The following is a 286,344-nucleotide window of genomic DNA, read 5'->3' on the forward strand; positions in this document are numbered from 1 at the left end:
GACAGTGGAGTTTACATATATATACATATATAAATAAAGAGAGAGAGAATATACAGTAAGTATTGTATGTATATGTGCATGTGTACATATACAAATATATACGTATATATGTGTATATTCACACAGACACACACCTACCAACCTACCAATTCTCTGTTTTCTTAATTAGTACATTTTGTGTAAACATTAGCCACTTGCCCCCCCCCCCCCAAATTCTTTTTGGCTCTCTTAAAGGCGTTTACTGGATTAGGGGATTAACTTTATTCTATTCTGCATGTTCCATGACTTTATGCGATTGCAATGGGCTCTGCAGTTGTTTTGTGCCCGACGTGGGCGCTGCTTTGATTACTCGGTGTTTACTCTGTCTCCTTAGCTAAGGCAGCAAGCAGTGCTGTCTCCTGACAAGGTGCTCGGAGCGACCGCTCCCACTGTGTGACTGGTTCCTGCGGCACACGTACAGGCGTAACTTTCCTCGCTGTCGATTCTTTAGAACAAGAAAAACATTCCTCCCAGAGGTGCTGCTTTTTCTGTTTTTAGAAGAGACCTAAATGGGGCATGAGCGGACTCTTCAGAATGGTTACTTTTTGGACGAGCTCCAGACTTAATCACCGGCAAATCCCTTTCGCTCCCATCATCCCACGGACTGTGTAGGTAGCTCAGCTAGGTAAGCTCAAGCTAAGCCACACTCGCTAACACTTATCACCGAAAACAGAGATGATCGCCTCATCCGTCCCACGCTCAATCTGCTCTTCCAATCAAAAGGGACCATAATACGGACTCCTTTGTGTGCGCTGTGGGAAAGTCTAACGTAATAAAATCCAAATCCATTGCCCATTTTTTTTTCGTTCGCCTGGAACGAACGAAGATAGTTGTCTGACGTGACAATTAATAATCAGCGATGGCTATGAGTCAACAAACATCAGACGGGGTGATATTTTAGACAAGACTGTTGGACACGTCTCCTGTTCCCTGACTACACCAGTGGTGCCGTTGCGGGCTGGTTGTCCATCCACAATGTTTACCCCCTTTTACCCCACAGTACAGTAAAATGGCGGTTCCACAGAGAGTCCTCTTTTAATTAATTCAGCATCGGTTATGGTGAGGCCACTCTTACGGCTCTGGAAATGGCACCAACTTGGGGACCTTCACGATGAGGTCACCTCAGCCTCCCCCGCGGTCGACCAGCCGGGGTCTGCTCTGTGTCAACCGGAGCTCATAGAGCGGGTTGGAGGGGGCCCGTTCACATCTCCTCTGGCTTGACTAGTGTAACCACACCCCATCCCCCTAAGCCCCCCCCCCCCCCCACCTACAGTGAGGCAGTGCGCGGCTTGGTGGGCGTCTGTGATCGGAAGGTCACCGGTTCGAATCCCCGAGTCAGCAGAGTGATTTTGCCATTGGGCCCTTGAGAAAGACCCCTAACCTCCAGCTGCTCCAGGGACTGACTGACCCTCCTTTCTCAAAAATCTATGTCACTTCGGATCAAAGCTTCTGGTAAATAAATGGATTGTAAATGTACCGTATTTCCCACAGGTGTGTCGAGCAGAAAGGGCAGTCAGAAGGGTGCACCAACAAACAAGCTTCCAATGTTTTTTAATTGGTCTTGGGACGCAGCCCATGGTACTACTGTGCTAAGTCAATTAGAGTGGGTCGGGGTCGCCGGGGGCTCCGTCGCAGCCTTCTGCTCTGCCCTGGCCCGGGCCAGGCTGCGTACACGTCGGAGGAGCTGGAATATTTTTGGCCTATTAAATCTAACGATCGACTTCATCTACCCCCATGCCTGATCTGTTCTCCCAATCAAAGGAGCCTGTTAAATGAGTTCCCTTTTTTTAAATCTATGTGCCGTGGCAAAACCGAGTACCATAAAAAAGCTAAAACGAAAGTCCCCCCCCCCCGCCTCCCCACCATCCCCCGAAACGGTCGTGTGAAACATGTTGGATGATAACTGTGAACACATGTGCTCCAGGGCTCACCAGCACGTTGCCCGTAAAGGATTCTGTGGTGCCCTGTCAGCACTCAAACTCATTTTGCTCCATGTTTCATTTATTATCTGATGTCTTGCGGTGCCTCAGCTGATCAGGCCCCAGATGTGACCTTGTCTAACCTGAGCCGGACGGCCACTCTTACCAAGTCAGGAACTACATCAGCCGATGATGCCATAGTGTCCATATTAACAGGCGAGAAATTATATACAGGCACCCTAAAAGTCATATTTATAAGCCAGAGACAAAGTGTCCCGGTGTTACGCCCTACAGTACGACAACTGACGAGTCCGTCCAACATTTTGTCACATGTTCCTGGAGGTCTTCATATCTATTTGCTAAAAAAAACCTCACTGTTCACACTCCTTAATCCCAAGGCTTTTACGATCCCCAGGAAGTTGCGGGGTCGCCATAGAAATCGAGAGTGAGAAACACCAAAACAAAACAGGATTAAAAAAAATAATAATAAAGTAACGCATAATGGAGGGAAAATGTAGAGGGAGAGAAAAAAGGCAGGGGAACAATTGTGAAAATTCTCCAAAGGTCAAAACTGTGGAGTAGAGAGAGAGAAAACCATGAAAGTGTCAAAGCGAGCCGTGTGACGCACAGTCGGAGTGAACGCGTCCGCTTCGGCGAATAGGCCTCACGGGCTCTCTATTTTTCAAGCCTGACTGCAATTTGGACTGCCACGCTCCGGGGTCCTGCAGAACCGCTTTGCCAGGAGAGCCCGGACGGGGGTCGGCGGGCCCGAAGAGAGCTGAGGACGGGCGCCTTACCCCCCAGGCACGATCCCGGTCACCCCCGTTTCCCATGGCGAAGGGTGGGTTGGTGGGATCGTTCAGTCTGACATTTATCGACCGCTACCCTCCATCTCCAGCGGTCCTGTTCTGCCGCCTGATTCATCCGGAGGGCGGGCCAGGCTCCCATTGATAGACCAGTAAAGCGTTTTGACAAGAAAAGTGTTTCTAATGAATCGTGGCCATAGAAACCGGCAAATCGAGGCAACAAATTGAGCCCAGGAACATGAAAAGCATGGCAAAACAATAGGGCAATTTCCCTCAATTATTGCGGCAGTGCGGCTTCTGTCAAACAGCAATTAAAGTGATCGGCGCTGGAAGTAATCTCGATGCAATTTGGGCAAACTGTGAAGACAGAAATGTAACGCGAAACGTCAACAGTACGGTGCAGCGGCTAGCTGCGTCAAGGTTTTAGCCAATTAGCAAATGCATACTTGCTAAGATTTGTCATTCCGAGAAGTACCCAGCCAGGTCTAACGGGAGGTCTCTGTCTCTTTTCATATGTTCACATTTCCCATAAGACCCCGTTTGGATTTCACATCTCCCCTCCTTCGGCGCCATCTCTTGAGTTTGCAGTGAACGCTGTCGTTATTTCACCTCAGGCCCTCCCATGGGGCGTGGCTGAGCGAAGCTGTAAGTCGTCCTGGAGGTTGCCTAATAAACGAAGCCTGCCAAACAAACAGGTTCGATCTCTGTCCTACTCGGGCTTTAACATTTAGCCGTGGCTCCGTGCTTTTCGACCTTGCTTTTCTAACGCTGTTTCTGAGCTGTTTTCTTTGGGAGGTTTTTCATGAAGGTAGCTGGACTTGTTTTAGCCACCCGTGAAATTATTTATTATTTAATATGCTTAATCAGTTTCAATTTCCTTTCCAGCACTGCCAAGGCAAATTGATTCGCTAACAGTGAAAAGCAAATCCACAAAGGCATGAAAGTGTAGCCAATCACAGTGGTGATCTATCCTCTCACTTCAGTTAAGCTCCACCCAGCAGTTGTTTATGATTTAAAAGCAGCATGTAACCTGTGATAATGATAATGAGGTTGACACCAATCTTAGTTAACCAACAGTTATAATTTCAGTTATATTTTCAAGCTGCAAAAAATGAAAATGCTGCTTCCCATGGCACTGTAAATATAACTATTATATATCTACAGAATAAACATTCTGCTATCTAGCTAAAATACATCATTTAAAAAACAAACCGCGGCTGTGGGAGGGGCGGTTTGGCCTTGAAAGCCGGTGGCCAGGAACGCGGCTGCAATCTCACTCAAATACAAATTTATTTTTGAACGGCCGTCACTTAGTGGCTGAAGTTGAGAGTCCATCTGCACGACCCGTGAGACTCTTAACGATAAGTGAGAAGCAGTGGAAACAATGCAGTAACACTAGAGAAAGAGAGAGAGACGGGGGGGGGGGGGGGGGGCATCTTCATACGATCACTGGAAAGCGTCGGGAACAGGTGGGTGACTGGGCAGGAGCCTAATAAAGCCATTCGTTACCATGAGTTTTAACAGTTTTACTTCCAGCACTCCCAGCTTTTCCAATATAAGAAACCACTATGGGAGACATTAAGCGACAGAGGGCTTTGTTTCCCGTGAATTCCCACCCCCCCCCCCCCTCCTTTTTTAAATACAGATTTATGGGGAGCCCTTGTTATAATAGAGCAGCTGGGGGCTGGCTGTGAAATTCAAGTGAGGGCCGGGCCTTCAGCTCACAGTGGCTTCATCACCGGTTGGGCTGAGATCACAGGAAGCACGGAGGGAGCAGTGAGCAGTACTGAGCGCCGGGAAGGGGGGGGGGGGTGGTTTTGCAAGCCACGGGGGGCTCATCAGCGTCCTGTGTAGTGGCGCCTTGACCCCAGGCCTCATCCGTTCCTGCCCTGCTGGAACTCCATCGTCGTCGGGGCAACCTCTACCACAGAGTCCTTTATCGAGTCGGTGTTGGACTGTGCAAGGTGCTATGGTCCATTCCCCATCCTCTGCAGCTCCATCCACACATCCAGATGAAAGGTGACCCCCCACCCCCACCCCACCCTGGGTCCAGCGAGCACCAGCAGGTGGCAGCACGTGCTCACTGGTCACTGGCGCCCAGCTGGCCATCTCGATCCGGCTCGGCGAGGCCCGCAGGAAACATTAAGCCTTTTGCCGGGCAGCAAACATCAAAAAAGGTATTAAATATTACAGCCATGTTTTAATTTTAATGGCCTGTTTTAGTGTCGCACGAGACACCAATGCATGAATCACGGTGACCCGAATGAGCTTCCTCACATGCCAAACCGTGCAAGCATGGGAATCTGGATGAAGTCCATGGGGCCAATCAAATGTGTGCGTCCAAACCCTATAACCCAGACTACTCTCAGGTCATTGACTGTACCCTAAAACAACTGAAGGCAGCATTTCTGAAATAAGCATTCGGTGTGTTTTTCTTGAATTAAAATGTTTGAGATATACCCTGTATCTATTTTGTAGGTTTTCTGCTTCCAGGTCTTGCCCCGATATCAATTCTGCTTAAGTGGCAGAAGATCCTCCCCTGTGTTAAATCTATATTCTTTCCACTGTAGTTATGTCGCTCTGTCTTCCTTGGTCTTTTACACCACTTGGTGGGTGGGTTTGTCTTGTCAGTCACTGTATTAAACTAATTCCCATTGGTTGCTTTATTCCCCATGGGGCCAATCTAGGCATTGACCCAATCAGAATTGCTGTACCCAGGATCTGTTTTCTGAGCCACTCAGAAGACTGCTGCTTTTTCCAGGCATTGGGGACAGATTCCGTTTGGTGACAGCAAGGCGGGAACGAGAGAGGCCCTGGCTCTGAGTTAAGTCCTCCCTCAAGACTAGTTCATCCTCCACTTTGTTGATCAGCTCAGGTTTCTGTATGTCTGTTTAGCTCTGCTCTTCAGGATCTCCATGGAAAAAAGTCATAAAGGAACTGAGATTAAATGGCAAATATAAAATGCACATGGATCCGCTGGAGCCAGTCGTGCCTGCTAGGGCCCATCTGGGCTCGAAGGGAGGAACTTCTCGTCGTTTGTGATGTGCTCATCCCACCTTCCACGCTGTCCTTTCAAGCGCAACCTTGTTTGACACTAAATCAACACTAAAGTTAGCAGCTATCAGATGGCATGAGACTCTGTGTGTTTGGACGCAGTGACTGTGATTGGAAGGTCGCCAGTTCTGATTCTGTCCTTGGCAGAATAGTCGCATGTCCGTTCAGCCCTTGAGCAAAGGCCCTCACCTCCTAAAATACTCCAGGGGTGCCGGATAAATGGCCTGACTCTGTGCTCGGACCCCAAGCTATGCTCTCAGTTGTATATATTTGTCTGTATGTATTAAAGGAGAGCATGATGGGATATATGAAAACGAAATAATTCCAATGTACCTGTTCTCGTGCAAATGGCAACGGAAGCATCATTTCCCAAAAGTTTTTTGAGGAGTTTTTGGTTCCTCTCCTTCGTTATTATCTGGCCCTCTTTCTTTCACTGTTTTTGTATTACAGTAAAATCCCGTTATAGTGGACTCGCTTATAACGGAATATCGTCTAGAACAGATGAGGTCCGCTGGTCCCGGCCGTGCGCCTTTAAGAACATGCAGAAAAAGCATCGGATATAGCGGACTCGAATATAACAGAATTTCGCTTATGATGGACAAAAAAATGTAGTCCCCAGGGCCGCTTTTAGCTGTAGTTTTGTTCGGCTATAACGGACATGCAGGCTCCGCAGATACGTAGTCGGGATTGGTGTCAACCTCATTATCATTATCACAGATATCCAGCGCAGATACGTAGTCGGGATTATTAATAGTCACGCATCTGGTCAGGTAAAGTTGGATTATTACATGTACAATATAATAATCTATACCACAAGTGTGTCTGCTGGGGTGTGGCATGAGTAAATGGTGTCCTGTAGTTGTGTTCTGGCCATACAGCAACTCTGGATATAACGGACTTTGGGTATAACGGACTGTTTTGCCAGGTCCCTTGAAGTCCATTATAACTGGATTTTACTGTATTCTGTCCTAATGATGTTGTACTGTATCACAAGACACCCAAGTAAAGAGCCGGGGGGTGACTCTGTTGTGTAAGGCACTATATAAAAATAAACTGAATTGAACTGAATTGAATTGAGAAGTTAGACATCAAGCCAACCACCATTTACAGAAATCCAAAAGTTAGTACTTTTCTAGTACTGCAAATGACAAAAAAGGGGATCTGAAGGTTTTCCAATACCAGGCACTCAGACCAAATGTATTGGGCTCCAGGTCCAATTTTGCACTTCTGGGCTCCAAGAGAGTCGTCATGTTTCAGGAGTATGGAGAGCTAAAGGTTAAAGTTCACACTGCCAGCCAGTGTCCCTGTTTGGGACGCCTGGACGCAGGCGGGCGCCCGCTGCCTTTAGTGCCGACGTTCTCCACGAACACGCCCGCGGCCCGACGATTCGCAGAATATGGCCTCCACCGTGCGCGACTCCATAACTGAAGTGACGGCCCCATCAATGTGCAAAACAGCTGTGGAAAAGGATTATGCTTTTTTTTTTTTTTTACTAGAGTGTCCCCTTAGAAATGTTTTCCTATTTTCCTTCCTTTTTTATCAGAAGTATAGAAATTCCCACCCACTTCTGTCATGTTTGATTGGTTCCCCTCCAACTATGACATGATGCACCTCATCTGGTTTTAGTTAGGGTGGGGCACCCTGCAGGGATGTGAAAAGTGAATATGAATGTCATTACAAAACTGATCAAGCCTTATTAACATGTTTAGACGCGTATGACACGGACACCGGAGACGAGGCGAGGCCGATGAGTTCGGATGGACCTGCTGATACGGGAGGTGACGGCGAGTGTCTGTTGGGTGTGACACGCCAGCCGTGCCCTGTCCACCTTCGGAGGGCTGCCACATTAGCACCAAACCATACACTGCAGACTCGGCCAGTGAGGTGCTGAGCTCTTTGACTGTGGGGACGCGGCTTGGGCACCATCATCCTGAGATGTGCCCCTGATGTACGAGGAGCTCTGATCCCAGCCATTAACCGCCAGGTCTGTGCAGACCTCACCCAAGTGAAACAAATCCCTAATGGTCGGTCAGTCTCTCTGTCTGTCTCTCTGTCTGTCTATCATATAGCTAGCTAGTTATGTATGTATGTATGCATGTGTGTACATATCTATCTATCTATCAATCTATCTATCTATCATATAACTAGCTATCAATCTATCTATCTATCATATAACTATCTATCTATCTATATCTATCTATCTATCTATCTATCATATAACTATCTATCTATCTATCTATCTATCTATCTATCTATCTATCTATCTATCTATCATATAACTAGCTAGCTATGTATCCATAGTAACTATCTGTCTAATTTAACACTGTGGATGTGAAACATGTCTTGGAAGCAGACTAGAGGAGCCGCCACTGTGTTCTGACATCCCTCTCCGCGAAGGAATGCGTCTTTGGTTTCTGTCGAGCTTCATGTGTTATGAGCCTCTGCTGAGCAGACATGCACATACATATACAATATTAGTCAAAATTTGGACTGCGTTTGCTGGAAACTAGGGTTTTTTCATGTTTTACATCATATACTTTTTGTAAATACTTGAAAATGAGCCACAATGGAAATCACTGTGAAATCACCCAACATCCCAGCTCTTCTGCAGAAATTCCCTGAGCTGTAGGGTTCTTGCGGGCTGCTATGGTTCGATTCGTCTCTCCAGTTCTTCCCATATATGGGATTGAGGTCTGGAGACTGGGACGGGCCGGCACGTTAGTTTGAGTTATCTTTCATTTTCCTTCTTCAGCAGATATTGAGCTGCGTTTTGGTTAATTGTCTGTCTGAGTTCTGATGGAACGGCATGTCATTTAACTATGCTGTAATACTCATTCTGGTTGAGGGTGCCACAGGTCCAAGATCACCAACTTTGTCCACAGCAAAGCAGCCTCAGACCATGACATCGCCTCCTCCATGCTTGACTGTCTGAGCCACTCACCTTCTCTGCATATTTCATATCATGACTCATAAGCACATAAGACTTCCAGTCCTGTTAAATGACAAGGACATACCATTTAAAGATGGTTTCAAGCAGGTGTACTTAACTTTTAGTATTCCATACATAAACATACAGAATAATTGTTTATGATCACGAACTTTTAAAGCTCACAGCCTTTGAGGTCCCTTATAATAAATGAACTGTGTTGACAATAAGCATAGTGTTAATAATGATGTGAGTCTACACTGAGCAGTGTGGACAATGAGGAATTTAAATAATGGCCATTATCAGAGAATTATGGGTAGTGTTACAGTAAATGGCTTATCAGCTGTCACTGTAAATTTGTCATATAATATGTCAGTTTTCTGTAAAGTGTAGATTTCTCCAAATTTACTGTCAAATATTTTTTTTCAAACATGATTTTGCATCTGTTTATATATTATAGATATTGAAAAAATGTTTTGTTGCCCAGTTCTAGCCACACTTGGCTGAGTATACAGGGATTCCTGAAAGCAGTGTAGACAGTTTTCTTACCAAGTTCATCCTTGGTGGCTTTTTACAACACCAGGGACAGCGGTGACAGCATGTTAGCGTCATACGTTACCGCCCATTTCCTGCGGTCGCATAAAAAAAACGGTATCTACCAGGAGGTTATCGTCAAAATCCCCTCGGGTATCATATTCAACCCGTGATGAATTTCAGCTGATTACAAATGTCAAACAACAGTTGTGGAAAAATGAAACCACCGAGCGAACCATTTTGTTTGATTGTCGCTTCCCCCCCACCCACCCTCCCCAAGGCTGCCATAATCACTCATCTGCTGGAGGGCCAGTTTTCTGTCCGTGTGCTTTAGCAGATCTAAAGGTCAGGGGTCTGACCTCCTCCGCGCTTCTACAAGAACGACCTGAATGAGATGGTTACAAAACGCGCGGTAGCACTCCAAGGCTAACCCGAGGGTATGCTAATGCTTCTCCGGTTCATCCAGATGACTCCCTGACTGAATTGTTGTGGTGTGCTCACTCGGGGCCTGTCTAGTCATTGGTACATCTGAGGTAGCTGAAGACCACCAAGGTAGACGAGCTGTAAACTTACTCTCCGGTGCAGCATCTGGTCCTAGGCGGGTCCAAATGAGGACAGCTCTTTCTCCTACAAACAAGCAGTCAGGCCACAAAGCCAGACAGCAGACAGTGGCCTGTTCGGAGCAATATATCTGCTTAATTTTGTTTATTTAACATGGATAACACATAGGTCTGCTGTTAGCTGTCATGCTATTTAATGTCTGTGGTCCTTGGGCAGGAACGTTGAGCAGAACACACAGAGCACTTTCATATTGTCACAAAAAATTGTCATTGATAAAATGCGCTTATAGAACAGAAGATATACAGACAACAAACTAATTTAAAGTAATGAATTTTATCAATAGATAAAATTGAAAATGACTATGACTTTGCCTGTGATGGTCTATTGCCCCCACCCCACCCCCCCCAAACACTTGTTTTGATGAATACTCCGTGCTGTCACTTCAATTTACGAACATTTTCACTCAGTTTCACACGCCTTCCATGGGCGTTCACGCTACATCATGACCGCTCTTCCCTGTCTGTGCCGCTGTCCGCCTCGTTTAACAGACGTCAGGGTGATTCCCATCGTTTCTCGGTTTATCAGCGTTTATCGGAGCGATCACTGTGCACTTCGCCAATGACCGATGAAAACACAAGGAATCACTCCAAGACAAGGCAGGGCACTTGGTTCCTTAGCCAGCCGACTAGCAGTTCCTGTTCCTCCCCTCCCTCTCCCCATGGGCTTTCGTTTGAAGACAAGCTGAGGGCCTGAAACAGGCTGCAACAGGGGTGGCTTGATCTATGGGCAGCTCGCTGGATGGGAGGATGGATGGATAGATGGTCTGAAATGCATGACATAATGCTCTCAAAATTTACCTGGCAGTCATAACAACACATAAAATGACTGGATGCTACTTTGGATGGCACCCCGTAGTATCATCGAACGTCTTCCTCATCTGAGGTGTGCTCACATGGATCACCTACCACCACAAGACAGAACTACTCACTTCTCTACATGTCTCTCCTTTTATTTCACTCACAGGCCACCATGCTCAGTTTGAAGCGTTGCAGGTCCGAGGCGTGTGTCGATGGCAAACAAGTAGAGATGATTTATCGGTTAATGACGGTACAGTCACTAGAGCTTCCCCACAATGCACATAGGAGCTTTTCTTATTTCCAAAATAACAATCTTCTTGATGGAGATGAAGCACACCCTTAGCCTTGGGGTTTTGGGCAGTGATCCTGTTGGCTAGTCTTCTCTGTGCTGCTCTTTTGCTATGATATGTGTTGCTTGGGAGACTGGAGAAGTCAAATTTATCCTAACAGATTAGTACTATGCAAAAAATGTGTGGACAAAATATCTGTTGTTTAATGTGATGCTACGTGGATAGTTTTGTTTTTCCCAGAAATGTGACCATTATATTGCTCCAGGTGTGGGCTTGGATTGTAGGCTAGTAATAACAGAAGAGATTGTTTGTCCTAAACTTTCGGTAATTTTTCAAACAAGGCAGTAAGAGTGAGAGAAAATGTGGCCATGTTGGACACAGTGCAAACTTGAAAGGTGGGATTATTTTACGGAAAAATCCTTGGAACGGGACCTCGCGTTCGTCCATGACCCGGGGAGAGTAGAAGAATGTTGGGTTGCAGGCCTAAAAATGTTTGCCGGCAGAGTCCAGGAGATCTGGAGAGGGAGGATTTTCCTTGGCACCCAGACACAACCGCTGGTGATGCGGCAGCAGGACGCAAGGGTGTCGGCACAGCAACGTCCCCTTCAGCCTCTACCTGTGGTACCTCTAACAGGATTTTCAGTGGTGGTTCTGAGGATCTGTCATGATCATACAAAATGTGCACCAACATTTTAAGGGGTGTGCTAGGAAAAACAGCCATCATTTTATCACTTCAGCACCCCCTCAAAGTGTTACGCTGTCTTCCCATGACATCTTGCAGGACCAGCCTCCTAGCTATCAAGTACAGAGACTTCAGCTCACTTAGCTGTGGTCATGTTTTACGACTCGACGTCTTCTGATTTCCACCGGCATTCATTATCATCCATCATTATCGTGTTTTCAGCTGCCAGACGTTCACCGTCGGTCAGGATCGCAAAACAACTTGAAAACATGTTAGTCGCAACTTTTGTCCTTGTAACCATTTATGCAAGCCGACATTCAGGCATGATCTGAATGGCTGACATTTTCCCCGCGTCCCTTCCGATTACACGCGGTGAGAACTAATGCGAGGCTTCGGTGCTCGTTTTCCTAGCGCGCCAAGCATTCGAGTCCAGAGAACGATCCACCTCCCTTCTTCTAGACATCCTTTGATTCCAGCAGAAAGTAATCATTCTAATTGGCCATGGCAACACCAGCATAACATGCCAGAAAGGGGGGGGGGTGGGAACATAGGATTGGAAATTTGAATCATTAATCATGTGTAGGAATCCTGTATTATTAGGTCTGCTTCTCATTATAACGCCGGTATAGACGGAGAGGCCATCATCGGGACAGGCATGCGGGGACCTTGATTTCGCCCCCGCTGGTGGCTGCTGTGCAGGTTTCGTGGCGTTTCCCTCTTCACTTCAATAGCAGGAGCACTATAGTCCTGACGTTCCACTGACCTGCCAGCTTTTACGTAACCCTGGGTGTAGCGAGAGCTGGATCAACCAGACTGGATGATAGGACCAGCCTTTGCAAAAGCTTGACACTGCAGGTCCCCGGTCCCAGAATTCCAGCTCTTTCAGCTCCGTCCAAGGACAGGACGCCAGAGGCACCTCGAGTTGATGCCGTGCCATTGATCTGGTGATGTTCAGCCTTAAAAAAAGTCCTTAGAATCGCCGTTAGTAATGCCTTTGGTTAAAGTGTTGAAATGCCGCTGTTGCGACTCGCTGGTGAACCGCGGTATGACATAAAATAATAAGCAAACCGCGGGAGCAGCCAGGGGAGCGTGGGCAGACATTAAAGGCTCGGCGCAAAACTGTGGGAAAACCATCATGGAAGCCCGGTAACGAGCAGCGTGGCGTTTTGACTGAGGGCGCGATGGTCTGCGGACCCGGGATCCAGCACGGGCAGCTCGCTGGCTTCGGGAAAGAGCGCCTCCCAGTGGTGGCTCGCCGGGTGCCAGAGCCCACCCTCATTCCTTGGCCCTGACATCAACCCCCCCCCCCTTACGAGACCCTTGCCACCTTACTCCTTTTTCTTGCCACTCCCCACTCCCTTTTCTTCTCAATAATTCTGTCTGGAAACTTTAAAGGGCCTTATAAAAATGGGGAAAAGAAAAGGGCAGAGGGACTCTAAAGCACTAACTCAAGTGGAAAGTTCTTATGCAAATGCTGCGAGGGCTGTGGAGCTTAGGGTGGACGGGGGGGCAACAATGGGCGACGGGGGGGGGGATGGGAGGGGCGAACGCTACGAGCAGCTGGCGGGCCGTCGTGGCTGCGCTGTGTACTTTGGCAGGAGAGGTGCGCACAGGAGCAGGGAGAGAGCGAGTTCCCCACCTTTGAAGTGGCTCTGCTGATGTGATATTTTTCTTGGCCCAAGAGGCTGGGTGGAAAATACAATGTAACGGCATTTCTCATCAACACCCCAGTGTGTGCCCCCCACCCTTCCCCTCCTTTACTTTGTCATTCGGTGCCCACATGGACGGCTTCGAGCATGACCCTGGCTCCCTAATATCCCCCTCCCCACCCCAGAAAAACTCGTCAGTCGCAGATCACGACATAGCCACCCACGCCTCCAGATCCAAGATGTCTGTTTGTCGTTGTCCCTTCTGTGGCCTGTCATCACTACAGTATTATGGCTTAACATTATCAGTCAGCTCAACCTCTTTCTCCAGCTCTGACAAGCAGCTTCAAAGGTACCTGAACACATGGATACCTAAACATGCATCTGAATGGGGGGGGGGGGGAAGCATAAAGTGTGGGATATACGGAGTGGGGGGCCATAAAGTTGTGTCCACTTGTTTGCGTTTGAAAAATTCAGATATAACCTTTTGTTTATAGAAGAAAAACACAGATACAATTTGGGCTTTTATTAATAAAGTTTTATAGATTCTCATAAAATTATTAATTGATATTTAAAAGATATCCAGGCACAGGCCTGTTCTTGGACATCAGTGCAAGCAAATATCCCTCACAGACCTTTGTCTGGACTGTAGGACACAAGACTTTTTTAATAAGTGACATTATATGCGGTAAAGCACTTGTCAAAATTCAAACGGGCCTGTAAAAGCTACGCCATCAGTCTCGCAGCGCGAACTTGGAGCGGCCTGTGTGACATTTACATTATTGTTATTTCAAAAGGCCGTAGCACAGGGCTGGGATCAATTTGACACCGGCGCATGTTACTGTGACAACTGAGTCCAATTCAAACATAAACACATCTCTCGCGCTTTTGAGGGGGGAAAAAAAGCCCGTAAACCCTTACGATAACAGCGTAGCTTTCACGTCCGCATAGCCGAACTCCCCGGGGATTTAGGTCATCTACGATTGCGCCGGGAGACGCGGGGTTTTCAGCGAGTCACGGGCAGGGGTGCGCGCGCCAGCCTGATGTACCGCCATCACCAACCCTGCCACTCATTGCTGCCCATGTTCCATGGAATCTTCTGGAAACATTCAGAGTTGATCCCTGGAACATAAAGCATGGGCCAGCCACAAAATCATAACTTTACACACACAGTCCCTCCATTTTCCTAACTGCTAATCCAGTGCAGGGTTGTGGTGAGCCTGCAGCTTGTCCCAGGAAACACAGGGCACCCACAGAAACGCAAGGACAACCTGCAAACTCCACACACAATGCAGTGCCAGAAAGGACACAACCTGCAAACTCCACACACAACGCAGTGCCAGAAGGGACACAACCTGCAAACTCCACACACAACGCAGTGCCAGAAAGGACACAACCTGCAAACTCCACACACAACGCAGTGCCAGAAAGGACACAACCTGCAAACTCCACACACAACGCAGTGCCAGAAAGGACACAACCTGCAAACTCCACACACAACGCAGTGCCAGAAAGGACACAACCTGCAAACTCCACACACAACGCAGTGCCAGAAAGGACACAACCTGCAAACTCCACACACAACGCAGTGCCAGAAAGGACACAACCTGCAAACTCCACACACAACGCAGTGCCAGAAAGGACACAACCTGCAAACTCCACACACAACGCAGTGCCAGAAAGGACACAACCTGCAAACTCCACACACAACGCAGTGCCAGAAAGGACACAACCTGCAAACTCCACACACAACGCAGTGCCAGAAAGGACACAACCTGCAAACTCCACACACAACGCAGTGCCAGAAAGGACACAACCTGCAAACTCCACACACAACGCAGTGCCAGAAAGGACACAACCTGCAAACTCCACACACAACGCAGTGCCAGAAAGGACACAACCTGCAAACTCCACACACAACGCAGTGCCAGAAAGGACACAACCTGCAAACTCCACACACAATGCAATGCCAGCCCCCTCCAGTCGACAACTCCTACCATCGCCACCCCCACGGTTGACAGCTTTTACCCTCCCCCCTGGTTGACAACTACACCATAATATAACACAACTCTTTCCTAAAATAAGGCCACAGTCAGACAGTCAGTTAAAGGAGGAACTCGGCAAGAAAAACACGCAGTTCCGTCGATCATCTTCCTTGACCCCACGTGACGTGTTTTCCGCACCCCTGACAAGCTTGCTCTTGCCTTTGCGGATGAGAAAAAATTGTCACCGGATCCCTTATATCACGCCCTCACGTTACACCAAATGAAAGGCCTCCGACGGGCGGACAGCTAATGGCTATCATCCGCTATCTCTGCTGAGTGATTACGGCGAGACCCCATGGCCGTGACATGTGCGACGGCTTTGAACTCCTGTTTTCCCATGCCAAAAAACAAGAATGTTTCCTGTTAAGTGGCTATGCTGGGTTTTCGTCTCTAGACAAACATAATGTTTCATCGGCGAGGATTAATGTCAAGTCTCGTCCGTTTTTCACCATTTCATCCTGCACCATGTCTCTCCCGACCCAGGATGCATTGCTACTTCCTGCAAATAGGCTTAGCGATAAACAAACGTGCCAACAAAGGGCTAAGATCAAGCTGTCACTTTGTGTGGGAAATTGCTTTTTTTTTCTAAATTTGTTTAGCAGTCTATTTCTCTTAATCAGGTCAGGGTAACGGGAGACTAGAGCTTATCTCAAGAAGCATACCAGCCCATTGCAGGACGCATACTCACACACTATAGGCAATTTAGATCCAGCGATTAGCCTAATTTCATGTCTTTGGATTGCGGAAGAAAATGCTGCAAACGCAGGAGTACACGGAGCAGTAGTTGGATTCAAGCCCGCAATACTGGAGCTGTTAGACAATAATGTGACCAACTGACCTATGGTGCCACTCCAATCTGCCTAAAGAACACTTCTATATTCACCACACCTTGTAGCTAATGTAATCCTGGTCAGATTTCATGCCTAAGGAAATAATGACAGCCACTTTCTCAGGATCCAACCTGCTGACCCCATATTGAATTTCTAAACTGTCACGTTCCCATTGCTTAAGGTAATCAAAGGTAGGGTGCACTTAATATTCACTGTGATGTTTGCCAGTTTTCTGGCAGAGGCTGATTCTGCAGACTGGGGGGGTGTGGTGAGGGGTCTACACCCCTCTGCCACAAAGCATCGCAGTGAGACTTCCATTCGCGGTGATGTGTACCGTTGCCACTGGGAGACGGGGCTGTTTGCACTGCTAACTGAGCTCGGCGATCCAAAAGAAACACGTTTCTGCCCGTTGAAGTGATGATTGAGCTCATTTTTAATGCTGCTTCACGTCAATTAATCACGCACACTTTGTAAAGCACTGGTCCTTAAATACCGTTTCCTTCAACGTGGCCCTGACACCGGAGGCTCGATTTATGGTAGCCTTTCGAAACCGCGGAGGTCCCACAGGGCGCTATGGTTTTTGGAGCGGGTGTTGTGAAGGGGGGCTATGGGAGGGATTTACAGAGAGGGCACAGGGTCTCTGAGATGAGGTAGTGCTGAAGGTCTCCGAAAGGCTGGGTGCCTTCTACCTCCCTCAGAGGCTGACCAAGGTCACTTGGAAGCTCACTCCAGACAGCTGGTCCCCCCACCCCTGCCCCCTGAGAGAAGGAGGCAGTAGAGATATGACTGTATTGCTGGACTTGGCAGAGGTGCCATAAATCAGCCCCGAAGGTCACTGAGGTGGTAGCAAGACGAAGAGCAGAAGCAACATAAGAAGCTGTACCAGAAGCTTGCAGGCAGGTCATCACTCTGGGATGGTGAAAAATGCCTTTTCCAAAAGTCCACGTGATACTCAGGGGAACGCATCACACAGAAAAAGAGTTTGTTCCACAGGCTGTTACTCAATAAATTCATCAAGAGAGAGGCTACTCCTGTAACCAACTTAGAAAGAAGTTACTCTGTGATTCCGCTTAAGAAACTTCATGCGTCTGATTTACACTGGAGCGGTACAGAACCACAAGTGATCCTTTTTTCCCGCAGACGTTTGTCTGGCTCAATGGTTCTGATTCTACAGTGCATGGACCCCTCCCTTTCCCATGGTGGGGCGGGCGCCGTGGCTCATCAAGGGAGGCGCAGAATAAATTTGAGGTGCAAAATGTTTGTTGGGTACAGTAATAACGTGGAATATCACTGAGGCTATGAGATGAACTCAACCAGAACTACATTGTACTCAGGCCTACCCAGAGCCCCGGGGTTATATGTTCAACTTCTGGACCCATCAGCATGCTGAACCATTTACTTATCTTGATTATTTATGCATTTACACAGGGCCGTGGGCTTCAAAGAGGGGGTACACCAGTTCTTGGCCGCCCCAGCCCTGCTCCATGGATTAGCAAGGTCAAACGTGGTGTGATTTGTCTCTCGGCTGCCGAGGTGTGCAGATGCCACCACGTCCCTCGCATTCCTCTGCGAAAGACAAAAAGTGACCACAAAAACCGCATTATTTTGGTAACCCCAAGCACGAAAATACATTAGTGTCTGAGAGGGTCCTTAATGCAGAGAACATCGCTCTCTAATGTGGTTTAAAACTCATCGGCATGGCCACCTTTGGCTGGCTTCTCGCTCGCGCCTTCATGACTGGTGTTTGTTGGACCGCAGCAAAGCCCCAGGCTGCACCCAAATTTAATTCCACACGCCCTCTGCTCCCGCTGCTCCGCACTGCAATGGCACCGATCCAGGCCTGCCCTGCCACCGGATAGGTCACCATGCCTGCACTGCAAACGTGGCTCGTGGCTTCCGTGCAAAACTGTGCAAAACCACAACTTGGGAAGGAAAAGCTAACATATGTTAACCTGCATGAACTTCCTCCCAGGGATTAATATAGTCTGTCTGTCTGTCTATGTATCTATCTATCTATCTATCTATCTATCTATCTATCTATCTATCTATCTATCTATCTATCTATCAGTCAAGGTGGCAAGATTATTAGATTATTTCCAAGCATACAACCTCTGGAACTCTTTCGGCATTTGGTTTTAAGAGGGTGGTTCTTCAGCCACCTTCAAGTCACACACACTGGACGGGTTTGCTGTGTGACACGTGTGACAGACTGACCAGGGGTGGCCCTGGTCGACCCATCATCCAGCACATTGGTCACCAACTGGCAGACTCTGGTCCTCATCTGGACCCAGAGATGTTTAAATCCAGACCGCTGAGCCTTTTTGTGATGCAATTAAACTCGTGTTTTAAGATTAGCCAACTTAGCTAGAGGGGCTAAATCAGCAGGGCTCTGTGGATCCTTCAGATGCTTGAAAACCTTTAATCAATGCTGAAAATGACCATTTATCATTGTGCCATGAGGCCCTGGGAATCATAGCTATAGGTATTGTCTTAATTATGGTTCAGACCTCACTAAGGGTGATGGCTGAACAACTGGACCTCTGTGAACTTCAGTTGAATATCTCGCAAACTGGAGGACAGTGAATGGTGTCCCATGTGACCAGGTGCTCCGCGAGGCAGCTGAGTAATCTGTTGACAACAGTGTCCCCTGGCTGCTTGGGTAACGTGCGCAGATAGCATTCAGGCTGTCTGGGTGCTCTGAAGACCTCCTTCCTCCTCCATGCTCACTGCCTGGTGGGCCAGGGCTTGCCCAGCACCCTGTGTACACTGGCCAGTGCTGGAACCCTTCGAAAACCACCTCCAGCCATTGGGGAGAAGAACGTTGTTCTCCAAGCATGTTCTCCAACTCCAACGTTTCAGAGCTCATCATAACTTAAGGTGTCTTCAATTACTTTTTATGATCTCTGTGACATTAAGTGTGCCAACATTTATTCCAGCTTATCTTAAATCTCGATGGAAATATATCTGCTATAGTCATAACTAACCCCGTCTCTGAAGAATCGGTTTTTATGATAATTTTTTCAGAGGAGTGACCATGCTGTTAAGGGGATAAAAGTGAACAAACATCAGCTTTAATATAGCAAACACATGGCCTCGAAGCAGCTAGCACCCACACTGCTGTCCCCAGCCCCCACGTCCCCTGCGAGCCGGAATCCACCCCCTTTCCCTCATTGCATCACTATAGCTGCCTCATCAGGACCAAATGAGCCTTGTTACACTCTGACCGGTGGAATTCCTAGCAATGACATCACAGAGGGGTGACTCAGCGGGTGGTAGCTGGGCTTTCCGTTCTGAGTGTGTGGAGATTGCACACCACACCCATGCTTGCAGGTACTTCAGTTTCCTCCTAAGGTCCAAAGACATGCGGCTTGGGTGAATTTATGTCCCTAAATTGGCCATGGCACATGTGTTACATTATGTTCCAAGCCAGGAGGAACCCACTTCCAGGTTTGGACGTTCCAGGAGGGAACAAAAAACTACGACAACAGGAAGCACCGGCAGTTAACAAGCTCTAGTAGCTATATAAACAGTCGTCCAGTGGAGCTTGCCGTTCAGTCTTGTTTTGGTTTTAGGATCAGGCTGTGATCCTTGCTTATACTAAGCTTATCTGATGTGGTTGAATTTGCTTAAGTCATTTGGTTAGTTTGCTTTGACTAAATTGATGAGTTTGTTTAGCATGGTTGGTATCCCTTACGCCAACCTGACCCATCGGTCCTTCAGGTTACTATGTTCCTGTGTTATGTCCTTCCCTTCCCTAGACACCTGATCCTTCTGCAGTTCGTCTTAAGCTGAGAAACCCTTGCTTGTCAGCAGTCCAAGGCCTGTCAACACTTGGTGCCCTTGTCTTCTACCATGAAGACTCATAGGCAGAAAACCTTGCATTGTTGGTTACAGTTGGTTACCTGGCTCAGGGTGCCTGTTACCTCACTTTTGTTTTACCCAGGCAAAATGTGATTGATTGTGTGCTGTGCGATGGACTGGCATCCCATCCAGGGTGTCTCCCCTGCCTTGTGCCCTGTGGTGGACTGGCATCCCATCCAGGGTGTCTCCCCTGCCTTGTGCCCTGTGATGGACTGGCATCCCATCCAGGGTGTCCACTGCCTTGTGCCCTGTGATGGACTGGTATCCCATCCAGGGTGTCCCCTGCTTTGTGCCCTGTGATGGACTGGCATCCCATCCAGGGTGTCCCCTGCCTTGTGCCCTGTGGTGGACTGGCATCCCATCCAGGGTGTCCACTGCCTTGTGCCCTGTGGTGGACTGGCATCCCATCCGGGGTGTCTCCCCTGCCTTGTGCCCTAGACCACCTGTGGCCCTGTACTGGATAAGTGATTATGAGCTGTATGCAGTAATTGGTCAGTTTTTATTTCCTCTACATATTTGTTGCATCCTGGAAGACTGTGGCTTGAGCTGCAACTGGCGGATGTCACTATTATTGCTTATATTGAAGATAATAGTACAAATTGTTGTGTCAAACATTCAAAGCACGTATGTGTTTATGATTTCTATTTCTTAACAAATACAGCTCAGGAAAAAATGAAGAGACCACACCAGATTTTTTAAGAATCTGCATTTTTAAATCTTTCTTTAATCTTGGTTCTGCTGGAAGGAAGCTACACTCCATAGTATCAGCCCCATAGTATCAATTTTAAATAACCCTTAATGTGCAGCTATGCCCATTTATCTTGTACATTTTATTATCCAGTAATTGTTTACCACCTGGCTTGTAATTTTGCTGAAGACCAGTGTTGCACATCCAAATCATTCAGAACTGGAACGGGGGTAAGAGAATAAAGAGAACACTTTGTATTATTATGTTTGACTCGAAATGGGTAACAGTCATTCTTCAGCATTTACGGATTTTGCTAAAACAACCGTGGAACACATGGGACTGACCGCAACGCTGTAAACAAAAGCCAAACACGGAGCATTCCTGGCAGAGCCCCGGACTGCCGCTCTCGCCAGAACCAAAGGGACACAGCTGTAATGGAAACAGCTTCCCGCTCCTCAGGAGTCCACCTGCTCCTTAGAGACACAGCGACGAACATGAGGTCCAGCTAGCGTCGTGTCAGTAGCGTGGTGACGCCCGGGGGCCAGAGCCAAGGCTGGGGGTGTCAAGGGCCTGTTCCAACTGTAGATTAATCCCAAGGTCTGATGATGCGTTTAATCAGAACTGTCGACATGACGATCGACCAAAAAAAAAAAAAACAGAACTGTCGACATGACGATTGACCAAAAAAAAAAAAACTAACAATCGTCGTTGTAGCATTTTTAGCATAGCGTTGTGTTTTTGTATCCCGTGCACTTTGCTGACAATTGGCACGCAACTTCATAGTTTCGTCAGGGCTGGAGGGGAAGCACAGACACGCAGCTAGATGTGTCTCGGAGGAGACGCGGGACATCTCGGTGGACAGCTAGCGGTCGCATGAACCTCCCGGACGAGAGTTTCCACTTACGGTGACGCTCGGCCTGGCAACAGGGAGTTGCGATTATTTCGGCAACACGTCCCGGCTCGTACCTTGGATGCTAACGTGGGCGGTACCATGTCAATCAACATAAATAATGTTGATTGGTGGTTGTGCGGAGTATTTACGGAAAGTCCAGCGTGGGCGATGAAACCGCAACTAAAGCATTGGGATTTATTTTTTACCCCCCCCAACGGCAGATGAGAGATTATTTATAGACTGTATTTTCCTGTTGTTGTCCTGGTTCATAAAGAGAAGGTTAAGTTTAGACTGCAGTGTAATTAAACTTTCCATCTCCAGACACACTGGGCTTATCATCAGTGCGTCGGCTTTGATCCCCACGTTGCCTGTCGCTTCTTGCTGTTTCCAAAACGGCTTTCATTAACATTTGTCTGGGGGCAAGCTGTTTACGACACGGCATTGAGGGATGGGGCGGATAGGGTGTCCGCCCTTTATTTTGGATTCGGCCCTTGTGTCCGTTAAGCGGTTGTCAAGGAATTTAATGTCGAAAGGAGAGATGAAAGGAGCTTTCTCGACGGAGATGATGGCCGGCGAGTACCGGGAAACAAAGGGGCCTTCTAGACGTGACTAAAAGTGCAGTTTCAACGCAGACAGTGGAGCGGCCATAATGACCCAAGCATCCATTAATCCATCTGCTTTCCCATGCAACTTTGTGGAAACATTAACATGTAGGCAGACCGGGACAGAGCCGTGTGCCAATTAGGATTTTGGGAATGCTGGCTGGAACGAGCATCCAAGGAGCAAATTGTGGAGCGGCTTTCTGTGTGACGAGGCCCTTGAAGTTTTCATGAGTGTTCCAGAACGCACTCCGCCCCCAGGGCTCCCTTATGTTCACACATGCCGGATGAGGTGGCTGTAACCCCACCACCATGTCTTATAATTGTTTATTTTTGTATAGGTCCCGGGTTTCCAGGTCCTGATGTTTGCTCGGATTGGTTTGGTTTGATCGCTGCCCTGTGTCCACCCACAACCGGTCGTCACATGGTAAGAGGGGGATCTTTCTCAGTGTCTGATGAGCTGAGGCCCGGTCTGTAGCTATACATCCAAGAGCCGATAAAATGAAACGATCCGGATGGTGGCGCTTCACGACTTCGCTGCAGACTGCAATCGGCCCCTGTTAACAGATTGATTACTAGCCCAAACGGCAGCTTCAGGGGCATCATGTCGTCACGACATAACTCATGAGGAGAGTCGGCGGAAGACGACATCATACATGAAATGTTGGAAGTGCTACAACCGCACTTTTAGTCATCAAGATGTGGACTGAAAGATCGGCCTTTCTGATTTAGCCTTGGGGCAACAAACCTGTTTCTCGTTAAATGATAAGTAACGACTGTGCCATCATCCAAATCCAATAGCATTACTCTGCCACAAAAAATTCAGTCTCTTTTGGAGGCGAGAACGACTGTCCTTAAGTAGATATTTCTAATACGCCTGGGGGAGTTGTGTCTTTAATTTGTCTGGATTCGTCACCTCAAACAGTCCTGTAATAAGCCTCACTCCCCTCTATTTCAATGGGTTCCCGGTTCAAATGAGCTTGAAGTAAGGCAGAGAAGCACGGCTTGTAATCAGCTATGGATGCAAATGACTGTATATGAAAAAGTAAGGCCTTCCTAAATTGCCTTCCACCTTGACTTCATCAAGTGATTGCGTGTGAGATGGACGCCCTTCCAGGCTACTTAAGCATTCCTGGGACAAGACTGGAGCGCTATCCAGCCATAGCCAGTGTCAAGGTGATGCAGAAAACAACAGTCTAAACTCTGTTCCACGACTCCAAGATGAGTTCAAGGAGACAGAAATAGAAAAGCCTGGAAATATCATCGCATTCAGATGTATAAACACTTGAGCACATGCACACTGTTCTTAACTATTTCATGGAAATTTTAAGCCTTGAGAAAACTTCCCTGATTCAGGGATCAGTGACAAATACCCCAGACAGCATAACTTGATCATATCCCTAAATTTAACAAAGCAGCGACTTTCCATCTTTCCATCTCTATTCAGTTCTGCTCGAACAATGGTCTGTCTCTAAATCACTCCTCAGTAGAACAACGTTTATGGGATCCTAGGACTGCCATTGCACGTGGGCATGCCAGCGCATTATCAACACACAGTCTCGGCTCAAACCTCTGCCAGCGTGAAGGTAGCTGGGGCTCAGTTCAGGCCGTTTGATCCGAGGTGTCTGAGTCTTGCGGCCTGGGCCTGTGTTTTGACTAACAGTCTGTTTTCTCACTCAGGATCGATTAGTAGCCGCTGGCAAGCTGACAGACGGTCTATGCCGCACTGCACCCCCGATGAACGGCTGTCTACAGAACGTTGCTGTCATCACGTCACGGAACACCTGAGTGGCGGGGCAAGAGGGAACTCGTGTGAAACCCAGCAAGAGAGGCAGTCCCGGGGGGGGGGGGGGGGGGGGGGGCGTGGCCTGGGTTTCAGTTCACCTGAGGCTCCCTCCCAATGGAAGGGGGTAAGTGGCACGGGGCACACCTGGGCACGTGCCTGAGACTGACCTCAAAAAAGCATCGTCCTCACAAGACAACACACCCGAGGTTACCCTCAAATTCATGGGTCGCGTCATTCTGCTCAGACATGTTTTCTGTGATCACAGCCTAAATAAAAACATGACCTCAAATGAAATTATCTACAGTCCAAACAAAAATGGCCTCTGGACATGTTTGCGTTTGAATTTCGTAATTATCTTTTTCGCCTTCAAAGGTAATGTACCATTTTGCTATAATGGGCGACGTTTGATCCCCGTTCATTTCATTGTGTATTCAAAAAATTGTGTATTAAAAAAATGTGTTTGAATACCTGGAAATATATTCCACAACAATATATGCAAGTGCTTGCAGTGACCGCTAGAAAAGTAAGCCGTATATTTTCGAAAGGATTTCAATTAAATTGCTTTTTCATGATCACATTTGTGCTGCTGATGATATGAATAAAGAAAAAGAATAAAAGTTGGCTTAGTTGTTAGCTAGACAGGGTGGAGTTATGCTAAACTGGCCATTAATCCTGAGTCTTTCTCCCATCCCCTTTGCATTGGTAAATGCAGATGTGATGACAGTTGTTATTAATGACCTACCCCTGGTCATGCAATCTCATTCTGAATAAAGAACATAATCCCTGTAACACTGGGTCTCCTGGCTCAACGCTGAAGTTGTCTCAGGGCAGGGCTCTCTAGTGCTATCAGTTCTGGTAGAAGAAGTTTTGTGCTGATACTTCACGAAGGAAGACTCAAATTTAAGCAATGGGTCTGGTTTAATCATAGTAGTAATTTGTGACCACACCCAAATCTATGCATCTTTTGGGGGAAGATATGCACCTAAGGGTCAGAGGCTTCACTCGGCACTTGGACCATCAAGCTTTATGGTGTGTTGTGGAAATATTTTGCTAGTTGCACCTTGATTTCACTGTCAGGGAAGGGGTGACACAGTAATTATGGAGAATATGACCAAACCAATGTCACAGTTCACTTAATAAATCTTAAGTCTTAAGATTTTGGTACACAAGGGATCTAATTTGTATAGATTTGCAGCCATTGTAAAATGTACACTTTCTGCAGAAATATTTTAAATTTAAACCAATTTAAAAGTTCTGTTTTTTCCCCCTTTATGGAACATCACAAGTACAATAAAATAATACCGTGACTGTGCTTTAAGTTCACGGTAATAACGTGTAAATGCCAGGACGACTCGCTGGCTCCTCCGCACTACTTTTTTCATAAATCACAGTTATCCGCTTCTCAAAGCAACGGCGCTTCTTGTGCCTGATCTATCAGCGGCACCAACTGGTCATTGTCGGTAAAAACTCATGCCCACGTATTTCGAATCATCTCCTGAAATGATGTCCAGGATAAGGGTTTTCATTAAAGACAAAAACAGAACAAGTCTTTGTAGTTTCGTCCAACCAGTCAAGCAGGAACAGTATTTTTAAAAGTTCAGTCTTGCCACGAATACACATTTTCTTTTATGGACCTCGTCAAGTTCATACCTATTGTAGGAGCGGTATCTTCAAAAGACCGCGTCTGTACACAGACAGTATTGGCACATTGGCGAGAAATGTAGCGGTAATTTGCGCTTTTAAAAGCTCCTAACAGCTGGTCGTGATATTGCATTTTCTATATTATCTATTGCGTGATTGCTTGAATCTTGATATCTGCACGAAAGAATGATTTTTATGAGCTATTTTACGACAACACCACTAAACCACTATGCAAGAGTATCTGTTATAGGTTTTAACGAGGCTGGATTTGTCCGCAGATATTTAGAACACAGAAACAATTTGTCCTGCTATTATTACTCGATGTATTTAAACCATTTGAATTAATAAGACATTTATACCGGGACGTATAAATGCATAAAATAAAATGAATTCATACAAGAACCCTGGGTCAACGTACTGTTCCAGTCACCAGCAGGGGGCGTTTTAGCGCTGCTCTGACTGCGGGCTTTTGTCCTTTCAGTTGAACAAATCAAACGCAGATCTCGTCAGGCCCCCCTAGGCTCTTCAATCGACCACAGAGAAGATGATTTCTGTGCTAGTTGTTTGAATATGGCTTTGTCGAGAGGGTTTAGATGCTGTCAAAGAATATTCTCCTGGATCCCCGTCATTATTATCACGTCTGTAGTTTTGTGGTCCTATTACGCGTATGTCTTTGAGCTGTGTCTGTGTAAGTAAAAGGAATCTCTGCATTTTGGGTTTTTTTTATTCTTGCAGTCTCGCTAGCTAAATTGCTAAGACAGTCGGGAAGTGTTTGGTCAGATTGAATATGATAGTAGCTAGTTGACGAACTACTTATCTCGGAAATAAAATGTATACATGACTTATTTATTGCTTTAAAAGGCCATTAATAATAATGCGTGCAACTGTTATGTATCAGTACATTTTAATCGTCGAGTAAAGCTATCCAAATAATTATGCATGTAACTGTTAGCGATAGATTACATACATTTGACAGTTAGTGATATTATAAGTAATATATGGTTTATGAGGATTTAATACAAGTCCTTTAGACTGCACAGCTGTGCGTAAGTTTTGTACTTAAATTTGTTTGCAATTGTGGATGCTTGTTAACGTAAACGATTTTTAATGGAAATAATTGTTTATGTTTTTATGTTTTAGTCACTCTCAGCAACACCCTGGAAAAAGGTAATCGAAACATCATTTGACATATAACTTGTAAATATCTTCATTAGGGACCCAGTAGTTCATTATACTTCTGAAGACTGGAGCCGTGCTCTGATAGGCTGAATGAGGAACTGTTTGGCGTTTGGTATTTGCACGGGCACTGATGCATTTAGCTTTTTTGGGACCTGGGCTTATTAATGCAGCAAATTCATGCCGTTGTCTCTTCGCAGCGGCCTACCTTCTGGTGTTCCATGCTTGTTTTGTGATGTTTCTGTGGACTTACTGGAAGTCCATTTTCACACCTCCCTCCACACCTGGCAAGAAGGTAATCGAGCTGTGGAAAGTTCTAAGTGCTTAGGAGAATATATTATTATCAATGTCATAGGGACCTACTTAACTTTGGAGAAAATTTGGCCTTGAGCATACATCATCAGGTCGAGTCCTACTTAAGTAGAAACCAGCTCAAGAATCAAATAAACCCCAGTAGAGAACCTACTGCGGCGTTATTCCAACTAAAATATACCGTTTCTGTTTGTTACTTTCCTAGTTCCACCTTTCCTACTCGGACAAGGAGCGGTACGATAAGGAAGACAGACCAGATGTGCAGAAGCATATTCTCATGGAGGTGGCGAAGAAGCTTCCCATCTTCACAAGAACAACATCTGGAGGCAAGTGATTTGCATTTTTCCCTCTCGACGAACAGGCTTCCCTTGTGTTTCTGTGGCAGTTGCCACTGAGGGCTCCGCGCTGCTGTCACTCGATGAGGAAAAGCCCTTGATCGAGCTGAAAGAGGCCACTTTGAAAGTTCAGTCACGGCTTTGCCTCTGCGCGTCGTAGCAGGGAGCACGGTGCAGCTCTGAGCTACTCTGTGCACAAATGTTAGCCTCACACAAAGCAGGGACCCAGCTGACAGCCAGTCAGATGAAGATGACAGTTTGTGGGTCTCATCTCTCATTGGCTGTCCCCAGTAGGTTGGGCGCCTTTATAATTCTCGGTTATAAAAGACACATTTGTGCCATAACAGATAAAAAGTAATATGTATGTATCTTTGAAACTTTGAGGTTGTCTTGGTTGCCATGTTGGTTAGTACTTTGTACCGAGGAGTTTGTGACACCTGTGTGACCACAGTGATCACTCCTGAGAGACTGGGGATAAGATATTTAGACTTGTCAAGATCTGTATTCACCTTGTGCCAGATGATAGTCTTCCCAATTCCTTTTGGAACCAGAAATGCATTGCGTTCAGTCAGTACTAATTGTATTTGAACACAACTTGGTTTAGTTGTAACCATTTCCAGCCAGGGGTGCTTGGGAAATGTAGTCGGCCTTTGATGCTCTGTGTTTGTGGTGATGGCAGTAGGCAGGTATATCATAAGTACAGCTCAGCTGCTTCAGTCTGCACCTTTTTTTTTTCTCCCCCCCCCCAGCGATCAGGTTCTGCGACCGCTGTCAGCTGCTGAAGCCTGACCGGTGCCATCACTGCTCTGTCTGTGAGACGTAAGTGTCACAGCCCCCCCCCCCCCGCAGCTTATTTAGGTGAAGGTAAATTTCCACCAGGAAAGCCACCGTCCGGTGGGGGGGCGTCCTGCCGGGAGCAGCCGCTCTCCTTGTGAGGGAAGCCTTCCGTAGAAGAATGAATCCACAAATCCATATAATACATACATATATATCAAATCTAGTCCGTTCTCTTGAGTCTCAGACTTCGGCATCAGCAAAGCGGCCTTTGTGCTGCTGACACTGTGGCATTTCATGACTGGAACAAAAAGCCATAAAGTCGCTCACAAAAGAGCAAGCAGACAGTCGTCATATGATAGTGCAGCTAATAATGAGCCCTTTGTTCCCAGAGTCTGATTCGGTCTCCTTCCTAGTGAGGCTTGTTGTTGGGCCCAGTTCCAGTGCACAGTAGGCATCACCTATGGTGGTTGGTGGGGGGTGATGAAAGGGATGTGTTATGGTTGTGGAAAGCAGGGTGGGACAGAAGTCCTTTTTGTTGGGGCTGCTGGCCGAATCCTCTCAAGAAAGAAATGGTTTCTGTTACACAGGAAGCCGTTTCACAACAAGATTTCTTCAAAGAGGCTAGGAGGGCCTGACCTGAAATTGTGAGGAGTCCACATCCTTGTAAAAGAGACCTGCCAAGCGTGCCTGCATTATATGGCCGTAATCCTTGTCTGTTTCTTTTCAGATGCGTCCTCAAAATGGATCATCACTGTCCATGGTAGGTCTCCTGCATTTATGATCAATTACAGCCACACAACTATTGTTTAGGTGTAATGACAAAAAAATCTTTTGTTTCAGGGTAAATAATTGTGTGGGCTTCTCCAACTATAAGTTCTTCCTGTTGTTCCTGACATACTCCATGCTCTACTGCGTCTTCATCGCTGCAACAGTATTTCGATATTTCCTCAAGTTTTGGTCGGTGAGTAACGTAGTCTTTTGGATTGCGTCTTGAAGGTTTTGCGTTATTTTATGTGGTTTCGGCAACTGGAGGCTGGGTCTGGTGCCTCTCTCAATCTGTCTCTGCCATGTATTTATATACGTGAGATGAACTACTGAAATAGCTGTACAAAATTAGTATGATGTTCTGGTTTGTCGTCCAGGAGACAAATTAGTTGAGCCACTCTCCTTTTCTTCTGAAAAGCTAAATGGGTCTCGTGAACCGGCACTATTTAAGTCCGAAGCTGACGCACATGTCTCGGTTCTCCCATTGTCTGTCCCCCCCTCCCCCCCATCTCTTTAGGGAGAGCTGCCCAACGTTCAGGCCAAGTTCCATGTACTCTTCCTCATGTTCGTGGCCCTCATGTTTTTCCTCAGCCTCATGTTCCTCTTTGGGTACCACTGCTGGTTGGTGACCAAGAACAGGTCCACATTGGGTAAGCTGGGGTGTGGGGGCAGGGGCCGGAACAGGCGACGGGAGGTGTTCTTTGTTCTTTGCTTTGAGTCGTTCGCATTTGAAAAGGAATGGGAAATCAGAAATATATCCTAAGTAAGAAGGATGGTTTAAAGTCATTGATATACATGAAGCTTCCAGTAGATCAGTTTTTTGATGATGTAGATACTACTTGAAACTCCCACTAAGACCCAGGATGTATCCTCAAGAATTAACAGCTTTCCCTTCTATTGTAATGTGGAGTAAACATTTAACAAGGTCCTGCCTTGTGCCCCCCCCCCCCCCCTTCCCCAGAGGCTTTCTCAGCCCCCATATTCCAGACCGGACCTGACAAGAATGGCTTCAACCTGGGCTTCCGGAGGAACCTGATCCAAGTTTTCGGAGATGAGCGGAAGCTCTGGTTCCTCCCTGTTTTTACAAGGTGAGGGCAGCTATTGGGGCCTATTGGGAATGCAGATTATCTTGAGTCCTGTCGATTTTATGATTGCCTGGTCTAATTCATTACATCTACATCAGACCCAGAAATAACAAATCAGTCCACTTCATGGGGGTCGATTTCCTGTAGGGGCATCACTTTCTCACTTTATTGAATCTTTATTGGATCATTCTCAGTCACCGTAAACTGTTTTTAAATCACAAATGCTACCACACTAGAGATGAAGGCCGATACAGTTTGTGATGTTTAGCTCCTACACACAGACCCACTTGTGCATCCTGGTGATAGCAAAGCAAACTCTATGTGTCACTCTATGAGTTTCTGTCTTCTGCTGGTAGACTTATCCCTGTGACACTTGAGACCTCAAAGTCAGTCAGAAGAAGATGCAGCACTATCTTTTGGTGTCGCGGAACGCAAAACTTATGTTCATTAGTGACCTTAGGTATTGGTACAAGAAGTAATGGACACTATGAAGATCTTCTGCAGGTTAAGGACATTTTACAAAAGGTTCTCATGGTTTTCTTGCAGCCTTGGCGATGGTCATTTCTTCCCCATGCGGACCCAGAGTGAATCCCGGAACCCTTTATTAGGTAACGAGGAGCAATGGGACGAAGACGGCGGATCGGATGAAGAAAGTCCAGGTAAGTCGAGTCCGTTGGCTAGAGTACTACCGGGTCTAATAGAGTGTGAAGTCCAGTTCAGTTACATCCGCCCATCCGAAAACAATCAGGTGAGATGCGCACCTTGGAATACGTCCGACGGACGCTACTGCGCCCCGCGGGGTTGGGTGGCGGGGAGGCGATCGGATGCTTGTGATCTGAGAGGCGTAAGCATCTGGATGTGTGGGTGCGTGGGGGGGAAACTGGGTCTTTGGAGGGGGGGGGGTAGAGATTATAGTTATGCCTCCTCTCAACAAGTGGACTTCATCTACTTAAGTGCAACAGGAAATTTGGTGAGGGCCCTTCTCCAATTTGGGCTTCGTCCCATTTATAGTCAGGCTTCTGCTGTGTGAAAACCATGGAGGTACTCGACACCTACTTAGGTTCTGTGGTGAGTGCTCAGTCAGGCCTGACTGTAGGCATGAGTCAGAACTCTCATATTAACACAAGCTAATATTGAGAAGGCTCTCCAGAAATCTGCTGGGCAAGCATCTTTCAGCTCCCCAAAATATAAAAGCTTTTGATGCACACATTGTTGAATTTGTATGTGTCGTTATAAGAGGAATTTCTGTGGAAAATCTGTCCCCTGAAAGAAAGCGCCTCTACAACTGATATTTTAGAGTATCTATAATCTACTCATTAAGAAATTATTAAATTAGTTTGATAATAACTGCTGCTTCCATGCTAATGTGCTTTCATTCATATGGAAAACCTAGAGGACCATAAGGGAACTGACATCATCACGAATGGACATGAGTGGACGACATACGATCAGAAAGCTGAATGATTTTTCTTTTTGTGTGTACCGTACAGTTGACGTATAGTCCCCACTTATTGTGTGACTGGTCATTTAACACAGACACTGTTAAAGGTAGGATTGGTGTGGTGCTATTGTTTTATGTGGCAGTGAAGCTGGGTTTCATCTGTCCTGTGTAATGTATCTACTACAAACTGACGAGGTATCTCCTTCCTTGGCTTGTGTCGGGGGGGGGGCTGAGCTCTGATTACTCAGTAGATCACCGTGATGCCTTCCATGCTGAATGAGCCTTGAAGGAAATGTTCATAGTGGACAGACACAGCGCCACCGTGTGGCAGTTCCAGTTTCAAAACAACAGCGTGATGTGGCCTTTTTAGGCATCCTGGCTGCAAAGACAAGGACCCACTGCACAGAATCCTAACTGTCACACACCTCTGCATCTGGAACATTATTTAGTCTCACAGTTGGTTTATTTACCATCAGAAAATGACATATGGCATGATGTGCATATTTATTAGAAAGAAAAACAACAAAAGATCAGTCGCAGTGTCTTAATACTGCCCTCTAGTGGACAGTTATATCAGCGCAGCACGTGTTGAAAAGATAAGGGTTAAAATGCAGCTGCTTTATGTTTGTTGAGCATGTTAGTTAAAAAGCATTTAGACAAGTTGTTTACGCCTGTTTGCCTCTCTTTCAGCCATTCAAAGAGACCCTTCAGTCACCATACACATAGAGTCGTAATTGGCTGGAGAGCAAAGCAGGTGAGTTATTTTGTTTTTCATCTTCGGTACAAAGCGAGACGGTTCAGTTCCCCCGGTCCAAGCTCCCCACTTTATTCAGCGGTTTGCGGTAGATCTGTCACCCACAAGGATACACCCTCCTTGAGAGACAGTCGACTGGCCCACAACGGTCGCGCTTCTCGTGTTGCCCGAGTGTTCCCCGTAAAGCCAGGATGATGCTATTTTTTTTCCCTCTGTCTCTCTCTTTTTCAGCAGAAATCATTCAAGGTGATTTTTAACAGCGATGAAGCGGTGCGACGTGGTGGAGGTGCGTGTGTGTGGAGATGCTGCTGCTGCCGTGTCTATGGTGATGCCTACAAAGTTGTGAAGAATTTCAGACCAGCTGAGAGACCCTAGAAGGAACCGAACGTCAAACAAGAACAGCGTCTTCACCCCCCCCCCCCTCCCCCGTGTCACCATACAGATGTGTATGGTTATCACGGGGGGGGGGGGGGGGGGGGGAGGTGTTTGCAGCTGGTAACGAGATTGATTATTGATCTTTACTCTGCCTAAGCCCATCGTCGTGATTGCCGTTACCATGGAAATGAGAGCATCAGCTGGAATCTCACTGTCTCATATCATCTGAAGTGATCTTCATATTCAGGCTCATACCAACAGCAGGTGTTCAGCCTGTGCCCCCCCCCCCCCTTTATCATACCATAGAATTGTTTCTTTTTTCTCTTGTCCATCCTGACCGCAAACCCTGATCCATGCACAAACCACTTCACTACCTACAGTTGTGAAGGCCGCTCCCTGGGGTGTTACGTATGACAAGCTCACCCCCTCCCTGCCAACCTTAACAGAGAAGAGGACCCGAGCGTGCTGCTCTTTCCAGGAGTGGAGACCAGGGTTGTGCTCATTTTTCCTCAGACTTGGGGGGGTGGGCTTTTAAACTTGAGCCAGTGATGAAGATGACATGGGACATTCATCAGAGGGATTTATTAGGAAATGTATTCCATATGAAATTACCGCCACCGGAAAACGGCGGTTTACGGACTATGTGGTGAAACCAGCTTCTGCTTTGCCCTGAAGTTGGTCATGCGGCGTTGTCATATCTCCGCTTCACTATGGGAAATGCACTTTGACTAGTCATGCAGGTTTACATTTCGGTTCATTACCTGTGTCGCAGCATAGGCGTGTCCGTGACCAAGGGAGACGTAGCATCTCCACTTAACTCGTTAATGGCGTATGTATGAAATGCAAGCTTGGTGGTGGTAAGGAGCACGGCGAAAACACGCCAGCGCTTCAGAGGGACGGGAAGGAATGGTGAGGGCGAGAAAAGGATGAAAGTGGGGAGTTATTTATTCACAATCAGTTTTTAAAGACTTTCTGGGGAGGATGTTGTGTTATTTTGATAATGTGTTTTTTTTGTTGGGTACTTCATCTGTCTGGTTTGTTTTCCATCACTATCGAGGTAAAAGCGGTTAATGACGTGTTATTTTTCTATACCTGTAAGATGACTCTAAAGAAATATTTAGAAGACGTGTCCATGAATAGCATGTAAGAGCGGCTCCCTGTCGCTGCTAAGAGTATTTTAGCCTGAAGGAATTATAAATTTAAAGCCTGAAATTGTTTTAATTTAAACCGATAGTGTTTTTAACTGGTTATTTCTTATACGAAACCTGGGCAGCGCAATACAAAGGCACAAAGTACTGTCATCCTGTCAAAAGTAGACACTGTTTAGCGGTTAATGGTGCACTTTGGTGTGGGTTCCGTTCTTGTTTGTCCTTTACAGGGATTCTGGTTTGTCCTGATCATGGGTATGTCACCCACCACCTTGCTGTACCTCACTGGGTGAAAGTGTGTAGCTTCTGCAGTGGTATCTCGCTGTTCAAGGGTGTTTGCCTGCGGGAGTCTTGCATCATAATGTTTTGTGTCTTTCATTGTGAGAGATGTCAGCCATTGTCCTGAAACCTCACTGGCTGGTATTGTGGGGAGGGGGAGGAGGCGGCGGCACTGGGTACCGTACACCAGGAGCTCCTGCCCATAAAGCTCCTTCAGTCTAAGAATAACGATTTTATTTTATTTGTTTCGCCCCGCAGGTCAGCTGCCATAACCCATTTAAAACGCCAGTTAATACCATTTCCAAGGCAACATGCACTCATTCCCCTGGGTTTATCATTCTCTACCTGGTCACCATCACTAATTGCTCATCATTAAGCATTTCCTGTACACCACCTGTGTGATCTAAATATTCATTTTTTTTAATGACTTCTCCCATAATTTAGGCCAAATGGTCAAAAGTTTTTTTTTAAAACACTATCAAACAAGTAATAATATTATAATTCTTTGGTTGTCATTCAAAACGATGAGTGATATTCTACTCCATTTGTTTGGACAGTCAATTGACTGCTGTCAGTTCCCTTTATTGTAGCAGGAAAGCACAATTGCCAGCCCATTGTACTTGGCGTTAAAGCCGTGGGTGTGACCGAGCGTGAGAGCCGTCACGGATAGGCCCCGTCGTTTTCTTTGTACTCTGCACTTTGCATAGCGTTTGTAAAAGTCGCTTTTTTTTAAAAACGCCACCTCCGACAATTATTTGTTTATGCATTTGGTTTGAGTTTTTATCTTTGCATATAAAAGCCGAGGATCATCCCAGCGTGTGCGATTACAGCGATCTCTGATGTTCCACGGAGGAAACACTCATGAACAGATACTAAAGGGGAGAACAAACAGTTGCTAGTGCTGACGCTGTACCGTGTGAAGGTTTAAGAACGTGAAGGTTCCGTTACATCATCTTCGTACTTACGAAACAAACGCTGTGGCCCACACGCAAACGTACCGCGTAATTGGAATGCGCGCCAGACAAAAGGCCCTCGTTTGTCCATATAGCCTGAAGCATTGTCGCGAATTCTTCCCACCGAGCCGGGAGCGCGATGGAGGAATACTTGATTAAATTCCTTTTGAAAAATATCGTGCTGGAAGCGACTGATACTAAAGTCTGCCTTGCCCTCGCAGCGACGAGACAAGCCGTGCCTTCTGAAAATGGAATTTCGGTTGACATTGTCGCAGGGAAATGAAGCCTCCAATTAAACAGACGCGGACAAAAGGGTAATCCACGTGGAAAGGCAGATATAGAGTGGCACAATAAGAGCTCAGATGAGTGCAAGAGGCCTTTACCTATGCTTTCTGACTGGATGATTCTTCTGTTTGTGTTTATAACCTTCAAAGTGCTTACAAGGTAACACCTAACCTTTAGCCAAGCCCATGCTTGATGATTCACCACCAGCTCTTTGGTTTCTCAAAAGGTATTCTTATAAATTTCTATAAATCTTAATTTAACAAAATAAATCTTGTAGTATATCGTTACAAGTCTGGACAATCTTTGGGAAATTTGGCTGTGACCATAAGGTATATTTGCATCTTTTTAACAAGGGTCCATAGACCCTTTTTTTCTCCTTTTTTGTACAATACAGGAGGGACAGGTGATACATACATAATCTCCCAAGGCGCTGTTAGCAATTCATTCAATGAGACCTGGAGAAAAACTACGAGCAATGTTTATTTTTTTTCCTCCCCTAAAACTGAAGACATAAATAATATTGCAAAAACAGGCAAATCAACAGGCAGTGCCCACCTCATTTTCCTCACAGACCTGAATGGAATGTGCTTCCCCCTTCCTCTTTTCATGGTGGGCGTGTCTGGTTTTGTAACACTTTTCTAGTCACATGATTGGGTGGCCATCATGGATTGGCTGAGTGGTGCAATAGGCGTTTACCAGGTGGCTCTTAGCAGAGGAAAAGCACACTGTTGGTGGGTCCAGCGACGCATTATCGCAGGGGCTCTCCAGACTTGCAGCTAGTCTGTCCCAAAGTACTTCTGTCCGAAATGGGTGGGGGCTACCGGATGCACCTCTGTAGTGAGAATCGTGATGTCTGGGAACTCCTGGACGATCGACTGAGCACCTGGTCGGGGAAACGCATTCAAAGTGTTTCAGTCACTTCAAGAAACCCTTCTGCGCTTCACTGAAGGCATCCCTCCTGCTCGAAAGCCTCTCAGGGAACGTCATTGACCAACCCCATCTTACAGTTAAATTTTAAACCCAGGTGGGAGATTAACAGCCCAATCATAATTGAGCTTGCAAAAAAAAAAAAAAAAAAAAACCCTGGTCCTGATAAACAATGATACTCATTGGATGATGGGGCATTTCAGGAGTGACTTACCATGGGGTGTGGAGAAGAGGCTGAGAAGGATGATGTGTTTGGGCTGCAGGCCATGTTCAATAAGCACCCTGACAGCCTCTATCACGGTATTACCGGTACCTGCAGGAACAAAAGCAAAAAGGTTCAATGTAATGCTAGCCACCTCTGACTGGTGAAAATATCACGTCGGTGGGTTTACCTGACGAAAATAAACATCAGCCTAAAGGAAATGCAGGAAAAAAAAATAAGTTCCTTATCGGATGACTAATCTGCAAGGGTGGTATTTAAACAATGCATATGAAACAACGACTATGTTTTGTTGCAGTGAAAGTGAAAAATAAATCCAGCATACAATATATTCTGCTTAGTGCACCGGTTATGATGCAAATGTTACTTTTGAAAGATGCTAAAAGACATTCGAGTCCAGCTCAGTGCAATTTCCTCTGGGACTGGAACAGTAAAGTGGGTATGACGGAGACAGGGAGAGAAGCAGAGCGATGGCCATTAGTGCACTATTTCTGGTGGACTTCATTCCGCTATTCATCACCTCCATGGCCGTCTGGCGGCACTGTACAATTTCCTTCAGAAAGCTGTAATTATCTACCATGGTTTAATGATGCTGAATTATATACAAAAAAAAAATTAAACACCGCAAAGGTCATTGTGAAAGAAACTAGAAAGTCTGGAATTCTCTCTATTCTTCAATTTCAAAGGAAATGTGGAAAAAAAGGTAAGAAATTGTTATCTGCTAGGAAAGTACACTCATTTAATAAGAGGTTTACATGATACTGTACCCAATGTCATGTCACAGTGAAGTGCTTGGTTTTCAGGCTATGGGGTAGTGTGCAGTGGGCACCTCTGGGTCTTATTCCCCATTGGATTCTTTCAGCTGAAATCCACCCGTAAATACAGATGAACCAATCATTGCGGGGGGGGGGGGGACTGATGCTGCTGTTGGGCCCTTGACCTCCGGCTGCTCCACAAGCACCGGATGAAAGGTTAACCCTGCCGTTTCGCTCTCACCTGAACAGGTGTGGGTGTCTCAGAAAGGAGAGCAAGATGGGATATGGTGGGAAAAGCATTCCAATGTACCTGTACTCGTGCAAATGGCAAATAAAGCATAATTTCATTGTTAATTCATCTTATTTGCAGGTTGTCACTGCCGATACACATGAAGGATACCTACAACGTGTGCAATCTGCACTGCACAGGTCAACTTGTACAGGTCAACCAAACTGGCGTGACCAACATTACACCTCCAAACCACTGATTTACGTAAGCACCCCTCACACACCTACGGTCTCACCTCAGACACCCAACCCCAGGTACAAGTATACTCACTCAGGATGGGGTACATGAGCAGAACCTTCCTCCTGTAGATATCGGGGGGGAATTTGGCATAGTAGACTTTGGCTTTCTGGGTCTCCTCGTCGCTCTGGATGAGGATCTTACCGATGCGGATGGATCGGCAGCAGTCCCGCAAGCCCTGCTCCATGGCTTCTCCTGCACGTGGTGGAATGAGTGTGATCAGGAGCAAAGCGGCATAGTTTGCCTTTTCTCCAGGGTGCATTATTGAAGTTGCACTGCAGTAACTTTCCACAGAGATACAGGGAAAAAAAAAAAAACTCTAACTTTTATAGAAATATGAAAAAAGATTTTTTTCCTGTACAGATAGCAAACCCATTCCCTGATATAAAAACGGAACTGCAAACATTAAATTGCCCTACACACAACTTCTTCTAAGTACAAAGGCAAGAAACACTTCTTTATCCCCCAGACTTACCAGATCAGACTCAACAACCTGATCGTTTTGAGTAACTTTTTGTATTGCTAAGTGGCGGTTTACGTCATTTGAAAGGTACCTGATACGGCCTATTAGCTGTACAGTGGAATCGCAGTGTGCTTATCGGCAGAGGAGACACTTGAGCGTACGGCTCCACTGAGCATCGCACTCACCGCTCCTCATAATACTGACGCCACAGTTGCCCTTCTCAAATTTAACGCCGTCATACTTGTGCCCTGCAGGAAGACACAAGAAGGAAGGTCGGCGACAGAAACAACAGGACCATAAAATGGTTTCCCTTTTCGAAAAGCTTCCCCTAATATGAGGGACTCACCAGTGGGAGTCGTGACGGTGCACTCGGAGAATGGCAACTGGTTGAGTCCTTCCTCAACTACAAGTCTAATCTGGAAGAAAGAAAAAGAGGAAGAAAAAAATTTAAAGATTACACAAACTGGAAAGCCATTTCCCAACTGCCCACTAAAAATATTCGATCAAAATGATACTTCCCCAATCTTTTCTGTATTAACCAGCTTTCATTTTATATCTAATGATTATCATGCGGCCAATCACCATGTCTAAAGTACACTGCAAGAACAAAAATATTGGGACACCTGGCCGTTACACCCACAGGAACTTTTATGACATCCCATCCACAGGCATCAGTATGGAGTTGGTCCCTCCTGGTTAGAATTCCCACAGAATCAGCTGAAAAAGCTGAAAGGCTTCCCAGAACAGTGGCAGCTGTGACCAACTCCATATTGATGCCTATGGATTTAGAATGGGATGATGGCCAGGTGTCCCAATACCTTTGTCCATATACTGCGCGTGCTTTAAGATTAAATTAAATTTAAAGATCCACAACACCGACAAGTGAAATCTCTGATTACAGTATTTTAAGACTTCTTGAAGCCAGACTTACCAGTCGATCCGCACAAAACACAAAATCACCTCTGCTGGTTGCCCTGTTTAAAGCAAAAAAAGACACAATTTACCACCAACAGCAATGACATACATATTTTATAGGAATGCTCATATTTGACATCAACACCCTTATGAATAAATATCCACAGCAATATCCGTTACAAAACCCTGTTATAAGATTAAAAAGCTTCTGTGGAATCCATTTAAGCGCTGCACTTGTGTGCCATTTTAATTTTATGAGTCAAAGTATAAAAGTGCTGAACCCCCCCCCCCCCCCCCCCCCCAAAAAAAAAAAGCACGTGCGATCCCATTCCTCCTTCTGGTCTTAGGCAGCTGGCGCTTTGCCGTAGCCATTACCGGATACAAGTCCGACACGAAACAAAACACGGTATCTATCAGAGCTACACGTATACGGATACACGTGGGTCCATACATATAAACCACGTTTCCTGCGATGCTTCGTCGATCACGTCTGCAGTCCCGAAAAAAGGGGGGGGTGCGCACTTACTTGTCCCGGATGATGGTCTGCAGCTCTCGGATTTGGTCATTCAGCGGGAGCAGCTTAACTCGCGGCCCAAGCTCCGACGGACACGGAGCTCCGACAAGCTCGCTTCCTTGGGTCTCCTTGACCTCTGCGCTGGAGATGGTGCCGCCGCCGGGGCCCGTATTAACGAAACGGACCTGCTTGACAGCGTGTTCCTGTTGGCTGGCGCCGCTCAGCTGCTGGTTGTGGCAAGGCATCTTATTAGTTTTACTGTCCAAAACTAATTCCATAAAGCGGATGTGTCCTCTTAAGAACTGTCCTTTTTCTAAAGGCGTAACAAACGGAAGAGAAAGAAATAAAAAGTCAAACAGACGTGCCCTCCCACATGAAAGGCGCCACTTACTTGGCCCGTTAATGTAAATGCGCCCAACACTACTCGACGGAGCTTAGCGCATGGCGGCTGCGGCGCAACTGCGCGCATCCGACTGCACGAAACCGCGCCGCGCTGACGTATGCACTAAGTTCGGCTGCTGCGGATATCGTCAGCACTGTTTACAGATCCAGTGCGGGCCATATCTGGACGATGGGGAAGCCCTGCTACGCAGGCAGTCTAGTTAGAAAGGCGGAAGTGATGATTTTAAAACAATTCATTTATATATTTAAAATTATATTAGAGACGAGGAAGATGTGACGCAGACATCCCACCTTGGGGATACTGATTTCAGGGAGGCAGATGAGGGGCATCCGGGAGGGCGGGGTACTGGCCAGTGCTTGGCTAGTATTACGGTAATACCGTATATATTACCGAATAGGGTGAAGGCAGGTAGGCGGGCAAAATTTACAGAACGGTGCAAAAGAGCGGTGGTAAAACTTCTTTCCGGCTAATTTTACCATCGCTGAATAACAGAACGACAGGTTTACGGGACATTGCGCATCATTTGCGGGTATCAATTTGCGAGAGATTCCCAGAACTTACGGGAGAGGTGGGATATGTCCCTTAACGTTTTAAGGCTTAAATGTTACCAAGTTAGATGAATTACAAGCATAGGTACTTAAAACTTTAACAGTATAATGAACATCAGACTGGTCCCTGATTATTATTATTAATAATAATAATAATAATAATGCTTATTTTACTTGAGTGATTACAGATTTCATATTTAAAGCTGTAGATGCTGCTGGAACTGCTTTTCGGTTACACGAGCCACAGCAGCCGGCGTCAGACCACAGTGTTGCGGCATTGAAGCTCGCAGGCTCGGCTGGGCTGAAGCACGGGCGATCGCTGACACCACAGCCCCGGGACGGTATTCGTAAATCCCCCCGCCCAACGCCGGTCCACGCCAGCTTCCGAGCAGACGACTCGAATCAGGCGAAGCGGCGTGCCGTGCCGAAGGGGGCGGGCTCCGGGGAGACCTCTGAACCCGGAGACATCCGCCAGTCTCCTCCCCTTATCGCTCTCCCCGCGTTCATCATGGCGCCTCCGTCGGTCTTCCTGCGGTGCGGATTTTACTTCCAAAGACGGAAACTGGGTCTCTTGCTGCGACAGACGAGCTCGTATCACGCCGTGAGACACGCCGACGAGAAGAGAGGCCAGACCCCGCATAAGAACCAGAAGGCCTTCCAGGTGAGCGGCTCACGGAGCTCAGCCCCAGCCGAATTTGCGTGCGCCTGGCCCGGTAGCTGTCACAAGGACACTCGGCGCTAACCGGATCCACATGTTACCGGTGATCACAAGTCGATGCTAAACTGATGGGTAAAAAAAGTGTGTCTTGGTTAACGTTTAACCTACAGTTTACATTGTTGTATATATAACTTTTTAAGAAACGGCATTGCCTTGTGCGTTGAGTTATCGGCGAGCATTCTTCACTGCAATGTCTACATCGGACACTTTCTGTATTATGGGTCAACTAATCAACATATAAACACGGAACCACGCCTATACTATAGCGATCGTCATGAGTGTTTAGCACTTGAATTAGCCTGTCAAAAAAGGCTACAACCTGCGAGTAACCGGCTGATCAGAGAAAGTCATTTGAACTGCATGTCAAGTAAGTTCAGTAAGTCTTTAAAACCCATAGCAAATCCTGATGTTAAAGTCACGGGCGCCTAAACCCGGAAGAGTGTCCTGAGTGTCGGTGGTCGGTCATCTTATATGATCGGTGTCAATCTCTTTACGCGCGGTTTAATAATGTGACATTTGAGACAGGATGCAGAGCATATTAGGTGAGTAATAGGAAATTTTGCTGTTGACCTTTGAACGGGCCATCAGGGTTCAGCTTATTCAGTAAATATCCTAAATATGCCCCGCAGGTCACGTGATGTTGGGAAACTAACTGCTTGTGTCAGGGTTTGCAACTTGTGCTGAAAGATAAGGCATCGTAACTCCCACCCTGTATATCTTGTTGTATGGACGCCCTGCATCAACATTACCCGCCGAGCAGTCCTCACATGACAATCCCCCCCACCTTCCCCCGTTTGTTGTGGTGTGTGTGCCTCAAGGTGAATATGAAGCATGTGTGATGGATTCCGGCGGTGTGGATCTAAGTGATGTGATGTGTAATAGGAAGAGTGAAGGTCACCCAGTTGGACGGTGGAGATAACGGTTAACAAGGAGGGGGGGGGGGGGGGAGTCACTGCAGTGTGCTCCATCTGCTGCCTTTGGCTCTCGGCCACTTGTTGCTTGTTGAGCTTCCAGCCATCCTCTGAAGTTGTGCTAATGCTTATGCGAGAGCTTTGACTGAGATGGGGGGGGGGGGGGGGGCTGCACAATATGTATCTCTGCTTCCAAAACACTAGGTGCTGGAAATGAACCTCTGGTCCGTGTGGTACAAGAGTGGGTGGAACAGCTGTGTTTTCACACCAATTGCAAAGTTTACTGCAGCTGAGAATATTAGGTTGGTTACTGTTTCTACGAAATGTTCAAATTTTAATTTTGAATTAAAATAATACACAATCTGTTTTTGTTAAATATGGCATTTCATCTCAGGGTAACTGTTCCCAGTAGGAGGGAGCACAAGGCAAGAATATGCCCTAGATGAGATGCCAGTCTATCAAAGGGCACATACACACGCATACTCACACACACACACAAAATAGGCAATTTTGAGATGCCTTTTAGCCTAACTGCATGTATGGGCTGCGGGTAGAAATCTGTATCACAGACCAACATTATGCAAACTCTAGTTACACACGGATTCGAACTCCCAGCATAGGGGTGCATGATATATTAGATGCGATTATCGTGCATGCACATATCATTGCAAAGGGGTGGAAAATTTCCAGAAACTTTCCATTCCTTGGGAAGTAAAGCTGGGGAGTTTTAGAAATATTCAAAGCTGGAAACTTTCCATGGGAATTAACGGGAATATATTAACTGGAAAACTCACAGAATATCGTAACTAATTCACATCACATTTGTCTGTACTGCTTTGTGTCTGTTGACACAACTCATAGCATCACCACCAGCTTATTTTGCACATTATGTTGGTAGATAATCAGAATCAGATTCTAATTCAAATGTTCATAATACGTTCTGCTTAGTTAGACAGTAGTTCATTTCGGTTCATTTCATAATTTTGTCTTTTTTGTTTTATAAATATCGCAGTGTTACTTGCAGAAATTTCACGTATTGCAATGTGACATCGTGCAGCCCTACCCTAATACTGGAAGTATGAGGAAACTTGTGGCATTGTAATAAAGACTTCTGCTCTCTTTCAAGTATCTGTGGATACAGAGTGCCAATATTGTGTATTTTTGTAAAACTTCCCATACAGACTTTAAGTATATTAGTGTACTACCAATCCAACTTATTTATCATGTGCTTGAAAACAGAACAGTTTTGTGCCACAGCTGTCTGTTAATTTTGTTTGCTGTCCGTTAGTGATTTTTTTATACAAAGCTCTTGCAAATAAAAACACTGACCAAATAGATGTAACACTCCAGAGAACATCAGTTAAATCATAGCTCCACTTTGAAGTGGAGTAAACAGCAAGTTTCACAACAAATTAAAAAAAAAAAATCACAGTTCCACTCTGTGGTATACCAGCTTTGGATTAACACTTAAAATGAATCATAAGACCAAACTCTTGAGTTTCTGCTTGGTGGAGTAGTGACTTTATATTAAATGAGGAATGTCAAAATAATTGAATTGCAACACTTTTATTATCAGGGAAAGGTAGTTTTCAAAGCTGCTTTAATTGCAGCTGCAGCAGGGGGTCTTTCCCCTATTCTCACTCACTCGCACATTTTGTGTATCAATACTTGCACTTCAAAAGAAGGTGAAATCTCTAATTGAGGAACATCAGCATCTCTTCGTCTAATCAGCGATGTTAGGTGCTGGAATGAAGAGTCTCTTATACTGGTGCAGGAAGGAGCAGAGAAACTTGGTTGCAGTAGCAGCCAGTCAGGGGAGATTGTGATGTAATTCTCTTTCAGTGCTGTTGTGGATTGTCTGATCTTGGCATGTTTTGCTCTGCAAGGATGAGTCTGCACTTGTACAAGTGCTGATGAGGCACTCATAGACCCTGTCTCCATATCGCGCTCCACTAAGATCTCGCCAGCCCTGCAGGTTGCTGTGTTTTGACATGGCACCTTTACAGCAAGTTTTCCCTCTGATATCTCCCAGGCTTCTTCTTCTCAACCTGGACCATTTTGTTTGGATTTATCTGTATCTGGAAATAGTTGACTGTATATGAATTTGAAAGGGCTCCATTATTTATGTATTTCTGTTACAGCACAATTAAATCTCTTAATTAAGGAAGAAGGTGGCTTAAATTATGGTTAATGTTTGCATAAAAAATGTTTTGCAAATGACCATTATCATCACTTTCAAAAGATATGTTTACTGGGCTTGACGGTATTTCTGTCTGGGATCCGCCCCAGTGGCTGTTCTGTAGAGCTACTCGGGTTCAATCAGGCTAAAGCGCCTTTCTATTGTCTCAGAGTGTTTTTCATCAGGCTTGATACCCTGGTCAGTACCGCTCTCTAGCTGGACCGTTCTGGCAGGTATGATATCAGCTTCAGCCTCAGTGCTCACCGCCCTGATCAGCTCTTCAAAGGGAGTTGAAACCTCAGTTGTCTCCTCTGTTGTTGTCCACTAGTTCACTGTCAGTGTTGCAGGGAGGCTGTGCTTAGCTGCATAGAGGCTGAGAATGCGCTTCTGCTCCAGGAAGCTCTCCATCGTGTGCTGTTCCACCTAACTTGTGCAACTCACTGCAGGCATTTTGTTGGCATGTTCATGTCGGGCTGGGTAATCTCCCGGTGTGTCAGCCTGTGGCCACTGCTTGAAACGGCCTCCTGTTTTAGTTGCATTAGCGGACCCTTGTCTACAACCGGCCGACATGTCAGCCCCTCAGGCCCGGTACACCTAAATCATCTGTTGCTTTTTACGTATTTCTTGCATTGTCCCTCAAAAGCACACGGACCGGTCGCTTAACTCTTTCCTCTGGTGTTCAGCATCCCCTCACTACCCTGTGTCACGTGTTCAGCAGTACCAGACCTACGGAACTGACCGGCATGCGATACCAAACATTTAATTAAAAACTAGAATCAGTCCGCTGTGAATTAAGGCTAAGTGATGACACTGGGCAAACATCTGAATTCCAAATATCCGCCATAAAATGAATCGCGGTAACGCCCACGGGACAATTTTGCGTGTGGTCATTAACCTTGTTGGAAAGGTCTGGTGTGAGTGTATCTGAAATACAGTAAAGAGGAGGTAAGATGTACCAAAAGTTCTTTAAGTTTGCGTAAGTGTACATTCTACTAACATTGATTTGAGCTGGTCTTCTGATATGAAATTAATTCAGTTATCTTGTCAAATATTTTGAGGTAAGTTTTTTTTTTTTTTTTTTTGTTTGTTTGTTTGTTTGTCTTTATAAAAAATCCTGATTTTTTTTCTCAGTGTCTTAGCGTGGCTGATTTTTATGAACTCGCTGTACCCCACCGAATCCTGTCCTTTCCTTATTAAGGTACTCGTATTGAAAGCAGCCCTACCACTGCCACAATGACAGACACCGATGTTGCAAATGCTAAAGGTGACCTTTGGGCTGTTTTCATTTTACACAGTGCAGACATTTCTCGTAGCCTTACTTTTTCAAGACACGACTTCCCACACAGATTTAAGCCTTGCTGGCACGAGCTTTGATTATGCCCAGCATGCACCATGTTATATGACATTGTAAATGGGGAGGAACTGGAGAGATAAACCTAAAGCAAAAATAAAATAAAATAAAAGCGGATCAGATTTAACATAGCAGATACCAAAGAAATAAAATATATTTTGGCTTCGATACAGATCCTGCAGATCGGATCAGAACATCCCTAGAGGTAGTGCTATTACCAACTGTGCCACCCACATTTAAAATACACATTAAATAAATATTCTACTACATAGCTGGCCAGCATTGTTCTTAGTCATGTTTTTGACAAATAAAATTGTAATATTGAATTTTTTGTGTTAATACTTTGTTGAAATGGCTTTATATATTTAGCGTTTTTGAAATGATGCTATTTTTCTTGCTGCCTTGAGCTGACAGATTAAATAGTAGCTTGTACCTTGGTGTTTTGCTATAGCTTCGCTCTTATAATTTATTTAGAATTATACTTTTCTCATAATATGAAAATGAATTTTTAACTACTCGTATATAATCTGTTTGGCCTTTTATGGGAATGTAAGGGGGCGAGGAATTGCAAAATTTTAATCAAAGTCAAGCAGACTGTGTAACTTACACTAAATCGATTACCACCCCCGACCCCTATACTCTGAGGAATTGCAGTTGGCAGCTGGTTTTTGTCATAATATGCAACTAATCTTAAGAAGCCCAAAGAACTTTGGAACCGTGACCACAGTCGTGAGTATCTGTATCTCCCAGTGTTTTCTCATATTGTTACTATTGCAGTTACAATGGTATAGATGGAGTCTTTATAGAAATTCTCTGAACCTAAATATATCGCCGGCCACATGAAGGCATTTCACAATTTACGGAAGCACCGATCGATTTAGACTTCAATTGGTATGGACCTACAGTTGATATAAACATGGTTTGGTTATCAACAGAGTGTATTGTTGAAGTCTGACTGTGACGATAAGATTCCTTCGTTCCTTCCATTGTTTGTCTTATTGATCTGCGTCCGACAGAAGAAAATGTTAAGTGTGCTAATAGTCTATAGTCAATGTGATTTGTTAAATGCACATTTCTCATGGAGAAAGAAAGTGACAGAAATATAACATGTCAGCTCAGGGTTGGGTCTCTTGAACGAGCATGAAACATTTTAGAAACCAGATGGAAAGAAATCAGGGAACCTGCAGAAAATGCACTTAAAGTTATAAGTCAGATATTGATATATCCATGTCGGCTATTGATCTGCGAGTAGATGCTGTACACAAATGAAATTGTGGTTACCCAAAAGCAAAATGCTTCACCATTAAAATAATGGAATTTCTTACTCTGGTTAGCCAGCCGTATTTAGTGGTCCTGGTTTTTATTGCCTTATTGGATGAATTTAGTGCTCTGACTCCGTCCAGAAGACATATTTCTCTTATGAATTAATTGTACAGTGTTGTGTTGAAGCACATCCAAGACAAGAGAAGCATCAAAAGTGATTTATTTGGATGTATCAAACAGATATTATGGGGTCATATTTTAAACAGACCTATGCTAAATTTTGTAAACATCATGAGCATTTTTATAGTCATTTTAGTCATTTTCTTTTGGTCATTTTACAAACTTAGCAGTATGGTTTGTTATTTGACATACTGTAAGCATATAAACAAACATTTTGACAATGGGTTAGTTTAAAATGGAAACCATACAATTTTATGTTTTTATATATATATATATATATTTATGTATTTTAGGGCATACATATAGGACATTTCTTTTCTTTTTGTCACTGGCTGAAACGTGCTGCTGTTTGAGAAACTGGTCCACATGTCTATGTTCCTGAAATGTGAAATCTTTGGGGTCACGTGTTGTTGTCAGAGCCCTTCATGCACTTTCTGCCCAGTAACATTGTAAGCTTTTCTGAGATTTATGTATGCTGACAATTTTTACTGTTGAAACAAACATGTTCATCAGTGGGGGGTCTCTGGCCAAATAGACCTTTCGGTATGTTTTTCGGGCAGAATAATCTGGGTCTCCTGAATGGACCTGAAATTATAATTTTCCCCATAGGAAATAATCAAAATAGCTGCCAGATATTTGAATTTGTGCTACTCGAGCAGTTTCTAGGAACCAATTGTGTTTGGTTAAAGCGGTATAGGTGAAACTCGACATTCAGCCTGAAAGTGATTTTATACTAATGCACGGTATTAGATGGAATTGCATGAATTTATGGGCTGTGCCCAAGCCAGAGGACACATAATTACGTTAAAACAACACGAGTTAGTGTTCAGTAAGGAGTCTCCTCATACACGTGAGGTGATTTTTTCCCCCCCACATTCAGCCTGGGTAGAGAAGCCCCGTTTGTGAGTTTGAAGTGGAGCCCTATCAGTGTTCGTCCAGAGAGTCTGTTGCAGCTCTTGATATCCACATTGTCCCTGTGAATGTTTTTTTTTTTTTTTTGCAGTTCAGCCCTGGATTGAGGACATCGGCGTGGGCAAACGGATGGAACGGACACGGCAGACGCATACTAGAACCCGTGAAGGTACTTCTGATTCTGTACCATCAATTCGGGCCAGTTAGAACCTTAAATGGTGCGCCGATTACAAGGAGGTCAGGTTATCCATTCAGTCATATAGTTTGTTGTATAGTTATTGTGCTTCCATAGCATGTTATTGTCTGGCAGCCACACATAGGTTTCAATTCGTTAATAAATGAAGTATATTTAGTGTTGGATTTTTCCATAGAGGTTTGCCACAAGGCACTTTTTTATAAAGTTGAGGTAGTTTTTTTCTAAGGGAAATGAAAGATGTGGAAAAACAAGAAACATAACATCGGTATTGGGGGGAAAACAGAAATGATTCCCTGACTTCATTGTGGATGATCGGGCAGTAATCCTGAAGAATAATGTCCTTAAAAAGTGCAGGTGACAAGTGCAGTTGTAAACTGTATATAAATTACTTGATTATGGGCGACGGCAGTTGGGGGCGAGTGATTTATGCTCCGGTGATCCAGCTGTTGTAGGCGGAGGACTGAGGATGGCGTATGCAGATAAATATATCATGCTAACATGCTAATCCGTTCTCTGGACACTGTTGCAGGCCAGCTGTTTGGGTGCAGCTGATGGTCAGTTTGTTTGGGGTCAATGAAAGAGGAAGAAATAAGGAGACGGCCAACTCCCAAGCAGGAAATGTTCCTGCTAATATGAGGAAAACACATGTAACCTTAGGGTGACTGCTTAGCCCGAGTTCATCCTCTGGTTTGGCAGCAGCGCTTTAGCTACAGGCAAAAAATAAGCAGTATTTTTTTTGTTCTAGTCAACATTTGACAGTATGGATGCTGGAGATTGTTCCAGAAAATATGAGGCCTTTCTAAGAAGGCTCAGCCACTCTTAATTTTTTTTGTAAACAAAATAACCATTTTGTGCACAAATTGATTTGGTGGGAGCATCCTTAAGAAACCACCCATCCCCGGCCGCTTATCCTCGTCAGGTTCATGGGGGAGGGCGGGTGGGGCCTGGAGCCTCGGCCAGGCAACAGAGGAATCAAGGCGGGTGTACACTCCTGATGGGATGCTAGCCCATTGCAGTCACACACACCCATAATCATACGCTATGGGCAATTTATAACTGCTGTTTAGCCTAATAACATGTTTTTGGACCGTGGGATGAAATCCACAGGATGTAGGGGGAACAGGTATACTGTACACAAGGAGCAAAGCTGAGATTCAATCCCCCAGCGCTGGATGTGTGAGTCAACAGCACCAAATCAGGCCATCCTTAATATACCTTGATTACTTATTTCATATATGGTTTAAAATTGTTAATTCATGAAGAACTAAGTTTATATTCTGCTCTAAATGTGATGGCTTGTTAGTGCAGGGAAGCAAGTAAAGACTAATGTGACTTTTTGATTTTAGTATAATTGTTGCAGCTACTTTCTTTGAGTAGTTTTATGGAAACATCTTCATGGAAACTTGTACTGAGATGTTTTCCTACATCCTTTAGAGGGAGTGCAGTGGAGTATAATGTACAAATTGGCACTTAAATTAAACTTGGGAAGAGGGCAGCGAGTCATTCATAACTTTTGTTTGCTGGTCAGCGCTAAGGGGTCGTCTCAGCTCAGACTTGTTGGCTCATAGTCGACGTGTCTTTATTTCCTGTTTAACGCTCAATAGTTAACATTATCCTATACAAAGACACACACAAACAGTCCGGGGCAAGACAGCCGTACATGTGACATACGAAGACTTTAGTACTTTAATATGTACTCAGCATTTTCTGCAGTTCTACTGTGAACAGAAAATTCAAGGTGTGTGTTTGTGTGTGTGTGTGTGTGTGTGTGTGTGTGTGTGTGTGTGTGTGTGTGTGTGTGTGTGTGTGTGTGTGTGTGTGTGTGTGTGTTTCAGGACCTGACTCTATGGCAGGCAGTGGACAAGCGGACATGCTGGCACGGTCACGCAGGCGGGGGCTTAAGCGCGGATCCCAAGAACGTGGTAAGATCCCCAGGCGGGGGGGGTTTACTCAGCAGGCCTTATTTAGACACCAGCCGAAACAGTCAATGAGAGCAGCTCAGTAATGCAGATAATACTCTAGGGCAAACTGAAAGGCAGGTATTGAAATGTACTTTTTTTTATTATTACTAGAAACCTGGTTGTTAACAAATAACATTTGGTAAAGCTTTATATTAACTGCTATATTAACCCCAGTGTTGTCACACTGTTCAACATACTCTGCTGTGACATATAAAGCGTATATGTGACATATAATGTGCAATATACGTTAAGTGTGTTCAACAAACTTATGTGCAATATTGCTAACATACAATACACATGCTACAGGCTGTCCAAAAAGCCTTCACACCTGCCCTATTATGGTCTCTCATGGGAACCTTGTCAGTATTATACGTTATTTGCTAGCTGTTTATTGTCTGTTGTTTGTTTAATGTTATTTGTTGTAATCTTGCACAGCTCTGTTACTTGAATGCTTCTTCAGAGACTAGACAATTAAGAATTTCATTGTACTCTGTACACCATACTTTGTACATATGACAATAAAAATTTGAATCCAGCTGAATCCTACCTTCATTATGCATTTATAGAACATTCAGTGCACCTTCATAATACATTTATAATGCATTCGTAAAACATTGATAAGCAGTATGTAAGTATACCTTAGTGTCTTAAAGCATCTTTCATGATGTGATTGCTGTAATATGCATTAGTAACAAACATTACAATCATATAACTAATATAATGTTTCTTATTATTGTATATTAAAGTGGTTAAGGTATATTAGGATGTTAAGGTATTCTTACATACGTGTTGCTTATGAATGTTCCATGAATGCATTATGAAGGTGCACTGAATGTTCTACAAATGCATTATGAATGTATTTATGAAGGTGCAGTTAATGTAACGCATTACCAAACATTATTTACACTGAATACTAGGGATGGAAATCTTATATGCTGTTTTATGTTTTAATAAAATACTAATGAAGGAAAATTTTCATATTACCTACTCTAGTCGGATAGCGTATCCATCCACTTTTCAGAGAATAGTTTGCCTACTTCAAAAACTTAAATTTGATACATTATTTCCTTGTTACAGTGTTCCACTTCGGTTTTGGCTGAGAGTATTGTGTAGCTGTTCCTCTATGATCCATTAATCGGGCAGTGATGCATGTTGTTCTCCATCCATCCATCCATCTTTTTATGGCCTGTATTGGTCAGGAACACAGGGCACAATACTGAGATTCACCTAGGACAGGATGTCAGACCATCTTAGGATTCATGCAGGACTGTGCAAAACTCTGAGGCAGCCAAAGATAATGTTTCAGGCTATTTATCTGGGTAGTAAGTGTATATTTGCTCGGGGGAAAAAAAATGCAATTTAACATTCCAATATATGCAATTTAAGAGTAACACAAAAAATAAACACAAACATTTCTTCTGTTCTCCAAGTTACTGATATCTTGTTGGACTGCTTCAGTTTCCAAATCTCTCTTCAGGGGCACCTCAGCCATTCCATGTATTTGTTAAACTTCCCCAGCTCAGTTTATTAACTTTAAATAGTTAAATAACTCACTGAGGTATAGAGCAGCCAGACAAGATGGGTAGTGGTTGAGTCAAAAAATCCATTGGTCTATTGGATGGTTGCTGTAAATACTGGGGTGACTTTAGGAGAGGGTTTGAAATGAAGAGCATTTAAATATTTTGTCTGACTAAAAAAAAGGTTTCGCAGAAGGCTTTATATGCACACACAGTTCTTATTTCACTGTCTGTGGAAGCTTGAGCACCTTCAGGGAGAACAAACTAGACACAGACAGACACAGACAGACACAGACAGACACAGACAGACACAGACAGACACAGACAGACACAGACAGACACAGACAGACACTCCTTCCTTCCTTCCTTCCTTCCTTTCCTTCCTTTCCTTCCTTCCTTCCTTCCTTCCTTCCTTCGTGGGGACCATACATTTATTTCTCTGGGCATAACCCTTATCCTAACTATGACGGCCTTAACCAAACAAAATAAAATTCTTTTGGCATTTTTAGTTCTTTAATTGCATTCATAGATTTTATTTTATTTAAGTTGAGGTTATGATTGTGGGGACTGAAAAATGTGGTGTAACGATTACAAAAACATGCACATACACACAGAGCAGAGGCGGGATTCAGTCCCCTGCTTCTGGAGGCGTGAGGCGTCAGTGCAACCCACTGCGCCACGGTGCCCCCCCCGCCCCCCCCCCACGTCGTCCTTGCGTCTTTGCATAAATGCCGAAGCTGAGCCCAGCAAAACGCTCTGCGCCGGCTTGTGAGGAAGGCCGTCCGGGTGTCATGTCCAGGCCAAGCTGCTGGGCTTGTTTTTTTTTTTATTTCCAAATAAAGTCAAAGGAATCACACGTAAAGCCCTGAAATCCAATCTGACAGCCACGCTCAGTCTGCCTGGCTTCAGAATAGCTCAACGGATCCCTTCAAAGTTTCAGTTCGACGGCACGGAGCGGCATCGAAAATGTGCCACGGAAAGCCAGCGCGGGTAGAAGGAGACGGGGGGAGGTGGAAACAAGAAGGAGGAGAATATAATGAAATAACTAACAGCAAGGGTTCCGCTCCTGCTGCGTCTGGCTCCCTAAAAATGCACATTTACATGCAGCGCTCTCATAGAGCAAATAAATAGGGAGAGAGTGAGTCACAACAGTCAGAATAATAATAATAATAATAATAATAATAAAAACCTCAAAGGTGCCTATGTGACTGATGGAGATTGGCAGCAGAATTTTGGAACTTTTGAGTATCTCCTTCAACATAGCAGAAGGACGATTCATGTTTCTGTTGGCTACTGCATGTTTGTTTGCTATTGTTAATAAGTACGAAATAACAAAATTCCTTGTTCACCCTCGTTTGGACTGTGGTACCAGAACCTCCTAATTAGGCTGTTTTATCCGGCAAAGGAGGCCTTCATGTCCTTGGCCAGAGGGATCTAGGGGTAGAGCTTCATGCATGATAATTCTGCTCCTCATTCGCAGGTCGCCGGGCGAGATCCCCTATCTAGATTATTTGACTTTATCTGGCTGCAAGATTAGCATACTGCGGCGACCTGTGGGATTCGGGAATGACGGAGAGGAAGAGTGTGCGGGGTGAACGGCCAGTGTGTCGCATTGCTGGAGCAGTTGGGGGTTAAGGGCCTTTCTTAGCTGCCTAATGGAGCCATCGGTTTGCCGGCTCTGGGATTCAAACCAGTGTCTTTCTGATCATGGGTAAAGAGCAGAGCCATAACTTGCCAAACCACACAAACCACCGGTCCTAATGACAGTGACTTGTTTAAACCCCCACCCGAGTAGCATGGCAGGGGAGGTTCCTCAAAGTGGTGACGTTCTAGAAGTTTCCTACTGTGGTACTCTGTGGGTACGGAATGACTTTATGTGCTGGGAGTCCAAGCCCGCCCCCCCCCCCCCCACTTGTTGCTCCACGTGTTGAGTAGCTCTGGTCCCTGAATAAGGGAATGAATAGGAGAATGGTGGCAGAAGGGTCATGTCGTCCTAATATGTATCTGTGTTTCTCCCCGTGGACAGCTGAAGGAGGTGAATTCCAGGCAGATCCTAGCAGCCATGCTATCATACGTCTGGCCCAAGGACAGACCAGATCTGCGGGCACGTGTAGCTGTCTCCCTGGGCCTGCTGGCTGGAGCGAAGGTAGGTGGATCAAGGCATCTGGTTGGTCCCACCCCCTCTAGTTTCCTGAACCCACTCCCTTTACAATTTGATTGGTTATCTCTCAACCAATAATTTTTAGTTCTTCCTTCAGACATTTTTGTATAGGTAAAACCCCCACGAGCACCCAACAGTCCACGTGCTTGTTTTTTGTCTTCAGTGCCGCATGTCTTGTTTCTGGAGTCCTTTCTGTTTGATGTACCTGAAGGTGCCTTGTAGAGTTAACGCTTCTCTTCTCATCAACTAGTAACCACCAGCCATTTCCCGTCACTTGTTTCGCTAATGACAATGCTAATTTAGCTTTAGCTTATTGGCTATTGGCTAATGCACCTGAGCCCCATCGCTGTATGTTGACGGAAATCCTCCTCGGTGCACTTCCTCGTTCAGTTAGGGCCATAATATTCTGCCCCTCACCTTGACTAATTAAATAAAAAATAAAAAAACTCTTATGCATCGTCTGATATTGCTAGCATTTCCGGATTCCGCCTAATAGTTGAGACTATCCTATCTGTTTTGATAAGTGAGGTGTATAATGGAAAAAAGATCCCTCGTAGCTGCAGAACCTCAACTCTGCAGCTACCTGGGATGGATATGCTCATGCTCCTGGAAAGACCAGCCGTTTGAGCTTTTTGTGAGGTCAGACTGCAGTCACGCGTAACGGCGATCGTAATTCACAATGAGTACGAAATATGGTGCTGGGTCTCGGCTGACTGAATACATCAGCAACATCACCAAAATATTCCCCTCTTACTTTTACCTTTATTCGGCTCAAGTGAGAATTCCTTAAAATAACAAATGTTACATTCATTCCTTTTGACGTTTAATTATAGTTTAACATGTCATGTAAAATATACTGAGTATTAATTGCTTCCCCTCGCCACAGGAGTTCTACACTTAACACCCAGCTTCTCTCCCCCATATTTTTAGATGATCAAATTTAGTTAAATTTTAAAAATAAAAAGATTGCACTGTACACGGCATGTAGGAACCGACGAGGAGCGTTTCGACTGGAGACGTAACTCCGAGTATTAATTAGCTTTCGGTGCTGGTTTCCACATGGGGCCAGATTTCTATCTATTTTTCCACATTCTCTTCAGACCACGGGGATTTGCAGCTGTCTGGGGTTCGGCCCTCTGCGTTTTATGAGATCCCATATGTGCAGGATTAAGATAAAGATTGCCGTGTCGGCTCTGCGAAGGGATAGATAAACCACGGTTATCATTTAATCAGAGTGGCTTCGTCTTGCTGAGCTGTCGCTCTCCCTCGTCCCTCCATAGCCGGACATTGCTGGCGTCGTTTAAAAAAAAAAATAATAATAATAAAAAAAATGCAACCAGACCACCTGTTAAGCTTTCGCCAGGGTTCTCTGTTCCATTAATTTGTTGCATAACGGATATTTGACTCCAGCGATTCTGGGAAAAGCGGCTGGACAAAGTGTCCCACAGGTAGCCCCTCGGTGGGACGTGAAGAGGGAATCTCCTGGCCACAAGGCTGTAGTCTTTCGCCTCTTCCTTCTCCTACCATAAATATGTCCAGGTGTCCACCGTGTTCTGTCTGAGATTTGAGAGCCGGTCACGGTTAACATCCGTGTCAGTGCACTGCAGTCTCCGACATGGGTGAGCTGTGTCAGGGCCCATTCTGCGGAAATAGTTCACCAGTCATGCATCAAAAAAAATGTTTTAGTACTGAATACTTGATACTCAGTACTTGCTGTGAAAGGATTCTCTGTTTACTACATGGCCTGTTTTTTTTTTGGGCCGTTTCTCCGCAGGAATGTGACATGGTGTTGCTAAGAGAGAACACAGATCTCGTTTATTTACTTATTTATTTTGCCTTGGATAATTACGCAGCCAATCGCACGCCGCGTAGCAGGCTGGCGCGTTCCACGCACAGCGGCATCAGCGGTTGCTCATGGCAACCCGAGACACTTGCAACGTGTTCTGTCGCCCGAACGAAAAAAACAACATGTGGTGAGGACAAACGGCGCAGAACTCGAAACAAAGGCAGTAGGAGCGATAGGACGGTGTTAGTTAGCTAGCTAAGTGTGTTTCTTTTGGGGGGAGGGGAACAATGCATCTGAGAGAACAAAAGGAGAGGGGGTCTTTTACCACAGACTAGGCTCCTGCATGCATTCATCAAATGATCTGCTGTTTTATTATCTTTTTTTCTTGTTTTGGAGAAAACAATGATCAAAAACTCTGTAGTACAAAGCTGCCTGCAAAGCTCAACTTCTGATGTTTCCACATCATTATATTGTATTATTTAGGGCGTGACCCCCCCCCCCCCCCCCTCTCCTCCCATCACCACCACCACCACCACCGTTTAATAATTTCCATTTGGTGAAAAGGGCAAAACGTGAACTTTTCACTCATTAGCGTGATGCCAACGTCAGGTTGACATCTAAAGCACCCTCTGTGTGGATTCATAAACTCAGCCACCAGATTCCATTGAATCTTTTCAATCGTGAAACAAAAAAATCTTGCCGCCTTTTTTTTGCCCCGCCCTTTTGAAAAACATTTATTAATATAGGCAGCTGTAGATGAAGTCTGAGCTGAGTTTAGGCCGGGAGCACGACTATGCCTTAGAGGTTTGACTGCCCACTTTCGGACGTGCCTGAGACGGGCCCAGCGTCCGAGGTGGGGAGGCGCAGACTGGTTCCGTGAGCAAGTGAGAGAGCAAGTCTAGACGTGAAAATGTACCGGTGCTGCTGGGCACGGTGCTGACAGGTCGAGCCTCGAATGCCAGCCTGACTCCTTGTCATCAGTAATTGGCTATTAAGAGAATCAGCGGCAGCGGTCGAATAGAAATTTCCGGCATGTTCGCCGCCTCCGAAAGGTCACCTTGCTCCGCCCCCGGATCAGCGCTGCTGTTCATACCCGTATTCCTGTAGCTCGTGCTGCAGAAACGCGTCTGCCCGCTCTCTCCTGTCCGGTCACATGGCTCTTTTTTTTTCAGCATGTGCCCACTTCTGAAGCTGGGTATGGTGTTTAAGATGGCTGCAGCTATGCGTCGGAGTGGGGGCGCTTGCTTGTTGGGTGTGGGTGTGGGCGTGGGTAGGTGTTTTACTGTTGTGGAGGGGTCTGGAGAGATGGCCTCGGATGTCCGAGGGTAACGCTGGATATAGCGAGGAGGACACACCTGTCAGGGGAGGGGCTCTGTTGCTGTGCTTCTGGGTCAGCTCCGGCAGTGTAGGGGCTACTAACGGTGACGGGGGATGGCCTTGTGGGTGGGGCACTTGTAATCATTAGCAAAGTCATCACTGGTGCCAATCTGCAGAACTAACAACACAGAACAGCGTGTAGCCCCACCCCTTTCTAATGGGGGGGGGGGGGGGGGGTTACTTACAGAAAGTCAGGCCGCTGTATGCTAAATAAACAGAGTGCCTCTCTTCTGCCCCCCATGTCAGGTGACCAACGTCATGGTGCCCTTCATGTTTAAATATGTGGTGGATGGCCTCAACCAGATGTCAGGAAACGTGCTGAACCTGAGCGAGGCACCAAACACAGTGGCAACCATGGCAACGGTCGTGCTCATTGGCTGTAAGTGCGGCGTCGTTATCTTCTGGCAGGTGTCGACTTCCTCTCGCCAAGGTGACGGCTTGTTATTTAGAAGCTGATCCCCCCCTTCTTTCCTTTGCCGAATCATTCTGTATTTCTCCTGTGCCGCCTCTCCTTCACCCCTTCCTGGCTCCGCCCCCAACCCCCCCCCCCCCCCCACCCCAGCCGCTGCAAATGTAGTCCTGCTCCCTGTTTGCATTATTCTTTTAATAATTTTGGCCCGTCGCTGGCATCCTGTTGACAGGCACAAAGCCAAAGATTTGCCAGTAATGGGCCAACTATGGAGACGAGATCAGCGGCTTTGTTATCCGACTGCCTGTCTGCGCGGAAAATCCCGGCCGGCTCCACGCAAAGTGTGTCGTTGCTGTGCTCACACCCTCCCTCTCTCTCTCTCTCTCTCTCTCTCTCTCCCTTTCTCTTTTTTTGAGCAGTGGTGGAGGGTGATTTGATCAAGCTTTTATTTGTGCTCTGGTAGCACAAGCCTCCCACTGTGGAATGTGTGTGTGTGTGTGTGTGTGTGTGTGTGTGTGTGTGTGTGTGCTTGAGTGCACATGTGAGAGACTTTTAGAAGGTTTCTTGTCACCTGCCATTTTGGAAGGAATGGGAAATGAAGCTTAAATGGTCAAGTGACATGGAAACTAGGAGTTTATATTTTTGTTTATATATGTATTTTCTTTATGCTTGTCCTGCCTTTGATTGATTGATTGGACTTGCTCTCTCACAGCAGTGGGGACTTCGCTGCTCTGGCCTGATTTGCCTTTCTTTCTGTGCTAGGTGGCTATCCGGCTTTTACGGGGCTGTTGCCTCCGCCCCCCCCCAGCCCCCCGCCCCTCCCGGCACCACATGAGCTGTGTTAGTGGGGGCTGCATGCGGTTCTGTGCATGAATATAAAAGCAGGCCCTGATTGCAAGGCTCGCCCGGATGAAAGGGAGAGGAAATCAAATAAATACTCACAGTGGTTCGTTTTAGCCGGGTGATTCGGCCTCTCCGCCGGGCAAAACCCATCGGCGCCTTGGCTGCCCCCCTCACCCCCCAGCTGCATATTTTAATGAGGCCCATTTAAGGTCCGTGCGCAAGACACCGCATCAAGATTAATTGGAGCCGTGACAATGAGGTTCGGTTCCCTCTGAGAAAAAACAAAAGCCTACTGAGAATATTTATTTATTTTATTTATTGTCAAGCGTTAAAAGCGAGGCTCCTCTGAATAAAATTAGCAGGCGCGGCTTTTCGGCAATGCTTTCCGGAGCAATCAGTGTCCAGAAGGGGCTTTAAGTGCATTTGCCTACCCGGGCAGCTCATCAGGGTCAATTAAAACAATTTTCGCTGGATTATGCTGGCGTGACAGATGTTCCCGCCGCTGACGTTGGAGGTTACACGCAGGCGTGTGCTTTGCATGCGTCGTCGCGGTGAGCTTCGTAACGCCTGTGTCAGATATGTTTTTATATAGATCCCTCTCCCTTTTTTGCCCGTTTTGTCGTTTCAAAATGAACTGTGTAATTCGGAGGTTGCCCTTTAGTTCCTGCCAGGCAACGTGTCCTCAGGTGTACCGTAGACTTCGGCGGTATCTAATTTTTCACATCGTCCTGCAGTATATGGTATTTTGATGGTATTATCAAAAGCAATGCTATTCTAGTATTTCGGTAAAAATTCTCAGAGGCATGAATTTTGCCGGCTACTAATTTTCTCGCCAAGATTTCAAAATATCGCGCCATGCCCTAAAGACCGCACTATACGTGAAATATTACCGTAATATCACACAAGGCTACTGTAAATTCTCTGCAGTGAGGTCTGCCCAGGCATATTAGTGGTAAGGAAGCAAGCGGGAGGCAGAACGAGATGCCGTTGTCCAGCTAAACGGCTTTGTCTTATTGCCAGCCTTCTGTAATCATGGAATAAAGTCACCTGACCATAGCCACCTTAGAGGTCTTGGGGACTGTAGAGGATCCTGTAACTCAGGGGTGAGGAACCTGATTCACGGAGGGTCGGTGTGGGTGCGGGTTTTTGACATTGACCAGTAACAGTGGGTCTCCAAGACTGCAGCTTTGTTATAGGCTGATTCAGAAGCCAACCCAGAAACCTGCACCCGCACTGGCCCTCTGCGCCCTGAACCTCCCGGGGGGGGGGAGGGGGAGGGAGATGACCGTCTGGTTATTGGGCCCCAGCTTTCACACATCACCTTCTGTCTTTCTCTTTGTCTCACTTTTTTTTTATTTTTGTGTCTTATCTTCTGCTCATGTGCAAAAATGTAAAGTCTGTGCTTGTTTGACAGCAATTAGGGAAATTTTCTGAATTTAATTCGAATGTCTGAGATATTGACCTAATCACTGACTTTGTAGGATACTCTGTAAGAAAACAAATCGTATCATGGAAATGATATATTTGGAAATTTATATAGGAATTAAAGGTATATGTGAGTTGTCATGGAGTGGTATAATAGGAGGAAGGTGAGTGGGGTTTGAAAAGGTGTGCGGCTATTGTTTTTTGGGAATAACTCTGTAGCTGAAGGCGCTCCTCTTGTCTGCCCATAAGACGGTGTGTCGAGAGCTGGTGCCGCCCTCTTCAACGAGCTCAGGAACGCCGTCTTCGGGAAGGTAGCCCAGAGCTCCATCCGGAGGATTGCCAAGAATGTCTTCCTGCACCTCCACAACCTGGACTTAAACTTTCACCTGAGCCGCCAGACGGGGGCGCTGTCCAAGGCCATTGACAGGGGGACGCGGGGCATCAGCTTCGTGTTGAGTGCCTTGGTCTTCAACCTGGGGCCCACAGTCTTTGAAATGGCCCTCGTCAGTGGCATCTTGGTAAGACAGCAGTTTTGTGACGTTATTAGTAGCGTTATTGGGTTACTAATTAACGTGAAAGCTTCAGTCCGTCAGCTCGTTACAACAAATTGCAATAGTGATGCTCCAGAAGAAAGTGTTGAAAAAATGTTTAGCTCAACATGTTAAATTTTCAACTTCATAAATTTGTTCCTATCTAAAAACAAATCAATCCCTTATTTGAGTGTCAGCTTGATTGTGGTTGTAATTTTACATAATCTGTTATACGTTAAGAACTGTGTGAAGCAGGCTGTTTCAGAAAATTCTATCCTTTCCGCCAAATTTTGATATTTTCAGCTCTCGTTTTCCCGAGACACTTAACTTCATACTACACTGATGTCTGATATCCTCACTGTTTGCTGAAGAATTCTGTCCAAGACGCTGGTCTGTTTTTCGTATTACAATTTCGTTGCAACACTGGGGGAAAGAAAAGTTTAGGATCGTGATCTTTTGTTATGGCGTTGTTTTTCCTATCGTATTTCCATGCCCTTCAGGGGAGCAGATATTTTGAGAAGAATATAAAGCATGTGTCAAGGAAGGGCAGAACTGGTAGAGTCCTGTCCAGTCAGCTAAGTTTTCAGAAGCCTCCTGAAGTAGATATTACCTGGAAACAACTTGGCTGATGCCAGTCAGGATTTCATTAAACGCTGGCTTTTTTCGCTAGCTTTTGGTATTTTTTTTCTCCACTCTCCAGTTTACGAGTTCCAGTGACCGTAACACTTTAACAGAGAGGCATTTTTGAAAACGTCAAAGCCCTACATTACAAAAAGAGCACCAGGGGCCTGTTGGAAATGGTTTGGCCTGTGGCGTTTGTTCATTCAATTTGTTGGGGTTCTGTTTTAACGTTGAACGTTCAAAACGTCACTGGCTGACCCAACAGATGAACGGTCATGTGACCACTATACCGTTAATTTATCTTCTAATGGCACTTAGCGAACTTACTCTGGCTTGTAGACAGTTAGCATGTCCCCGTCTGCCAGCGTATTACTTTACTGTTATCTGGTGTCTTCTGGCTCTTCTCCATGTGTTTCCCTAACGCCGAATAACAGTGTACACTGATCTGTCTGTCCCTGATGCCTTTCCTAACTCGTCTAAAGCTGACATTTAATGTTGTGGCTAAATCACTGTTAGGCAGCTGCGTTGCGAAGGGCGCTTTATAAAACACGCCCCGACCGCATCTGTCTGAATTTAGCAGAAATCTGGTTACGCAGCGAGTGCAGGCAGAGATGTTTATCGGTGGCTTTTTCACGGCGGCTTAAGTTTCATACCTGCGGCACCTTCAGAATGCTGGGGGAAAAATCTCCGAACGGGGCTCAGCCGTCAGGGAGACGGGAACGTTTGATTTGTCGCTAGATGCTTTAGTTCTTTAAATACATCGCGTTCCTTGCCCAGAGAGAACGGGAAAATAGTCCACATTTTGCACTGATTCTTGATAAAGCCTGATAATTCTCCCAATACGTCCTAGACCCCCCCCCCCCCAGCCCCCAGCCCACTCCACCCTAGTTTTAATTAGGAGATTTCAATTATCATAGAAGTGTAGTTACATAAGACAGTGTTACTTAAAACTGCTGTTATAGAAATTGAGTGCCAGTGGTGACATTTTCAGGAACTGCTGATCACCAGTTGCCTTTGTGAGTATTTTCCTTTCTCAAAGAAGCCCTGTTTTTTATCCTTTTGTCAGTATTACAAGTGTGGAGGCCAGTTTGCGTTGGTGACGTTGGGAACACTGTCTGCATACACGGCCTTCACCATCGCGTTCACGCAGTGGAGGTACGCTGGCTGGCATTCTCTGTGTGTGTCTACCTCAGTGTGTATGTGTCCCTTGCCTGTCATTCTGTGCCCCCGTGTAGGTGGGGGTGGGGGGGCATGACGGACTTGCGTCATTCTGTTGGTCGTTATTCCTCTTCCACAGAACCCGCTTCAGGATAGAAATGAACAAAGCAGACAATGAGGCCGGAAACGCAGCCATCGACTCCCTCCTGAATTATGAGACTGTGAAGGTGAGCTCCCCCCCCAGCCTCTCCTCTGTCCTCTCCGTCCCCCCCCCCCACAAGGTCTCTTACCGTTAGCAGGGTGGTATTTTTTTCTTCTTTAATTTGGATGGGGGCTGAGGTGATAAGCCTCATCCCTTCGTTGGTCTAACGCAGGAAGCTTTTGAAGACGCAGCCATCCTGCATTTGTAATTGCCCCCCCCCCCTCCCCTCCTTCCCAGGAAATTAAAGAACTGAAAACTACTTAATATGCGTTTCAGTGCTGGCTGCTGACATTTTGAAATAACGCGGTACGTTTCCTCGGTGCGCCCGCTTTCGAGATGCGCCCCCCACCCCCCCCCCCACCCTTGCAGCGACCATCTTGTTTTCATGGGGTTCCTTTCATTCCTAGCCGCAGATGTGGTTCCTTGCGCGGCTTATTTTAGCATCACTGTAAGCCGGCGTGCATATTTAATTGGATCCCCCTCCCACTCGAGATCCGCCTCGGCCGCACAAAGGCCTCCCCCGCGCCCCTGTGCCAGATGCGCCGGCACAGCGCCCTCGTCTGAGCTCCGCCTCGGCCGCTCTGCCTCCACGGCCGTTTGATGGATTTCCGCGTTTTTGCGGAAATGCGCCACATTCGAATATCTGCAGGACTGGAAGGCCAAATCTTTTTTTTTTTTTTTGTTTTGTAAATGTTTCTCATGCAGAAATGACTTTGACATCCACACAAATTTAAGACCTGAAATATGTCCCATTTAAATGTGTCCTCAACTTTATATCATGTTTGGGGAAATTTTGTTGCTTCACATCTTTTTTAAGGTTAAGTGTTGCATTTACTTGACCTTTGACCCACGTGTCCCTGACCATTACGCAACCCTTGCTGCCTCAGGTCTGGGTCAGATCTGTTCCGCTAGCATCCCTGGGCAGAGAATTGGCGCTTTCCTCAGACTCTCCATTTGTGTTCCAGATATTTCTGTACAGGTCCGCTGTACATTAAATACCATGAAGCGAACCTTTTTCAGCTTCTAATCGACCCCCCCGACCTCGCTGGGCTGTTTCCCATGATGCTGCGAACAGGTTAACGTTAAGAACAAAATGTGTTGAAATTTATGGCTGCCAGCCTCCAATCATGATCCATGCAGTGGAAAAAAAAAAATCATAAAAGTTAGTAAGAGGTGCAGTGTGACTAATCTCAGTATAAAAAGGCTGGTTTATTTCTGTTTTTTTTTTTTGTTTTTTTTTTTATAAATTGTCAGGCTGTCCTGTCCTGGGGTAAGATCTCATGGTGCATGAATGCCGTTGCACCCATCTGTAACCACGGCGATGCCAACTGTGACACGTGTTGTTTCTTTTCTGCGCCGCTCTCCCTCCCCCGCTCGTACTCTGTGGATGCCGAGCCTCCTGCCTGGACCGGCCTGTCTGTCCTGGAGAGGGCGCTCTTTCACGATGACGCCCCCCCCCACCCCGTTCTGCTTCTAAATGTGATGCGGACACGGCCGCATGCCTCACTGCCTCTAGGTGCACGTGGGGACAGAGGCAGCCATTCCTCACGTCAGAGCTGTGCCCCTGCCGAAGTAGCTACCATCTCTGGTCTCCCGCCAGCCGTGTTTCGTCGGGGGGGGGGGGGACAAAAAAAAAACTCAATAACTACCCGAAAGCTCCTGCAAACAAATACAGGCAGGTAAATTAATCTATATAGTCTGCAAACTGCCACCTAGAAAGAGATTTTTTTTTATATCATAACAATTTCATTATGCGTGGGGAAAATCTCGAGTATATGTTTGTGTAAATTAATATCAGTAGGTGATTACTTGTAATGTTCCCTCGGCGTTCAACATTATTGGAAATCTGCACACGCCTTCTGCTCAAAACAGAAATATGGTCAGATATAGAAACAGAGGCGCTGGCTTTCTTTCTAAAAACACTTCCCACCGAAGAAGGCTTGGCAGATTACTTTCTTCGATAATTTCTCCTGCACGGAGGATGGCCGGGGGTGGGGGGGCGGGGCGGGCGTGTGTCCAGGAAAGCCTCAAACAGCGGTGTCACGTGGGGGCTTCTGTCCCATTCCGAGCATGTACATCTCTCTAGGGCATCTTAAAAGCCTGCGAATTGAACAACTCAATCGCCGAACACTCCTCGCGCCGGAGGGAGCCGGAGGGAATTAGGATTTAAGCCACGGTATCTCTCGCTGCAGGTTGAACCGTTTTTTTTTTATATTTTATTTTTCGCTGAATTTTGACAATGCATGTGCTTTTCTGCCTCCCTTCCCCCACCACCGCAAACCCAAACGCCCCCTACTGGCGCCATACAGTATTTCAACAATGAGAAGTATGAAGCCGAGCGCTACGACGGCTTCCTGAAGACGTACGAGTCCGCCTCCCTGAAGACCACCTCCACACTGGCCATGCTCAACTTTGGGCAGAACGCCATCTTCAGCGTGGGCCTGACCTCCGTCATGGTGTTGGCCAGCAAAGGCATCTTGGCGGGTGAGTGCGCCCTCACAGCGCTGCTCTAGGCATGTAGCCTTAGTACGGTTTGTGTAGCATTAGCAATTTCATGGACAGTGCCTCCAGGCAGTATAGTATAGTTACAGTCTGCCTTGTGATTGGCTACCCGTGAGCGATCACCGTCGAATTAACTTGCAGCATCACACACCCTGTTCTTTCTGACCTCAGAGGCAAATCAACACCAATCACGTAAAGGTTTGGGCCACCTGTGCTTCTTTCAGGGACCATGACCGTGGGCGACCTGGTGATGGTCAACGGGCTGCTCTTCCAGCTTTCCATGCCTCTGAACTTCCTGGGCACGGTGTATAGGGAGACCCGGCAGGCTCTCATCGACATGAACACACTCTTCACCCTGCTCAGCGTCGACACCAAGATCAAGGTAAAAGCCGACTGGGCCTCCTGATCGACGTGCCGCTGGGCCTTTATCTGTATAGGCTTCCCATTATCTGTAATGTGTCTAGGGGGGTGTACTGGATGTAATTAAAGCAGCTTTTGTTTGGAAACAGCATCTTGTGTCAAGTGGAGTAAGAGTGTTGGTGCTTTGGTTTCATTCGAGATGTCGGCCGCTTCTCCGGAGATATCTGAAAGTATTAAAAAAAAAAAAAAAAGAGCAAGTTTCTGTGATGTTCCCGGACACCCCTGCAATCATGACACCAGAGTCCGCCGTTGTTCCTCCTCATCCCGACTGCTTCCAATGTTCTTTGCCCTTTTTCTGCCAAAAATAGGTATTTGGGTGTGCCGCAAGTGGGCTCGCTTAATCCGAGTCCTGTTATGACTGTTGATTAGTGGCCCATTGGCGAATGAAACCGGGAATGCCTAGCAATCTGTGCATCTGCGACCGGGGAAAGAAGTGTATGACTTTGCTGGTTATGATCACCCCAAAGGTTGGTGTGAGGTGGCTTAGGCCTCTGTGTCTAATTGGAAGGTTGCCAGTTCAAATCCCATCCTTGGCAGAATAGTCACATCTGTGTTGGGCCCTTCAGCAAGGCCCTTAACACCTGATTCCTTCATGAGCACCAGATAAATTTCTGACCCTGCGCTTGGAGCCCAAGCTGTTCTCTCACCTATAGGTGTCAGTGTCCGCAAAAAATCATTCCAGTGATCCTGAACTTGTGCAAATGCCAAATAAAGGCATGTTTATTTATATAGCAGGTTTTCAAACAAAGAGGTCATTCAAATTGCTTTACATAAAAGAAAATCAAGTAACCGGAATAATTAAATAAATATTAAAACAAAAAGTAAAAATGTAAGTGTAAAAGTTTTTAAAAATACATAAAAGATATAGAAAAGGCATCAATATTGGTTAATAATAATAATAATAATAATAATAATTATTATTATTATTATTATTATTATTATTATAGAAAAGGCATCAATATTGGTTAGCACTGCAATTCAAGGGCACTGTGGAATAGAAATGTATTGAGCCTGTTTTAAAAGTGGCAAGATTTGGTACATTTCTAACCTCTTTAGGGCTGACGTAAACTGGGCTGAAACCATTGAGTGACTTATAAACAAGCAGCAGCTCCTTGAACTGGATTCTAAAGGCAACTGGAAGCCATTGTTAGGAGTGAAGGACTGGAGTAATGCTCTTCTTGGTCCTAGTTAACATAATTGTGGCAGCATTTTGGATAAGCTGGAGATGTCTCCAGGGAAGGCCATACAGGACCGTGTTGCAGTAGTCCAATCAACCAGTGATGGAGGCATGAATACGTTTTTCAAGGTCATGCTTCTATATTAGTCTGCTGATTTTAGAGATGCTCCTCAGCTGATAGACGGAGGACTTAGTTATGGCCTTAATATGGATGTAGAAACTAAGGTCCTCATAAATTAGGTTGCCTAGATTTCTTAGACTTAAAGTAGGCACTAACCTATAGTCGTTCCTCTCTCTTCCCAAAAACCTCAGTTTTCTCTTCGTTGAGTTGGAGGGAATTGTGCTTCATCCAGCGATTTAACTTGCTCAAGATGCTGACGTAGGGGGTCCATGCAGCCAAAATCATTGGGCGATAGAGCCAGGTAGATCTGTGTATCATCCGCATAACCCGCATTGTTATTTTGTAGAATTTAATGTAAAGGAAGCATATAGAGGTTGAATGAGAGGGGCCCTAGTATAGATCCTTGGGGGACTCTGCAATGAATGAGTGTCCATCTTGATATATAATTGCTAATTTCAACATTACAACCTCTTCCCTCTAGGATCACCATCCGGTTAATTTCAGTTCACTGAAGTATCTATCTGGTATATAATCTACTGTCAGGGTTCCCAACCTTCTGATGTCCATGGACACACGATAAAGTTTGTTGAGTGTAGAGACATATAAAATATGTTGGGAACTCGTGGATCACAGCTTTTTCTTTTTCAAAATGAGATCCCATAATATATGGGATGGTTGGCAACTCCACGCCCAGTGTTCCGCAGTTCAGTGGAACAATGGGCACGGAGCGGTGCTGGTTCGAGGGTTGGGAACTCCTAATCTAGTGGCCTATTGTCATGAAAGGTGGAGGTAAGGGCTGCTGGTGGCTGGCTGCCCGCGAGTCTCTTTCTGCCTGATGAGGCTAACTTTTCACGTGGCTGCTTTAGGTGCGACCACTAATCACTGTTATTAAAATCTGTCCAATTGTTTCCAGCGAGTGGTAATGGTGTCCATTGTGGTTCCCAGCGTGACGGTTCCATCTCGTCAGGCTCTCGCTGACCCTTTGATGCGATTTTGAATTAATGCTGGTGTAAAATGAGCTTAAGTCCCCGGTGTCCCATGGTACTGCATCTCCAACCCCTCCCGGGGTTTGCGGCCACCTGCCGCGGGTTACCTGGCTGTCTGACCGGACCCCGTCTGCCGCCCCTCTGTGTGGCAGGACAAGGCGCTGGCCCCCCCGTTGCTGGTGACACCCCGGGAGGCCACCATCCGCTTCGAGGACGTGCACTTCGAGTACCTGGAGGGCCAGAAGGTTCTCGACGGGGTGTCTTTTGAAGTGCCCGCGGGAAAGAAGGTGGCCATCGTTGGCGGCAGCGGCTCAGGGTGAGTGCGGGCATGACGTCGCCATTAAAGGCTTTCATCTCCGCATCAAAAAAAAAAAAAAGTCGTATTACCCCTCTTGAGTGCCCCGAGTTCTTTCTGCAATCCTGTCCTTTTGTGTGTGAGCAGTCGTAGGGCAAAATGCAGACCCTTGCCCTTCATATAACTAACCCCGCCCTGCCAGATAAGTTTGTCACACATTTTAAAGACCCTTTTCCTTTAAAGACACTTTACCTTTAAGCACTCCTGTGGTGAGCCCTGCTTGTTACCCCTCACGGGCCTTGGGGATCGATAAGCCATTCGTGCAGTGTCATTATTCCTTGTGTTCAGAGAGACTTGGTTCAGCCCAATCCGTATTGCCATTCACTGGTCTGAATGACACCTCCATTGTGTGTTAAGTGTATTTTTTTGTTTGTTGTTTCTTTTGTGCATTTCCCTAACCTGTGGCCCTTTAATGTCCGTACACGCCCCGTCTTTTCTAGAAAGAGCACCATCGTGAGGATGCTCTTTCGCTTCTACGAGCCCCAGAAGGGCACCATCTACGTGGCAGGTCAGAACATCCGCGACGTGGGTCTGGAAAGCCTGAGGAAGGCCGTGGGGGTCGTACCACAGGTCGGTGACCCGCGGGGGAGGTTTCATGTCTTCCTCAGAGCTTCCATGAAGAAAATCAGTGAGGCTTTTGGGCTCTGTTTTAGGCCAGGCTGGCTTTGCCATGTTAGGCTTTAGGACCTGATATGGATGGATGATGGATGTAAGGAAGGAAGGAAACGGGTAGTCTTCTGCTTCTAACCCGTCTGTCCGGCTCTCCTTTCTCACAGGATGCCGTCCTGTTCCACAACACTATCTTCTACAACCTGCAGTACGGCAATATTCATGCCTCTGACGACGACGTCTACAACGTAGCCAGGCTGGCAGGCATTCACGATGCCATCTTAAGAATGCCCCACGGGTACAACACCCAGGTGGGGGAGCGAGGTCTCAAACTGTCAGGTACGTGGGGGCTCATCTGTCAGCGGTTCAGCCACACTGATGTGAAGGCATCCTCTCCAAAGGAGGGCGGCGTGTGGCTCAGCAAGTTAGGATGCCAGTGATCAGAAGGTCGCTGGTTCAAATCCCTGAGTCAGCAGAGTGATTTCACCGTTGGACCCTAGAGCAAGGCCCTACACCCTCTATCACTGCCTCGATTGCTTGACCCTGCTCTCACTCAGAAATGTACATCGCATCGGATAAAAGCTTTTGCTAAATAATTAAAATGTAAATGTAATGGGTGGCGTTAGACTCGGTCGTCTCCCGTATTCGGCTCTCAGATGTGATTTGTAACACAAAGTAAAACATAAATTAGACTCAATTTCTCAGCTATAGCTTATTATGTAGTGTGGGGCAAAAAAATTAAATGAACGTGTTCTTCCCTTGGAGGAAACTGCAGCTAGAATAAATTAAAAGTTTCATCTCCCATCAGGAGTCCGTTCCGTGCGCGCTGGCTGTGATCGCTGCCCGGCTGGAGCTCGCTGTACGGTTCAGGAGGAGGCCAAGCGGGTCGTGACCCCTGTCCTCCGCAGGGGCTATTTATATCCGCTGGCGGCAGGCGGGCTCTGTCAGCAGACGCCGCCGCGGCCCGCGGCTCACCTGCCGCCCCGCCGAGCACCTGTCGCTTGTTAACGGCAGAAGCGGAGGCACCACCGATTACGATTCGGCCCTCGATCAGACGCGCTATGCTCTAGAGAACAGAGAGGCATCAGGGTTCGTCTGCAGAGGATGGCCCCTCTGAATCGCAGAACGGCGCTAACTTTAGAAGATTCTGAAACCATGGAGGTTTCCGGAAACGGCCGTGGATTCTGGGGGGGCTGACGGTGCGTTTCGCCTCCTGCAGGCGGAGAGAAGCAGCGCGTGGCCATCGCACGGGCCATCCTGAAGAACCCGCCTATCCTGCTGTACGACGAGGCAACGTCTTCGCTGGACTCCATCACCGAGGAGGTGAGTGGGGGCCGCTCTTCCTCTTGGTGGGGGGGTACCGTCCATCCCGCCCACCGGCGTTCCCAGACCTCGGGAGCCGCAGCGGGAGCTGGGATTCGGTCTCTCTCTGATATCTCAGCGAGGGAGTCGTTTGGCCATTCGTTAGGTGTCATAAGTGTGAATCGGGTGCTAATTAAATCGTATCCTGACCAGCAAATGGCGAGCCCCCAGTTTTGGCATCTTGTAGACATGGATACACTTAGTCCTAACTTGCAACTATATTTTAAGCTATTTTTTTCTTTAAAACGTTGATCTAAATAGATTTTCTCCAAGAATTATTGCCAAAGAGCTGTTTAAAAACATGACCCTGCTTCACCTCAGCACTGTAATGGGGAGAAAATGCAGGAAATTTGATGATGGAAAATTTTAAGCCCTTCTGATCATCTTGAAAGATGAAAAATTACACAAACGGAAACCCTGGGTACAATTTTATTAAAGTTATTGCCAAAACAAAACTTTATTTACTTAGTTAACTTAATCCCCCCCCCCCCCCTTTATTCTCAGAAGGCATTTTTCATATCTCTCCTGTCACTCACGGCTGTATTTGCTCTTGCCTTGGAACATTAAAGGTGCTTTGGGGTGTCTGAAGTCAGGATGCCGCTTATTAGATATTGCGCAAGAATACCACCAGGGGCAGCCGAACCCGGTCAAGGAACAATCCGGCGTTGTCGTACAGCCGTATTATTCGGCTCCCTCTAACTGGGCCTTCTGAGTCGGTGAGCGGCGGTGGATCGTTTTTCCGACGGCTGAAGCAGATTCTCCAAATAAAAATTTAAACTGCCGAGAGAGGAGAGGCTGTGTGATCTAGGGTCATTGTGTTTGCACAGGTATACATTGGGTTAGTGCTTATGAATTTTACGTCTTTTTTTTTTTTTTTATGACCTCTGTGTTCAGTATAAGGATTACGCTAAATGGGATTTTAGACTAGCAGTGTGATTCTGTTAGCATCCACTCTGATGGATTGCCGGAATTATTTTATTGTTGCTTTTTGCTATAATGTGGGAAGCTGAGATAAGGAGTTGGGCTTTATCTGAATATTCAATAGCTGTTGAATTATTGATTTATTTATTTTTGTAAGTTTGGGGTGGGGCTTGTGTTTAATAAGTAGTCACTGATCATTTGCCTTTAATTTAGATTCAGAAATAGATCAGCACCCAGCTCCTGAGCTCTAAATGAATCATGCCTTGTCACCAGTTGCCTGTTAGACCTTGAAATCCAATAGCGTAGAATTTGTTTGTGGATTTACAATGTAATTAAATCTAGTGCTGTTGGCCGTGAGGTAAATTGAGAACGGTGGGGTTTACCTGCATATGTCTGTCAGCTTTCCCTACTCTGAACTCGGTGATAAGCAGGTGTCTTCGATTTAAAAAAGGAAAGGTTCGGTGGGTATGTTTGATGTGTGGGAAAAGTATATATAAGTATAATATATAAGTAGATATTATTTTTTAAAAAACACAGCATATTTAAGGTAGCCTCCTTACAGTATGGCCTTGTTTCGTGAGTAAGAGACTGCAGATTAACTGGTAAGTGGTTAATAGGTACTGGTTTGAAAAGGAGCTTAGCTTCTATGCTAGTTTGGGGGGTAATACTGTAATCGGGGAGGCTAGGACAGTGACTCTACTCTTCCATTCTGTGACGGATTTCATTGTAACTCCTTCAGAACATTCTGAGCGCCATGAAGGAGATGGTGAAGGACAGGACCTCCATCTTCATCGCTCACAGATTGTCCACCATTGTGGACGCGGACGAGATTATTGTCCTGAATCAGGTACGAGCGACATCCCTGCCTGCCTAGATGTTTTGTGCTGTTGCGGAAGCCTGTGTGTGTGTTTTTTTTTTTTGAAAACGTCTTTCATCGTGTGTTTATACGTTGTTCACAAACAGAGCCTTTAATGATCAGATGCTGCTAATTCCACGCTTAGGTATCACCACACACGGTCTCTTCTGTTCCTCACATCAGGGGTTAATCACTAATTAATGTAGTCCTTGTTATTTTGTACTTTTTTCTCTTCCACATCTGCAATAAAGCTCAAAAAACCTCAAGAAGATGCCCCAAAGTCTATAAATATGTTGATTGGTAATTATATAATATTGGTTTGACATAATTGTATGCAGTAAATTTATTAGACCAATTAGGCAACTGTGGAATTGGCTAAAATGAAAATGAGCGCGTACTGTGCGCAGTGTGGCCCCTCCGTCTGACTCACCTCGCCCACCCCATCTGAAGTTCTGCCACCGAATTAATTCATTGGAATTCATTAGGAAGAGAGGGAGGGAGCGGGAATGTCCGAGTGGCTAGCATGTAGAGTGTGCCAGCCATGTCACCCCGCCGCCCCCCGGCCATAAGATCTGGAGGTACGCTAACCTGCCCCCCTTCCCCCAGAAGAGCTCACCCCCCCCAATGTGATTGCCGACGAGGCCCTGCGTGGCACATGTATAGCGAATTGAACACCCTGTTAGCATTAGCGCCTGCCACTCTGGGAGTGTGCATCACGTTACTGTTGGGAGATTGAGACTCCTGCTTTTTTTTTTTATTCATCGGGCTTGTGAGATACAGCCCTACGGCAGCCCAGCAAGATACAGAAGATGTTTGAAACCCCCCCCCCCCCCCCAAAAAAAAAAAAACCCAAAGAAAAACAAAACACCATCCGTTTGATGACACGCATTAGCACCACTAATGTTAGCTGCGTTTGCGCAGTGAATGTTTTCGGTAGACTGGGACGAACCAGCCCCCCCATTTCAGGATTCAGTAACCGTGTTGGGCAGCCAGGGAGGCAGAAGCAGGCAGGCAGGCGGCTGCTCAGCCACCCGACGGGGGGGGGGGGGGGGAGCGTTACACACTCCGGGCTGAAGCCGCCTCTTGCGTCAGATGGTTCCCAGATCAAAAGTTCCCTGACAGGAGGCATTTGTGTGGCGGAGGCGCAGATGGGTGGGCCGGCCAGCACTCCGGGGGGGCTCATTAAAATAATGAGTGAAAGTAAACCCCCCCCCCCAATCCTGTCGTGCATGCGCACCGCCGACTGTGACACCTTTGTTTACTCCCCTCTGCTTGTACACCCTTTTCACTCCCGCCTGGCTGCGTGGGCGGGCGCAGAGGAGGCATGCACGCATCACGTGGTGGGGGGGGTGGGGGTGGGGGTGGGGGGGGGGGGGCACAAGCACCAGCCATAGACTCACGGGGTGAGAAGGAGAGAGTGGGGTGGTGCAGGGAAGAGGAGCTGGGATGCTTTCGCCTTGGTGGGTCCTGCATCTTTTCTGCAGTCACGCACACTCTGCCCAGAGCCTCTACGCCCCCCACCCCAGATCTCGCTCAACACCCAAGAAGAACTCTAGTGCCTCCGCTCCCCTGGGTCTTCCTGGGTCCAGGTTTTAAGGTGCAGTCCTCCCAGGACTCCGTGCGCCGTTCCTATAAAGAGCTTTCAGTACCTGAATAGGGACAGACTCCTACCATCTCTGTGGAAAACATATTAGCGAAATATTAGTGACAACATGCCCCTTTTTGGACACCTCTGAGTGGATTGAGCATGAAGGAATTGTTCATACTTGGCACACCATCATGTCCGTGACATATATAGCAGGCACATGACCACGGGTTAGCCGCTAACAGGCTAATGGGAAGCATAAATCTGATTTATGTAAAATAGTGGCTAGTTAATCTGGTGCTGACAGAGCACTCCCCCTCCAACGCCCCCCCCCCCTGATGGGCTGCAGCAGCGGTAGCCTTGTAGCAGGAGTTAGTGATGCTCCTCGGTGGGAGAATGCTTAACATCGATATCCTGAGGCCTTTTCCGGGCAGTGTGGCGAAGCGCTGGGCTCTTCTGAGCGACAGGCTTTGCCTTCGCTTTGCCAGCATTTCTGGGGAAATCGGTTTTGCTCTAATTAATCAGCTGGAAGTGGCGGGGCGCGAGCGTACGCCCCGACGGACAGGCATTCTTACATTTGTGGCGGTCTGGGCTTTTTCCCTCATCCCAGTTAGCTTTTAGCGTTAGCAGCGTGCTTTGCATAAGTGTTGTGGTGGGGAGGGGGGCTGAAGAATTGAGTAATTTTATATGGAAACACGGTTATTTCCTTAGGGGAGATTTCTAACCGAGGATTAATGGTGCAGCGATGCTGAGCTGGACGGAGGGTTCTTTGTTCACCTGTGTGGCCTGAACAACAAACATTCTTCCCTCCGGCAGAATCTGAATAATTCCGCATGCAGACCAGATGGGACAAGGTCAAAATGTCGTTTTTGTTATTGCCTATGGAACAGGCCTGTTGCTCTCGATAGAACAGTGCGAATTTGGATCCCACTCACCGGTTATCTGTCACGCATAGACGACTAAACGCATCCTTATCTGATATATGAATTTACATCTAATTGATGTTATTTATTATTTATGAGTTATTTTCAGTGGATTTTTAGTCTTGCATTGTGTGCATGAACAAAATAATATAAATATACTGTCCTCAGGGGGATTCACAGATTTACCTTCCGAATGCACATTCGAACCCGCTGCCCTTGAGGCATGACGTTCCTTGCTATGCCACCATGCATTTATTTGTATTGTCAATGGATGAATGTCACCTGGGACCCTACGACAAGCGTGTGACGGTGACGGGGCAGCTTTTGGCCCTCCTTACCCATAAGGCTTTGCGTTTCAGGGTAAGGTAGCAGAGCAGGGGACCCACCAGGAGCTGCTAGACAGGCCGGGCAGCCTGTATTCGGACCTGTGGAACACGCAGAACAGCCGGATCCTGAACAGCAAGGGGGAGACAGAGCTAAAGCAGGAGCGCCTGTCCAGGAAAGAGGAGGAGAGGAAGAAGCTACAGGAGGAGATTCTCAACAGCGTCAAGGGCTGTGGGAACTGCTCCTGCTGAGGGGCCTACTGACCAGTGACCTCTGACCTCTGACCTCTGAATGCAGAGGGCCATCCAGTTAGATATTCTTCTGGGGCTTTGCTGGCACGGGGGAACTCATTCCATCTCCTCCTCCTCACCACCTTCCCCGACTCCTCGTACTCACTCACTCTAATACTGGTATCCACCCGCACTTGGTTCTAGGGATGCAGCTCATTAAAGTGGGAAACTCAAGAGAGTGTCACTTTTTGACAGCTTTCTGTTTATATAAAAAAAATAAATACAAAAACTGTTCGCTGGTTCTCTCACCGACCGAAACCGAGCCTTTAACCTCCGCTGTTGGCATGTGAGAGACTCTCTTCAGGTCAAAAAAGATGCAAATTTAGCTTGAAGGTATTTTTAACCGCAAAGGGTGGCCTTGTTTAATCACCACTCTGCGGCCCCAAATCATCTTTCAATGGACAGCACCGTTATTTTCAAATGATTATCTTTCTCCTGTGTAATCGGGAACTCTTTTGATAGCTGTTTTTATTAAGTTTGTGTACATATCATAAGATCAAACCCATAGGATTCTGACATAAAAAGATGTTATTACTGACTACATTTCTGTTTCATGTAAATCTGGCTGTTATGAGGCAAATCCAGCACCGGTCAATGTTTCTTCGGTAAATAACTATCTCCTGCTGTTAAGTTTCGCGTGGTAGGCAGTGAGGACGGACACTCCTGCAGCAAATTTCTATATTTCGATGCAAACTGCTCTCCTGCCTGGACTGTACTCTAGGTTTCGTCTGGGGGGGGGGGGGGGGGCATACTTGCAGGGGGAGACTCACCTTGTCTTTGAGGACGTCAGCATCAAGAAGCTGGACTTGGAGAGACTGCAGATTCCGGGAACTTGGTTGCCTTGACATTCAGCTCTTGAATGTACGTCACATGTGCGGGATCAGCCGGCTATTTATACTTGCAGTGAAATGGATTTAGCAGAGCACCATAGGAGTGATCCTAGCTGCTTTGTAAAAATAACGATAACCAAAATTTCGGAAGCTTGGAGGACACATATGCTGGTCCTCTGGTGCAGCCTGAGCCCTAAAGAACGTCGGAGCCATCGCTGCGGAGTGTGCTCATTCCTCAGACACTAACAAAGTGTTAATTACACTATCAGCTGCTGCCAGAAGTGTATTTTTGCTCTTGCTTTGTGATAACGTGTTTGTAAATGTTTTCAGGTATCACATACACACACACACACAACCACCCCGATTCTGTTCAAACGTTGCGGTGAAGCGTATACCTGCTGGAAGGTCGGAAGAACCAGTTCTGTGCCACGTAGGGTTGCTTTTTTGGGTTGAACACGTATGTGAATGCACTGAAGAGAGTAGGAGAGAGATTCTGCCAATAATAAAACAGGCAGGTTCTGCGGCAAATATATAAATAAGTCAGTCAAAGTAGAGTCACTTTGTGTGGGACCCTCAGGCTCTGTTGGCTATGTGAGTGATGTGCCATCAGGCATTGTGATTTTAAACCGTTTTTCTCGACAGATTGTCCCAGGAGGACCAAGATATGAATCCTATTGTGATGGCCTATTGCAGTCTGGGGTAGTGGCAGGATGACATTAAACTTGTTGACTCCGTTTAGAGAGGATGTTCTGGTCGGTACCTTTATTGCATGTGTCTTCTGTGCAGAGATTCGGGCCAGTAACTGGTAGGCTGGTCCTAAGCTTGTATCCTTGCATAAAATACCCCGAAACCTACGGTCCCCTCCTGGCCTGTTTCCATATCCTTATTTACTGATGTGGTTTCCAATGTATTAGGCATCTTGATACATGCAGGATTTTAGCCCACTTCCACTGTTACCCAGTTCAAATTCAAACAGCCAATCAGATGGATCAGGACAGCCCACACATGAGGGCTTTTATAGGTCATGAAACCATACTTAATGAAACCAGTGGGATTAGTCCAAGCACATTTTAAACAGTGCAGATGTAAGCGTGGCAAAAATTAATAATCATCAGTGGCTATGTATAATTGTTTAAATTATTTTCCTATTAAAGGCCAGTCTTATTGTCCACCAATCAGCTCTGCAAATTGATATATATTTTTGTTTGGGAAGGTCCTAAACGTAAAAGTCAATATGCTTCACCTGACCTGTTGTTTCACTGGTGGTATTAATTGCAATACAATTCTTTGAATATGTGGGTAGACTCAAGCACTGAACTGTTCACCATGATACGTAGAAATGACTAACAAGGCCATTTTTTTTCTGGTGAAGTCTGACTAATGACCTTAGAGGTCATGTTTGTGTACCGGGTATAGAATTGGCCAGTAAGGATTCCGGTCTTATCCCATGTACAGTATACACACAGGCACACTGAAAATCACACAAAACTAGCTCTGTAAATATATGCTGTGATTATCAGCTTATCAGCAATCTCTAAAATAATTTACTTCAGCTGTTTCCATTGTTATATCTGGGGGGGAGATTGAGTATTGATGGTGTTTGTGTCACAAATTATTATTTTTTGTTTACAAGTTCCAAGATGAGGCCACTTTAAGTTAACTTCAGTCACAAAAGTCCAGTTGTTTTCCCCTTAATTTCTCAGGGTGCTTTTTACCAAAAAACGAAACAGATTTAATAGTCATCAATCAGCTTCGTTGCATGATGATAATCTTTATTTCGTGCCTTAAAACTTGTGTGACGTCAAAGTCCAGCATGAACCCACTCATCGGAGGCCGAAATGTAACAAACTAACTGCTGTCCCTTGTGGCTCAGTGGCACCCTGGTGGTCCGTCCTCCCCCTGTACGTCATGGTGCGCCAATGGAACCCGAAGGCTTTAGAAACCGGCGTATGCCTGTAGCTGCATCCATCTCCACGTCTGCTGGAATGCAAGCGTGGAGAGTTAAATGAAGTGCACCAGCCACAGATGTCCACAGCGCCAGCTTCTGGTCCGCCGTCTCTCTGGGTTTGCTGCGGGAGTTCAGTCGGTAATGAGGTGACCTCCCTCTGTTTACTAGAATAAATCCCTCAAGCGCACAGAGAATCGCACAAAAACCCGGTAATAAGATCGGCGACGCTGGTCGACGGTAGGGGAGGAAGCTTGGACCTAAACCAATGTTTTCAGATGCTGATCATCAAAAGAGGAAATGGCATTTTTATAAGACAAGTGTGGTGTTGCGTATAATCCATTTCCTGCTAAATCCCGAAGAAGAGAAAAGACGTCAGGTCACGAAAACTTGCGGATTATATCAGTGCGATAATCCCCAAGGCCGTACGCCCATGGATGCACAATGAAGGACTGATGAAGGTTTGATTTTTTTCGTCATAATCACATCTGAGAGTGAAGACCAAGGTTTTTTTTTATATCCTGGACCCAGACAGAAGAAAAGCTTATTATCATTGCTTTGCAGAAAGGAGACGATGATATAGTACGAATGTGAGTTTTAGTCCCTCTCAACAGTTTGCAGTTGGAGTCACTGACCCATGATGCTGACCGTGGTGTGCTAGTACATATTGAATACTGGTTATACCACGCTGGAGATGCATTGGGGGTGGGATCTCCATCCTTCTCGCATCTTCCCATTACAGGTCAGGTAAAGATTATCTTTTCTTGGTGATGCTACTGTAGGAAGACTAATACCTGAAGATGACCATGAAAATGTACCTGAAGAGGTCCTGCAGCATAAAGCACCCTGCCCAAGGTTCTCCTATGCATAAGAATTATCATCATCTCTGTCAAACATGACTGTATGGCTTATGAAGATATTTGAGTATTCAGGCTGCCTGTCCCAAACTGCGGGGAAGGCCACGATTTCTCAGAAATTCAGGTGGAGCTCTTACAATTTTTATAGGTATCAGTCAGTAATGGTAACATGAAAAAAGCTACATCCAGAAAGTGCAGTTGTTGCTCAAGTTTATATACTGCAACATTAGTATTCTTGTCATCTGCCTTGCCATGCTGTCATGTTTGGCTGCCAAACACCTGAACGTAAGTGGTGCTGTGTTTTGTTAATACTTGGATGGGAGACTTTTGGCAAGACCGAGTTGCTGTCTATCCGGTTTGTTGCGATGTAAATCTATGGTTGTGGGCTACCATGGCCTTTGCAGATCCCATGGCATCAGATGAGAAGAGGTGGTACAGTCTATGCAAAAAGAAAAATCTCTTCAGCTCTAAACTCACTGTAGGCTATAAATGGGGGTGTCAGGGGGGTTGGGTTATGCAAAAATGGATGCATCACCCAGCTGTGAGTTGCGTTTTGGTGATGGATGAAGTGAGTCACTCAAACCCAAAAACCGCGTGAAGTGTGTAAATGCACGCTGTTAATATGTGATCTTTAAAGTCAGATAACTGTAAAATAAACTGTTGTAATGACTTCGAACAACAAACTACAGATTCACGATTCAGGCAATTAATTATCGTATGTGTGGTGCCTACACGATGACATTCTTAGTTTGTGCTGCAAAAAAGAAAACAAAAAAGAAAATCGAGCAGTAGGTAACGATATTATATGTGTATCTGCCAGTTGTCCATCCATTTTCCATAATTGTGTGTGTATATAAATATACACATACATATGAATCATAAATATACGCTGCATTTCACTGTATATATATGATAAATGAAATTCTGGAGTTGATTTAATATCCACCATATATATAAAATATTCAAGTTAGCTAAATACAGGAAGCTAAATGCATGTTGCTCCTCTCTCATGTCCCTTCTCAGTAGCATCTTTGTTCTACCTGCTATACCTTGTAAACATCCAGGTGTGGCATTAAACATCTAGTAAAGGTCACGTGACTGCTTCCAGCTATGTGCTAATGCTGCTGTGAATTCTAGTGTGTTCGGAGCAGAGGTTCCGGACATCTGGGAGACTCGCCTGTGTGTGTCTGATGAGACAGTCTCTGAGCTTGTTAGACATGGTGTGGAGAGTGGGAGTCGTGTCATCATGCACAGCACCAAATATTCAACTTAAAAGGCGACTGAAAATGAGAATATCTGAGGCCTTCACCTGCATTTTGACACTGTAGAGTATGATTGGCAGGATTCCCAAGTTTTTGAAAGGCTGTGGTATTCGCCAGTTGTCCATCCATTTTCCATAATTGCTTGTATAATTTAAGCTTTTTTTTTTCCCTGAGTCAATCCCGTAAGGAGTGGAGAGGCAGGGCATACCCTGGGTGAGATGCCAGGCCATTACAGACCTCATTCACAGGACACAAGGACTCACCTACCTCTCACAAACATGGGGAGAACATGCAAGTTCCGCACACACGCAAAGCTGGGAACCAAGCCCACAGCCCGGGAGGTGTGAGACCACGATGATAGCCACTGAGCCACCGAGCCACCTTCCTCCAATTATGGTTTGGCATAATACTGTTTAGGCGGACACATTACTAAGGGGTGAGCATTCTGCTCCGGCCACTTTGTAAGGGCCTTCTAGGGCTATGTTTACAGGCCTGTAAATTGTCAGTCCCCACTCAGCACCCAGATAAGTATGGCATTGCTCAACTGTATGGCAAGAATATGTATCGCAAGGGTTCATGTGGACACAGTCGATGCTGTGTGACAGTTAAAATGGTAGGAAAATATGGAAAATTGTTTGTAGTGTCATCTTGACAGTAAAAGGAGCCTACTGGAATGAGTAAAGTACATCAAGTATACGTCCCCTTTTACAATAGATCATCTTCTTTCTGAGTTTATCTGTTTTGTTTACTGACGGGAGTAGTTTATACTCTGGGCGATTCAAATCGTATTTGCCGCAAAGGTGAAAAAATGCGGCTTTCTTTGCAGACGAGGAATGTCGTGGTAGCCGGGAGTGGTGAGGCAGGACTGTGATTTGTGCAGTGGTGGGAAAAGTGGTAGATTCTTCGTTAAACTTAACCGAGTATATGTGGTGATCTGCTGCTGGAAGAAGAAGAAGAAGAAAAAAAACTAAATTGTCTAAATGAGTATTTGATTAACACTGCATTCAGGTCTGAAGGGTTCTAAGCACCCGCATCAATTACTGTTTTTTCTCTTCACATTGCTACTGACCTCATAACCCTTTCATCACATTGAAAAGGTATTTTTAAAACCTGTTTGGTTGCAATTTGTGTTACTATGGCGATCACTTATACTCTGTGGCTCTCAACCAAGTGTGAAATGGGACTCATGAAATTACTGGTTATCATTTATACACAAGGCAAGGTACATACACTGCTGATCTCCTAACCTTCCCTTTGTTGCCGATGTTTGGTTTAGGTTATACCTCTTGATTACTTCAAGTGAATTGTTGATGTTGCTGTTTTATAGATTCGGCATGAGTCCGCTGGAGGTTACAAGCATGAAAACAATATCTCCTGAGCAGTTGCTCTGTATGTGAGCCGTCTGTACTGCTCGTGGTCCTGTGAAGCCATTCCTGAATCCTCACTTTACCAGACTTTCTCCAAATAGACGAGAGCGGCGCTGAGAGCGGCGTGTTTCTTGGTAGCTCAGTGGGGACGCACCCCGCGGTCTCCATGGAAAACGTATTAGCACATAGAGTGAAAAATATCGCTCTCCAGATACCTTTCTGATTAATTAATCTTTAATGAATCTTTCACATACTGTAAGTAGTTCTAAGCGTGGGAGAGCGTCGTGTATCGTACAGGACTGGCAGGCCCCATCACAATCGTGTGAGGAGTATAATTATAGCATGTCTCACAATATTTTTTTTAAGACTGAACTAACAGCTATTTCCCATGACAAGCTGTTTTTAACATAAGATAAACACCAGAAAAATACAAATACCTATATGTTAACTAATGCTTTGTTATACAGTGAGTAAATGCATTCAGCATCATAATAAATATCCACATTTACCACAATTTATGTCAATTCTAAGTCACTTACCAACAAACGTTAAAATTGATGGAAATCGCAATTAAGTTAATTTATTACACTACTCGTTTATCTGTTATCATGACAGCTCAGTATCTTGCTGCGTAGCTAGTTACCACCCAACAACAAAAAGATTTTTTTTTAATTGGATTATTAATTGGCTGTCCTTTTAAGCTGACAATGAGGAGGAGGCAGAAGGAAAAAATAGAACTTAAGAGAAAAAAAACATATATTACTTTATTGATTTGCTTAATTTATGCTTTTAGCCATGGCCCAAGGGTTTAGCGCCACACACTCCCCCCTAAGATTTGACCCCCCCCCCCCCCCGTTTGGCCCATGTGCTCAGAGCTCCTGGGACACAGTGCCTGTTTCCCTGCTCTGTTTTCTCTGCTACCGAACACCAAGAACATCACAAAAGAACGGAATTCTCAGTTAACCAGGGTCGTGGTATACACACACACACAGGCTTTCTCTTATCAAAAGGTCCCCACATCCCGTATTATTTTCAGAGCATTTGTGACTCACTCAGAATGTAATTCTCTTTTCTCTCAGGCTGTTTTTCTGAAGGGGACACCTGCCTTCCCTCCCTGAAACCATGTAATGTGCCCCCGACATCCCCCCCCCCCCACCCCCAAACATGTGCAGTGTTATAATCCGGATAGGTCCACATTACCCCGCCGAGTTAGTACCACAGTGAGCCTCATCGACTCCTCATCGCGAGGTTTCTGCTTCCGCCCTCCATCGCTGAAGCAGTGGCCGTCAGAGGCCACCTCCGTTTCAGAGTAATGTTCTTCAGTGGATGTGATTTTTGAATGTTACCACTCCTGGGCGAGTCGGGGTGCTACGTGCTCTTTGTGCTTCTTCGTGTTGTTGACAGTAGCACCACCTCAGAGCATGTTCCCCATCGGTCTGTTTTTGGAAGGCAGCGAGGAGTACCTTAGACTAAAAAGAGCCCACAACCTCTTCTTCTCCCATGACTCACCACTTCTTCAAATAATGTTACAGTCATTAAGCTCCCATCACTGGGACAGCACAGACCGGGGGTGTCCGAGTGATCTTAAATATAAACAGTCCTCCATATCCTTGGGATATGAACCCCTGTTGTACTTTTATTACTTAAACAGACACCTTTCTTTGACTTTTTTTGTGAAGCAGGTGCTGTGCATCTTCCAGAAGCTCAGAAGGGTCTGCCAGTCCTTGAAGCACTTGGATGTAGAAGCTGTTGCTTAAGGGCTCTGCTCTAGGGTCTGATGGTGAAATCGCTCTGCTGACCCTGGGATTTAAACTGATGACCTTCTGATCATAGGCCCAGCAGCCTGTCTGACTGAGCCACACATCAGCTCTATGCCATGCATATTCCCTAAAGGGTAGTGTGGTGGCTCAGTAGGTTGTACACCTTCAGGATTTGGGGGCCGATTTTCCACTCTCTATGCGTGGAGCTTGCATGTTCTTCCTATGTCCTTGTGGGTTTCCTGTTGCTATTCTGGTTTCATCCCACATTACAAAAAACATGCAGTTGATCCAAACTGGTGTCTCCAAATTGCCCATTTTGTGTGACCGTGTGACTGATAGGCTTACTGGGACAGTATTATGACCCAGCACTGGATAAGCAATTTTGTAAGATGGCTAAGTTCTATCTAATTGAGACAAAATTCGCAGTCTCATTGTAACATATTTCTAAATCGAGAAAATGATTTGGAATTATTTTAGGTAAAACTGTATTGATTTTATGCTTGAATTGTATCACATGCCACTGTGGTTATGCATTAATATTATTACATCAGAAAATATTGAAAGGGTACAATGATTCAAAAGGTTTTTTGTCATTTGTACTAATAGAAAAACTGAGTACAATGAGATACTTTCTCATGTATTTCCTGTAAACAGACACGGGGCCAAACAGACAGGACAAACAGTTACACTGGACACAGGACAAAACTCAGGCAATATATAGAAGTATAAATATGTATATGTAAATATGGAGGTATTTGGGAGAACAAATAAAGTATGTTTGGGTCAAATTGACCTCGAAAAGGCATATGTCAGGTGACTTCTCGTAGTAACATAATTATCCTCCTGAGACCCAAGGAAAAAAGTGTCCTTCAATTTTAGGTTTTTTGTCTTTGGGGGAAATAAGACATCTTACAATTTAGATTTTTTCAAATTTTTTAAAATTTTTATTTCACAGCATGTCCTCTTTAGTATACAACAGGAATAAATATGTTTCCTTACATCAGTGAAAAGATAGATGCAAAAACAAAATGTCCACTACAATGGATATAAATGAATGGGTGGGGTCTCAGGAGGTTATTGTTGGAGCATGTAAGAGTTTAGCAATGTGTTTTTCAACTGGTAAAGAAAAACCACAGGTAATTTATCTACCTGTATCACACTATAATGTTACCTAAAATTTCCATGGTTTGGCTACAGTGTAGTGTATGTTGAGTCTGCAAGATCAATTCAATTCAATTAGTTTTTATATAGCGCCTTTCACAACAGTGTCGCCCCAAGTTGCTTTACATGGGTGTGTTGTGATACATTCCCATATCATTTTTATACAACAAGTTCTCCCCGTGTTGTGTGGGAATTCCTCCTGGTCATTTGCTGTCTTCTCACAGTCCACAAACATGTAAACATCTCAACCGGCATTTCTGAGTTGTATAGGGTGAAGGAAGATACTTGTCAAAACTGAACAGGACAGATGTGGGTGCAGTTTGAACCATTCAACCTCTCATTGTTGTTCATAAGCACTCTCTTGTGTTTACTAAATGAAATGCTTCGTTAGGATAGCCTGAGACTTGACTAGACATGGATCACTCAGAGGAAATGCATTATGGGACAATAAATATGATGAAGAGCAGTGACCTGCTAACTTATTTTGCAAATTTGAAAGCATTGTTTTGCACTAAAATGAATACTGATCATCTAGTAATAATTAATAAAAATGGCAACACTGTAACATCTTGATATGTCAGTTTGCAATTGGTGAACCACTGGAAGGTCTGTATTTGGCCTTCAGATATTTTTTAATTAGAGTATAGTTCAACAAGTTTCAGAGTGGGACAGCAAAACAACCCAAATAAACATGTTCAAGGTAAAAGAAAAGCTCTCAATGAAGACGATACTTTTATTATTTGTGTCCAGTTTGCCAAACTCTCACAACGTACCAATCAAATATAAATAAAGTAAATAATACAGACCTGGGTAGACCTAAAAACCAGGAAACTAAACGCTGATGAATAAGCAATAAGCAGTTGTGTAGTTCAGTTTACTTTATTTTAATCAACAATGTAACTTATACACTTCTTATGTTGCGTTCTATCATTGTTTTGCCATGCAGACTTCAGCAGACCTGATAAGGTGCGATGTGTTAACGCCAACAGAATTTATTTGCTCATAAATCTTTAGTGTGGGACTGCAACCGGTTTCATTAAATTCGATGCATACCCTTTTCTGCCCTTGAATTTAATTTAGATTATGTGCGTGCACAAAAACCTTATTGAGAAAGGACCAACACGGTTCGTTATATAGGCCTATACATGTCTGCATGTACAGTAATATATAAATTTAATTTATATAGATATAACTTATAAATATGTATTTATATACAATATGACAACAAAAATGGAACGTGGAACGAAATATTAAATTCTATTTTTTCACGGTTATATATATATATATATATATATATATATATATATATATATATATATATATATATATATAGTGCATATGTCATTCTCAGTAAGGCTGCACATTGTCCCTCCTTATCGCTAACAAGTCACTCAGCTCTGTCTCAAGTTCGCCAGCCCTCTGAAAAAAGCACCTGTTCTGCCCGGCGCGTCCTCGACATGGCGCGCGGCCCTGCGTGGACTCGGTGGGCGCGCTCTTTATGACAGGTCGGAGACGGGGAAAGGGAGAGTAGCGAGCGGCGAGCGAGCGTACGAGCCTGCGCTCGTGAAGGAGGGGGGGTCCAGCTGCAAAAAAAAGAGAGAAAAAAAAAACGACATAACAATGGCAGCATCAAGCACCTCGTAGATGGTGGAAAACAACTGAAGGCACCGTGAATCGGGAATACCAGCTCGGTCGACATGACTCCGCTTTAAAATCCCTGGCCATCGTATGGCGAATGGAATAGTTAAGGTCTCAATTTGTTTCCTGGAAAACGAAGACTGCCGTAATTTAAAATGGAGTGGTAGGGGGAGAGAAGCGCGCTGTCTCCATCATTGAGAGGCGCGTCCACCTGCTCATACTGGAAGTCCGGGCTTGGGGAAAACATGGAGAAGTGCCTGTGTTGAAGGGAAAAGACCGATTTCTGATTTTGTCTGAACGGGAAAGGGGGTAGGGGGGTCCCGGTGGCGAGGAAAAGGCGCAGTTTGGGTGCATCGGGAGGTAAGTTGGATATCAGTTGCCGATCGGGGGAATGCGGACGGCGCTGGTGCTCATGCCCGTTTTGAAGTGCATTTGAGAAAAGGGGGCCTCTTTATTTTTATTTGCAGGGTAACGTCCATTACACATGCACAGCCGCGGCTGTATCTCCGGGAGCCAGCTGTGCAGTTTGCATGGGATGCATGTCTCACGACCTACCTTGTATTACTTTTTTTTTTGTAACATGCGTTTCCATAATAGTGAAAAATGCAAGGAGCAGCGGATCGTGCGGCTTTGAAAGCTGCCACACGCGCCGCCTTCGCCGTGCTTAAGGGACGTGCGAGACGCTTTCCCGGGGATCGCAATATCTCGATTGCCCTGCCCGGATCAGTATTGTTACCTTTAGCAAAAAAATGTGGCTTTTGTATGGTTTTTTTTTGCATGTGCGTCGGAACAGATGAGCTACAATAATGTTTCCATTATTCTAAAGCCTGATTTTTTAAAAATATAGTGGTCCTTGTGTTAGACACCCCCTCCCCATCCATGCTTCTGGAATGAGGAAACTGGGAAGGTTTCACCGTGCACATCACGGAAACCTGTTTCGGTGTGCAACAAAGTAAACGTCGCAAGATGGTCAGAGGATGTCCCGGGGTTGTGCATCGTCGCCGTGAAGCGCTGTTTCTCCAGCGCGGCCGTTTGAACGCAGCCTGGCTGCCTGCTGTCTTTCCCTCCTATTATTATCATTATTAGGCGTGCAAAATGATGTTCAGTTAGTAGGCATTACATTTAGAGATTATTATTTTGAAAGTTTGCTTAAGTCTTGATGTTGAATCACGTATGTTGTTTTTTTTTATTTGCTGCGAGTGTTTTAATCATAATGACGACACCAGTTATAATAACGACTGAAATACAGTAATACTGCATTTATGGTATTGTTACTGTCAGTAATATCGTTGGCAAATGACAGCTTAAGAGACTGTAGGTGTGGTACAGAGAGAAACTTTTTGCTTAGAAAGCAAACATGGGCCAGTTGGTGAGTTTTCTTGGCACACCGAGCTCTCGGTGTGTTTCGGCACCGAGCCGTGGATCCTGTCCCTGCCAGAACTGCCTATCCTTGCGCCAGGTTTACTTTAGTTTCTGAATGTTTGGATGTGGTCGGAAGGGCACCAAGTATGACCAGCGCCCCAGACCACGAGCGAACTCAGTAAATGTGTGTGCGAAAAAACGATCTTCAAGATGTTTACTTTCACCAGGTGTTTTTTGTTAAACTTTTTTTTTTTCTTGGAACACTTGTGTTTATTAAAAATTCCAAATGATACTTAAAAGTACCGACTCCATACCCAGTTATGTAAGTATGGGATGATTTGTTGTAGAGTTCACCTCATTCAGAACTCAAATCGCGCAGGCCGAAAACCCAACGGTGCTTCTGGTTATATTCTGTGTCTCAAGTGGGGTTTGGCCCTTGGGAACGATGTCCTGCAGGCCGGCATTGTCGGGACTTCGGGAGGGCTCTTTCTGCCGGGGCTGGGGCCGGGGCCGGGGCTGGGTTCGGCGCTCCTGGTTTGACGCAGGTCATTGGCGCATCAAGTGGCCAAGCCCTTCAAAAAGGCGACGGGACGGCCATTTTGAGCAACGCGACATCCCGTGCATATCGGAAGCGGGGACGCGCGCAGCCTACCTGGGGGGGGGGCGGGGGGATAAAGATTTTGCACTGGAGTAGATAGCATCGTTGGGGCTCTTGTTGGATGCGGGCGACTGTAATGTTAAGGGGCAACCAACAAGGCCACGCCAACATGCCGCACGCACTGTGCCGACTTGCAGGAGGCTTGTCGATTAGCTACATCCACAACGTTTCAGTTTAAGACGATTCCAGCAAATAATTGTGTTAGTAGCTATTTGCTACTGTGTCTTTATTTAGACCTGTATGACAGGATTCATGTTCTTCATCTCACGCCGCTTTTATTTGTTAAAATAAACAATACGGTTTTACAGTTTATTATGGGCTAGTCGTAATACTAGGGAGATGTTTGTGTGTATATGTATGTATGAATCACATTTGACGACCACAAGGAAATGTGAGCAAATAGACTGTAAAAGGATCGACAGGTTGATCAGAGATCTGTTCTGTTATTTCAGTGCTCACTCTATGGCTTCAGCCTTGAGGCTCTGAAAAAGTGGACCTCTTATGTTTGCGTGTCGTGCGCGGTTGTGTAAGGGAGGGCGGACACCCTGTTTGTGTTTATTATTTGGAGATTATTGATCCGTAAAAACAACTCACCTCTCGTGCTCCTCGGCGCACAGCAGCAGACGCTCATTAAAAAATTAAAATCGGATGCCCTCTCCTTTTGTCCAGAAACAGAAACGGGGAGGACGTGTTGAGCTTGTCTTTTAGCGCTAACGTGGCACCAAAGAGCGACCGGTCAGCGAAATATAACTGCCGTCAGACGATCAGAAAGGAGGCGACTGTCTGTCACGTGCCGGGTAAAAGATGCAACGACAAGTAAATAAAAAACGGCAAACAGTGGCTTCAGATATTCTGGCTGAGTGGGATTGCGGGCGGGACGCAGCGCAGCGGGATGTGCCTGAGAATGGTAGGGGGCCTGAGATCGCCGCCTCAATGAGTGCTAACCCACCACAGCCGGTCCCGCCCACTGCGGAGTGACTGGCCCCGGCAGACTGCACAGCTGCGGCAGCTCCGTGCTGTAATTAGACGCAGAGGTGAGGTCCGAGCGAGACGGCCGGGCCCTTTGATCGCCCTTTTGTGGCCGGAGGGAAGGAATCGAGCGCTTGTCTTCTGAGACGTAACGCGCAGGCTGGGTCCGTGGTGGAGGATCATGGCCCGGCCTGCTCTTAAAGACGGAGGTGTGCCTCCCCGCCGTCCTCCTGAGGAGTCGTAATCTGAGCACGGTGGCCCTGTGCTGTGAGACCGCCTCCCGTCGGGAGGATTACAGGCAAGATGGTGTAAGCGCACACGTGGGCGACGACGAAACGTGACGTTGAGAGCCGCGGCATGGCTAATGCTAACGCCCGCGGCCTCTGCTGGTGGTCCAGCGAGAAAGGGCCAGGTGGGTGCACCGGGGCTTCCCGGAGGGCCTTGGGGGCGGGGATGGCAGGTTCGTCTAGCTCCCGGCCACATCCCCTCGCGGCCCCCTGGATAAGATGAGCAGCAGCTTCTTTGTGGCATGACGGGTGCGCTGCCTGTTGCATCATGTTACCTGCACTGTTTGCAGTCAGCGCCCCCCCCCAGGGCACCCACGTCAGCGCACGCATCTGTACCGGGGACCCAGGGGGCTAACTGCGGTGGCGACTGCTGCTCCCTGAACCGCGCCTCGATTCCTTATTTGTGTTTATCTTCTCCCCACAGTGAGATTTCGGGAATGCCGGAACGAGCCAGACTTTTTGAGTTTCGTTGGCCAATTAAGAGGCCTGGATGTGACCCCCCACCCCCCATTGTTCCTGCTCTCCACATGCCGGAATCTCGAGAACACCCTAAAAAGCCTGATGGGGGGGGGGCAACGGAGGGACTGGATGGAGGTGTTTGCCGACGTGGCTGATTTGGTTAAAAACGGGGGGGGGGGGGGCGTGCTGCAGTGGATACAGGTGCACCTGCCGCTCCTGGTTAAACAAACACTGAGATAAACAGATGAGATCAACTGGCACCCTGCTCCGCGCCTCTCACTGCTTCCCAAGCCTCTCTCAAGGGAGGGGGGGGCAAAGCCATGTTTATATAAGGGCCCCGTGAATGCCTACAGCACCATTAGCACTATGGGTCCCCCCCCCAGGTACGCTTGGTCCTCTCAACTGAAGGGGTGGGAGCCACCCTGCCGGGATGTGCCCTCGGTGGAATTTGGAAAGGGGGCGGGTCCCCCCCGTGAGAGCCGGCCTGGGGAATGACAAGAGGCCATTGTGCTGCTTCGCCCTTGATGCCGGAGTCTCCGGTTTCGACCGCGCCGGCGCGGAGAGACGGCCGTAGAAGCCGGGGGGATTTATGGGAGCGGAACAAAAGATCTCTCTGCATGTGTCCCCCGGCTTCTCGTTTTACCGCAAAGACTAACAAAAGCGGGTTTTTCTATTAGAACAACAGTGATTTACACTGGAAGGGCCTAATCAATCACTTCTTTCTGAAGGCTCTTCTGCACATCTTAATCCTAATGTTGTATACTGGTTTTTGTCAACAGCGGATATGATTGCGTGTGTGTGTGTGTGTGTGTGTGTGTGTGTGAGTGAGTGAGTGTGTGTGTGTGTGTGTGAGTTCCTCTTCGTAGTCTTAAAAACCTGAAAATGATTACCTGCCGCATCCCCTGATGCCTTGACGTGAACGGAAACCCATTCATAAACTCGTGTGCTTTTTGGCAAAAAGGATAGTTTTGTTAAAACACATAAAGCGAACTTACTGTCCGTCTCGGAGGATTCCAGTTTAATCTGTCTCACACCTTTTTGAGTGGCTCGTTTTAACGTCTAATACGGGATGCTTTAACATAGCAGTGATCGTAGCGTATTATCATATCAGGCACTAGCCGTTAGCCAACCTTCCCATAACTTCATGGAAATCTGGACCCCAAATCCCAGGGTAAGTATAACACTGTGAATTTCGGGGGAAACATTTTAGCGTACGGACTTTGGAGTCTTTCCACGAGTGCGAGCTAATGGTACCTGGCTTGCGTCGGGTTACCAGTGGTGCTTTGTTTCATTAAAAATGCCGGTTTTCTCCCCATGCCCTTTCCGAAAACAGCCAATTATTGCGCCATCCTCTGTCAGAGACACCAAGGTGTACTCTGTGCTCGTTAGTTAACAGCAAAACGGCGTACTCAACAGACAGGCTCTGAGCTGGGGCTTCATCAGGAAAAGTGCATCTCTCTGGAAGATTGCATATACAGGCAATATAAGTTGAATAACGTGTTATGCTGACAGACAATAAGGGGGAGAAGGCGGAGCTGTTATTTTCAAGTGGATTTTTATTTGTGAAAATTGACCCATCGGGTATATCAAAAAAAAAGAGAGAGAAAATAGATTTTCAAAAAGGTCCTTTAATGGTGGGAAAAGACCAGAACGTGGAATACAGAGTTTGTGCTGTTCTGAAACCCATTTCAGAAGATAAGGTCAAGATTAGGGTTAATTCTGGCTAACGTTTTTAGAAGGCTGTTTTGTTTTACACAGAAGATAAAAATGGATAAAAAGGTTGGTTCATGGTTATGAGGGTAGATAGGAAATATTTTTTTTGTGCCCTTTTTCTGTCTTGAATATATGCGCAGGTAAATTTTAGTTCTGGTATGTCAGCTTAATCACAAAGGGTCGGGAATATGAATGAAATGAAAGGACACGTCAAACCAGAAAAGGTCTATTTGTAAATTTAGATTAGTGTGAAAAGTTGCTGCATCTTACGGGAGAGAATTTTGGTTGCCAGGGTCTAGGGAACATAAAAAAGTAGTAACAGATTTTCTTCCATTTTGGGAGTGAATTTGGGAATTTTAACCTGAATGTTAGGGCTTATTTGTTGTTTTTGGGGTGTGATGCAGAAGCTTGCCAGTGTTACCAGATACATTTTATTATGCTTTTATGAAAGCGCTGCCCTTGCACCCTGCTTACCGTCCTGAAGGCGTGATGGCGGTGGGCTGAGCTGGCTTGGTGACAGGCTTCATTCTGTTTAAATTAACATCCTCCGGGTGATCAAAAATGGCTACCGGGGACTAAGGAATTTTGACTCCTGCAAGATCGACCCTCCTCATTTCACAGGGAGTTGCTAATCGGAGACAGGAAGCACTAGTCCAGTCGATAAATGATGTCGTCTATGGAGGGACCGCGGGATACGATATCGGGATGTTACAATATCGGGGTGTTACAATATCGGGGTGTTACAATATCGGGGTGTTACAATATCGGGGTGTTACAATATCGGGATGTTACTCTTCAAAGATTAGTGATGGCAGAAAAAAACCAAGACTTGCAGCTGCCCAGATGTTCCTCGATCTGTTGGATGAGTTTGGATGTGCCCTCTAGATCTCCAACTGTGGGGGGACACAGGGCCTCAAGCCAAATGTCACAAAAAATGATAATAATTAGTGCTTCAGTATATCCAAGCGAGCCAGAACAGCGATAGCTTTTGTTGATAACAACCTGCTCGCACTGTAGTGACAGATACAACACACAGTTTTATTCGTATCAGAGCAGTGATGAACTTTTAGTACATCTTGTTCTGCACATCCTGGCGAATAGAGTCAGTGAGTGTCATGTTGGTGTTGGTGATCTCTTACGAATGAACTTCCTGTCTTGAAGGCTCAGTGTTCTGATGTAAGAAATAGGAAATGATTGGTTGAGAGAGATAACTCATCAGATTTCAAAGGACGTGGGTCCAAGCAACTAGAGGAGGCTAGACCAAGACATCCGATTGGTTGGTCTCACCTCCTCTAGTTGCTTGGACCCTCCTCCTTTGCCATCTGAATGGTTATCTCTTTCAACCAATCATTTTTTTGTTCTGCCCTCAGAACATTTTTGTGTAAGTAATGCTCTCATGTGCATCTTGAGGAGGATGGGACAATTACTCACCCACTGGTCAGGCATCAACCATTAGTGCTATTATTCCTGCCTGCTTGTTTGCTTTTTTTCTTTGAATTAAAAATCCATCTATCAATCTTCTGACCTCTTTTCATGGTCAGAGTCATGGGTGAGTGAGCTGGAGCCTATCCAAGGCAGCATAGGCGCCAAGGCTGTGATTTGCCTGGGATGGATTGCAAGTCCATCGCAGGACATAGACATCGACACAGTCGTCCTCTGTTATCCTGACTGTGTCTTTGGGCTGCAGAAGGACTGGGGATTCAAACCCCTAACACTGGCGTTGTAAAGCAGTATTACAACCCACTGAGCCACCCATTAAATTAAAACAGTTTTATTAATATTGCTGCTATTATTGTTATTTTTAAAAGCATCAAAACGGGCTTCACTTGGACTGGGTTATAATGAGCTGCATTATATTTGGTTAATACCTAACCCACTGTTACCCATCATCTGCCAGTTAAGAGACACAGGCTTTAATTAACTGTTCTTGTGTTTGGAGGACATTTTATTAGGCTTCTATCATCACTAATTTAATTCGAACGTCGCTAATTTTTAAATTCTGGTCATCTACCTCGGTTCCTTCAGTTTTTCCTCTCGTGGAGAGTGCGCTGTTCGGCGAGGGGCAGCATGGCGTTTCCAGGATACACTCGTGGTGCCGACCGGAGGCGGCCAGTGGCGGTCTGTTGCGAGAGGGCCCTTCCTGGTGGGGCTCCGCCCACCCCTGACCACAACACTCATCCTGGTGGGAAGGGGGATGGGCAACTGGTGTGGAAAAAGGCAACAGCTTCCCCAATCAGCTAACCTTGTGCCGAAGGAGGTGCATTTTATTTAATTGCAGTTTTATCATGTTGCATTTCGGTCGAGCACGTGCCCTTTCCGCTTTAGCTGCTTTGGCTGGCATGTTTCATGCTACGCAGATTACCTTTTTTGCGCATTTTACATGGGGGTATTTCACTGGAGCGGTTCAGGTGAAGTACCCAAGCTCAAGGGTACTAGAACCGGCCCTCTGCAGGACTTCAGCTGGCAACCCTCCTGTTTGCAAGTCCTTCTCGTTAACAACTGTGTTACCCTGCTGCCCTCGGCGCTGGTCACCGTCTGCGGAAGGGAATCAGCGTCACACGATGTTCTGTTGTACCAGTTGCTCGGGTCTGGTCCTTCGTTCTGTGGATACATGTGATGTGTAAGATGTGTTTTCATTTTGTACGAATTCAGAGGATCTTTGCATGGTGTTAAAAAGAAGCTACTGATATTTTATCAGTGCTGCTAACTAAGGGATTATTGAAATAAACATCAAATATATTTTGCATTAAAGGTAAATATCTGCATTTCCCATTGCTGTTCAGAAATTCACATTATATTTGAATTTTAAGGTTATACTTAAAAATATGTTTCGTCCATCCATCCATTCTGTTTTTTATAATGAACATCAAGAGTATAAAAGTTTCCGATTTGTGGTAGAACATTATATTCTGAACTTTGTTGGAATCTTGTCCAGGAACAACCATAAAATATTCTGAATCCTGGCTTAACGTTGTGGGTCCTGTGACAACCTCAAAATATTCTGTCACTTGGGAAGCATCCATCTCTACATCCATCCCTCTCCACCTTTTCTACACGCCACTGATTATTGACCTCCAAATCCACATGCTTAGGAGCAGTTAGTAGCAGGTATAGGGTCTGTTTATCTAGTACAGGGTCGCAGTGGGCTTGGTGCCCGTCTCAGGAAGAGCAAGGTATGAGTCAGCGTACGTCCTGGAAAAGGAGCATGTCCATTGCAGAGATACCTTTAAAGTCAAATCACTTTGTGTCATTGGCCAATTATTTGTTTGATTATATCAGACCAGTAAACGTTAAGCTTTAAGGAAGCCACAAACTGGCTTTCCCATTCCCTCATTTCCTTCCAAGTCTCAGGTGTCCAGTGTCTGGCCAACCTTAAAAACCTTCACGGGTGACAGGAGGCGTTTAAGGTAGTGAGCGTTTTCTCGTCCAGTTTGCATTCCTGCCAGCTGACGTCTGTCGTGCCACGTGGTGCCATGAGGCAGAACTGGAGGAGAGGGCTGCGTTCGTTGCCACGGGCAACCCAGCGACTTGCAGGCGTGCCACCTCCGTAGAAAATGCCGGAGCCAGACAACCTCTGGCCCAGGGAACCTTTGCCGTCCCCGTCTGAGGGAAGGACACGCTTATTGCCCACTGGAGGCCTAGCAGTCACCGTGGGCGAAGGGCGACGCCCCCGAATTTTGCGACACGGCGCGGGCCGCGGGAACCAGACCCTGGCCCAAAGGAGCCATGACAGATGGTGGCCAACTGGCCTGTCCCTCACCTCACAGCTCTCAGAGGCACAGCCCGGCTCGTCCTGCCAGCACAGCTGCCTGTTGGCATGACTGTAGGTCCGCGCGTGTGTCCGTGTCTGTGTTTCTGTGAGTGAGTGAGTGAGTGAGTGAGTGTGTGTGTGTGTGCGTGTGCCACGCCGACTCGGAGTAGATACTTTTTGCAAGAATGCCCTGCTGTCCCACCAGAACAGGGGTGCTGGTGGGATCAGAAAAGGAGAGATACCCAGTGTCACGGGTGCGAGCTGCGGGAAGAAGCCATCGATTTATCTTCAGCTACCGGGCCGTCGTACTGAAGCATGAGAAACTGCCTTGCTTTACTCCAGTGCCTAGCGGAAAACGCGGATATCATCACAAATCCGAACATCCTAAAAATATATACCTTGAAAAGGTCGTTTTAGACCCAGGAAACTGTTGACTCGATCCAACAAAAGGGAGCATGCAAAAAGGTGAATTTTAGGACGGGGGAAGCAAGCATCTCCTCACCCCCCCTTGAGGGTTAAGAACGGGACAGCTCACGGTGGGGGATCAGCGGTCCAACCGAGACCATGGATAAATTTCCATTGTGTTCTGCAATAGCCAATTTGAATTAATTATCATGGCACCTAGAATGCATAAAACCTTTCCTGTGAAAAGTGCATGGTGCTCGCTAATATATGTGTGACTGTACACTTTAATCTGAAAATGTAAAAAAAAATAGAAAGGAGAAAAAAACATTGTTCTGTTTCAAGTTCCAAGTTAACCATTAGTTAACTAATGTCATTATAGTTTAATAATGCTGTCGGCTGATTCAGAGATAATATGGTTTGGCGGGGAGTTTATTTACCGGAGCTTAATGAGGAAGAGAGACAGGGACCCATACAATAGTTTCGGAAAATGTATAACTAACCAGCCAGATAAATTTCTCCTGTTTTTCAGTTTTTTTTTCTGCTGTTTTTAAATTTAGAAGGAAATCACAGGGTGGGATGAATTGGAGTGTGGTGTGGAGCCAGATAATTTTTAACCGCTGGTACGTTGCTGGCCAAATGCATCGTTAAGTAAAAGTGGCACGGCCGCTATCGAAATGGGGGCCAATGTTGGCCTGCTAAGCTAGCAGGAATGTTATTGGTGGGAATGGTTTGTGCTGCCACTCCAAGACGCTTTGTCCTCGAACCACAGAAAGGAAATGGACGGGACGGACAAAGACGTGAGCACGTGACTGGGGAAAGGACCTCTGCTCAAGGTGAATGGGATCAGCATGGACAGGGGAAGGGCGCAGGGAAGAGATGGCACAACAAGAGAAAATGAAAAGCCACAGGTGTCTTCAAGGATGGGTTGGTGGAAAAAAATCTGCCCTTCTGGCCTGGATGGAAGGTGCAACTCCTAGCCAGGTGACTGGATCTACCTTTAGGGAGACCCTGGCCCAAGTTTACTGGTGCCAGAAGGAAAAACATAACCAGTATAATGGTGGTCCAGTGGGGTGACGTGACTCACCATCCTGAGACCACTGGCCTTTATTTTTTTGTTTACTGTATTCGTATTCAGCCCTAGATGTTTCTTTTTATGTGCAATAAAATATTTATATTTTTTTCAGGCATTTACTGACCTACTGACAGCACAACCACTCGCTGGCAGTTTAATACCATTCCCAGTTAGAAACAATAACATTGAGAAAAGGCGTGAAGAACATGGTGAACCTCGCAAGTTACATGCAAGTGGACTTGGGGGTGGGGGTGCTTTTGATTGGACTGCATTTCCCATCAGCCCCCTGGGGACACCATCCTCCCTCAAGCCCGTTCAGGCAGGCAAAAGCTACCACAAAAGCAGGGTTCTGCTTCGTGACAAAAATGACTTGTTTTAGCTCCCTGTTTTTTTTGTGTGCTGTACCTGTGGAGCAAGCTAGTCTGGTTCTGATTCTGTGTGAGTTATCATGTTCCGTTCTGCATTTGATCTGGTATGAAACGTTCATTGGCTTTCAGACGGGCGCTTTAAGAAAATAGTAGAGGTGTGACCATCCTGGAGAGGCTGGGTGTAGGTAGGCAGAGGGTTAAACTTGAGCCTTTTTGGATAGATGGCCCAGGAAATGGAATTGAACAGCCACAATAGGAGTCATTCTTTTGTGGTCCTTTGTTCAAGATTCACATAGTTACCGTCTAGCTAGAGGTGTGAGAAGGCCGGCCAAATGCGAGGGCATGTAGGTGAACCCCAGTGTTTACATTGTCTGTCTGGCTGTCAAGCAGAGCAGAACGACATTAAAAATAACCTTAAATATGAACCTGAAATGCCAGGTTTTAGGTCGCTTCTATTATCAATTAGGTGCATGCCCGGGTACTCTCCATCCATCCATCAATCCATCCATCCATCCATTCATTCATCCATCCATCCAACCATTTTCTATACCTGCTTTTCCTATGCAGGGTCGCTAAGGTATGGAGCCTATCCCAGAAGCTATGCACAGCAAGGCAGGGAATAACCCAGGATGGGGGCAGCCCATCGCAGGGCAGTATGCCCAGGTACCACTGCTGTTTATGCATAGAAATACCTCGTCACGCCTCATCCCTGAGCTCAGTCACGCATATGGTGCAGCCAGATGCATTCGAATAGTCGCTGCGATTCTTGCAGTGATCGGCCTTGATGCTTTTGATCCATATGTGACTGGGAAGTCCTGCTGGTTGGTGCATGCGTGTGTCTTTGTGCGTGAAAGCCCAGCAGGAGGCCAGGTTACTGTGAAGCGAACGTGGGCGGGGGCTAATGATTGATAGCCTCCGACACGGAGCATGACAAAGGGGCAGGGCTCGGCGTTGGCATTCCTTCGCCATCCCATGGCGGTATTAGCCGCTATGCTGGCATTAGCGCAGAGGTGCACCCTGAACGGACACCGGCCGCCTCGGCATGTTCTCCGCGCAGCGAAGTTTGCGTCTAATTACGATGTCTAATTATGTCTTTGTGCAGGAAATTTCTCAAATTAGTGGTATCGTGCGGAATGCGAGGATGCTCATTAAGGTTGTCATGAGGATCGCGAGGAGGCTGAATGGATACAAATGAGGGACACAGTGGACTGAGGTGGGGGATGTCGTGGGGGGCTGGTGCTGCTGAGCGCCCCCTACCTGCGTTTGATGACACCGTGCCATGCAGAGTTCCTGAAAGGCACTGCATCCTGACCGCGATCCGATAAATCACTATGTTGCCCCGATCTTAGGCAAAGCAGTGACTGGCCCAGGAGAAAAAAAAAACACTGTCCCCCCACCCTGCCACCCTCTCCACACCCAGCAGTCTCCCCTCCCCCCCCCCTGTTCCCCTCCCACCGCCCCTCATCCCTCTGCTTTGCATTCACTTCCTTCCCTCCGTGGGCTTTTACCCAGCAGCCCCCTCTCCGGCTCTGACGAGAGCACGCATCCCCGCACGCCGGCCCGGCTGTTTGGCTGGCTCGCTCGCTTCCCTCCCCCATCCGCGGCAGTGTGCCGTAATTGGTATTCAGAGTGGCAGCTGGGATCCACACATTGCAGACAGAGAGGAAATTCAGTGAGTCAATACACTGGTTCATTAGAGCACTGAGTCACTGTTCGCTGCCTCATTTGTTTGTATTTGTCCAATACTCACTCATAGGAGGTACCCGTTACACGTTCGGGGAAGAAATACGGTGTGGTCACGGTCACCATCGCTGCGGTCGCATTTATCCCACCGGTTGCATTGGTCGCATTTTCGGCGTGCCAGTGTGGGCTGGAGCCGGCTTTGTTGGACCTCGTCCAATCGCATGCATTTCCGATTACTCCCCTGCCCCTTGACTCCCCCGCCCTCCCCCCCCCCTACTCAAGTTGTCTGACCTTTGCGGTGCAGGAGGCATGCAAAAGAGTCAAACACGGGATGGATCTTCAACCAGATACATGGAAGGCTGCAGGTTGGAGGACCTCCTGCATGTTCTCCTCCTCTTCCTCCCTCACGTGCTCTACTTTCTCGTCTGTTGTACTCCTGTTGTACTCCTCCTCCCCCCCCAATCACCTACCCGCGTTTCTGGGCTGTGCGCTCTGTAACGATGCTTTGTTTTTTTTTTGCGTACATTAATGCAGTCATTAAGTGAGAAGTATGGTACATAGTTTTAATTTCGGCGGCGATGGTCGCTAAGGCAGCAGGGCCCGGGCTCGGGGCCCAGAGCGACCAGCCAAAGCAAAAAAAATTTAAAGGACAAATAAATGAGGGGGGGTGATTATTGCAAGCGGGAAAGTGGCTTTTGAGGCCCATTCTGAAGCTCTCGTTACAGTGTATACCTTTTGATAGTAAGGAAGCATAATGTGGCTGAATCCTTTCAGAATCCCTTTTATGAAGTCTGCACTGGTAAACAAAACCTGAACCACTGTGAGCCCAAGAGTGCAATCAGGCTCCGGCACGCGTCATCTCTTAGAGCCCCTCAGCCCGGCCCACTCTCCAGACCCTCTCTCAGATGGACGGGATGAGCGGAGCTCATCCCTGGAAAGCGTGGTGCCGCGGCTGGGAGTGGGTGGAGGAGAGAGAAGAGTGGGAACAGGGGGCACGCGGTGTTCTGCCCTCGTCGGCCCGCCTGCCTGCTACACCCCCCTGGGCCCACGCTACGTGTCCGAGGCGAGGTGGAGCAACGCACCGGGGTCGTGACCCTCATTACAGTCACCCGGGAGGGCACACTGATGGGGGAGCCCCCCCAAACTCCAAAGGGCAGCCGGGAAGAAGCAGCTAACCTTTCGAACCACTGGAGTATGCCAATCATATAAATAACTCATTAACCTTATCCACTTAATGAAGCGCACGGCTTTTTTTTTTTTTTTTTTTTAAATCCTCTTTCGCTTTGTTTAATTGGCCGCCACCGTGGCAGCCTAAAATGGCAGAGGCCCCTTTAAAAGCGGGTGGAGCCAGGTCACCGAGGGGTGGAAGGGGCAGCGCCTGGAATTTGCATAGTGTTAAGCTCCGTAATGCCGGCTGTTAGGGTTTCGGCGACGCGTTTGTGGTATGGGATCCGTCTGAGAAAAGACGACGTCCCAACAGCACCTGCAAATAAGCCCGTGTAATACCCCGAAGCGAATGCTTGACCCCCCCCCCCCCCCCCCCCCCCCCCCGATTCAGTGGGGTCCTCCGTGAAACGGCTCGATGGGGTGTGCAGATCAATAAGCCTGATTACGAGTGGGGAAACGAGCAGACTGAACTCATTTGTAACCAAAACGGCAGGTTCTCTCTGGGCTTTGCCTACTAGATGTGGATTTTGGCCTTTAGTGGGAAAAAGGAGGGTCTGGTTTTCTCAGTTATTTACCTTGTATGTCTTTAAAGGGTGATTGTATGTTGTGTGTGTGCACATGTTTGCATGTGTGTGTGTGTTTCCCCCTCTCTCGTTGTTCAACCATTTAGTTGCCCGAACCATATCACCATGACAACTTGTTGCAGCTGATTGTCTCGTTTAGCTAAAACAACAAAACTCGATTGAGTCAATTAACTCAAATTTAGTTGACGACAGAAAGACCTGGACATAGATTCAACACTAAGCACTCGCCCGAAGGAAAATCATTAAATGTCCACGCAATTTTTCTAGCAAAGCTGAACTGAGAACTGGTAGGAATGATTATTCAAGAGTAAACAGATTTACGCTGAATCAAAATTCGTCGCATTGTCTTTCCAGGACAGTGGCGTCATGTTGCTAAATCTCAAATGAGATGAAAACAAAATTGCAGCAACTTCCTTGTGCTCAATTCAGGGGGATCTTCCCTAAATTCTTTGAAGACAGCAATTGGGTTTATTTGTTCCTGACAGGTAGCGTTGGTTTTGCTGGCATCCACACATCAGTGTCCCTGTTGAGTACAGAGGAAGGTAATTCCATTCATCTGACAGAAGCTGCAAAGCAATATGGGTTTACAGTCGTTCCCTTAGTATGGTTTATAGGCCAGGTGGTGCCCGTCTTCCTTTTTTTCGTCTTTGCTTCTCGTTGGAAGGAGGCCCGGGAATGATTTTTCTTGGGAAGATCGTCTTCGAGTCATGGAAAACACGGATTCTGAGAGGTGCGTGCCACTGCCTGCGGTTGCTGTAGAGAGGATTTGACTATGTTCAGAGGAGCAGCAGACTAACGGACAAACTCGATGCACTTTTGAAAATCCTTCCGCTCAGCCAGGCTATTTTGTCGCAGGATGTGTATCAAACTTGGCTAGTTGAGAGTTTGGAGCCCAACGTTGATGTGTTTTTGTCTTTCTTTATGTATTTTTGGTACATATCTTCTGAGGAGGGGGGGAGTGGTGGTGCCCGGTGACCGATGCAAGCCCCCGCTACGGGGTATAAAATCGGTTGAATGTTGCAAGTAGGCTGTGTACAAACGTCATGGGAACCTTGAGGCTTGCGTGTTATTTATGGGTGTTGATTTGGGTGGAGTTTAAAAACTTCCCCTTCAGCTGCTGCGAGTGGTATTTCAATTTAACGTGCGCCTAAGATATTCACGTCTTCGGAATTGCGATTTCCTCCACCTGTTGGTTAGAGAGCACGTCCAATAAACTTGCCTGACGTGATACAAACTGTTGGCAACATCTTTGTTAGAGGTATTTTCGTCCTTGAATTGCACGAATAAGGATATTTTATGCTGTTTCTGGCAGAGCCGTATAAGTACGACAGCATTTCTGTTCCTCCTGCCCCTAGTCAGATATAATCCTGTTGTCAGTATTGAACCGTTTTCACACCTTTTGAAAAATACGGAGGGACCGGCTGTCAATTGACTATTGAAGAAAAAGCTACTTAATATAAATACGCCAGGGTGGAAATGGAATAGAATATGGCGGATAAGGGTTGTAATTATAGAAATGGTAAGAGGGAGGAGGTAACCAAGGACGTGTTTATAGGTCTTACCTCTCTATAAGGATGTTTGTGCACTGAGATGTTTTTCTCCTCGCAAGCCAACGGTAAACCTCTCGTCCTTTGCCTCTGTCCTTGATGGCAGAAGAGCAATCACAACAGCAAGTCGTTAAAGGCAAAACAAATATGAAAGGCATGGTTGGAGAGTCTTTGCATATGAAAGACGTTTAGGCCGTACTCCGTAAAGGAAGCAGGTCGTGAGGCTGTTCTTCCGGAGTTATTTAAAATAATTTTTTTCCTCCTCCTTTAATCCTCTGGTTTGAAGTCTAATGATGGCTTTGTCTCTTTCAGAAATGTGTTTCAGAACCTAGGAAAATGTATTTTGGTTTAAAAGTTTAAAACAAAAAGTTTTTTTTTTATTGTAATTTTTAATTAAGTTCTTTTTGTAGAGAAAAGGAAATGAGGGACGAAAGCAGCACTGCATGACTGTTATGCTATCAGCCCATTTGTGCAAGAACCGTTCCCAATTGAGTTAAGCAGCAAGTATGGCGTTCATAAATAAATAATGTTTCTATAATTTTACTGCACGAATAAAACATTTATTAGTCGTATTTAGAAACCCCCATATATACTGTCATATATGGCCCCTAGTATCACAACAATGCATTCAGCACATTCTTCCACACATCCATCCTTCTTTCAACTGCTCATCTAAAGTAGCATCACTACAGCAAGGTCATGTATGTTGATAATAGGTCATATAATGCATTATAAGTTAAATTAGATTATATGGTTCCATTAATAGTGGCTACCATTTAAGCTTCCTCGCTCAAGTAGTCAGCAAACCTAATAGCAAGAAAAATGCAAGAAAGAGAGGAAATAAAAGACGTGAGACATGCTTCAGATTTACCTTTCAACCTGTCGATTTAGACGCAGAGTTTAAACGGCACCTGCTCACTGGATTAACCCCATATGGTGTGAGTGGCCTGCTGAGTGGGAAAGCCTCATCTCCACCACCCTTAGTCTTGGCCCCGGGGTTCCTGTGCCCCGGGGTTCCTGTGCCCCGGGATTCCTGTGCCCGGCCCTCCTCGCTGTAGGTTCTCCCTTGGGTTTGCCCCCACATGTTTCCGCTCAGGTCACGTTGAGGCTCAGTGGGGGGGAAAAAGTAGAAATCTTTCAATTGGAAGCGGTTTTATTTAAAGGTGCCGTCCATGCATAGGGATTGCCCCCCCCCCCCCCCCCATGTGTGCCCATGTACTGTACATCATGGTTCAAGCGTGGTGGCACAAAGGCATGGCTGGGCCCCAGAAGAATTCTGCCATTATCCAAGATCAGCGACGTCAGAGGAGCTTGGATACCTTGGCAGAATCAGGGGGCCCGGAATGTGACAGGGGCCTTTCAACACGTCAGATCTTATGTAAAATTGGACAGAGGCACCCGAGGTGACATTATCTCCCAGAATTCCTAGGTATGCTCCTGTCCATGCTCTCACATTCATTAACCCCCCCCCCCTTCCTCAGTATCTGTGCAGCAGATCCCCCCCTTGGGTACATGCGTTGTGGTTACAGGTTGTGAGTTACCAGAACGGGGAGGACGACATGCACAGGGGATGCTGGTGTACACCCCCCCCCCCCCCCCCGGGAGATACAGGAGCCGGGATGCTGGTGTACACCCCGCCCCCCCCCCCCGGGAGATACAGGGCCCGGGATGCGGGCCCCTTGGTTGGCCCCACCAGTAAATTGTTTGCTCTTTGCCACACAGGCGCTCCAGCTTTGATTGATTAATTGACAGCCACGTTCACCACCGCATGCAGAGGAAATTAAAGTCGCCGCCGTGTTGGGAGGGAAATCGATTTCTCGCAGCGGTGGAATTTGCCCGGTCGCACGTCTGGTTTTTTTTTCCCTGGCTTTGAAGATTCCAAGGTGATATGGGCCAGAATTCTGCATTCCGATCAATGTCCCCCCTACCCCCACCCTAGTTGCATTTTTTAATATGAGGGAGTTTAGCAATTAAAAGCGCCCGTAACGAATGGAACCGTACCCGTCATGGAAAACGGACCAGAGGGGAATGGTGCATTCTCCTTACATCGACACTGAGCTCCGTTTTACTGAAAGGTGTTGACAATTAGCGCTGGCCGAGTGCGAGCGGCATTCGTTGCAAGTCATGTAGACCTAATTTTCCTGCTGCGGAAAGGTTACGTAAGATGGGTGACTTTGCATTTGCGGGCAGCCCGGCTTTTTAGCAGGGATTTGATTTATGTATTTAATCTTAAGCCATTTAGAGTAAAATACGCGACTGTGGACCTGTGCGACATAAACTTCTCCCTGAAAGATCGCCGTAGTGGGTGTTTCATTCACTTTATCTGTCTCTTTAAACAGCGATGACTCAGGCAAAATGAAATGAATCACCGGACTTTAAACCCCTCATGCCGGATTCCACACAATATGTACAACACTACAAATACCTATATATTACAGCTACAAATGCATGAATGGGTGCATAGCGTAACGCGAAAGCGTGTGATTTGTGGATTTGAATGCATTTTATTTTGGAGTCGTTACGGTGACTCGGTGGGTAGCACTGGCCACACACCACTTGGGTGTGAGCTCGATTCCTGCCCCTGTGCGTCTGTTGGTTCTGCACATTTTCCCTGTTATGTGTGAGCTTTCTTCAAGTATTCCAGATTCCTGCCACATTCCAGAACCATGCAGTCAGTTGAATTGGTGTCTTTATATTATTTATTGTGTGTGTGATTGTGCTCTGCAATGGACTGGAATCCCATCCACGGTGTTTCCTGGGAGAGTTTTATGGCTCCCAGTACCCCGTGCCAGATGGGTGCTTATGGGAAATGTGTGTTTGTGTGGCTGTTTCCCATTTCATCAGAATGTTATGAATTTTTTTGAATTTCTACCAAGATTAAGAATGTCTTGAGGTTCTTAAGCTCCTGTTAGGATTCTGAATATTCCGACATTATTACTGGACCTGCGAGGTTCTGCCCAGACACATTTTTTAATGTTCTGCCAGGATTCAGAAGGTTTTGAGGTTCAGAACAATAGGCACTGAAAAGCCCGGAACCCTCTACTGTTTCCAGAAAACGAGGGAATTGCAGGAGGAGGATCTTCAAACAGAGGGCGGTGGATTTTGGCAGGACAGCCTGCCGTCAGGCCACGTTTTCAGCCACGCGGCACCTGTCGTGTGTTCTGATGGAGTCTGGCACTTCAGCTGGAGGAAGGTGGGGCTGATTAGGTGGTGGTCGTGGGTGGGTGGGGGGGAGGGGGAGGGGGGGTGGCAGGGACCCTCTTTCCCCTCAGGCCAATGCGAGATCACGTACCAACAAAAGCCCTCAAGGCCAGTGTCACGCTCCTGAAAAATGTCTCTCGCTGATCACAGCTGATTTTTAATTAGCGAGACAGACTGCGGAGATTTAATGGGGAATTTTGGTTTACTTTTGACCCTTACAGGAAAAAATTACAAATAAGGATGTATTTGAATCTGCCTGATGGAAGCCATGCTGAGAGATGAAAAGATAACAATGATCTTGGAGTTGGAAATGATTTTCAATTCAGATTCAGCTTTTATTTATCTCCTTTTCCACAGCTGACGAAGTCCCTGGCCTCAAGGCCTAGTACAGATCATTAACGTCCATGTGCTTGCCAGACATTTACATGCAAGGTGGCTGAGAGTGACCCAGATTGTAACGAGCATGTGTGGCATAAGGTACAAGCTCAGATCCTCAGCCCCGCCGTGCCACCGAGAACTTCTTAATATCCTGACTGTCAGCAATTATATATGTATAGAAAAAACACACACCGGCTTGTTCGAAACATTCAGATGATATTTCACAACAGCACGTTCAACACCTTTAAGTGTTAACGGGCGTGGGCTATGTAATTGCAAATATGATTATCAAACATGACACTAATGCAAGGTACTTCTGGTGTAAGGTAAATATATTACATATAGAAGCAAAGGGCAATAAAAATACCAAAAATAGAGTAGTGTATAGTACAACATGAAGAAACACAAAATCTCACACAGTCATGCAACATTATGATACGCTGTTTCCAGCAGGTCTTTCAGAGACAGTGGACATTGTACTGGTCTTTCCGATGGTTTACAGTGGGTTAAATGAGTGGATCCACGCAGTCAATGATAGATAGCTGACTGTTCGTTGGGGTCCAGTGACATTGGAAGGGGCAAGCAACGATACCATATAAATCATGGAAATCAAGTATGAACTAAAAAAACCCAGGGGGAACAAGGCACCAAATCAATGTAATTCTGGCTACAACACTGCTCTCTAAGCTTTGCTTTCAACCCCTTTCAACCTTACCTGGTATACAATAAAAGTATGAGCACCTCCTGGCTTATTGGAAGACACATTACATCACAGGCCTTAGAGAGTTAGCTCCCTCTGTGGCTTGAGCTGTACCACTCCTCTGCGCGGTGTCACTGCGTACTCCGATTGATCTCATTGCAGGAGCGTCTCACAGCAGGAAGCAGCAGAGCACAGAGCAGATTGCAGTCATATGGATAGTTCAGTGTTCTCCTATATCTGGGGAGACTTTGTTAATTTGCTCCTGCAGACCAATGCTGGTGTTTAATATTCCCTGCATTTTAAATGTGTCGATGAATTTTAATTATAGCAAAACGCGGTCGGGTTATATAGAGCTGTTGTAGTGAAATAAGATTATGGTTTTGGGTGGTATTATGGGATGTTTTAGTGAAGTGATGTAATAAATATGTATAGTGAAATTCTGTTGTTATAGTGTTTGTAGTACACTATCATTGCTATTTAATGTTTTTATGATGTGTGAACAGAGAGAAAGGCCCTCATGTCACATAATTAAATCTGTAGGACTTAGATTAAGGATGGTATTAGTAAATTCTTCAAAAATACGCTTAGCGTTTCACAGGTTGGCAATGGCAGGCACCGTGTTGTGTGGTTTACAGAGACCATCTCATCTCCAAACACTGCCCCCGGTGCCACAGTTGAGCACTGCGCCCCTCAGCGCCATGGCTTCACACACAGGGCCGGGTGGTTCACCATAGCTCTGGAGCTCATCTGTAATTGGTTCGAAGACCGCTGACGAGGGTGTTTTTTATTCTTCCCCTACTAACACTGGATATCACTTGGGATTCTTTAGTCTGCACATCCTGGGCTGGGCTCAGAAAGGGGGGGGGGGTGAGGGGAAGAAGGAGTGAGTGCAGCCCCTCCATTTCATCAACGACGCACCAGCCTCACTCTGGGCTTTTCTGGGGAGAACCCGCTCCATGTTGGTCTCTCATTGTCTGCCCGCTCCACCGTGCCCTGCCAAATGGCTGGCAGAGGGGGGCGAGCGACTGTACGCATGTATGAGGAGGGTGGGGGCACATGTGTACGTGTATGGCAGGTTTTCGGCAGCGGGGGGGGGGGGGGCGGGGGTCACAATTCTGTGCTCACCTGCAGGGGGCGCCTTTCCCCACTAGCCCTGGCCGCACCGGAGCTCCGCCCCAAGATCTGCGGACGCTCTCCTTTCCTGGCAGGCGGGTCCTGCCGCTTAGAAAGGGTTGTGCAATCACTGTGCAACCCTTTTTGTTTTCTTCCACCCTTTCCTCCTCCTCCTCCTCACTCTGGCTCCAGCATGCTCCCCCCAACACTTCTCCTCCCCCCCCTCTCCCCCAGCCCCATATCCCAACCCCCCCCCCCCCCAACCCGCCCTTCTCCTGCCATTTGAAATGTGCCCTGTGTGAGTGGAGGCAGCTGCCTGAATGTGGAGAGAGAGAGGGGAGAGATTCACAATTAGCCATGGTGCTCCTCTCTGAATGCGGTAGCGCCGGCCCCTCCTCCGGCTCGTGGATAAGTGGGCTGGACATTAAGGTGCATTGGCTGAGCCACTTACTGGGAACACCGGTGCTCATGAAGAGCACAGTCATTCACCTGCCCTGGTCCTGTTCAATTTAGCGGGGATCTCCATATTTTTATTTTTTTTTTACTGCATTTCTTTTTTTTTTCAATCCGATTTGCTTCTCCTCATTTGCATGTATTGATTGATATTTAGACCAAGCGTGCTCTCTTAACGCCTCCTTTTAGGTAGAATCTGCCCCACCAAGGACTACATGGTTACATGGTTAGCTTAAGCAAAAATAACACACCACAATTAGGAAGACATGATTATTTTTTCTGTTTCCGGTAAACGCACCCTTACCCACAAAGGTGCTGATGGCGGTGGGGGGCATACCTGTGGTCTGATCTGTCGGGGCTGAGTTTTCCGGCAGAGGAATCGCAGAGCGACTGTGACGGCAAGGCCATGCAGGGCTGTTATCAGCTGTCATTCGCGATGCGGCACCCGCATGCTTAGGGACGGCCCTGGCGGACGGCACTGGCGTGCTAAGCTGCGTTTGATGCCGAGTTCCGGCGCGGCTTTCCTGAAATCCTCGCTGCAGCTTCCTAAGGCGGGATTTCTTCCATCCTTCGAGTCCAGGGACGGGAACGCCATCGGCAGATGTGTTCACCCATATTTCTGGGGTGCAGCGTCAGCGTCTAGTGGCATGCAGCACGGCTGCAATTTACGAGGCGATTGTGTGTTGATGTCCCATATGTATCTAACGGAGCAGGGCATGGGCTTGCCCGGTCACATTGGTGTAATGAGACATGAGATCACCATCATTAAAAACAGACTCATGTTTGTTACGTGTATTCGTGCCCGTCCTAGGGGGAAGCCATCACCTCCCTGGGAATGAGTGGGGAAGCATGTCCATATTACCGGAGAATTGTCAGCCGTGGCACATATTACGGCAACAGCCATGCTCTCGCTCCGTCTCGACACCCTGCGGCACAGGGCACGTGGAAACGGAGCCGGCGGCCGTCAGATACGGGCCGCCGTGTGAATATCGAGACGACGAGCAGGAAGATTCCCAGTGTAATTGATTTTAGGAGGCAAAGAAAAAAAAAACAACAACAAAGGTAATTGGACCATCGCTGTGAGGTTAATATTAGCTGGAAGGAAGAAGAATGACTTGTTTGCCAGGCCTAGGCAGGGGACACAGGCAGGGAGGAGGACAAGGAGGAGGAGGAGGAGGAGGCAAAGGCCCTGCTGCTCCTCTGTCACTGGGCCTAGGCCCAGACCCCCAGTGCAGCATGGGAAACTGTGTGATCACAGCTGCTTTGTTTGAGACCGGCGGGAAACAAAGCCACAAATCTCTCTCTCTCTTTCTCTCTCTCCCCGCCTCTGCCATCTTGCTCCTGCTCTCCTGCTCCCTCTCTCTCTACTTCTCCCCCGTCTCTCATTTCGTAATTCCGCAGCCGTGCCGAAGTGCCACGGGGCGTTATGAAGTCGCGCCTGACATCAAAGCGGGCCGCCCGTCAGCCTGAGGGGATCGGCTTTAACAACCCGAATCGCCACACCTGGTACCGGGGCTGTGTGTGTTTTTTTTTGGGTGCTGCGCGCCAGGCGGCAGCCATTCGGTGCCGCTCGTCTGTCCTGGAGAATAAGGAGCTGCGTTGGTGTTGGGAGTTGCGGCGCATCCTTGTTGCGGCAGCCGGGCCCGAGCTGGGCTAGGCTGCGTGGGGGAGGGGGGGCCGAACTTGAAAGACACGTCAGTGGAACAGAAATCTCACTGTGATTCCATGCACTGTGTCGGCCCTCGTGCACGGGTGTTCTCCGTGGACGGGCTCACGGATGGGGAGGCACTTTTAGAACCCTAGAGCAGTAACATACTGCCTTTGCCTCCTGCCTCCTTAGCTGCGGTTCTCCTGCATCTGCATTTTGGCTTTAATGGCTCTCTCTGTACTTGGTCCAGCTTGTCATTTTGCTAAAAATGGCGCCGGTGGTTTCTCTTTAATAATCGTTAGTGAGCTGACGTGTTTCAGCATGGCTGTTACCCCGAGAATCCAGAGGGTCCATTTGGACACAGTCGTTTGTCCAATTAATCAGTGAATAGCTACAAAAATGGGCATACCAAACTTGCAGTTTCTTTATAACGAGCATAACATTTCAGGCATTTTGTAATTTCATGCAGGTTATTGTAGTTATCCATCAGGTTTGTGTCGTGTCTAGGGGGCCCTGTGGTTCCTCCATGATTGGTCAGATTTTTGTCTGGCTTTGTCGCGACCCTTATATTGCCCGGTCCCTGTTAACGCCAAAATGGAATCACCCAATCAACCTTGCCTTCCCTCCCATCTCATTGTAACGTCCTTCCATTTGGCATCGTGGTGGGAAATGCTACTGCAGAGAAATGAAAAATATAAGCAAGGCCCTTTAAAATCCCAGAGTCCCCTTGCATGTTGTGCATTACCGCAGTTACGAGAGGGGGCCTTGTCCTGATATAAATGAACGGTGTTTTACCAATTCTCCTGGGTGTTCTTCCCAGAGACATTCCCCCCATTCTGCTGTGCTCTGTTTGCTGCATATCCCGCTCTACGTGAGGACCACTTTGTCGGCAACAGTCGATTGCTTACAATTCAAACTGTTTGTCAAAATCTGTTATTTTATGCTCATAGGATCATTCAGCCAAGCCAGTAATTTTCACCCACTAAAAAAAATGTATTCTGCTTTATTGAATCTCTGTCTGTCCTGCCACATCCTTCATTGCTGTAGTCCTAACGATTGATGCTGGATTCTGTGGCTTTTCAGCTTTCTGCAGAAGGTCAGACAGTAGCTGGACTAGCGAGGATGATGAGGATCTATTTTGCTGTCCTGATCGATACCCTGGCCAGCTGCCTTTTCAGTTATTAATGATCGCATGTAAGAAATTAAGGGTTTGATTAAATGGCGAGAGTGACCGGAAGCGTCACCAGACTACCAAAGTAGCTGTTTGTTGGAAATACTATTGATCAAAACACATGACCTGTAGGATAACAATCTGGTAATAAAAACAGATCGTACACATTTTATCTGTTAAGCCAGATCTCTAGATGTTGTATTATGATGTCGTGGGCTGAAATGGCAGTTAGTAGGTACCAAAGGAGGATGGAGGTACAGAGATCACAAAGGCCACAGGTTGTACGTGCAGCTGGAGATCTGGGCCCCTACTAGTGTGTATGGTGATCGACGCAGTAATGGAGTCATTATTTGCTCGTTTCACAGCCCTCTGACCAGGCGCAGACATTTCCCACTCTTTGAGCTTAACACCAAAAGGTCTTTTTGGGACCTTGGTCTCTTTGTACTTCATGTAGGCTTTTGTTGAGAAAATGAGCAGCCATGGACAGTTTCTCCTCTTGAGTTCTTTCGAAGTGTCGGTCATGACTGGTGATTCGCCCTGCTGTTTTCCGATTTCCTATTCTTATCCTAAAAAAGGTGAGCTCAGGTCTGCTCAAGTGACTATGAAGTTCCAGAAAAGATGCATATCATATTTTGAGTCCCCCCGCCCCCCATCCAACATAAGACTGCCTGTGTGAGCAGTCAGCAACACTGTCTGGTTGGGCCTGTGGCAGATTAGCTTAGCAAAACATTAACGTTCATTGGTCAGTTGAATCTTAGCGGACCTGTGATTAGTGTCCCGTGGGTATGGCAAAGTTATTAAACCAGGCTTATCTATTCCAGGGATGTGATCCCACCGAGTTAGAACAACTAGGAGTGAGAGTTTGAAGGCGCGAGTAGATAAGCAGGTCGATTCAGAAGCTTAGGCAACCGGGGAGGCACAAATCGGATTTTGGCATTCTGAAGTCCGTGGAGAATCCTGGCGGCTGCCCGCTCCACGGCACTGCGATTTATGAGTGCTGGGTTTCCTCAAACTGCTGCTTTGTGCCATTTTCTTGTCTGCCAAGTAAGGTGACTGGCATCAAACCCAAGGCAGGTGTCAACAGGACTTGGAGAAACGATGGCATCATATAGTGTTGTACAATGAGGGCCAGAGGGCAAGGAGTTTGGAATGAGGAAGAGGGTTCCAGAAGGGTCAAACATGTCTTGTGTACATTTCCTATAATCAGAGGAAATAGCCACTCCTCTTAACCGCATGAAAATATACAGGCACTAGCTTGTTTGGCAGTGCTATTCAAGCAAACCCCCCCGCCCCCCGTGAAAACACACATAATATTGCATTCAAAATTAAGTGGTCTCCACATTTTATTCCTAAATGGTGGTTTAATTGGTCAGCTTTAGACTGCCGTTTGCCTGGGCGCTTGACGCCACGTCAAAGCCACACCCCTCCATCTTTTGTGATGCAGAAATATGATCGTTGACCCTAACCCTTCATACCTTGAGTAATTGAGGTCAGCCTCGGTTTTCGTTTGAACTCTGGTAATATGCTTGGCCCTCCTCCAGCACAATGGTTCTCCTCCACATAACTGTAACGAGCAAATCTGCACTGAAGGATCTTAACCATGCATTTAAAAGGATACATGAGGGGTTCATGAAGACTGAACCCTTGTCATAGTTTGACATAAAAGAACATCATCTGTGCAGTTGTTTGGGCTGAACGAAAACTGGTGCTACGTGGGTATGGCTGCCCAGATGTAGAACTCAAGCCACAGGCTGTATGTGCAGCTGGGGGTTTGTGCCCCTACTAGCATGTGTAATAATCGACGCCATAATAGAGTCATTTATCGCTTGTCGCTCAGCCCTCTCACCAAGTGCAGGCCTTTCCAACTTTTAGAGCTTAACCACAAGGCCTTTTTCGACCTTTTGTATTCTACGTTGACTTATAGTGTCATGTAAATTTTTTTGTGCAAAATATACATTTTCATACATTGAATCCAACAATCAGTGTTATCTTCTTGGACGTTCATGGTGGTTCTTAGTTTGTCCAAGCAGGCATGTAATGTTTTTGCATCATAATGTATTTGGATAGGTACTAGATATGTATTTTGTGTGTAACTCAACTAGCTAACCATCCTAAATGAAAACATGGAATTAAATGTTAAAATGTATATGAATTATAGCAACCTTTTTGTTTAAGGTTATTCTGCATGGCACTCAACTCTTCCTCTGAATTCCTATCCACTGTTTAGCTACTTGGCTTAATGAAAGAAGACATATAGCTCGTTGTTTTACCGTCATTCTGATTTCATTAGCCGGCTCGCTAAAGCACATTCATTGTGAAACAACGTTCTTAAGTGGTGTTGAAGGGTTTCCAAGATAAGGCCACTTCTTGCCCACCTTTCAGAGAGGGGCACGTCGGTCGCATTGTGTCTGACGTAATGGGGGGCTACTGTTCATTAATTATTCATGAGCAGCTCATTCGTGTTGTATGATAAGAAAAAAGAACTTCAAATTATTAATTTTCGAAAGTTCTATTTTTAAACACCTATCTAAGGTAGCTTAGATGACCCTGACCAGGATAAGCTAATAGTGGATGGATGGATGGATGGATGTTGTATACTGTAGCATGTGTCGGTTTCTGTAATGGAAAAAATGTGGATAATCGATTTACTTTGGCAAGTATTCCATCAAATTTATTTTTGGTTGTTTAAGCAAATCCACTGTGGAAGGACTGTTATTGTAGGAATGAATGAACGACATTTTTAAATTTGTATTCTAAATAATATTCGGAACACCTGTTGTGAATAAATGCAGCCAATATTTAAATTAAACCTAATGCATTGTTCATGGTTTATGCCATTAAGGTTGGGTTTTTTAAATCGTAGCTCTGCTTGGGTTGGGAAAGATTTTGTTGGAATGATAATATCTTCAAAGTGTGTTCACATTCATATTCTCCATAAGATGTCATATTGCTTAGGTCTTTAACTGCTTGTTAAATTCTGTTTTCTCTCTCTCACTCTCTCTTTCTCTGTGGCTTATTTGTATGGAACTTTCTCTTTTTTTTTGGTTTGTAGCAAGTTAAATCTGAGGTATGACAGGAATATTTACTTTATTAGAAATGTTTGTTGTTTATCTGATGAGCTGACTTGAAAGTTTGCCGTGGCAAGCTAACGGTACGTTTCCGGGGCGACAAATGCGTTAGTGTTTCTCATTTGTCACGCGTAAACAGATAAGTAATTAAAATATATAAAATTGAAAATTGCTTACTAAAGAGTACATGAAAAAAAATGTCTGGCTTTTGTATTCATTTCCCCAAAAATTATTCGTTGTGTATTGTGAAAATGTTTTCGTTATAGCTAGGCATACAAACTGAATTAGTCATCGTCGTTAAGATATCGTTAACAGTGGGTCTTTGAACTAGTATTGTAAGGTGAGCTTGGTATTTAGATATAACCAAGGTTGTGGTCAGTACCATGTACTTAGAAATTAAGGCCTTGCAAGCACATGTTCTGCGTGTTGGGAGAGGTGCATCTCTGGTCAAATTAGACATTATGTGTATGCATGCCATCCGCTTACTCGGTACAGGGTTATCGAGGGCACAACGCAGGGGACCCCCTGGATGGGATGCTGGTCACACACTCACATGCACAATCACACACTCTGGAACTTTTCTGATTTTTTTGGACTGTGGGGGGGAAAACTGGAATTGCCAGATGAAGGCTATGCGAAGAGGGTAATTGTAATTGTGTAATTGTAATTGTGAAATCAGCACACATATAGAGCAGGGGAAGATATGGAACCAAGAACCCTGGAGGTGTGAGACCACTCTGCTGCCCATGGAGCGATTATTATTATGTATCTGTTGTAAATGAAAGTAAAATAAAATTACTTTTGTGTTCAGCTGTAAACAAAGGCTACACATTAACGGGTTGCCAACTGTCATGAGTCTGGCGTGACCCTCGCGCTCGCGCAAGAAATCTCATGGCAAATCTGTATTATTCCATTATAAACCTAAAGTTAGCCCCATCAAAAACCTAGGGCTAGTTTGGAAACCCTACTATTTACTCAGTAATAAAACTGTTACATACATGTAAACGTGTGTGCTGACTTGTCTCGAATTGAAAATCTCACTCCAGCCAGCTGACCAATGCTAGCAACGCTGACATTATAAGAATCATATAGCATAATTTTTTGCACTAAGAGAAGCATTCATTTGTTCTTGCAATAACAGCTTTATCTTGGTCTACCAGTTCTGTAGAACCCGCTGAGCCACTGTGCCACCCTTGCATGTAGGATTCACGGGGCCATAAACATGTTAACTGCACATATGATATAAATAAAGCTGGTGCAACTGAAAAATAAACAGACACGCCGCACGTATGTTAGAAAAGTGTTATACCTCGCAGTGCTGCAGAACCCAGGCAGTGCAGTGTGCCGAATCGCGTTCGTTCATTGAAAAAAAAAAAAAAATGCAGTTTAATTTACCATGACAAAGTAATGGGAAATAATGGATTTTCGTTTTTTTCCATTCATTACTATGGCTGTGTGCATTCATCACTAGCTCAGGAAAAAAAACGTAATTGCCGAGGCCCGCAGATAGGGACGGTGCCCCGTGTTTTCAGAGCAGCGCCCCTGGCCAGCAGTCTTGCTGTAGATATTATCTTTGTGTGCTGGTAGGTGCAGTCACATGACTTCATTTGACAGATCCAAGTTTCAAGTTTTGTTGTCACAAGTGTTCCGAGGAACACGGTGTAATTCTTATGCCAGAGTTGCCAAGGAGGGGACAGGTGGGTCGTGCAGGAAAATAGGACAAGCAGCACTGCAAAAAGAGAAAAGACAGCGCAAGACAAAGGTCGATGGAGAGACCATGAGATTAAGTTGAAACAAAGGTTTGATTGCAGGTCACCACATTGTGAGTGATCTGCCATGTTTTATATACATATAGCACTGTTGCCTCACACCTCTGGGACCTGGGTTGAGGTCTCCTCCAGGGTTCCATGTATGCGGAGATGTTCTCCCCGTGTCATCATGGGGTTTCCTCTGGGTACTCTGGTTTCCCCCCTAAGTCCAAAAACATGCTGAGGCTCATTGGCTTTACCAAATTGCCCATAGGTGTGCGTGTGGGAGTGAATGGTGTGTTTGTGTACCCTGTGATGGGTTGACGCCCCATCCTGGGTTGTTCCCTGCCTTTCGCCCGTAGCTGCCAGGATGGGCTCTGGACCCCCCGCGACTGAATAGGACATTCAGAAAATGGATGGATGGATATATATATATATATATATGAGAAACTCATCTGCAATGAAAATTTTACAAACATTCACTCATTCATTCATCCATCCATCTTCCAACTGCTTATACAGTACAAGGTTGCAGGGGGCATGAAGTCTTAACTCGACTATTTCACTTTGATCACTTTTCGTGTAGAATTAACAGGAAGTGCAAAAAAAATGGAAAAACATTTCACATGAATTAAAAAGAACAGCCTTGACTACGAATTGTAAAAAGATGATGTTGGAGATCTTTATTTCCCTATATTCACTGGCGCAGCGGGAACGTCATAATTGTGAATTTTTGCAACAAAGACCAAAAATACCCACAATTACTGTATACCGAGAGGCGCAGGGTTTATGATAAAATGGAGTGTTCATTATGCATGTGTGAATGCATGTGGCCCTGAATTCTCTTTTGTAATGCTGCTATACACACGGTAAGCTTTAGACTTCTATACCCAAGAGGTATAGTCCTTAATAAAGTCTTTTGCATATTGTACCGAGGTAGAAGTGAATTAGATTTGGAAGGGGGTGGTGTTTAATGATTGTGACCGTTTGGCACCTGGCAGCTGTGTATTCTGCATTTGCATGAGTGGCTCAGAAATTGTGTAGGTGGGGTGGGGGTGGGGTGGGGGGTGCTGTATCTTACTGCAGCACTGTCGCAGGCTCACGGGCCGTCCCTGTGGCGGGCACACCGTCCTGGTGCAATCGGGCATCTGCCTTAGCCCCAAGAAAAGTGGAGCTGTCGGATGGACAGGTAGCAAGACTTCAGCTTTGGGAATGGGGAGGGGGGTGGGGCTGTGTTGGTGTTGGAGATGATTTATATGGAGCTGGTGATAGATTCCGAGGGGCCAGAAGAGGAGGAATTGTCAAATAAGTTTAGTTCCTTTTTGTCATATCAGGGATTATCGGTAAGATGCTTATGCCGTCCCGCTTTGTCAGCCGCTGTTTTTTTTACGACGGAGAGCAATGACGCCTTTCCTCCTGTCGGAAGGAGACGTTCTTCCAGGAGCACTTAAATAACGTTTCGATGTGGATATAATAACGATGTTATAAACAGGCTATGAAGGGAAATCAGGGAAACGCGCTTCAGGCACCATTGTGCGGCAGAAGTGCTGAGACGTTATGAGGAGAGCGAAAGCAAGGCCCCCTTTCAGGCCCCGCCTACAGGGGGGGGGGGGCAGCCACGTCAGCGATAACGTGCCGATTAGCCATCCTCCGTGTTATCTCCGTGTGCCTGCATTGCAGCTCCACTCTCCCGAAGCCGCTCCATAATTAATGCGGCGTCGAGGGTTTGCGCAAGAATCCCTTTTGTTTGTACTGAGTGCTTATATGATTGTGGCGTGAAAGACAGCCCTATCATATGGGCTCCACTGAGACGCAACGCTAAAGAGGACAATGAGGAAGACCCGCAGGGCGGTCCAGGGACGTCGTTCACATTCTCCCAGCATCCCTCTGATGTCCTGCATGGCCAAACTACCCTGTGTACCACAAAATACCACAGATAAAAATAGACAAAAATTGGAGCTCGTAGGTGTTACCATTAAATGTAATTTATTGCTAAAAAACACTCAGATATTAAAGTCAGAGGAACATTGAGTGATTCCAATCTGTAAATGAATGAATACCTGTAGTTTTTATTTACCTAGTCACTGTATGACTAAAGCCACAGCTGTAATTAGTTAATGCAAAAATGTTGACAAGGGGAAAAAAGGATCATTACATATGCACTGTGCAATTATAAATTCGAAGACCGTCGCCTATTTTTTTTCCTTCCCCATTGCTCACGGCCCTTTGGTAAATGTGAAAATTCATTTCACTTACAGTTCAGACTCGGACTTACACCGATGCTTGTAGGAAGGGGGATGAGGCCTGTTTTTGACAGGATGCAGTCAACCACAACCAGGTCATAGAATTTGCAGGAATTTGGCTGGTGGAGGGGTCATGTGATCCTGCCTGTAAAATTTCTGCCTTTGGTGTGTTTGGGGGGGGGTCACAAAAATTGTATTAATTAACTTGCAGTGGGGGTGGTAAGAAATCGCCTAACAAGAAATAGCAATGGGTGTCCTCAAAATTAGAGGGGGGGGGGGGGTGACTTCGAGGCCGTTCTCCCTTGGTTCGTCCAATGCTTCAGCCCCCTGTGTATTCACAAGGCACCCTGCTTTTTACCCCCTCCCCTATTTTATCCCCCGTTATTTAAATTGCACGGCAAGCCTTTCATATCCCCCTCCAAGTTGTCCCTGTCTCCCTTCAGAGTAATAGTGCAAGCCGGATTAAGGAATTATTTCCCAAGAGAGACGATATGAGAGCGAGTGTCACTCAGCGCCGATGGGTTTCTCTGTTCCCGGCCGTACACCCATCGCTGGGGTGCTTCCTTGTGCCAGAAAGGTGAGATCGAATTCTGTACGGCGCCCCGCACGGCAGAGAGAAGAAAAAGGCGTCCACCGTTCACAGAACTGTTGTTATTCCAATCACACGCCGCCTGCTGTAGGGTCCAGTGAATTCAAAAGCAACTGCCAGTCTCCTAGAGCGAGGGGGCCGATCTGACGTAGAGTCAGGAAGCATGCAGCAGGGTGAAATCATTGTGCCATTCGAGTAATTAAAAGCTTCAGCTGGACGGGCCTCTCATGTTATTTTGCCGCTCAGCTGTCGCTTATACTACAAACGTCCTGTATTTTTACCCGAGCTAAGAATTTTTGCCGAGGGTACAGAGACTGGCCCCTTGTGGGTCTTAAACCCGACACATTACGATTGCAAGCGAGTGTCCTCATCCACCAAGACGCCCACTGCAGTGTTCTTACTTACTGTTACAGATGCGTGTCCAGGAGCAGAGTGTCGGATGCGGGAAGTTAGCATGTCCCTCTTAGCGTCCGCTAACCGCCGCATGCGATCGGCTTATTCGGAAGATTCTGAGAAAGGCCGAGGTAAAAGGATGACGCCGGCCCAATATAACGATTTCTCAGAGTCCTTTCGGTGTGACTGCGAGATCATTTATAATGAGAAATGGGCAGCTAACACTTCTCCATTTCAAATGAGAGCTGCTTTTCCCCCAGCATTCTGCTTTCCAAGGGAGCTACAACTCTTTGTTATTCAAGAAAGGGACAAAACATATGGAAAATATTGTCCCAGCAAATAACTGAACAGGAACATTTTAGAGGCAAGCATTCTATCAAGGTTGGTATTTTGTGTCATGCTCAAGTCATATATTATTCATGAATTATAGGTATATACAAAATATATATACATCTTCCAGTCGCTTATTCAGTACAAGGCCACAGGGGGGCCTGGAGCCTATCCCAGGCAGCATAGGGCACAAGGCAGAGAAATACCCTGGGCAGGATGCCAGTCCAGCACAGGGCACATGAAGTGACATGCTATGGGCAATTTAGAGATGCCAGTTTGTCTAACTGTTTGCAGAAGGACACTGAAGCACCCATTGAAACAGGAGGTGAAGACGCAAACTCCACATGCTCAGTCCTGGGTGTGGGATGTTTAATGGTTTTGTTCTGGATTAATTCAGGGTTTTAGACCCTTGGACAGAAGGTATTTCCGGCACATTGCTAATGTGGTAGCGCTGTCACCTTTGCATCTGAGCTTTGACATACAAATATGGTATTTAAGATGACAAAGTGAAAGAGTTTCTTTCATCATTATCTGTGTTTCAAATTTAAACCTTTTTCTTAATTTGTGCTTAACAAACCAGTGACTATACAAGCCTCAAGGCAGGAAGTACCACCTGTGAGTAGATTTTGTGTTCCTCAGACATATTTGCATGTATTCATTTAATTTTCTGCAATAGACCTTATGCAAAATGTATTATCTGATGATGTAGCGAGGAGAAGGAGATCACTGCATTAAGAATGTCCATGGCTATAGCGTCGGGCAGGAAAGAATGAAAGGCATCTCGGGGCTCTGGGAAAGTATAAAGAAGTGAGAACACAAATTTAAAACACAAAGCCGTGCAAAGTTACCGACGTTTCTTTCGAAAACATATTTTTGCCTCGCCTAAGAAGTGCGCCATCAAGGTGTAACGCTAATAGGTAACAATAGACGGAGCGCCCGCGAGCCGGTTTAACCACCATCCTCCACCGCGACCTGGCGGTCCATTTGCACGCGGGCGGCATCGCGTCTGAATACGTGTGAGAGGGAGCTCGCGGAAGAGAGCAAAGCAGCACGGGTTGTTATTCAAGGGGAACAGGTACACGAAGAAGCGAACGGGGATGTTTCTTTCTTCCTCTCTTTTCACACTCGCCGTCTTTGCAGAAGGCGGGGAGGAGGGGTTGAGGGGTGCGTGACATACTAGGCAGAAAAATCCAGGTGTTGGCGCCAATCGAACGCGAAGGACCCGTGCAACGACGTCTCCTCGTGCTCCTGTCCGGTGGCCGAGCCGCTCCGGACGGAGCGTGGGCGGCGCGCGTGTGTTCGCGCCCATTATCTTCCATCAGCTGCTGCAAATTAGATAGGCTCGGTCAGCGGAGAAGGAGCATCCGTCACATACGCGGTGGGTCTTTTTTCCCCCGCCGTAATTCACGCGTCAGGTTTCTGTCGGAAGAAACTCCGAGAAACAGCACTTAGGGGGACAGTCTTTTCGCATACGGTATCTGCTATTGGTAGCTGTAAGAATGATGTGGCCAGGACTTATTTAGTGATACACAGTAGGCTAGTTAATTAAATATTTATGAATATTTCTATTTTATTATTATTATTATTATTATTATTATTGTAGCAAAATATTATACATTTTGCTAAATATATTGCTATACCCCGTGACCCTGTTCTCTATATGCTATTGGAAGATGAATGGATTATTATTACACGTTAATTATTTATGTAATTTCAATTCACTTATCACTGTCTGGTTCCCCACTATGCACACATTCCTGAACAGATGGGTACTGTGCGATATATAAAAATATCTTGCAAATGTGTCCCTTAAAATGTGTTCCTTTAGAAAGTTTTGACTCGGGTTTTTACTTCTGCTCCACTTTCTGCCTTGTTGGCGAAATTCTCCTGTCTTCATTTGTCATAGTTACCTTTCCTGTATGTCAGGATGGCGTTACAAGGATGAGATATGAATTGCATAAGAAGATGGTTATTTGGGAGGTGGGGTTCCATCATGTCTCCAAGGCCCTCGGGGGCAAGCTGATCTGTAGGCCCCTGCTGCTGGCCATTCACTCGCCATACGCGTCTCCCTCCCACCTCCACAAAACCTGCTTATTGGTCATTACTTTCCTTGTTTTTCATCTCTCGTGTATAAAACGCAAGGTCTAACCACTCATCGGTTACCCTTCATCTAAAAACTAGATCTGCAGTCACGCTCGACACATTCCATTTAACGTTTGCATTTGATTTAGATACAGTTAGCCGTAATTAAAATTTAAATTAGGTTGCTTTTTCTCTGAGTTCTCCTACACGGTCTTGCCGATATTCTCGTTATTCTGTTCAAACGTATAATGTCATGAAATGGTTCAAAATATGAATTCTGTGCTCTGTTATAGGTGTTACGTGTTTTGTTCCATGTGTTACACGTGTCACATGTCAGACAAGCCACATGTCCTAACAGCTGCTGCAGGCTGGTCTGTTCTCTCCTCACTTGATTCCCGGATGATCAAAGATGAGGGGAGGTCTCGCAAAGGCCCCTTTGGTCCGTTGCCATGCCGAGGTGTGACTCTGTAAAGGAGTCACATGACTGCCGGGGTGCCGCTGTCTCTATTGGCTAACTGGGGTGAAGCTAACATAGGAATAAAGTGGAAAGACAAGACACTGCAGCAGGCTGACAGGACTTAAGCTGAACTTAAGCCTCGGTGGAACAAAGGGTTCGGAATCGTGGACGTTGCAGTTAGATAGAGTGTGTGCACGTCAGAACTGGTTAAAACCAAGTCTGTTTTTCCTCACTGGCTGAGGATTTTACAGGAACATTCAAACAAATGTGCAAATAAATGACTTTGGCTCCTAAACTGCATCTACTACCACTGAGCGACGGAGGCTGGTTATAGTGGTAATAAAAAATATTGATCCCCGTCAGCCAAAATGCATTGGGCCAGCATAGCCGGGCAATATATGTTTATATTGAATTGTAACAGCTCGCGCGTTAACAGCGATAACTGCAGGTTAGGCGTGTCTTTGGGCCTCTGGCTGATGAGATGAACTTACAGTACGAGTAATACAGCTTTGTCGTTTGCCTGCGTACCCTTTTTTTTATTCTAAAGGTTGTATCATCTCAGGCATGATGCGACACATATTTTGGCAGATGTTCTGGAGTGGTAAGTCGCGTTTGCGCCGTTGGTTTAATGCTGTAGGAAGGTGCCACCCTTCTAAGGCCCATCAGTGCCTGTTTTCCCCCCCAAAGATGCCATACCAATTGTCAGAAGCATTGTCTTTCCACATCCCCCCCAGAGAGTAGATACAAACACCTACTTTCCATTTGTTGAACACGGCTGTCTCCAACTCATTAACTCTGGGGCCATGGTCCTTTGGGATGCTGACAGGGCCAGAGATATGTGACCTTTAACTGCCTAATCAACTTTTAACACCTCACTGGATCTTCCCTGCTATTCTGCACTGAGGGCAGAGGGAGAAGCAAATGATGAGAGTAATCCGGAATCTTCCTGGACTGCAGTGACGGCCGAGCCCATAAGTTTCTATTCACTCTAAAATGAAAGGTCTCTGCAGGCAGCCTGTTTGGGTCATCCATGTATATGGTTAAATCAGAAAATGTGTGCGGGGTTGAAAAGCCAGTAACCAGACATTACTTGTTGAGCAGAAGATCTTTAATGCAATTCACATTGCTTGTGATTGCTGTAAATACCCTTTTTTGATATTTAGAATGCATTTCCAAGCATTACTGTGTCTTGCAATGCCATAGAAACCTGACTTTGAATGGGTGATACCCAGTCTTCACCTTCCTTTTGAACCTCAACCCTAGTAACACTGCACAATCATCCTGAAACAACAGATTTAACATATAAATAAAATAAGCTGACCACCTTATTGCATTGTCGCACACACTAATGCACATCATTTCATCAGTGAATTGAATGCGACAAGTTGGGTTGAGCTAATGGTATAAACACCCAAAGCACACTGTGTTCTGTTAAATTCAATTTACTTTCACTGCAAATTCTTACTTAAGTATATGACTTTACTGCCCCCCCACCCACCTCCAGATTTCTACCTTGATCTCTTGTGTAACCTCCCAGAAACCGTACTGCATCAAACATTAGCCTGATCTCACATCTGAATTCCAATATGGTGTCGTGCAGACATCACATTTTAAGGATGAGAAGGAATCTGGAATTTTTCAGGTGGATGGCAATGAGGCCTCAGTCCCGTTTCTTTAAGTTTCATCAGTGCATTTGGCAGACTGAATTATAACAGTGGCACAAGCAAATAAGATAGTCGGCTATGGTTAGCCAGTCCCACTTTCATTTAGTTCATTTTTCATTAGGATTTCAGGTGGCTTTCTTTGAGGTGGCTATTTTCTGAGACAAAGAAAAAACAAAACAAAAATGTTAGTGGAAGCTGGTATTTACAAAGACATACAGGGGCCTGCTAGGAAGAGGAGAAAAAAAAACTAAGCAATCTAGTTACAGTATAGCATGTATCTTTTTCTAATAGGAATTTTCTAGCCGGTGTACTCGGTGCTGTATATCTGCCTCTTCTCATAATGAACTGTGACAGAGTTTAACTCCAGCAGGTCAACTGATGTGACCGAATGTGATGAAAGCCTTTTTTAAGTGTCTGTGTGGCTCCAGTACCTGGACAAGCATTGCGACATTTTACTTAGTGAATACAGCACACCCACCTGCATTAATCTTCGTGTATCTGTATAAATCCATATGTATATCTGTATGTTCAGTAAACGCACAGTGGCGTAAAACACTAATTAAACGTTGTGATGCTTGTGCAGGCACCATTGTATGTTCTATTTCTCCAGACGTTTTTGCAGTATATACATTCATACATCTTCCATTAGTAATTATCCAGTACAAGATTCTGGTGAATTTTGTAATAAGAATTTTAAATATGAACTTATTGTTCCTTGTAGCCTTTAGTATGCTCTGTTGAGTTGTTGTGTTTGATCTTTTTGTTGTTCAAACAAACATTTAGACTGGAGTATCTTTTGTCTGTAACTCTGTTCCTTCTGTTTCCCCGTTTGTTCGAGCGGTTGTCCCACTCCCAGTAGCCTTGTATCATCCCCTGCTGTTCACGGCCCTCGTAAAAACAAAACTGACCAGGCTCACGTCTTCGGTGATGCTCTTCTCTGCAGTGTCGGTGTAGCCTGTCAGTCAGGCTTGGGAGGGGGCAGGGGGGTGAGCATTCTTTGTTCACACTATGTTCCTGAGTGAGGATGCAGGCATATGGAGCAGGAAAGCTGTACCGGGTGCACAGATCAGCACTAGGCTTCACCGTGTGGTATACCGTGGCGTAGCGTTCATCTCCCGGAAGCGAGCTGTCCGACCGCGGGTTTTTCCATGCACCGAGCGAGCCAGGAAAGTGAGAATTCAAGGGAAGAATGGTACAGGTTGCCTCGTAACGAACAATTTTGAAAACACAAGCCGAGGCCTTTTTCCTGCACAAAGAAAGGGAATGATATTATTTCCCCTCCTGTTTTTTTTTTTTTTCCTTGACAAACCTCCCCCCCACCAAGACAACAATAGAGCAATTTCAACTCTCAAGCTGCATGGTGAGGTCTGCTTCCTGACTGCGTGGAGTTGTTTGGAAAAATGCAATAAGAAGCAATGAGAAGAGCTCTCCAAACTGCCTATCAATTAACACATGAATGTCAACAGTGGGATAATTAAAGGCAGATAATAACAGATGGTAAAAGTTAACCCCTTCCCCAGTCAGCGTTAAACCTCCTCTCTTGCCACTGCGGCACGCAGGCGAGAACGCGCCCCGGTAGTGTAGCGTGACCCCCGTCTGAAGTCGACCGGCAACGTTTTTAATTCCGCATTGCCGCTTTTAATTTTTACACAGTCTGGGAGGGATCTCTAATTGTAACAAGATGTTGAGCCTGGTAGTGCTGAAACACTCCAGAGGTGTTGTCCGGCGTGGATAATTATATCGAATGAAACTACACCTGTTTAAGGTAGCTTAGAAATATGCTAATTAGTCTTCTTCGTCAAGTGGCATGTACACATCGATTCTTGTGGCAAGATAGACGTGGGTCTGTGTCAAGACGCAGGGCCTCGGATTTTTAAAATACTTTCCGATTCACAAAAATTTTGTTCTTATGTGATACGCAGCCGGAGCTACCGTGGGAGACGGGTAATGAAGCGGCCACTAACATGGGAAATCTGCGACGTGCACGGTGAGCGAAGGGGGGCTGGCTGGGGGGGTGGTGTCCAGGGCGAGGGTCACCGTTGTCTTGGTTGCGTGACTGTAATTAAGCGAGTGGCCAGCACTGGGGTGCATCTGACATATTCAAGGTGCACGGGTGGTGGTGGTGGGGGGGTAACAGAATATCCTGCAGCCCCATGAAATATTCAAGCCTACGACTCACGCTGCAGCTGCCCCTGGAAAAAGTGCTTTCTTTCATGTCTTATTTTGTTTCTTTTAGCCTTTTTTTCTTCACTGACTGGAGATCGTTAAGAGCCGTTAATGTTTGCTTCGTTCCCGTCTTATTTAAAATCGCCTTTTACTCTAATGCTTATATTTTGCTTTCAGCCGAATAATTGGCAAAATGTTTTAATAATGGCCCCGCGCTTCTAAGTCCGTCACGTTGCCTTGCGGTGAAATGTCAGACGTGCTGGTGAAATTGCACGACTGTTTTTTTTTTTTTTCCCGGTTTACACATCTCGTTCCTCCCTGACAACATTAACGTTATGCGCGCTATAATTCTGGCTGGAGGAGACATGCAGGAATGCGGAGAAGGGCCAGAGCGAGCCAGCAGGGCCGGGCAAGTGAATGCTCCCCTTAGCCATAAATTGAGATGCCGGCATTTGCTTGAGACTCTGGGGTGGTGACTCTGAGAGCTGCTGGGGGACGAGCTGAAGAGACAAATTACGGCAATCGCCGTCATTACTCTGCTCCCCAGGGGCGTTGCACACACACACACACGGGGCGCTGGATCTACAGCCTCAGATGCGGCCTCCGTAGAGCGCGTCGCTCTCTCTCTCCTGCCTGCTGGGCTTTCGGAGAACCGCGAAAACAAGCAGCTGTAGAAGCTTTTGGGGTGGCTTGTGAGAAAAAGAGAAAAAAAAAGCTCGTTTTGTGTACAGATAGGGGTTTTTTTTTGCATTTAATGTCTGTTGTGTGTAGCTGACATCCGCAATTGAGGCCCAGACAAAACCAGGGACTGTGATTGGTTGAAGTTTTAGTGGTTTATTTCACGCCGGGTACATGATGTACGGCTGGTGACATCAGTGAGGGATTGGAAGATTAAGTGAGGGCATATTGAGTGTTGAATGCATCTATATTTTCTGTAAAAGATGTCATCTTTCTTTTCAAAGCTCTTTATTGTGTTTTCTACATAAAAAGGGGGGTGGGCGCTTCATATTCCCTACTTCTGATGGTCGTAAATCATTCCGGGCACGGGTTTGTGCCACTCGTGACAACGCCTAGTGGGTGTGTGCGCGTGCGTGTGTGCGCGTTCGTCCATGCGTGTGTCCAGAGTCTGCCGTGACATTATGCTTGATTGTTTTTATTGACTTTCCAAAGCTGTATTACAAAGCCGAAAATACAGAAAAATCATGGATATCCCATGAAAGAGCAAGTCTGGCGTGACAAGGGTCATGGGTCATTATGCGCGGGTCGTGAGATTTGCAAACAGCTCTAACCTGTTGTCAGATTCGGGAGCTTGAGTGATGCATCAAACGCATGTTGCAGGTGCACCACCCATCCGCCTCTCAGGCCTGATACCTAGAAGCCACTTCACACCATGATATTGTATTTGATTATTTTCCCATTATGTCATTATTATCGGTATTACTCATATTCTGTGGCTCTCCGTGTCCTGCCCGCTTGGCACACTGGGCTGAGATCGTTTGCTGAAAATAAATGTACGTTTGAAAGATAAGTGCCTATTAAGACGAATTAAGCAATAATATTGTTCATAGTTCCGGAATGTAGATGAATTTTGTAAAATTCTTGTTCCTGTGATGTAAAAATGCTATATTAATTTAAAAAAAGACACACAAGGTCCTTTTCAAACTGATTATACAGGGGTGCTGTAAAGGGGAGAAAAGTTACGAGGATTCCAAGGGTCCCTGACTGGCAAATTATCAGACATAATTGGATTGGTCTGGGTTGAGGGATACACTTTCACCAGGCCCAGAAGCAGCACCCCTGAGCATGTGTATCTAGTGTGTGTGTGTGTGTGTGTGTGTGTATTAAGTAGTATGTTTTTTAAAAAAAATTATATTGAAAGTCCTTATTGAAATAAATCTCCTTATTGAAATATAAGCAATTTGAAGATCATTTTATCGGATGTCATTATATGCACGTTATATGTTGTTATATGTCAATTCAAACTGAACTTAAACCTCTAAAGATGATTTTCATAAAGTATTGATAATGTTATTTATTTAATAGGCAAGTAAACCAGAAGAAACCAAACCAAAGGGAGGTCTATCTATCTATCTATCTATCTATCTATCTATCTATCTATCTATCTATCTATCTATCTATCTGTCTATCTATCTGTCTATCTGTCTGTCTGTCTGTCTGTCTATTTATTGGGGTGGGTACACTTCCATACTTCTGATACATTGAAGAGGTGTCTAGTTAAGACATAGAAAGATGTTAAAAAGAGTAATTTTAGGAAGTACATTACCGGTTCTACAGTATAATCTGCGTTCATGTTGTGCATTCATTTTACTTGGCATTTAAAAACAGATAATTGTTACTTATCACAGGTATTTTTATCCACTGGGAGATGAGGTCGACATGCATTATTTTTAGCCACTGTTTTTGCTAATTTGCGCTAATTAATTAATGTCAGGCTTAATATCTACATGGACAATGTATTTAAAAGAAAAACATATTTTCGCTGGTACCTTAGGAACGAACCTCTCTCGAATGGTGTTAGTCTGCATATTAAAACCTTAACAGCCGACCGCTATGTGAATAAATGTTTCCTGTATTGAACTTGGCCATTAAAGCTTCATTTCATTCCGTTCTCCATCTGTTAACAGTTCTGTTGATTATCCATATTCTAATTAGATCATCTCTATCAGTTAGATAAGGTGTGGCGTAAGACTGGTAAGAGGAGCACCAGCAATGAAAGGCCCTGCACAATTATATACACGATAAATCTTGGGCTGCATAAACGTACGTGACATCAGCAGATATCTGGTCCAGCTGATTCCCGAATCGGATAAATCATATTCCCAGGCCGCATAAGCGTATGTTTATGCTTCAGCTGATTCTTGAATTGGATCGACACCATCAAAACCTATGTTATTCCTTTTTTGGGCCTGATTCCTTTCTGCGTTGTGAGAAGCGACTGTGACAAGTGTAAAACGGGTCTTTCATTTCATCGAACAGATGCTCCCCCCGTTCACAACTGTGGCATTTGAGTTCGGCCTCCCTCGGTGTGGTCGCCCGGCCGATCAGGAGGCACGGGAAGTGCCGTCGGTAAAGGATCACCGGGGTTTTTTGATGTGCACGGGTTATAGTCGGAGCGCGTTGTTCCTGCTGTTTATTTATTTATTTAGGTGGTTGGTTTTCTTCCCAGGATGCTTTGTGTGCAGCGTACGCTCCTCCAACACACATTCTGCCGGTGTGATGCTCTCTTTACGCTCTGCAGATCACGGAGCTAGAGGAGCAACTTGTCTCACTGCTGGAAAACAAAAACTTGAAGCATGTCTGGCCCATTTCTTTTTCCTTTGGAGGTGCTTTCACAGAAGCTATATATGGAACATGATGGCTGACTGTGTTTTTAAATGGCCCTTTTGTGTTTTGTTCCTGGTAGCCCATTCCCGGCAATTTACATCAGTTATAACGGGTTTCACGTTTCAGGAACTGATCAGCAACAATGCGCCAGATTAATGAGCCATAGGGATTTTTATTTCGATGGGCCCTGTACCGCTGAGATCCGAGGCCGTAAAAACACATCATCGTTAGAGCCTGAAGCGATAGATCTCAATAATACCTCCGTGTGACTGTTTTAGTCACAGTTGGGAGTCGATTTAGTTTTTTAAAAATTCTCAGAATAATTTGATGGTAAATGATTTTACATGGAGAACACTTGCTGCTGACCCGGCTTAGTAGAAGTGATTCCACTGGTTTGATATCAGTGGCAGTTTTTAGCTGAAGAGTTTGGTCTTCATGGCAAGTGGATCTCGTGTCTGTAAGTTTCTCTAAGCTGTTTCCTTAGCCTTCTGGGATCAAGCCACTGCAAAACGAAATTAATTTTTCAGCTTAATGAATTGTACATCAGAAAACACAGAGATTATTTTTGTATGGTCTACTATGAACTATATATAATAATTCTGTCACTCTTCCTTAAGCTAAAAGAGACAGTGGAGGTTCTGTAAATATCAAGACATTTATTTGAGAATATTCTTTAGCTGTACAAAGACTCCTGTATCTGTTTGGCCTTTTGCTTGTCACTGTAGATTGCTGAGCACTTTGTTATGTACCATACAATATGATTTCTGTATCAGTTGCCTGAAACCACATTTCCTTGGTGGCTACACGTTTCCATGGCTGCAAAGCAAACACTCTTCTCAGCCAGTCGAAGTTGGAAGTGATGTTAGCGGGCAGAGAAATCTTTTTTAAACAGTCATCTGAAAGCCAAACAAAAAAAAAAATATTTAAAAATCCTACATTTCCCCCCCTAACATTAGCTCATGCAAACAAACCTTGAGAAAAATAACTGCAGGCTTGCAAATATGCAAAAGATTTTTAGCTAATTTCAGGTAAATTCGTTTTACTTTCTGAATTAATTAGTTGGCCTTTACATGGAATTCATATCCTTTCTACTTGCACATGAAGAAATATAAAGACTTATTTTCTTTGGAAAAAAGGAATTACTTTCACCATCCGTCTCGGCGAAGTAAGCATGTAGCATATGTTCGGCTGAATTGCATATTTTTGCAGAAATTCTGGGGGGGGGGCATTTGAGGCTGGATAAATGAGAGACAGTGGATATTTTAGAAAACTTTTGAACAACTGAACAAGCTTCTGTAGCTCGATCTAATTAGTATCAGAGGGTCTCGGGGGTTAGTGATGTCTGGTACCAAAGCTCTGGGAGGGCAGCATTTTGGAAGGTTATTTAATGAAAATACAAATGCAGTGTTTTATTATATGACGTTACCCTCTGATTGAGGATAGGAGGGAATAAAACAGGAATTGAAGGTAGCTTTGTGGATGGGTGGGATTGTGGGAATCCTTTACTGCCACGACCTCATGTGATGTGAAAATCCCGCAGAAGGTCAACAGTGTAGCTGCACATTGTTCAGACAGGGATCAATCCACAGAGCAGCAATGGCGTGGTTATACCGGATCATATATATGTCCTTTTGCAGAACCCAAGTCCTCCCCCGGCCATTTCTGGTCTAATCAGCAGTGTTGTTAGTGTCTAAAACTGACATGAGGACCTGGGAGAGCAGAACCCCCCCCCCCATTCAACCCCATCCCCCGCTACCTTCGTCGTGCATGCTCTTCAGATGGATCCGGAGCATCTCTCAATTAGTGTTGGCAAATAAATGACTCAAGTAAACAAAATTCTATCTCGCGATCTAAGCGGCACCTTTGCCCATGTGGTGGAGATCCCTTTTCCCCGAGCTCTTGGTTTGCCTGCGGACGCTTAGACGCAGCACGGCCCTCCAGACGGAGCTCGTAATTGACAGCGCCAGGGAATAAACAAATAAGCTAGGAGACCAGGAGTAAGAGATAATTGGACATTTGATCATATATAGAATATACATTTATGTTTAATGCATAGCCTGTTTATTTCTAATAAATCCAAATTTTGTGTTATTGTCTCTCTGTCTGGAAAAGGGAGTGAATTTGCCTGCGAATTTGTACATATCTTATAGAAGTCTTTTCTGCCTACCTTGTAGGTAGCTGATATTTTAATTAAAGTGTATTCTGGCTACCGCAATGGATTTTTTAAAAAACTTTTATCACTCTATATCAGGTTATACTGTTGATCTGGCTGTGAATTTCAATACTAATTTTATTTACTGATTAGTTTTATCACTGTTCTGCAAGATGGAAGAAAATGTCGACCACCGATGAGGTGGTAATTATTTGCCTCGTGGGCATGTATTATCTGCTTTTTGAGCACTGAGGTGCAGAAGATCTCTGAGGCATTCTGCATGGACCTAAACCCGGTAAATGACTGTACATGGTGTTCCACAGCCTCAATAACAAATGCTGGCAACTCCTCCACCTGGAGACCAGCGCCTTTGTGAGGTTTGGAGATACCTTTCATTACCCCGTTAATTTGTCCCTTTCAGCTTTCGTCCTTTCACATGTGAGGGTGGGTCTAAATCATCGCCGTCATTTGTTCTGTTGTTACTTGGCCCTGGTGTAGTGGACATGACCAGCCCAAAGCTGATCCCGGCATGCCATTAATTTTCATACATGACAAGACAGAATTGTTTCCATAAACTGCGTGACTTTATGTTCCAGATTTAACTTTCTTCAGATGCGTGTTTTTGCTTCTCTTCTATCATGCAGCTGGGGCTCTGGCTTCGCGTTACCGCTTCATCTTTAAGTATTAAAAATGGGCCGTTACTTTATCTACATAATTGCTTTAATTAAACCACAGGCGGCTGAGGGTGAATCGGGGCCCATGTAGCCTGTGGGGCAAAAGGACTGACTGTTTCCCCATCGCTGGGTGAAAAAGGGTGAGGAGAATCATACTACATCTATGTAAATGTTTACCTGGCACTCGACATGTGGCAGGTTGGCTGTGGCATGTGCTCACGTGCCGTTAAAGGAAGGCAGGTAAGGAATCGCAGGCGTTGGCTGGGCGGTTCTGAGTGGACAGAGAGTGCGTGCCGTATAAACAGGCAGCGTGAGTAATTTGCGGCCTGCGATGTGCGAAGCTAAAGGAGGTGTATTCGGCAGGGGGCCTGGAGCACAGACTGCGCGGCATGCTGATGATGCCACTCTCAGCCCCCTCTGATGATTCAGCCCCCGCCTGGGCCTGCGGGCCGCCTGTTTTGTGACGCCCTGTGCTGTCCCGTGCGGCGATGTTACGCTCATCTGAGCTGTCCAGCGCCCTGGAGGGATAAGAGAGTGCTCTGAGGCTCCACAGATGTGTCACGGGACCTGACATGCTTACTGTGAAGACTGCTCCCTGGAGATTATTTATTTATTCTTTTTTATAGATACCTTAATGTTTCTGAATGCTTGGTCTGAAGATGAATGGCTTCCACTGTATGCCTGGGGCAGGAAAGGGACCCATGTGCTGGGTGGGCATATCGTCACTGTCCGATGAAAACTGCGTATGTTGACTTTTTGACAATTGTGACTTTCTTACTATCGATGGAATGTGCCTATTCTCCTCGGTCTACTGATAGTGCTTAACATAGAATTGACCAATGAAAAGATGTCTCATGAAGCCATCTTTTTAACTAGTATTTATATTTGCACTAGTTAACATTTGTATTCATGATGGTCATTCATATTAATTACTTTGTATCGCTAATTTTAACAACTTAATGTTAATCATTAGATGACTAACTAACTAACATCATTGTTAATTGTGAATATAAAGCAAGATTAGTCTGTACTTGTTAACACTGTCATATTTACCTTGGTGACAACAGTCCAGGTAAATCCTTGTAATTAACCCATTCATTGACTGCTGTGTAAAGATAGGTTTCTATTTGCCACACCAAGGGTTTCTCATGACATTGTTTTAGGTTTATTTTGTAAATTAGTTTCTGAGAATGCATTTTTTTCCCGCTCTTAACATTTTAGATCTGCGTTTTTCATCAGACAGTGACAGACGTGGACTGGCCATCGGGAAGTTTGGGAATTTTCCCGGTGGGCCAGTCTTTCTCGCACCCCTGCATTATAGAGCCTATAATCCCTGGGTTGCCCAACCCAACCATTGATCCCAGCATGCTTCCCGGTCGATTTCAGGAGATGATTAATGGGTAATGCTTTATTTCATTGGTGGTCAACTGGTTGAATGCTTTCAACAAAACATTGCAGAGACACGTCCGCCCCCAATCAGTACCAAAATGCACCAAAGCTCCCAGCCCAACCTCCCCCCCTCCCCTCCCCAGGCAATAGGGCAATATACTGTAGCAAAGTGGGAACCCCCCCCCCCCCCCAGTCTGCGACCCTAGTCTGAGGTATTTAGTTGCCCCTTCCCAACGAACGCCATGCTGGGTTAACCCGAGTCAGCAGAGATTACTCTAATGGGCATCAGATGTGTCCAGTGTCACATTTCCTTCACCAGAAGAATTCTCTGCTAATTCAATCTAATACTGCTTGGAAGACCATGCACCTTCCTGCAGTCCTTGAGGTAACCAGGAGGGGACATGTCTTCACAGGGTGCGGTTGAAATGCTGTGGACACCTAAATCTAGGGTCAAGTTCTCAAATAGTAGTGTAATCAGACCATTTCCTTTTCTAATAGTTGTACATCCAACTCAAGATGCCGACTCTTCAGTAACTTTTAGAGTACAGAGTAACAGGCAGGAAAGTATGTATTAAAGCAATCAATGAAACTCTAAGTCCTAAAAGCAGTGTGCTTTGTAGAAAACTAAATTGATCATAATGGGCAAGGAATCCTGCAGTAATGTGAGTCATTCCACAAAGAGCAGACCTCACCCAATTCAAAATGCCTTTGATTTGATCTGATTTGAAACTTTTTTTATTTCCTGTTTGCAGGAGGGTTTTTTTTTTCGTGCTACAAAACACGTTAGACATGCTTGAACCTTAAAACACAAACAACGGGGGAGTACGGACTTTGTTGAATGTTACCTTGGTGCAACCTATTCTTTGTTCATTGCTTGGAACAAGAACTTATTGCCTGCAGTTTTACAGAAATAATTCCAGAATTCAGTGTGAACTGTGCTTCGGTGTACACTGTTTGAAATAAAATAATCATAAATACAGTAATCATAACCAATATGGATGCTGAACAAGTCACCAAAACTTTCTCCATTAATGTGAAAACATTTTTATAGTTACAAATTGCTGAGCATATTGAATAGGTATTCTAAGTAGTCATTCATTGGTACCAATCAAATCTCAAGTGTTGGAAATAGAAAGGGTGGTGTTTATGGGGCATTTTAGCAAGTTTAATGCCTTTTTGGTGACTCTTCATAAAATGATGCGTTGAATGGTAAATAAACGCTCTGTGGCTGGCTAAAGGATAGTAAACTGCTACATCAGACCATCTGAAACAAAATGATCGCAACATATTAAAATACCGATGTTTCGGTATCCATCTAGCAATAATCTGGCTACATAACAAAAGTTAAAATGTTACTGATCACTCAAAATCAAAGGCTTATCTTAAAAGGCAGGTGCGCATTATTCATTTCCTGTTATTCCTGCCGCATGGCCCAGTGCAGTTAATATTGTTTATTTCGGTGTTAGCTGTATCGATACGTCCATAGATACGACGATAGCAGCCATTTTAGAAAATGAAATACTTACCACATAGCTCCCCTTACTGCTAGCTGCCTTACTGCTTCATAGAGAAACTTGGCGGGGGCACGGGTCTTCCACAGGTGGATTCATAGACAGCTGGAAACCGCTGTTTGATCTCACCTAGGCTTTTTGAATAGCTATTATGTGATAAAACTCTCCCCCATGACATCCCCTCCACCTAGTACCCAGAGAAGACAAAAATAGGCTATTTGCCTCCAGAAGATATCACACTTTGGAGGTGATATTTATTTCTTGTCAGTTTTTTTTTTTTTATTTTATTTTTGGGTTTAACTCTTGAGGCTCTCTATAATTTTGACCCCTTCTTCTTCAGATGTTCTTTTGTTTCTGCGCATGGCGTACAGCCATCTCGGTCAGCGTTTAATGAGTATGTAGCTTAGATAGCATTTAGGCGCTTGCTGGGTCGGAATCTCTGTCTGCTCCCCTCCTTGTCACAAATGTGCCACTGCAAAACTTTCCCTTTTTTTTGTGAAAGCTCAAGGATCACATGAAAGAAGAAAGGAGAAACAATTCATTATTCTCGGGGCCCTGGAACAGGGTAAGAGGAGCAGCGAAAAGCAGGCCTGATCTGCTGAAAATGAGGTGGGAATGTGTTTGTTCCCAGTAGGGAAATGGGGCAGCTACATTTGAGCCATCTGAAGTACAGAAGCTATTAAAATCTGCCATAATTTCAAATATCCAATCATCGAATCTCTGGGAACACCAGGACTTAACGTCGTCTGGTACGAAAGCCTCATCATTTATTCATCCGTGAGCTGGGGAGAGAAGTTTCGGTGGGGATACATTTCCTTTCTATTTGATGATCCAGGTGTTCCGACAATAAATAACAAACAAGAACAGAACTTTCCCGCGTTTTCCTCGCTCGGGATCCGGGTGGGTGCGTGGCCGATAGGTGTGGAGCTGGCAGGACCTGGCAGGGTAGTATCACGTGAGAGATGCCTGTGGCACCGCCAACTTTAGTTATGTGCCATCACCACGGATGCCGGGGGAACGTCGCGCAATTAGTACAAGTGCCACTCCTGGCAGGCGCCGCTTGGAGTACAGTTTAATAGTGAGTCCTCGTAACCTGTACTTTCCCTAATCCTTTCTTCATTACGGGGAAGTGAGGCTGGAGACTGTGGCACGAGAGGTAGCATTTTTCAGGTACCAGGAACTATCTGGTTCATTTGTATTTACTCATTTATCTGATGCTTTTATACATAGTAGAGGGAATGGTCACAATTTATGGGATTTGAAATCACAACCTTTGCTATCTGGCTCTGGATGGGATTCTTCCATCCTCTAGGGGCCGTGGTAGCTAAAGAGCTGCCGATGGTGAGGCTGGTATGTCTGCAGGCCGCAGCTGTTCTGGCAGGGCTCTCTCTGTCAGCCCGGAGTGGCGACCGGTGCCGGTGCGCTCCGCGGGTCCCACTGTGCAGGTCCGTGGACCTTCATTTGGCCACGGCAAGCAGACAAAACAGCGGGACCTAATAACGTGTTAAATTGGACATGCTTGTTGGCCGAGGCGGCAATTTATGCAACCTCTTATTACAGGCCGTCCGTCTTCATTATTCTAATCGCTTGTCTTCCCTTCTCAGTGGCATTGCGAAGGAAGGGAGCGGGCTGCGGAATCATGAATAATGTGAAAAATAAATGCCTCGTGTGTCGCGTGTCAGAGCTCGGCGGAGAGAAATGTTGCCTTTGTGCCTGTTTTGAGCTCTCGCTTCGTCGCCGCGCACCTCCACCCGCGAAGACTTGTGCTACAGCCTGTCAGCCCCCCCCCCCCCCACCCCGGTCTCCTCCAGCCCACCTCCCCTCCCCATCGCCCTGACGTGCAGTGTTGCATCCGCATCCAGCTGCCGGCAGCCTTTGTTGTGGTGCCTGTGGCGCAGGTGATGCAGAGTACTGCAGAGGCTGCTGGGAGGACCAGCGTGACATTGGCTGCGGCTCAAGTGCCCTGCGGCAGCACCGTGTCCCTGCCGAACAGCCGCCAGCCGCACCGCGGTTAGAGAGCGCTCGCCGGCTGGGGGGGGGGGGGCTGTTCTCATGGATGAAGGGGAGGGGAAGCGAGAGGACCTGCCTTATCTCCCTGTTATTCCCCTACGATTTAAAAGCAAGGTATGCTAATGTTACGCCAAACCCTGGTGCGCCTCGGATTAAAGATCGCTGTGACTTTTGACAAACGGGAGGGCCCCCGTGCTCTGGTGGGGAGCAAATCCATGCGATTCGTGTCAATGCTTACCCCGAGGAAGCCCTCACAGCTGGCAAGCCATCTCCACTTAAAAACACAGTGGGTCTTTTACTTGGAAAAAGGAGCGTATTTAATAGAAGTTTTCTTTTCTTTTTTTTGGATTATTAATACTCTTCAGTATTAGCCAAATGTGTGCTGCGGATGTATATGATTCAGTGGCTGTATTTTGCTTCTCCACCCCTGAACCGAGAGCTGATGCCCCACCCATCTGATGATTAGGCCTGCGACCCCACTTAGAGTCTTTCTGCGGGCGTCTCGGGTTCCCCAAACCTGACGGAGCAGCCGTTTGGGTCCCTCTCCACACGCGCTCCACGGCGAACCCAGAGTCCCTGTGGGTGCCGCTGTTTGGTTCCGCACAATCCTGTTTGCGTGACACAGAAAATTGTCCACTTACTCTTTCACCTCTGCGTTCCGTGAAGCTCTTTAAAAATGACGAAAGGAAGCAATAATAGATGGAAGCGTTATTTACCTAGACACCATTTAAATAAAAAACTACATTATAGCGGTAGAAAATTAAATAGACACATTGGAAGACATGCCTTCAGATAATTATGATGGACGTATTCTTTCGAGCTGAGTACAGGAGCGGTCTCAAGGGGTTAATAACTTTAATATAAGTGGTGAAATGAGTTTAAAATAGCATAGTGTTGCATCGTGTTGCCATGGTAATCGTTGCTGGCGAGCAGAATGCTTCCTATTTACTTCTCGCTGGGTAGTTCTAATGTTCTTCTTCAGCGTGGATCTGTAACACAATTAACTTTGAGCAGGGGGTGCGATGCTGCTCCGGAGACCCGGCTCGTGTCTGTTTTACATTCCTTAGTGTTCGAATTAGCGGGAGAGCAAGGTGCGTCACACGCGGCGCCCCCCAAATCATTCGTGAACCGGTGCCGAAATGTCAAGAATTATTCACATTCGGGCCGCCACTGACCCGATGATGTCACTCTCGGTTACTTAAGGTGCTGGAGGAGCCTGTTTAAATCCCGGACCGTTCCAGTGAGTGGTTTACCCTACATTTGGGGCTTCACATCAGTCCACCCCCCACGCCCCCACCCCCGGCGGCTCAGTACGTCTGTCTTTTGCTCCGTCTCTGCAGGTCGGACCATGGTGGTGATGCATGGGAGGAACAGAATCTGGCCATATTGATGGATGTTCTACAAGAAACCAACCTAGCTGTGCTGGCCCTCAACCCGACACAGATCAATGGAGTGGACGAAAATGGTAAGGCGCCTAGAGCCCGTACCACGGCGCGGCTGCCCCGCCTGGGCCCACAGTTCCCTTTCTTGCTTTATTGCTCTGTGCCTGTAAGTAGGCTACCTCAATGGGGTTCTCCAGTGACAATTCATTAGCACAAGCTTTTCATGCACTCAAATCAGAACTGAAAGGCACTTTAAATATTTAATGACTTTTCGCGGCGTTAGACATCATCTGTCAGCTTTTTTTTTTTTTGGTAGAATTATTTCAGTCTCGCCAATACAATGGGATTGGTATGCTGAAAAATCAATTTAACCTGTTCGGAAGTGATGGAGGAACAGTAGTATTGCCAAGTGTTTAAAAAAGCATGCGATCTATTTGAAACACGAATGTTTATCACAAATATTGGCAAGCGGTCTGTTTGATACGTGAATGTTTATCTCAAATATTGAATGTGGAATTACCAACTATTATTACTCCCCTCCTGCTGCTACATAAATTACAAATGTGATTCTTCTCTTTGTTCTGACAAACCGTGAGCGTAGAATAGATGTGGCAACACGCCAGTTCTTCTGACTCCCACTCAGCAGTGGCGCTGGTAGCTGAGTTCCTTCTCCAAGGCAGCTCTGGAGCTGACTGGGGCTCCGCCTCTGTGGTAGCCCCAGAAGAGAGCGCTGCTCTGCCTCTGGTGTCGCTGCTAAGCTACGCGAGCCTCAGGCTGCTGGCTAGCTCCAGCTAACTGGGTAGGACCATCTACCACTAAGCTGGCGGCACAGCTGAGAACTCCCGCTATAGGTTAGCTCCGGAGCTTTGAGCCAGTCAAACCCCTGGCTTTTTCTCCAGATCCGGCAGAGCTCCGCCTCCTGCATCGCTACATACCTGATGAGTGCACCACCTTGAGGCTAAATACAGGCTGGTGGAAAATCTGGGTAACCATTTGTCCTGAGAATAACTCTACCTTAACCTATAACTCCAAGCTGATTGGGTGGAGGGTCTCACAAAGAGGCAGATTATTATTTTTTTTTCTGTTAATATTTCATGGTTTTACCTGCGTCTGATCTCTATCGTGATAAAACATTTCAGTGAAAGGGGCTATAAATTATTTAAACCTATATCTGGCTTTCAACTAGTATTTTATCTGTTTAATACAGTAAACCTTTTCAGGAATTTATGTGGTCTGCTTATTTGAGAAATCCATCCTCAAACAATTGAAAGTTTATGAATCGATTATAATACACATGTATAGTCATATTTTATATCAAGACATAAATATCTTTAATAGTGGTAACGTTCAATAAATTGGAGTGTATGCAAATATAGTTTTTTTCACCTCTAACAATGGTGATGTAAAATCATATTGCCTTCATTTTGTTGTTTGTTTTTGCACACATTGGTTAAGTACATCTGCGAAAGGTCCAGCACCTTTAAATCTACAAGGATATTTTACAGAATTTTTTATTAAATGCAAAGACATACATGCAAAGACATTCCCATCCATTTCAAAACAAAATGATAATATATATCACAGTGCTAGCTATAGCTGCAGGTGTAGCATTGTTCTCCAGACTGGATGTGGCGATAGGCTTCTATGTAAAACCGTGTAATTGTTTTTGAAGATATATTCTGGAAGAGATGTAGGTAATAACGGGTTACTCTACGTTTTTTTTTTAACTTCAGCTTTGATATGACCCCTGGAGTTGTCCTGGTTAATTTTTTTGAGTGCCTTTCTATTCTGCAATAGTGCATTCAAAAGAGGGTAAAAGTACATAATTTAAAACCTGTTGATACGTTCCTTATGAGTACAGTGTTCAGCTTTTATATGTCCATCGATTACCACTTATCCAGTACGGGGTCACGGTGACCTTGGAGCACTGGGACAAATTAGATGGACTGAATTCATTACAAGGCTCACACATAAACATCAAGGCCAATTTGGACATGCCAGTTCACCTGTCGGCTTGTTGGAGAAAACTGGACAAGGAAACAAGCATGAGCACAGGGAGAACGTGTAATCTATACACACACACAGGGTGGGAATTGAACCCACAACCCTGTGTGTTTCAGGTTGCAGTGCTAGCCATTGTGCTGCTGTGCCGCCCACTTCTGCAGCAGACAATGCTATTTCATTTTTGCAAGTACAAAAATAAACACAGCCTATTTAAAGTTGTTTTTCTGTCATGTGCAATCTCCCAGAATTCCCAGTGCGCATTCAGTCATCGGCCAAGCTACTTTTTACCTGTGTCTAGCGCTAGGTTTCATTGAGAGCTGAAACTTAGCAGACAGTTGGGGGGAGGGGGCTTCACTTTAAATGTAAATATGACTTTATATAACTGTTGTTTTCTTGACAAGAAAAACACATTTATTGACACAAAAATGTAGGGGTACATAATAAGAACAGCCATGTTAGCATCAGCTTGTGAATTTGTTTTTGAATATTGTTGAATATTTGATATTAGGATTACAAAAATTATGAATACCAAATTGTAATTAGGAAAACTATTCTCCACTAAAAGTACATGAATGCGTTCCTTGGATGCTTATGACTTTGCTTAGTAATTGGGGTTGGCGTGAGGCTCAGTGGGTGGGTACACCATGCCTGTAATCGAGAGGCTGCTGATTCAAATCCCATGGTTGGTCATGTGATTGGGTCCTTGAGCAAAGCCCTAAACTCATTGCTCCAGGGATTATCGGACTCTGCTTCCTCAAGAAATGTGCATCATTTTGAGTAGAAGCATTTGTAAAAAAAAATAATAATAATAATGTGACTGTTATTTGTGTATCTTGAACAGCTTAGGTTTGTTGCGTCCACAATGCATAGACAGGCCACAATGGCTTTAAAATGAGGCCTCCCTTAAAAGTACCGCAGTCGTTTTTTACCTTTCAGGTTTAAGGTTCCGTGGGGGTCAGTTTAAGCTCAGCCCTCGAGCCCGGTCTGAAAGGTAAGCGCCCGGCTGTGTGCCGACTCCGTGTCGGAGCTGTAGGAGAACGTGCGGGGTGAGCGACGCTTGTCGAGCTCCACAGAAGCCGCGGCTGCGTCGCCGGGGTAGGAGAGGAGCAGTGAGTCATCCTGCCATCCCTCAGCTTTCATTATGGAACATCCGGTGCAGATGAGAAATAATTGATCGTTCTCTGCCATTCAGAAATGCCATAGACCATTAAAAGCTGGGCTGCATCCAATGCTGAGATGTAGCCAAGTTGTGTGCGGAGAGGGGAAAATGCTTTTTTTTTTACCGCTGGAGGTACAAAAAACTATATTATCGGAAAGCATAAGTCCTGTCTTGAGGGTAGCGTTCAGTATCATACTGCATGTGCAGGATGTATTAATGGCCAAAAGGCAGAAGACGTAGAAATTCCCCAAACTTTTAGTGGCTGATGTATGAACGGCATCATTTGAAGCCTGTGTAGGCTGCACCTTTTCGAAGCACCGAGGTTCTGAGTCATGCTGACCACTGAAGACACCGTGCTACAGAGTGTAATGGTTAACCCCAGCATGATGGCCACATTTGCAGTCTTTCTGTGTCCATCCCGGCTTTGTATTACCCACTAGTGAAGTCGACCGGCTTGACGGACAACTCTTAACTACCCCTGATATTTGGGGGGGAGGGTGTTCTGGTTTATAAGAATACCTCAAATCCCACATGTGGTTGTTGAGTGTCGACTCTTACCTAGCCACATAGTGATCCAGAACTTTCTTCATCTTTTCTAAGTTAATTAAAATACTGGCAGTGGCGGTTTTATATTTCAGCATTTCTAAACAAGTTCCCTCCTCCGTCGGATTGTTTTGATATACCTATGGACAATATGACCCATAACATAACAGCTAGAAATTGGAACATATGAATATGCAGATATTATAATTTGGCCTCAGCACACGCCCACTCAGATCTGTACAGATGAGCTGCCGTTTGAACATTTGCAGCTAGCATTGTCATTTTCTGTGGCAAACCTGCTGAACGAATGTTGCAGCCCCTGAGCAGAACTCTCGTAGAATTTGATCAGCGTCCACACCCCAGATTTCAAAGGGGTCTTCACTTTAGAGAGTCCACACCCCCCTTCCCTCCAACTGGCAATAACAGGGGATGTCCTCTTGTGTTTTGAGGCATGTTATCATATTGAAATCAAAATCCAGTGTCTTGTGCTGAAGGGCTGAAGGCCATTTTTGAAAGTGCTGTCAAAGTGAACATATCCATTTTCTATTAGAAATCCAGCAGCATGCTTTTGCAGAGAAGGACTGCCTCAAACGTGGTGGTTAGAGGCATATTAAAGGGTATATTTGTGAGGTTCTTGTAAGCTTTTGTAGCAACAGCTACAATCCTAAAGATCCTCTTGCATTGGCAGAAACAACATTAGGCTTTTTCACATGGGAGCAGTTTGTGCAAATTTAATCTTTGACCTGACATTATCTAGCATCCTTTGCCATTAAATTTATGAAAGCATAGAAGTATAGCCTGTATGCTAGCTCCATAAAAACTTCTCCCCTTTGACCTACATACAGAAATATGAAAAATGTGTTCCAGTATACATGGACTCTTGTTATCTGGATTTTCTTTTTCATGGAGTTCCTTCATGCTGACCGGTAATTCGCACCAGTTGTAAATAAAGCTATTTGCCCTGGTCAGCGTTTGACATGGGAGAGGTTAGGTGCACAGTGATGATCCCCCCTGCCAGATGCCAGGATTGCTCAGTGTCCTCCCCAGTTATCTCTCACAGCCTTTCCTTTTGCCTGTCGGCTTTCATTGTGGCACCCTGTAGCTCTTAGGAGCCCGGAGTCGGGAAGAGATTATGCAAGGCCTGAGAAACGTTCCATATCGCACTGAAATCCGGCACCAGCCCAACGCCGAAGGATTTCAGGTTAGGAGCTGCAAGGCGAATGCCAAGTCGCACCCTCCTGTCCTCCTGTTCCGTTAACCGCCTCCCGTCCTTTCGTCTGTCCGCTATGGAAATTTAAGAGACAGACGGGGCCCCCAGTAGCTGAGACTGAAGAAGAAAAAGAACAGCAGCAGCATTGCTCTAAATGAAAGATGGAATGGTGTTCTTTTTTCCCCCAGGTTCAATAATAAATCCTTAAATACATTTGACTGACAGTATTATTATTATAAAGCTAGATTAATTCACTTGTACAACTGGGGAAACTATATCTTTGCACAACAGAGACTGGCTTTCATGAGTGAACAAAGCTCAGAACAATGTGTCGCCCAGTATCTAACCGAATCAATCCAGCAGTACTTAAACTGGTAAATGTGGCCGGTATATTCAGGGGCTCAAAACGTAGTATAAGCTATTCAGCAGTGTACCTGTTCAGTTTTAGAATAAAATAAAGGACTTGCTTTTTATGCTGATTGATCAGTCCAGGCTTAAGCTTCTTATCATTCATTATAACCATGAATAGCATCCCGTACATGAAACACATAAACTTAAAAAGTATTTTTATGTTCTTATTTGCTTTTGAAATAATCTCAGTTTTCACAATGAGAACCAGTGACATTTTCCTTACTTATTTTTTCATTTCCTTTTTAGAAGATGTCTGTTTTTTTTTACCAAGGCAATTTGGTAACTGGCACATAAATTAATACTTACAGTGTGATACACTGGCAAGTGCTTAAAGGAAGTCTGCAAATTGATTTGGTTAATGTTTGTATATGGTGTTATAATATGTGGGTTCTGAAATCAGTACTTGTTCTGCCCTGTCCAGATATGTGTACGCTGTCATATATATTTAGATTAGAACAATTAAAGAATTGCTTTTTTGGTATATCAACTGCTCATCCATTTATTGAAAACATGTCATTACCCTAGACGTACAGTCTACCTAAGCAACACAAACATCAATATGATTTAAACTGTAGAACAGGACAGGTAGCACTTTATAAATAAAATCCGGGAGCGAATATTGGTGCAGTGCGCCAGAGTTCATTTCCACAGATATTTATTTATGTAAGTGCATGGCAGTTAATTCCTCTGAGTACTTCTGTAGGTGGTTATAACAAGTAAGAGCCATGACGGGTCTGTAATTTCAATGGGGGGGGGGCAGAGTTTTTCAACACGCTTCACAAAAGCTACTGGTCTCATGGTGCTGTGATGCTCACTTGCTGGACTGTTGGGCAGGACGTTCGATATGTCCATCCTTCTCACAGCCGCGGGAGGAGCCCGCTCTGCCTTACCGTGTATGTGACATGGAGGGTAAGGATGAGGACACACATGAAAGCATCACCGGGACACAATTCAATGACAACTTCAAGAATGTCATGCGTTAACAAGGTTATTGCTGACAACGTGTCACTTTCGCGACAAAGAACTTCGCGACAAGTCAGTTTGGTTGTAAATATTCTTGATCTTCATGACTGCTGTACGATGTATATATCAAATAATGGAGACATCTGTTATTTAATGTACACAGTCAACAATTTTACGTCAGAATTTACTGTGACTGCTGTAGCTATAAATGAAAATATGAGAATACCATGGAAATAGTAATTTATGTGTCTATTCTTAGTAATCTCCATGCCTTTATTCATTATCACTTCTCAATATGCTAACGAGCAGTGCTCTTTCAAACATTATTTGGTGATTTAAGGCTTCCCATAATGCAGCAGTATCTTATCAGCATCACTGTAAACTTCATGGCGCTCTAATGGGGGTGGCACAGATAGCGGACTTGCAGATACTGTGTTTGTGCAGGTGTGTGAGGATAATTTGTAAGGAATTTCCATCTGAGAATGGGGTAGTTTCAGGATTTTGTTAAAAAAAAAAAAATTACCACTGAAACCAGGAATTGTTGTTTACGTATGCTTGCAAGCCAAATGCTTGGGGGTATGATACATAGGCTGTGCTTATTAGTTGCGTTATTTTCAGCGCAGGTAAATGTCTTTTCCCATGTGTATATACCTGTCTCTGATGCTGTTGACTAATTATGCAAGGCAAACAAAGCTAATGCTTCTTGCAAACCAGCTGCTGTCCTTGCTTAATTATACATTTCTTCAGCTGACAAAATTAAAATGATGCAATCAAGGAGAAGAACATATTACTCCCAGTACTACAAATAACCTGCAGGAAATAAATCAATTTATTACTATTGTTCTTAATTCTTACTTCATTAATCATGTACAGTCAATAATTAATAGAAGTCCGCCTATATTTAGCTTTAAATTGTTGAATAAGAGGTTGAGAGACCAGTAATGTGTTGCACTGCTCTAAAGCGATGTTTATGTTTTGTTCCTTCTCAGGATCACATGACCAGGGAGGGCTTCTGAAGCCGTATGCTGCTGCACATGCTGCCATTCATTTCCCCTTCTCAGCTGGCGTATCGAGCACACAGAAAGGCAGTGCAGACTGCCAGAGAGCCACGCTATCCACAAAGGATCCCTGCACGCTGAATCCATCATCCCCCCTGAGCCTGACAGAGGTTCCAGAGCCTGCTGCTGATGAGTCCTCCACCCACGCCATTTCCCTCACATCCTGCGTCACCAAGGGGGTGAGTCCCTGGTCCCTGCCAGAAGACTGCGACAAGACTCCCTTTACCATGATGGAGCCTGGAGGCATCTCCACCTTGACAGAGGATTGCCTCATGCAACCCAGCCGCACCTGCTTAGGGTGTTTCATGGAGAGCAAAGATGGTGCTGATGCAGAACCCGGAATCAGCCTGAAAATGGGTGATGTGAACAGAGAGTATGATGGCTGTTCCATGTCTGACATGGGAATGCATGCCATCATGCCCAGCGAAGCCTGCCAGTATGGAGACCAGCTTCTCTCTGACCAACTCCTTGGCTTTCCAGTCCATAAAGCCCAGGCAACAGAAAGGAGGGATGTTGAGAAGTCTGAGAGTGACTCTGAGGATCCTGCCTCCAAGAACCTTTATGAGGGCCTACTTCTGGACAAATGCAATGGAGAAGAGGCCTTACTATCCAACACTGGGCAAGACTGGGGCTACTTTGAATCCTTCATTAGCGAGAGCAAAATGGAGCTTCTCGACCTCTGCTCCAAAAATGAGCTTTCGGTGAATCTCTTTTCCGAAGAAGACGTGGACAATTACATGTTTGATGATGACGACGACGACTCCACACTGAGCAGTGATGTGTGCTCCCTGAAGATCCGTTATGAGTCCTTCCAGGACAACATGCGAGAAAAGACAAACGTTCTCCAGGAGGAGACCCAGTTCAGCTTCTTTCCAAGTGTTCTTGTCAACTGCACCAAGAAAGACGGTGGGGTCATCAAGAAAAACGTGGAAGGACTACAGCTCAAAGGAGATGAAATGCATCCTGTGGGAACTGACAGGAAGGGGGACAAGAATGTCTGCCCTACCAATGGGACACCTGATGGGAGTCCAAAGAGAAGCTATATATTTGACTTCAACAACTCCACTGAAGACTCAGGGGAGTACAGTGATGACAGCTCTTGCACTGGCTCCTCCTCTGACACTCTTCGAGAGGCTAAGGGAAGAAGCTGCTTTTTCTCCAGAGAGAAGTCATGTTCCTCCAGTCAGCTAAATTATAGACTGCGAGCTAAAAGGAAAGTCAGATACAGCGAGGATTACCTATACGATGTGGACTCAATCGAGAATGAGAAAAATGTTGAGAAACGTGAGAAGCTGCCTGTTGGTCCAAAGGAGGAGGAGGATGATGACTGGTGCCCAAAAAAGAGACGAAAATCCTCTCGAAAGGAACCCCCAGTCATTATCAAATACATCATCATCAACCGGTTCAAAGGAGAGAAGCACATGCTGGTGAAGTTGGGTAAAATTGACCCAGCAGTTCTGACAGTGAACTTAACTGAGGATGCAATGAACCAGTATGAGAAACTGGCCCCTCTGAAGAGTTTCTGGCAAAAGAGACAACAGGACATGGAGGAGAGACGTAGGCTGGTCGTGCGTGATAAACATCATTTTCGACTGAATGGCCGCAATCGTTCCTTCAGTTTGAGTCCCACTAAAAGGAAATACAAGATAGCAAACAGGCTCAGGATTCAGAGAATCCAAGCTGTGGAACAATTACCAAGCAAGCAGGGAGGCAGCACCGAAGACGATGCAACTGTTACAGGCGTGCCATTAACTATAGCAACCTCCAGCCGCGCAAGTACGATAGCCGCAAATGACATCACACACACCAGCACACCAAACAGCAGATCGCAAGAAAGGGATGACAAGAGAATTGGAAATAAAGTGGTGCGTATACGGAAATTCAAAAGTGAGGCGCGGCTGAGGAGCAAAAAAATGAAAGACATGGAAGAGGACAGAAGCATGACGGACCGAGCGGAGATTTGTGCTGTATTACAAAATCAGGACTCTGTCAGGAGTGTGAAGGATGAAGCAATGGACTCGGCTGCAAGCAGCCCCCATTTGTGTGAAAATCACACTGCCAATGCCTCTAAAAAATCCACTTTTGTATCAGCCACCTGCTCTCCTGACAAAACCACGCCATCTGTGAATGTGGCTACAAGTGTACCAGTTGTCCCCGGAGGCTATCTGCAGACACTGTTAGATGCATCAGATACATCGAGTAGCACCGGAATTTCTTTCTTCCCCCAGCAGCCCCCCAGGCAGTACCCCGTTGGTCTTTCCCAGGAAGAGAAGCAGTTCACTTCTCTGCAGCTTGCCCAGAGCTGTGTCCTCTCTCCACCCTCTGAATCCGAACTCCAGCAGTCGCCTCAAAACTGCCAGATTGAACCAAATTTCACCCATATGTGGCATTCGCAGCTCGGCCCCAGCCAGGCTCCATTTGCACCTGACATTCCAGAAACCCCCATTATGCCTAACAGCTTTTCTGGCCCCTTGCCTGTGCCAATGGCAGACAACTTGTCTGTCTCTGGATACAGCCAGCTGAACTTGGACAGCAACAGACTGCTGTATGAGAAGAATTATTTGCCGGAGCAGCCCTTGCCGTCCGATGGCGATTATCAGGCGTGTCAGGCGCCGTGCGGGGAGGGACACTTACAGTTGCAAAGAGGAACGCTGAATACAGACAACGGCAGGCTCATCAGTTTTGACTCAGTGGGTTCGTTGTCAGCTACTTCTAGCAATTACAGCTCTCTGAGTCTAAAGTCCTGCGAGAAAGATGGCGAGGATGACATGAACGATAACTTCTTGGCCCACTGCAGCCCAAAGCTGGTGATCCAGCAAAGTGTTGACGCAATCACACCCCTGAGGGAGTCGACGGATCTGCTGGATATCTCCAACTTTACTCCCGATAAATTTCGGCACTCATCGCTGTCAGAGATGTCCCCTCCGGATACCCCCAATTTGTCGCCCCAGGTGATGGGCCCAGAGATGAAAGGAGGGGGAGTGGCTAAGACATACCAAGAAGCCCGTGAAATGACTCTGGGTGGTACATCAGAGATGAAGTGGGACTGCAACCTCATACCGCAGCAGGAACACCAGGCTGCCACACTCACGGCAAACAGTCACCAGTTCCAGTTCCACACCTTCAATGATGACGATGGCATGGGATTGATTGAGAAGGATGCCAGCGTGGGGAACTTTGATGAGCAGGGTAATCAAATTGTGAACTGTGCCAAAGGTCCAAGGTCAAAAAAGAAAATCACCAGCAAGCAAATTGCAGGACAGGGCTCCTTCCCAGAACAAAAAGGTACAAAGAAGACGAAGGCTCCGAAAACAGCTAAGGCAGAGAAAAGCAAGGCCCCCCGGCAGAATTCTCGGTCACCTAAAAAGTTAAAGACCCCACCTGATGGGAAAACCAGTAAAGGTCAGGCAGGGGGGTCCAGACTGCCCCCAAGAGCTCGTAACCTGATAGACAACATGGGAGCTTCTGGTGGGAACCTCATGGGGGTGTCAGGAGATTGGCCTTTGGTAAAGGACCCCAGCACAGGCTGGTCTGATAGGAACAACCTTCTAGATGATGACCAGCGAGAATTTGAGGAGCCTTCCAACATCTTATCCAACATCGCTTCCGGCATGGCCGAAGTTCAGCGGTTTATGATGGCCTCCATCGAGCCACTGTGGAGTCCTGCATCTGGGGCCTGCCAGCCCCCTGAGGCTAACAGCCTCAAGTTAAAGACACTCAAAATCCTGGCAGGGACAACACCAGACTCCAAGAGGAAAGGCGCCGCCTCGCCGGGAGTGACCAAGGGAAGGAAGTCCACAGGCAAGGCTGGTAAAAACCAGTCCAAGTTCAATGCCTCGCATCCCTTTTTCCCCCAGCTTGCACTAGGCTGCAACATGTTTGATAAACCTACCCTAGGCACCCCAAGCACCAATGGTCCTGCACACAAAAAAATGTACCGTCACAAAACCAGTGCAAAATTCCCCCGGGTGGAAAACAGTAAAGGAAAGCGAGCAGAGCGAGACCCAAGTAAGGACTTAGCATTGATGGCCTCTTATGAAAAACTGAGGTAATATTTTGTAGCTGGCTACAGTCGCACCCTTCCTCACTTTGCTCCCACAGCCTGCTCTGCCCCCCTCGTCCCTTTACTCCCCGCCCCCCCCCACTGACTCAATGCAAGCGTTGCATGGCAAAGACATTTCTCCTGACTACCCCCCACAACCTTATTTCCCTGAAGACAAAATGAAAAACTTGCATGAGAAACTCCTTGTACTTGCAAACTACCTATTGAGTGATTGTGTCCAGCTTGACTGGGATTTAAAAGTACCACGGCTGCAATTGTTTCTTGCTCTGTTGCTGCTTTTCGCTGGTTTTAATTTTCTTTTTTCGTTATTTTGTTTGGGTTATTTTTGTCAGAAAAAAAGCCTTGAAAATGTTTAAAAGCCTTTTTTGTGAAATGTTTTTTCTTCCCCATGTGAAACTTGCTGCCCTTCATAATATGATTTAATAACATGTAGCTTTATACGAATGCTTTAAGTAAAAAGAGTCCCCATTTTTGTTTTACACAGAATATGGGTGCCCTCCATATCAAAGTCAGTCTACACTCTGACTTGTGTCATGAGGGAGAACTACTCCATCCTGTGAAGATCCATAATTATCCACCATTACAGACCGTAGATCACTCAAGAGTGCGGAAAAATGTCTTAAGGAAGATTTTTTTTTTCTGATGCAAAAAGGGAACATTTTTATGTGGATTATATCTCTATCAATCATCTACCATCTATCTATCTATGTGTGTTTGTATGTGTTTGTGTGTGAGATTACCATATTGTCTTATTTTTATTCTTATACGTGGAATGAACTTGTCATTTGTTTTTTTTTTTTACCCCCTGAGGGCCCAAGTGGAAACAGTGCCCGAGAAGTTCAGTCCTAAACCGAAAATATGTTGAATATTACTTGCAAAAAGGCTCTTACTCATCTTTCAGAGTACGATTTTTGTTAATGCCATTGTACAGAAACATATGCACTATCGGCAAAAAAAAGGATTATCATAATACTGAAATTAATGTGCCAAACTATGAACAAATATCTGTACAGACAATTTTCTATCTATATGAATATTGGCTGTTCTATTTTGTAACACTTGATGGAGAGCTGACTTTCGAAAGAAGTTATATTTTGGGACCCTCTCCGCTGGCGAGCACCTGCAGCTGACAGTGGTATGCTACCGCACGCTCACCTTACCAAAACAGAAAGACTCTGATCTTCTTTCTTTTTTGTTCACTAAATTCAATTTACCTCAACATCACCCGGCATTTTGAAGCTAAACGAGAAGTGAAGAGGGACCTCGTCGAAGACTCAAAGGACAGTGAGAGAATGGGCGCAGAAGAAGAGGTTCGAGGGGCGTCAGCCGCATCTTTTGAGTAAGTATGATGCCAGCAGTGTGTTTTTCCTGTGCTTAATCTACCCAGCAGCGATACAGGTTTGAAAAACAAGGTCGTGCAAATGGAGCTCATCCTTGTGAGATTGACTCTGACTTGCCTGAGCTTCAAGGACCTGGATAGAGGGAGAACATGTTCACTATTCATAAACTCTGAATTGACTTCACAATGCAAAAATATTCTGTGTGACTCAACAGTTACAGCTTGTTTTTCTTAAACAGACAGGCCGTCTTTAACTTGTTTGACAACCTGAGGCTTGTGAAACCTTTTTGAGAAAAAAAAAAAAAAAACTGACAAGTTTAAGGATATAGTCAGCTCTCTGTTTTTCAGTCCTTAATAAAAGATGCACCAATAGCAGAAAAATGTCTGATTTGTAGGAGTTCAGTGCTTCTTTCTCAAATGGCATTGAAAAACAATCATGAAACGTACCTTTTGTGTTTTGCAGTGGTACGGCCCAAGGCAAATCTATTTACATATATATGTGGAAATTTTATAACAAGTAGGGAAATTACCATTTATTTGTTAAAAAAAAATAGATAAATGGAAAAGGAGCAGCCCATAAAAAAACTGAAAATTAAACTCTCTGATATGTTAATTATACATGCTGTCAGCATTAAATCTAGACAAAAATTATTAGGGGGAGAAGGCTGCATGTGCATCAGCAGTCTCTGTTCACATATTGTCTTCAGCTGTTTGTGTTAATTATGGTGTTTTGTGTAATATGTGCCCTTTGCACGCCTCGCTGTACAGCAAAGGACACTCTGGTGCAGAGTCTGCTGACAGCAGACACAGACAGACATACATATATACACTTACATACATACATACATACATACATATATATGCACACCTTTGATTTTAGGATTTAATTTGCATTCACTGGTGAATGATAGGTACTCCAGTTGTGTAATTATGCTACTTTAGGGGCTGAGTTGTTTTGAGCTAACTGTAGCATGACTTTTTATGGAACAGGATAACTGTTTCTTATTATTGCAATTACTTCCGTGCTTTTGTCCTGTGATACGCTATATTTTGTGTTTGATTTGAGACTTAAGGCATTGTAATGCACCCCTTTCACTTAATTGTTTTGCACAATTGTAGACTTTTTTTTTTTTTTTATCGATAACCTGTGTTGGCCCGTTGCTGACATGGCGAACTTCCTGACGTTTTCACCCAATTAACTGCTTTCTGACAATTGCAACTCAAAGCATGTGGCTAAGCATAGAAACACACGGTGTAGATTCTACAAAAAAAAAATACACTTTTTACCCAACTGCAGCCATAATCACCTCTAAAGTGGAGACTGCACCTGCTCATATGGTCTTATTATATTTATTATAACCCTCCCCAGCTAAAGTGGAAATTATATAACCCTCCCCAACTGAAGCCGGAGTTGCGTAACCAAAAGTAACATAACCCTCCTAAACTAAAACAGAAGGTTTCACAAGCATATCTGCAACAGAGAAAATAATTTCCCTCCACCTATGCTTGCAGTTCACATGCTGCATTTTTCTTTTTATAAGTCGCATGCTGTCATTTTTGTTTTGTTGTCCTTTATTGCTTCGTTCTGCTGCTTAGCTGCTAAAAAGGAAGAAATCGTTTGCGTCACTCTTGATTGTTCCAGCCGATCTGGCAAAAGGTCGCTTCCCAGCCAGGTGGGGTTAGCGCGACGCAGGGAAAAGTAAAACCCACTCGGGCGAACCAACGTCCGATCAGACTCACTAGCTGACCCCGTATCATGTCTCCCGGCCAGGTCTGGGACCAGGATGAGCCGACAGTGTGACGGAACGCGGGGGCGGCCCACCTCCCCACTGCCCTCCTCCTTTCATTTCTGCCTATTGCCAGTTGAATGTACTTTCCGATGTAAAATTTTGTACAAGGTACCACTGTTGAGCTGCTGTTTCTTAATGGTGCTAACAAAGCAAACACAGAAACAGGAAAAAAAAAAAACAAACTTTTTCCAAAACATGACAAAAAAAGTGAAGAAGAATCAAGCTCTCTCTGTGCCCTCTTTACGAATGTATAATATACTGTTATGTTATGTTTGATGTACTTACACCATGGTTTTGACATTAATTGGAATTACTTTTTGCCTTTTCCGTTGAAAAGAATATTCAGCTTTATAAATATTGTCTAGAGTTGTTACCAGAAGGATTCCTAACAAACTCTTGACATTATGAAATCTTGTATATTTTTCAGTGTGCCAATTTGTAACATATTTTGTAAGTGTATATTTTTCTTAGAAAGTGCTGTGAAGTATTTGTGTGTGTGAGTAAACCTTTTTTGCGCCTCTGTGGGCAGTGAAAAGGATGTATAATGACAGGTTTCTGGTTTTAAAAACCAAAATACAAACAACAAAAAAGAAAACGTAAAAAATCTATAACTTTTTGTTGGGAGTTTTGTAATAAGACCGATCTTGTTGTGAGAGTGTAGTGCTATCGTGTAAAAAAAAAATAAAAATAAAAAAAACATAAGCAAACAAAAAAGAAAACCAGACGAAAAAGTTATACAAAATTTGTGATCTCTTTGCTGTTTTATAGATTTTCATGTAAATTATTCTAGTATTATTTTGTTTTTGTTGTAACTGTTGCAAAGGTTTTAAATATTTGTGATCAAGCCTGTATGGTGATAATGTTATATTGGTAACTTGCTGAGTTTTGTAATAATGTTTATGGAATAAATATACAAATTAAAATAAGCTTTTGAATGCTGCTTTCAGAAGAGAGTGATTTTATTTTTTTGTTTTCATCACTATACATATGCAAATGAACATGAACAAGTATGTATGTAGTGTGTACATTAACATAATATTTACTGGCCTTGATTGTGGACAGAACAATACTGTAAAAAATACATTAGCAGAAAATTTCAGAAGCGTAGAGGCTTAAGATTTATCTAGTTCAATTTACCCATTTAGAAGAGAATTGCAAGGTTGTATTGTACGAGAATATATCTTGATTTTTTTCTTTTGTTGAAAGCCTGTACTCTTCCCACATTATTGTCTATGCGTTACAATTTTCAGAGCTCTGTGAGTGAACTACTGATGTACACCAATCAGCCATAACATTAAAACCACTAGCAGGTGAAGTGAATAACATTGATTATCTCATTACAATGGCACCTGTCCAAAGTGCCATTATATATTAGGCAAGAGGACAGTCAGTTCTTCAAGCTGATGTATTGGGAGAAGGAAAAATGGGCAAGTGTAAGGATTTGAGTGACAAATTGTAATGGCTAGATGACTGGGTCACAGCGTCGGCAGGTCTTGTGGGGTGTTCCAGGTATGCAGTGGTTGGTACCTACCAGAAGTGGTCCAAGGAAGGCAAAACGGTGAACTGGCGACGGAGTCATCAGTGCCCGAGGCTCACTGATGCGTGTGGCGAGCGAAGGCTAGCCTGTCTGAATGTGATCCCACAGGAGAGCCACTGTAACACAATTTGCTGGCTATGTCAGAACACAGTGCATTGCAATATGCTACGTATGGGACTGCATAGCTGCTGTTCCCTGTCCACCACCGAAAGTGCCTACAATGGGCACGTGAGCATCAGAACTGGGTCACGGAGCAATGGAAAATGGTGGCCAGGGTTGATGAGTCACATTTTGTGTTACACCATGTGGATGGTTGGGCATGTATGTCATTTACCTGGGGAAGAGATGGCACCAGGATGCACTATGGGAAGAAGGCAAGCTGACGGAGACAGTGTGATGCTCTGGGCACTGTTCCTCCGGGAAACTTGGGTAACCTGGCATGTGGATGTTACTTAGACAAGAACCACCTACCTAAATATCGTTGCAGACCAAATACACCCCAACATAGCAACGGTATTCCCCAATGGCAAATGGCCTCTTTCAGCAGGATAATGTACCACGTCTCGCTGCAAAAAATTTTCAGCAATGGTTTTAGGAACATGACAAAGAGTTCAAGGTATTTACTTGGCTTTCAAATGTTCCAGATCTCAGTCTGATCAAGTATCTGTGGGATGTGCTGGATAAACAAGCCTGACCTATAAGGGCCCATTTCACAAGTTACGGGACTTAAAGGATCTGCTGCTAATGTCTTGGTGCCAGATACCAAAGGACACCTTCAGAGGTCTTGTGGAGTCCATGCCTCAATGGGACAGAGCTGTTTTATGACATGAAGGGGACCTACACAATATCAGGCAGGTGGTTTTAATGTTATGGCTGATCAGTGTATTTTATGTTTATTTCACAATTTCTTACAGTACAAGAGAGAACAGTAGAGTTGGCTTATATGATATCAGCTGTGTCAGCCAAAAACAATTGGAAATAAGTGCCAAGTATTTGCATTTGTAGCTGAAATATAGAGATGAGAGGCAGAAGGGCACTATTGATATTGTTCTTTTGGTTATGACTGCAAGACACTTAATAATCCCAAGATACACTCCCCTGATTGGAGAGACCGGCATCTGTCAGTATTAAGTGCGTGAGCGCCAGCTAACAGGACTGAAGCCCATTCACAAAAATTGCAAATTCAAGCAAAGAAACACTTATGCGGGAATTTATGACTAATGTTCTATGGCTCGAAACTTAAGCGGTGGTGTTGAAATGTGAGCAAAAATAAGAGATATCAAGATATCAGACCCCAAGAATGAGCCTTGGCGATTTAAACTTTTTGGCATCAATGCAAGTAGCTGCATTATGCTTTGAGTGGCTTAGGTAAGATGAGCTCACAGAGGTATTATAAGTGCTATGGTGCAATTGATTGGTCTGGGGGCCACTGTTGCTATTTATCTGTGGGGATTTAAATGTCTTACTTTATAATATCCCCAACCACTATTTGTTTTTAGTGTCTCGAAGGATTTCCTGTCTCTACTGTAGTCCTAAAATAGATCAGAAATATAGAACAACTGTTGTTAGGTATTTTTAGAGATATAGAATAACAGTTGTTATGTATTTTGTCCGAAAGCCAGATTCATAGGAAATATGGCCAAGGAAAACTGCTGAGACACTGGATAAGCGAATGAAGGAGAGGTTGTCAGAGGAAATAATGGTAGGAAATGGTGACGAATCGCAAAACTGGCAAACATCTGCAGGAGAGAAATGTCAGCCTGGTCACCCAGCTACCATCAGGGCCTCTGTCAGCAAAGAGGGACAAACGTATCAATCCACGAGGAAAGCCACTCTCTCTGGTAAATGCCACCCAGCTCTTTGCCTGGGAGCCCACGAGCAATGAGCCTCAACTGGCCATAAGCTCAATAGAGCTACGGAAGGACTGAATTGATCCCTGCTCTTCCCATGCAAGACCAAACACCAGAGGGGATGGAGACAGACAAAGATGGATTGCTTTTCCTGTTCATCTCCTTCAGAGGTACAACAAGCCCATTACCGAGACCCTTAGGTTGCCTGATAGAGAATGGCAGCATGCCGTGGTCTGTCAACCTTTGGAGCTGGGCCATGCTACAGTAAAACTGGCCATTTAGCTGCCTTCAAAAGATACATCACAATGTGTACATAAGCAAAGTGTAATGTAGAATCTGGGCATGATACACAATACAAATATTAGGAGTACTTACGGTACAGGGAACCAAGCAAACACTCCAGGAATAGGAAATTATAGAACTCCTGTTTGTATGCTTTTATGACACAATCCCATCACACATAGCCTACTGTTTGAATTTGCACTCCAAAGACTGTACACGCAACCAGAAGTGAGATCCTGATAACTCTCATTTACATATATGAACATTTACATATTTAGCAGACGTTTTCATCCCAACTGACATACAATTAAAAGAGCAGGGTCAGACAATCCCTGAAGCAATTGGGGTTAAGGGCCAGATATTTATTTGCTTATATTTTCCCTTACAGGACTTTCTGTTGGTGTAGCATTCTGAACTAGGGTACATCTATCTTCATGTTCCTGAACTAGTATAAGGTCATAGGTTGCCAGGGGACATTCTGACTGGGATGCCAGCCCATTGTAGGGCAAATACACAATGGGATAATTTACTGACACCACAGTAACACTTTACTTAAACCCATGTTTGTAGTAATTTATAAACATATTCATGATACATTATAATGCATTCATAAAGCATTATAAACATGTCTATACTTATTTATAAAAAAAAGCATTGCGCATTATAGCCATGCTTATTATGCATTATGAAGCACTCATATAAAGCTCTCATTTATAATGCACTATAGATACCTTTATAATGCAGTACAAAGCATCCTTAATGCTTATAGCGATCATTAAACTGCATTATAAAGGTATCTATAGTTCATTATAGATGACAGCTTCAAAAGACAGTCATAATGTATGATATACATGGCTATAATATGTTTTGCCTTTTGATAAATATTTATATCCATGTTTATAAAGCTTTATGAATGCATTATAATGCATTATGAATGTGTTTATAAATTACTAAAAACATGGCCTTAAGTAAAGTGTTACCGACACCACTTTGCTTAACCACAAAATTTTGGACTATTGGAGGAAACTAGAGTACCCTCTGGAAATCATCGCAAACACAAGGAGAATATGAAAGCTTCACACATACACAGAGCCAGAGTTTGAGCCCCCAGCTGTGCGACTTTGAGGCCATGAGACGCCATACCACCTACTCTTCCTTTATCAAACCTAAAATATTCCACTGCAAGTGCACCATCAAAATGCTAAACCAGCTGCATTTGTCCTTGAGATCCTAATTTTGCTGTGTAGCAATCTAGCTACCTAGCCATCCACATATTAAGAAGCACGTCCCTTTTTTATGCTGACAGGACTTGAAGATGATGCTGTGATTCTTGACACCTCACAGTTGTCAGTGCGTCACTCTCATTGTCAGGGAAACGTCTTGACTTAGTGCTGCTGGTGGATTCCCGAGCTGAGATTATAATAAGACCACAGCCAGAAACATTTGTCAGCTATAACGACAAGACATGTGCCAGGCAAACCGCATTATCACGATAATGCAGAGAGCTAAATATAAGTGTTTCCGCAATTCAATAATCAGCCATCTGTTCTGCGGCGATATGGATGGAGACTCTGTTAATTTACCAACAATAGCCACAGATAAACTGACCAGACTAATGAGGCTAACTCAGTCTTAAGAGCAAGGACAATATATGGATGTGAGGCATTGAGGATAATGATGCTGACATGAATCTAAGCTAGTGTCTAACATATTTGTGACATGAGTGAAATGGATTAAAGGGCCACATCCCGACAGTTCTTACTTTCATTGTTATGCGGAGTGACAGAGTCAAGAAAATCTAGTTTACCCACTTCCCAGAAATAAACAGGCGCTATTACTTGAAAACACAAAATATGAAGAACTGTGACCCTTTGCGGGTAAGTGGGATGGAAAATAAATGAAGCGAAATATGGTGGAAAACATTAATCACCAAAAAAAATAATAAAAGTGAAACTGTTTGCAACTAGTTACTGTTTTTTGGGCTAATTGTCAGTCTTCCCCAAGCTGTTTTTCATTACTGAATTCAGAGTATTTTTACGTTTATATTTTCACATTAAATTACAAGAGAAAGGTTTGTTTAGCCAGTGACCATCTAGAAGGCTGTGTTTTGTAGCTACTGTTCTCACCCAGGAAGTCACATATGACTGCGTTTCTCACGCTCATACCTCTCCTTTGCTCTTCCTCCTGAGCACTGACTCAATCAATACCCTAACTCCTGCCCATTCAGACAGCTCCCATCTCGGAAACGGCAGTGCTCACAGCCCCCCCGGGCATTTTCTGGTCACATAAGGCAGGGGGGTGGGGGGGGGATGCTCATGAGGAAGAGTCAAGCTGGCAAGCAGCACTGACCTGTATAGAGCAAAGGTTATGTTCTGCACTGAAGCAAAAATCAGCTAGACAGATCTGCTTTTACCTATGTGTACTGAATGTGTCCCGTTCCCGGTGACTTCCTTGGCAACGATCCGCGGTAGGTGCCGGGGGCAGGTCCAGATGTTCCACAGCTTGTGGCACCACACTGTCACATTTTAATGTAATTGTATTATGCTGTTTCTCTCGCGGTTCACTGATGATTGCTGCTATAAAAACAGGAAGCCTGTCACAATTTGGGGCTAGGTGTACTAAAATCTGCTGATATGCCTCAGTAAAAATTAGCAGCTATCCTTCACTAACCTGCAAGGATGAGAGAGGGAAAAAAATAGTTTTAGTCCTTGCCAAACCACGGCTGCTAATTACCAAATAACTGCAAAGCATTTTGTTATGCAGATGATTTGACAGTTTATTTTCTTGGTCTACAGTTCATTTATTTCTTTTCTTTTTTATTTATATTTTATTATTGGCACCATATTGATTTTTTTCACCACCTGCTGCTGTGTTAAATGTTTATGTGGCATCGTACACGTTTAATGAAAACATGCATACTTCATCCTTCTTGTCACAGGAAAATGGCCTTTGTTAGGTGGAAAATATTTTTTTTCTATTTCTAACTATATTTTCAAATTGATGTCGACACAAGAAGAGAGAGACGCGTGGCGAGGTTCGGCTGAAGCATCCCACAGTATTTTATTTTTATTTAACACAAAGAAAGCACGGGCAAAAATGCTTTTAAATAATGCAGACTAACTGGGGATTTTTGAAGTTGAGTGGATAAACTTCACTGTGACTGCAACTAAAATAATGTTTTAAAAAAAACATTAAAAATAAAAGACATTCAAACCCTAACATACATCTTTCATCCTCTAATATGTGATTTTTCTCACACCTAATTAATACTAATGACTACACGGTAATTAGTTGTCCTTATCCCCCCAAGTAAACATGCAGAGAGTGCTGGTGGCCCACATGCTATGGAACAGGATGACATTAGCTGAAACTTCAAACTGCATTTGAACTCTGTGTTTAACTCAGGTTATTCATTTGCCACTGAGCAAACACTCAGATCTGGGGAAAAATCAGGACTGCCTGTAGTGGGGAGGAAGATTTCAGAAATAAACAACAACAGATTTTCTTAATAGAAAAATAGGAGTTCTGATAAATCACATAATGTTATAGTGAAGGCATATACTGTATACATTTAATGTTTTATTAAGCTTAATAATTACTGCTCCCACAAAATCACAAAACACCCATATATTTTATTTTCTTATGCCAATATATTCTAGAAATAAAATCTTGCTCAAGTAGTATGGCATACTGGGTAGCATGCCTGCCACACGCATAAAGGGTTGGGGGCATATTTGCAGAATTTGCGCATGCAATGGTGCATGTAACTTACTCACCCTGTTCAAATGAGAAAAGATGAGATATATGAGAAGAAGCATTCCAACGTACTTGCATTTGTGCAAATGGCAAATGAAGCATCGTTTCATAGTGTGTGGTTGTGTCCCTGTGATAAACTGGTATCCTGTTCAAAGACCAGACTTATGCACGGGCTAACCTGGGCTATAGCCCAGGGCCCCAAAGTATAGGGGCCCAAAATGTTTCTGTCTGGTTGTTACAGCAGCAGTGTATGCTATAAGTACAGTATAGCCCCAACAATAACTATAGTCCTGCAGCCCCCAACCCCCTCGCTTCAGCCCTGCTGTCAATGTATCTTCCTGGATCAGGATCCTGGGTCACCGTGACCCTGTACTGGAAAACACAGTTAAATAAGATTTTCTGTTTAGTATGTACTCAGGCAGCCTATTAGCCTATCTGCACATTTTTAGGCTGTGGACGTAAAATGGAGTACTAAGAAGAATACTGTGTGAAAATCCAGACATACACAGTGGAGATGAAATTCAACCCCCCCCCCCCCCAACATTGGAGGTGTGAGGTAATGGTGCTACCCACCAAGCCCCCATGCTGCCCTCAACTCATCAACTAAGTGACAGTGTACAATCAGTATGTCATATGCACAGCAAGGTTTTATCTCAGAAACGGGCATTAAGAGGAGCACACTCACTGACTAACACTAAGAAGGATACATCGCAATATAGGACATAAACGGAAACGACATCCAAATTCATTTCTTTTCAGAAAGCATTTCGAGCAATGAATGTGCAAGCCATGATCTGGTGCCCGCCTCCGCAATACCTAATGCCAACATTAGATGTCGCAACATTAGATGTCGCTCAACGTATACTCTAATCATCTAATGCCTTGCTGGTCGTGTACGGACGGGCATCGCGTACAGATAGCATGGATAACGGCTTAAACTGTGCAATTCGGAACCAAAACCTCATCATGGATGTTATAATAGATCTCAGGGTCATAATCATTGCCATTTATGTTGAAATAAGGTTACTTCGTGTAATATCGACACCTTTTAATGTTTATTTGTTTAATTAACAGCTGTCTTCAGCATCTGCGGTACTTCTCGCCGACCACCCGAGGGCGCCAGCCGGCTCCCGTCAGCACCGGAAGTCATCCCCATATCCGCCTGTGGCGTATTTCCGGATCGCATTTTCCAGTTTCCGCAATATTTTGCCATAATAGAGAGAAAATGGCGTCTTGAGATTGTACCTTCTTAAGACGTATCGGAGGGAAAAAACGAAAGAAACAGACAGTTACAAAAACGGACCGAAAGAGGTATTATCGGCCGAGTTTGTTTTACTTGCGGAGAGTCAGCGGAATTACTTTAATTAGTTCCATAGGATAAAAAGCTTGTTAATGCTCAGCTAACGACTGTATGGGATAGAGGAAGCCCTTCACTCAGCTTCCCGTAGAGAGTTACACAACACAAGAGCATAACTGGATTGGGTGGAATCCACCCATTAAATATCATGAAAGCTAGGCTGTAGTATTTTTTGGCAGAATATACGTACTTTCGTTGTATTTCTAGGTAGGCCTGTAACGCTAGTAATGTAGCTTGTATTATAACTAGTCAGTTAACCAGTTATGACTAACGCTACGATAGAAAGTACATCCTAAACAAGAACCGCGTCGACTGATTCATAACGTAACAGAAATACGTTCGTAGTACGTACAGTTTCTATTTCTGGTTAATATCATACTATGTAGTTTACCGTCCAGCCAGCGAGTTGGCCAACGGTCTGGTGCCATTTTGTTTTTTCTCTCGTATTCTAACATTAGTCAGCCTGTTTCACGTCGACCTTTTGTTCGCTTGCAAGAGTTGTGGCCAGCCTCCGGTGTGATCCGTGTAGCTAACTCGTCCCATTAGTCGTTTCTCGCTGGCTTGTCAAGTTGAAAAGTGGCCGCCTGAGAGAAGGTGTAGTTAGCCACCCGACTAGCCGTGCTAATGGAGAGCAGATGACGCACGGCCACCACCGGGCCCATTTTATCCGGCGACAGCCGGGGTGCCGTGGAAATTAAAAGCAATTCGCAAACACACTTGAAGGATTTTCAGTGACCTTGTGATCTCTGTCTCTCTTAAGTATTAAATCGCCATCTATAAGCTAGCATGTATAATCACGTGTGATTGAACACTTTGTAGTAGTTACCGTTCGGAGGTTTTTAAGCGGTGTCTGTCGATGTCTTGTTTTGCACATAATACCCATCCCTTTTGTATCAGGTCGTACCTTACAATGGTTACAATTCAAGCACAGGGACTGGTCATTGACTGATGCTGTTGCGCCAGTTTCAGTTGTATGCTGCTTGACTAAATGATCTGGATGCTTTGGATTGATGGTTTATGAGTTTTGTAAAATGAGTGAAACTTGAGAGTGATCCATAATCTCCTCCCTGTTCTCAGTTGCACTGGGCCCGCACTCCCCCCACCCCCTCCCTGGCAGGCGATGGAGAATTCTGACAGTTTAGAGCAGGGGACTGGCGAGCAGTCGGATTCTCAGCGTCGCCAGCAGCTGGACCGTCTGGATCGAGAAGAGGCCTTCTACCAGTTTGTCAATGGCTTGAGCGAGGAGGACTATCGGCTGATGCGAGATAATAATCTCCTGGGCACCCCTGGTAAGAAACTAATTTATTTAAACCCCTCCCCAACTGACTTTGCATTTATGGTTGGCTTTCTACCACCCTATTTTATCACCTAAAATGGCACCCAGGCTAATTTTCACCTAACCTCGGTAAATGAAACTAGGGAATCACAGCTGTAATGCCTTGGTGGGATATCTGGCACAGGGTGTGACTCAATTGGCAATAAAGAGTGGGATCTCCTAGCAGTGGGATTTCAGGCCATGAAAATGGGGTCAAAAAAGACCTGACTCAAGTTTAACTGTGTTGTAAAGCCTAAAACTAATAGGACCTTTAAATATTTAAAGTGGGGTCATGAATAATCAAGGTTTCCTTTAGTTCTGTTAAAACCTGGGTTTGTTTTCCGAGCAGTTTTCTGGGAAATAACCCAGAGGTGTGTTTCACTTGATTGAATTCTGTCCCCAACATTTAATGGAATCCAATTCATTTTCAGAGCTGATTTGCAGGCTCTGAAAATTTACTGGTGGTTTTTATCAAAAAGAAAGGGTAATTTGTCATTTAAAAAAGGTTTTTCTAATGTTGGGTGTAGCTCTTTGTCATTTTGATGGTTTCAAATTGATTGTAAAACTTTTTGTTATGAAATGTTACCCTTGTACCAATTTGTAGAATCATGTTCCCTCTCTGTTTACCAGTTTGAAACTTGAAATTTTATTTGCTGTGTGCTGCCAGACACATGCTACTGAGCGACATGTAAATCCCTATCGTATACTTAGTAGTGTCATGTTCTGCATTTAATTGTGTTTTAAAGGTTTGTTTTCTGAAATCTGAAGGTTTTCTGGGTTTGTATGTCTCATTTGGTATTCCTGTGGGTTTAAATTACCATGCATGCAAACAGTGTGAATGGTTTTGCAGTATTTTTTGTAAAATTAAATTTTGCCCGTCATTTTTTGGGCAAATACTGTTTTATGTCTCATGAATTCTTTGGCATTGTGGTTTATATTAGGAACAAAGTGTATGGGTCGTTTTGTCACAGACTTTTTTCCCCTGTAACTAATAAATCTCGTGAGAGATTTACATCATCTTTTTTACATTCCTTGGCATTACACTCTGTGATTTAAGCTGAACCTTCTGGTCTGGTTGATGCTGCATTTTTTTCCTAAATTAGTTGAATGTACTGAGGATAATGGGCTGATCTTTTAAATGTTTAATGTTACAGTTCCCTTGGCAATTTCTGGCCATTTGTAAGTGACATTCCCTTGTGCTGTAATAGTGCAATTTTGAAATCGTTTAATTTGTGTTTTTAATATTTATTGAACCCCCTCACTTGTAATTTGACCAGCCTGGCTTAGATGTTAAGCTGTCTGGAATTTTTGAATTAAGCGCCGATTTGCTGGTTTTAAATTCTGAATGGGGCTTGTGTCCGTGTGCGCGCATGTGTGTTTGTGAGAAGAAAGAAGAGACAAAGTGAATATCAAGAACCATTGAAGATGGCCAATCCATTTCTGTCCCAGGACAGTGAGAGGGAAGGTAATTTTGGAGCATCCTTTCCCCAAGTGTGGTGCCAGTTGACGGCATTGAACAGGCAGTGCTTGTCCTGGTAAGTCTGCTGGTCTCCAGTCCTGTCCTGTTGCTGGTTTTACACGAAAGGATACAGCTGTCTGGACATCAACTACAGAGGAGTACTAGGTGCAGTTTTTTTTTTTTTTTTTATGTTCTGTGCTATTTTTTTCCCCCTCCAGTTTCGCTGTATTCTTGTTTTGAATTTTTAATTAAGAATTTAAATTAGCCTCCAAAAAGTAAAATTTAATAACTTAAGTTGGTAACCTCGCAGCAGACTTGGTTTCTGGAAGCTGCTTGAATACATTATTCACTGTATTTGATAACAAAGCTCAAAATTGCAATTTTTATTTTCTGTAAGGCGAGACAACGGAGGAGGAACTTTTGAGTCGACTTCAGCAAATCAAAGATGGACCCGATCCTTCGAGCAACACTGAAGGCAGAGCTGATGAGACTAGCGGTATGTCACTGATAAATGAGCATCATTCATTGGAAACCAAGCCTCTAATTTAATCTTGGCCTGCAGTTTGATGCCAGGTCAGTTGGCGGTGCTGTAGCCTCAAAGATCTGGGCTCTGTGTGTGTTGTATGGATTGTCCAGGGTGTCGTCCTCCCTGTGTTCTGCTCTTTCTGGTATAGACTCCAGATTCTGAAGCCCTGTGTAGTTTTGGATGTGCAGTTTTTTGGAGTGCTATTTGAGTTTGATCCTAATTTCTAGACTCTTTCTTAAACCTTCTTGTGGGATTCAGGGTTTTAATGCTATTTTAATCTTGTAGGATCTGAGGTTTCTGAGGAAGACTCCAGCGGAGACTCGCTCCTGGATTGGCTGAACACCGTCAGGCGGGCAGGCAATACGACACGGAGCGGTCACCGTGGAAACCAGTCTTGGAGGGCAGTGAGCAGGACCAACCCCAACAGCGGCGACTTCCGCTTCAGCCTTGAGATAAATGTCAATCGTAATGTTGCCGAGCATCAGGTGTGGACCCATGATACTGCGCCGGCGGAAGGTGACGGGGCAGAGCCTCCTGGTCCCAGGGTGGTGCCGGAGGCTGCCATGGAAACTTCAGATGTGGTGGAGGAGCCCGTGGTGGAGGAGCCCGTGGTGGAGGAGCCCGTGGTGGAGGAGCCCGTGGTGGAGGAGCCAGTTGTGGAAGAGCCCGTGGTGGAGGAGCCAGTTGTGGAGGAGCCCGTGGTGGAGGAGCTGGCTGTTATCATGGAGCCCGAGCCTGAGCCTGAGCCCGAGCCTGAGCCTGAGCCCCAGCCCAGTCCGGTTCCTCCCAGAGTTGAGGCTGCCCCAGAGCCTGCCAGCCCTCATGCACGGGTGCCAGCTCCTCCAAGTCCTCTGGCAGAGGATTCTTCCCGCAGGGGCCAGAGGAGGCCCAGGAGCCGCAGTCCTGAGCGACGGCAGACCAGGGCGCGCCCCGATAGGAGTCGCTCCCCTCTTCTCAGTCTGGACCGACTAGATGGGCTGACCTCGGGTCTTCGCCAGCCGTCTCCTCGCTACCCCAGTATAGTCCCCGAGGTGGAGGTGGAGGGCAGCTCCAGGACCCGACAGCATGTTACATCCAGGCAGGGTGCCGCCGAACATGACCCCCAGCCGGGGCGCGGTGGGGCTGAACTGACCCCACCTGCCCCAGAGGCGGAGGGCGGCGCCAGTGCCGAGGGGGGACCCGCTGGCCGTCGCCCCCCGACCATCATGCTGGACCTGCAGGTACGGCGTGTACGGCCCGGCGAGTACCGCGCTGGGGACAGCATTGCGAACCGCACCCGCTCACGGTCCCAGACGGCCAACAACACCTACCTGTATGAGAGTGAGCGGGGTGGCTTCCGGCGGACCTTCTCGCGCTCAGAGCGTGCTGGTGTGCGCACCTACGTCAGCACCATCCGCATCCCCATCCGCCGCATCTCGGATGCTGGCCTGAGTGAGGCCACCTCCATGGCCCTGCAGTCCATGATCCGGCAGATCATGACGGGCTTTGGCGAACTCAGCTACTTCATGGACTCCGACACAGAGTCCCTGGACTCTGGCCGGGGCTCAGCCCACAACCCGGAGCATGCGGCGTCTCCCGGAAACCCCGAGGCTCCGGCCGCCCCCGAGGCACCCTCTGCCGGTCACCAGGAGAGTGCCGGCCCACGGACGGAGGAACGGTCCGGGGAGGGTGCCGCCTCCGCCCCCGCATCCAGCAGGGCGTCCCGCCCGGCGCCTCGTGCGCCCATCAGCCTGGAGGAGTCGGGCTCCCTCCCCTTCCTGCGGCTGGCCCACTTCTTCCTGCTGAACGACGATGACGATGAGCAGCCGCGGGGTCTCACGAAGGAGCAGATCGACAACCTGGCCACACGCAACTTCGGCGAGAGTGACGCCCTCAAGACATGCAGCGTGTGTATCACGGAGTACGCGCAGGGTCACAAGTTGCGCAAGTTGCCCTGCTCACACGAGTACCATGTGCACTGCATCGACCGCTGGCTCTCCGAGAACTCGACCTGCCCCATATGCCGCAGGGCTGTCCTCGTGTCTGGTCGGGAGAGCGTGGTTTAACGGGGGCCCCCCCCCCACCCCCGTCGCAGTACCTTTAAGCCTTTTTACGTATTACTACGGCAAACCGTGTGTCACACCACAAGGTTTTAGCTTACACTTAACAACCTTTTCATCTTTTCACCGCAGTGGGTTTTGAGGCCTGCTGTAGCTCTCTTTTGGGTTTAAGCGGAGGTACAACAAGGTTGGCGCTACAGCCGTTCAGACGACGGCAGCAGGGCGTATCCCTGACGATTCCCGAAGCTTGCAATCAAGTCACTTCTCTCCTGTCTTTCATAAATTAATAATCTGTGGTAAAACTCAACACAGCATCATTAGCCTGATGCGGTCTGCTGGGTGATGCGGTCCTGAGTGGAATGAGGCAGATGCCAGGAAGGCAAGGGTGTGTCCCGTGCACGTAACGGAAGCTGACGTCTTGACCTGTAGTGTCATGGTGTGGAGACTGGGGTCGTGCCCCAGCTGCTAGCCTGTAAATTCTACGGTTAAGCTTTTTCACTGCTTGGTAAACCAATTAAAAGCATTTTTGCCGGAGATCACAGAGGGATTCTCGGAAACATGCTCCTCAGACCCGGAATGCGTCCATGGAGGTCGGTTTGATGGGATCCCTTCAGTGACGTTGGGGAGGAACACCATGCCGTTCCTCTGCAGTGTTTTTCGTTGGCCCTCTGCCCTTATCTGTCCCTGTACCCCTCTATCCACTACCTGCATGGCGCAGTCTGATGCTTCGTTCCGCTTCTGATGTGTTGTAGTGTGGTGAGGGCATGTGTGTGAGATGAGTAGGCACTGCAGGTAGTTTAGTTAAGGGCGACCTTTATATAACAAGCTAGTTGATTCTTCCCTCGTAGGGGAAGGTCTCCGAACACCCATGGCGCTGCCCCCCCCCCCCCCCAAAATGCGGTAACCCTGTCACTTCCCAAGTGTTCAAGCAAGTGTTTTTTCGTACAAGCTTTCGTTTTTTTTTTTTTTTTAAGTAAATAAAACACAAGGACGGTCCATATGTATTATTTGATGGTCAGTGTATCCTTCCAGACCTGGATGTCCAGATATCGATCACACTGTTGATGCGGCTTTAGTCTGGGTGCGTGATACTGAAAAGCAGCTTCCGTCGCCCCCTCTTGGAGATGGGAACACCAGTCTCGCATAAGAAAACCCAGGAAACGTCAACAATGATAAACTCTCTCTCTATAAATGTTAACTGTGAATATAAGCATACAATCAAGCCTTAGTTTCCTCTTTCTCTATAGGTTCTGAATGTTCCGGAAGCTCTTCTGTGTAGCCTTGGGGAGCAATGAGTTGTAAAACAATTATCTGCAGCCTCTGTTCCCATCCTTTGCTATAATTGTTTTTTTTTCCTCTTGGAGTGCAGTGGTCAAATTCTTCTCTGGAAGAAAAGCATTCAAGTTTTATTCTGTAAGCCGTGTATTAAATGAAGATATTGAAAACTAAGGGACAGGTACTGTTAATTACAATGGTATAAATATGATTTGATTTAGAATTAGCTTTGGATGAAATGGAGAAGAAGAAGCCTGTTAACCTGGATGCCAGTGTAACGGGTCAAAAACCTGTTGTGGGGGGAAAAAAATTCTGGGAATTGGTAGGACCAGTTAAGTTGATTGAACTTATGGTTAATCATAAGCATTTGCATATTTAAGAATTTTAATAGAAATTCTCTTTAGGATATTAAAGTATGCGCAAAAGATTGCAAGCACCACGTGTATGTATGTATATTTTTTACCATGTTTCTCCATAATTCTAATGGTGACCTTGTCACAGTTCAGCCCCCCCCCTTAATATTCCCATAACATTAAAGCTTGCTTCTCCTATTGTCTGTCTTGTATTTTTTCATTTGGTTTAGAATATTTCAGTGGAGGGTTGAGATGTTAATATTTACCTTTGGCAACATAGAGGTTTAATGTGGCCCTGTTTCCCCTTGCCCTTTAGAAATGCTGCCCCCCATGTTTTATGAATATACTCTCAGACCCGGCTTGCTGGTTCCGCCCAACCCCCCCGATTCCTTGTTCATTTTGCTTTGAAGACCCATAACTTTTTTTCTTAACATGATGGTTACTTACCTGCTAGTTGTATTAGATGTAAATGTCCATTTTAGGGGCACGACAGTCTGAAAGGTGAATTCCATGGTCCAGATGATTTGCTCCTGTATTTTGCCACACCGATAGAGTTCAATGCAAAACTGCTGATTGAAGGAAAATACTTGCAATTTATCATCTGTAAAAAAAAACAACAACAAAAGAACAGTTGAGCTACACTTTGTGAGGAACAGCAGGCTGTAATTTTATTTTTGTAGGTTAGAATATGCCACATTGCACTGGGTGGGGAGGGGGGGCGTCGTATTCATGTTTGCATGGCTCAGTTTCTTTTTGCATACATGATCGTTCACTTCGCCACAGAGTCATAAGTCTACTAGTTATCTTGTTCGCATTTTTTTTTTCCAGGTGGTCAAATATGTTTCAACTTTGTTTTTCATTGTGGATTTCATTATATACTCACAGTACCCATAATTGTCTAACTTTCTTTTACTTCAATGGTTGTATAGAAAGTCTTCAAGCAGTTCTTTAAGAATGTTTGTTTTTATATGTAACACCACATTGATGGGTATATTTTCTTTCTCTGAAAGCACTTTTGTGAAATTATGAATCCCCTCAGTATTTTTGAAATATATTTTTAATTTGTGTGTTGTCCCTCTAGTTGTCTCTGTTTCCTATGTCTACATAGTGTTTTCTCATATTTAACTCTTATTTTCCTTAAATATAATTCATAACTCATTTTAAATTGAAATGCATGGTCTGGGTTGTTTGGGAAAAGTCATTTTAGGACAGGTGAAATTGTACCTTGTGTATAAACTGAGTGTGATTAAAGGAACCCGATCACATTCACACTGTAGTAACGAAAGCTGCCCCTTCAGCCATTCTCCGAACTGTTTTCACTGTTGGATGCGTCTTTTCTGGAAGCTTTCAAAATTGATTGCAAGTCGGGTGTCAGAAATGCCTGGTGTTCAGCCCTGGATCGTTTTGTACAGGATACTTGGAGAAGACAGCATATTAACTTGAAGCAGTATTTCAAGTGCTTTTATTTTATTTTAATTTTTTTTAAGTCAACAATGGGCGTGTTTAAGTGTGGATTTGAGCACCGTTAATTGGGGGATTTTTTTTCTTTTTCTTTTTTTTTTTTGCGCTGCTTGCTGGATGAACTCGTGCTCAGTTCCCTTCCTTGCTGACCGTGGGCATTGCTGTTTGCCGCTTTGCACATGCCTCCAAGAGATGAGATGTATTACCTGGACTGGGTCAACCTGGAGAGGACGACTGCAGCAGCCATATGGGTCTGCCCTGGCACAGCAGTGCTGGAATGTGTAATTCATTGTATATTACAGTCAGAAATAAAGAATGGACAACTTTTCTTTGATTTGAGGGGCTTCCTTGATTTATTCTGCTGTTTGGCCGATTTGATACCTTGTTTCAGTGATGACTTTGTACTCCATAGGCATAGTTAATGGGTGTCTGTGCTGTGCCATAATGCTGTGGCTGATTTAGCCACCTGCCAGTGGTTCCCACAGCACTACTGTAGACGGCCAATGAGCTGCAGACAAGGGTGAATGTTATGCTGTAAGTGTTTTGCTGTAATGCTGCTGTTATAATGCGGGCTAAGCCTCTGTTCCTGTGGTCGGAAAGCCGCAGGTTCGAGTGCGGCTTCAGCATTATAGTACCACCTGTGGGCCCTTGAGCAAGGCCCTTAACCCCCAGCTCCATGGGCACTGCTTCAGGAGGTTGCCCTTCACTGCCAAGTGTGTTCTCCTTTATATACCTTTATAGGCTCTGTTGAATTTTCGAAAAAAATACACCCAAGACCTTTTCAGAAATAACAACCAACAGAATTACACTTTCAAATGCTTTAGTGGCACTTTGTTTTTGCCATCCTTAGGCTAGAGCTATTTAGATGCCACACAGGAGATTCCAGATAACTGAAATGTTACAGGAGTGCAGCAATATGAGAGGATCTCTACCCAGCTAGCTGTGTAAGACAAAATCCAGGCCCTTCACTTTCAGCTGAAATTCTGATGTGTTTGAGGAAAGTCTGCCACTGCTGCAATTCCTCTGCCAAGGACAACCCTTCTCCAGACCTTTGCTTCTTTGCTCCCTGCAGGTCCTGGTGCTTGAAGGAAGTAATGTTCTATCTCACAGGTAGGTAACCCGAGTCCTCGAGTACCAGTGTTATGGTTTAAATGGTGATCCTGTTAACTGGTGACAAGCGAGTTCATGTGACATGCGTTCACTTATTTTTGCAGCAGATGGAAGCAGATTCATCAGATTTGGAGAGCTAAATAAAAGATGTGCACTAATGAAGAAAATGACTTGTCCTGCACATTTGTAAAATATGACAAGCATGCATGCAGTTATAAAGGTGAATATGAAATTGAATCCCTCATGAAAAGATTGCTGTTCAAGTAGGACTACATATGTTTGTTACCTTAAATATGGACAATACTGAATTTTTACAATTTTATTTCATGTTTCAAAAAATGAGAAATCCACCACCACCACACATCTGCAAGGATACGTAAACATCGGCACTTGAACGCGCTTGTCACAAGTTAACAGGATCACCACTTAAATCGTAATACTGGTATCCAGCAGGTTTTCTACCCCACCTGATGAGTTACTATCTGCCTGAGATCAGATATGGTTCATCAGAGACCAGGTAGGATGGAAATCTTGCTGGATATCAGCACTCCAGGATCAGGGATGCCTACCACTGCTCTATCCAGTGTCTCCATTGCTGTGCAAAGTGCAGATTATGTGTTGCATGTTTTTGCGTGGATCACACTTCTACATTACTCAGGACAATCATAGACATTATGTGTTAATGTCCTTTCAAAAGTACGATTCATGTTGCTTGGAATGTTACCGCGCTCTTCTGCTTTTGGGTTTGTGTTTTTCTCAGCTGCAGCTTTAATCAATAAACCTCTCTGGCAATATATGACCTTTTGGGCTGATAGGCATAAAGATAACCAAGAAACTGGTATTTAAAGCCAGATAAATACTGGGGTTTGATTAAAACTATAAGTATCACATTTGTGAGAAAAAAAATATTGATTTTTGCTGAATACGTCTTAGAAACTTTCCATCTGATAAAATTTAATTGCTCCAGAAAATTGCATAGCTGTGCAACTTCACAGAGTGTATTAGACTGTATGCTAATTTAAAGTCTTCTCACTTGTGTTTAGAGTTGAACCCATGTCCTATTAGATACTGTAATTTCGCGGAAAAACATTAAGAAATTAACAAACTCAGTATACTTTTTTTTTATAAAATAAGTTGTACTATTCAGTGGACATTGAAATATATAACCGAATTCGTGTCCGGACACAGTGTACGGTAAGCGAAAGTCTGGTGTTCACGGTTGAGATAATAGCGGTATTACGGTACTCCAGGAACTCCGTTTGAGAGAATCCAGAAGTTGACGTTTCGGGGAGAAGCTGCTTTCCGCGTCGCTTCGAAATGTCTGCGGCGTTGAGGAATCTGGGAAGTTTTGTGGCGCTGTGTGCAAGAGCTTCTTATAAGGTAATACCATGAAGACGGTCTTGCTTTTTGTTTGCTTTATCGCTGGGTTTGGAAAAGCACATCTTATACCATAAGTGCCTACAGTAATATCTACATACCCCACGTCATTGGTGCGAGTGCGGAAGTAAACGGTTTGGGAAATATATTCATTGTAGTATAAAAAACACTAAATTGCAATTGTATTTAGTGTGTACGGTTTGATATATACTTGATACAGTCACTTACTGACAGTTATAGTATATTTTTGTGGTGTAACCAATAAGAAGTATACATTTGTCCTACCTGAACAATAAATTTTAATTACAACGCAACGCAATGCAGTAACTCAGAATAGAATGAAAACAAGGTATCAAACTGGCCAAAAAATAATGACATTATTGCTCGAATATTAAGCTCTAGCACTTGTCGGGAATGACATTTGCAGTCGATGTGTTTTTGTGTATCGTCCCCTTTTGTTTCGAAAGACTGCAAGTAGATCAAGTTTGAGACTGTAAGACCTCTAAATACACTATATACGCTTTAAAGTCCCTGATTGGAATTGTGAATGGACCCCTCCCAAATAAAAAATACGAAAGACAATGGGGTAGAGCTTCAGCTGGAGTAATATATGTTACTGTGCCTAATTCTGCCGTCATTGCGAGTTACATAGTTGGATCTCACAAGTCCTTGTCCTTCTTCTAGCCCCTTGTACATGGAAGTTCACCAGTGGTTCGGCTTTACGGGTCCTGCCCAATTCGGATCAGCAAGCTGGACCACCTAGTTCTCACAGTAAAGAGTATATCTGACACCATAGCTTTCTACTCGTCTGTCCTTGGTATGGAGGTCATTACTTTCAAGGTAGAGGAGTTGTGAACACTCTAGTATATCAAGACGCATTTCCTATTCTAAAGTACAATACCTTTCATTTAACCGAAAAAAATGCACACATAGTTTAACAGGGTATTTTATTTTTGGTTAACAATTGCTGTGTAGGGATGTTAAATAAATGTAATCTTTCACTATATTTATTTATTTTGGCTGTGTGTTCTCATAAGGTGAGACCATATTTTTTGTAATACCCGTGTCCACCAGGTGTCAGCATTGTATAACAATTGCACTGATTTCTGTAGAGGAAAAAAAAATCGAATTTCCTTGCACTGTTTGTGTCACTGTACGTTTGTAATACTTTAATTGTATTATAATACATTTATTATTATGATATTATTCAGGTATTCCTGATATTATTCCTTTTTATTGGATTCAGGGAAACCGCAAAGCTTTGGGTTTCGGGCAGCAAAAATTCAACCTCCATGAAGCTGGGAAGGAGTTTGAACCAAAAGCTCGACTCCCCACTCCAGGCTCTGTGGACCTGTGTCTCATCACCACAACCCCTTTAGCCACAGTGGCTGCCCATCTTCAGGTGAGCACCCCCCCTCCCCCCGACACCACTTTCTCAGTTTTTCTTTCTCTCTTTTCTTACCATAAGAGTAGATCACAAAAACACCTGAACTGGACCATATTCCATTTTGTGCATGTGTGTGTATCAAGTCAAAACCTCCAGACAGGATCTACAACCTGGAACATCTGCTCATCCTTATTCTGGACAGAAAAAAACACACCAGTAAAGTTTTCCAGACTTGGAGTCATCCAGACGTAGAGGTTGTTCTTGATATATAAAAGTGGGTCAGAGTGTCTTATGAGACTCTACACATTTTCCGACCCATGCAATATTCTGCTGTGTGATATGTGGTTATTTTATCAGTACCTCACTAGGAATTGTTACAGGCTGTATTATTACCGTGATAATAACAGACTTTGAATGGTTGATTTGCAGATCTAGTCACCGAATGAAAAGTGTAGTATTCAGTGCCATCCTGCCAAATCTCTGACCTCACTCTGTGGTTTCTGTTCCCAGGAATCAAACGTGAAGGTAATTTCAGTATTGGTGATGGTGGTGCTCTCCTGCGTGTGTTTGTCAGTGAGAAAGGGCCTTTTGCCTCGTCTTCGGGACGTGGTGTCTGTGCCTATAACGTGTGCGTACACCCTTGTGTGTCTGCAGGCATGTGGTGTACCAGTGGAAGAAGGTCCAGTAGTGAGAACCGGGGCAATGGGCGCTATCACCTCCCTGTATTTCCGTGACCCCGATAACAACCTCATCGAAGTCTCTAACTACAACGAACCTCACAAAGGGAAGGAGGCTTAGGTCACGATCCTGTTCATTGCCGATTCATTGGTTTATTTATTTAAAAAAAAAAATTTGAGGCTCTTTCTGTACAGGTGGGCTTGTGTCTGTCATTTGGGGCAAAAAAAACTCTAATTGTTCAATTCTAGGGTGAAATTATAGTCTGCGTGGTTGAAAATATGGAGTTGTTATGAAACTATTAAGAGTGATGGAAGATTTGACGCAGTCCGAGTGTGAAGAAGTGCTGAATAGGCTCAGCAGTGTTGGACCTGTGTGGGTGTGAGCCATCCACTCACGTAAGAGCAGCCGCCTTTGGCCCCAGAACAGGTCGGGCTTTAGAAACGGGTTGATAAGATCTAGAGTCAAAGCTGAGGCCTGATTATTGCCACTAGCTGTGGTTGCTATTTTTTTGGGTTTATGGAAAGCTCAGCCCTGTATGACACCCGGCCCTGGTTCTGATCCAAAATAGACTTTAAATTTTGTTTAGTGTCTGTGTAAAAAAAAAAGAAAAATGGAAAAAAAAACACTGAAATAGATCTTGAAAACAAGTTTGTTCAAATAAGAAAATAAATGGATGGGATTTTTTTAAGCCTTCTCATACATGCTACATGCTAGTGTTTTCTCTTATCTGTGCTCCTAGTATCGAGCCATGCTGTGTCTTTGAATTGAAATGCTGTAATAAATGCTCTTGAGTGTTTCATTGTTATGTACCTACTATAATCACTGGTTTTGCCACCGATCACCTAAACCTGTTACATGGAATGGCTGTTTACAGGAGTGATTATTTTCCAATAAAGCAACTAGTCTTGTAGTTACCACAAATTAGTAATTAGTCCTTAAAATCGTAGAAATGGCTATGAATAATGAAGATGTGGGAGTTTATTATGGAGATGCTGCGGGCCGGAATTAACAAAAGCACACGGCAACAGTCTAATTCAGTCATGGCTTGGCTGTGTGTTTTGGGAAATGTGGTGAAGATTGACAGACTTGAGATGGGTAGCACCCAAGAGACCTTCTAGTCACTGGTGTGCTGTCAGCATGAATGGGCAGCCGCAGTCGGACAGGAAGTTTGGAGAGGCTGACAGATACAGATGCCTCCTCACTCACTAGCTAACCACAAGTATTTTGGCCTGTGACGAAGAATTAATGGTGCGTTTGGTTTATGTAAAAGGAAGTGGGGTGGGGAGGGGGGGGTGGACAAAGGCATGCACCACATCACATCACATCACATCACAGGGAATCTGACAAACGGCATGGCCCTTGCAATGCAAAGGTGCTGGAACAACTGTGAACAGGTAATTCTAGAAACTGCGAATCTTCAAAACATTTAGAAAAAATCTTCTGTAATACTGCACTCAAGTGGGTACATCATTTCAACAAGGGGTGGGTTGAGGCTGTGAGTCCTTCCCAAAAGTGGTACTCTACTCATTTTTCTCAGTCGTATAGGAGTCGTATGTTTTTAGTCATTTTTCATCTTGAAAATGACGCAGCCTGCAATAATGTTAGTTGTAGGAAATAAAATAATCTGAGAGAACATATTTCTTTTATGATGCTATTCAAAGCGAAAACCAAAATAAGACTTGCATTGCCCTTTGTCGGTCTTTCTGACGTACACCAGTTCAGGTAGTTTGGTTTTTTGTGTGATTAAGGTGGTCCTTCTGAAAGAGGTTTATAGTTTCAGGGTGTTTTCCTTTGGTGTGATATTTTGTGACTAGTGTAACAAATGCTCAGCTGTTGAATGATTTACCATGGTCCTGCCACCCCATTACAAAATGTTCACTGAAAAAGGAGCCATAGTTGCAGATTTAAAGCCGTAACAAGAAGTATGAAGAGTGTTATTGGTGTGACGCAAGACGTTATGTTTGTGCTGTACACGTCAGTTGGGTATTCCATGAAATCATTTCCTTATACTCTAACATTTCAAAGAAATGACACAAGATTCATGGCTGCATTTATTTAAAAACAGTAACACAGTTGCGTCAAACTGTAAAAAGCAGCACAGGTTACTCATTCAGTTATTCAAAGCTGTTTTATAATGCCTGACTATTACACTTCAACACTGGGCGTAGTTGATATTAAATTCTTTTCCCCAGTACTGGAAAAGCCAGTAACAAATGATAGGTCAAGATAGCATCACCTCCTACCTAGACTAGCCCTAAAACCACATTAAAAAAACGTCTGACACCTGACACAGGTTCATGTACATAGGAGTACAATATGTAGCCTTCAGAATAGGCTCTGGACCCCCCAAGACCCTGAATCGGCCAAGCGGTTACAGAAAATGGATGGATGGATAGATAAAGATGTTTCGATAGTGTGACAGAAGGGTAATCCTATATTTGATCATCCGTAATATAAGAACGTGTTAGGGTAAGCTCTGGATGTTTCCCAGTATGTCCCTAGAATGGTTTGTAAAATGAGTCTCTGTATCGTGTTTGTGTTTTTCGCCATGTACTGTAATTTCATGCCATAACCCATTCTGCATGCAAACACATGCAAGACCCTTGGAATCAAGTAAACAATCTGTTGTGTCGTGGGACTCTGAAATTTTGCCCCAAATAACCTGCTTCTGTAAATTTACACGATTGTTGTTTAGGCTTTGCTGTGTTTGCACTGAGGGCCTGTGTGCCAGTACAAATTTGGCCTGTGCTATGTTGGTGCTGCTGAATCCCAGAACAGTCTGCTCTAAGCTGCGTAAATGTTATGCCTTCTTTCTTTGGGATGTTTTCCAGTCTCCCAGGCCAGTCATCTTCCTTTTCCTGTCTTCTGTGAGTAACTAAAATCATCCACATTCATGATCCAATGAAAGAAAGAGCCCCTCTCTGACAATCTGGAAAAATCCCAGTTATTTTCCATTCAGAAAAGATGGATTGAAACTTACACACATATTAATGTAATTTATTTGCTGTGCTGTCATGTACAGTATAAAATATAAATAACGGCAAAACTGTGTCAAGACAATATTTCTTCTGTGTAATGACTAAAAGGCTTAAAAGGGTTTGGGAACACAGAAAGTGTACGTAATTGTTTCCTGAAGTTGGGATGTTGGGCAATGCACAAGGAACTGGGAGAGAAATGACAGTCAAAATCATCCGGAAAATCACCTGATCCAGTGTACTGAAAAGACCTTTTTAGTAGTATAGTGAATGTTGATATCCTATATGCTGTTTTCTGCCTGTGTGGGTCAACTGAAATGTGATTACTTTACCCCACAATGCAGCTCTTCCTGGAAATACACCCCTGCTCCCCTTCCTGTCCCATGAAGCTAAACAAATTTAGGATGTAATTATCACATCCGGCCTCTACGTCCTGGTGAATCTTGGTGAATTTGTTGCACACCAGACGCACTCCTCCCAGTGAAGAGACAGCCCCAAATATAAATTTCCTTTCTAAACTAAACAAAATGAGTCTTGTTTTCTGAAGTACAAAGCCAGCTTTAAGTGTCATTATTAGTTTCTCGTGGGTCCTTTAGCAAGTCCGCGTCAAACAGATTTTCTCTGACTATATCAAGTGACTCCTTGCATTGGTGAGTGAGGTTGCTTCTTCCAGTTCTTCCAGAGAGTTTGAACGGTAAAGAAAGTTATTATGTACCTCTAGATCACACACTTATCGAAACATTACCTTTTTCCTATTGACTCGATTGTCGCATAATTAGATTGAAATATGTAGGTTTAAAAAGTGGTAACATTATACCCTTGTCATCCAGACAAGTCAGTACAGGGAATGCATTTATTTCATGTTTTTGTGTCTGCGGTGTCATGAAAAAACGAGGAGAAACCAACATTGCGTCACTCAGACATGCTAACGTCAGAGCTGCTCATCATCTTATGACATAAAAGGGGGGAATCCCAAGGCAGGACTCAAAGATTTTTACCCACTGGTCCTTATTTTCCCCACGAGGGACATGGAAACTGTCACTCCTGTGTGTGATGACAGCTGTGACCTCATCTGTCACCGCGGATGTCACCATGATGACCTCGGGAAGGGAGTTCTCCTGCTTGGCTAGTGTGTACGTGCACTGAGCGTCTGAAAGCAGGTGCACGTGGGTGATTTGCCTGCAACACCACCAGATGAACCACAAAAAGATAATTAACTGCCTTCACCTTTCAATGGAGGCCTCTCAGATTACCGTAACAGGAGAAACAGGCTACTTGGAAGGGTCAACAGTGCCCTTTATAACACACTTGCCCATTATTCTGTATACTTTTTAATTTACTGCTTAGTTACTTCCAGGCAACGTTATGTTATGGGAGACACAATAAATTTCTAAAACTGCCCGCAACAGTTCCATTTGAAACCTGAGGAACATAGAGGCTAAATCTGAACTGGCCAATGTATTGTAATTATTATTTGTCATACTCTGGGATGAGTAGTGCATCAGTCATCCCAGGCCGAGCTGCCCATGCCCCATCGACCCAGCCCAAATACCCCCTCCCCTAACTGTGTTTTCAAGGCAGTGACATCCAGGGGAATGGCTGTGGAAAAGTCATACCTCCTCAGATAGGTTACACTACTCTGCTGCTGGTACAACCGTTCCTGATACAGAGGCACCCTCGACGGTACCCTCGACGATATGGGATGCCTGTTAACCACCCCACCCCCTTATTGGTCTGGGTTCCGCTCCTTTCAGAGCCACTGCCCACTTACAGAAAGGCCTTTCATTCCATCCAGACCTTTAATTATTGGTGTAAACTGACTCAAGATATACTTTATGCTCATACAAATACAGCACTGACATTAAGATTAATGAAAGTTTAAATGCCCTGACGCTTTTGCTTCTGTCACTCCAGGATGTTTACGAGGATGGCCAGTATATTGCGTAATGGGAATGATGTTATACTGTTCCTTTTCCCCCGGTGCTTGAAGTGGACCAGTAATCAATGATACTCAGTACCAGCAACTCTTTGTGTTCCTCTTCAGAATACTAGCACCTCTCAATAAAAAGTACTGAATGACAAAGGGAGTACCGGCACCTGGTACTGAATGATAAGGGGAGTTCCGGCACCTGGTACTGAATGACAAGGGGAGTACCGGCACCTGGTACTGAATGACAAAGGGAGTACCGGCACCTGGTACTGAATGATAAGGGGAGTACCGGCACCTGGTACTGAAGGACAAAGGGAGTACCGGCACCTGGTACTGAAGGACAAGGGGAGTACCGGCACCTGGTACTGAAGGACAAGGGGAGTACCGGCACCTGGTACTGAATGACAAAGGGAGTACCGGCACCTGGTACTGAATGACAAGGGGAGTTCCGGCACCTGGTACTGAATGATAAGGAGATACCAGCACCTGGTACTGAATGACAAGGGGAGTACCGGCACCTGGTACTGAAGGACAAGGGGAGTACCGGCACCTGGTACTGAATGACAAGGGGAGTTCCGGCACCTGGTACTGAATGACATGGGGAGTTCCGGCACCTGGTACTGAATGATAAGGAGATACCAGCACCTGGTACTGAATAACAAAGGGAGCACCGGCACGTGCTACTGAATAACAAGGGGATACTGGCCCCCCCCACTTCAAACACTGTTTTTACCTAGTACTGTATTTAACGTGGCGCTTACAGATAGAGGTTTACAATATCACATAAATTGGCGTTACCCTCCACTGGAGTCTTACATGTTGGATGGCAATAGTCCAGCCTTTGTGGAAATCTGTGAACTACGTCTCCATGTCAAAACAGCAGACAGCAGTTCATAGTACAGACAGGTCCTGTTATAGTCCACACTATTATACACTTATACTGAGCATCCTCATGTAGTTTGTAGGAGTGTGATGCATTTTGCAAGATGTCTCTTGAACTCTACTTAAGTGTGCAGCTCTGCTCAGAGACGGGGAATTTCTGGATGGCTGACAGGCCACCCGATCTGCAATGTTGTGGAAGATTGCTTTGATCCAGGACCTAGGTATGGACCGATGCCATGACTGTGTGACCAGAGGAAGAAGCTTTTATCTGCAAGGGATGAGGCTGATGTCCCATAACAGCACCATCATCTGGCAAACTCTTAACTAGGATTTTGAAATATACTGACTATAAATGGAAATTATTATCCTTATCCTGATATTTAATTTCATACAGTTACCCATTAACTATTGCCCCTGTGTAAAAAGAGTAATGCTAATGCTTTATATTAACAGCACCTTCATAATGCCTTTATAATGCATTTGTAGAACATTCATAAGCAACGTGTAAGTATATTTTAGCAATCCTAACGTAACAGCTTTAATACTTTAATAATAAACATTATACGATTATACAATTCCGAAGTGCAGAACTAAGAGGTACATGATAGGGAGTAGCTTTGCTCCCGCGGAAGTCATTCAGCTGAACAATGAGACTATAGTTGGGCAAGGATGAAGAGGCAGTGCATACTTCTTCTTATATGTTTTATTAATAGTATTTTACACATGTGATCTTATGTATTTTATTAAATATTATTTTACACATGTGATCTTATGTATTTTACAAATATTATTTTACACATGTGATTAGATAATTATACTTATGTCTTGTGTGGTTTTATTTATTTATTGATTTATTTATCGCTTGATTTACTTGTCTGTGTGGGTGTCTGCTTGGGGTAGTTTGCTGGTTATGTGGATGCTGACTCTTCTCCTGTAAACTAAATTTACCTGCGGGTGAAAATAAAGTATCTTGAATCTGAGCCCTAACCTGACTGGGTCTCTGCCTCATGGTTACTCTCTAGATATTCATTTCAAATCAATTTTTACAAAATATGATTCAGATTGTGAATTTTATGTAGGCTCGGCTACTCCTGGGAACATTAATACTATTACAAATGTTCTCTATTTGGAGATTATGGCTGCCACAGTGGTTTGGTAGAGCCCACAAGCTTTGAAATGGCGTTGCAATCCCGTCAAGCTTGACAACTCAATAGCTCAACTTTTTTCAGATTTTGTCCGAAAATATATTTGATCATGTTCATAGGTGCACATTCAACCTTTGTGATTTACCCTGATGGTCAAATTAATATTGAGGTGGGTTGTTATCAAGCTTAGCTGTATATAATTCAATCTGTTTCTTTTAATTATCCCTTTAATTTGTAACAATAACTTTTTCACATAGATATCGGTTGAAGATTGGAAAACATCAGATGTCAATATGCAGAAACACAGGAAATGAGGAATGCATGTAACATAATGGTGAAGAAACAAACCCTGTGAACATTAGTCATACAATAGTGCATTTTCTATTTTTTTAAAGGCAAGCATTGCTCAGTAGGTATTAACAATTTTACAATAATCAGTAGATCAAAAATTCATCAATATTCACTCAACACTGCAACAAGCAATATAATTATAGTTTGGTACATATTTACATAAATAGATTACAAATTGTATAAATTATTAATAATTAGTACTTAATAATTACTTAATAATTACAAAATTACACTTGAATATGGAGTTAATATCAAACACGACGAATGGTGCTCATTAATGCTATGAATGTGTGATTGACGTGTAGTACAAAGCCCAAGAATACATTGTAACATTATGACAAACATTGAACATTATGCAAAATGCAAACAGCATGATCAATCATCTTTAAATAATTTCATTATTCTTCATGCCCATCCATTGGGAAGGGGAGCCCTTCAAACTTGGATCACAGAATTTTTCATGTGCTGATACGACTTCTTATAAGTATATACAATATTGCAAAAATATCCTTCAGTAAAATTACTTTATTCAAGTGATACAAAGTCTCATTTAAATTTGATATGCAGGAGGCTTTGTCCTCAATTATCACAGCTACGCCTGTTGTATTAGTATGAAGTGCTTATTACGTAAAGCACATTCAGTTTGGCTCTCCGCCTCCCCCTCCTGGACAGTTATATTACTGAAGCTGAGCAAGGAGAGGGCTGCAGTCTCCGAGTTGCTCCAGGCTGTCTACAATTTCTATCAGTCCCTCGACCTTATCTGAAGGCAGCACAGCACCAGCATTGGCCCGGAACTTTCTCTGCAGGCTGTTGTCGGTGAGGGGATTGCGCCAGTGCCCATAGAACGTGTTACAGCGGCCTTTGAGAACGTCCCCATCGACCAGCGTCACCAACACCTCTGCATACATGCGGTCGAAGTTGGCGGGGTTGTCGTTGGGGTGCTCAACTCGCACCCGGGACAGCAGAGTGTGCAGCTCGGGTCGCCGGAGGCCAGCGGGGTGGAAGGATTGCACGGTCACTTCCCCGTCCAGCAGAGCTGTGCAGGCGTTGAACTGGAATGAATGGCGGGCCTCATGCTCGGACTCTGGGAACGGCCTATTGATGTACTTGGAGGGAGGGATCCTCAGCAGGATGTCTTGGATGAATGCCGGGTTGAAGTTACCGTTGTGGGAGCCGACCAGCTGCTTGTGGACAGAGGCGGCCGCGTCCGCCACCCAGTGCATGCCCAGGTGAGCAGGGAAGCGCTTGAAGCCCATGTCCTGCTCTTCCAGCAGGAACGAGGGATCCACTTCCTCAGGGCAAGGCAACAGCTGAGGAACATAGTCCTCATAGAAGGCGCTGAAGCCAGACACTCCAGGAACGGAGTCCAGCACTAGTGGACTGGCCTCCAAGCCCCGGGATGCCAGGAGCGCGGCCTCCAGGCCCTGGCGTGATGCATTGCCGATGTGAAGAGGCTTGGATTGCGTGGCTGCATTGGCCATGGGTGCCCCCGCCTGGGACGCAGCTATAGCCAAGGCGTGGCTGCACTGAATGCGGTCCAGGGACAGGAGGCGAGCGCAGGCTGCAGCACTTCCCATGGGGCCCACCACAGTAGGGGGGTGGAACCTGCCGGGAGATGGAAACAGCTAAAGATCTACTGGAGACCTGGCAACCGGCACGTAGCTGCGCAAACAGTCACTCTGTGAGCATTGGGCTCTGGTGGAGTCATTTTTCTTTTTTTTTTCTCCACCAGCTTCAATATTTAAGTCACTTTTACAGGAAATAACACATTAGTGTTCATTTAGTCACGTCAGCACAAAACAAACAAAAACACAACTCAGAAACGACTTCCTTCCATATGTCTGTGTGTGTTTTTGTGAAATCAGCCGAGCCATATGCACCTTTAAGAAAGAGAGCTGAATTATGAATAAGCATTAGGGCCAATGTTCAGGCACATACGGGTGTGCATAGGCCTTCTTTCAGAATCCAGTACCAGTTGTTTTGGGGACAAATTTACCCAGTCTGATGGAACAGTGAGAGGTCTGATGTGTGTGAATCATTTTTTCTGGGCTTAAGTAGTGGCCACAACTTTGTCTTGTAATTCACTGACTCATTGGTTGGCTGCCCAACTAAGCCTGAACAGGAAACTGACCTCTTGGGGATGTTCTGGGCCTCGTTGGAGAACCGCAGCAGCCTGCCCTGGATCTCGATGCCCACGTTGAATGCCATCAGCAGGTCCATCCCGCTAGGCTTGCTGTTCCTGGGTAGCATGTCGCTGATGGCCAGGAGGGCGGGTAGCACGGCACCTGAGGGATGGGTGGCTGGGTGCCAGGTGTCGTCAAAGTCCATGGAGTGAGACTGCGGGGCACAAGCAACATTTAGGACAAAGTAGGCATGCTCTGGCGCTGGGAATAATATAACTTCCCCAGTCCACATTCCCAGTTAAGTCACTTGTGTTTTATGGCATGATTAGGAGGTCTGGCTGCCAAACTGTGATCTGTGATCCAGGCTCACAAACAGTCCTGCTCCCCCCACCCCCACCCCAGGCTGATCTCACACTAACAGCCAAAAGCTCTTCTCAGAGGACATGAAGAGCTTCAGCAGGACCACTGGGTGCCCAGGAGGACAAGCAGTCAGTATGCATTTCATGATGCAGTTATGCACCGGGAATGAATCCTGGAAACATGCTATTAGGCTAACTGGAGAGGATCTTCATTAGAATCCTTTAGGATGAGTTATGTTTAACCTAGATTCCCACAACTTTTTAGCACCATATCTACATCCAGAAGTATTTTAAATGGTTCATCTTCTTAAGGCTTCCATCCATTTTTTGAAACCGCTTGTCCTATTCAGGGTTGCAGGGGGGCCTGGAGCCTACAGGCACATGGCAGGACACAACCCAGGATGGGGCACCAACCCATGACAGGGCAGCAGGGCACAATCACACACCGTTTTGGCAACTCCAATTAACCTCAGGATGTTTTTGGACTGTGGAAGAAACCCAAAGGAAACCCCACAACAACACATGGAAAACATGCAAACTCCCCACATATAGAACCCAGACTCGAACTCTGGTCCAAGAAGTGTGAGGTAATGGTGCTAAGAACTACACCATCATGCCACTCTGTAAGGCATTCCTGTTTAAACCTCAGGGTCTGGGGAAGGCACCCTTGTCAATGCCTGATTAAATGTGATTGTGAGCAAAACTGTCTAGTCCAAAATGTGATATTATCCACGGCACTGTTGACACTTACTGCTACTCCGTTGACGAAGGCGGCCAGCATTGGAGAAAGCTTAGTGCCCGGGCGGCCGTAGACTGAGCTGATGTCATTTGTCATTTGGTACATTTGCTGTGAGGGTGATGACACAGATTTCAGGTTTCAGGTGGCCTGAGGCTACAAACGTCAGATGCCGACTGTTGCTGCGTCTACACTCGTGTCCCTACCGTGAACCTCAAATATTCCTCACATGCTACACCATTAATTTTATTTGCGTAGTGCGTGATGCATGTTATCTCTCCGATGCTAGTATGCCATACATCTTAAAATATTATAGTTAAGCAACTATGCACAGCACCACAAAAAAAGGATGCGTGCAGCAGGACTATTTCCCGCCACTTTTCCCGCAGGACTATTTCCCGCCACTTTTCCCGCAGGACTATTTCCCGCCACTTTTCCCGCAGGACTATTTCCCATCACTATTCCCGCTAATCTTCTTTACAAGGCAGAAGTGAACCTAAACAGTCTTTTGTTACTGGCTTTTCTTTGCTTGCCCACACTCCTCAGCACCTTACCCGGCAGTGCTGCAGGACCAGCTCAAACACGTGGGTGGTGCTGCCGAGGATGCCCACACCAATGCTGTCCAGCACCATCCTCTGGCTCCGGCGCAACACTTTTTGCGTCAGCTGCTCCGGCCGCACGCCGTGGATGAATGCCCCAAAGTTGGCAGTCACCGTATCCTCCGGGCCTAGGCGTTCAGCCACTGCAACAACAAAAAAAAAAAACAGGGGGTGGGGTGAAAAGGTGGCTGAGTGCACGGGAATGTCCACTGGCAAGGTTGGGGTTGGAGGGGGGGGGGGGTGTTGCTTTTCCGGAACAAAAAGAACATTCATTGCAGGCAGGTGTGTATGGCTAGACCCGCTTGTTGACAAAGCAGTAGGCTATAGCTACTCAAGTGAGAGGTACGGATTAGGGTCGATTAGAATTACAAAGGGGAGACTAAAGGCCTGGGAGGGATGACGAGATTATCGACAAGGCAAACTCACCTTCCAGGGCAGATACATGCAGCCTCCGGAAGGCAGGCGCGCACCGGGAAGATCTCTGAAAGAGACAGCAGTCAGCTCGGCACTGGCAAAACTATGCACGTCGTTGGTTGTTTCTGGTGACAACAGAAAGCCAATATGCCATAACGATTCTTGCCAGCCGAGAAACAAGTTTTTGAGACCTATCTGGCAACCGGGTGAACTTAGCAGCCGGATGGCTGAGAGCTATTATCTGGCAGCTATTATCTACAGAGGCAATAACTGTTATCTGAGTCCTTAAACCGACGTGTTGACTGTAGATGAAGGCGGCTGTTATGGTGCTGCCAAAAATTACAGTCACAGTCATGCTATTTCTTCAAATTGAAATTGTTCTGTTCCCGTCCAATTAAGCGGAAATTTGTAAACTTTTCTGAAAGGCATGATAATACAATAATTGATAGACACAACCTCTTATTTTGAGAAGTCTTCCAGGCTCTAGTCCAGCCTCAGTCACACACACTCTAGCCTAACAGTGACCAAAATATTTCCTGCACAGACTGTGCCTCCCTAGACATCTGACGGTGTCTACATGTATTACCAGCTCTAATTCCCAATGAATACAAATAGTATATGAATCTATATAATTAATATACATTACAATTTATATAATACAATTTATATAAATAACGTTCACATAGCTAAATCAAGAATTTCACTTAAAATGCTCCATTCTGGGTGCTTACCCAGATTGTGAAAAGTATGACGTAAGTTGGTCGGAGCATTCTCGCGGGCTTGTGTGGCGTTGGTCGTCTCGGGTCCCTTTCCAGCCGCCTGTCGTGTTTCTTAGAGAGGTCTTGAACGAGGATGCAGCTGGTGCTCAGGTGAGGTCATGTCTGCCTTTATATACCCGCTGGCCTCCCAGGGCTGCTAACTGAATGCACAAAAAAAAGCAAGCTGGAATTTCCTTAACTCTTTTTTTTCACAGAATGGTATGTTAATAAGTATGGGTTTTTTTTTGCAGGAAGTTCATTGTGTGTTGAGGTGATGATCCAGTCTTGGGTGGGGCTGTGAGTGGCAGGAGGTGGGGGGGGGGGGCATCATCACTTCTCCTCCTCCCAGTGGGCTTGTCCTATAAGGAAAACACTGGGGACACCTCCCCAGTTCATGGTGACACTCTGAGCTCCACTCTCCACCAGGTACGTCCATCTTTAATAAAACACTCTCTGCTACTTTATGTAAACAGTTACTTTAACTTTCACTTAAAAAAACAATAATTTTTTAATGCCAATATTAAACTTTGAGACAGCTTACAGCATATAGTGTGTGTATTAAATGACTGAAAAAAAGAATAACAATGTGCTTTCAAAAATAGTTAGATGCTTTATATTTAATACATATTTATTTATTTTCGAAAAACAATCTGGCAAAAATTGCCACACTCATTAAAACATTTTAATAAAATGTGTGTCCCTGCACATTGACTGGTGATAAAGTTATTTTTTTTACTTTTTATCGTTTGCGAGTTATGCTTCCAATATACCAGATTATTTGAAAATATAAGACTGTATGCTTTAAATGACTTTTTCCATGACATAGAGCTGGAAAACTGAGAAATGGTTTTCTTGCTAGCATGTCATTACCCTGACATTTACATAGAGGGCGCTCCTAGCATTGTATTTGATGTTGGTAACAAACATCTTCACCCCAATCTTCTATGGAGATTTTAAAGTTTGAGAAACTCTCCTTAGTTTTAGGAAAAATTATGTACCTTTGAATGTAATAGTAGGTTTTGATGCCCCATTAAACAATATGTCTAGAATAGATACACACAGACACACACACACACCGGTTGTAATTATATCTTTATGGGGACCCCTACCCAGCCCTAACTTTAATCACAATTTACCAAATAAAATATGAGACTTTTGGCATTTTTAGTTTTTTGATGTCATTCACAGATCTTTGTGGGAACCTGAGAAATGGTCCCCACAATGTCAAAATAACAGGTTTTTATTACATTGTGGGGGACATTTGGTCCCCACAATGTAATATAAACATAATCCATACACACACACACACACACACACGCACAGACATATATAGGTTGAGTCAGTATTTCTTAGATAAACTGAGTATAACCTAACTTCACAGAATAAGATAACTTTTCACAGAATATGTCAAATTGTGTAACGTTCTGAACCAATATGATGGGCTTTTTTGTTTGCAGAATTTCTTTTTAGAACAGGCCACATGGCATCTGCGGAGGGGTTTCCGGCAAGTTTTTATGGTGAACCAGGAGTGCTTGGCCTTATGGCTAATGGGATCAGTGCCTTTCTGGTGCTCCTGCAGAACTTCAGTGGGGCGCAGACCGGTGTTCCGGCTCAGGGTGTGGAAGACATCCTAGCAGGTATACCTCATTAGACAACAGAGAACACAGTGGTTAAGAAATGGGGCAGATACCGATTTTGCAGTGAGATCTGGCTGCGGGATAACTGAGAAAAACAATTAAGCTAAGGTTCAAGTTCACTACTATGTCCTTCTCTATATGAATGGTTAAATAAAATTTAATTCACCATGAAATTGTCTAGTGGGTGACTAATCCCCTGACATTTGTTACAGAGGCTGAATCAGTGCTTTATATATATGGTGCTTTGAATATTTGTTTAAAGTCTTTAGATCTTCTAGCTTCCTGGTAATTGATAATGTTGTGTTTCCTGTAAATGTGTAACAGGGTTCTTGTGTCTGTTGTGCATACACAGGTGTTCATCTGATCCTCATAGGCGGCGTGTGCCAAATGGTGGCAGGCCTGCTGTCATTCCGAAAGTATGATCATCTAAGTGGGACCGCCTTTGTTGGCTATGCGGCACTCTGGGCCAGCTATGGTGCCACCCGGATTTTCCTTGGCTCCACTGAACCTCAAAGCAACACTTCAGCAGTTGAAAATTTAAATTCGTCTTTGAATATGGGGTTGTTATCGCCCCCTGTCAGGGAATCTGCCATTACAGGTCTGATTCCTTATATCATCATGTCTTTCATCTTAGCTTTTTGCTCTGCCACTGTCAACTACATCATGCCTTTTGTATTTGGTGCTATCACGGCCACCTTGATCTTTGAGGCAGTGGGGGTGGTGGGCAAATGGGCTTTAGTGGTCTCGGGGGTTCTGGAGCTCCTCATCCTGCTCTTTGCCATCTATGGGTCAAGTTCCCTGCTAATTAAAGGCTTGGCTCAACGATATGTACTCAAAGGGTTTGGCAGCCCACTCTTCAACGTGCTCCTGCTTGGCACAGCCAATGCTAAAACCGCCAACAGCCTGGGTCAAGAGAAGAAAAAGAATACCAAGTATGCTGAGCCCACAGCCCTGGGATTCTTCTGTGACACCATCTCACCTTTCGTCTTTGCCTTCTACTGCTTCTGCTACATAAAATTCTTCACTGTCTCAGTTGCCTGGGTCTCCATCATTTCTGTAGCGCAGCTTCTCTCCAGCTACTATGCCTACCTTCGGCAGGACTGCTACCACTTGACAAAGTTTGGTCTTCATTGCACATACTGGCTGGTGAAGGCCTGGGAAGAATTCGTGCTGTCCGCTCTGATGGGAAGGACAGTGAGCACTGAATCACGAGCAGCAATGGTGGGCGACTGGTTCTTTGTCGCCTCTGCCATTGTTCTATGTATACTGTCTCTGAACATGGACACACTAGAGCTGGTGCACAATGCAGGCTTCCTCCTACTCACCATCTCCACTGTATCCCAAATCCCTCTTGATGGGTACTACATCTTCTTCGGGGTGGCGTGCTCCATCTTTACCATGATTTCCCTCTACGGCACCTTCACCCGTCTCATCAACACCATTGCAGAGAAGTCACTGATTCCAGTAGGACCTCAGCCTGTCTCCACTGAGCACCTCCAGAATACACTGGACTTTCTGAAGAGAAGCAAAGGCACAGTTGAACATCAGAATCCATCCCATCACAGTGGAGCAGAGCTACCCGATGCTCTGTTCTACATTACCAATGGCTTGGCAGCTATGTCTGCCATCCACAGCATCTCAGTGGATCTATCCTTCCTGCATCTAACTGTGCCTTGGGTGCTAATTGCAGGAGCAATCATCCAGGTCTACGTGAGCCGACTACAAATCTATGGAGGCCGGCGCTTTGGGTCAGTCATTCCCTCCTTCTATGCAGCTATCTGGGCCGCATGGACATGGTATCGGTTTGCAGGTGAGTCCTGTGTTGGGCAGTGGCGTATTTTACAAGAATATCGATGTCAATATCAATATGACAAACATCAACTAACAAAACCTGCTGCCTGTTGTAGGTCCTTTGCTGGGTATCACTTCTGATGCTGCCTACGGCTTTACCGCTGGGGCGATTGCCTTCCTGGTAGCAAATGGATTCTTAATGCTTATAGGTAAGCTTTTTTGTTTGCAGACAATGCAGTGGCATTAAGCAATGTGCCCCATTTTCAGTATTTACGGTACGTGGCGTGATTGTTGGGATTTACTGGAACAGTGCTTAGAAAGACAGACGTTTTTTTGCCATTAAGATGGTCTCCGCCCTCTCTATACAAAGGTGCCTACAGGAATCTCATTCTGCTTTCCACGACTACTGTGATGGAGGTCATCCTGGTGTGTTTCCTCCTTTCTACACTTGGCAGACTGCCCTACCAACTGGAAGGTAAGGAGTGCAGAGATTACCAAGTGGGTGCATGACCATGATAGCAGCAAATGTTGCACATAAGCCTGGTACAGCAGTTATCCTTCCTGTTTTCTCGGAGATGCCTTCTAGTGCTGAAGCCCGGGTATGTCGCACATTTGGATATGACAGGCTGCTCAATAACAACCTTGGATGGTTTTCTTTGCAGTCGCCATGCTGTCAGTATTCTCCATCATATGTTTTTACGGAGCTCTGGCCTCCCTCGTCAGCTGCATCTTCTTTGGAAACCTATTGCCCCTTGGGCCCGCTGTCTTCAAGGTGAGTGCCTACCGAAGTCTTGTCCAATTTGATTGATTTCTGGGGCAAGGAAACCCGACAGGTAACCCCACTGATCGTTCCAGAACGCAAAGAAAATGGAAGCAGCACTGGATCTTCCGTGCCCCCTGGCCGAGTCTCGACTAACGAGTGGGCTGATCACAATCGCTAATCTTCTGGATCAGAGTGGTGTGTGTGGCATCCCGACTGACACTGTGTATGCTCTGGCGGCCTCCTGCAAAAACCCTCAAGCCATTGAAAAAATCTACAACATTAAGGTATGGTCAATAGGAGAACAGAACAAATGAGGTCTATGTAATATACATATTGCTATTGCTGACACTTATAGAGATGCCCTGTTGGAATTTTTGTATCACTCAAACCATTGATTGTACTACATTGATTGTTTACATTTCAGGTAAAGCAGCATGGATGTAAATCAGATGAGAGACACTGAAACTGAAGTTTCATATATATATCAATGTTTTCCAATCAAGTCCTCGGGGACCTGCAGACAGTCCAGGTTTTTGCTCTTACTGGGAGCTGGGAAGGAGCAAAAACATGGACCCCTCTGAGTTCCTGAGGACCAGATTGAGAAACACTGCTATATATCCATTCATACATCTTCTGCTGGTTATCCTGAGCATGGTGGGGGCCGGAAAGCAAAGGGCACAAGGCAATTCCCATATACGTAGGTGTATTAAAATTTGAGTGCTTCTACCATCAGGACCGGCCAGCAGAAAAGCCCATCTGTATCTGCATCTCCAATGTGGAGCAGCTGGTAGCAGCCAAGCCACCCTTCAGCCCCCTGCTCTGGGAATTCATGAGAAATGTTTACCCAGGAGGAATCAGTTGTATTGTTCCAAAAGGCGACTGGCTCTTCAAGCTGGGTAAGATTAATCTAACACTGCCAGCAATTTACTTTTCATTTTCACATAGCTCTGTGTATTGGTCTTTAAGGGACATATAATATTAGTGCTAACTCTAGAGCTAATATTAAGGGAACTTGTAATTGTGTAGGTGTTGGGCCAGCTTATGACCGCGTTGGCACCAATGACAGCATCATGATCCGGGTGCCTGACCACACTGTGACAGGGCACCTGTGCAACATTACGGGACCCCTGGCAATCACGTCAGCCAATCCCAGCGGCGAGCCCGACAGCACCCACCATGACATGGTTATCAAGTAAGTTTCGACGAGTTCCCAGCATGTGTGGCGTTAACCTGACTGCGGTGTTACTATTATACTAATAGTCGTGTTTTATTGTGGTTCAGTCAGCATGCAATTTGAGAAGAGACCTAAATTCTCTTCTGAAAGAGTTCTCTAATAATATCTCCAATTTGTAGCCGCTTAGGGCACAAGATTCAAGGGGTCCTCTGTGATGGAAAGTCCAACGAAGTAGTTGCATCCACTGTGGTCAACTGCTTGAAAATAAATGAAGGTAAAAACTTATTACAATGTTGCCCTCTTAACCTGAAATGGTGTCTCCACAAAAAAAAAATCCCAAAAATCCCAGTGATTGACTGGTATTAACTGAGCTTTTCATGATTACAGGTGACATTACTATTGTGCGGGAAGGATGCGTACCAGCAGCCAGGGTGAGGCAGATTTTTGAGAAGGTTAAGAACAGCGTGGTGTGAGAATCCTTCCTCGTTCCCAGCTCAGAACACATTAATTCCCCCTGCCTTCTACTGTATGCTGTTCTTACAGTTCCAGTCATTCATTAAAGAAAATCTAAGATCTGTAAGCTAATTTTTTGAAAGAATGGTTTTTACTTGTCTTGTATTTCTGTATAGATGTATTTTTGAGTGTAAAATGTCAATATGACAAGAAGGATGAGCATTTTAATACACTGTTAAGTCCGGCTGCATGTAAAGTACATTTTATTTATCGTTCCAAATGTCTGATTTATGATAGTATTAATGTCATTGCTATTTTTTCAGTTATGTTCAAAAAAGGTAATTGTGTTTAGTTTAAAAACTTGCATCAAAACCATATAAATCTCAGTTGTATGTTACCAACACACGTACGTAAACCTATGATGATGTAAAATCTATTTAAAGGGATACCTTATTTTCTAAATGTAACGTTTGTTTTGTGCTTTGTTGTACTATTTATAAACATGAATGAAAATATAATGATCTCATTTTTGCCAATGGCTGCCTGTGGACCTAAGTAAAGTCATATAGGGTTTAATTGTCATTAATTATCATCTATATAGAGGAGTATAGTAGCAAGTGACAAAAGACAGACAAAAAGGAGTTATGCACATAGACTTATGTGCAAGTAACAAAACAGTGCACAACAAGGGGTTGAACATACTGTAATACCACACAAAACCACATATAGTACAAGTCAAAGATGAGACAATATACAACAACACATGATACAAACACGAAATACTACAAATACAAACAACAAACCAAGGGAATCTGCAGGAAAAAATGAAAGTATGATTAAATAAATACTAAACTGTAAGCAATAAATCAGAAGGAGTAGGGCTAAGCGTTTGCTGACCTAACTTCCAAAGATTTCTTTTGCATGCAGTAATTGTATAATGAATGGTCTATTCTTCCTTTAATTGTTTTGACTGATGTTATGGCTGATAGGTGTCACACACCTATATCTTTACAGATAGCTACTGATGTGACTGATAGATGTCCAACACCTCTGTAGACAAATGTGAAATAAATGGTTAGTCCTTGTCCCCCTCAGGTTGCTCCATAAATAGAAATATGAGTAGGATTTTGTGATTTTGTAAGTCCTAGTAGAACTTGGTTTAGGATTTTCTGGTTTCTCAGGGTCCCAACATATGGTTCTCAACCCAATTTAATGGTAAAGTGCCATACACACAATCATGATACAATCTAGTCTTTCTTTCTGTCAGGTCGTATTTTAGATTTCTGCTCTATGAAATGTATCATAACAAATGATGTTTTACACTGAAGCATTCAAGCAGTGTCCTGTAACCTAGATTAAAAAAAAACCAACAAATTAAATGATTAACTTAAAAGAATAAAGATATGCATTTAACTGAAATAAAACAAAATTCAATTCAATTCAGTTCAATTCAATTCAATTCAATTCAAAAATAAATAAATTATATATATATATATATATTAGGGGTGGAGCCGAACCCGAATACGGTATTCGGAAAGGCACAAATAATGTGTTTTTTACGAATACTTATTTCGAACAAATACTTTAAAAAATATTTGTATTCGGGAACAAGAAAAACTTTATATCAAAAAGCTGCGTTTCCTCTTGAGACCGCAGTGCATGCCCGGATGAGTGAGTGAGTGAGTTCAGGAGTCGGGGGGGGGGGGAGTAAAAGAGGTAACTAACACAGGCTGCTCCACACAGCAACAGAGAAGGCTCGGCTGAGCGAAAAAAAGACTTAACTGTATCACTATTTTTGTACCTTAACTGGGTTCCAGAGGCAGTTTATAACTTTCGGGAAGCGGAGTTTGATCGGGAGATTATTCCATTACGCTGCATTATTGACGTCTGCAGTCAGGTGCTCTCATGTTCGCTCTGTTTACGTACTGTAGCTCTGTTAGCTCGGTAATTTAGACAATAGGCTGTTGACAGAGTAACTTTAACGTTTGGTTAAAAAGGTTAAAACAATGCTTGTGTAGTTGTGTCGAATTGTATGCACTTGTAGGAGTTATATGGTACGTTTAAGTTACTCTGTCTACTGCATATCCATAATTATTATAATGGATATAATTAAAGAATACTTACACTGTAACGTAAATTAGAAGTGCAACGCAAAAAAACTGGATTTTTACGCCTATTTTGAATTTTACTCGAATACAAATACAAATACTTTTCCCCCCTCAACAAATACAAATACAGATACAAATACCGGCTGCTTTGCACACCCCTAATATATATATATATATATATATATATATATATATATATATATATATATATATATATATATATATATATATATATATATATATATATATATAAGGACCATTGTAATTTATGGATACTTATTGCATGATGCTCGAGACACTTATTGGCTTTACAGGTTGGTAATTTTAGAGATTGAAGCATTCTAGAGAATGACAAATTAGAACAAAGGTCTCAGGGAATCACCATAGTGTGTTGCAGTCAAAGTCAAAGCCTAACTGATTGTTAAAAACCAGTTTAATTGCCTTAATAAATACTGTCTGATGTAAGATTTTGATACAGCCATACCTCCAATGTAATGGTTTATTCTTCCTATTTCGAAAGTATTAGTCACGAAGGTTTATAGAGTGCATTGTACCTACTGATGCTACCTTTGTACAAGTTACAAGCCAAGGGAATAATAACAAGATTCTTTTATCCTTTAGAATTACCTAACATCTCAATAGCAAAATGCAATCAAAATAAATCCAGCAGAAAATCTAATATACTAGCATACATATAATATGAATTGATGCTTTATTATTATGCACAGTGAGAAAAAGGTGACTGCCATTTCTCCATTTCTGTTTACTGTCTACATCTCTGACTTCAAGTACAACTCAATGACATCATCTGCAGATGTTCTCAGATGACTCTGCTCTTGTGGGGTGCATTAGTGAGGGGAGGAAAGACAGTAAACTCATGATTAACTCAACAAAATGAAACATCTAAAAGCTAAGCATCAGTGAGACCAAGGAGATGGAGGTGACGGTGTTATTCTCCCCTGTCCCCTGCCATCATCCTGAGCGAGCATGTCAAGTAGGTGTACCTCGGGGTACACCTGAGATGTGCTGCAAACATGAATACCCTGTACATCAGTGTTTCCCAATACGATCTTCGGGGACCCACATGCTGTCCAAATTTTGGCTCCCTCCAAGCTCCCTGCCAGACAGTCCACATTTTTGCTCCCTCCAAGCTCCCTGCCAGACAGTCCCCATTTTTGCTCCCTCCTAGGTCCCAGCAGGGACACCCAGAACTGTCTGTGGGTCCCTGATGACTGGATTAGCAAACACTGTTGTACAGGATGGGACAATGTTAAGGAGGTTGGATCCAATGATGTGCGTGGTTCTCTGCTATGTCGTGTCATTGGTGGCAATAGCCATTCATTACGCTGTAGTGTGTCGGGGCAGAAGACACCAGAAGACTGAACAAGCTACTCCAGATGGCGCTGCGCTGGAGATCAGACTTACCTCCCTGGAGGAGGTGCTAGATGGGGGGATTCTGACCAAGCACTCAGCCATCATGTGCACCTCCTGTCCACTCCATGAGACTTTTATGGCAGATAAATGCTTACAGTGATTGACTTTTTCAAATTACGAACAATTTGAGGGAGCTAACTAATTATTCCTTAATTTCTTCTGCCTTGCTAGTTAACTACCCCCCCCCCCCTCCCCATGACCCTGATTGGGTTAGACATGTTGACAGTGGGTGGTTGACAAAGGGATTTCAGACAAATTCATGATGGCAAGTCACTTTAAAATGTTAAAAAGCGACAATCATGATGCACCCATATGATTGCAGCTTAAAGGGTAATTTCTCAGTCACTCAAAACACATTCACGTCCACAACGAAAGTTCAAATCAGGTCACCCACAGATCAACTGTCCATAACGGCACTGGGAAATATAAGAACAAGAAAACTGCAGCAGGTGAGGAACACGGTAAACATTGACACAAAAGTCCTGCTCATGAAGTTCATGAAACTCGAGATAAGATACCAGCTGCCCGAATCAGTGAGACCAAGAAACAAGACGTTGGCATGCAGACCTGCCAAACTGCTCAGGGAACGCTGGCAACCGTGACCAAGTACCGACAGCTCATTCTCACAGACCCAGAGTCTCAAAACTAAAAGAGGTCTGAGAATTACACTGAAAGGGCATTGGTGGGTCTAAACCAGAAGTTATTACTTTCTGTTCAGAACAAGATCATGTTAACATGCCCGATTTCACAATTACTGAAACAGAATCTGTCTCCTGTCCGGCCATTCAAACGCTACTCCTTTCAGTCTGATAAAAGTCTCCATCTCATGCAAATTCTGCAAATATATTTACAACTCGCTTTAATGATGGATCAAGCATTATTAACCCAGATAGCACACATATGTTGAAATGACATTGATTCCATATCAGAAAAAAAGGTTGAAACAATGTTGATCTTCAATCTTTCACTTTATATCAACATTGAATCAAGGTTTTGCCACCATCAATTTTTCAATATTGAAAATCTGACCAAAAATCAATTCAGTTTCAACGTTGATAATTTAACACTGACCATAATTCAACGCATTTAACTATAATTCAACGTAGAAACAATAACATGGTGCTATCTGGGAAATTACATTATATTTGCTGGAATTATCGGTAAGACTTAAAGCCACGTTTTTGGCAATTTAAAAACACATTAATAACACATTATAATACATTCATAGAGCATTATAAACGTGGATATAAATACTTTATAATGCTGTACAAAGCATTTTTAATGCTTATACTGACCATTATAATGCATTATTAAGGTATCTGTAGTGCATTATAGATGAGAGCTTCATAAGACATTCACAATGCATAATACACATGGCTTTAATGTTTTATGCCTTTTGATGAATTTTTATAGCCATGATTATAATGCTTTATGAATGCATTATTATTTGTCATGAATGCTTTCATAAATTACTAAAAACGTGGCCTTAAGAAAAGTGTTACTGAATTACCTAATATAAGCTGATTATACCACTGGCATTGTGACGTCAAATAACTATGATGTGCATGATATGTGTGGAGTTAGTTTTGCCGTTTTGTTTGTTAGTTTATCTGGCTGTTTTATTCACCAAAGCTTGCTACAGTTTTCACCCACTCCTATGGGGTTTTAGACTGACCTCAATTCATGGCATGCACTTTGCCCCTGTGAAATGCAGCAGGTATTGTGGTAACCAGACCTATAATCCCTTCCATCAAGCAAGCATCAACCCTCCCAGGCGGTGGAAAAAGCAATATAAAACAGTGTGTCATAATCTAACATGCTTCCAAAAATCAATGCCGATTTAGTCGAGATGTAATGTGGTTCATTGTCAAGTCCACCCACAGGGTATACATTTTCATAGTTTACTTTGAAAAAATAAATAATTGCTTGCATTAAAATGCTTGTTTATTTTTTCTAGGCTTTCCATGCAGTCCTTCAGAGGGGTTTATAAGTCATTCAGAGGGTTTTATAACAAGCATAGCTTGTCAGAGTTTCTTACGGAAATCTGGAGTGTGTTGTTTGACATGAAGGGATGCCAAAGGCACCTTTTTGTGTAATTGGAAACCTAACATTTCCCAGTAACTGTAGAGCCCACGTGTGTTTTGCAGGATTTCCAAACCCTGCCCAGTCAAGCAGCATCACTTCTCGGAAAACCTCTGCAGAGTGACACACTCATTTCACCTAGGAAATGAAAGTATAAACTTCATGTGTATATTTCATCGAAAACAAAAAACCCACTAAAACTGGCCATCTATTACGCAGACGTGGCATTAGCCAATTAAGTGTCAAAAACTATTTCCAAAAATAAGTAGGGTTTAAATGGTATATTACGTAATAACATACCAGGAGGACCAAGAAAATTGAAAGACAAGCTTTTCTAGATGCACACAAGAGCGTTGGTGGGAAAATGTGATCTTTTTCGGATAAAACAATGTTATTAGGCTGTTTTTATACTGCTTCAGGCGATAGAGTCTGGCTCCATGCATGAACAGTTACTGTGGGCCAGACGCTCCGAGGTTATTCTGCCAGTTTCCTGAGCAACACCAGTGAATCGTCTGAGAATTTAGGGCCCAGTGGAGCACAGTCCAACCTGGATCCATGCGTCAGCTGCCCTAAATCCCCCCCCCCCCCCCCCCCCCCCCCCCCACCGCCACCAAACCACCACCTTCACTACCATTGTCAACAAACTCTGTAAGCCAGTAATGAATTCCGTCTGTTTCCATTCACATTTGGCTATTAATTAAGGCCCTGTTGCCATGTGCCTGTCACCAGGAAAGCAAAACCACAGTGTTTGCCAACAGCCAGCATCTCATGTAAGTCCATATGAAAAAGGCAACTTGAGATAACAGGTGCAGTTTCATTGTTTCCTGCCAATCAAGTGACAATTGCAGCATTACTGGGCTGATGAAGTTATAACCACCAATGCTGTGGCATTCAAATCAAGTTTCCCATAGTAAAGGAGAGGTAGGTCTGCTAAATGAATGGGTACTGATCCAAAAGGAAATGAATCTTTCATAAATTACATGAACAATGTTGTGCAACAGTTAAATTCTAAATGGGGACAACCATCTGTTTGGACCTGATAACCAGGTGGTACAGTAGTACTTTTTCAAGTAGGAGGTTGGAAAATTTCGGTTTCTGAGTTATAAGGAGTGCATCAATACATTGAGATGTGCAATGCTACTAATCTATGCATATCGACGCAGATCATGAGTCTTTTCTTGTCTCTGTGATGACCAATCAGAGCCAACTTGTTTTAGTTGACACTTCTGGCTGCCTGTGTGCAGGGTTTCGTCAGCTGGGGTACAGGTCGGATATGACTTACAGTGCATAATTTACAGTGGAAAACGGTGTCTCTGCCTTACGGCTCAGGTACAGTTCAGTTCTGAGTGGCAGTGGATCTGAGTGCATCTGTATTATCTTGTTGTTGTATTGCCTTGTGTATTGGGGTGGCCAGAGTTCCCAGTTAAGGATCCCATGAGACATGATCATAGGTAATTTAACAGCTTATCTCCCAAGAGCAAAAACATCCATGCATCCCAAGTCCACCCATGCATGGCCACCTATCAGTAAGAGTAGAACCATAAAAGTGCTATTCAGAGTGATAAAATGGGAGATTGGCCTCTCTACTTAGCAGTGATTGAAGATATATTTACTCTGGCAGTAATACTGAAGTAATAAAGTTTTGACACCTGGTATCAGTTCATATTGAAACATATTGATATGAACCTCCTATATCAGGTGTGCATACTGTACTGTACATCAAACCCATGGCAGTTTTGACCCCACTAAAGAGACGTAGGCTAACGGCAGCCTTTATGGGGCAGTGTGTGGCTCAGCAGGCTTGTAATCATAAAGTCGCCGGTTCAAACCCTAAGAATGTCTGTGGCTCCTTGAGCAAGGCCCTTAACTACCTGGGCACTGCTGTGGGTGGCAACCCTTCATGGACAACTTACCCCGCAAAGAGCAATTTGGGGGAGTCATAAAGACAATTTCCCCCCAGGGATTAATGAAGTATCTATTATTATTAAAATGCATCAAACATAGATCATAAGCTGTACAAAAACCTTCTTCGGGTGGATTCGAATTTTGTTTGCTTTTATTTTCAAATTCATCATTTGCTGGTTGTTCGTTGTACATAAGACACAAAGCAAACAAGCAGAGCCAACACCTGTACCGTACCATTTTCATTTTTTTAAATAATGTGAAGCCAATGACTAAAACTGGGGCTGATAAAAGCTGTATTATGTAAATCATTATGTATTCAGTAACCAAACTCAATACTTGTTGAACAACCTGCTTTGTCCATTTTATGGTGCCGTTATTTTATGCATTCTCATTGTATGATTTGCACACACACTCTCTCATGTTGCCAGTCCCCACCCAAATAAATTCATTGTTTGCCATAGCAAAGTGCTTGAATACATAAATACTGATATTTAAAAATGGCACAAATGGCCAATAATAAGGAAACAACTTACACTGCATCCTGCTTTATTTCCATGATACAAACCACATCAGACAGAGACATTATAATTTGAAGAACATTTCAAATGACTTGTCAGGATGTCACACCCATTGCTGTGTTGACCGAATATCTTCTAACCACTTAACCCTGGTCAAAAGTCCTTTGGTTCCATTCATCATAACAAAACTGAAAATATCTGAAGGAGTATGTGTATTTTGTTACCAACAGGAGTGTCACTAGATATTTACAAAAGGGGGGGGGGGGGTCAAAGCCTTTATTAGGGGGGTCAGATGGAAATGTCCCACATTATGTAAACTAATTAGTCTACATTTATTTGGGGGTGGGGGGGCTGAAACACATTATACAGGGACTAAAGCTCCTCCTAAAATAGATCTAAAAATGCCCTGGTTACCAATACATGAGGAATTCTGTTAAAAGTGATGCAAATATTTGTGTATCTTTATTGGCAGAAATAACCGTAAATCATTTATTTTTATTACCCCCTTATCAGATATTGCAGTGGTTTTGTTATATTCTAATTTTAGTATTTTCTAGATTGTTCCTGGTTTTGTGCACGTAGCTTCCTGGATGGGTTCTGCACCCCCGTGACCCTGCTTATTGACCTAGCGGTTACAGTAAATGGATGGATGGCAGCACTGCCTAAGACACACTGGAGATTCCTTAACTCCGACTTCATCCTTGTTCCTTCAGTATTAGACAGCTTTAGCTATTTCCAGTGTGGATTTCAGCAGAGCATCGTTCCTGCTGACAGTGGGGTTCACCCAACGTGCCGCACGCGCCCAGACTCTGCATAAAACCCCTGACCCAGCTGCCTCACCATGCCAGCAGAGGGAAGTTCATTGAGTTCCCTTTTGGCGTTACCATAGCAACAAAATTACATTATGCTAACTTAGGATTGCGCTGATCGCAAGGATCAGAAATGACCTTAAATTAGTTTTAGTTTTATTATCATTCTACAAATAAATTAGAATACAATTAAAAAATTTTCTGTTACAGGATGTGCTATGAAATAACATTCTTAGATAAATTTAAATTATTCCTAACATAATTACCCTATTACAAGGTGTAAGTGTGACCCCCGGTGATGGACTGGTATCTTATCCAGGCTGTAATCCTGCCTTGGGCAAAGGCTTTAGGTGACCCCGATTAAGATATGTGGTTAAATGATTGTTGGATGTTATCCTTCTGTGCAAATTTACTGGAGGCTGTGACCAAAAGATGATAAGAAGGTCGCACAGGCTTAATAATGCTTACCTGTAACGGGAAGGCAGCAAAGAAAACACTTCTGGGAAATACACTAGTCACCGTACCATATAATTAAAAGACAAATGTGGCCCGATAACACAAAGCTTGCCAATAACATGGTCTGCCAAATGAAATGCAAAGCCATTATTGCTGTATTTAAAAGGATTACTACTAACAAACCATGGCAATGATGGCATTGAAATTGTCAAACACACACACACATGCAGGTGTGTAATTATATCTTTGTGGAGACTCTCCATTCTTTTCTATGGTGAAAACTCTAATCCCAACATTAACTCCTGGTCTTTGGTAATATAAACTTAATCCCCCCACCCCCAGCAAAGATGTCTCCAGGATGTCTGTACATGTCCTGTTTACCTTTTAGGGTTGGTGTGTATTATGATTTTGTAAAAAGTAGTGTGATTATGAATTTAAAAAATATTGGCATTGCTGTTGGCAGTGGTGGTTTCATGGTTAGGGAAGCACACTTGTAATAGAAAGATTGCAGGATTGAATCCCCCAAGGTACCGCCCCCAAGCACTGCTCCCCGGGCGCTGAATTAGCTGCCCCCTGTTATGTCATATATGGGTTAAATGCAGAGAACACATTTTGTTGTTGTTTGCTGTGGTGTGTCAACAATGACAATTAATTAATGCCTAAAAAACATTCCAGTAATGTGATGTGTAAGAAAATGAAGTGAGTTCTATCTGTCACTTGTACAAATACACAGACAGGTACATTAAAATGTGTTTCTTTGTTGTATGTCTCATCTAGCTCTCCTTCATAAAGATATTAATACTCATATAGAGGTAAAGCTGGGGGTCTGAGCTCAGTTGAGTTCCTTTCATAATAAATCATTTCTCACAATATTCCCTTTCAACAAAGTAGAATGAAAAATAATCAGTAAAAGTTTTTATAGTGCTAGAAAAAGTAGCTTTTGGAATTATTACAATTAATCTATCTATCTATCTATCTACAGTATCTATCTATCTATCTATCTATCTATCTATCTATCTATCTGTTTGTTTGTTTGTAACTAACAGAAAATAACTGGAGTCACAGATATTGTGCTTAGGGTTGTCTCTGCAAAATCTCTGAATAGGACAAGCAGGTATAGAAATTGTTGGATGGATAAATAAACTCTGTACTCCTAAAAAAGCTGAGTATTGTCCAATGACGGTGTTTGCGTCCTCTCCCACTGAAATATCTTCAGACTAAATAAAGTTCATTCATTTTTGGGGATTGCTAGTTATATTTTGCTGGTTTCAGTCAACTGCTTAAATCCTGTTGTCCTCAAGTGCATTACAGTGGCATTTTTAATAAAAATTCAAGAACTTACATATTATTTAGGGTTATAGTGTCCTCCTCATAAAGTCAGTTAAAGAACAAATGATTAATGACTGAGGATGTAAATTTTTCATGTATTTTACATGTTTTACAATAACTCCTTCAAAGGAGTTACTTGCAACTTGAATGAAATAATAAAACAGAAAATACATTTGCTTTGTTTTCATTTTAAGACCCACATAGAGACTGATAAAATAAGCATTGTTTTATTTACTAGTCTTCATTACCTACTGCAGGGCAGCATGTTGGCTCAGTGGCTAACATAGTCACCAAATTTCTGTGAGACTGGAGGTTTGAATCCCTGCTTTTCTTTCTCTTTGAAGGTCTCCCTGCTTCACATTTTTCCACGTTACTTTGTTTATCTCCCTGCATGGACATGGATTTCGGTGACTTAGTGTTTCTATATTGGCCATAGTACGTAATGTTTTGTGTGTTTATATACTGTGTATATTTTTAAAAATTGTTTGCACTAAGTGTCTTGTTTTGTGCCAGATGTTTGTTTGTTTGAACTTTATATATTTTGCTGCTGTATGCATAAAATTTCACCCTGCGATCAATAAAGATTCTTTTATTCTACAGGTGCCCTGAAATGCATTCAAATCCAATCCAGGATGTTCCCTTGCCTTGTACCTGACCCACACACAGGAGAGATAGATTATAACCTGTTGTATTTTGCTAACTATATAATATCAAACATAGAAAGATATTGACATATTATTAGAAAACATGAATTCAGTACAAGAATTCAGTTCATTTGCCAAGAACGTCAGTAATACATAATGTGTTCTCATATACTTGCCTTATTTTGTGATTCTCTTTAGGACTGTACATAATTTCAATGAACATTCAGTAAACCTATTTAGAGGGAAGGGACCATTATAAATAGCTATCTAGCTATAACAAATTAGACGTCAAATTCCCACCTGGCATAAGGAAGAATCTAGAAATAACATTCAGTCTTAGGTAACACCCATGTTATGAAATGTAATATCTAAACCAACATCATTAGGGGGATATCCAGAGCTAAAATCAGAAAGGAGGGTAATCTTGCTTTACCAATTCCGATAACACTACTGTACATTGTATGACAAAAAATGGGCTGTTCATTCCGGTAATGTGACCGGTGTAGGTATAGCCAGTATAAAAATATCCCATTACCACACAAGACCTGAAAAGCATACTGTACTATAAAGGCACTGAATTGTTGTCAAAGTGAAAATTAGATTACAATTAAAATGCAAATTCGATTCTTTGGATCAATTCAGAAAAGATTTCCTGCATTCCTGGTAGCTTGCTACGGATTTATAATACTCAGACAATGGTTCCGTTGCCTGTTAAAATTCTATTAGTCTGTTTACGTTTATTCATTCATTATCTCAGTTACTAGTTACTAAAACCTATTCCCGGAAGCAGAGGGCATTAGGGGAAACCCTAGATGAGATTCCATACCATAACAAGACACCCAGACACAGACACAAACAATGCATCATGTTATAATAATGCTGCGTTATGTAATAACTCGACAGAATTGAACAAATTGAATGATCATACTAACAACGATGATAATGGTGATGAGATAATAATGATAATTATTATAATAGGGTAATATTAAATTGTCAATATAAAATTATAACGTAGTCTATATATTTGGAACATTTTGTCAAGTTATTACATAATGCAGTGTTATTATATAATGAATTGTTACATGGTGTGTGACAACACATGTAATAACATCGCATTATGTGATGAAAATTTGTTACATTTTGTCAAGTTATTACTCAATGTGTATTAATTATTACATGATGTGCTGTAACACTTGGGGCTCAGTCAGAAATTTAAATGCCGTCAATCTGTGGGAGGAAACCAGAGTATCCAGAGGAAACCCACATGAGCAAACAGGAACTCAACCAGGAACCCTGCAGGTGTGATGCCACTGAGCCATTGTGCATTCACAATGGGTAAAAATACTCCTGTACTTCATGGAAATTAAATACACTATTGCATTTAATATGTTGGATAATTTCATGTGGTTGCAACTATTAATATTTTTTTATTATTATTTTTTACCCTGAAGATGGACAGTTTGGATCATGCACGTAAAATTGTACCAGTGCGACTATTTATAAAACTGCTACTGGTAGTGACATTAGTATTTGTAACAAAGTTTCTTCTCTCATTATCTATAATGAAACAGAATACTTGTAAGAAATGTCTCTTAAGTGTTATGCAATGGGCATGGATCTCATCTAAAAATCTACAAGAAAACATGATATTCCTGCAAAAGGTCTTTGACACATATAATATGGTAATTGTACTCCTCTGAGAATATATGAGGACATAAAACTAATACATAATATTCCTTAGAAAGGTCCCTTACGTGCGTTATGTAATTGTTCCGCAGTAATACTTGTGACTTGGTTTTGTAGCCTGCTGAGTTGTCTTCAGAAAATACAATTGAGAAATGTTTTGAATTTGTTTTGCTGGTTTAATTCAATTCAATTCAATTTCATTTGTATAGCCCTATTTCGCAACATTACACTGTCTCAAAGTGCTTTACATTATGCCGCCGCAAAGCCCCCAGTGAGCAAGCCAGAGGTGACAGTGGCAAGGAAAAGCTCAAAGAAGGAAGAAACCTTCGGAGGAACCAGACTCAAAGGGGAAGCCCATCATCCAGGGGCCAGCAGAGGCAGTCAAAGTCCAATGAATAAGATGGCAAAAGTCCCAATTCACACTTGCTAAATTTCAAGATTTCAGTTTCAAAGCAGGGGGGCAGGCAGGTGCTGGTGCTGCTTCTGATGGCAGGACGAACAGCGGTACAGCAGCAGGGCGTTCAGACGTCACAGGCAGAAGGGCGAGCAGGCCGGAGAGACACCACATACCAAAATAGTGCTATATATCAATGTATATATCAATATATATACATATCGATATACACTGTTTTTTATTCCCGCATGTGAACTGGTACATATCATTCTGTTTGCTCCATTTTAGGATGGAGATATTGAAAGCACAGAGGCCACAACAAGTATTCCCCAAAGCCATTCAGAACTTTAATTATTGGAGTGCAGTGTGTCATTGTTAAATTCATCCCCACAAGACGTTACCCAAAAGCATTAATAGTCATTAATCAATAGCTTTTTTGGTCTCCTTGAAATTGCACAAAAATAATGATTATGTTGATTCTCCATTGAGGGCAACCTGTTTGGAGACTTGAACCCTCATGCTACCTGCATCAATAGCCCTCACCCTCTAATCAAGGCTTCTGTACAATCATTACACTGTCTGTACTATAGTATCACATACCTCTGCATTGCTCTCACATGAGTACCATCTAAGTGTTCCTGGAAATCTTTAAAATCACTGTTCACCACTGGGTCTGGTTAATGCTGGGCTGTTCCACATTTGGAATGTATACCATGTGTCAAAATACATTGATATACTGTATTTTTCAGGCTATCAGCTGTGATTAAATTTTGTCTGACCAATGGTACAATGCTGCATGGCCCCACAACAAATGTCAACAAAAACAGATAATGGCATACTGAAGATGGAAGGTGGTAAAACTGTTTTACTTCATCCATCCATCCATCCATCCATCCATCCATTCACTGTTTACCATCCAACATCTTATCCTGTAAAGGGTTATTTTTACCCATAAATTTAAATAGATGCAACATTTAAATATTCCACTAGCAGTGACACCTGTCTGTGGTCTAGTGAGTCTAGTGTATTGCAGCCTTATGGTATTTCATAAAAATATAATAGCTTTGGTACGAAGTATAACTACAAATTCATTGCTTAATAAATATTTTATATCTATAAATACTTTAAGGTATCATACAACATATAAATTTGCTATGAACTGTCTAAAGTATATCATATATTCCAAAAATGATTACAGCACAAATACGAAACTGGGTAATTGAATTGACAGGGTGATTCCAAATATATCTACTGCTGAGCATAAACTTTCCTGTAATTAAAGTGCTTTTGACAACTTTGGCAGTTAGGGGCCTGAGCTATAAGGAATCTTCCTCCTCATTGATGGAGATCAGCTCAGTCTGGCTGTTGGCTTCATTGGTTTGTTGGTGTGGCTGCTTCCTTATCCTGAGCTGTATCTGCCTCATCCTTCTCCTCCTTTGGTTCAGTGGCGTCGGCTTCAAAGCTGGGGTTGAACTGACCCAGTTTGTGTTTCCTCTGAACCTCCTCAAAGATCTGCAGCACCTGTGCATGAATAGAGAGAGATGATGAGGGTTCTGGGTATACAACAAGACATATACTGTACACTGCACGTCCAAAAAAAATGTCGCCATTTGAATTTTTGGTTGGGCCGCCTTTAGCTTTGATTATGGCGCATATTTGTCATGGCATTGTTTCCACAAGCTTATGCAACATCTCATCCTTTATTTTCATCCAGATTTGCATTCATTTCTCACCGAGATCCTGTATTGACAAGTGAGTTGAACCACTCCGTTAAGCCTCCTCCAGCACATCCCAGAGACCTTCAATGAGGTTAAGGTCACAACTCTGTGGTGACCAAGTCATGCGTGAAAATGATTCCTCATGCTCCCTGAACCACTCTTTGACAATTTGAACCCATTGAATCTTGGCATTCTTGTCCTGGAATATGCCCATGCCAACAGGGAAGAAAAAATCCATTTATGATGGATGGAGGTGTGTGTAACCTGGCCATTCTGTAGATTCAGGTACTCTGCTGACTTTACTTTATTGCTGCATAATGTTGCAGGACTGTAATAATGATCTAGTCATTGGCTTTTAAGTATTCGCTGATATAAATTCATATGGCGACTTTTCTTTTGGACGGGCAGTGTATCTGATCATATTTCACCTTATCTTATCTCGAAAGATTAATTTCTAATGACACACTCTGTTTTTCCAGAATATTTCATTTATTTGTGTACTATGTACTCTTTCAATTTGTTTGCACTCTGTTTATTTTACTTGCACTATGTGTGCTGTCTTTGAGACTTGTCCGTTTGGCACTATATGTATGTTCTATGCACTATGTTCTTGCTGCTGTATGCACCAGAATTTCCCCCTGGAATCAATAACACTAATCTTAATCTTACTACACATAATACAACAGGTTGTATCTTAATATACTGCTTGGCACCTTTGACTTGGGCATAACGCCCACTCTGAAGAAACCTATTTGTCCATTCTCGATCTTGGTGCAGTCTACGACCGTGGAAGCAATGTTCTCTGGGGAAGGACCATCGCAGAGCACTCCATTGACCTAGAAATGTATTGGCCAAAATGAAATGCGATGACAGTAAAATGACAGCTGTAGAATCGGGTCTCGTTAAACGCATTTAAAACTCCAGGCAGATCGAGCCTTCACCTTGTCCCCTAGCTTTGCGTAAACCTGGTTGTGATGTGTTGTGTCAGCTTCTCCTGTAGGGTTGGCTGATGTTACAGCAATAGGTCCCACCTAAAATCAAATAAGTGAGCATCAATGCATTGAAATTTATATGTAGCAACCCACAAGGAACAAAAACAGGGAACATTAAACATGGAAGAGACATACCAAGTCCATGAGGTGTGTGGCCACGGTGCAGTCAGGGTTTCGGAGAGCTATGCTTTGTGGGGTGCCAATGTATTTTGCCGAATCTCCCAAACCAAAATGATCCATCCAGGGACCTGGGGGAGACGGAAATTCAGAATCATTGAAAATACTGCCCAGCACACATTCCTGCTTCCCTACCTTGGCGACACGAGTGGATCAACTCTATCTTCCCCCTGCATCTCATACAGTACTTCATGATGACCCTCACCTCTAGGGATGACCATGCTAATCGAAGAAGGCCAGGCAGCCTCCATGAAGTCCCAGAGCACTGGGCTGATCAGATGTTTGGCTGGTGTTAGCTGCTTTATGTTGGAGATCCACAAAGACATGGGCCTGTCCTCGGCTTGTACCTTGGTCCTGCAAGGCACATTACACAACGTGATGCCTTCATCCAAAAGTCTTTACTGCTCGAGCAAACATAACTGATTCAAATCTATTCATGACTAGGTGAGAGACCTACTTGTATGCTTTTAGTACTGCATCAGGCCGGTTGCAAGCTGCCACGAGCACGTAGACAGTATCAGTAGGCATGCCACAGATGCCACCATTGTTCATGATATCTGAAAGCAGAGTCACAGCATGATCTCAGTTCCGTAAGACAGTGTCTTCCCTTCTGAGCTATACAGTCAATGCTGGCTACAGTCCTTCTTACCTGCAATCTGCTGGATGGATGTAGCCTTCCGGGCAGGTACATGGGGACAGCTATCTCTGCCCCCACCAAAGCCACGCAGCTTGATAAAGGGATCACCGAGGGGCAACTGTGGCTTCTGGAAGCTGCTGTTGAAGAGGCAAGCCAGGAAGCAGTAAAAGCTCACCAGCCCGAAGACGATGGTGACACCGATGTCGTAGCCGTAGGGCAGTGCGCCCACCGCGTCCAACAGGAAGCTGATGAGAATGAGCTGGAAGACAAGCGAACTCACGACCCAGGCCTTGTTGAGGAAAAGAGCTCCGGCAGTCACAAAGCAGTTGAAAAGCATGAAGCAGATGATTCCCACTGCTAAGTTGAAGCTTCGGGTGTTACCGTAGAGCCCGCCGTATCGCGTCAGGCCCCACACCGTCCACATCACGCCATACAGGATGAAGGCGGTGCTTTCAAGCGTCTTCCCACGGGAGAAGGCCACTGCACCACACAGCAACTGAAGAATACCACCTGGGACCACAGCCCAAGGCAGAATCAGCACGGCCAGGGGACCTTCAGCACGCACAGCGGCCGTGACGGCAAAAGTCGCCAAGGTGCTGCAGGCATGGCCCAAAATGTCCGCATCAGCATACTTGGAGAAGCCCAGGTAGGGGGCGTGCAGGTCCTCATCGCTGGATCGCAGAACCAGCCAGCTGGTGCGCGTGAGCAAAGTTTTCAGCATGCCATCCCCTGTCGGCACCTTTCGCGGAGAAACCATGTTGTGCAAGGTGACCAGCAGCATCACAGCAGACGCCACAAAGATGGCCGCCTGCACCCCTTGCGTGCCGCCCTGGAAGAAGCCACGTGGCTGGGCGGAAATGGCGATGCAGTACGCAGCGAACAAGAGCTGGTACAGGCCGTCCGCCACGCTCTTCTGCAAGCTGAACACGGCCAGCACCGAGAACAGCACGGCGAAGATGACAGGGAAGGGCACCGGCGAATATGGCTCGTAGCCGTAGAGTCCGAGCAGCAGGTTGTACCCTTCGGCGAACCTCAGTATGGATGTAAAGCCGTAGAAGGTGGCAGTCAGAGTGTCCATGGCGCGGTAGGACAGGATGCAAACACCCAGCTGGAAGACACCTGCTGTCCACAGCCAGGGCACGAGGCCAGCTGGGAGCTCCAGCACCACCCCCAGGAGGCGGCATGCCAGCACGCTGGCCGACAACAGGTTCATGATCAGCCCCACGGGGGCCACGTCATTCAGCATCTGGGCCTGCGCTGCTCCCACCGCACTCTTCCTCTTCTCCACCGCTGTCCCAGGTAGCTGCACCTTACCACTTGTGATGTAGGAGAGCAGCCGGCCGCTCCCGAAATAGGCCCCCAAGAAGGTGACGAGCAGGTAGTTCGCCGCAGTGGCGCCCTGGCCGAAAGCAATGTCGCACAGGCCGGCGATCTGGTGAGCGCAGGCCAGGCTGATGGCAAAGGCGAAGACGGAGAGGACCACCTCCTTCTGGAGAACCCCCACCACACCTATGACCAGCAGTGCCAGTGTGAAAGCAGCCAGTCCTGGCACCATGGAGGTCCTGCTGTCTGTCAGCCCCTCCCCAACCAGGATGTTTACTATGCCTAAACCCCACCAGAAGGCAGAAATTGTCAGAGATAGACAGACATACAGAGGTGTCTGGGAGAGACTGTGCCGTACTCCTGTCGACAAAAGAAAAATTGTAAACAATTACGATTGCAGACAATGAGAAATTCTTCTTCCTATATCGATAGTGTATCAGACATTTAATAAACATGGCCTAAAACTACGTTAAAATTAAATCATAAAAGAGTGACAACAAAAATAACAATTATCAGTGATATAATAACAGAGAAATGTTTTATCCACTGCTTTCGGACTTGGCCACAGCTGATTCGGCACTATGTGGAGTGTTTACCTGTGTATGCCAGCAAAGCGGCGGTAAATAGAAGGAGCACTCCCAGTGCGGTGCTGGGAACTGGGTTCGTTTGGGCGGCGCCAGTATAGTCATTCACCAAAAGCAGCAAGGAACCTCGGTGGAAAATCAAAGCAAGTCTCGATTTGTGCGTTATGGACAAACGCAGAGCGAACCGAGAGCGCACGTCTGTAGCGCAGGTAAATCAGCAGGTAAGCACAAAGACTTCTTATCGGGAAATACTTAAAGCAGTCATTTAATACAACTTTATTAAACTTCTTATACGCTGAAAATTTCAAGGCATTAAATACGCTATATGAGAAACGATTACAGCCATGTCTTTATATGATATGATTCTATTTCAGATAGCATAACAATACGGTATAAAGAGAAAACAGAAAAGAAAATGAACATGCTCAGCCAATAAGTTTGATTAAGATGATCTGATTTATTGTAGCACTTGGAATACTACTACTACTAACAACAACAACAACAACAATAATAATAATAATAATAATAATACCAATAACAATAATTATTATTCTAATTATTATTATTGGTAATGCTTTACATCAATTGCACCTTCATAATACATTCATAGAACATTAATAAGCGGTAAGTATACCTTAACATCCTAACACACCTTAACAGCTTTAATATACATTAATAACAAACATTATACGATTATCAGATTATAATGCTTGTTATTATCATATGATGTCTGTTATTGATGTATATTTAATCTGTTGAGGTATGTTAGGATGTTAAGGTATACTTACCTGCTGCTTATGAATGTATTAAGAATGCATTATGAAGGTGCACTGAATGATCTACGAATGCATTATAAAGGCATTATGAAGGTGCAGTTAACGAAAAAGCGTTACCTAATAATTTGTACTAGATGTGCTTTTTACTGCTGTATATTATAATAAATAATCAACATGTATCGTCTCTATACATGTTGTTTAAATTTTCTAGCAAAAAGAGACATCCATACCTCCAGACATTCCCAAAATACCAATGGAAACGTACAGTGACTCGATTTCCACCTGCGACACAGCCATCGCGAATGGAGGCGTATAAAGGTGCTGTTGTCCAGGGAACTGTCGGAGTCTTTAACACTCTCTCTCACTCGCTTCCCCTCGCTTTGTCCCCTCCCTGCTCCTAACCACGCCTTCAAACACACACACACACACACACACACACAGACAGACGCGGATCCGCACCCACACATTGCGGTCGGAAAAGACATACCAGGTTTTCACTTGAAGAACTAATTTTAACCTGACCTTAATCCGAAGGAAGTTTACAGTATATTGCAGACTTCTTGCACATCTAGACTTCACTTTTTATTATTTTTAATTATATTATTATTATTTAAAAAAAATTGTCTCAGTGAAATATTTCAGTTTATTATGGATAACTGTACACAAAAGTAGACCACATTCACATTTTTTTTATGAATGTATTCATTAAAGGCCCGGATTTTTGTGTATTTTATACAGCACAGGCAAGGGTGCAGATTTTGGTATGGACAGTAGGGACATACAAGTATTTAGCGGTCAGGGGTTCTGGGGTGATTTAGACCAATTTTGGCGCCAAATTTATGGCCTTGGTTTGGGCATATTGGCATTAATATAATATTTGTTTGGTTACATTCAGTATTGATAATATAAAAATTACACAAATAAAAGTGTTCTGACATGCCAGCATGGCATGTGACGTGTCAATCAAATGCCCTTTTGGGGAGACGCTAGAGAACATCCACAATGTCCCTGCCTAGCAACCCACAACCACGTCTCACGCCAACACTCGCCCTCTCTCACACACACACGCAAGCACGCACATTTATAAAGAGTTTTTTTTTCCTAAATGAAATAAATTGGAACAGACTGACTACTTGGGACAACAAAAGACAATAGATGCTGATATGTAATTAGCATCATTGAGCAGCAACTATCATCTGGTGTTATGTAAAGAAATTTTACTTGTGAAAGTGTTTTGTGAATCCAGAAGGTAGCTGCAAATGGGGGGGGGGGGGCTGGATGAAATGGGATTGATGTTAGTTTGTTTGGTTTTATGTTTTTGTTTTCTTCTCATTATATTACCTGTATATTTCAGATTACCTGTTTGTTCACGATGTCATTGTTATCCTGTATGTCTTTATGTCTGTTCTACAGAAAAGCTTTTATATGCAATAATCTTGTTAAAGAATGATATTATAGTGTTTCACAATAAATATTTCAGAAACAAGCATGAGGTGATGCCAAGACACCAGTTATATCCTACTGGTTGTGGTACAGAAGTTAGGAGTGTTAGGGTAGGAAGGTTCTGATTAGAAAGCAAAGATCCTGAAATTACCAACCGAATGATACGCAGAACATAGAATATTTTTGCCCCCTTTAACATTGAACATATTATGTTGACTCACAATATTAGTCAACATATTAAAGTGTCCGGGTTACTTACTCCATGTATGGAGAGGTTCTGTGAATGACTAAGCATTTTTTTTTCCTAGCAGTGGTTTATTGTTCCGTCACCCACTTCCTTCTCTTTTAACAAGTCCCCTTTTTGCAAACAGGATGATATGACATCATTTCACAGTCTCAGGGTGAGCTCTACCCCGCCTTCATAGGTGTGGCCAGGAGCAGTCATATAAAGTCAGTCAGCCCTGAAAGACCGGTCACTCTGACAGGAAAAGCCTTCGGGTGAGACCAAGCTCTCATACGGTCAACGCACTCAGCTCTTGAACCAGGTGAGAAAATTTCCCACTGAAATTTTGTACTGAAATATGTTATGTTCCGCTTCCATATTTCCTATGTGTGTGGATATTGTTTTCCAACCCACAGAATTAAAGTTAGAATTAGAATGAACTTTACTGACGCCAGAGGAAAATTTTTTTTGCATCCAACAGCAGAACTTACAGCACAGACGATTATATATATGTAATGCAAAAGAGAAGATGCAAAGACAGTACCGGTAACATAAAGAATGTAGAAAATGGTTGTTTAAACTTTCTAAAAGATGGGGTAGTTGGATAGCCGTCATCTTGCGTAAGAGCTGTTACAGAAGCTAAAGCATTGCAGTTTCTGAGTTTTTTTCCAACATCTTCCTGTATGCTGTATGCAGCTGAATGACTTGCAGAAATGGGACTATTTGCCGTGCAGATGCCCATAGGGCCCTGCTGGGGGCGACTCACATTTATTTATTTTGCTACCATGGATACAGCTGCAGCTGAATTAACGTTGCCCCGATACAGCCCACTAGAGACCTCATGTAAACGGCCCCACCACAGTATTGTATGTTATAGCGAGGTTCACCAAACACTGGATACATTTACATTCATACAGGTGACAGGTGAGGTGAATGCAACTTTAATAGAACATACTATATCTTTTTAAAGACTGACAGCTGAGCTTTTTTGCACATCTTGTTCTAGCACCAATGCATGTAAGCTGCCTGATTTGTTCAGTTAATATGAAAGGAGCATGTGAATGTGTGTCTGGCATCTCCATAGAAACCATGGTGAAGCGTGTGGCAGTGGTACTGTCTGGCTGTGGGGTCTACGACGGCTCTGAGATCCACGAGTCCTCTGCAATACTAGTGCATCTGAGTCGAGCGGGGGCAAAGGTGAGGGGGGCTCACTAGTGAGCAGGCCGTAATCCAAGGGAGGACCCTAAAACACCATTCTAGGGGCAAACTACTTACTGGTCATGATACATCTTTCCTCAGCTATCGAGCTATAAAATCAAACATCCTGGCAGACTTTTAGAACTCAAAGAACAAGATGACGGGTTTTTGATGTTCTTGGTCATGTGATACCCAGCAGGCATACATATTTTATGAGCTGCCTGTCTATTAGTCAAATCTGCTTGTCAACACTCAGGCTGTCATTTGAGCTTTTTCTATAGAAAAACACCATGCAAAGGAAGTTTATGGTAAACTCTTGTAAACTAGTTACGCCATTTTTTTTGATAATTATTTTAACCTGTAATACTTGGTAGGTGGTCATTGGTTGTAAAGTTAAGTTACAGAATTAACTAGAAATAAAACAGCTGATTATGAAAAATGCTGCCAAAACGACAGAATACAAAGTTGGGACAAGCTCACACATGTGGTTTCTGTTCCAGGTCCAAATGTTTGCTCCCAACATAGACCACATGCATGTGGTGAACCATGTAGAAGGCAAGCCCACGGAGGAGAAGCGTAATGTGCTGGAGGAGAGCGCGCGCATTGCCCGCGGTGACATCAGCGACCTGAAGACTCTGAATGTGGCCGATCACGATGCTGTCATCATTCCCGGTCAGATTAGCTAACATGCTAACATGCCTCTTGACCATCTGCAAACATCTTGATTGGCGTGCGAATGTTCCCGTAAATCATTCTGAAGGATGCTTTTTCTTATTTGTTCTCATTTTTGCAGGGGGTTTTGGTGTGGCTAAGAATCTGAGTAGCTGGGCCACCCAGGGCAAAGACTGCACGGTGCAGAGTGAGGTGGAGACCACCATCAAGAGCTTCCACAGCGCTAAGAAGCCCCTGGGACTGTGCTGCATCTCCCCGGTCCTCGCGGCAAAGATCTTGCCAGGCTGCGAGGTGACTGTGGGTAGTGACAAGGAGTGCGAAAAGTGAGTACGCATGGATCATAATATAGGAAGTAGTTAAGGGATGTTTGAATGTGTTTCTACGTGGTGATGTGTGGCCCTGTAGTTTGGGACTTCCTGCCCAAAATTGCAAGGTCGCCGGTTTATGTCCTATGGCTGCCAGAATATTTTACATTGATTATATTATATATTATATTATATTGATTATACATTATATTTTCACCATTGAGCACCATGTAAGCCCCAAATTCCTATTTGCAGCATGTAAGCCCTATTTTCTCAATTGTATTTTGCTTTGGATAAAAGTGTCTGCTTAATGTGTAAATATATTTTATTGTCCATTGTATTACCATGCTTTTCAGTTTTTAAAAGAGTCAAATTAATTAATGAAAACACGCAATAGTAGGACACATTTGGAAAGTGACAGGAATCACGTGCTCATTGACTGTCCCTCCTTGTCTGACATTTAGGTGGCCGTACGCCGGGACCGCCAATGCTGTGAAGGAGATGGGATGCAAGCACGTGAATAAGAATGTCGGCGAGATCCACGTCGATGCCAAGAACAAGCTGGTGACGTGCGGTGCTTTCATGTGTAACGCCCCCATTCACGAGATCTTCGATGAAATGGGTGTTTTCGTATCAGCTGTGATGAAATTAATTTAAATTCAGATGAGGAAGGTTGATCTGCAAGTTTCGTTTCATTCTCAAAATAGAAACAAACTGATTTCGTCGTCTTCAATAAAATAGTTTCATGCTTTGAATGCAATTAACTGTCCATCACAATTCATTTATGTTTTTATGATTCCATTAGCAAAATTAATCAAGACTATTGAGATAAAAGAAACTTGAACAAAAAACTATATACGTTACACTCTTTTTCAAAATAAAATGAGTCTGTTTTTGTCAAAGATGTTTAATAAAATCTCCAGTGTTTGATTAACACTAGCTTTACTATACATCGGAGAGAATTTGCGTTAATTCCTTGCCTCTTGACCCCCTGGGGTTTGTCATGCTGTGGCAATACACATCAGCCACACCTGAGAGACCGGCAAATTTGCATTTGACTGCTAGCGCCACTGTCACAGAGAGGTGGGGGAGGGGTTGTTCTGAAAGCACAGGCCTGGCTTTGCTTGAGCAAGAAAAAGGTTTTGTGTCTGACCCTCATTGGAACTTTGGGCAGTGTTTGTGTGTGTGTGTATATATATATATATATATATATATATATATATTGTTTTTGCTCCCATTTTTCATGAGCTGAACTCAAAGATCTGAAAGATTTTCAACATACACAAAAAACCCATTACTCTCAAATATTGTTCACAAGTCTGTCTAAATCTGTGTTAGTGAGCACTTCTCCTTTGCTGAGATAATCTATCCCACCTCACAGGTGCTGATTAGGCAGCATGAATAATGTACAGGAAAATGGGGTACTTATTTGCAAATGCACCAATGACAAAAGCAGCCAATGGCAGGACTGTACTGTGTATAAAAGTGCTGCCACAGAGCTGCATGAATCATTTCTAAACGTGATTCCTGAAGAACAACACCAGAATGGCCCCTCAAGACCTGCCACGCCAGAAAAGATACACTGCGCAAGCTGCTTTGCTTCTGATGCAGGAAATGGATGGCGGCGATGTTTCATTCGCTGTAGATAGCTCTGATTTGTCATCTGATGAAGGCACCGACTTTACAAGTACGAAAGAAGAGCCGTGGTATAGGGAAGAGAGATGCCAAGCCAAGCCTGACTGCAAAAGATGGCTCAGTTTGGGTGCATCAAGAAGCCGGACAACAATTTGAGACAGTGCATAGCACATCCTTCACTGCCAGCAGTGGACCCACAGAGTATGCAAAGCGTGAAGTCACCAGCGTGCTGCAGAGCTTCCTGTGTCTGATTGACATTGGGATGCTGCTGACCATCAGAGAGTGTACGCTCCTGCAAGGCCGCAGAACAAATCCCGAATGGAACCTGTCAGTGTATGAATTGATGGCTTTTCTATCAGTTCTGTTTTTCAAAGCAGTTATGTCTCCAGTTGGTGCCATGGTGGACTCCTGGTCGGAAGACTTTCTGGTGCCAGCAGTCAAGGAGACAATGTCCAGAGACCGCTTCATTAGAATTATGGCAAACCTTCGCTTTGACAACAAGGACACCCGTGCTGAGCGTGTAAAAACCAATAGATTTGCAGCAATTTCTGATATCTGGTCACGCTTCACTACAAACTGTGTAGCAAGTTTCTGCCCAGGACAACACATCACAATTGATGAACAGCTTTTCCCAACAAAGGTCTGCTGTCCATTCATACAGTACATTGCCACCAAGCCCGACAAATTTGGAATTAAATTATGGATGGCCACAGATTTGGAGACGAAATATGTTTGCAATGTATTCCCTTACTTGGGAAAGGATCCTGGTTGTCCCACAGGTGAGAAGCTGTCAGAGAACGTGGTGATGCGTCTCATGCAGCCATTCCTTGATGTGGGCAGGAATGTCACAACAGACAACTTTTTCACTTCATTATCACTGGCACACAGACTGCTTCACCGTAACACCACTCTTCTTGGCACAATGAACAAAGTCCGGCGTGAGCTTCCACCTCCAGCAAAGGACACTGCAGCACGGGAACAATTCTCCACATCGGTGTTCAGAAGTGGCAGTGTGTCATTGACAGTGTATGCTCCAAAGACAAAGAAAACAGTGTGTGTTCTGAGCTCCATGCACCAACACGTGGTGCCCGGGGATGACAGAAAGAAAAAACCAAACACAATAACAGACTACAACTATATGAAGTGTGGTGTTGATGTTTTGGACCAAATGGCACGCAAATACTCGGTACGAGCAGCAACACGCAGGTGGCCAGTTGCAGTGTTCTATAATATGCTGGACTTGGCGGCAGTGAATGCCTATGTGCTCTACAAGGCATGCACGGGGTACACAGGTACTAGAAGACGGTTTCTGCATCGTCTAGCCATGGAACTCCGAGGGCGATTCATGCAGGAAAAGGAAATGCAGAAAGAAAAGGCTTCTGCTGCTGCTGCTGCTACTATAGCCGCTGTTGCTGCTGCTGCTGCTGCTGCTCAGACTGTTGTGCCAATGTCCTCACCCACATGGACAACGCAGTGCCAGGCACAGCAGAAATGCAACAAGAATCGCAGCAAGTTTCGCTGTGCAAAGTGCCACAAGTACACCTGCGCCAAATGTAGGGACCAGGATTACTGGGTCTGTACAGCGTGCAAATAAATAAATCACATAAATAAATTTGTATTTCAATTTGACTCTGAATGTTACCCGTTTGGCTGTTTTTTTCATTTCATTTTTTAACAAATAAAACACATTCTTGTTCTAAAACATTCTGTGACAGTTTTTCTTTCATAATTGCAGTTTAGTCCGTGTGTGGGACATTTTGTGTGAATAAGGTACACAATCAAGTCACTGCTGTGAATGTTTCTCTGTGAGTTAGAGAGTTCCGGGCTGTAGGTGAATGGTGTGAACAACTGCAAATACCTTACCTTGGAGAGTGTGAACGGGTAATTGGTGCGTTTACACAGCAATTACAGGAGGACAATGGACTGGCTCAAAATGCTAATTTGTCTCCAGGATTATTTTTTGTCAGTAAAGCTAGTGTTAATGCTGTAAATGGTCAAAGATAGATAAAATGTGGTTTTTAAACAAAATAGTTTCTGAGAAAAAAAACTAGAATATTTTTTATAGGTTCCTGATGTTTGTGTGATTTTCTTTATTGTGTTTATTGCAATGCTGTTAAATAAACTTGTTTGAAAAACCATTCATTTTAATGTGCTTCATAAAAATGAGGTCCCTATAATGTTCAGAATTACATTTATTAACAGTTCCAGTGCTGAGATGCCATTATTAATTAAAAAATCCATGTGTAATTTAGGAGTATGTCAAGGCCTTGGGATTAACAAATAATAGAAAGATATGAATGAAAATACAATGAACAGAAGCACTAAATAGTGTTAAAAGTTTAACAATTAAAACAACAATGAAAACAGTAAGCGAGAATAAAATTCAGATACTCAAATCCCACAGGAGGGATAGCTATTTCACAATATCTTTGGAGCTTACTTAATACTCCACTAATACTCTATGTGTACTGACAAAGCAATAAAGAGCACAGGCCTTTGAAACCTTTCTGATTAGAGTTAATTATATTCACATGACTATACCAATGGAAACAGCTACTATTGAAGGTCACACCATTCAAAGGACACAGGCTGCATTTACAGGCTGTCAGATAAATAAATAATAAAAAAAACAGATGGAGGGTTTTTGAAAGAATGTCTGAAATCAGCTTGTGTTTGCAGCAATCAAAGAGGTAAAAACAAATAGTGATACATGCAGTGGATCAAGCAGGCTTGGGAAATCACAGTCATTGTATGTCCCGTGTAAACATTTAGCACCAAGTACAATGGGACGTTGCCCAAGGTAATAGGTAGTGAGTGTATTTAAGATGAGCGTATTTTGTAGCAAACTTGAATGGAGAGCAGAATGAAACATTTAGAGCAGAGAGGCTCCTGAGAGCCACTGGACATAAGAGCCAAGCAGAGATGTGATTTGATGTATTTTGGAGTGCAGCTAAATATAGAATTATAGAAGTTTTGAGTTCCAGAAAATTCCACTCCTTCTTTGTACTTTTCCTTATATTCCTCTGTTGACATAATTGCACTTTTAAATATAATTTTTCAACCAATGTATAAAATGAATTTCAGTCTACATATTTTGTGCCCCGTGGTAAAAACGGGAATATTGACATTTTATGCACCTGGGGTTGAGACAGCAAATCTTCGGCCTACCCCTGTTTGTGTGACTTGTGATTTTGCTCTGGATACATTGCTTTCCTTCCATAGACCAAGGACAGCAGTTGGGTGAACTCTCTAAATTTCCTGGACATTGTTACAAATCTGTAGCCATTTAGCATCATGATGGTATCATACATGGCTCTTGGTATGAAGCCAAGAGAATGCATCCCCTCCCCCACACCCCCCTTAAATAGATTCAGCGTCAGTGTTGGAGAAGTGCTTGAACTTGTCATCACCGCACACCAGGACTGTTGCAATGAAACGCCTGGGACGATCTGGATCCTGTAAATAAACCACAAAATAAACACCAGCACTGTTAGATGAGGTTAGGGTTAGGATTAGGGTTAGGATTAGGGTTAGATATCTTCATCTAGGTAAAGATGCTACTCTGACCACTGAGATTCTCTGAACACATCCTGCGTGGATTCTCACCTCGATGGGATACACACACGTGGGCACAAAGCGCATTACAAAGCCGCAGCGCCTGAGATCTGACATGTTGGGTTCACTGCCATGTACCAGTAGTCCGTCGTGCACCTAAGGGCATGAAGCAGCCGTCAATGATAAAAGATTGTAACATTTGCCACTGGGGCCACTTGCAACACACTACAAACAGCATGCAAATACAGGAAATTAAAAAATGGTACCAAATATTACAAACATTATAGTATTTAACAATTTTACAAGCGGTGACCACATGACTTACTGATATTTGCCCTGCCAATAGGGGGCAAATTATGGCACTGGCAGTTTGCACAAGGTCCCCTGGAATCTCCTGATTGACAGACAGCATATTTCCAGCATGAGCTGCTGTTTGGTGCAGGAGGAGACCTGAGCAGTGACTGCCTATTTTGAAAAAGAAACTGTGAATATTAGGGGTTTCTTTTGAAAGGAACTTTTAATCACAATAAACTCTGAGCAATAAAGAGGGCAAATGATAGACATAAAATCAATATTTTTAGAAAACAACATCAAATAAATGCAGAGAGCACACAAAATATATTACTCAAAGTTGGACTTCAAACAAAAGACATAGGATGTTCACGTTCTACTTTGCATGTGACATTCTGGTTTGAATGTTTCGTTACTACAGTTTGCATGCAGTTTGGTGAACTGTTACCTCACAGTTGTTCATAGCAGTGAGTGTGTGTGCTCTACCCTGCCCACGACCCTATGCAGTCTGTGATAGGCTCCCTGTGAATCTCTGTTGGATACGTGGTTACAAAATGGGTGGTTCTAGTGCATGAAAATCACTTTACAACAGTGTTTCCCAATCCGGTCCTCAGGGACTCACAGACAGTCCACGTTTTTGCTCCCTGCCAGCTCCCTAATGGAGCAAAAATGTGGACTTTCTGGCAGGGAGCAAAAAATGTGGACTATCAGAGGGAGCAAAAACGTGGACCAGTTATGGGTTCCAAAGGACCGGATTGGGAATCACTGCTTTAGACCAAATAACTAAGAAGTGTTTATAAACCAGATACCTGGGATGACCTGCAGGGCTCCATTGTCTTTTAAGGAGTCATCAAGTGCCAGCCACACAGACAGAACCGGGCCTCCTTCCAAACCCCAGTACCTGCAACAAACTGGTGATTCTGAAGTGCTTTTATGAAGATGACTCACCCAGTTGATGGCATCATATGCTTTTAGAGTCAGATTAAAATGTATTAAACTGACCTCATGTCCTGATGCCAGGCTACAAAGGGCAATCTAGGCATATTTTTACTGATGCTGCCACCCATTATGTTACTTGTGATGTCATTCGCACCCTGTCCACTGGAGGTGCTATTGTGCCCAGTGGGATATTTACAGATGAAGCGGGAATCAAGAAGCAAGATGTCGGGCCCCAAGATGGTTTTCACGACCTCCAGGACTCTGGGGTGCTTGACCAGTGCCATCACCCAGTCGTATTGCTGGTGGACATTGTGTAAGCTGTACTGGGTATATTCCTGACCTATAAGCAGACAGACAGATAGACATACATATTATTGGCAGAATATAGATGTTTAGAAATATCCTCTACATCAGGGGTGTCAAACTCCAGTCCTGGGGGGCCGGAACCCTGCACAGTTTTTGGTTTACCTTCATTTAACACACCTGATTCAACTCCTTGTGCTAATTACAGCACAGCTCTTGAACTGAATCATTTGTGGTGGGACAGGGAAAGAACTAAGCTACACAGGGCTCCGGCCCCCCAGGACTGGAGTTTGACACATCTGCTCTATGTCATCAGGGAATCAGAGCACACAGAGCTGCTACCTTAGCAGGGGGCTTTACTTGGGAGCCCCCTTACCAAGATAATTGATGATCATTTCATTTCCTCTGCAATGCAGGGCAAGCCCTTAGCCAGAAATAAATGTCCGACACAGGTCCACCTCAATAATCCATTTTGCCAACTGCTGAGGCCGGGGCAGAGAGTCACATTTTTTTTAGACTTTGCCACATGGGGGGGTGGTACAAACCAGTAATTTTAGTACCTGCCTATGTGCCTCATTCATGGGCCTATTGAGTCAATACCTAAAGCCAGCCTTGAAAGTATGTTACAAGGATATAGTGTTGATCTACATGATGTCTTTACACTCAAATATTCGTTTAAAGATAATTTGACAATTTCAATAATTTTTAAACGTGCAAATCATGATTAATAGGCAAGCTGTGATGGGGTGAGAGTTTCAGATGAGCTCCAAACACCCCCAGGCCCTGCAGTGAAGATACTCACCGAACTCCCTCTCGAGCTCAGCGAAGGCCGCCCTGGCTGCCTGTAGCTCCCTGTCACTCAGCACTGGCACCGCTGTCAGGTAGCCCTGCTGCTTGTACAAAGCCTGCATGTCGGCCGCTGATGCCGTCATCTGTGGTCCGGGCTCTACTTCCTCCCGCTGCCTGATTCCTGCTGCTGGGCTGCCAGTGATGCCTCTTCCCTTGTGTTGCTTCTACCGCTCTGGTCTCTGGTCTGATCTGAATACGCTGGTTTCCACTAAGCAAGGGCTGTTTTTATAACCTGTCGAGAAGAGGGAGGATTGTGGAAAAAAAGCCAGTGTGACTGAAGTGCTTTCCTTCCCCATCTGTGACCACCTTGTTTGATTCCCTCACTTTTTCACTATTTAGGGTAAATTTATCCCTGGATGTTTATGCTGAGATGTGGAATTCTCCGGGAGAAATCCAGCGAGACCGGCCGAATCGGAAAAACGATCTTCTTTGCGCAAACTGGGAATGGTGCTCCTCCCTTTGGGGACACTGTGAAAACACTTACAATGACAGCCAAAGGACCGGGACAGGTCTGCTGTGCTGACCAGCTGAAGTGACAACTGGAGCAGGCTAATTATTTATGGCCCCCAGAAAGGGATCGGGGGTGGGGTCAAATGAGTCCACCCTGGGGTTTACTCTTTTTACTGAAGATGGATGAATATTCACATTAGAATACTACTCTTTGTCAATAGTACAGGAATATGGAAATATTTTTACTCTTGGCATTTGGGAGGGGGGGTCTATTTTTCCACAGGCTGGTATCCAGAGGTGGTAATTCAGGTCCAGAGAGTAAAAGTCCAGACCAAGATTTGGTTTCAACTATTAACTCCAGGGAAGGCAACATCCAGTGATAATGCCAAGGAATGGTAAACATTGATGGGTAACTAAAGGCCAATTGCATAGCACCTCATCGCCATGTCACTCAGATGTCTCAAACATGCCTGACATCAGAGGACTGAAAAAACTGAGTGACGAGTCAAAATCTCCATCAGCAAAGTTTATGTGGAATCTTATAATGCTACACATTTTCGCTAGACCTTTAAGTATGAGTCTCAGGTAAAGCACATGAATACGTAACTGGCAACTCCAGGTGCACCAGTGAATCAGCCTGGGAACGATATTTTACGTCATTCTTGATACAACACATCAGATCTTATTTTGCTGTCTGTAGTGTACATGCTACTTTAATGGAGCATGAAGAAATTCCATCCATGTGATTAACCATCCATCCATCCATCCATCCATCCAACAACATCTTATCTCGCTTAGGGTTACAGGGGTACCTGGAACCTATTACAGGCAACACAGTGTACGAAGTTGGGGTACAGCCTTGAACAGGATGCCTGTATATGAAGCACTTGTGTGAAAATTATTTGATAACATAACTGAATCCTTGCTGCCCTCTAGTGGAACCACGTTCGGCGAGACTGGTCTGCCTTTTAGAGAAACTGATATACTGCTACACATATACTGCTCATTTAGAACAAAGTACAAATGCTACCACAGAAACAACAGGCTGTGTTGCATATGCCAGATAATACCAAAGCCTTCTTAAGTCATTCAGTAATTAAAGTGCAATGAGTAACTGAGAAGTCAATTGATTTTAAGAATTTTTTTTTCCCGGGTTCTCAGGCCCTTCAAGGAACATACTTTCCTTCTGAGTAACAATGCAAAAAAGATAAATGAAGAAAATTCAAACAAAATTTTAAATAGTAAAATAGTAAGTGATACACTGCCAGCACTTTAATGACACAGATTGTTATGCACAACTCTTAACATCTGGAAGTTTCTGTCTAGACTACATTATATCACATTTAGCAGATGCTTTTACAAAGGTAAAATCACCCATCCGATTTGGGGATATAAACTGTGGACCTTCTGCCCACAGACACTGAGCAACACACCATCTCCCCCACAATGACTGCAAAGAGACAATTAACTGCAGAGAGTCAAAGACTTGCAAATGGTCAAAAAGCCGCTGACTTATTGAAGACAGCATAAATTTATAAACAAAAATCTTTAAGAATACAGACGCTCTTCTACTTATGAACTTTCAGACATACGAACGAAGAGGACTGTAAGTCTAAATCAGGGGTCACCAACTCCGGTCCAGGAGGGCTACTATCCAGTAAGTTTTCTATCCTACCTGGCTTCTGATGAGCCACACCTGCTCCTGGTATTTACCTGAGAACTAGTGTGGCTCATCAGAAGCTGGGTATGATAGAAAACCTGCTGGACGGTAGCTCTCCTGGACCGGAGTTGCTGACCCCTGGGCTAAATTGTGTTCATTGGGCTCCCGTTTCCTGTCTGCAATATATTTTTTTTTTCTGCGTGCCAATTCTAGCTAGTACTAAGGAGATATGCATTTACTCAAACAGAACTCTTCAAATAATTTGCGAAATGTTTAAAGCTCGTGGATCCTGTACAGCTTAAACGGTGTGATATGAAAAGTTAGTTTTTTTCTCAGGAACTCAATATGCGACAGATATCTGTCATATGTCAAAATGATTAATAATGAGGGACCTAAGCCCAACATCACTTATGTCACGTACACAGCGTCCGCGTGCATGCCAAAGACATCACACATATCAAAATGTTCTTGTTATTGGGGATTATCTGGGGGTGACATGATGCCTTGCTGACATTAAATCAGAGGTGATGTGTCTTTCATAGTACAACAAAAGCACGAGAACTATGTTTTTGATTAGTCACACATATCTAAAACAAATTAATTGTTGACTATCCCTGTTTACATGTGCACCACTCCAACCTAATGACAGCAATGACTAAGGAGCTTCCTGACTGCACGGTCATGTTCTTTAAGCATTAGAGTCATTTGGTGCTATTGAAAGACATTGGACACTATGGTGTGTGAAGGGGTACACCCCATAGTCCATCATTCATCCATTTTCTGTACCTGCTTTTCACAGAGAAATACCATCAATCTCATGGTTGACCATACATTTGACACTAGCTACTCTTTTCTGAGCATGCCGAAGAGAAAGGTCCCACCCAGCAAACATGAGATTATGTCTATATTGCATCAGTAGGTCCAGGGCCAAAACTGTATGTCTGTATGACATGAAAATCAGATTCAGTATTTGCACATCTGACTACAACCACTCTTGGACATTGTAGATATCTAGTTAAATACTTGGACATCTGCCTAGGAGATTTTTTGGACATCTCTGGACATGCAAGACAGGTGCAGGTCCCCATATTGGACGTTCAGGAGACGTCAAAAAAACTTTCATTCTGATTTCTTAGGGGACATTTTTTCAATGTTAGACAAGATGTTGAAAATACGTATTTTGCACGTGCCTTTGTTCAGTGGGCAGAAGTGTTAGGATGTAAAACTCAGTTGTGTAAAGTTTACCTTTTTCATCATTTCACCAACTTGAAAAACATAGTGCCATTCCTGCTACCTCAGCCTTCTGTTTTATAGGGTATGTACCCTGGGGGGGAAAAACTATTATTTAGCATGTGATTTTGGACATAAGAGTTCAGAAAGCTTGGTGCCGAAGAGCCAGGTCAGGCAACATCCCTGAAGCAACTGGGGTTTATCTCTTGCTAAATGATCCAGTGGTTGTATGCAAACTGGTCTTCGTGTTTGGATTATGCACAGTGTTGTGTGAAGCATGAAATGGATTGAGGGACTATGGAATGGATTATTGTCTAACCTTCTCCTTGCTTCTCCATTCAGTTTTGCTCCTTCACCCCCAACACATGGAGAAATGCATCTTAATACAGACTATAGACTGAGTTTTAAGTTTTGTGGTGGGAATAACTCCTAGCACATTCAGTTGAGTACTGCTAATTTAAATATCCATTCATGTGGATATAAATTCAGTTATATTTTGATTAGTTCATTAAAAGAAAAATGAATAGCTTAGTAATGAAAAATTTGCAATGGCAGATTTAAATACATGCTTGTTAACATCAAAATCTCCTTTTTTACAAGTAAACTATTTTTGAAACATAGTATGTAAACTTCCTCCTTCCACTGAGGAACAAATTGTTAAAAAGATTATCTGTGTTTCTGTGACAGTTGTCATGGAATGACGTCCATAAGCCTCCCCCATGTACGTAACTTTAACAGAAAGACAACACAGAAAGACAGCAGGTGCGTACCACGGCAGAATCTGGGCATTCCAGGGTGGGGTGAAGTTAGGTGATGAGCTCTTAAATGATGAATTGGTCTTCTGTTTAAACAGATCACACACCCAGACCTGGTTGCCTGTTTTGTAGACCTGACGTCCGTAAATGTCCTGAGAGTCAAAATAGCTTTCACGTTTATTCATGTCTTGCAGATTGCTGAAATCAGATTATCGTTAACGAAAACAAAAAAAAATTTGTAAACTGAAATGAGATGGAAAAATATTATTAAATATTAAAACTAAAACAAAACTATAAATATTGCTTCCAAAGATTACTGAAATTTAATAAAAACAAATGCAAATACTTTAGTTTACAGTTTTTTAATACTACTAGGCTAAAGTGTCAATCCATCCATCCATCCATCCATCCATCTTCTTCTACTCATCCAGGTCCAGGTGGTGAGGACAGCAGTCTAAGCAGGGATGCCCAGACTTCCCTCTCCATAGCCACCTCCTCCAGCATCTCCTGGGGATGCCAAGATGTTCCCATGCCAGCCAAGAGATATAATCTCTCGTATGAGTCCTGGGTGTTTGGACATCAGGGAAGCATCCATAAGGAATTCTAGACTGATACCCAAACCACCTTAGCTGGTTCCTTTCAATGTGGAGAAGCAGTGGCTCTACTTTGAGCCCCTCCTCAATGTCCAAGCTCCTCACTCTATCTCTAAAGCTCTAACACTCTGCAAATGTAGCTCTTTTCAGCTACTTGGATCTGCAATCTCATTCTTTCGGTCACTGCCCAAAGCTCAAGACCATAAGTGAGGGTAGATTGACTGGTAAATCAATAGCTTGGTCTTCCGGCTCAGCTCTCTTTTCACCATGAAAGAGCAGTACGACACCCATTTAACTACTGATGCTTCACCGATCCGCCTGTCGATCTCCTGCTCCATTCTTTTCTAAAATTCTTTTGATAAAGGTTATGAACAGAATGTGTAACGAAGGGCAGCCATGACAGAGTCCAATATTCACCGGGAATGAGACTGACTGCTGGCAATGTTAATCAAATATAAATTTGAAGTACAGATATTTTACGGGTTTAACTGAAATTAAGGAAGCTGATTACGAGAAAGATATTGACTATTCTATGTCTAACTCTTACCAATGTGGAGAAGTTAAAAACAGGATGCGAGTTTAAATCAATGGAGGTAATGCCAAGATTATATAATTCCCTTGTCAGACCTCACCTTGAATACTGTGTACAGGTTTAGTTACCTTACCTCAAAAAACAGTTAACTGGTCGCATAACACTTTGATCAATTGTTCACACTTATCTGAATAAGAAGCCATATTTCCAAATGGAAAGCGGAGGTCTTATTCATCTTGGGTAAGGCAAATTTGAAATGCATAGTACACAGCACTCATGCCACTCTAATGACACTGAAATTAGCCTTGGCCAGATAGCTACCTAGCTGAAAACATAGCGGTCTGGCCCGGGCTAATTTCAGTGTTTCCTGCATACCTGCATAAATATGTGTGCCATAGCTTAAAAATGTTGACATTTGGTTTCTACAGTCAGAATACTCTGTGTGCATATTTCTGTGACTTTGATGGCTCTGTTTGCATCCTGCCCTTATTGTGCGCCTTTTTGCACAGCAAAATATGGTCACCCTGCCTTCCACAATTCACTTTATCTGTCATTGTATGATCAAAACACATTGCCAATGTCTTTTTGCCCAATTATCATCTTAATTACATTGTCATGTCCACTACTTAAAAAGAATAGATCCACCATTGAGTCTTTGAATCCTTCAGCTTGTCTGTACTGCAATAAGAAAGTTAACTACAGAGAGAAGCTTCTGATTTCTTGAGGACAGCATAAATTCCTAAATTATTAATTTAGTGAAGATTTCCATGCTTTACATCATACGGTGTGCAGTGGTGGTAAAAAAAGATATCAAAACTTTAAAAATTATATGTGTCTAAATTGTAAGTTTAATGGATTAGCTGTGTGGATTGTGTGATTAGTCCCAATGAGAAAGCTTTGGTACATCGAGGTAATCTGCATGGTCAAATTCTCTTTATTCATTTTAACATTAAATATCAATTTTAACTAGAAAAGGACACAAGCAAAACATTACAACTTTAACTGTGAGCCATTGAAGGAGTAATTCAAACATTCAAGGAGTTGGCATTGATTTTATTGTGCTCAACAAATATGAAGCATTTTATTTATAGTATTAACAGAAATTCTTTCAGGGCAGCCCAGAGTGAAAATGCAAGGCCAGATTCACCAGGGAGAAAACCCAGAGTTCCTTTAACTTAATTTCATGAATACAACAAACAACAAACAAATTTATTTTTGTATAGCGCATTATCACGACATTACATCGTCTCAAAGCGCTTTACAGCATCCCCACCCAAAGCCCCCAGTGGCAAGGAAAAACTCCCGAGAAGGAAGAAACCTTGGGAGGGACCAGACTCAAAGGGGGAGCCCATCCTCCAGGGGCCGGCAGGGAGAGTCAAATACAGTAAAATTTGAGACAGAAACGGGGAGCAGGGGGGGAGATGACAAGCCGGTGCCACCGCTTCCTCCAATCGCCAGGCAACCAGAATGCAGGCAGTGGGTCATACATGGAAGATGACACAGGCAGAACGGCGAGCTGGATGCACGGACGTCATTGGTAGAGGCGACGTTACATGTTGCAGGGTGTGCTGGACATCTTGATAGATTGAGGGCTCCAGGCAGCACCCCCCAGGAGGAGTAGGGGAAATAAAATATGCAATTAGTCAAAGTAGGGGAGACTATAGGCAGTGGTAAAAGTTAGATGAGTGCATTATGGAGTGCATAAATGCCATTATAACACACAACAGATCTTAGATGAGGTATGTGGTGATGACAGTGACATTGGGACAGATGACTCAGATAATGGGGACTACACCTTCCCTAGTCAAGTGATACTCAAGTGATGATGATGATGTTCCGTTTGCTCAACATCAGCCTCAGACAAAAACTGTGCAGAAGAAATACAGGTGGTGCACCAGACCACACCCACCACAAGTGAACTTTCATGGCCAACCCATCCTTCCAACAGACCAACAATACTTCCACCGGTTAGTGATCCATGATATGTTTTAACTTATAGCAGAATATAAGTCACTGGCAGTGCTGTCTACAAGCTCAGGAGATTACAAGCATTGGTAGCCCAAAAATTGATAGAAGTCGGGACGGCCAAAAAAAGGGGTCAGCCTTCCACAGATACTGATGACAGTACTACCCCTCCAAGGCCGCCAAGAATGGTGAGGACGTTTCCAAGCACTGATGCTCAATATGATCAAGTGGCCCACTGGCCTGTCAAGAAGAAGAAATGATGTTGCTGCTCTGTATGCCAAGCAAGACAGATACCAGCTGTGAGAAGTGTCAGGTTTCTCTTTGTTTCAATGAACGAAGAAATTGTTATAGGGAATATCATACACCAACTGAAAAACTCTAAAAAGCATGATAGTTACTGTCACGCCCCGCTCCGTCCGCTCCTGATGTGTGCCACGCCCACCTTGTTACCTCGTGTTCAGCCCTGAGTGTGATCACCTGTGTCCTGTTAGGTCTAGCTTGTGTTTTGTATTTAGTCCTCGTCTGAGTCAGTCTTCCCCAGATCTGTCATTGTAGTGTCCGTCGATGTCCGTACCTGTCAGTCCTTTCGTGACAAATAAACCCGTTTACCTGACTTCCTGGCTGCTCTCGCCTGCTTCCCTGCTCGCCTCCAAGCCGAACGTGACAGTTACTGTGTGTAGTATTTTTTTTTGCAGGTCTGTTCATTTGACCTGTTTCTTTATGGATTGGAATGTTTGAAGCCTGTGCTTTTCGTGCCAGTTCTACAGCAAAATTTGATGCACTTGGTGATTGATGAAAAGTTAAACTCATTAAATGTATTTTGAAAATGAGAATGTTGCAAAGATTTAGTCTTTCCTTCCTGAACAAGAATCTCTATCTTTATTTCATAAGTGAAATTAACCAGTTGGAATAGCATGAACAGCCCAGCGGGTGACCCATTCCATAACATGGTATGGGAAAGGGTCAATTTTAAAAGACACCTGTTTTAGGTTCACTGGGTGTGTATGATCATTTTAGCCAATGGATGTATTTTTCCTATAAGGTGGTCTGGGTTCCCCAGGGGAAATTTTACCTGTCAACTTCAGTAATTTCAGGAACTCTGACTACATTTTCAGTAAGGGACAAAGATCAGCTTATTAGTAATGGTAATAGGGAAACTTTGAATAATTTTTAACTTCCACGTCCTCATGGTCCCTTTTTGTTTCATGTCCTTTTCAGTTGGTAAGCTCCCGATCCCAGCCACTGCTCTCGTTCAGCAGCAAGTTGTGTTTTCCCTGTCTTCTGACATCATTCTGACATCATTCTGGTGATCACACACTCATTGCTACCTCATCCCATGCCTACTTCATCTCGAAAGGCTTAGGTGGAATACGTCTCTGAATAATGAAGTCACAAAGTCTGGTCACCATCAAAATACAGAAATGGATTTGGACACGGCCATACCTGTAAATGACAGTTGCGCTTTGCACTTTACACTTTGTCTTAGATGATCAAAATAAAACCCCTTGAGGCCTGAATTTTTATGTAGGCTTCACATTCTCCCTGTGACTACTTTTCCTCTGGCTACTCTGCTTTCCCCCCCCCGACAGTGCACTCTTCAATGTTCTTAATCACCAAAGAAACCTGGCAATGAAAATGGTGCAATGAAACCTAGCAATGTAGGTGCTCTCTTGGATTCTGTCTGATGTGGAAGTTAGATGTGGTTATACAAAGCACTGTGTCATGGCTTGAGAAATGAAGGACTCTGGGGCAGAAGTCAGGAGAACAGAAAGGAGCTTTATTAAACTGAAACAAAAACAGGGAAACAAGCAGAACCACAAGGAGTCAAAACTAGAAGACTAACTCTGGGATGGGCACAGGTCACAGAATGGATGCGATTATAAAAATATAATGCTCAACTGATCATCTTCTAATTATAACTATCACAGCAGTTAAGAAACATGCAAGTAATTTGGTGCGATTATAAATTATGAGGTACTAACAGAAATATAGGCTGGCAGAGTACTGCTAAAAAAGTGCCAACAATTTTGCAGGAGTACCTCTTCTTGCTGTGCGACAGTATGGTCACATTGAAATAGTGTTAAAAATCTATCGCTATCTACGACTGTGATATCACAGCCAAAAGAAAGGAACCTTTCCAACAGCTGCCTAATGCTGTCAAACAGAAGGTGCCACAGTGTTGGAAAAATGCTTGAACTTGTCTTCTCCGCTCACCAAGACTGTTGCGTTGAAATGCCTGGGGCGATCCGGGTCCTATTGGGAAACCACAAAACAAATCACTGCTTTGCTGTGTAGGGAGACTGATTGTACAAGAATTTTAAGTTCTAGGGCGCTGTACAAAAAAAAGACAGCCTCCAGCACTTTCAGCTTGATGAAGATGTTGAGGACTGACCTGGACGGGATATGCACATGTTGGCACGTAACGGATCACGAAACCGCAGCGCCTGCATGCCGAAGTGTTGGGGTCACTTCCATGAACCAGCAATCCGTCATGCAACTAAAGCACAAAATAGGTGTGAATGACTGAAACATGCATCATTTGGGAGAAAATAAACTGCTGACACAATGTGATGTTGAGTGTGAATACACAATAATCACAGAACAACAGCACATACCAATTATTTGTAGATTTACCCCATTATCCTGTTAGGATTGGTGCCCATCTGGCCCTGTCCCATGTGTCTTGTCCCCATTTGGCCAGCAGGTGTTACTGGCCATCCTGTTCCCTCCTTTTTAGCCCCTTAATGGGTTAAGTGGTCAGCCATCATCCAGACTCCGTTTTGTTGTGGGTTTGAGACTTGCCAGAGGCCAGGCCAACAAGTTGTCTTTTTTCGATGTATAACATTTGTTGTTTTGTGTTCTCTTGGTTTATTAAGTATATGTATTCGGGTTTCAGATCCTTGTGTTTGCTCTCTTCTCTCTGTCTGTATTATGTTGTTCTCCTTGTTTTAGATTCCCTTGGTATTTTTAACCCTCTGTATCTGTTAATTGACCTCACCTGCTCCTTCTTATCCCTAGTTTATTATATCCCACACCTGCCCCTTGTTAGTCCTTGTTATCTGTGCATTTAAGTCCCTGCCTTTGTTTATTTCCTTAGTTATTGTAGTTGTTACTATGTGTTTGTTGCTGTGGTTGTTTCCTAGTCTTGCTCCCCGTCTTGCTCTTTTCCCTAGTTGTGTACTTTGTGGCTTAGTTTAGTTAGTTCTTATTTTTCCTGTTTTGTGCTTGACCCCTTGTAGTCCCGTTATTTTCCAGTTCCCCTCATTAGTGTTCCGTTTTAACAAACCCTTTGTGTTGCGATCCTTTCCGTAGATCGTTCCCTCTTCATGCCCCACTGTAACATTATATGTCTAATGAAACATCACTTACAGACATCTGCCCAGCCTGCAGGGGGCAAATAATGGCCTTGTCAGTTTCTACCAGCTCCTCTGGAATCTCTTGGTTGACACTGAGCATGTTTCCAGGGTGAGCTGATGTTCGGTGTGGGAGGAGGCCGGAGTAGTGGCTGCCTATTTTGGAAAAGAAAGAAACGTTGGTATCACTTCACAATGAGACTACTCTTATAAAGGGTTCATGAATGGGTTAGAATGGGATGTGACACTTTTAAAATCATTATTAAACAGTTCTGCACAAGTTATAACACATTTTTAATGAGTTACTGACATTTATTACTGGCACAAATGGAACCAAAATGTTGTTGTGAATGAAAATCACCTTAGATCAGATGATTATGAATGAAATACTTATAAAACTGGATACCTGGGATGACCTGCAGGGCTCCATTGTTTTCAAGGGAATTGTCAAGTGCCAGCCACACAGACAGAACTGGGCCTCCATCCAAACCCCAGTACCTGAAAGAAATTGGTGTTTTGAGGAAGAACCTCACACTGTTGACAGTATTGCTCATTTGCTTTAAAAGTCCATTGTACAAAACTGACCTCATATCCTGATGCCAGGCTACATAGGGCAAGCCAGGCATATCTTTACTGATGCTGCCACCATTGATATCACTTGTGGTGTCATTCGCTCCCTGTCCACTGGAGGTGCTGTTGCGCCCAGTGGGGTATTTACATATGAAACGGGAATCAAGAAGCAAGATGTCCGGCCCCAAGATGGTTTTCACGACCTCCAGGACTCTGGGGTGCTTGACCAGTGCCATCACCCAGTCGTATTGCTGGTGGACATTGTGTAAGCTGTACTGGGTATATTCCTGACCTATAAGCAGACAGACAGATGTCATTACATCAGGGTATTAAAGCACCCATTGCAAGGATATAGAGTTGATCAACATAATGCGTATAAAGTGTCAGATAAGCATTTTAAGGTCATCTGACAATTTTAATAAATTTTTAATGTGCAAATCATGACTAATAGGCAAGCTGTGATGGGGTGAGAGTTTCAGATGAGCACCAAACACCCCCAAGCCCTGCAGTGAGGATACTCACCGAACTCCCTCTCGAGCTCAGCGAAGGCCGCCCTGGCTGCCTGTAGCTCCCTGTCACTCAGCATTGGCACCGCTGTCAGGTAGCCCTGCTGCTTGTACAAAGCCTGCATGTCGGCCGCTGATGCCGTCATCTGTGGTCCGGGCTCTACTTCCTCCCGCTGCCTGATTCCCAGTTTCCACCAACCAAAGATCTAATGACATGTTGAGAAGAGAGGTTTGACGGGAGCTGGTGAGAAGGAAGCACATCTGTTCCTCCATCCTTGATGACTGATTTTGTCTCCTTTTCACGCCTGTTCAGTGAAATTTTTATCTGTTCTTGTCCTAGCTGTCGATGCTCCACAGAATCATAATTTTGTTTCACGTGTGTGAGATGAAGTGACTTGACCTGACTAATAGACAGAAGCAGAATTCACAGCTAGTTAAGAGTGCAGCAGCACCAGTCTAACAAGAACAAATGCTGCTATGTTCAAACTGACATACTTCATTAGAATTGAAGACAGAAAACCCAGTCAAAAGTTTTTGATATCGTACAGTTATGCCCCACTATTTCATCCCTTAATACAATTATAAACCAAAATGTTTCACAGCAGCTTTGCCTTACCTGTGTTAAAGTACGTCAAGATGCTAGCTGGTATGCAGAATGCTGAGATGTCTGGTTGCAATGTTGCCTCTGCTGAGCCGGAGAGGTTATGCTTCTGTTCATAGGCTGGGTACTGTGTTTTAAACAACCCACCAGGAAGTTGTGGGAAATTTTCTGTATACATTAATCTTTCCATTACGTTCACCTTCTTGTTGGGTGTGTTTTTTCATTTGGACTAATTCTTGTGCAGTAACAATCTTATTGTCCTCTTATTAATAGCATTTGTTTTCAATTGTTTACCTTGTATTGCAATTTTCACTTCTTGAAAAATATACAAATAAATTACCTTAGTATGTATTAAGTGACTAAACCAGAAATATTTATAAAGCATTTTCTGCCTGGGATAGATTTCAGCCCCCCTTATACAATTTGAAAGACTATTTAATTAATCTTAAATACTAAATAAAACCCTTTTAAAAGCAAATTACTTATATTTTTACATCACCTTTCCTTTATTTTCAAATAAGCATCATGTTTTCAAGATATTTATAATGGACTTACAAAATTCACGACTAATATGTATTAACAACACAAAAATCGAAAAATATTGACATTTGTGGTGGCAAAAAGTTATTGAAGGAAAAATTCTGTTTTAATGAGGAAACATTTTATAAGTTGTTAAATTGTTTTAGTTTTATTAATGGTTATCAGTGGTTTTTCAGTATATATAATAATTCTTCCTTCCTAGGAACTGATGTTTAAGGAGTTTATGTAAGAATACAAGTTGTAATAGAATGAATTCATTGAAATGTCTTTATGTTCAATAAAAACATTACAGTAAAACAGAAGTCGTGTAACGTGACAAAAATCTGGGTATTCCGGGGGTGGCTGTAATCTTATGTGGTGAAGCAGAAGAAAAAGAAGAACTCACAGCGTAAATTTATTCTACTCAATATGAAACCCAATGCCTGAATCAGAACACACACATGAACTTTAATGACATCCCATTCTTAATACATAGCTTTTAATATGGAGTTGGCCCACCCTTAGCAGCTGTAACAGCTTCAGCTCTTCTGGGAAGGCTGTCCACAAGGTTAAGGAGTGTTTTTATGGGAATTTTTGAGAGCGACCGATTCTTTCGCAAATGTTTGCAGAGGCAGTCTGCATGCCTATTTGCTTGATTTTATACATCTCTGGCTATGAAAGTGATTGGAACACCTGAATTCAATGATTGGGGGGGGGGGTGTCCCAGTATCTTTGGCAATATATTGTATATACTGTAGCACAGCATAATAATTCCTAACAGAATCAGAACATTAACATTTCACTATAAAAAATTGCTATTAAATTTAACTAAACAAAAAACCATCATTGCCATAACATGTGGGAGACATGCTTGATGCCTTGAAGTAAAACTAGCTAATTTCATTACATAACCGTATGTTAGTTTTCAATAAAGGCATGAGGAAATAGTTTCACAGTGGAATTTTGAAATTAACCTTGCAATGAGGAAGAAACTCAAAAAAAGATGATTAAACAGTTTACATAAGAATCAGGGGGATGTCTTTCTTGTGCCTTCCCGGGTAAATTTACTCTTAGGTGAAACACAAACACACGAAAAACTGTACAATATCTCCTTTGTGTATTTTACACATGAAGGACTTTGAGAAAATCCATAGATAAGGGGTAACTGTCATCACGGGTATGTAAAGGATCCGTCATATTTAACGTCGTATTTACCCCCCTCTCACCCCTAACTCTTCAACACACCTTAGGCAAAAAGCCATAAACCGAACTATACTAGTAATGCGTAATAAAAAATCAATGAAAAGACAAAAAGGAACTCATGTGGTCCTTGGGGGCATCCTGGTGCCCGTGGGCACGATGTTGGTGACCCCTGATCAAGACTAATTAATCTTGATCTCACCTCATTAATCAAAGTCAGTACACCTTTGGATCATTGACACATGGAATTTTCCGGCCCCACCCAGAAAAAGGATGGAATGTTTGTATAAAAGGAGTGAAATTTAATAAGAAAAATGTAAATAGAATATTATTATCAATCTATTATGTGAAATGGTAATTACAGTAATAAGCTTTCCTACTAGTAGACAGAATACCTACTTCTGGTATATTTGAAGTCTATGATTAAGAAGATGGAAATACATGTAGATAATAATGCACATTAACAAAATAAAACTTTTGCAAATGTATTATTTGAATGCTTAACAGATATTTTATCATCTGGTATAAATTAATAAAATGTGTTTTTAGACTTTGACAAACTCAGATACTGGACTTGAAATTTAAGCAGGACAGAGTGCTGTGTTATTAAGAAGCTGCTTAACAACATCTTATTTTATATTATTTCAATAAATAACTGTAATTCTTAGAATTAAGAAAATGCTGCAAAAGGGATGGAGGGAGCCTATTATGTTCAGATAGGATGGTGCTATTCCCAATGTAAAGCTCATGTGCCATCAACAGTTATTATAAAGGGAGCATAACAGACCTTTGTAGTGTTTTTAAACCCTGCAGCACGTCTCTCTATTTGTAATACCACCACCTAGTGGTGAAAAATGTCCTTATTAATTCCCTTACGTTTCAGTCCAATTTTGACAAATCAGAATTTACTATACTATATAATTTATTATACTGTATCAATTCATCCATCTTTAAGCTTCTAAGTCTATGCTGCTGGAAGGCTTAATCTAATAATTTAGTCGCAGAGACATTGTTAGATTTTATTAGAGAATAATTTAAGAGTAATGCAGTAACAGACTAACCGATTTATTATTATTATTTTGTTTGTCTTTGTTTAGGTTATTGGAGTGGAATTAATGTCTACCTTGCATTGGATAACTTCAGTATTTTGAACTGATTTTTATATTAATGGTATGATTAATGGATTCATGAAACATTACACCATAACCTTGATTTATAAGTTTATTATTGATGTGCGTCATAATCTATCTGTAAGCCCTGTCCCATTCCTGTTTGGCCAGCAGATGTCGCTGCTGTCCATCTTGTGTCCTCTCGTTTGCATTTACCCAGCTGTTTCCCATCCCTTGTGATGAGTTAATTGTTTTGGTCCACACCTGCCCCTTGTGTACTCCTTGTTATCTGCTATATATGTGCCTGCCCTCTCAAGCCTCCTTAGCTCAGTCAGTAATGTTGTTTGTTGCAGTGTGATGCCTACCTCCCTGCACTAGCCAGAATAAAACCTCCTTCCCCCCCTCCCCCCCTCCCCCTAGCAGCCGCATACAGATTGTCATTCCCTCCTAACTTCAGAACTTGACAGTGTAACAATTTCTTCTTAGGTTACTTTTGAGGGTCTTGTAAAATAATTTTTGTAGGTTTCCCTTTTTCCCACTAGCTCATCTGAAATGTTCATATTTTATGCTTACAGCAACAGTGTATTTCAGATTCACTGAACTGTGACAGACATAGAATTGTAATGGCTAGGCAATTACTAGATTTTTATACTAAATTTTAGCTCTGGTCGAGGGAATGTTACTAATCCCTAAAACCCACTTTGGAGCCTTTTGTCAGTTGTCCCAACATTGCCAAAGTGTGTGTGTGTGTGTGTGTGTGTGTGTGTGTGTGTGTATATGTATATATATTATAAGCCTTTCTCTCATTTGATGACCCTTCTTATCCCCTACAGGACCAGTTTGTGCCCACTGGCTCTAGTGGAATCATTCTCGGCATAAGAAAATCATTACAGCTGCATTCATGTGTTTCCTACACATCTCCCCGCAAAGGCAAAAAGGCTTCTTATGTAGTGTAGTATGCTTAAATGAATGTTAAATGCAATCCCATGCAAGATACAAAAGTGAAAATGAACAACAATGAAACAGATAGTGAATCATTTCTCTGTACTTTTCCAAAACAGGGAAATGGTTAAGTCTTGTTTTTCCACTTAATGGCCAAAGCCTGGGAGGATTAAAAAAAAATTTTTTTTTTTATTGTTTTCAGTTGATTTGTATTCTTCTCTACTAGGTTCATTACAATGACAGACACGTGGTACAGTATCTGTCAGGAAACAGCAGATGGTACTGCTCTAATTCACACTCACATGATCTGCTGCCAATCTCCTGACTCCGTGCCAAACAACCATATGACATTTCAAAAATTCCCCTGCTAGTGACATGAAATTGACAGGCAACTGACAGCTAGTTTACACAGAACTATGTTACCATTCCTGGCTTAATAGATACATTTGTTATAACGAATGAAGGATTTAAAAGATCTGGATACTGTGAGGAAAAAAAACAAGACTATGTAAATATCTGTAAACAAATATATTTATTAAATGTAATATGCAACTTTCAGTGAGTACTGTACATTTCATTAAAATTAATAAAATCACCATAAGTAATTTTTCTTTAGCTTTCTTTTCATTAGCTTGTAACAAATATTTCTTTAGCTTGTAACAAGTCAGAAAATCATTTAATCTGAATAGTATTTACAGTTGGTTTTTCCAATACTGTCATTTATCAGAATAGATAACCACCTTACTGGCTACTCCAGACTGTGTCTGTGTTTCAAATTCCAGTCTCCTGGAATATATTTTAAGATCAGGCACCTGTCATTCTGTTAAGCCATGCCAGAAAAGCCAGTCCTAAAGCACTTCTAAAAGCAAGGCCAGTATGATGTCTCATGTTTTAAAAATTAAAATCCCAGCACATGAAATCCTGAAAGAGAACAAGTTTTGGGTAAAATGCTTATATTATATGCCATTCAACAAAGTGTATGTTTTATCGCATAGAATAATATTGCATTGGCAAAGCCATTTGTGTTAATTAAACTCAGATTAAACAAAAACGGAGGAAAGTACATTGCAAATATGTCAATTTTGTTAACATAAATTGACCACAGAATTGTTTGACCTCTTCTACTTTCAAACAAGAAAAAAAGGTTTTCAATGGTATTTAAAATAATTTGATGCTGATTTAACAGGATATTCCAATGGACTGTGAATCAGTGTTCAGCTGGACAGAACAGATCAACTGAAATGCAATGGAATGATTTATTACCTAAATACAAAAATTACAGGTATCTCTTTAACACACAGAAACACACACACATATACAAACACAAATACATGATTCTAAAATTTCACAGAATTCTGTTACATCACATGGGGGGGTGATTCCAGTCACAGTGTCACATGGTCTCCTGCATTAAGGGTTTCCTTGTTGTCTGCTCTTTGTCAATAAAGGCTGGATAATCCAGACATAATTTTGTAATTTTGATTTATTTTAACACCAACTCCAATTGAGAGTTGGTACAAATATTTATTGGGAAGAAATTCTGAGGTTAGGCAATATTCATAGGAATATAAAACGGTAAGTGAATTAGAATAAATACAAAGATTTATAATACACAAGAACCTTTAAAAAGTGATGAGTCACAAAATATCAATCGATGTTTTGAATGTACAAGCTACCTCTGAATGGAAAAACATAAAGGAAACTGAGAAGTTACTCAGTACTTGCATACTAAAATAGACAGACATTATTTGATCGAAGACAAAAGCAAAATAGATCTTACTCATGCCAGTGCAGAAACCACACGGGGAATAGGCACATTCAGGCTCCTTCACAGCACAGGCCATTGTTTGTATTTTTCTTGAGTTATTATATGAATAATATTAGAAATGCAGCACTATCCAAATGTTATAAGAATGGTTTATATTCACTATGGTAATTTTCCAATGGAATTTGACACTGCGAGAGAGATGCCTACAGTCATCCTGCCAGCCATTCGATGATAAAAGTACTCAGTCCCTAATTTTCCACCGTGCTATCTGACAGCACCAGAATCATGACTGAAAGAGGCCTGAACAACTGGGTCAGTGACCCTTTGTGATGGAATGACTCACAGACAGATAATAAGCTATATACTGTAGGTGTTCAATCTATTCATATTAATGCTGTGGTGTGGCACATATGATTACGATTAAAATATATGGTTTTGTGACGGGGACTCTTTCAGAATATGGATGGATGGATGGATAGTCCTATTTTGAAACTGGGCAATAGCCTGCAACTTTTAGATAGCAGAGTTATAAATCCCGATACAGGGAAGTGCTGTAGCTACCCTTCAGAAGATGGAAGAGATGGAGGATTAAGCTTGATTCATTCTCTTTACATCCAGTTGTTTGGATTTATGTGTACAGAGAGGCACTGAGGTCAGTTGTAGTCTTCAGAGAAGGGGGATCCTTGCACCTCTATATGGTGCTGGGCGCATGCATTGCGCAGGCATTCGGCATTGTGCCCATGGCGCTCGCAGTGTTTGCCGCAGCGGCCCGGCCCCTTCCTGTCCTTCTCTCTAGGCCGCTCCCTGTCTAACGGTGCCGGTGGCTTGTGATCACTGTTGCAGCGGTGGACCAGGATGGGGTCTTGTGGTACAGATCTCTTCATTAAGAGACGCTGCAGCACCTGCTTGTCAGAGCGCTCCTTCCGGAAGTCATCTTCATACACCTTCAGCTGCATCAAGAGAGACAGAAGGATCATGGGAAGGGGAACGACCCCTGGAAGTAACATGGAACATTAACATATATACAAACACATACATATTTTAGACAGTAAGCCAACTCATACTTGCCAAGTCAAATGCAGGAGAAATGGGCAGGGATATAGATTTGAGTGATTTTTATAATGGCCAAATCACTATGGTCAGATGACTGCGTCAGAGCATTGGTGAAACGACAAGACTTGTAGGATTCTCACAGTCAGCCGTGCTGAGTACCTACTGAGAGGGGTCTGAGGTGGGGAAAACCTCGACAATGTCATAGACCTGCCTGAGGGGGCTCCATCTACATCACCAGGGGATTCCCCTTCACGACAACCACGCACCCAGAGGGATTCCTGTCTCTCCGCCTCCTAGAGTCACTGGGGAATCTCTTTAGTTGTTAAGGTCCTTCCCAGTTGTTGCCGGTGTCCACTTAATTTTCCCCTGTACTTTACCTTACCTTTGACACCCAACAGACGCAAGATCCTCTCCGTTTACAGAGAGTGTTTCCTGATAATTACTTCCTGTCTGCCTGGTCTGTCTGATTTCGGTTCTGTTCCATAGCCTTTGTGTTCTGCCTCACCCTTCTGATCACCAGATGTACATTGCTCGACCTCTTCCTAATCTTTGACCTTCTGTTCTGCCTGCCATCATGGATGCTGTTTGCTTCTTGCCTGATCCTAGTCTGCCCACGACCTTGGCATCGCCTATCAGTTTGGATACCTTTAGTCTCTCTCTGGTTTGTCTCGGCTTGTTGACTAAGGATTTGTCTTTCGCAAAAAAAAGAAGCATTTAGATTAGATCTGTACCAGTGTCCTCTGATTTGGATCCTTACAGACTGTGTGTTGGGCAGCGTGAAATGTGAACAAAGGCTATGCCGTCTGGTACGAACGAACAGAAGGGCTACTGTGGCACAAATGGCAGATAATTTTGATGATGGCCACAGGAGAGATGCGTCACGAAATGTAGTGCATTGAGCCCTGCTGCTTCAACATGTCGATTACGATTACCAAATGTTAGGTTACCATCTAATATATCCCCGATCTCAACACACACCATTTTTATGAGATCGTCAACATTTTTATGAGACATTATTCACTTCATACAGTCATGTTTTGGCTAACCAGTATATATACTTGTATTTTTTATTTTATCTTTTTTATTTATTTAGTTAATTTCTTATCCAGTACAGGATAGTGGTGAACATATTCCTATGTATTTTTAGGAAATCCATAATCTGTATATAAAATAAAGTACAAAATCAGTCATTCATTAAAATACAAGACCACATTCCAGCCTCTCCTTTGAGGTATGTCTAGATAGGAGGGGAGCAATGACCTGCTCGTGCAGGAGCGCCATCTGCTGCCGCATCTCCGCTTCCTTCCTGCGCAGCTTCTTGTTCTCCAGCAGCATGCGCTTATGGTCCTTGTGCTCTGTCTTGTAGTCGGCCTCGTAGATTTGGGTCTGCAGACAGCGAGACACACATCAATATGTGGATATGCCACAGACAGCAAGGTCTGAGACACTGATGCTATACAGTAGCAGACTCCTACGCGAACAGCATGTAGGCACAGCAAGGCGTTTTCATGACTATAATACTTAGAGGGGACATAAATGTTATTGGGAGTTAATATGCGTTTTTTAAAAAAGATCTCCACAAGAGACCATGCTTGCATGTTTAGCTGCTTAATCTAATTATTTAGAACTACAGTAATAACTGATGAATGAAAAGCTTCACAAAATGGCTAAAGATCATAAGATCATAAGACTGACTGCCAGATAATGCTTTCGCACTGTATCTTCCTTCGCCCGTCCTGACACTGTGCTGTTTGTGTATCTTCTTGTAGTTTTCTGGTTTTGCCCCTGTTTTTATTTTAATTTTCCCTTGAAGAATAACACAGTTTCTGTCTACCTATATTTATCAACATTATCATCCAGATGAAAATATATGCACTTAATAAAAAAAAATTTAAAAAAAAACTGTAGTGCGGCTGCAATCAAATGTTCTACAGTTGAACAAATAAACCAGCGATAAAGCTAAAATGGCCAATGGCACAATTGAAGATGCTACGAAAAAACAATTCATTGTAGCAAATGCTGTAATTAATGGGATTTGCCATCAGGTGGTGCTGTACACCATCTTGTATATAATGAGGCTGATAATGGAGCCTTGGAGAGGAAAATGAGCTCTTACTATAGACTGCGGCAAGGTAGTTAAAGTACACAAATTAAATGGTGTCAAAGGGTAGCTTGCATATAACCTGCAGTGAGCGGCTGCGGGGGTGGGGGGGGGCTTTAATGCAGGGCTTCCTGTTCTGCTTTATCAGCAGAGTATAAAGTTGGCCTCCACTACCCACCTGGCAGCGAAGAGCCTCCAGCTGTTCTTTCAGGTTCTGCATCTCCTTCTGAGTGGCTGCCTCCCTGTCCGGCTCCCTCCAGAGGGCGCTCTTGCCCACCGGTGCCCTTGTGTTTGCGACAGGGGAGGTGCCCGGCAAGAATGGGGAACTGCGACCCGACTCTTGGTACAGCCTTTGGGAGGGCTCGGGGGGGCATTCTATGTCTGGGGGCTGGGCCACCTCCAGGCCGTTCTGTGTGTGTGAGTGGGGGGGGGGGGCACAGAGACTGAGCATGTGACAGAAACTGAGTTCTTAGCGATGGAAACACGCATGAGAGCATAAATACATTCGCACACACACATTCACACCAACCCATGTCTGCAGCTTTGCTCCCATGGTTATTGAAAATAGATTAACATGTACAATAATAACAATAATAATAATACAGTAACAGGTTATGACAAAATTAAGCTAGAAAGAAAGGCATTTGTTTTGAGGGGATGTCCTGGTTTTCAGGATTTGCTGGCTCAGCAGGGACACTTGCTCCCGATGGCATATTCACAACACCTACTTTCAAAGGTCAAGTATTAAAAAAAAAGCAAAACACAACCATGCTAATTTTCATCTCTATTTCTCTGCACTTCTCTATTTCTCCATTGTTCTCTTTCACTCTCTCTCTCACACGCACATGCACGTTTGATTGTAGTCACAGATTTTTATGAAATTGAATTTCCGCTAGGGGTGACTGAAAAAGTCGTCCCCACAGTGTCAAAATAACAGGTTTTTATCACATTGTGGGAACATTTGCTCCTGACGATGTAATGTAAACATAAACCACACACACACACACACACACACACACACACACACATGTAGGGTAAACATATCCTTATGGGGACTGCTCATTCATTTCAATGGGAAAAATGCTAACGCTAACTATGACAACCTTAACCCCTACCCTGCCCTAACCATAACCATAAGTAACCAAACAAAATACAAGAGTTTTTGCATTTTTAGTTTTTTTATAGCAGTCACCGATTTTTATAGAGTTTTCCCTTATGGGAACCAGGAAACCGGTCCCCATAAGGGAAAAAAAACGGATATTTATCACTTTATGGGGACATTATGTCCCCATAAGGATAGGTAAACCCGCTCACACACACACACACTGACTAGTACTCACTAGTGCCACCCCTGTCCAGTCCCTGCACACGTCGCTGTGGTGCAGGCGATTCTCCAGGAGCCGGATATACTCCTGAAGGTGCTGGTTCTTTTTCAGCTCCTGCAGCAGCGTCCGCTCACAGTACTCCCTCTTGCTCTGCACGGGTCATAAAAAACACCCAGTGGGCAAGTCAGCAGCCTATCTGCAGTACACCCCAACCCCCCCCCACCGCAGCTCCATTGCCCCATTAGCAAACCTCGCCCATCATAAGATGCCCCCTGGAACGTACCTGCTCATGCTCCACTTTCAGCAGCAGTCTGCTGTTGAGGTGCTTGATTGCCACGCATTCCTGCTCCAGGTCGCTGATGCGTTGCTGCAGCGCCATGGTGGTGCCTCGGTACATGTGGTCCCAGTCCTCATTCAGCTTCATCAGCTACAAGATGTGAAGCAGCGGGACAATCAGACTGGGCCGCCACCCCCAACCCTCATAATGCAATGGGCTAGTGACCGTGACCCTTCACCTCCTTGTTGATTCTCCGCAGCTCCGTGTTCCTGTTCAGTAGCAGCAGCTTCTCTTCGTCCGCCGAGGTCACCGACATGCTCTCGGTGATCATCGTCACCTGGTCCTCCCCCCCAGACAGTGCATTTTCTGCCTCTCTGCAGCACACAGACAAGGCAAGCTGACAGCAACCCCACCGACACACACTTAAACGCTTTAGGCTCGGAAACTTTCGCGTAGGGGTGGCCTGCGTTGGGTGGCATTCTCATCACAAGTGAATCGATGATGTCAGGAGACTCCAGCTGACCCTGAATGGCCTATTGGGGTAAAGCTGTGGGTTTACCTTTCTTGTTTGTAATGATGTATCATAGCAATGCAGAATTTCCCACCAAAGGCACATACCACCCCCACTTTTGATGAAGTCATAACAACTTTCCCTCCCATTCCCAGTTCCATCTCGCACTTCTTCTTTTTTCACCTGTTGTGTTCAAAGCCAGTGAGCACCCAGTGTTACAGTTGCTGAGTGTATAGCATGCCGCAGCTGCTGGCTTGGAACCAGTCCCCACTGGTTCAATAGACTGTCTAACATTTAACCCACGACACCCACTTGCAACACAATTATGACGCCTGTAGTGACAGGCCAGTAAAACATGCCTGTTCCTCTTTGAGTTTCCTTTATTGCCTCATGGAAACCAGACACATTTAGGCCTACATACAGTGTCACGTCTAGGGATGTGGGATTGCCCTACGCTTTGTGGTTTCAGGTTGAAGGTTGTTGATGTCCCCACAAGGGTCCTTAATTGTGTCCATGACAGATATTTAATACATTTTCCAAGGAAAAAAATCCAAGCTTCAATTCAAGTAAAATTGTTTGCAGATTAAATTCAGTCTTAAATTCAGATAAAATCTAACTCTAATCAACAGAATAATACAGAATTATAAGAAGCAGGATTAAATTTGCCTGGAACAATTTATATTGACTGGATAATTAGCAAACTGTTCTAATTTAGGCAATTGTTCGCTTTAAAAAGCAGTGGTTGCTTCACCTAGAAATTAAGACAGGAATAAATATGGCTCATGAAACAACGACAAAAAACGTTGTGCATTCCCTTCAGAATAATTGTCCTTTTCATAACTTATGACCAGTAAAAATTTAAAGAATTATTTCCAGAAAAATTGCAATCACTGGTAAAAATACACTGTGAGCAGCCCATGCGCTTATTTCCTGTTTGCGCCTGTTATAGTGAATTCCAGCACAAATCTGACTTTTTAAACTTTATATGTATTAATAATTTATTTATATTTCTTTGTAAGTTTTATGTGAAGGGACAAATGGATGACAGCCTAGTGGAGAATGCTAATGTAAGAGTATGTATATGTATGTGTGTATGTGTATGTGTCTGTGTGTGTGTGTGTCTGTGTGCGTCTGTGTCTTATCGCCTGTTTGGCTGAATAGTCCTCCCACCTGGGTTTGAACAGCTGACCTAAAGCTTACCCCAAAAACCTACATATGCACTGGCCCTTTGCGGATAAGATTGGCCACCTCTGCGATAAACCTATCATAAAGCAAAAATGCATTTTAATACAGTACACCTAACCCAGCACACATCATAGAAAAACATGCTTAGAACACTTACCTTAGCCTACAGTTGGACAAAGTCAATAACATAAAGCCTATTTAATAATAAAGTGTTCAATATCTCATGTAATTTATTGAATAACATACTGAAAGTGAAAAACATTTATCCTTTGTAAAGTCAAAATATTCTAACACGGACCATCGTAACCTGAAGAGCGTCTGTACATATATGCATATATATATAATATTTGATCGTAGCGCCAAAAATCCACAATAGATTTATGTGTAGTTTGCTTTCCTGTAAATTCAGGTAGCTACCAACACAAATGGGTCAGGATGACTTCAGAATACTGAATCGAAAAGGTGAAAAATATTTCAGGAAAACAAGAACCAGCATAATCTGCTTCTTATTTTCAGTGACCCAGTTCACGAGTGCAGACTGAGGGCACGAGTCAGCCTGGCAGCCACACGGACTCGGGATGGGGGCACTGGGTATCCCTCTTCCCCCTGGCACTTTGAACAGCCTCTGTGGTGCCAGGAAGAACAGAATGTGGGAACATTCTAGCTTTGCGTCTTGTGTAGGGAAATCTTAGCCAGACAAAGTCTTCTCAGTGCTGGCCCAGTATTACTGTAACTGCCTGGTTGCAGTTCTTGGGCATCCCGTTGCTAGCTATGAGTAACGAGGGATTCCTGAAAAACGCAACCGGCCAGATTAGCAACTGTCTTACAGTAATCCTACCCACAGTGGGTTTCTAGGCCTCATTTCGTTCATCGCAATCCCTTGACGTACCACGGAACGAAGTGGAAATGCAGTCAATACTGGGAAAAGCCCTACTGTTTTATGGTATGGATTTCATTGTTCCATTCATTGGATATTCCTGCTGGAGTGTAGCCATCTTCAAACCAAAAAGCAAGCTATGAGCTTAAGTGTACAAGTCGACTTTCATGAGCCATGTGGAATTTCTACATTGTACCTCATCTGACACTCCAACTGTTCCTTGCATGCCAAATAAACAGAAAAAGGCTGATGAATTCTATTGACGGCCTCGGTGTATAGTCCTTAACCACTATATTTGTATTAATGAGTGAGTTGAAGGTTATCAACTTTCACCTCCCAGATCTGTGCTGTTTCTTGCAAAACTCATACAATAACCCAAGTTCTACTGGCAAAAATGGCATTCCATTGGTATTTACGATCAAATACGTTCAACCCATGGCAGGTGTTTCATAAAGCACGGGGGATATTTTAATATTTACTATAGAATGCTTAAAAGTCTAGACTTTCTGGAAAGCTTGTAAGCAGTTTATTTTCTATAACTCGCTCAGTATCAGAAGTATAAATCCTTAGTTTTTGAGTTTTTGGAGATATTAATGAGCCTCAATGGCAAACGGCAAGAGCGGCCGAATCGCAAAGAGTGTGGGAGGAAATGTAACCGGCCACATTTTATAAATTAATAACCCAAAACCAATTTCCAAAAACATTTCTGGTAGCCGACATCCTCAGATACCCCGACACGACGGTGTTTCGCAACGTCACCCTGCATCTGTTAAGGGAGATCCCTGGTTTTAAATGTCAGGCTGTGGTAGCTCGGACGGCACATACTGTTCGTTCCTTAACTGCGACAGCCAGTGTGAGTCAAAGCTCAAACCACATATCTAGTATTACCGTGGCAACAATGAATAAACACGACATCACAGCCGTTTTGTCTCGACGTCTTTAGATTCGATTTTTCCTTCACAAGAGCACACTGTCTTCAGGGTTTGAGAACATGTCTACCCTGTTTGAAGATTTAGAGATATTATTTATTGTGGTCTGCAAGAGTGGCGGTTTCATTTTCACATAGCGCTGGCATCACAAAACCCAATAAAAATCATAGGTGGCCAGAATTTGAGCGTCCCAATTTTACGGTCCCCCAACTTTAGAGATGAGGGCGAGAGACGCCTTCCAGTCCATGCTCAAATTTATACCCACCAAACATTCTCAAATGATTACGAGATCTCCTATACTGTATAAATAGCTTACGAATATTCTATAGTGAACGTAATTCAGTGCAAACGTAAGTCTGTATCTAATTTGATCCTCTCTCTGTCAAATCACTGAAAGATACCAGGCAGCTATAAACCAAAGTAACATAAAAAACACACACAATGGTCACAAAAAACCTAGATGTAATAGATTATTATATATTATATAATATTATTTACATTCAGTGTAATTAGTAAACAGTAATAGCTTGTTTCCTCTAAAGATTTCAGAGATCTTTCTGCTAATAGTAATAATTATGTTTCTACTTACTCTGTGTTTCTTGGGGGTTTAACATGAACTGGCGAGATTGGACCCTGTGTCTGAAAGTTCTTCTGTGGAGGTGAATCAGATTCTGACAAAGACTGCGAAGACAAAGAACTTCCGTCCATGTGAGACTCAAACTGAATTCCAAGCCAAGTAAGCGAGCAAATTGTTTTAAAATATTATATTAGGAAGAGGAACTTCTGGTAGTACTTTAGCCTTAGCCTCATCGGGGGGAAGAGTAGGAGACCTTCTCAGTCCTCTCTTTATGTTATGGGCTCTGCTTTCAAAGAGGAAGTATTAAAAAAAAAAAGCAAAACAAAGCTATGCAAACTGTCACGCTTTCTCTCTCTCTAGCTCTCTCTCTGTAGGACACATGCAAACACACTCTCACATACACAACAGCACACACCACCGCTGCAAGGCTCTTCTTGTGTTAAATAGCATTTTTTTTATGTGATTAACATTATCGGCAGGATAGAGATGGACCAGAGTTGGAGACAACTGACTAAGGATCTGACAGCAGTGACGGCTTTTCAGAAATGTGGAAGGTAAATCATGAATCTAGCCTCATAAATTACAGCAGCCATTGTTAAGCTTGGCAGCAATATCGCATAGCCTTAAGCCAGTAAGTCACCTCTGTTCTTTTTCACTTAGTTTATTTCAGATGCTTAATTAGGACTCGGTAGCACGGCGTCGAGGGCAAAACCACAGAGGGGGAATTCCAACATCGCAGCAACTCTGAGCTTGCTAAATTTGCACTACGTGTGATTTACCCAATAGCATTTGCAGAACAACAGAAAGCAGAAGATTGCACACTCGCAAAGGCCCTGTTTGGGCCCTAAGGCTCTATAAGAGGACGGTACCATATGGGTGAGCTAGGAACAGCAGATAAGCACGCAGACACTTCCCAGGAGCATTCTAGAACTTCCCAGTGGCCCTCTATCTCATAAAATAATAGAGAGAAGGCTATGTGTGCATTCCAGCACCCTTGCGTTGTGGTGAGTAAGTGGACATGCCTCAGTCATTCATCACAGCAAAGTGCCAGTCAGGATATTGCTGCACCTAGCAGGGCTTCACTGAGGAGTACAAGAGCAACGGCTTTATTGACTGTGCCTGTTGTCGAAGGCAAGGACAAATGAGATGGTGCTACACTGTCGCATTGATTTTTCCATTGCTTGCAGTAGGGGGGATGGTGGACGATTTTGGCGGACTGCTTTGCGAGGGCCGATTTGATATCGTTAGCGCAGCAGCGTCTCACGCTAACAACATAGGCTACAAGGTAAAACTTTGAGGCCAAGTCTGGGTTACTCTGTGGCGTTCAAGATGAATGCAGTGAAAATCGGCACCTTGATATTAACAGAAGCTTTCACCGAAAGCAACGTTATAGTTTCGGAAATTTACCATCGCTGACTGCCGTTTGTCAGGATGAACCTCTTCCGGGGGGGGGCAACAATAACCTCCCTACTGGGACATGAACTTGCAACTACAGTATATGGCAACAAATTGGGTTCTTTCACCACTCCATTACCAAAACCTTTGCAAGCCTGAATAAATAACCTCAACTAATGATGCACAGATAAGGAAATTTCTGGCTGATACCGGCCATTTTTTTCATAAACCGACACTGATACCAAGTGTTTAGGAGGTTCTGCTTAAATACAGCTCCAGAAAAAAAATTCACTAATTTCTCAGTTTATGAGTGTACATCTCTGAATAATACATGTACATTTTTTTGTAAACTGCAGCCTGGTTCTTCTCTGCTCCTCATTGATGAAGGACTTCTTCCTTGCTTTGTGGGACTTCAGTCCTAGCAGTGCACTTCATACCTGCACTTAATGTTTCCCATTCCTTTTGAGTCATTTGATGTCAGCCTCTGATTCATAAGATACTGTCAGATAAGTTAACGGTCATCTCTGGCATTAGAAAGTCGCTTCTGCCCTCTGCCTGGCTGGTTTCTAGTCATTCTCAGTGTCTCCTGCTTCACCTTGTACTGCTGTCTTGGAAATTTAAAATCTGGAAGCATCCTGCTGCTCAGCGTAGCCTTCTGTCAGCAGAACCACGAATAAACCAGGATTTAAAAATGCAGGTATTTAAAAAAAAAAAAAAATAGAGTGGTCTCTTAATCTTTTCCAGATCTTTATTTTAAAATTTAATGGGTCACTCCACCCAAATAAAATTAAAAATTAATTTTTTAAATTAATTACATTCCAAAAAAACAAAAAAAGTATTTATTTTTTGCTCAGAAAACACCAACTCTGGCAAACAACAACAGTCACAGAGCACTGTATTTTATAACTGTATATCGTCAAGTGTGATAAACACTGTAATTTTCTGAGTAATACCTTTTGATTTTGGACAGTTTGCAATGAATTTTCTTTTGCTATCAAACACGTCACTGACAGGCTGCGTTATTTGGCGGTACTGCAGCCTTTTTTATTGGAACAGATTTGTCTTTCAGAAACTCTCCGTACTTCTCGCTGTCTCGCCTTGCGGTGAGCAGTCAAATTTGTTGTGTTGAAATGCTGATTAGTGGATCCTCCTCATGAATTTTTCGCAGAGCGAAGTTTGCAAAATGCATTGCTAACAATGTTTTCCCCAGCATTAAAATAATTTCACCCAACAGACATTTGTCTGTTTAGTACGCGGATCTGCAAAACAGTATGGGTCACCATTATAAAGAGAATTATTGGCAATAAATATCAGGTCATTTTTAACCATTGGCCGATGACCAATTGTTGCTGTATCAGCTGATAGCGCATGTCTAACCTCAATTATACAAACATAATTGTCATGCCCCAAACACAGAGAACTCAGATTCAAACCTCTTAGGTCTAAGGTTAAGCTGGGGCACCCCAGCTGAACAGTATACATATTTTCAATAAATCAGTTATCAGGTCATCGTTTGCAACTGTCACATTGCTGGAATGTTCTATGCCAAAAAAAGAAACATAGTGGTTTTCATGTTATTTTTATACTGATTTCTAACAATGGCCATTGTCAGGAAACTAGAGTTAAGAGCAGAATAAGAATCATTGTCAAATTTGAAGTACTCACTCAGCGGATTCAGTAAAAGTTTGGACTTTATTTATTTTTTTATCTGGCTAGCTGGCAGCAATTTTAAATCAAATTCTTTTATAATTAATGCAAGCTATAGTGGATGTCCATCCATCTTCCATAACTGCAGTGGGTAGCGGTGGGCCTGGAGCTTATCCCAGGAGGCATGGCGCTCACACTCACTCACTCTGGGAAAATTCAGCAACTACATTCCACCTCAAATATGCAGACTCCAGAAGAACAAGCACATACCACCAGCACAGTCATTAAGTACTCAAACCCACAGCCCTGGAAAAGTGAGGCCAAAATGCTGTCCGACGAGCAAAATTATCCATCCATATACCTTCCAAACACTCATCCAGGTCTGGATTGTGGGGAATACAATCTGTTTTATACAATTATTTATGTTAACTCCAAATGTTAATGGTTGCTTCCACCAAAATACAGATCACTTTTGGAATAATTATTAGTGTCATGCTCTGCCTGCCTGCCCATCTCGTTCTCTGCATAGTGTGGATCTAATGAACCACACCTGTCGCTTATTTTGTCTTACCTTTCATTTCAGCCCTCGTGTGGATCACTCCAGCTGCCTCTCATCTGCTCCCTCGTCAGTGGTGTTATAAAGTGCCTCCCAGTCATGTGCTCCCCAGTCTAGTCATTGATGTTATGGCTGTATGTGCGCCGTAGTTTCTTAATCTTATCTGAGTCTCTCATCTCCCTGTTTTGACCCCTCATGGTCTTTTATGTTTGCCCTGTTAGTTTTGTTTTTGCTTTAAAGCCCCTTTTCATTCCTCCCTACACTCGTCCTTTCCTCCTTCCATGCCCTGACGCAACAATTAGCTTGATCTTCCCAAAAATAAAAGTTTTCCATATCTCAACAACCTACACTCACTAATAAACATGACATGGCATTATTGTAATGAATAATGGTGACGCTATTCAGCTTAGGTGTGCCTAAATAGAGTGGTTGATGTTCTCTACGTGGAAGGAGTCTGAAAGTTTACATATGAGTATGAATGGTGTTTGTTGACAGTCTTTCTATGTCCAGAAATATAAACATATGCAATTTTTGAGTTAGATGAGAATAGTACTTCCACCCAAGTTGTATCCATGCTTGCAAAATAGGTTTTTTTTCTTAATAAAATATATCCACTTACACATTTTCACCAACAGATTGTATAACAGTCAAGATTGTTTTGCATGAAGCTGCTTCTTCATGCCTGTTATTAGGCAGACTATTTATTACATGCTAATAAAAAATCACTAATTTCACTAATCACTAATCCTAAATCACTTTGGGAGTACAGTGCTCTCCTACCATGCTCAGTATTGATATCAGAGATGAGAATGACAGTGAAAGATTAGTCGCGGTTTGAGTTCCATATTGTAAGTTAGGTCTCTGGGAAGAAAAATGCTCAAGTCTGGTTATAAATTTATTGATTTATTAAAAACCCGAATTCAAAGCCAAACGCGACAGCTTTATGGAGTATCTAGGACAGTCATTGTTTTAACAGCCCAGTGCCCCCATGGACACTGGCTGACTACTGGGCTGGTCAAAATGCTGCTTTTCCTCTTTGCTTGAATAAACTTTCATAAAAGGTCCTTTATGTTCTTATGGATAGTATACACTCACCTAAAGGATTATTAGGAACACGATACTAATACGGTGTTTGACCCCCTTTCGCCTTCAGAACTGCCTTAATTCTACGTGCCATTGATTCAACAAGGTGCTGAAAGCATTCTTTAGAAATGTTGGCCCATATTGATAGGATAGCATCTTGCAGTTGATGGAGATTTGTGGGATGCACATCCAGGGCACGAAGCTCCCGTTCCACCACATCCCAAAGATGCTCTATTGGGTTGAGACCTGGTGACTGTGGGGGCCATTTTAGTACAGTGAACTCATTGTCATGGTCAAGAAACCAATTTGAAATGATTCGAGCTTTGTGACATGGTGCATTATCCTGCTGGAAGTAGCCATCAGAGGATGGGTACATGGTGGTCATAAAGGGATGGACATGGTCAGAAACAATGCTCAGGTAGGCCGTGGCATTTAAACGATGCCCAATTGGCACTAAGGGGCCTAAAATGTGCCAAGAAAACATCCCCCACACCATTACACCACCACCAGCAGCCTGCACAGTGGTAACAAGGCATGATGGATCCATGTTCTCATTCTGTTTACGCCAAATTCTGACTCTACCATTTGAATGTCTCAACAGAAATCGAGACTCATCAGACCAGGCAACATTTTTCCAGCCTTCAACTGTCCAATTTTGGTGAGCTCTGGCAAATTGTAGCCTCTTTTTCCTATTTGTAGTGGAGATGAGTGGTACCCGGTGGGGTCTTCTGCTGTTGTAGCCCAGCCGCCTCAAGGTTGTGCGTGTTGTGGCTTCACAAATGCTTTGCTGCATACCTCGGTTGTAACGAGTGGTTATTTCAGTCAAAGGTGCTCTTCTATCAGCTTGAATCAGTCGGCCCATTCTCCTCTGACCTCTAGCATCAACAAGGCATTTTCGCCCACAGGACTGCCGCATACTGTATGTTTTTCCCTTTGCACACCATTCTTTGTAAACCCTAGAAATGGTTGTGTGTGAAAATCCCAGTAACTGAGCAGATTGTGAAATACTCAGACCGGCCCGTCTGGCACCAACAACCATGCCACGCTCAAAATTGCTTAAATCACCTTTCTTTCCCATTCTGACATTCAGTTTGGAGTTCAGGAGATTGTCTTGACCAGGACCACACCCCTAAATGCATTGAAGCAACTGCCATGTGATTGGTTGATTAGATAATTGCATTAATGAGAAATTGAACAGGTGTTCCTAATAATCCTTTAGGTGAGTGTATATCAGAGATGCCTTTAGTTTTATCTTTTGCAGGAGTAATGAACATGTGCAATAAACCTTTTATATCACTAAAACTGAAGGAACACTTTTGAAAAGTGTCAGAATTTGCAAGATGTTAAAAATATTTTCTATTTACAGCAATATAAGCTAATACAATACAGGATGGTTCTTTTTCTGATTTTTTTTCTAGTGACTTGTGCTTTCAGTACAGCTACAGGTAACTATTCATCTCTGGTCTTGAAGCCTGTGAAGAACAATTCACACCAAGATCAGACATGAGAAATTACATCTGGCACAAAAGATACTATGACATTTCAACATGCAGATACACACAGAGATTCAGAGATTCACGCTAACATACACCCTTAGGGTGATTGCTCAAGGTGTGGAGCCCAAGGGTACCTGAGGAGGTTTTCCAGGTGTTTGTGGCATGTTTGGAGAAGAAGAGGCCTTAAGATAACAAACCAGAGATCCAAGTGATTGCCATCCTGCAGAGAGATGGGGGACACACTCAATGAGATTGGAGCAAGTGCCATTATAGGGTGGACTAACTTCTCTGTATCCCTAAACTGACATGGCGGGCCACTTGAACTATTTTTTTGGAACCAAAGGAGAAACAAGAGAAAATTAAAAATGACGCAGTATCAATAATCCACTAATCAGTGCCAGTGGCAGAACATACTGATCGTTGTGCTGTCAGTAAAATTGGCGAAACGGATCACACTAGTGATCGGTCACCCAAATTTAATCTATTAACCTGTTCAATTTTTCCTGGGGGGGGGGGGGGGCTGTTTTGCTGGAGAGCCTTAGGCTGTAGCCTACGATAGCCTATGCATTAATTTGCTCCTGGGTGGGACCTCAGCATAGCATTTAACGTAGCGGTAAGTGGCTGGTGAGCCCATCTAGCACTGCCATAGCGGAGCACTTAAGGGAATCAGCATGTAGGGCAAAGAAATGACAGCCATTAGTTGGGCAGAGAAACCTGGCTGCACCTGAAGCCATTCGACACCAGAATGTGGCCAAATTGAATTACCATTTAAATGGAAATTCAGGTTCTGAGAGGAACAAAAAAAAATTTTAAAGTAGGGATATTAAAGATCATCTGAGTGGAACATGCAGAATTTATTAAATGTTATCCCGCATCATTTCAACTTTTTATGGACTTTCTAATTATTTACTCTTGTTCTCTTTGGCATCTTAATGTTCAGCAATAAAAATAAAAAACAGATTTGATATAAAAAAGTTATGCTTCTGTCTATAAGATTAATTGTGGTATTTATTCCATACCCATAGCACTGCAGAACATAAAAAGCAGCACAACTGACCTTGCATGTTCCAGAGACCAGGCCACCGACAGCAGGAAAAGCCTATAGCAGATAGTAGCCTAGCTTTCTTCCTTAGAGAGATTGGACGACATTCTTGCTGTAAGAATACCCTACAGCGAGGTACAACAGCTCCAGGGCCGTGGGCACAAGTCAGAACTCCTTTGTTTTTGTGCTGTCCTGACCTAGTAGGAGGTTTTACAGAAAGCAGGGGACTGTGTGTATTCTACCAGGTCTGTGCAAGTTTGCCGGATGAAGCACGCATGTAAGTAATAGCCTGACAATGAGAATCAGGTTTGGTAATCCGGAACTACAACTCCTTCTGTCAGACCCAAACGATGGTAATAGTATGTGATTATTTGTGCAACGCTTGTAATTTCTTTTCCCCTCCCTGCTCCCATTAACCCCGAAACAGGCAAACCCCAGAGAAATCTCCGGCAAACACCCTGATCACCAAGCAATCCCGGGCCTTGCCACATGCCGAGACGCTGAGGAAAGGGAACGCGGAAGGAGAGCCTGGGACGTCGAGCATGTGGCACAAAGTCATTTTCACAGCAGAGACGGCTTTGGAACAAAGCCGGCCATATTTACGTTACCTTGTCATGGCTTGACACGTCGGAGTCTCACACAAGACCAATATGTCAAGTAATTCTACAAAGTCCCTATAAAAGTGGCACAAAGCTGACATGTCACAGATGGCTACAGACAAGAAAAAATGACGTCAGCCGTGGAAAAATATAAGGCGACGCACTTCTAGCGTGCTGCATTGGGAGACCGCCGGATTTCAGCAAGCACGTAGGTTTGGTTTCAACATTGGTAGGGACCACATCAGCCCCAACCCCCCCTTGCACCCAAAACACACATGATATTCCCACAACATTGAGACATGTCCCTACCGTCCACACCCTTGGATTTCAGGGAATTATTCGGGTTATTTGGAGTGCACTTAAAGAAACTTGGATTTACATGATTTCAATAGAACCGGTATATATTGTTTGGCTGGTTGTATAATGCTTGTCTTGAGGCTCCCTTGGCACGTTTTATCCGGAAAGCCCAATTACTTGAAAAATAGTGAAAGTAGCGGTTTTTGAGGCAGGTGCTTTACTCTGTTATGAAGCCAGGTGCTCCAGATAGCTCAGACGAAGTTATGTAAAGGAAACACAGACAGACAGAGATATAGTGGCGGGTTGTCTCAATTATTGGCTCGCAAGTTGAGTGCCATCCAATCATCGCTTTACAGAAGTTACTTTGAAGTTAAGTTGGTGAAGGGGAAAAACTGAAATCTGTTCTATTAGAAATGAAGCATTAATACTGACTCACACTCACAGTTATATAATTCCAGCAGTTGGATCGACAGTGACTGACACGTCTTAAATAATGTGTACAACCCCCTTGATTTATAGCTCCATTTGATATAGTTTCTGTGGGCCGTGAGCCAATATTCGACTGTATGTGGTGATTTAATGTGAGAGGCTTGATGCTTATGACAGTCATGACTATTGCTTTTGTTGTAATCAATATTATTGTAAATTACGTGCAGGTAAGTAAGCTTTGTGTTCCTGCACTGCGATGCAGTTACTGTATCAGCAGCCTATTTTAGGAGTGATTTCTGTCACGTTTGCTTTCACACCCAGGTGGAAACTGCAAGCATTCTCGTCACGGTGCATTTTCAACCGTTATTTAAAATAAAAATCATCATCTTGTCAAATTGGTTGTTGTACACCGATGGTGAGAAAGTGTGGGGAATATCCCAAAAAGGTGCGTGGTGACCTTCTAACATTCGGAGAATAATGGACTTATAAGGAGGTATTTAAAAGTAAAATTGCCCTTCATCTGTGTTATTCACAAAAACACAGAAAAGGAGCAGAATATAGATGTCACTCGTTCTCACTTTGTCTTGAAATGGACCTGTAGTGTTTTGCCGCTAATTTGTAATTCTAAAGTTGTCTGTCCCAGAAGTAGACTATCTGGGGTTGATCTCACTGACACTGCCACCAGAGAGATGATTTCTTTTTGATTGTTATCAAAATCTCTTTGCAGGATGGTTGCAATTGGGGGTGGGGGTGGGGGGGGGGGTAGAGATATGCTCTGTCCTTGTGCCCACTCTGAGTTTTTCCCCTGCTTTCAAGTGGCCGTGGCAGGCACACTAGGTTTACGGTGTGGAACTTTAGACCTGAAAAACGTGTGATATGAGAAATGAGATGGTAAGAGCGAGGGGGGGGCGGGCTTGAAGGTTTAATTTAATGTGTTATGTTAAGAAAAAAAGGGGGAAAAATGTGCCGGGGAGGAACAGAGGCCAACATGACTTGCAATCACAATGCTGTGTTATAATGGAAAAGGGGGGCAGAGCTCAGGGCTTCGGATGGCTTTCTCCATGAATTCCTTTACATAAAAGAAGAAGAAATAGATTTCTCTTGGGGAGCTTAATTGCAAAGACGCGTTGGTGTGTCGGGTCGGTTCGGAAGCCCTTATAAGTTGTCCTTTGGGGGGGGGAGGTGTGTGGCAGGAAGCCAAAGGCTTTGTCGATACCTTGTTGGGCCACAGGGGGCATGGGGGGCCTTGCCATGTCACGGCAGGCTGCATTCCTCACCTGTTTCACTTGAATCTGAATGTGTGTGTGTGTGTGGGGGGGGGGGGCACTGAGAGAGGTTGGTCAATGGTGTGGAGATGCCGGAGACCAGCCCCACCGATCGCATCATTGCAAAGCATTAACTCGCCTCATGCCGGCACCTGCCCTGCTCCCTGCAGTGTGGAAGCTCACATATAGGCCCAGTTCCCCAGAAACATGCCCTCAAAGGAAGCAAGATTCTGCATCCCCAGGCTGCAGGAAGCACGATAGCGGGATGCAAAGACTTAATCATAACCTGTTTCCCAATTAGGCTGCATACACCTCTGAGAAATACCCCTGTGAAACTGTAATGCTATAACTAAACCAGAAGCACAATAAGGGTCTTGGAGCCCTAGTTTTGCCTTAAGGGCAATTTAGACAGTCCAATTACTGGCCTGTTTCAAATGGAAATGGAAAGAGGACCTCATAGCTAATGGAAATGGAAAAAGGATACGTAGCTATATTGAGTGAGCCTTTATTCCAGACTGGGCAGCCACGCAGGCAGGAAGGACGGTTCCAGACAAGACGCCTTTGAGGAGGAATTTGCATTCATGTTATTAACTGGCTGGGCCCCAGGAGCGTCGGCTGTATGAAGAGCGCAATCCGTCTGCGGCATAGTGATGACCTCAGCACTTCGAGGAAGCAGCAGGAGGCGATGCCAAGGGCCGAGTGCATGATGGAAGCTCAACCTTTGTGCTGTGAGCCAGGTTAAGAGAATCGATGGGATCAATTAAAGGGAAGCGGGGAGAAACAAACGCACTAATGAATCTATTTGTAATCCTTGCTCAACGTCAGCGTCGTCAGAATGCTCCAGAGAGTCTACATCCCGGGGTCCCTGGGAATCCATGATGCCTGGCTCTACATGTTCAGCTTCTGAGAAAGGTAATCAGGCTGAGAGAGGGCATGTGGCGTAAGGCTGTGACATCATGCTCTCTTATTCCATCCATCTATCCATCCATCCATCCATCCAAACATTTGTCAGTCTTCAAACCACTTATTCTGGTCAGCCTCACAGGCATTTTAAATACATTTGGTATAAATCAAGGTGATTGTACACACTCATAATCTGATTGAGCATTGAGTATCATTCTTACAGTTATTTTGTTATGGTGATACTGCGACAATGTCCTCATAACCAGCCCCCTCCTCACCCCACACACTCATGAAATCAGGCAGTTTCCTGTTGTGCTTCTCTGCTTCCTATATCTGTCAGAAAGTCAACGCTGCATCGACCACCATTTTGCCCAACTACAATGTCAAACAGCACATCTCCACTCCTCTCCACAAGAAACAATATTATTTGAAACATGTAAATAAAGGGGAAATCTGTAGAATAGTTTTTGTAGAATCAGATGTTTTATATCTTGATGAGGTAAATGAAGAATGCGGTAGCTTTTCTGTCACATCCTGCATCACTGCCCCTCTTGTTTTCTCCCTGTTACTAATTTGTTTCACCTCTCATTTCAGCCCTCGTGTGACTCACTCCAGCTGCCTTTCACCTGCTCCCTCGTTAGCATAAGAGTGTCTCCCAGTCCTATGCTCCCCAGTCCGGTCATTGATGTTGCTACCTGCTAGTGTTCCTGCCAGTGCTCCTTCCTGTGTCCAGTGCTGTATCATCTTGCCCACTGCTTGTTTCCCTGTTTGACCCCTCATGGTTCTTTTGAGTTCACCCTGTTTATTAGTGATTCTTTTCAATAAAGCCCCTCTTTAGTTCCCTCAATCCTGCTTTTGCCTTCGTCCTTTCCCCTGTTGTAACATTTCCGCAAATTACAAATATCTGTAAAAATAATTTGACACAGGGAAAGTTGCAAATATACAAATACCAGTCATTTTCATAGCATATAACACAGTTCACATTGCTCATAATTTCAAACACACATTTGACTTTATGTAATCCTTCATTAATAATGAACAGTCTAATGGAATGTAACATGAAAGTTGTCAATTCACTGTTTGTGTAGTCATCATTAAGTTTTTTTCCACTGTATTTGCGTTCTTAGAAAATTTTCTCTATCTGCTTATACTGAATAATGAATAATGTGAACAAGTCAAGGTTACTGTTATTACTGCTTGCATCAAAACATTATGAAGGTCATGAATTATTACAGCCATCAGCTGATTGTCAGCCACCAAAAATGTAAGAGTTTCATAGTCAAAGGCAGTATTGGTTTCCGTTCCTGTTTTGGGGAGAGCTGGATATGTGGAACTCTGCCGCTGGGGATGTCCATTTTTTGTCACATTCTTCACGTATCCGTCATTGTCACATGTGTAGGTTCATTCATCTCAGCCGGGACAATCCCTGTCATACTCGACATCGTGTCACTGGGCTACGTCAGTTTTACCGTCCCTCCATCTTCTAAATGCTTATCCTGAGCAGGGTCTTCTGGGAGACGATCATCAGCGGAATAGGGCCCGAGGCAGGGGTAACACCCTGGGTGAGATGCCAGTCAATTTTAACACATCAACTTAATGCTTTTCTTGTTGTCATCAACATTTTTTCCTGCTCCCCGGGGATGTGGGAATAGCAAATGTGTTTTACTGTGCAGATAAATCAACTGGGCTATTTTGGCAAATGTGACAGAGATTTAACTACACAGTCTGTTGGTGGGGGCTGGTCTGTGTCTGTCAACATTGAACTTGACACTTCAATAGGTGCCATCAGGTGCATCTCATCAACTAGGACTCTACGCTAGAACTAAGAACGTATGTGTCCAACAGTTAACAACGACCCACTCAACAATGCTCTGCAACAATGCCGCTGTTCCACTCTATTTCCAGATGGATAGCAGTGACAGGTTGACCTGTATTGAACTTACTGACTGGTCTTAATGACCTCATATTAAACTTATCTTAAAGTCTAATAAAATTGACTTAGCACATGAAAATTCAAACAGAATTTTACCCACTGCCACAATTTGGAAAGATTTAGGATAAACCTTTCAGCCGGTAAAAGCAATTCCTGGACTGTCAAGCTATATCAAGCTCTGTTCTGGGACCATTTAAATGTTTTAAATCACCAAAAGAAATGTATCTCAATATTTATTCATTTTTGGTTTCAAAGTAAATTTTAATGTAAACACACCATCCAGCTCATCTTTTCATTTTGGAAACCATGAGCCATAAGGAGAGGGTGTGAATCTTAAAGTGAGGGGTGATCCAGCTTTAAAAAGATGTACAAGTCAATCCTCATTTAAAAGATTATCCTAGCTACCACCTTGAGTTACCCACAGGCACAGACCAGCACTGACAGTCCTGACGGGACTTTTGGCCATTCATGAGACACTGTAGTACATTTCTGCAATTTATCCGGCTCCTTTTAATGTTTTTATCTGATGGGGGTGGGTAACAGGGGTTCATGAAACCTCGTAGCGCTGTGTGTAATCGAACTGGCAACTTCAAACCAATCCCCGGCGGCACCGTGACATCAGAGCGCCATAACAAAACTCGAGGGTCTCCCCCACCCGCCGCTTTATAAAATGCGTCGCATTCCGGCGCATCGGAACATGGGGACTGCGGGGCAGATGTGCGCATTAGGAAGCGCGTGGGTGCAAGCAGCACTGCGCAGCTCGATGCTTCCCACCCAGAACCAAAAGAGGCTGATGGGAACAGACACGGCGCTCCCACCATTCCCCTCTCCGAGGAAACGGGTGGCTTGCTCTGGGCAGTCCTTCACAAGTGCATTTCATGCTCCTTCTGTTTGCATATCTTTGCTGCTAATGATTCCTGAATGTGCATCACACAGCCAGCCCCACCGGCCCTCGTCTAATGATCCCTCCCCATAGGTCTTCCTGCAATGAATAGTAATTGTAATTAACACCGCAGAAGTGGGTTATCACCTTCCTGTTTGTAGGAAGGACCTGCGATAACTTTGATTTCAGGTCTTTTTGTTCCCCTGGGGACTTGCAGTTTGAAGTTGGTGCCCTGTAATTTACTGACCAGAAGAGCTTGTGGAGTTAGGGGCAATTTCGGTGCATCTGTCTTGAGGATCACCCTCAAGGTTTTGGAGTTTTAAAACTGGAAAAATGGGCCTAAGTTATAGCCACACAGCTGCAAAGTGACACAAATATATTGACAAAAAAGTTTGTCTCCTGAGAAACACATGATGACAACTGACAAACAGTTCATACAGCAAGGGACATTTTACTAGGAGGATTTCTCTGACTGTGGAAATGCTGCTGGATCAATGACACACACAGATACAGTGGTAAAACCAGTCAACTTCCAGTTTAATTAACCAATACAGTAAAATCCTGTTATAGTGGACTCGCTTATAATGGAATATCATCTATAACGGACAAGGTGCGCTGGTCCCAGCCGTGTGCCTTTAAGAACATGCAGAAAAATATATAGATATAGTGGACTCGCATATAACGGAATTTCTTTTTTTTTCCGCTTTATTTTTATTCTAAAGACAAATGCTATTATTTGTACAGAGACTGTATTTTTACATTTTAAACCCTCCCCAACCAACCCAGAACATACTGCCTAATATTAATAATTAGAATAAAACAAAGATGGATGTGCAATAGTTAAAAAAAAAAAAACTATTACAAAGGGAAAAAAATTAAATTAATTAAATAAATAAATACATTAACAGATAAATTGATCTGGATACCATAGTCAGGAATATTACAATGTCAAGGCAGTACCTTTATAGCAGTGAAATACAATAATAAGGGTTGCCAGACATAAGAGAATTTATGAGAACCTCTAATTGAATATTTAATCTTTTCTAGATGTAGGTATAACATCAGATCCCGAAGCCATTGTGATGCTTTAGGTGGATTTGTAGATTTCCAGTGTAATAAAATTTGTCTGCAAGCCAGTAAGGATGCAAAGGCAATGATATTTAGTTGTCTTTGAGTCAAATTTGATCCATCACCTGGGACACCAAATATTGCGGATTCTGCACATGGCTTCAGTGGTGCTTCACCCTTTGGAAAGTGTATCAAATATGGTTGACCAGTAAGCAGTGAGTGTAGGGTGTCCAAAACATGTGTCAGGTCTGCTTCACCTGTATGACACCTAATACAGGTCTTGTCAAAAGTAGGATCAAAGGAGGCAATCCGTGTTCTGCTTAAGTGCATACGGTGCAATACTTCAAACTGTATTAAACTCAATCGGGCACAAGTAGTACTACCATTCACTCTGTAGGGGGCATTCCTCCAAAATTCCTCTGAAAATTGCATTCTGAGCTCGCTCTCCCACCTGCTTCTAGTCGTGTCTGTTCTTGCACTTTTTAAAGATATTAGAATTGTATATATTCTTGAAACAAGACCTCGTTGATGGGAGGGCACTTCTAACAGAGAGTCCACAGGGGACTCTGAAGGGATGTTTGGGAATGATGAGCTTTGGGCATTAACAAAATGACGTATCTGAAAATAACGGAAAAGGTCAACTGAATTAAGAGTGAATTTGGAACGCAAATCATTAAAACTCGCAAAAACACCATCAATATAAAGATCACAGAACCGAGAAATGCCCTTATCTTGCCACTGTTTAAATTCAGAGTTTAGTTTTGCTGGGAGGAATGCATGACGGAATTTCGCTTATATCGGAAAAACATTTTGGTCCCCAGGGCCGCTTTTAGCTGTAGTTTTTTCGGCTATAATGGACATGCAGGCTCCGCCTACAAGGCACGTGGCGTGCCGGTGATATCCAGTGCAGATACGTAGTCGGGATTATTAATAGTCACGCATCTGGTCAAGTAAAGTTGAATTATTACATGTACAATATAATAATCTATACCACAAGTGTGTCTGCTGGGGTGTGGCATGAGTAAATGGTGTCCTGTAGTTGTGTTCTGGGCATACGTCAACTCATAACGGACTGTTTTGCCAGGTCCCTTGAAGTCCGTTATAATGGGATTTTACTGTAACATCTTCTTCTGTAGGCTTGCTTTGGTAACAAGAGAGGCAAGACTTCTAAAGTTATACTGTATTTTATACACTATCCAGACAATATTCCTGGTTAAATATTCCTGCATTTACTCTATTTCTCTACCAAGCAAGGAAATAAATTGTAGAATCCATTTCATATATATATAGAGGCAGGATTTTGAATCAGTGAAAATTAAAGAGGCTTTCTGTTTCCCGCTTTCAGTATAGTGAAGTGGCAACAGAAGGGCAAAGGCTTCAGCTGAAAAAAGCTTAACTTTCTCCTGGTATATGAATACCAATATGCACCTGTTTAAACACAACTGTTGCAGGGACACCATTGTCAATTCTTGAACTGTTCGTATGTAATTGGACATGAAGCAGAAACCTTTCCCTAACATCCAAAAATAGCTCACAATAAGTGTTCAGGTGAGTCTGGGAGTTTTTGTTCTTTGATAGGCTCAGGATGATGTTTGGTTTGTGTAGGTCCCAGGGAGGGATGTTGCAGATGTGTCTCTGTTGCAGGACGGCCAGGATTTTTCTATTAGGTCTTATCCTTATCCTGTACCAAAGGACAACTGAATTTGGGCCTGGGCTTGTGGAAATTTCAATATTTTGGGTGGAAAACTGCAGAGTAAGCCAGATTGCATCTCTTGGTCCATAGCTTAGCTGTATATTGCAGAGATGGTTTCAGGCGTGTGTTCTCAAGTGAGTGTTTGTTGGCTTCCACATATAGACTTTGAACAGGAAATGTGTGGAAAGCCCCCAGAACAAGATGTTTGCCTTAATGAGGAACAGTATCCAGTTACTATTTATTAGATTGCCTATGCTAGCTGTTAACAATACTCTCATAATTTAATTTTAAGTGTATTAGTGTTCTGTATAAGCATAAGAGTACAGATCATTCTGCACCCCATTTTGTTTTTGCCAAGACTTAGAATATTTAAAACATTTTGACACCTCATTTTATATTCTGGATATGCGGGATATAAAAAAATCTGCTATCAAAAGTAAGACCAAGGAACTTTGCCACTTTTACTACTTTGATGGGATTTCCATCCAAAAACAAGTCTAGGTCATTATGAAAAGTTCATAATTGGCAGAAATACATAGACAGTTTTCATTTTGGAAAAATCTAAAACCATTTACTACTGATCAACTTTTGATTCTGTTTACTATTAAGTGCAGTTTTCTTTCAACTGTTGTTATATTTTTGCCTCTGTAGCAGATGCAAATGTCATCTACTGTACATACAGGATGCAGTGCACATCTTTCCTTATCAGGCTTGCAACACTAATTTTTATACTAAAAAGAGTAACAGATAAAAGACTTCCCTGAGGTACTCATAATTCTTGTCTATGTAAACCTGACCCTGACTCTAAAATACCTATTAGATAAAAAGTTTGAAATAAAAATGGGCGAATGCCTCCAAGACCCAACTGATCCAAGTCTTTTAGTATGCTGTACTTCCGAGTCATATCACAGGCCATCTCCAAGCAAAAGAAAAAACACTGACACCGCATGTTCTTTTTTAATAAAAGCACCATGCACATACATTTCAAAGTTGATGCAATGATGTAAAGTACTCCTACCTTGCCTGAAACCACGCTAGAAATTTCTGAGATAATGGTTAGTCTCCAGATACCAGATAGGACGATCATTAACCATCCTTTCCATTTACATAGGCAGCTAGTTAAGGCTGTTCTGTGGTAGTTATTTCCTGATATCCAATCAGAGTAAGGAGGTGTCATTCCCTGCTTGTCCGATCCTCCCGTGTGCCACGCCCCCTCGCTACCTCATGTGGAATCCCTGTGTTACCAGCTGCTTCTTGTTGTTGTTAATTAGTCCTGTGTATTTAAGTTCGCATTTAAGTATGTTTCCCCAGTCCGGTCATTAACGTTGTGTTGTTGATTCATGGTTCAGACTGTTTCATCCACAGTAAATCCCGTGTTTACCCGACTCCTGCGCCTGATTCCCCAGTCCGTTGCCCCGGTGATCCATAACAGGAGGACTGATACGGATACAAGGTAGATGATTTTGGAACTGGTAATGGATCTTGTCTGGACCAACAGCAGTAGTATCATTTCATTTCTTTAAAGACCATAAAAGCTCCGATCTACCATAGTAAAAGGCTGGTTATAGGGTTCTATATTTTAAGAAGAGAAATTAATTCTTCTTTTTTCCTGTTGACCTCAAAAAGCCTGGAATTCTGGAAGGCAGTTCTCTATACGGTTATCGAATATTACATCATTAAAAAAAAATACTGAATTATCTGGAACCAGGTGTGTTTCCTGGAGACAGGGGCTGAAATTATTTAAAACTTCAGCTAATCGCTGCAGTTCAATGAAATTGGACCTAAAACCCCAAAAATTCTATTGGATCATACAGTTGCCAGACAACAGGTAGCTAAAATTGCTACTTGTCTCCGAGCCTTGCCTTTTGAGGAATGACTCCAACTATGCAAAACAACATCACTCATTTCAATTTCCCTTAATTTTGAAGTCTTTGCACTATCATTCTGACTTGCTTTTGTTGTGGGTGTTGTTTCATTTTGTTTCTTATATTAGGTAGATTTTGTTCTCCTGAATGATTTTGAGCCTGACTGATCTGTAACTGGGTTGTGACAGTCAGAGTTTGAGAGCCTGTAGTCTTGTTTCTTGAAAGAGAGGAGTTCCTACCAACTGATGAGGTTTGTCTTTGGTAATTCAGGTCAAGTCTTTCTGGTAGTCAATTGTTGTTGTTTTTTTTGCCACAGAAGCAAAAGTATTGGTTAGGTTGAAAGATGCAAACATTGAGTTATTGAGGGTATCTCACATTTTCATGCATTTAATTCTTTGTATTTCCTTTCAATTGGCGTGCACTCTTCCCTTGAAGAGGGCATGTGATCTCATCACAATTACTGCATTTTGTTGATTTTTGTAGGGTTCATTATCATGACCTACATCACCACAGCTATAACAGACATGCTTAATGGCCATATTTTTGCCAATTGAAACATCACAATGGATTAGGAATATATAGATCAACAGGTTCACTCAGATAACCAATTAAGATCTTTCTAGAGAATGCAGCTTGTTAAACATGACGATTTAGGTTCCAGTTGTGATAATTCACGCTTCGTTTTCATTATTATTTGTTTTACATTCACCATGTCTTGCTAACTTAATTCTGATGCCAGCTATGCTTAATCCACATCATCAAGTTCCCTGGTGTGGATCACATCTTGGCTGTTATTCAGTTGGGTGATGCATTTATGCCTACACCAGCCAAAACACAACAAATTTTCAGCATGTGCCTTCTGACTACATTCCGCCAAAATCTTTTTACACATCTTTGTCTGTTCCAGCTATTCCTGAAATGCTTTTCTGTATAGCAAAATGAGAGAATTTTGTAACAGGCAAGTCCAACGACACAGATTCTATAAGAATGAACTTGGTTCAGTCATAATTATTTGCTGTAACACCCTTGTATTGTTTTTTTTTACTCAAAGTTGCTATCTTGTTCCAGCCAATGTCTTTCATGTTTTTGATTCAAAGCTATGTTTGAATTATTTGAATTTCAACAACCCCCTGCCCCTCACCCACTTCAGAGCACAGTGCTGCAAACATCCTGCAGATTATGCATCATGGATACAGGTGTGACATACTTGAGGCAAAAAACACAAGTATTCTTCAACTTGATTGACCCTTGGCCAACAGCCTCTAGAGAGGGTGCAATGGATGTTCATCTCGCAAAACTTTCCCAGGGGATGGCTTGATCAACCGATTGCTTGAACCAGACCCTTCCAAACTCCTTTCTAGGTGAAGTAGGATCCAAAGACCCTTGTTAATACTGTCTGAGCTGCAGCGACACACATTTCTCAGGGACCAGGATTTCCAGAAACACTGTCACATCTCATTGCAAACAAGATGCTTCATTTGTTGCCTCTTACGAACAGCAAGGAGGTGCGAGGAATCTAATGTAAACCAGTGTTCCCATGGGAAGGCATAGGGGAGTCTTTATCACAAGAAGGAAAGTTTCCCATATGCATATAAAACTCTTTGCTGGAACCCCGGGGGGGCTAATCTTTGCCCAGAGATTGACTCTGACAATACGGAGGAAAGGAGCGTGGTACTGTTCCTTTCACAAGCTACCACTAAAAAGTGGCTCTTGTGCCGTACCCAGCAGTGGATAGCAAAAGTGGCCCTTTCAGATCAACTCAAATGTCTCTAATTCAGAGGTTGATCTCAACCTCCCATAATACCCATAAATGGCGGAACATGATGGATTTTGCCACATCTTGTCTTCTAACCTGGACCAGTCACAATCTCTCCTCCAGCTAACTGCTTCTTGGTCATTTATAGCACCTCCCCCCCACTTAGTGTCTTCCTTAAAATAATCAGAACAAGATACTGCCAGCCTTAATGCATAAATCTACATAGATCCACAAGCAACAGAAACCTTCAGCTAGTTTAACAAGGGTTCTCATCAAAAGGCTAATTGCGTCCATGATTCCTGATGAACACACATAGTGATGTGTTTAACATACCCAGTGGTGTTTCAGACAGTATAGGTGCTCCTCACTTTACAATGGTTTGACTTATGATGATGTGATACATGATGATGCACCTCAACGTCCCGCCCATTATGTCCGCCTGACTCTCCTGTCTCCTCCTTGATGTGGCCCACACCTGAAGCTTGTTGCCCCAGTATAGTCTTTGTATTTAAGCACCTTTTTCTCTCATCAACCCCAGTCTGGTCATTGAAGTCAATCCTTATGTTGTCTGTGCTCCCCCCCCCACGGTCCTATTTCCCTTGTTCCTGTTTTTGACCCCAGTATAACTCCCTTTGGTTCTCCTAATGCCTGCCCTCGAGTCTGTCCATTTTATGTCACGACACAGTGTTTACAAATGTATTGTTGTTAAATGTAAAACATTTTTGTATAGCACTGTACATTTAATGATAAGAAACTTGTATAGGCAGTCCACGGGTTAAGAACGTCTGACGGATAACCTACCTACCTACAAATTTGACTTAAAAACCAACTTGGGGAATGGATCTCGTTCATAACCTGAGGACTGCCTGTGTTCATTTATTTATTTTGAAATACTAGTATTTTAGTTTGTTACAGTAACTACTTGTTTATTTGCTTATTCAGTGGCATTAGCTGTTTGTTTACCTATTTGTCATATAATATACATATTCGACTTATTCAATATTATCAACTTAATCAGAATGTGACCCCTTCATAAGTGGAGGAGCCTCTGAACTTCATTGTTTGGGTGCCTGTAAGGTTGACCCAAGCACAGGGTGGAAACCTGTGCATGCGGAGTGAGCTTTTCTCATTACCATCCACAGCGCTCACCTGGTGCCGAGTCACTCGCTAATGCGGCTGCGGCAGCAGGATACTGACTGACCCTCAGGTGACCCCACGGCCATATAAAAAAGAAGAAATGATCCGAGCGGATCTTTAAGTAATATAAGCAAACCCGTGATAACAACTTGTCTGCTAGCCAGAAACGGAAGGTCTTCTTAGAACAGCCACTTAAATTTATGACTGTGGGCAAGACAGTTTAATTCTGACGAGAGGGTGCATAAAAATGCAGCAATTCCATCCTGGAGAAATCCATATGGTAATGGTTATATACTAAAACAAGAAATCAATGGTTTTCTTGTCTATCCTCTCATATCTAGTTACCTTGTTCATATTAACCTCCCTCATAAATTTTACATTTTATTAATACTGCAGAAGGTATTAGAATGTGTGTAATATGTAATACACAGTGCAGTGAACTACAGTACGTAATGTTAATATAAAATAACGCCCCTGTCAATTAAAAATTGGGTGTTTCGTCGTAGAAGTGCATTTGAAGGCCCTCTGTTGATCCGTGCCGAAGTTTAACCAGCTGCCGGCTGACTGGATCCCGTGATTGACATTCATCATGCTGAAGCACACGGCTGCCTTTTTCTGTGGGTTTGGAAAAAGGCTTAAATGAGCAGCAGGACGCAGGGCGAAAACGGCAGGGTTTCACAGGACCCCTGGGGGTGCTGTTGCCTCACCTGCTGGGGGCAGGGTGGGGGTGGGGAATGGGGGGGGGTCAGACACTGCGGATTCGCAGTCTGCACAGACGCTGTTTCCCCGATGGCTCAGCTTTAGAATGACGAACCACATGCAGATAAGGGAAGGAAGTTGTCCTCCGGAGCTCAGTTGTGATGGCAGGCCAGGATCGACACCTCTGTATAAGAGAAAAAATATATACATCACATGATCAGGGGAAGTCGGGTGAAGCGAAAGCCTGAATCACTTTCAGCACAGATTTCCAAAAAAAAATGCTACCTGATTTGCTGATAGAACATTCTTTATATCTGCTCATAGTTCACATTTATGATGCTTTGGACAGTGTACAGGAGCATGTGACAATGAGGTTAATTAGGAAATTTCCCCTATTCTGGTTAAATGTAGGGGGTGCATTAAAATAATGTTTCTGGTTTGCCAGAGGAATTGTTAGCACTTGAAAGATCTCTAGGGCAAGAGAAAAGGAACTAAAACAAAACTAAATCATTGCTATGATTCACAGGAAAGGCGAGGTTACTGGGGTCAAAACAAACCCAAACAGAATAATTAATTCATGCTGCACAAACAGCAGTCAGGTGGATTATATTAACCGCAAAAATCACAGTCAGCTGGTCCTCTGAGATAGACATTTGTCATAAGGGACAAACTGTTACTCATAATACTTTCCTGATTGTCAAGAACACAACATAATGTATGTTGCAGAGTTAGGTACAGGGTAGTATAATCTTTTAGTAAAATTAGTTTTTGTTCAGTGCAATTAAATGCTTGCTATGTTCAATGTGGTTAAAGACTCTCACCAGTAGGAATGACATTTTCTTTCTTCAACCTAAGTTTCATATGAGTAGGACATGAACCCATTGTGACATGTTAGCAGGTGTGGTGAGGGAGAGGATAAAATTTTCAAGACTTTTGTTGCCATGGTACCAAATTATCAGTCCATTGAATGTTCAAACAGTTTTTTTCTGTCTAGTAATGACATTCAGCTGACTGTGAATAACTGATAATGAGTCAGCTGGACTACAGAACTGAAGAATTAAAAATAAACTTTGCTTTTTTGTGTTTCAATCATGTTACAAAGAGTGACAGTCAAGACCAAACATTGACAAAAAAATTCAACTAAATAATCACCTCTAAATGTGCATTAGTGTATCAAAATGAGGTGTACAGTGATAAATGCAGTTCTGTAACCATTTGGATAGTCCAACAATTGCTTAACTGCCATGACAAAGCAATAGCTTTGTATTTCAGAATAAACCATCAGAAGGGATGCACAGGGCTTAATGGGCAGCCTCAGCCAATCGCCTGCATGGATTGTTCATGTTCCTCCTGTGTCCGCACTGGTTTCCTCCAGGAACTCCGATTGTCCTCCACAATCCAAAAACATAAAAATAACCAATCTGATGACTCTAAATTGCCTGTAGTCGGTGACTGTGTGTACCCTATAAAGGACCAGTGTCCTGAATCAGGTATCCCTGCTTTGTAACTTATGCTAGGATAGGTTCCAGGTTCATTGTGTCCTTGCATTGGATAAGCAGAAGATGGATGGAAATTGTAGAGAAAAGAAGACATACCCAGAATTTTTTATTTTAGACATATTTAATACATATATATTTGTGCATCACACAGCCATATTCTAATTTCCCTGCAATTTCCATAATACTCACATTCTACTATTAACCCACTTCCACACATAAACACAATACACAAATGTAAGGTGACCATTCTCCTGAAAAATACAGTTTCTGGTAGCAATTATTCCTGTTGAAGCCTTGGCTGTTGTGTTGTTCTCTTGATGAATACTTCACGCTCGCTTCCTGACAGAAGGAGAATGAACTTGTCCCCAGCTAAAAGTCACTTTCTTTGCTGCATAGCAAACATTAAAGTCAATCTCTTTGAGTTTCCTCAGAGGGCAAACAGTCCCCCTGATGGATCTTAGATTTTTGGTGACCTCTTCTTTATACCGCAGGGATTGACACACATACACACACACACACACACACACACACACACACACGCACACACAGGGTGTGTAATTATATCTTTGTGGGGACTCTCCATTCATTTCTATGGGGAAAACTCTAATCCCAACATGACAACCCTAACCCCTACCCAGCCCTAATCTTAATCATAAGTAACCAAACTAAAAATGAGACTTTCGGCATGTTTTTGTTTTTTGATTGCAGTCAAAGATTTTTATAAAATTGAATTTCCCCTTGTGGGAACCAAAAAAGTGGTCTCCACAATGTCAAAATAACAGGTTTTTATAACATTATGGGGACATTAGATCCCCATAATGTAATACATACATGACACAGAAACATACTGTACGCACACACACACACATACACACACATATTCTTCCTATCAGTTTGTCCTATATGTTACCTGTCTTTTTTACATATAGTCATTTCAGCCCCCTAAAATGGCTGCATACACAGCCATTTTCATCCCTCTGTGGGCAAGCTTATGTTCCACATTTTTTTCTTCTACAAAGAGGTTTCTCATTAAAAAGGGGCAGCGTGTAAAACTGTGCCTCTAATCACTTGTAGATCGGTTTGTGAATTTTCGCCAGTGATAGAGGCACAGCGATACAGAGAGGTAGAGCTCTATCCGCACCCAAACACCTCCCGCCCACACCGGGGCCACCAAGCGTCATGGGAGAGGCTGTCCAGCTGTCACTGTGTCCTCAGTGTCCGCTGTCCATCTGCTCCTCTTTTCTCAAACCCACTGTGCTCTACGCAAGAGATGCAAACGAGATGCATTCATGGCACCCGACAGGAAGCGGGCAGCTGGACGGGCACCAAATAAAAAAGACTGGAAGTCTCTCCACTGGGACTGACAAAAGTACAGCCTCCTCGCCCCAAAAAAATGGCGAACTACCAGATCTACCCTCACGACAACCTCCTTTGATGTAAGTGTTTCAGTCCCGAAAGTCCTTTACAGTTGGACTACAAGTGTAGGTTCTGGTCTATTTTAGCATTCGATTTCTTGCATGAAAGCAAAAGCCCTCTCTGCTGGTGCAAATTTGTATCGTTATTATCGTCCTTCTAGGCTTGTTTTTTTTTTTTCCCCAAAATTACTTGACCTATGTTGGGAGAATTGAATTAACCCCCCCAAAGAAGGAGGGAGGGGGTGGTGTTTTCTGCCACAGTTAGTGCTTCGGGACAACATTTTAAAATAATAAGATTGCCATTTGCCTGTCTCTAGGAGAGAGAGTGAGAGGGAGGGAGGTGGATAAAGAGAAGCGTGAAAAGAGAAGCGGCGTGGAGCAGTATTTCTTCAAATACAATGAAAACGTACATCTTCTACCTGTGTGCACGTCCATCCATTATCGCGTACACTCATGTGCCGCAATGCACGAGTGGTTTGCAGTATGAGGATCAGAAAAAGAAATGGGGGAAAATGTCTGTATTTACTGAAGGGAATGTGGGGAGGGGTAGGCGACTGCCTCCTGAAGCAGAACTGAAACAGAGGAACAGGGGCAATACAACATGGGAGCAGGACCCGCTTAAGCGGATTTAAGCGTGAACTCTGCCGCAGCAGGAATGATAATAAGCCCTTGCCCTTTTCGGCGAGACAGTACCGCGGCCCAGGGGAAAAGTCGCCCCTCTCTCTGCTTGCCGTCCACAGCCTTTCGCAAAGAAAAAAAGACAAATGAACAGCTGGCATCAGAACGCTAACCGCTAAGCTAAAAAAAGAACAGGAGACTAACAGAGAGCAAGGTTTAAGGCACAGCCCGCGTGTCTGGAGATGTTTGGATCACGGTGAATGTGAATGGCGGTACAGGCCCCTCCCACTACCTCAATGGACCAACGGTAGCATCACATGGCAGCTGCTGCTAGGCAACGCTTCCCTCTCCAAGAGGATGAGGCGGCTCGGAATGTTCCCGCTGTTGAGCGCGTCTGTCTCAAGGTCCCTAAGCGGCCTGTCTGGCTCCGAAGGCTAGAGGGCAGACGCTGTCTCTCGCAGTGGCTCCTTCGCAGATAGACAGGGTGGCTTGTTCATTACTACTGCTTAACTATTTTTTGACCATTCAGTCTTCTCACAGCACCCAACTAAACAGGGATACTGTAAACCTTTTTCCGTCTCATACGAAGGTATTCTTTTCTAAATAATCACGGGTACGTCTTGTGAATTTCGACGTATTATACGTCAAAGTAGGTTAAATGTTGAGAGCGTATTTCAAAAGCAGCTGTTTGTGCAAGACATGTCCTTTTATATCATCATGATTTTGCCTCACCCAAATTTCTTCCCGCCGCTCACTTTCAGTTGTGTTGCCACAGACGGACGCCGGCCTCAGCTGTACAGTGACAGGCTTACATCTGCTGGAGCTTATGAAACAGATGTGGGATCTACATGTCGAAGAGTCGCCAGTGACTCATCCAACGGCTGGTTAAAAATAGCACAGCTGCGTCTAGGTGACGTGCTCAGGGACGAGCTGCACACGTGGGCACTGCAGAGGAGGGGGACGGCCCTGTGACGTGCCGGCGGAAGCTAGGGAGCCGTAGGGCGGCAATGCCGCTGTTGGGGGGGGTGTCCTACGCCGCAGGGAATCCGGTCACACGTGCAACCGTGACAAACTACAGTATGTCCAGTGGTTCTCCCGGGATGCCAGTTTCCAACTTATTAAACATAGATATGTGAAAATTGGCCAGAGTGCCCCAACAAGCCAACAAATTACTCAGAATAGCTTGATAAGTGTATTATGAATCCATGAGCTTGCAAGTAGCTGCCTCCAGTTTCTGGAAAATTGCAAAAAGGATGGCGAAGCCTGAAATCCTCCTTTTAATAGAGTGATGTGACGGGGTGGGGTTATCTGCACTGTCAGATTGGGAAAGTGAGGTGGCTGTGATCATCTGTGATAATTCAGTCTATGAATCCTCATTTGCAGGCATAGATAAATCGGACATAATTATGCTTCAGGATGTGTGTTTGGAAGATCATGTCAGAGTCTGTATGTATTCTCACATCCTTATCCCTGTTGCATCTTATTTACTACTCCTCTCCTGTTCACTTGTTCGTACAGCTCCGGAAATAATTAAGACACTACTGGAACATGTTTTGTTTCACCCATTTCTCAATTTATGGGTGTTTGTCTGTTTATAATGTGTGTGTGTGTGTGTGTGTGCGTGTATATATATATATATATTTGGAAACTGCAGCCTGGTTCTTCTCTGTTTCTCAATGATGAAGAGCTTCTTCCTTGCTTTATGGGACTTCAGTCCTGCTTCTTGGAGCCTGATACAAACTGCCTTAGCAGTGCACTTCATACCGCTTAATGTTTCCCATTCCTTTTGAAGGTCATTTGATGTCATCCTCTTATTCATGAAAAACTGTTAATGCTCATCTCTGGCATTATAAAGTCCCTTCCGTCCTCTCCCTGGTTGGTTTCTGGTCATTCCCAGTGTCTCTTGCTTCACCTTGTTCTTTTGTACTGCTGAAATTTTGAAGCATCCTACTGCTCAGCGCATCCTTCTGCCAGCAGAACCAGAATTAAACTAGAATTTAAAAATGCAGAATTCTTTAAAAATTTTAAGTGGTCTCTTAATTTCTTCCAGAGTTATATATTTGACTGTCTTTTGACTTGTAATGTTTTACCTCTTGCTGCGCTACTGTTCGTCCTGTTATAAGATAAGATAAGATAAGATAAGATAAGATGAAGAACTTTATTAATCCTTATGGAAATTATTGTGCCTTTAACATGTTCATTGCAAAAGAAACGGAAACAGGGGGCGTAGAGTGTCACAGGCAGGGTTGTCAATCACTTCAACCTCAGTGTGGTTTATTAAAACTACAAAGTATAAGAATTAAAACTATAGGATAAAGTGCAAATATTATGGTCCCAAAACTTATCAGCTACAAATAAATAAATAAAGTAAAAACAAAGTAAAACACACTACAGGCAGAGAGCACACCAGGCTCGATGTCACTACGCTCCTCTGAACGTGTGGCAATAGAATGAGACTTGAATTATGGATGGATTGAGGGACGGCTATTTTTCTTGTTTGCCCCACTAGCCTGAATAGAAATTTCAACACTATCCTGAAACCAAAAACAAAAAGACTTGCATCTCAGAGTGCTTTTTTTTCCAATCCATCCATCTTCCTCCAGATACAGGGTCGTGGTGAGCCTGGAGCCTATATCAAGAAACACAGAGTACAAGGCAGCGGATTCTCTGGGTGGGATGCCAGTCCATCATTGGGCACATACACAGAGGCAATTTTAGATATAGCTGCTTACAGAACCGTTTGTACTAGAGGAGGTAACAAAGGCACATATAGGAAACATGCATTACAAAGAAAATACTGAAAGCATATGGAGAGTTGGAGTGAATGGTATTCGAACCCATAACCCACTGCTATGAGGCCACAGTATTGACAACTTTTGTATTGGTGACACAAAAGCCCCACGGGACGTACTAACTGAGAAACTTGTCTTGTGGGGCTGTGTGACATTCTGTGTGTTTTCTGAAGCATCATAATAATACTACAGTTCTCCTTTTATGAAATATGCTTGAATAAACCTGGTGTATGTTCACAGTAGATATCCCACTTTGATTCTTGGTGGAATTGCATCAGAAGTGCATCTATTTTTGAGCCAGTCGTGTTGCTTGAGGGTAATTTTTCTCTGCTTTTAAGAAGTAAAGTTACAGAGGTATTTTTAAGAGTCAAGCCAGCATTTAAAAGGTACTTGTATTTCTTGCTAAATGTAAGAAATGCTACGTTGTATGATTAAAATCAACTCATTGCCAATCAGGCTGTCATTGTATACGGTGCTTAGAAAAAATAGTGTTTACTGGTCATTTACATTAATTAATTATTGCATTATTATTATTGTTATTATTATTATTATTTTATTATTATGAGTAGTAGTAGTAGTAGTGATAACAATAATAATAATAATAATAATAATAATAATAATAGAAAGACACAAACCATAATGTCCTGAAGAAGAAGACGAAAGCTCACCATTCAGTATGATCCTCTATAGTGTGCATGGGCAGATGACTACCACAGTAAGGATCTCATACTCACATGTTTGGGGAAGTTTTCTACATAAGCAGCTGCATTACTTGTCATCATTGAAGAACTCATGAATCTTTGCAGATGTCAGGTATTCCAAATATCAGTATGAGTTTGGCAGTAAGACAGCAATATGACACACACCAGCGATTCAGTATAAGAATATAGATCAAGAACAGATAAATCAGCTTGGGATTCGTCTGATCAAACTGCAGCCCTGCATAGTAAGTCTTCAAATGTCAGCATGTTAAAGCAGGTCTGCTTGCAGAAGTGGACCAAAATGTGGCCACGGTGCTGAGAGACTCAGTAACTACAGGAGGCAGTAACTCATGTTAAAACTAGGCATTAAGTGTAAGGGGGTGATTAGTTTTTTTGATACAGTCGCATGAGTGTTGCGTTATTTTCTTATGTCAATAGTAATAATTTTATTGGATAAAAAAGTTCATAAGTCATTTTCTGAATAACATGTAATGGCTAGTAATTTTGTCAATTTTTAAAGCACAAACATTTTTAAGCAAGATCGAATGACTGCACACAGACAATTTTGCGGCCCCAAACTAGAGTCAGCCCAGTAATGTCTGTTATGATGCAAGATTTTATTACAGTGAGTACATTGTGTTTATAATAAATAGATTTATTAGAGCCTGCTATACCTCATTAACAAACTTGCTCTTCCTCAGATATATAGATTCACTTCAATTAGAGTCAGACTGTTTTATAGATACAGGTGAATAGATTAGTGTGTATTGTGTTGTCTATTATTCTCCATTAAACTGAAATTTAATTAACCCATTTTATTGAGCCACCAAGCAGAGACTGTGTTAGGAAACAGCACACACTTTTTGGCACACAGAAAATACCAAAAAATCTACTTCGGCAGTTTGCATCTTGTTCTTTCCAACTCATATCTTTGCGTTTCCTCTCTTCAGGGGTAGCAGCATCGAGGAGTAGTTTAGAGTGAAGGAGAGTGTGATTGATGTTGTATCACTTCTGGAAGGCATGAGTAAGCATGCACGCAGTCTCTGTCTCAAAGGCACACTTCAAAGATCTTGGATTCACCACCGACGGTAATGTTTGGCAACTACAAGGCAGATACACTTCCTCCAGACTTGCTGTCCCATTTGCCTGCCTTGAAGTTATACGCTGTCATGTAAAATGGTTGAAACAAGCTGTGCATGTTTGCAAATATCCTCAAATGTTTGTGTTAATTCAGAATTCCAATTTCAGGTTCTGACATAAAGGTTTACATGTCATGCTCCATACCTGGATTTTAAATAATTCCAGGGAGCATGTAAAATACCAAGTCCTCACATACCAGCACTGCAGAGATTTCAGTAATGCTTATGCTGTCAGCGAATTTCATATAATGCCTTTTTTATAAAAAGGCTTATAGAAAGAAAAGTTTGTAACACTGGACCATGCGACCTCAGTAGGTACCCACTCCAAAACAAGAGGTACTAAGCTACAAACGGTGATTATTTTTGCTTCCCCAGAGGTGTGCAGCACAGGCTGTCCATAATGTGTTCTAAATATACAGAAAAATGCATATTAGGAACAACAAACAAGAAGGAAAGATGTACTATGAAGTAACAAAAAAACTTCGCCGAATACTGGCGATAAACTTGTGATTATTCACAACGTTACATAAGTTCTCTCACAATTGAGACACCGTCATCAGCTTGCTACCTAACATGCCTTCCAGCAGTGTTACATAAGGCGATATTCCTCCGGTAGAGGTAATACCAGTTGAATTTAACACAAAACAACATAGATATCTCATTACAGAAATACAGAAAATAAAAAATATAACTAAAAAGTATATATTGATAAGTAACTGCAGGTCACCTTGTCTGGAAACATGTGGACATGGTAATGCGTAAAAATGTAGCATTTCAGAGCAGATAATGGAACAGAAATTTTCAGAATGGATTCAGTGAAAAACCGTACCACAGATTTGAATGCTGGGTTTTTCCTGTACGTGCTTAACTGCATGACCTCGACTTAAAAGCATATGCAAATATAGGCAGAGTGACGTTACACTCAGACCTTCAAAAAACAGACTGATTGATTGAAATCTATGCTGGGAAGATGTATCGAATATATTGTTGCATTTCAAACATGCTACAGTATACAGCATTTTGCATGGACACCATCAATTTTTACAGCTGCTGAGGCAGAACACAGTACCACATTGTGATAAACAAATGGAAAACAAGATCATTTGGCATATTGCTACTTTTTCAATTTCATTTGCCCCAAAGCCTAATTTGAAAATGAATTCCAGCAGGATTCTGATGAGATTTCACATTCTCCATAGAATGCACAAATATCTAGTTTCCAGTTACTTACTAAGGTGCTGTTGGTGCACGTCTTTGAAAGTGATCCCCTGGCCTGTCAGTGACCGCGGTAGGGTTTAAATGTCAGTGCGTGTTTGCGAGCCGCTTCATTACATGACATCTGGCAGAATGCTGCTCCTTGCTGGTACTCAGTCCCCAACCTCTAAAGCCAAACCACAAAGTTCTGGGCCAGCTTCCCAGAGCTGGTCGCTCCTGGATGAAAGGATGAAAATGAAAATGTCTCTGACTGTGCTGCCTGTGTGTGTGAGAGTGGTACGCTTGCCGTTCCTGATGTCCTGGTAACAGAGGGCCAATCAGGGGCTTTTGGAAGACGGACCACCAGCCAGGGCAGCAGGAAATCTTCCCAGGAATAGGATCAGCCAGTCCCCAGATGCCAAGATGCTACAATCTCAATGGAAGATGCAGGAGCCCTGGAGGCAGCTCAATGATTTTGTCTCTCCGGTTGCTTTGCCCCTCAGCATGAAACAGCCAGACATGCCTGCAAACAGACCTTGATGGCTCTCCTTTCACCTCCAGCAACTCCCTGACAAAATAATGGTGGGAGCTGGGGGGGGGGGGGGGGGATTTCCATGATGGGGGAGTGATGATGGGGCTAGATCAAAGATCTTGCATCATTCATAGACCCTTGATGTACACAGGGCCAGACTGAGGCCATGTGTTCCTTCAGCCAATATGTCGATCTTTGAATAAATAATATTTGAATAATATATAACTCTGTGTCTGTTTGTTTCTGTTATGTGTGTGAGTCATGTATATATTACATTGTGGGGACCAAATGTCTCCATAATGTGATAAAAATCTGTTATTTTGTCCTTGTGAGGACATTTTTTTTGGTCTCCACAAGGGGAAACTCAGGTTTATAAAAATCTGTGAATGCAATCAAAAAAATTAAAATGCCAAAAAATGCCAAAAGTCTTGTATTTTCTTTGGTTGCTTATGATTACGGTTAGGGTTGGGTAGAGATTAAGGTTGTCCTAGTTGAGATTACGGTTATGCCCATTGAAATGAATGAAGAGTCCCCACAAAAATATAGATATAAAATCTCACAAGAATTGCCTACAGTCTCTGAAAAATGGGTACCAAATTGTACCTCTGTTTGCCTCTGCAGCTGTACCCTCTAGGGTCAGCCAGTTGTACCCTTAGCTGTAGGTAATTGTACATTTTAAAGTACAGATAAGGACTATGAGGAACATTTTTGTACCATTTGGGGTACATTAATGTTGCATGTAACTTGGGGAGTCCATTTCTTTACCTTAAAAGGTAGAGAAATGTAAGGTACAGTCCCAGTGACAAGCAAAGGTACAAACTGGTACCCTTTTTTCTGAGAGTGTAGTAACCGCTTCAACCGACCATGACAAACCCGTTACCACATAGTGAGCCACAGCATCCATGCACTGGGCACAATCACAGCTGATTACGGTCTGCAGAGGGGAACCGAAGGCAACATGGATACAGAGAGTCTACAAAAAGCAAATGTACTGTAAGCAAATTTAAAAAGGCTGCTGTGTGTTTTTATTTAATTTGTCAAATATTTTTAGATTTTCAGAAACTAAGACTTTGACCTGTGCAATGTGTGGATGTCCAAAAAGTTTGATTCTTTTCGATTTGAAAACCGGTTCGACTGATTCACTGAAAAGAACCAGTTCCAAAGAGCGATTCCTTCACAGATCAGACATCACTTGGATAGCTGTTTCTCACTAGACCACATTGCTTTGCATTAGACTCGAGTAGTAATATATCAGTCATGTTAGAACCGATTCATGGTGTGATATTACACGTTGTAGAAAGACTGCGTGCGTGTGTGTGTAAGTATGTGTATATATACAGCCACAGAAAAAATGAAGAGACCATTGTATAGTTTTAAAGAACTTTTTAAATCCTTGTTTAATAGTGGACCTGCTAGCAGAAGGCTACGCTGAGCAGCAGGCTGCTGCAACGGTGAAGCAGGAGACACTGGAGACGACCAGAAACCAGCCAAGTAAAGTGCAGAAGTGCCATTCTAATGCCAGAGATGACCGTTAACTTATCCGACAGTTTCTCATGACATCAAGTGACCTTCAAAAAGAACGGGAAACATTAAGTGGTGTGAAGTGCACTGCTAGAACAGTTCCTATCAGGCTCCTAGAAGCAGGACTGAAGGCCCATAACAAGGAAGAAGCCCTAGGCTTTAGTTTGAAGAAAGAGCCTTTATATATATATACAGTATCGTTGTGTGTGTGTGTGTGTGTGTGTGTGTATTATTCACAGACACACACCCATCAATTGAGAAATGAGTGAAACAAAAAATTGTGCTGTGGTCTCATTATTTTCTGTGTCTGTACATATATAGTAATACCATGGTCTTTTATATAAATGGTTCATTTTGTATGATTCCATAGGTGAGGGTTTAGGCTCTAACATTGTTAAACACCCCAATTTCTGGTGATGTGCCACAGCAGGGACAGTGTTGCCAACAGAATATGATGGAACAAAAACAAATAATGATGATCCTCTGTCTTTTGTAGCTGACACCATTTGTCTCTAGTGATCACAGGTTCCATTTGTCTCTCTGAGTAATTGGCTTCTGTCTGGTGATTTTGCAGCCACTGTTCAGGACGTCTTAGCTAAGATCTACATGCACAAACAGTCACACTCACAGCACTCACACAGAGAAACACACACTTACACATATGTTAATGAATTATGGATTATATTAACGACTTTTTCTGAGACCAGGAATGGTCTGTACGAGGCACTGGTCAATTTCAAGATTTTCCTGAAGACAGAGACGAGGAAAAGTTTAACAGCGCCTCTGTTGATAGACAGCTGGCCTCCTGTGAGAATCAGAGCCAGGGATTTAAGCTAAACGTTTTACATATATGAGAAAGTGTCATGGAAAACTCTCTTCACAGAGGACGGATACAGATTCTTAACTGAGTCAATCAACCCCCTAGTGAACGTATCTGCATAATGCTGTTCTTTTTTTCCCTCCCATTAGTCAATCATTCAGCTTTGTTACCCGAGCAGAAAGCCTCCCCAAGCCTGCCTTATGTCGCATGTGTACCCCATGGGGCATCACAGGCGTACATTTAATTCAAATGTAACATCCTGTATGACTAATCTGTTGTGCTACGTATCAAAGCTGTGCTGCCAAATACTCGCTTCCTGCTCACTGAGTTTTTGAAGGGGAGTGAAAGAGCTCCAGGAGCAACCGTGAAGACCACTTAGGAAAGGGGGCCAGGAGTAGGGGGAGGTGACTGTGGCCTGCAATGACTGATGCTGCCAGTGATAAACAGACATCCGGGTACGAGGGCACATTCGTTTGCACTTCGTTGTGCTGTACTTGCTTTTGTTTTGTCCCCAGGGAACAACTATGTGAAGAAAAGTCATTTTTTGCAGCATATAGATCTCCATTTCATCATTGCATACCTTTATTCAAAGCCAAAACAAATCAGGGATTTATCGGGGCTTATGGCAGAGAAAAAAACAAGCTTTGGACGATGCCATTGCAAGACAACAACAAGACGAAAGAACAGTGGCTAGATGCTAATTTCCCGTATGACAAAACAACGCAAAGTACAGAACAATGACGTGCAAACAAACCATGATGCTACAGTAAATGCAGCGACATGCATAAGATGGAGGGAATTTCCATTCACAAAAAAACGTTTTAGTTCTGTAAACCCACATATTTGGAACACACACAGCTGCCAAGCAGAGTCACCCAGCCCACTACAGACTCAAACAGATATGCGTTCAAATATTGTCTTCATAATCCTCTTAATGTGAATCCCTTAAATTTGTTCCCCACTGCACAAATAGTGAAGTAGAATACCTGCACACAATTTTCATGCTTTGACTATTAATTTACATGCTAGCGAATATGCTTAGGCCATTTCTAAAATTAAATTTAAAACGCTATTAAAATTTAATTGGATTAATTGCTTTTATGTCTGTCTGTAATTTAGGTCCTGCTTAATTGCTTTAAAATCTACTTGTAATGTTGGTGTTAAATCTTTGTTTATGTCCCAGAAGGAAAATGCTGCACAATAATAATAATAATAATTTAAAGGTACAATGAAGGGTGCATTTATACATTATATACACAGTGGACGGGAGAGTTCAAATGCCTTTGTAATTGTTTCCTTGACATTATATATGTTTAGGCTCGGAAAGGCAAGGATATCAGCCGAGGAACATAATGCAGTATCTGCTGCATAGAAGCCAGCCAGACAGAGAGAAGCGTTTCTGCACACGTTCAGTTCACTCTTACTCTCGGTTAACCTGCTGCAGTTCGAAGGTTCAGTAGAATTAAATGTAAATCCAGTGTACCGAATAATCACAGAATGTATGAATTTCCACGCACTTATTTGCAGACAGACATACACACATGCAAACACAGGCTTTTTCTTCATCCTTTTTGGAACAAAGGAAAAGGCATTAAATGCTACACTTCCTGATTATTCCTGAATACAATCAGGGGCTTCATAATGATGCTTCAGTCAACGACGGACCTCATACATGAGGATGGTCCCAAAAGATTATAATTCAGCTGAAAAATTCCCATCGCTTAGTGACATCATAGCCATTATAATACTGTAGCACAATGCATTCCTCACATGTTCATGGTGATGCTGGTGAAAACAAACCAGCTACTGCTAGTCGTATAAAAGTATAGCGCATGCAATTATATACAATGCATAAAACTTGATAATGGTAATAAACAACTATGTTACTGGTTTGTGTATTTACTATACTGTACGTTTTAGAGTGTACTTTTTACTTATAAAAAAAAAACATTTACTGTAACCTAGGTGTATAGTATATAGCTGTATAGAGTATAACTGCACTCTATGATGTTTGCACAATGATGATACCGTATCACCTAACGATGCATTTTTCTGAATGTATCCCTGTTGTCAAGCGATGCATGGCTGTACTTGTAAAAATCGCAACGGCAAACCCAGCATATTTTTTAGGGTACTTCCTCAAATGACATCGAAGAGCCAAGAGTGTCTCTGGAGTCTCCGTTAGCTTTTACTATCTAATGTATAATATATAGCTAGAAGACCCACCCAATATTTATTTATAGGATTAAATGGCTCAGCTTAAAGCGACAAATTGCAAGAGAGGAAACTGGATGTTGAAAGGCATGAAGAAAGGCGATATAATTCACAGTAGAAAGAACAGTCACCTGAGGTGAAGGGCTGTGACCCAAAGCTTAAGGCGCTGGAGAGATTTGATACACTCACGTACCCCAAGCATTTCAAAGCTGAACACAGCAAACATCCACCTCCCTATCACCTTCTTTTCTGTGGTTCCCTAAAAGTCGTTCCCCCGTCATCACATTGCCAGCCAACATACTTCTTTCCGGGGCCCCCAAGCCAAGATATCTTCCGAGGTACACATAAGCATTTATTCCCAACAAAAGTACACAAAGGTCTACTTGAAAGCTTGTCATACTGAGTGGAATAGCTGTGCACAGAGTGTAGCTTTACTGTGGGGGAGGCTTAAGTGCAGAAAACGCTGTAGACCTGTGGATATCAACGGAAAAAATCTCAGCTGAACGTTCACGTCAGTAACCAGCACACAAATGTCTTTGGTCCTCTCGCTTCTGACGCCATGAAGCTGGTCAGACACCAAGGCGAAGTGCTGCATGAACACCCAAATGCCCCCCGCGTCCCCAGCACCTGCCCCCCACCCCCCCCCCCAACCAAGAGGACGAGCCAAAGTTGGTGGCGAGACGAGAACGAGGGAGGCCTCATGTGTCAGCAGGAACAGCTTTGTTTTCCCTGCC

General features: G+C 43.9%; 13 protein-coding genes and 2 long non-coding RNA genes across 22 annotated transcripts; 9 read left to right on the forward strand and 6 right to left on the reverse strand.

Annotated features, from left to right (window-relative positions):
- Nucleotides 1-26,145: 26,145 nt before the first annotated feature.
- Nucleotides 26,146-33,903, forward strand: zdhhc15b (zDHHC palmitoyltransferase 15b). 2 transcript variants are annotated; one of them, XM_023816440.2, is made up of 12 exons: nucleotides 26,146-26,344; nucleotides 26,797-26,823; nucleotides 27,033-27,127; nucleotides 27,350-27,470; nucleotides 28,229-28,298; nucleotides 28,984-29,016; nucleotides 29,097-29,217; nucleotides 29,539-29,671; nucleotides 29,983-30,109; nucleotides 30,653-30,765; nucleotides 32,238-32,301; nucleotides 32,533-33,903. In XM_023816440.2, the coding sequence occupies exons 1-11, from the start codon at nucleotides 26,227-26,229 to the stop codon at nucleotides 32,279-32,281; spliced, it is 1,002 nt and encodes a 333-aa protein (XP_023672208.1). In that variant the 5' UTR covers nucleotides 26,146-26,226; the 3' UTR covers nucleotides 32,282-32,301; nucleotides 32,533-33,903. The 2 variants fall into 2 exon arrangements, with proteins under 2 accessions (XP_023672208.1, XP_023672209.1); XM_023816441.2 differs by having other exon boundaries at nucleotides 32,536-33,903.
- A 1,898-nt stretch (nucleotides 33,904-35,801) lies between these two features.
- On the reverse strand, nucleotides 35,802-40,188 carry uprt (uracil phosphoribosyltransferase (FUR1) homolog (S. cerevisiae)). 2 transcript variants are annotated; one of them, XM_023816443.2, is made up of 8 exons: nucleotides 40,053-40,159; nucleotides 39,674-39,888; nucleotides 39,164-39,206; nucleotides 38,579-38,648; nucleotides 38,418-38,480; nucleotides 37,803-37,964; nucleotides 36,483-36,581; nucleotides 35,802-36,224 (listed from the first exon to the last, which is right to left on the reverse strand). In XM_023816443.2, exons 1-8 carry the CDS (start codon nucleotides 40,128-40,130, stop codon nucleotides 36,118-36,120), a joined length of 837 nt encoding a protein of 278 aa, XP_023672211.1. In that variant the 5' UTR covers nucleotides 40,131-40,159; the 3' UTR covers nucleotides 35,802-36,117. The 2 variants fall into 2 exon arrangements, with proteins under 2 accessions (XP_023672211.1, XP_072573683.1); XM_072717582.1 differs by lacking the exon at nucleotides 35,802-36,224 and adding an exon at nucleotides 37,485-37,553 and having other exon boundaries at nucleotides 40,053-40,188.
- Nucleotides 40,189-40,834: 646 nt separating this feature from the next.
- On the forward strand, nucleotides 40,835-75,286 carry abcb7 (ATP-binding cassette, sub-family B (MDR/TAP), member 7). Its single transcript, XM_023816439.2, has 16 exons — nucleotides 40,835-41,273; nucleotides 48,218-48,295; nucleotides 50,158-50,244; nucleotides 53,827-53,946; nucleotides 57,371-57,503; nucleotides 60,051-60,319; nucleotides 62,019-62,107; nucleotides 62,250-62,337; nucleotides 64,622-64,796; nucleotides 65,039-65,196; nucleotides 67,671-67,834; nucleotides 68,314-68,443; nucleotides 68,650-68,821; nucleotides 69,702-69,805; nucleotides 71,505-71,612; nucleotides 74,489-75,286. Exons 1-16 carry the CDS (start codon nucleotides 41,121-41,123, stop codon nucleotides 74,702-74,704), a joined length of 2,244 nt encoding a protein of 747 aa, XP_023672207.1. The 5' UTR covers nucleotides 40,835-41,120; the 3' UTR covers nucleotides 74,705-75,286.
- Nucleotides 75,287-85,355: 10,069 nt separating this feature from the next.
- On the forward strand, nucleotides 85,356-152,944 carry nexmifb (neurite extension and migration factor b). 5 transcript variants are annotated; one of them, XR_002838867.2, is made up of 5 exons: nucleotides 85,356-85,923; nucleotides 137,414-137,538; nucleotides 144,735-148,851; nucleotides 149,351-150,205; nucleotides 151,977-152,023. XR_002838867.2 is itself a non-coding variant. In XM_023816468.2 (5 exons), exons 2-5 carry the CDS (start codon nucleotides 137,463-137,465, stop codon nucleotides 152,269-152,271), a joined length of 4,548 nt encoding a protein of 1,515 aa, XP_023672236.1. In that variant the 5' UTR covers nucleotides 85,357-85,923; nucleotides 137,414-137,462; the 3' UTR covers nucleotides 152,272-152,944. The 5 variants fall into 5 exon arrangements, 4 of the variants coding, with proteins under 4 accessions (XP_023672237.1, XP_023672239.1, XP_023672238.1 ...); XM_023816468.2 differs by having other exon boundaries at nucleotides 85,357-85,923; nucleotides 144,735-148,811; nucleotides 150,106-150,205; nucleotides 151,977-152,944; XM_023816469.2 differs by having other exon boundaries at nucleotides 149,351-152,183.
- Nucleotides 152,945-160,304: 7,360 nt separating this feature from the next.
- Nucleotides 160,305-169,539, forward strand: rlim (ring finger protein, LIM domain interacting). The gene is made up of 4 exons (XM_023816417.2): nucleotides 160,305-160,731; nucleotides 161,855-162,066; nucleotides 163,949-164,047; nucleotides 164,363-169,539. Exons 2-4 carry the CDS (start codon nucleotides 161,898-161,900, stop codon nucleotides 166,120-166,122), a joined length of 2,028 nt encoding a protein of 675 aa, XP_023672185.1. The 5' UTR covers nucleotides 160,305-160,731; nucleotides 161,855-161,897; the 3' UTR covers nucleotides 166,123-169,539.
- Nucleotides 169,540-171,563: 2,024 nt separating this feature from the next.
- glod5 (glyoxalase domain containing 5) lies at nucleotides 171,564-174,556 on the forward strand. Of its 2 annotated transcripts, XM_023816345.2 has the most exons (5): nucleotides 171,564-171,695; nucleotides 172,377-172,532; nucleotides 172,939-173,094; nucleotides 173,590-173,604; nucleotides 173,734-174,556. In XM_023816345.2, exons 1-5 carry the CDS (start codon nucleotides 171,633-171,635, stop codon nucleotides 173,875-173,877), a joined length of 534 nt encoding a protein of 177 aa, XP_023672113.1. In that variant the 5' UTR covers nucleotides 171,564-171,632; the 3' UTR covers nucleotides 173,878-174,556. The 2 variants fall into 2 exon arrangements, with proteins under 2 accessions (XP_023672113.1, XP_023672114.1); XM_023816346.2 differs by lacking the exon at nucleotides 173,590-173,604.
- Nucleotides 174,557-181,002: 6,446 nt separating this feature from the next.
- On the reverse strand, nucleotides 181,003-186,117 carry irg1l (immunoresponsive gene 1, like). Its single transcript, XM_023816462.2, has 6 exons — nucleotides 186,003-186,117; nucleotides 185,284-185,338; nucleotides 184,813-185,000; nucleotides 184,274-184,369; nucleotides 183,172-183,377; nucleotides 181,003-182,645 (listed from the first exon to the last, which is right to left on the reverse strand). The coding sequence occupies exons 1-6, from the start codon at nucleotides 186,039-186,041 to the stop codon at nucleotides 181,718-181,720; spliced, it is 1,512 nt and encodes a 503-aa protein (XP_023672230.1). The 5' UTR covers nucleotides 186,042-186,117; the 3' UTR covers nucleotides 181,003-181,717.
- Nucleotides 186,118-186,403: 286 nt separating this feature from the next.
- On the forward strand, nucleotides 186,404-188,579 carry LOC111846334 (uncharacterized). Its single transcript, XR_011993442.1, has 3 exons — nucleotides 186,404-186,455; nucleotides 187,487-187,666; nucleotides 188,019-188,579. It is a non-coding gene; the product is annotated as an uncharacterized lncRNA (long non-coding RNA).
- A 202-nt stretch (nucleotides 188,580-188,781) lies between these two features.
- Nucleotides 188,782-192,195, forward strand: LOC111846355 (uncharacterized). Its single transcript, XM_023816463.2, has 9 exons — nucleotides 188,782-189,476; nucleotides 189,574-189,666; nucleotides 189,828-189,932; nucleotides 190,120-190,229; nucleotides 190,313-190,504; nucleotides 190,954-191,116; nucleotides 191,247-191,412; nucleotides 191,574-191,668; nucleotides 191,782-192,195. Exons 1-9 carry the CDS (start codon nucleotides 188,849-188,851, stop codon nucleotides 191,865-191,867), a joined length of 1,638 nt encoding a protein of 545 aa, XP_023672231.1. The 5' UTR covers nucleotides 188,782-188,848; the 3' UTR covers nucleotides 191,868-192,195.
- Nucleotides 192,196-205,537: 13,342 nt separating this feature from the next.
- Nucleotides 205,538-211,776, reverse strand: LOC111846372 (uncharacterized). Its single transcript, XM_023816498.2, has 9 exons — nucleotides 211,650-211,776; nucleotides 210,656-210,769; nucleotides 208,749-210,419; nucleotides 208,557-208,656; nucleotides 208,305-208,453; nucleotides 208,058-208,170; nucleotides 207,872-207,961; nucleotides 207,644-207,766; nucleotides 205,538-206,733 (listed from the first exon to the last, which is right to left on the reverse strand). Exons 1-9 carry the CDS (start codon nucleotides 211,714-211,716, stop codon nucleotides 206,584-206,586), a joined length of 2,577 nt encoding a protein of 858 aa, XP_023672266.1. The 5' UTR covers nucleotides 211,717-211,776; the 3' UTR covers nucleotides 205,538-206,583.
- A 1,473-nt stretch (nucleotides 211,777-213,249) lies between these two features.
- On the forward strand, nucleotides 213,250-219,032 carry LOC111846373 (glutamine amidotransferase-like class 1 domain-containing protein 3, mitochondrial). Its single transcript, XM_023816500.2, has 5 exons — nucleotides 213,250-213,407; nucleotides 214,170-214,282; nucleotides 214,783-214,954; nucleotides 215,076-215,277; nucleotides 215,724-219,032. Exons 2-5 carry the CDS (start codon nucleotides 214,175-214,177, stop codon nucleotides 215,914-215,916), a joined length of 675 nt encoding a protein of 224 aa, XP_023672268.1. The 5' UTR covers nucleotides 213,250-213,407; nucleotides 214,170-214,174; the 3' UTR covers nucleotides 215,917-219,032.
- Nucleotides 219,033-220,254: 1,222 nt separating this feature from the next.
- LOC111846335 (L-threonyl-[L-threonyl-carrier protein] 4-chlorinase-like) lies at nucleotides 220,255-223,011 on the reverse strand. Its single transcript, XM_023816411.1, has 6 exons — nucleotides 222,785-223,011; nucleotides 221,743-222,019; nucleotides 221,550-221,641; nucleotides 220,775-220,914; nucleotides 220,501-220,605; nucleotides 220,255-220,350 (listed from the first exon to the last, which is right to left on the reverse strand). Exons 1-6 carry the CDS (start codon nucleotides 222,912-222,914, stop codon nucleotides 220,255-220,257), a joined length of 840 nt encoding a protein of 279 aa, XP_023672179.1. The 5' UTR covers nucleotides 222,915-223,011.
- Nucleotides 223,012-231,772: 8,761 nt separating this feature from the next.
- Nucleotides 231,773-235,144, reverse strand: LOC111846368 (probable alpha-ketoglutarate-dependent hypophosphite dioxygenase). The gene is made up of 7 exons (XM_023816488.2): nucleotides 235,062-235,144; nucleotides 234,462-234,651; nucleotides 233,955-234,231; nucleotides 233,776-233,867; nucleotides 233,386-233,525; nucleotides 232,409-232,513; nucleotides 231,773-232,269 (listed from the first exon to the last, which is right to left on the reverse strand). Exons 2-7 carry the CDS (start codon nucleotides 234,589-234,591, stop codon nucleotides 232,174-232,176), a joined length of 840 nt encoding a protein of 279 aa, XP_023672256.1. The 5' UTR covers nucleotides 234,592-234,651; nucleotides 235,062-235,144; the 3' UTR covers nucleotides 231,773-232,173.
- A 4,185-nt stretch (nucleotides 235,145-239,329) lies between these two features.
- On the reverse strand, nucleotides 239,330-249,711 carry LOC111846347 (uncharacterized). Its single transcript, XM_023816446.2, has 7 exons — nucleotides 249,432-249,711; nucleotides 245,579-245,714; nucleotides 245,347-245,490; nucleotides 245,079-245,213; nucleotides 243,917-244,147; nucleotides 242,898-243,023; nucleotides 239,330-241,534 (listed from the first exon to the last, which is right to left on the reverse strand). Exons 1-7 carry the CDS (start codon nucleotides 249,548-249,550, stop codon nucleotides 241,238-241,240), a joined length of 1,188 nt encoding a protein of 395 aa, XP_023672214.1. The 5' UTR covers nucleotides 249,551-249,711; the 3' UTR covers nucleotides 239,330-241,237.
- A 9,584-nt stretch (nucleotides 249,712-259,295) lies between these two features.
- LOC111846362 (uncharacterized) lies at nucleotides 259,296-260,978 on the forward strand. Its single transcript, XR_002838868.2, has 2 exons — nucleotides 259,296-260,140; nucleotides 260,726-260,978. It is a non-coding gene; the product is annotated as an uncharacterized lncRNA (long non-coding RNA).
- The last annotated feature ends 25,366 nt before the right edge of the window (nucleotides 260,979-286,344 follow it).

Source organism: Paramormyrops kingsleyae, chromosome 10, assembly GCF_048594095.1.
Source record: "Paramormyrops kingsleyae isolate MSU_618 chromosome 10, PKINGS_0.4, whole genome shotgun sequence".
NCBI classification, from domain to species: Eukaryota; Metazoa; Chordata; class Actinopteri; order Osteoglossiformes; family Mormyridae; genus Paramormyrops; species Paramormyrops kingsleyae.

Bases quoted from the DNA above. Each gene is read 5' to 3' on its own strand.
- LOC111846355 (XM_023816463.2), top strand. From the start codon at position 188,849: ATGGGAAGGACAGTGAGCACTGAATCACGAGCAGCAATGGTGGGCGAC. The intron at 190,230-190,312 runs GTGAGTGCCTAC...TGATCGTTCCAG, and splicing joins TTGGGCCCGCTGTCTTCAAG to AACGCAAAGAAAATGGAAGC. The intron at 191,669-191,781 runs GTAAAAACTTAT...TCATGATTACAG, and splicing joins CTGCTTGAAAATAAATGAAG to GTGACATTACTATTGTGCGG.
- zdhhc15b (XM_023816440.2), top strand. From the start codon at position 26,227: ATGGCTTTGTCGAGAGGGTTTAGATGCTGTCAAAGAATATTCTCCTGG. The intron at 29,017-29,096 runs GTAGGTCTCCTG...CTTTTGTTTCAG, and splicing joins ATGGATCATCACTGTCCATG to GGTAAATAATTGTGTGGGCT. The intron at 29,218-29,538 runs GTGAGTAACGTA...CCATCTCTTTAG, and splicing joins ATTTCCTCAAGTTTTGGTCG to GGAGAGCTGCCCAACGTTCA.
- glod5 (XM_023816345.2), top strand. From the start codon at position 171,633: ATGTCTGCGGCGTTGAGGAATCTGGGAAGTTTTGTGGCGCTGTGTGCA. The intron at 171,696-172,376 runs GTAATACCATGA...TCCTTCTTCTAG, and splicing joins GTGCAAGAGCTTCTTATAAG to CCCCTTGTACATGGAAGTTC. The intron at 172,533-172,938 runs GTAGAGGAGTTG...TATTGGATTCAG, and splicing joins TGGAGGTCATTACTTTCAAG to GGAAACCGCAAAGCTTTGGG.
- nexmifb (XM_023816468.2), top strand. From the start codon at position 137,463: ATGGATGTTCTACAAGAAACCAACCTAGCTGTGCTGGCCCTCAACCCG. The intron at 137,539-144,734 runs GTAAGGCGCCTA...GTTCCTTCTCAG, and splicing joins CAATGGAGTGGACGAAAATG to GATCACATGACCAGGGAGGG. The intron at 148,812-150,105 runs GTAAGGACTTAG...GGCATTTTGAAG, and splicing joins GCGAGCAGAGCGAGACCCAA to CTAAACGAGAAGTGAAGAGG.
- uprt (XM_023816443.2), bottom strand. From the start codon at position 40,130: ATGCGCGCAGTTGCGCCGCAGCCGCCATGCGCTAAGCTCCGTCGAGTA. The intron at 39,889-40,052 runs GTAAGTGGCGCC...TGCCACAACCAG, and splicing joins CATTTACATTAACGGGCCAA to CAGCTGAGCGGCGCCAGCCA. The intron at 38,649-39,163 runs GTAAGTCTGGCT...TCTTTCTTCCAG, and splicing joins TGTTTTGTGCGGATCGACTG to ATTAGACTTGTAGTTGAGGA.
- LOC111846335 (XM_023816411.1), bottom strand. From the start codon at position 222,914: ATGACGGCATCAGCGGCCGACATGCAGGCTTTGTACAAGCAGCAGGGC. The intron at 220,915-221,549 runs GTATCTGGTTTA...TTTTCAAAATAG, and splicing joins AGCCCTGCAGGTCATCCCAG to GCAGTCACTGCTCAGGTCTC. The intron at 220,351-220,500 runs GTGAGAATCCAC...GTTTATTTACAG, and splicing joins CGTGTGTGTATCCCATCGAG to GATCCAGATCGTCCCAGGCG.
- irg1l (XM_023816462.2), bottom strand. From the start codon at position 186,041: ATGCTCCGACCAACTTACGTCATACTTTTCACAATCTGG. The intron at 185,339-186,002 runs GTAAGCACCCAG...TGTCTCTTTCAG, and splicing joins TCATACTTTTCACAATCTGG to AGATCTTCCCGGTGCGCGCC. The intron at 183,378-184,273 runs GTAAGTGTCAAC...TGTGCCCCGCAG, and splicing joins CCTTCGTCAACGGAGTAGCA to TCTCACTCCATGGACTTTGA.
- LOC111846373 (XM_023816500.2), top strand. From the start codon at position 214,175: ATGGTGAAGCGTGTGGCAGTGGTACTGTCTGGCTGTGGGGTCTACGAC. The intron at 214,283-214,782 runs GTGAGGGGGGCT...TTTCTGTTCCAG, and splicing joins TGAGTCGAGCGGGGGCAAAG to GTCCAAATGTTTGCTCCCAA. The intron at 215,278-215,723 runs GTGAGTACGCAT...TCTGACATTTAG, and splicing joins AGTGACAAGGAGTGCGAAAA to GTGGCCGTACGCCGGGACCG.
- LOC111846372 (XM_023816498.2), bottom strand. From the start codon at position 211,716: ATGGCTGTGTCGCAGGTGGAAATCGAGTCACTGTACGTTTCCATTGGT. The intron at 208,657-208,748 runs GTAAGAAGGACT...CTCTGCTTTCAG, and splicing joins ATCCATCCAGCAGATTGCAG to ATATCATGAACAATGGTGGC. The intron at 207,767-207,871 runs GTGAAGGCTCGA...ATACATTTCTAG, and splicing joins ACGCAAAGCTAGGGGACAAG to GTCAATGGAGTGCTCTGCGA.
- rlim (XM_023816417.2), top strand. From the start codon at position 161,898: ATGGAGAATTCTGACAGTTTAGAGCAGGGGACTGGCGAGCAGTCGGAT. The intron at 162,067-163,948 runs GTAAGAAACTAA...ATTTTCTGTAAG, and splicing joins TAATCTCCTGGGCACCCCTG to GCGAGACAACGGAGGAGGAA. The intron at 164,048-164,362 runs GTATGTCACTGA...TTAATCTTGTAG, and splicing joins CAGAGCTGATGAGACTAGCG to GATCTGAGGTTTCTGAGGAA.
- LOC111846368 (XM_023816488.2), bottom strand. From the start codon at position 234,591: ATGACGGCATCAGCGGCCGACATGCAGGCTTTGTACAAGCAGCAGGGC. The intron at 233,868-233,954 runs GTCAGTTTTGTA...AATTTCTTTCAG, and splicing joins GCCTGGCATCAGGATATGAG to GTACTGGGGTTTGGATGGAG. The intron at 232,270-232,408 runs GTCAGTCCTCAA...GTTTCCCAATAG, and splicing joins CATGTGCATATCCCGTCCAG to GACCCGGATCGCCCCAGGCA.
- LOC111846347 (XM_023816446.2), bottom strand. From the start codon at position 249,550: ATGGACGGAAGTTCTTTGTCTTCGCAGTCTTTGTCAGAATCTGATTCA. The intron at 245,214-245,346 runs GTACGTTCCAGG...TGACCCGTGCAG, and splicing joins TGAAAGTGGAGCATGAGCAG to AGCAAGAGGGAGTACTGTGA. The intron at 241,535-242,897 runs GTCATTGCTCCC...CTCTTGATGCAG, and splicing joins TGGCGCTCCTGCACGAGCAG to CTGAAGGTGTATGAAGATGA.
- abcb7 (XM_023816439.2), top strand. From the start codon at position 41,121: ATGGCGCCTCCGTCGGTCTTCCTGCGGTGCGGATTTTACTTCCAAAGA. The intron at 41,274-48,217 runs GTGAGCGGCTCA...TTTTTTTTGCAG, and splicing joins AGAACCAGAAGGCCTTCCAG to TTCAGCCCTGGATTGAGGAC. The intron at 69,806-71,504 runs GTGAGTGGGGGC...TAACTCCTTCAG, and splicing joins TGGACTCCATCACCGAGGAG to AACATTCTGAGCGCCATGAA.